Source organism: Microtus oregoni, unplaced genomic scaffold (genome assembly GCF_018167655.1).
Source record: "Microtus oregoni isolate MIOR12 unplaced genomic scaffold, Mior012 000012F_ref0000307, whole genome shotgun sequence".
NCBI lineage: Eukaryota > Metazoa > Chordata > Mammalia > Rodentia > Cricetidae > Microtus > Microtus oregoni.
In genome coordinates, this window is record NW_024543071.1 from 52,122,848 (window position 1) to 52,401,437 (window position 278,590).

General features: G+C 47.3%; 14 protein-coding genes, 1 long non-coding RNA gene and 1 other non-coding gene across 28 annotated transcripts; 8 read left to right on the forward strand and 8 right to left on the reverse strand.

The window, feature by feature from the left end:
• Window positions 1-9,353: 9,353 nt before the first annotated feature.
• On the reverse strand, window positions 9,354-19,516 carry Gal3st3 (galactose-3-O-sulfotransferase 3). The gene is made up of 3 exons (XM_041661584.1): window positions 19,322-19,516; window positions 15,359-15,595; window positions 9,354-11,005 (listed from the first exon to the last, which is right to left on the reverse strand). Exons 2-3 carry the CDS (start codon window positions 15,481-15,483, stop codon window positions 9,835-9,837), a joined length of 1,296 nt encoding a protein of 431 aa, XP_041517518.1. The 5' UTR covers window positions 15,484-15,595; window positions 19,322-19,516; the 3' UTR covers window positions 9,354-9,834.
• A 2,998-nt stretch (window positions 19,517-22,514) lies between these two features.
• Window positions 22,515-38,809, forward strand: Sf3b2 (splicing factor 3b subunit 2). 4 transcript variants are annotated; one of them, XM_041662107.1, is made up of 20 exons: window positions 22,515-22,690; window positions 22,863-22,909; window positions 23,369-23,446; window positions 25,032-25,271; window positions 26,555-26,672; window positions 28,857-28,966; window positions 29,257-29,353; window positions 29,661-29,755; window positions 29,843-30,058; window positions 30,198-30,335; window positions 30,494-30,574; window positions 30,829-31,056; window positions 32,982-33,131; window positions 33,771-33,860; window positions 33,971-34,078; window positions 35,017-35,124; window positions 35,347-35,489; window positions 35,583-35,684; window positions 38,010-38,295; window positions 38,588-38,809. In XM_041662107.1, the coding sequence occupies exons 1-20, from the start codon at window positions 22,558-22,560 to the stop codon at window positions 38,657-38,659; spliced, it is 2,640 nt and encodes an 879-aa protein (XP_041518041.1). In that variant the 5' UTR covers window positions 22,515-22,557; the 3' UTR covers window positions 38,660-38,809. The 4 variants fall into 4 exon arrangements, with proteins under 4 accessions (XP_041518041.1, XP_041518043.1, XP_041518042.1 ...); XM_041662109.1 differs by having other exon boundaries at window positions 28,860-28,966; XM_041662108.1 differs by having other exon boundaries at window positions 22,516-22,690; window positions 29,664-29,755.
• A 1,093-nt stretch (window positions 38,810-39,902) lies between these two features.
• On the forward strand, window positions 39,903-160,522 carry Pacs1 (phosphofurin acidic cluster sorting protein 1). 5 transcript variants are annotated; one of them, XM_041661457.1, is made up of 24 exons: window positions 39,906-40,589; window positions 118,463-118,550; window positions 128,487-128,576; window positions 130,092-130,217; window positions 134,998-135,142; window positions 135,632-135,723; window positions 135,804-135,884; window positions 138,832-138,891; window positions 139,842-140,002; window positions 140,337-140,430; window positions 145,730-145,810; window positions 148,953-149,098; window positions 149,209-149,344; window positions 150,315-150,419; window positions 150,776-150,882; window positions 151,494-151,648; window positions 151,808-151,918; window positions 152,438-152,540; window positions 153,107-153,149; window positions 155,313-155,355; window positions 155,534-155,669; window positions 157,497-157,723; window positions 158,943-159,062; window positions 159,145-160,522. In XM_041661457.1, the coding sequence occupies exons 1-24, from the start codon at window positions 40,240-40,242 to the stop codon at window positions 159,258-159,260; spliced, it is 2,916 nt and encodes a 971-aa protein (XP_041517391.1). In that variant the 5' UTR covers window positions 39,906-40,239; the 3' UTR covers window positions 159,261-160,522. The 5 variants fall into 5 exon arrangements, with proteins under 5 accessions (XP_041517395.1, XP_041517391.1, XP_041517393.1 ...); XM_041661459.1 differs by having other exon boundaries at window positions 39,909-40,589; window positions 148,953-149,074; XM_041661458.1 differs by having other exon boundaries at window positions 39,911-40,589; window positions 148,959-149,098.
• On the forward strand, window positions 83,796-83,966 carry LOC121454216 (40S ribosomal protein S29-like). The gene has a single exon (XM_041661462.1). The coding sequence runs from the start codon at window positions 83,796-83,798 to the stop codon at window positions 83,964-83,966; it is 171 nt and encodes a 56-aa protein (XP_041517396.1).
• A 17,004-nt stretch (window positions 160,523-177,526) lies between the features above and the next one.
• Klc2 (kinesin light chain 2) lies at window positions 177,527-187,475 on the forward strand. Of its 3 annotated transcripts, none has more exons than XM_041661215.1 (16): window positions 177,527-177,731; window positions 178,407-178,645; window positions 181,296-181,526; window positions 181,616-181,685; window positions 182,192-182,414; window positions 183,121-183,208; window positions 183,315-183,416; window positions 183,500-183,673; window positions 183,798-183,897; window positions 184,704-184,753; window positions 184,859-184,926; window positions 185,313-185,421; window positions 185,513-185,671; window positions 185,746-185,870; window positions 186,036-186,093; window positions 186,535-187,475. In XM_041661215.1, the coding sequence occupies exons 2-16, from the start codon at window positions 178,418-178,420 to the stop codon at window positions 186,616-186,618; spliced, it is 1,869 nt and encodes a 622-aa protein (XP_041517149.1). In that variant the 5' UTR covers window positions 177,527-177,731; window positions 178,407-178,417; the 3' UTR covers window positions 186,619-187,475. The 3 variants fall into 3 exon arrangements, with proteins under 3 accessions (XP_041517149.1, XP_041517150.1, XP_041517151.1); XM_041661216.1 differs by having other exon boundaries at window positions 178,410-178,645; XM_041661217.1 differs by having other exon boundaries at window positions 177,549-177,663.
• LOC121454027 lies at window positions 179,231-181,439 on the reverse strand. Its single transcript, XR_005975153.1, has 3 exons — window positions 181,274-181,439; window positions 180,842-180,910; window positions 179,231-179,265 (listed from the first exon to the last, which is right to left on the reverse strand). It is a non-coding gene; the product is annotated as an uncharacterized LOC121454027 (long non-coding RNA).
• Window positions 187,476-188,120: 645 nt separating the features above from the next.
• Window positions 188,121-197,952, forward strand: Rab1b (RAB1B, member RAS oncogene family). The gene is made up of 6 exons (XM_041661925.1): window positions 188,121-188,262; window positions 189,783-189,855; window positions 190,102-190,197; window positions 190,294-190,389; window positions 196,368-196,499; window positions 196,582-197,952. The coding sequence occupies exons 1-6, from the start codon at window positions 188,249-188,251 to the stop codon at window positions 196,774-196,776; spliced, it is 606 nt and encodes a 201-aa protein (XP_041517859.1). The 5' UTR covers window positions 188,121-188,248; the 3' UTR covers window positions 196,777-197,952.
• A 681-nt stretch (window positions 197,953-198,633) lies between these two features.
• Cnih2 (cornichon family AMPA receptor auxiliary protein 2) lies at window positions 198,634-204,288 on the forward strand. Of its 3 annotated transcripts, XM_041661678.1 has the most exons (6): window positions 198,634-199,000; window positions 202,384-202,452; window positions 202,844-202,891; window positions 203,150-203,262; window positions 203,368-203,511; window positions 203,655-204,288. In XM_041661678.1, exons 1-6 carry the CDS (start codon window positions 198,920-198,922, stop codon window positions 203,680-203,682), a joined length of 483 nt encoding a protein of 160 aa, XP_041517612.1. In that variant the 5' UTR covers window positions 198,634-198,919; the 3' UTR covers window positions 203,683-204,288. The 3 variants fall into 3 exon arrangements, with proteins under 3 accessions (XP_041517612.1, XP_041517613.1, XP_041517614.1); XM_041661679.1 differs by lacking the exon at window positions 202,844-202,891; XM_041661680.1 differs by lacking the exon at window positions 198,634-199,000 and having other exon boundaries at window positions 202,384-202,478.
• A 375-nt stretch (window positions 204,289-204,663) lies between these two features.
• Window positions 204,664-208,312, reverse strand: Yif1a (Yip1 interacting factor homolog A, membrane trafficking protein). The gene is made up of 8 exons (XM_041661677.1): window positions 208,098-208,312; window positions 207,239-207,450; window positions 207,009-207,113; window positions 206,804-206,882; window positions 205,705-205,762; window positions 205,380-205,535; window positions 204,963-205,056; window positions 204,664-204,868 (listed from the first exon to the last, which is right to left on the reverse strand). Exons 1-8 carry the CDS (start codon window positions 208,126-208,128, stop codon window positions 204,722-204,724), a joined length of 882 nt encoding a protein of 293 aa, XP_041517611.1. The 5' UTR covers window positions 208,129-208,312; the 3' UTR covers window positions 204,664-204,721.
• A 2,714-nt stretch (window positions 208,313-211,026) lies between these two features.
• On the forward strand, window positions 211,027-216,272 carry Tmem151a (transmembrane protein 151A). Its single transcript, XM_041661863.1, has 2 exons — window positions 211,027-211,251; window positions 213,468-216,272. Exons 1-2 carry the CDS (start codon window positions 211,177-211,179, stop codon window positions 214,797-214,799), a joined length of 1,407 nt encoding a protein of 468 aa, XP_041517797.1. The 5' UTR covers window positions 211,027-211,176; the 3' UTR covers window positions 214,800-216,272.
• Window positions 216,273-224,871: 8,599 nt separating this feature from the next.
• On the reverse strand, window positions 224,872-227,743 carry Cd248 (CD248 molecule). Its single transcript, XM_041661508.1, has one exon. The coding sequence runs from the start codon at window positions 227,735-227,737 to the stop codon at window positions 225,443-225,445; it is 2,295 nt and encodes a 764-aa protein (XP_041517442.1). The 5' UTR covers window positions 227,738-227,743; the 3' UTR covers window positions 224,872-225,442.
• A 10,483-nt stretch (window positions 227,744-238,226) lies between these two features.
• On the reverse strand, window positions 238,227-244,496 carry Rin1 (Ras and Rab interactor 1). The gene is made up of 10 exons (XM_041662121.1): window positions 244,093-244,496; window positions 243,762-243,942; window positions 243,549-243,663; window positions 243,388-243,460; window positions 243,186-243,277; window positions 242,322-243,062; window positions 241,790-242,095; window positions 241,386-241,517; window positions 241,103-241,254; window positions 238,227-240,298 (listed from the first exon to the last, which is right to left on the reverse strand). The coding sequence occupies exons 1-10, from the start codon at window positions 244,245-244,247 to the stop codon at window positions 239,852-239,854; spliced, it is 2,394 nt and encodes a 797-aa protein (XP_041518055.1). The 5' UTR covers window positions 244,248-244,496; the 3' UTR covers window positions 238,227-239,851.
• A 590-nt stretch (window positions 244,497-245,086) lies between these two features.
• Brms1 (BRMS1 transcriptional repressor and anoikis regulator) lies at window positions 245,087-255,064 on the reverse strand. Its single transcript, XM_041661507.1, has 10 exons — window positions 254,914-255,064; window positions 248,819-248,964; window positions 248,642-248,732; window positions 248,358-248,485; window positions 248,138-248,217; window positions 247,968-248,064; window positions 247,359-247,451; window positions 246,381-246,445; window positions 245,909-245,948; window positions 245,087-245,582 (listed from the first exon to the last, which is right to left on the reverse strand). Exons 2-10 carry the CDS (start codon window positions 248,955-248,957, stop codon window positions 245,575-245,577), a joined length of 741 nt encoding a protein of 246 aa, XP_041517441.1. The 5' UTR covers window positions 248,958-248,964; window positions 254,914-255,064; the 3' UTR covers window positions 245,087-245,574.
• Window positions 255,065-255,453: 389 nt separating this feature from the next.
• On the reverse strand, window positions 255,454-257,855 carry B4gat1 (beta-1,4-glucuronyltransferase 1). The gene is made up of 2 exons (XM_041661407.1): window positions 256,517-257,855; window positions 255,454-256,124 (listed from the first exon to the last, which is right to left on the reverse strand). The coding sequence occupies exons 1-2, from the start codon at window positions 257,570-257,572 to the stop codon at window positions 255,933-255,935; spliced, it is 1,248 nt and encodes a 415-aa protein (XP_041517341.1). The 5' UTR covers window positions 257,573-257,855; the 3' UTR covers window positions 255,454-255,932.
• Window positions 257,856-258,154: 299 nt separating this feature from the next.
• On the forward strand, window positions 258,155-258,236 carry Trnas-gcu. Its single transcript has one exon. It is a non-coding gene; the product is annotated as a tRNA-Ser (tRNA).
• Window positions 258,237-267,664: 9,428 nt separating this feature from the next.
• Slc29a2 (solute carrier family 29 member 2) lies at window positions 267,665-275,782 on the reverse strand. Of its 2 annotated transcripts, none has more exons than XM_041661313.1 (12): window positions 275,236-275,782; window positions 274,909-274,990; window positions 273,553-273,713; window positions 273,224-273,363; window positions 272,590-272,724; window positions 272,323-272,420; window positions 271,712-271,796; window positions 270,798-270,940; window positions 270,477-270,582; window positions 270,300-270,385; window positions 269,164-269,359; window positions 267,665-268,678 (listed from the first exon to the last, which is right to left on the reverse strand). In XM_041661313.1, the coding sequence occupies exons 1-12, from the start codon at window positions 275,262-275,264 to the stop codon at window positions 268,635-268,637; spliced, it is 1,305 nt and encodes a 434-aa protein (XP_041517247.1). In that variant the 5' UTR covers window positions 275,265-275,782; the 3' UTR covers window positions 267,665-268,634. The 2 variants fall into 2 exon arrangements, with proteins under 2 accessions (XP_041517247.1, XP_041517246.1); XM_041661312.1 differs by having other exon boundaries at window positions 269,164-269,363; window positions 275,236-275,778.
• Window positions 275,783-278,590: the final 2,808 nt, after the last annotated feature.

A 278,590-nucleotide genomic window follows, 5' to 3' on the forward strand; every position in this document is an offset into this window, starting at 1 on the left:
AATTCCTCAATCTTTTCAATTCTATTCACCATTGCCTTCTGCAATGTCTGAATCTCCTGTCCAGAATTATGTTCCAAAGCCTTCATTGAGGATTCTAAAGTATGAAGTTTGTCCGTTAGAGATAACATCTCATCTTTGGACATAATTTTTATGGCATAAACCGTGCCTTCTTGTATTGACAATCTTTCCGTCAATCTGTCATAAGCTTTAGACAAAATCCAATTGTCACATTCAGCAGTTTTGATTCTCTCAGTTAATGTTTCAGTTCCTACGGAAAGGGACTGCTGGAATTTACGATCCAAAGCAGCTGTTCCTTCTTCCATAGTAATGAATTTCTCCTTAACATCAGCCTGTACCTTTTCTAAATTTTGCTCAGTTAACCAAGTCATGTTAAACAAAGATCTGTTCTCTTCCTGGAGAACTTCAAACTGATTCTTGAGAAGATTGTTGTCATTCTCAATAGTTTTTAAACGTTCAACCTCTGTCTTAAGAGACTTGATCGTATTTCTATTGTCAAAACATATAGTGCCAAGGAAAACTACGAATCCTAGAAATATCCATAGATGTGGGGTGATAGACACCTCTTGTAAAATCTCCCACATGGTACACTCAAAAAAGCTGTTGAAATCTAAAAGAGTCACGTTCTCAAACATTTTATTTATAAAAGAAAAATTCTTTTACCTCCAATGACCGGTTCCTGCCAGTGGTGGCGAAAGAGTCCACTTGAGTCCACGTGGACTAAGTCTGAAATAAATGACTCAAAAACAAAATTAGAGCAGACACCAGGCTGATAAGTAGCAATTGGGCCAGAAAGGGAACAGAGAGAAAAGCCGCCAAAGTGAACAAATCAAAGGGATGCCGGCGTGTTTGAGCCGGCTCACAGGGCCGCTGTCATGTGACTCGAGCGCTGGCGGAGGTGGGAGGGGAACAGAGACTGATCACGCTGTTACAGAGGCACTGCCGATTTCAAACCTCCGGGGAGTGCTAGCTCTCCCGTCCCGCTTGATTCTCTAGCAAGCAGCAGGGAAAATTGAGTCGCTCAGAATCTCAGCTGCTTCCGCGCGCCCAGGGAGACCTCCGCGGGGAGGTGCCATTGGGAGCTGTCACCCCCAGGAGGCTCCGATTTTTGGGGCGGGTATCCTCAAAGCCCCACGGGGCAGGCGCCAAATGTATCAGCAGTAAATAAAATCAAAGGCAGATATTAAAGAATATATATACAGTTTTAATGTTTAAACAAACTTACAGAACCGAGGTTTCCGCTTAGCCATTTCACAGGAGGCAGGAAAAAGGAAAAAGCGAGGAGCCGCCTCCTGCGCGCCCATTTAACAGTACGCATTCGCCCGAGGCAAACCCTGCCCCCTAAAGGGGCTGACTTAGCCCTACACAGTAGCAGGAAAAAACCTGTGTTGTTTTAAAATGCCAGCTTTCTGGGCCATCCTGCCAGGGCAAACTCTGACTGTTTGAGGCAGGAGGGCCGACTACAGAGAGAGGACTTGTGTGTTGTCTGTGGACATAATGCTGCAACTTACTTGCTGGCAGGGACCTTGAAATGCCATAGAGTTGTGGCAGTAAACATGGCTATAGCCAGTACCTCAGCCATGAGGCTGGAAAGCTAAGGAATGGGCTACATCTAGCCGGCAAAGCCACGGCTTTAGTCCTACTGAGATTGCTTGGTAAATTAAAGACTCATGTGGTCAAAAAAAGAAAGAGATATACAGTAAAGAGAAAAGCCGGGCGGTGGTGGCACACGCCTTTAATCCCAGCACTCGGGAGGCAGAGGCAGGCGGATCTCTGTGAGTTCGAGGCCAGCCTGGTCTACCAGAGCTAGTTCCAGGACAGGCTCCAAAACCACAGAGAAACCCTGTCTCGAAAAACCAAAAATAAATAAATAAATAAATAAATACAGTAAAGAGAGATTCAAAAACAAAGAAAATGTTTAAATGATTTACAGCATGTTAAAAATATATGCAGGCTAAAAGTTGAAGTTCTTAAAGTAAAAAAACAAAAAAAAGGAAGAGAGTTGTTGTGTGTGGTAGTACACACCTTTAATCCCAACACTTGGGAGGCAGAGGGAGATTGACCTCTGTGACTTCAAGGTGTGCTAGCACAAGCCTTTAATCCCAGTGCCTAGAAGGCAGAGGCAAACAGATCTCTGTGAGTTCAAGGTGTGGTAGTGTACACCTTTAATCCTAATGCCTGGGAGGAAGAGACAGATGGATCTCTGAGAGTTCAAGGACAGCCTGGTCTACAGAGTTATTCCAGGTCAAAGATATACGTTCAAAAAGCAAAAAGTTAAAAGTAAAAATAAATGAAATAGAGGTTAAAACAAAGCTGTACAAAGATGGAAAATACACAGAGAATTTTGATACTGTATGCTATTATGCTCTCTTTGAATTGTTTGAATGCTGAGGAAAGAGCAAAAGCTACTAAAAGATATTTGTTTATAAATGCTGCTGAACTAATCCAACATAGATATTTTGAAAATGCCTTGACTTTGAAATTTGGATCTAAGGACACGATGCTTTGGAAAGGAGTTTCTTATTTTGTTTTCACAGAGGATGAGACCCTGTTCATTTCTTCTATTCTGATATGGTATGATGGACCATGCCCTCCTGAAGGGTTGGTGTGAACACCTTCAGAAACTTGCTTCACTCAACTGCCAACTGAGATGAAACTAGCACACAGGTTTTACCATGAAAGACCTAATTAACGACGCCCCCATTCAGCAGGAAGCAGTTTGGAGAGAAAAAACTGCTCCCATGTTCCCAAATATGGTTTATAAACGTTCTTTAACATTTAAAGGGGGAAGCCGGGCGGTGGTGGTGCATGCCTTTAATCCCAGCACTCGAGAGGCAGAGGCAGGCAGATCTCTGTGAGTTCAAGACCAGCCTGGTCTACAGAGCTAGTTCCAGGACAGGCTCCAAAGCCACAGAGAAACCCTGTCTCAAAAAACCAAAAAAAAAAATTTAAAGGGGGATATGATATACATATGAATAATTTGCATTAGTATAGATTTTGCTTTATTGATAGAGATTTAAGGTCAATTTTGTTATATCTATATGTATTTCTGATATTGATTAAGGTATTGTGATTGTGTAGTTCACTTAAAAATGTAATATATATAGCTTGTTAATAGATAATCATAATAGTCAAGCTTGTAGTCATGTTAGTTAAGGTTTTCTAGATATACATAGATATATTTTAGATAGGCATTCTTCATATTTTTCAAAGATTATAGAACATGGCATTTTAAATGTTTTAATAACTTAGGGTTTTTCATGACAACGAGACACTCTGCTCCTGGAAACACCAATCTACTTCAAGAAGAAGATGGGCATCGAAGAGGATCCTTATGGAATTTGATTGCCATTTGGGCAAGAAAATGCTCTTGCCTGGACTGATGCATAAACTGGACACAAAGAACCCTCAGAGAGAGGACTGCTGAACTTGCCTAACGGTGAGATGATCTATCGGTGTTCCTGATTCATGAAAGAGTCTGCGAGACATTCTGAAGGACACAGTAGATAGTGACTGAACTGACTTTGAAACTTCCTGCTTCATGGAAATGTCTCTAGATACTATGGGCCTGTAGGCCGAAGATAGATGCCCCAACGGTACAGAGGAACTTTGGGTGACTGTCCAGGCAGCGAGATGTCTCTGTCATTTCTAGAGTTTTAGATTTCTTGTTTACTTAGGTAATATTATATTCTTCTGGAGTCTTTGATAAACTTGAAGAATGGTTAGTTATAGTTATAGTTTTCCATTATGATAAAAGATAAGGTAGATAGAAATATTGTAACTGTAATTCTTGCTTGATAACTGTTTTGTTATATGTAATTTTTTTTTGGTTTTTTTTCGAGACAGGGTTTCTCTGTGGCTTTGGAGCCTGTCCTGGAACTAGCTCTGTAGACCAGGCTGGTCTTGAACTCACAGAGATCCGCCTGCCTCTGCCTCTCGAGTGCTGGGATTAAAGGCGTGCGCCACCATCGCCCGGCCGTTATATGTAATTTTGCTATGTTAAAGTTAAAGCCTTTCCTTTTTGTTTAAACAGAAAAACGGGAAATGATGGAGGAAGGTCATTGGTTAAGTAATAAAGAAACTGCTTGGCCTCATAGGTTAAAACATAGGTGGGAGGAGTAAACAGAACAGAATGCTGGGAGGAAGAGGAAGTGAGCTCAGACTTGACAGGTCTGCTCTCTGGAGCAGAGACGCCATGCTCCCCTCTCCTGGACAGAGGTGATAGTTCTGTTCTCTGAGGCAGACGCATAAAGCTCAGACCCAGGATGGACGTAGGCTGGAATCTTTCCTGGTAAGACTGATGCTACACAGATTATTAGAGATTGGTTGATCGGGATATGAGAATTAGCCTGTAAGGGCTAGAGTTAATGGGCCAAGCAGTGTTTAAAAGAATACAGTTTGTGTGTTGTTATTTCAGGGCGTAAGCTAGCCAGGCGTCCCGGGTGCTGGGGACGCAGCCCCGCCGCTCTTATTACTACAATTTTTTTTAAATTAAAAAAACTTATTTTTTTTAAAAAGTTATTTATTCATGTATATGAGAGCTCTGTCTTCATGAACACCAGAAGAAGGAATCTGATCCCACTACAGATGGGTGTGAGTCATCGTATGGGTGCTGGGAATTGAACTCAGTGTAGTGTAAAGGGGACAACTGGGGCAGGAAACCAACCAATCTCTGAGCACCCTGACTCTGAACCCAGAGTCAGAGAAAGAAACATCTTTATGTATTTAAGGCCTGGGCCAGGGAAAGAAACATTTTTATCCCTGAACTCAGAACTAAAGACACGTGCCCTGGCTCTTAAACTAGTGTCAAAGAAACACACTTTGTCCCTGGAATTAGAGCCAGTGAAAGGAATATGCCCTGGTCCTAAGATTATAGTCAAAAGGCTAAAAAGGACCAGTGAAAGAAACGCAGTCTGTCCATGAAGTAAGAGCCATATCTGCTCCTAAACTGACCAATCCCTGAGCAGGGAAAAAATTAACCAATCCCCTTCCTCCTTGGAAAAACTCCGCCCCTAAGAGCCCCTCTATAAGCCTCCCCACCCCTTCATTTGAGAGCAGAGGCAGCCACTCTCCTCAATTCCTCCTTCCCAAATAAGTCTCTTTCTCAAAAGAATCTTGGGTGACCTTCATTGGCCGGTGCAGAGAAGAACCTGGCTGGGACATCCCTTAGGGGACAGAGCTGAAAAACCTTGTTGAGACGCTTCCTAGGGGTCCTCAGCAAGGCAGAGCAGAGCAGAAGAACCTTGCTAGGATGCTCCTTATGGGTGCTGAGCAAGGGCCAGCAGAGGAAAAGTAACAACTTTTTTTGCAGGAGCTGGAGAGATTGCTACATTTCTGCAGGGGGTTTCCCCCAGCAGAGTGTTAGCAGAAGAAACATCTTGGGTAGAAGAAGAAGCAGATTGCCCTGCTAGGATGCTCCAGTAAGGGAGCAGAGCAGAACTCAGCTGTAGCGGCTCTCCAGGAGAGGAGCAGGATCCCCATATCCTGCGGGGAGACCATCCCCCACCGCACCCCAGCTTCAGGTATTCTGATTTCCTGATAGTCAGGACACCTTTCCTCCAGGGCTGAGCTGTCCCATTGCAGCTCCAGCCTCCAGAGCCGTCCTATTGCAGCTCTAAGTATAAACTGGCTTTCTGTAAGTCAGGATATCCCAATACCACTATGTACCACATTCCCCTACACTCAGGACCTCTGGAAGAGCAGTCAAGTGCTCCTAACCGCTGAGTCATCTCTCCAGCCCTGATCTTTGATCATTGTGTGTGTGATGTATGTATGTTTATGTACATATGTATTGTGTGTATGTATGTATGCTTATGTATATATGTACAAGCTCACTCTGTGACAAGGTGGCCTCAAACTCAGGGAGATCTGCCTTCCTCTGCCTCCTTGGAATTAACAGACAGGTACCATTCCATCAGGCCTTTTTATGATTTATTTATTTTATGAGTGTTTAGCCTGTATGTATGTGTGTGCTGGTGGAGGTCAGAAGAGGGAATTACTGTTACAGATGGTGTGAGCTGCCATGTGGGTGCTGGGACAGAGCCAGGGTCCTCTGGAAATGTAGAAAGTGCTCTCACTTTGTAGCCCAGGCTGGCTTCGAGCTGAGATCTGCCTGCCTCTGCCTCCAGAGTGCTGGGATTAAAGGTGTGCGCCACCATGCCTGGTTTGTGGCGAGGCAGCTCATCTCGGCAGGAATGTGAGCTATTTATTTCATGGCCAAGATGTGAGACGAAGAAAGGGAAAGGCTTCAGGATGTAGCCTTCAAGGACTTTCTCTTTAACTGTGTTTTTACCCCTCTTCCCAATAGTCCCTTAGTATAGCACCCAGTATCCCGGTCTCGCAGATGGCCAGCCTTTCTCACACGAAGTGTCTGTGTGGCTGTACCCTCTGTCTGAAGTACCTTCTACTGTCCCTTCTCAGTTGTCTGTACCTCCTCCAAAGAGCCTCTCCTGACTACAGTCTTGTTCTCCCATTGGTGTCCTTCACACTTTGCACACTCTTCCATAGTTGTGAAAATCCAAGCTGATGCTGTCTTCGGACAAAGCAGACAATGGCATTCTTCCTCAAATGCTTTCTTCTATCAGCTAAAAACTTTTTTTCTCCTTTTAAAAGACAGAGTCTCATATAGTCCAAGCTAATTTTGAACTCGTTAAGTAACTAAAGATGACCTCAGCTCTGCAATCCTCTTTCCTCTTTTTCCTGGGTTCTGGGATACAGGCATGTTCCACCACGCCTGGCTGAACAATTCTTATAGGATATGCCAACCTATGACATATAACATGCATAGAGTAATTATATTAGGGAAACTCTGATAAAACCAGATAGGGCAGCTGAATAGTGGTGGTGCACGCCTTTAATCCCAGCGCTCAGGAGGCAGAGGCAGACAGATCTCTGTGTCTTTGAGGCCAGCCTGGTTTACAATGCAAGTTCCAGGACAGTCAGGGCTATTCAGAGAAATCACGTCTTCAAAAACCAAAAACCGGAGAGATGGAGAGATGGCTCGGCAGTTAAGAGCATTATCTGTTCTTCCAAAGGTCCTGAGTTCAATTCTCAGCAACCACATGGTGGCTCACAACCATCTCTAATGAGGTCTGGTGCCCTCTTCTGGCCTGCAGACATACATGTAGACAGAATATTGTATACATAATAAATAAATAAATATTTAAAAAAACAAAAACCAACATAGTAACAAAAAGCAGATGGGGCACCTTGAGGGAGCTTCTGCGGACTGGCCACTGTTCCCAAAGTTCCATTTAGGAAACTTGACCCTACAGGGGAGCAAAATGCTACACTCCAGAATCACAAGAAGTAGGCCACATATTGGTCCACACACCAAATGAATGTTATATAAGGAATCTTGCTGGAAGACACTGGAGACCTAAGAGACAGCCTGCCTCCTGGGTCTAGCTGGCACTACAACTGTTTGGATCAAGGTCTAGAGCCTCTGCCCCAAGTCAGACAGAAGATCCGTCTCCTAGTGCTCAAGAGTGGCATTAGTCTCTGGACCCAAGTATTTTTGAATCCAGAGTAGTACTTTGTTGAACTTGGACCATATAAACGAGGCCATGCCCAGGGGCCAGGGAGCACAGGAGAGGCCCGTCAAGGTAGATACAAGGCAAGTCTGAATTTTCTTCTTTTTTCTTTTTTTTTTTTTAAAGTTCATTTTATGTACATTGCTGTGAAGGTGTCAGATCCCCTGGAACTGGAGGTACAGACAGTCGTGAGCTGCCATGTGGATGCTGGGAACTGAACCCAGGTCCTCTGGAAGAGCAGCCAGTGCTCTTGACCACTGAGCTATCTCTCCAGCCCCCAACATGTCTGAAATTTCTATAGCAACCAAGGGCAAGACAAAGATATTCGTTGCAGAGGCATGACCAAAGGCTACAGCTACAGGAAGGTGGTAGAATAGGGAGTGCTTTCCAGGCCTGGGGACCAGAGGACACTGTCTTCATGGATGGCCTTGAGTCTAGTACAATACTTTATCGCTGCTTTGCAGCAGAAACCTAATTATAGCATTGCATGACACAAATTATTGCTCCTTCCAGAGTTCTGCTGGTGAAAAGAGGGTGCTACAGAGACAGGGCCTTTCAAACTCAAAGTGTGTTGACATTTGGTCTTTAACTGTCGAGAGGTGGGAGGGAGGAAGGGAGGCTCTGGGCTGGATGTGTGCTCTTGTTCTTGGGGATGGAATTAATTTCTGAGAGTGTGCCATATTGTTTTGTTTTTTCCTCTTTTGTCTTCCTACACATGTCCTTCGGCCATGAGGACCTCACCCGAAGCTAAGCAGAGGCTGGAGCCATGCTCTGAGCCACCAGAACTCTGATTTCTCCCTTCATATGCTATGGAGTCGCGGGTATTTTGTTATACTAAGCGTAAACAGATAATAAGATGGAGTTTCATGAAGCCTGCCAACCAACCACGACCACCTCCCTTGCCCAAACAAGCCAACCATTGTCTCATTGAAAAATAAAAGCTGATAGCAAAGTCTCACTTTCCATTCTTTTGGGAGAAGGTCCAAAGGGTCAGCCTGTGGCATGTGACCTTCAATATTTGAGTGACACTGGACACTACACATGTGGGCAGATACTGAAGCTGCAGGATCGCTGAGCATAGGCACAGTTCCATCACGTGGGAAGTAGTGTTTCCTTCACCAATCAATTCAAGCAAAGCTCGAAGAGAGTAGCGGGCCATGTGAGCTGCTGTTTTGTTACTTGCCTAGCTACTTCAAAGTAGCTCTAGAGAAAGCAACAGAATTCCTAGTTCTCATTTTTGTTTGTTTTGGGGGACAGGGTCTCACTATATAGCTCCGACTAGTCTAGAACTATGTAGGCCAAGCTGCTTTCAAATTCAAACACTTGCCAGTCAGTGCTGGGACTAAAGGCATTTGCCACCACATCCTGTCAGAGCTTCTGTGGAAGGGGGTGTCCAGTGGTGAAGTCAAGGTCTTCCAGGGAGAGGTAACACTGGAGTTAAGCCCCACCCCTTGCCTGAAAGTGACCCTGCTCCCAGCCTGTCAACACCATGTGGCTGTCCCAGGTTTGCTTCTGACTCAGTCCCTAGGAGTTCCTTGAGGTTTGAGACCCTATCTTCCTTGTTCATCTGCGTTCCCAAACTTGATGCTAGGGAAATGTGGTTGAATTGATGAATAGAGGCATTTGGTCAAATAAGTGGGGCTCAGAAGGCTATGGTCACTGTGGATGTGCCAGGTCAAAGGACCGAGAAAGGGTGTGGAGCTTGATGAAGTCTGGGTTCAGTCACAGCATCTCAAAGATCTGCCACATCCTCAAACCCGTAGTTTCTAGCTTTCAATTACTGACATACTCCCGGCATAATTTAAAATTATTTTATTAAAAAAGAAGAGGTGGAGGAAGAAGAACCAAACAAAAAGCCCAACCCAAGAACTCTTGGTTCTGGGTGACTGGGAGCAGCTTAGATGTCTAGGGAAGGTAGAACCTGGAAGACAGTAGGGGACCTCTGCAGCCCTGGGAAGAACAAACGCTCAGGTGCTGACAGGAGGCACGGCCATTTTCCCAGGCCTCAGGCCCTCTCTGGGGTGTGAGGTCATCCACTTCACACAGGTGGGGGCTCAGCCCCCAGAAAAAGGCAGAGTGGGCAGTATTAAAACGCCCTTGGATCTCTTGTCAAAGTCACCAACCAGTTGGGAAGGAGGAGCGGGTGGCCCATCAATGCCATCCCAGAAAGTGGGCTTCAGGCGACACCGGGGTGGCAGGCTCAGATGCAGATAGATGCACCTCATTTGGACACAGGGCTCAAGCCCGTGGGGAATAAAAGGGCCCTGAGTACGGCGGACAGAACTCAGGTAGCCTGGGGGATGCGGGGCAGTGCTCGGATGGGCCGAGGGGGAGGGTTATCCAGGACCGGTTCTGGCCTCCATCGCACACCTCGGCGCTTCTGCTTCCGCAACAGATAGTTTGAATATTGCACCTCAGGCATAGCAAGCTTGAGGCAGGCCTCCGTGGTAGGACTGGCACCGCCGCCGCCAGGCAGGTCGTAGCCCATGATGTCCACTTTGCGGCTGGGCTGCCAGGGCTGCAGCTGCTTGGTGCGAATCTGGGCGGCGGGTCGCAGCACCGGCTCGTCGCCGAAGCACCGGCGCAGCAGGCGCTGGCGGGCCTCCCGCAACTCGCGCGCTTCGCGCTCGACGCATGCGCGGCCAGCGCGTGCCACGCGGCGCCAGAAGGTGGCGTTGAAGTGGTCGTAGAGGCCCGCATCGAGTGCGTTCCAGGCGCGCGCGGCCCGGGCCAGCGCCTCGGGGATGGTGGCCAGGCGTGAGGTGGCGGCGCGCGCGTTGAGCTTGGCGTAGAGCACGTCGTCCAGGTCCCAGGCCAGAAGGCGCCGCAGCAGGACCAGCGACTCATCGAAGTACTCGGCGATCATGACGAGCGAGAAGACCTCCTCCACCTGGCGGATGAGGCCCGCCAGGTAGGCCGCGTCGTCGCGAGGGCTGCGCTCGTTGTCGCCTCCCAGGTCGTAGGCCAGCGTGTTGTGCGCAAACATGGCGAAGTGCTCACCGGGACGGTAGTAGGCCTCGGGCGCGCGCAGGAAGGCCTCGAGCGACGCGTTGGGCACGCGCCGGAAGGCCGGGCAGTACTGGTTGTAGTAGCTGAAGAGCGACTCGAACATGGCGGCGGGCTCGCGCAGGATGGTGACGTAGATGGTGTCCGGCGGCATGAGGCGCTCGAGCTCGGCGCGGTCGAAGCGCAGGTGGCTGGCCAGCATGTGCGGGGGCCGCGTGGCCGGGTGCACGAAGTGCGCTGAGAAGTTGCGCGGGTAGCAGAACTGGTGCTCGCAGCTCGGGTGAGGCAGGGCCACCGTGAGGTTGTGGCGCTCGGCGAAGCGGAACAGGATGTTCTGCACCGTGGTACCCGCTGTCTTGTGAGTCTTCAGGAAGGCCACGGCCGTGTGCTTGGCACGGGGTGGCGATTCTCGCAGAGGCGGGCAGCTCAGAGGGAACAACTTGGGGTACCTGCAAAGCCCAGGGTGTGTGAGAAGAGAAAATGCAGAGGTGCGGCGATGTGGGGGGACCAAGTGTGGCCAGTGTGCAAAAATGGACGGGCCTGGGCTTTATTCTGCAATAGAAGTCAAGTGGCAGGTAACCTTTAAGATGGGCCCTACCGAGCTTGTTAGCCTTTAACATGGGCCCCATGAACGAACACTTGCTGCCTCTTCAAGAGGATCCGGGTTCAATTCCCAGGACCCAATTGGCTGCAATTGTCTTTAACTCCAATCTTGTAGGACTCAATGCCCTCTTCTGGCCTTATATGGCACTGCATGCAAAATAGCCCATCTACAATACAAATAAAGGGTTTTTTTTGGGGGGGGGGGAGGAAAGAGTGAGGGGGTAGTAAATTGGGGAGTGTGGTGGTGTCTTTAATTCCAGCCCTTGGGAGGCAGAGGCAGGTGGATCTCTGTAAATTCGAGGCCAGCCTGTAGCTCAGAAATCAGCCTGCTTCCACCTCCGAGTGCTGGGATTAAAGGCCTGCACCACCACCGGGCTATTTTAATTTTTTTTTTTTTTTTTTTTTTAGATTTTTCAAGACAGGGTTTCTCTGTGTGTAGGCCTGGCTGTCCTGGAACTTGCGCTGTAGACCAAGCTGGCCTCAAACTCACAGAGATCTTCCTGCCTCTGCTTCCTGAGAGCTGGGATTAAAGGACTGCACCAACACCGTCCAGCCAGGATAATTTTTATTAGAAGGAGGCAGGCAGACCGTGGGCAGTTAGCTAGAAAACATATGATGACAGTCTCAAAGAAACTTGAGAACTGACTCCATCAGCCTGCTTGAAGAACTAAAGTCTGCAAACTATCTGAACTGTTTCAGATCCCTTTCAGTCAGTCCTTCAGAAAAGACTATATGTCTGGAAGACACCTTAATTGAAAATCTACAAAAGACCTGGAATCAGGAGTTCTTAGCCACATTTGGATTCATAACTCAAAGAAATGGAAAGAGAATAAATGTTTTTTTGTTTTCAGTAGCTGTTTTGTGGACTTGTTTTTTTAATTTTTATTTATTTAGCACGCATGTGTGTATACACGTACACATGTACTATGGCATGCATGTGGAGATCAGAGGACAGTTTTGGAATTTGTTCTTTCTACCTTGTTGAGGCTAAGACTCTAGTTTCTGTCTCTGTACTGAGACAGGTTACTTGGACTATGCCCTTCTTGCTGATTCTCTTGTCTCCATCTCTCATATCTCCTTAGGAGTTCTGGGATTCGAAGCTGGAGAGATGGCTCAGTGGTTAGGAGCTTCCAGAGGACCCGGGTTCAATTCCCAGCATCCACATGGTAGCTCACAACTGCCTATAACTCCACTTCCAAGCTTCTGACATCCTCACACAGACATACATGCAGGCAAAACATCAATGAACATAAAAATTATATGTTAAGAAAAAGAGTTCTGGGATTATCCAGGCAGTGGTGGTACACACTTTAATCCCACTCTTGAGGCAGAGGCTGGCAGATCTCAGTGAGTTAGAGGCAATCCTGGATACATAGTTCCAGGACAGCCGGGGCTACATAGAGATACCTTGTATTAACAAGAAAGAAAGAAAAAAGTTGTGGGATTCAAGATGTGAGTCATCACATGTGCCCTTTGGCAAGCTTGGGATCTGTGGCTGGAACTCCTGGCATCAAGTTCACTTGGAAAACACTTTCACCTGCTGAGCCATCTCCATTTTTCTCTTGGGAAACAGAGGCAGGTGAATCTCTATGAGTTCAAGGCCAGCCTGGTCTACTAGAGCTAGTTCCAGGACAGGGCCTAAGGCTACAAGGAAACCTTGTCTCAAAAAAACAAAAGAAAAAAAAAGAGGAAGAAGAAGAAGAGGAGGAGGAGTTAGTCTGTAACCCAGGCAAGCCTACAGAGGCTGTGTTGCTCAGTCTGCTTTTGAATTTGTGGTCCTGCCTCAGCCTTCTGAGTGCGGGAATTACAGGCCTGCTTCACTAACACCTAGCTTCTCTGTTAAGTTTTATTTTTATTTTATTTTTTAAAGATTTATTTATATACAGTGTTCTGTCTGCATGCCACAAGAGGGCATCAGACCCCATTATGATGGTTGTGAACCACCATGTGGTTGCTGGGAATTGAACTTGGGACCTCTGGAAGAGCAGCAGCCTGTGCTCTTAATCTCTAAGCCATCCCTCCAGTCCTCTTTGCTAAGTTTTAATTAAAGTGTTTTGAGATAGTTTCACTGTGTAGCCTTGGTTGTCTTGGAACTTGCTGTGTAGAATGGGCTGGCCTTGAATTTAAAGAGATCCCCAGCCTCAGCCTCCCAAGTGCTGAGATCAAAGGTGTGTATCACCATCACCATGCCTAGCTTTATCTAATGTAATTTTTTTGTTTTTCCTGAGGCAGGGTTTCTCTGTGTCTCTGTGTAACCCTGGGTATCCTGGAACTCGATTTGTAGACCAGGCTGGCGTCAACCTCAGAGATCCACTTACCTCTGCCTCCTGAGTGCTGGGATTAAAGTTGTGAACTACCTCCACTGGCCTAAGGAAAATTTTAAATGTAGAATTAGTGTAAGGACCAACAGTCCTTGGAGATCCTTGAGGGATCTTACTTTAAGTGTATAGAAATTGAGGACTCAGTCACCAAACATTTTTCTGTCTTCATTCTCATTTCTCTTCTTTAACTAGTTCATCCCTTTCGGTGTGTGGGGGTTAACCTCAAACTTTGCAGCAATACATTGGTTGTTCTTGTTACATGTTTCTATTAAGGTCTTTGGAGACCTGTTCATTTATTTCTATGTGCATTTCTTGAGCTTTTGCTGTGTGCTAAGGTATCATTCTAAACCTAAGTATAGTCCTGATGCCATTTGCACCTCTGTTCTTTGATCCTGCAGCAAGGATGTTTGGAATTACTGGTTACCTATCAGATGGGGACAGGCTTTGACTCACTCCTGATTCTTCTCTGCTGTCCAAGCATCAAGTGACAAGGGCAGCTCTAAGCGGGTTGAGAACACCATGGGGATTTCCTGTATGTAGCTGGTTTGGGCTCAGGATAATGTCTATACAAACATCGTCCATAAAACCAGCAAATCCTTTGGCAAGTGACACTGGGTCTATTTATACTATTCTCAGGAATACAGGGGAAATTGACACCCTGAAACGTCTAGGGATTTAGTGGGTTTACACAGGGAATCAGGAACAGAAACCAATTCTTCTTTTTTAATTTTTTTTAAAAAAATTTATTTTCAAGACAGGTTTCTCTGTGTAGCTCTGGAACCTGTCCTGACAATAGTTCTGTAGACCAGGCTGGCCTCAAGCTCACAGAGATCCGCCTGCCTCTAACTCCTGAGTGCTGGGAATAAAAGTGTGCGCCCAGCACCAATTCTTATTGTTTGGTGCCCTCTATTGGAATGACCAGAGGCTCACACATTGTATAGTTGAGGGTATGATCTTAGAAATGGAGGCCTATGCCGTAAGTAATGGACTAGGAAATTGTTTGCAGGATTTAGGATTTAGTGCAGTTGGTAAAATACTAGCCTAGCATTCTTGTGGCCATGGGTTTGATCTCTAGCACTTCATAAACTTGGTGTCTAGGTGTGGTAGTACACACCTGTATCCCAGCACTCAGGAGATGGAGGTGGGCGGATCAGGAGCTCAAGGGCAGGTAGGTATAGTGGTGCGTGCCTTTAATCCCAGCTCTAAAGAGGCAGAGGCAGGTCAGTCTTTGAGTTTGAGACCAGCCTGCTCTAAAGAGTTCCAGGAGGAGCTTTTCGGTTGCAAAAAAGAGCTTTTAAAAGAGCTATGAAGATAAGCAATCTGCACCCAAAAATAAAATAAAATAAAAAGGGCTACGAAGAGAGACCCCGTCTCAGAAGAATGAACAACAGAAAATGCTGCTGGTGCCCTTGAGGAAGCATTCAGCTGTGATGCTGTAGGAAAGACTCAGGCTAGAGTCAAATCTTGGATAATGATTCTGTGACTGAACAGTTCACTCATTCTTACAGAGTTCAGTCGTAGCCCGGCTGGCTCTAGAGCAGTGGTTCTCAGCCTGGGGGTCAAAGGACCCTTTCACAGGGTTCACCTAAGGCCACTGGAAAACACAGATAGTTGTATTATGATTCATAACAGTAGCAAATTTACAGTTATGAAGTAGCAACAATAATTTTATACTTGGAGGTCACCACAACATGAGGAACTTTATTAAAGGGTCACAGCATTAGGGATGTTGAGAACCACTGCTCTAGAGGATATGTATGGAAAATACTTTTGGATTACAGGCAGGGAGGAAAGCCCAGAGAAGCCTTTTGGTTGCTCTGGACTACAGTTCCTCTTATGGGGCCATCCATACCCCCTCAATGAGATCTCCCCACTTACCAACTGAGCTGCGACCCCTGGTGGATGAGGAGGCTTATGGTGCTGCACCCTAGTACCAGTAGGAGGAATTTCCTGCGGCTCATCATCGTGGTGGACTGTTGCAGGCACTGGAGGATGGGTGGCATGCTGGAGTGCTCACTCCTGGACCAACCAGGTCTTCACTATCCAGGACTTCCGTTACCAGCACTCATGGGGGGTCCTGGGGCTCTGGTAGCAGGGCCAGTGTTCCTGAAAAGCCTGGCAGAACAAGGAAACAGACAGGTTTGCAGTGGACAGAGGAGCTATGCTCCAGGCTTAGTAGGACTTCGGCAAAAGAGAGCTTAAATGCGTAGGGTGGACAGAGATGCCAGAGCAGATCGAATTCCACCTCCATCACCAAGACCCTATCACCTCACTGTCCAGATAAACTCGTGTTGGGTGGAATTACAGGTCTGGGATGTGTCCAGCCATCAAGACTAAAGCCGTTCTGTTTCTTGAGCCCTGTGTGTTTACCTCTCTGACTGTGTCTAACTTGTCTCTGTCATTTGAATCTAGCTCTGCAGGTCTGCCATCAGCAATAACCTGTGGCTCAGGACACAAGTCTCAGTCTAAGATCTTCTCTCTTTCAGGACTCATCATCTGACACTTTGAGCTAAGGGGTGGTCCTGGGTTCCCTGAGAATAAACTCAGAAACAGCCAACCCTCATCTCCTTCAGTTGGATTAGTGCTACAGGCCTGCTATATTACGACTAACTCCTAACACCACACAGGTGTCTCCTACTAAGCCAGTGATGAAATGGGGTGCTAAGTGATGATGGTCACTTGTTCATCGTCACACAGCCAGTTATAGCAGACTGGGAACTCAACGTTACTCTTACTTCAGTTTTCCAAAAGACAGATGAAGCCGGGCGATGGTGGCGCACGCCTTTAATCCCAGTACTCGGGAGGCAGAGGCAGGCGGATCTCTGTGAGTTCGAGCCCAGCCTGGTCTACAGAGCTAGTTCCGGGACAGGCTCCAAAGCCACAGAGAAACCCTGTCTCGAAAAACCAAAAAAAAAAAAAAAAAAAAAAAAAAAAAAAAAAAAAAGACAGATGAGTCTTACTTTGATAATCCTGACTGGTCTGAAGCTTGCTATGTAGTCCAGGATTCCAGGATGACCTCAAACTCAGATATCCACCTGCCTCTGCTTCCTGAATGCTGAGATTAAAGGTGTAACTTTATGTGAGCTGTTCCCATTCAAAACTGATTTGTTCAAGCTAGAGAGATGGCCCAGTGGTTAGGAGCACTGGCTGCTCTTCCAGAGGATCCAGGTTTGATTCTTAGCACCCATATGGTGGCACACAACTTTGTGTAACTCCAGTTCCAGGAGATCTGACTCCCTCTTCTAGACTCTGCAGGTACAAAGCATCCACAAGGTGCACAGACATACATGTAGGCAAAACTCCCATGCACATAAATAAAAAATAATTTAAGGAAACCTTATTTTTCATCCCTGCCTGGCCTGGTAATTCTGCATGCTTCTGCGCTCTGAGCCCTCCTGCTTGTCTCACTGCCTGAAGGGCCTGGAACTAAATCCACAGGGAAAGGACTTTAACCCTGTCTGGATTCGATATCCAGACATCCAAAAAGGTGACTCCATCAACTGACTGGTGCAGGTGCTTGGCCAAGGCAAAGGGAAAAACAGCCTGGGTGGAATGGGGCAGGGGTAGGGGAATAAAGATACATCTCTGAGGATTTCCAGCAAGAGATAAGCCTTCATTCTAGGGCAGGAGAGGGAGAGAGGCAAGAGAAGGGCTTGGTTTCTGTCCAGGCTTTCTTTCTTTTCAAGAGTGTGTTGGCAGTTCAGGTTCAACATTAGCTCCTGCAGCCATGCCTGCTCCCAGGCCAGGGTGGGTCTTGTTTTACTCGTGGGTGTCTTGCGGGTTCAGACTCTGCATCAGGCCTCACACTACTCTCTTGGAAGGGAAGGAGGGTGTGTAGTCTTAGGAGAATATGCATGGATATGGAACTAGGACACCTGGTCCCAGGAGGGATGAGCTAACGCTGGCTCTGGGCTTGGCTTACAGTTTCTCTCTTTTGTGCCCCCTCCCCTGTTAATCCCAGATTACCCATAAATCTATCTAGGTGGAAAGATGTCCTGTTTACAGTTCCCCTTATCTCTACGTCCCATCTTCCAATTTCTTCCACCAGTCTGCGAGACAGTAATCATCTTGGAGCTGAGAGAGCCAAGGGTCTGGCCACAGAGGGCAACCAAGGACACAGCAGAGCCAGCCTAGGTCCTCCCTAACTTTGGGGATTTCTTAGGCAGAGCAGGGTTCATCTCCAGTAGGAGGAAGTCAAGTTCTTGGGCCTTTGAGGATTCAAAATTTCTCCCTGTCACAAGTCCTGCTTGTGATATCTGCAAGAGATAATTAGAAGCAAGTCTATTTCTCTCTTAAACATGCTGAAACCACCTTATTTCTCAGAGGAGTCTGAGTCAGCCAAGGAGGCCAGTGTATGGGGAGCCACATGGGTCTTTTCCTAGTCATGGAGAATGGGGGTGCTGCCTGGTACCCCATCCATTCTACTAACAGGACTTTATCCACTGACTATAAAGCTTGGATCTAGGGAGCCAGCCAGTTTGCTATCTAAGGTCTGCAAGGGGAACTGGCCTTCATCAGTATAGGAATTCCCTAGGCACCAGTCCCCAGGGATGGGAACACCGGGGATTTTGGCGACTGGCAATGATAGGCTGCTTATCACCTCCAGATACAGCCTAGACCATTCTTGCCCACAATCCCAAGAACCTCTCCGGGGCTGTAAGGACCAGTCACCCTGCCTTGTGACATTCTCCTAGGCTTGGCTGCCCTTTTGTCTCCTATTCTGTGCTGTAGCAGGCACCACTTTTCAGAACACAAGGCAGATTTTTTTTTCCCTCATGACAGACATTCAGGTATTTGAAAGCAAGAACCATGTATCCTGCATATGGAAACCATTCCAGGTCCAGAGAGATAGTAGGATTTGGATACTGGAGCAGGCAGGCCTGCCTTCCCTGGGCCAGGTCATTTCTGTTGTGGAGAACTTAGCAGTGAGGTCCTGGAGGAGATCCCTGGGCTGAGTTTTCCTCTGATCTTGAGGCTGAAGTGAATTGGTGGCCATGCTGCTGGTGCTTGGCTTTGGAGGGATGGCGCTGGCTGCTGCCCAGAGAGGCTTCACGTAGTCCCTATCTCCAGTGTCTTTTCTATGGCGAGAAAGAGGTTCCCTCACCTCCCCAGCAGGTCAGGGTGCCAGCCTTATCAGAATAGCAATGCTAATTTTAGGCAGAGCAATCTACCTCAGGCTGCTGCCCAGTTTTGTAAATTGCTTTCTTTTCCCTGGGGAACCAAAGAAGAAATGGTATTGCCAGCTAGAGCTTTGAAAACTAACCCAGATGTCCACCCTTCTCCCAAATGATCTCTTTCTCATCTCTCCTCAGAGCTCCAGGGCTGATGCTAATGTCCTTGGAGAAGTGGCTCCCAGGCCTGGACCATTGGGATCTGTCCTCTCAGTGATGTGGAGTTTTAACCTGACTTGGGGCATGGCATATCCCAGGTCACACAGGTCCCCAAGAGAAAAGGGCCGAGAGGATAAAACAATAGGGCCTAAGAGACTGAATATCTTTCCATCCCTTTCCCGCTGTTCCAGGTTTCCCCAGTCTCTGCTCTGTTATCCACCCCCGCTTTTATCCATGCCTCTGAATTCTCTTCATTCTCCTTTCTCCATCACTACCCACTCCCACCCCCACCGCGCCCCACATTTCCTCCCAATCGCTCCTAGAGATCTGGTCACTATAGGGAATAGGCCAGATTCATCCCCTTCCTTGCTTCCTAAGGGTGCCGTGCCACCCCCTCAAGCTCTCTTGGCACTAGGCCCCCAAGACAATCTTTTGCAACTGCCCAGGCTCCCATCCCCTTTGCAGTGCACCCTTGTTTCCTCCAGCCCCGGCTGGCTACTGCAGTACTCACGCAGGCAGGCTCTGTCTCCAACTTGGGTAAGGGGCTACCCTCCACTCCTCTGGGTTCCTTTTCCTGAAATCTGCCCGGGTCTGAAGGTAACGGGGCCGTGAACGCCTGTGCCGGTAGCTTGCCTTGCTGCGCCTGGATGGGATCAGGTGGCAGCGTCTGTGTCGGTCCGCTCAGCTCAGCTCAGCTCTGCCTGCCGCCCGCCCCCATCTCACACCGGAGGCGGGGCGGGGGCGGGGGCCTGGTGGCTCAGGGGAGGGGGAAAAGGAGAAGCAGCAAGGGGAGGGGGACCCTGTAGCTTGCCTGCTGCTGCTGAGCACTTTCCGGTGATACTGGCATCTTGGGATCATCCGCCTGCAATCTTGTAGAGCGCTCAACACCATTGTGCTCAACACACTTTCTCCACCAGACATGAAAACCGAGGCTGGGAAGGTATCAGTAAAATTTCAACATTATAGCACTGCTGGGTCCTGTTGGTCACTGCAGCGTCTTGAGGCTGAGTTAGAGGTTCAGGTACACTTGCAGCCACCTGTATTTCCTCTCTCTTCCCCTCTACTTCCCACCACTAGCCCTGTCTGGTTCTCTTCCCTTCTAGCTTGTCCCTCAGCTCTCCTGAGGCAGCTTAGGAATTCACCTATGCCTTGCCTGCAGGATTCCAGAGGTCTTACTTCTGACCAGAGTTATTGCCAGGTCTAGGGTCTCTTGCCCTGGGAACCAGAAACTCCAGTTTATTTCTGGTTTCTACTGTTACTCCATCCTGGAGTCAGCAGGCAACTTCCTGAGTCCTGTTACTGTCAGCACTGAAATGGGCAGCTATTTCTTTGTAACGGCTCTGTTTGAGAGAGCTACTTGTGGGTATCTGACAGTGGCATCTCCTAAAGCCACATTAGATGCCGTGAGCCCACAGTTTGTTCTGGGGCGGCATGGGCTGTCCTCTTCATTCTGGGCAAGGAAAGGATCTTCAAATAGGGTAGCCACCCAAAGCTGGTACTGAAAGGGGCTGCACTGGTCCCTTCTGGTCTCACACAGCCAATAAGTGGGCATCATGTAAGGATCTTTGCCAGGGAGAAGGGAAAGACTTCAGAGTCAGGGATCTTGGACATGCCAGCTTCTGTTTTCTCTGTCTGTACCTTTGCACAGTTTGGTATCTTAATCTGCATCCCAGGACAATTGTGGGAAAAAAAAATCAGATCCTGCTTAGTGTGTCCTTTTCTGGTCCTAGTTATATTAATGACCCATCTGCTCTGCTGATCTTGCCTTAATCAAAGACCCCGCCCTCCCTCTCCCTGTCTGAGCCTCCACTGGGGCCTCCAGCCTCAGATGACCTGCTCTGGGCTCTCTAGTTACAGGAAGCAGAAAGAGGCTGCCAATGGTGGGCTGACAGGCATAGAGGAAGGCTACCACTGTTCTTGATTTAGTACTGTCCTTTCTGACTATGATCTCCGTCCTCCCAGTGGCCTAGGCTGTGATGGTACTCAAGGGGGAAGGGTCCAAGTTCGGATATGGGTGAAGAGAATGAGAACCAGTGCCCCCTCCCCCCACTTTCTTGTGTCTCTCTAAAACCTCACCTTTTCTGCATCTTGTGTGCCCCGCCCCCCAACTTTCCAATTATTTCTCCTGTGGGGACAGCTGGTGAAATGGAGGTGGCTAGGAAGAAAAGATGTGAAGTGTGTGGGTGGGAATGAGACCATTTGTGTTCTCCCTTATTCATCACACACAGAAACAGACTTATTGAGAGGGCAGGACCAGTGGGGAAAGTGATGTGGACAGCCAGGGTCATGGTGTCTTGCCCAGGAAAGGTCTTGAATAGGTTTTTGTTTGTTTGTCCCTACAAGAAGATAAAATCCCATAGTTAGATATTTCCCCCCCTCTCAATAATCATTGTTGTAAATATTAGATGCCTGCTGGGTGCTGAGTGCTGGGTGACAGAAAAAGATCAAGTTCTTGCTCCTGTTTTGGGAATGGAAGTAGGAATAAAAGGAAGGGAAGACCTAAAAGTGAGAGAGGGCAATGGGTGTGCTCACAGCTTAGGAAGCTGAGGCAGGTGGCTTGCCCAAACTAGAGGTTTAGCCTGAGCTATAGTTTGTTCCAGGGCAGTCGGAGCTACATAGTGAGTCTAAATCTCAAATACCAGGCCTGCCAAGCCATGAAGCAGGACATGGTAGTGCACATGTATAGTTCTCAAAGGAGCAGGAGTTCGAGGCTAGCCTGGGCCACATGGTGACACACTGGGTTTTTTTATTTTTATTTTTTTATTTTTTATTTTTTCGAGACAAGGTTTCTCTGTAGCTTTGGAGCCTTTCCTGGAGCTAGCTCTTGTAGACCAGGCTGGCCTCGAACTCAGAGATCCGCCTGCCTCTGCCTCCCTAACAACAACGAAAACCTTGGGGATGGAGAGATGGCATTAAAAGCACTTGTTGCTTTTGCAGAGGACCTGCGTTTGAGTCATAACCGTCTGTAACTAGTTACAGGAGATCTGAAACTTTGGCCTCCACAGACAATGACATGCAAGTGGTGCATATTTCGTTTTAAAACCGGAAGGTGGAAAATTGAATATGGTATGAAATCTAGAAAGGAAGGGAAACATTTGGCAGGAAAGGCATTTATTTAAGCCTTTCTCGAATGTAGAAAGGGGGATTTTAGAATTGCCCTTCCCCCAAGTCAAGCATCTGGAACACAGCCCAGCGGGTCCGTTCCTCCACGGGCTCTGATCCCCTTTCAGCCTATTCAAGCTCGCTCGGGTCGTAGCGAACAGGCAAACAATCGGACACTGTTTTATTCAGAGGCATCGGCTCCAACCTCCTACTTGGCGGGCGCCAGAAAGCAGTCTCTAGGAGTTCCTGGGGGAAATAAGCATCCAGGTACTGCATCACTGAGGATGTCGGACCAGAAGGCTCAGTAAGCATTTGGTCCGGTGAGAAGCAGAAAGGACCCGCACAGCAGAGGGCCGCCCTTTCCGCGGCCCTAGCGGCGGATCTACCTTTGGGTACTGGGTGCTGCGGCAAGCGTTCAGCCTGTAGGCGGTGCAACCGCAGACTACAACTCCCAGAAGGTTTTGCAGCCTTTGGTTAGTGGCGTATTCTTTCTCCTACCAAACGGCGGAGGGGGTGGGGTTTTCTCGATCAAGTGCTTTCCAATCACCGGGGGACATGGTGGACCGCGCTGCCGGAAGTTCCGTGAAGTAGGCTCGGTGGCTGAAACGAGCTTCCGTGTTGGTCGCGCGCCTTCTTGTGGCTAAGATGGCGGCGGAGCATCCAGAACCTCCCAAAGGAGAATTGCAGTTGCCACCGCCGCCACCTCCAGGCCACTATGGCGCCTGGGCTGCCCAGGAGCTTCAGGCCAAATTGGCGGAAATAGGAGCTCCGATCCAGGGTGAGGCTCATGGGGTGGTCAAGGGAGGCTGCGTGGTCTTGTGGAGAAGAGGAGCCTGGTTACCCAGGAGACCCACGGGCGGGGGGCGGAGACAGGCCGCTGCGGCCCGACTTAGCCCAGCTGGTCTGTTGGGGTTGCTACTGACCCCCGGATTCTGTGCTTCGTCCAACAGGGAGTCGCGAGGAGCTGGTTGAACGGCTGCAGACCTACACCCGCCAGGTGAGTGTTTGTTCAAGATAGGTCTAACTTTTTACTAGAGGGCTCTAAGACTTCACGTGGATGGGTCTTCGTTTCTTTTACTTTTTTTAGTTTTTCGAGAGAGTGTTTTTCTGGTAGCCCTGACAGTCCTAGAACTCACTCTGTAGACCAAGGTGGACTCGAACTAAAGAGATCATCTTGCCTTCGCCTCCGGAGTGCTCTGGGATTAAAAATCCACGACTGGCTTGGTCTTCGTTTCTTATGTACTTCATCACAGCAAGCCAGGGCTTGAACGCTTTGCCAATTTTTTGCCTTTGCTTTGTTGTAATCGATTCTACCCCGCTTGCTTCTCTCAGGTTTCAGCCCCAGTCTCTGGCAAACGGGCGTTGGTGAATTTTGTTAACTAAATGAATGGGAGAGGAGGTCGTGTAATGGAATAGTTTCTCTTAGTCTGACACGGAGTTCCCTTTTCTTTTGTAGACTGGCATCGTGCTGAATCGACCAGTTTTAAGAGGAGAGGATGGGGACAAAGCCGCTCCGCCTCCTATGTCAGCCCAGGTAAGAGACTGTTTGTAGCCCTTTTCTGCTCAGGGTGGTCTTTCTCTCATGCCTTGGCCTGGAGATCCAGCTAGCAGATGGGATCATGAATTAAAGGGAGGGGGGTTGATGAGACAAAATTGGGGCCTGTTCACTTTTTTTAAAAAATCTATTTATGCTGGGCGGTGGTGGTGCACACCTTTAATTCCAGCACTCAAGAGGCAGAGGCAGGCAGATCTCTGTGAGTTCGAGGCCAGCCTGGTCTATAAGAACTAGTTCCAGGACAGGCTCCAAAGCTACAGAGAAACCCTGTCTCGAAAAAAGAAAAAAAATCTATTTATTTATTATGTATACAGTATCATCCGTATTCTGTCTGCATGTATGCCTGCAGGCCAGAAGAGGGCACCAGATCTCATTACAGATGGTTGTGAGCCTCCATGTGGTTGCTGGGAACTGAACTCAGGACCTGAGGACAGGCAGTGCTCTTAACCACTGAGCCATCTCTCCAGCTCCCTGTTCACTTCTGACTTAGTGCCTGTATTGCTTCAGTCCCTAATGTCTGCTCTTCCAAACTGGATTTATTCAAGATTCAGCTTGAAACCTAGAATTCTTACTTGATTCTCTCCCAATTGGATGTAGTCATGTGCTTGTTATCAGGCCTAACTCCCAAATTATTCACTGAGACTTTAAGGCAAATGCTCTGATCTTATTATATACCTCTTGTATTTAGTAATTCATTGGCATTCTGTGCCCTGGCACTTTGGTTTCTATTTCTTGAAAAAAAAAAATAAAAATGAGCAGTGATGGTGAATGCCTTTTTTTTTTTTTTTTTTTTTTTTTTTTTGGTTTTTCGAGACAGGGTTTCTCTGTGGTTTTGGAGCCTGTCCTGGAACTAGCTCTTGTAGACCAGGCTGGTCTCGAACTCACAGAGATCCGCCTGCCTCTGCCTCCCGAGTGCTGATGGTGAATGCCTTTAATCCCAGCACTGGTGGAGCTCTGATTCCATCTTGGTCTACAGAGGGAGTTCCAGGACAGCCAGGGTTACACAGGGAAATCCTGTCTCGAAAAAAAATAGTGTGTGTGTGTGTGTGTGTTTTGCCTCCGTGCATGGGCACAATGTGCATGCAGTGTCAACAGGAAGCCATCATAGCGGGTGGCATCACTGTTGCTGGAGTGACAGAGGATTGTGAGCCATCATCTGGCTGCTGGGAATTGACCCCTACGATGCAAGAGCAGTTCTTCACTGCTGGTCTGTCTCTACAACCCTGGTTCCTATTTCTTTAAGTCCCTTTAGAATCTAATATTTGAGTATCTTCTTCTAAAGTAGTGGCTTTGACCTAGGGTCTGTTGGTGTGTGTGTATTGTAAAGTTCCTATATGGATTTTAGAGGTGTCCTTGCATCTCCTTAAATTGAATGCAAAATGTATGTGCCTGTTATTTTTCAGAGGCACCAATAGCTTCGTTTGATCAGTGCTCTAAAGTTAGCCTCTTCTCGGTTCTGCATCATTTGACTTTGAATGCCTAGCTCTTTTGCTGGGTCTCCAGCAAATGCTTCTAAAATGAAGAAATGCTTTCTAGTTCATAACTGTATTTTTTCCCCCCATAGCTGTCTGGGATTCCTATGCCACCACCACCTATGGGACTCCCCCCTCTACAGCCTCCTCCACCACCTCCACCACCTCCACCAGGCCTTGGCCTTGGCTTTCCTATGGCTCACCCACCAAATCTGGGGCCCCCGCCTCCTCTCCGAGTTGGTGAGCCTGTGGCATTATCGGAAGATGAACGGCTGAAGCTAGCACAGCAGCAGGCAGCTTTGCTGATGCAGCAAGAGGAACGTGCCAAACAGGTAGGACAGGTAGAAACTTGTACCTAGCATGCAGTAGGTCCTCGATGCAGAAATGAAGCCTCCGAAAGCTAGACCCTGAGGCCATGCCTTTTAGGAAGGTATTGATTGAAGACTAGAACATAGGTACAAGGTGACAGAGAATCCTAGAAGCAAAAATTTTGGTAGATTGGCTTGGGCTGTATTGTTGCTAGAATGAGGTTGTTTTCTTTTTAAGCAAGGAAATCATTCACTGAAGGAACATGAGCTCTTAGAGCAACAGAAGCCCTAACTTTCCACATCGTGGTCCGTCCATAGGAAGCTGTTTAATATTACTTAGTATACAAATCAAGATGCTTCATTCAAGTTTGCCTTGGAGGCTACCTCATTACCAACTAAGTTCCTGTATTTCCATTTTTATGTAGAGTCCAGGATTTAGCATTGTGCGACCCGCTTTTGTGTGGTGTATAAATTAAAAATGATTTTTTAATTTTTAGAGGGTTGTTACTAGAAAAAGAAAGAATCAAACTAAATCAAGTATGTAGCACAATTTCTGTGATAATGACACATATAATATTTATCTATTACAGAAAATATTTACAATTACTTTTTTGTTTTGTTTTTCAAGACAGTTGTCTTTGTAGCTCTGGCCGTCTTGGGTCTCGCTCTGTAGACTGGGCTGGCCTTGAACTCAGAGAGATATCTGCCTCTGCCTCCCGAGTTCTGGGATTAAAGATGTGCTCCATCAGTGCTAGGCTGATTACTGCTAGTCTTACGTGGCATCATTTGGGTACTTTGTGGAGAATGCTGGCATATGTGGTCATTTGTATTGGATTTAGACTGTGATGAGTATAGGTTTGGGAATGATGTGAAGATGTTCTGCCCCATGTCAAGTTTACCCAGTGGGTAATTTAGGAGTATTAGAAGGCAAGCATTAAATACAAATGTGGACACATGGATGGCCTACTAGTTTGTCTAGGTTGTGGCAGATTTTAAGGGATAACTAAAAGAAAATGACTCATGGTTCTTTCTAAATAGTTTGAACTCTGGGGGAAGAAAATTCATTGAAAAGTAGATGGTAGTGTTTACTTAAATAGTGAATTCTCTTTTAGGAACCAGAAATTTCCTAGGGTTTTTCTTAGTGGTTTCTAGGAATTTTGCATTGTGGTGAATAGTTCTAATTTAACAAGTTTTGTGCAGATGTAGGAGTGGAGGTTGTCAGCCCCTCGCGGCTTCCTGATTGCACTCCTGAAAGAACGAGTTGGTGCCAAATTCTTTTTCGCTGTGTCTTCACTCCCCTCTTATAGGCCGCTGTGTTAATGGAGCAGGAACGACAGCAGGAGATTGCCAAGATGGGCACTGCAGTCCCTCGGCCTCCTCAAGATATGGGTCAGCTGGGTGTTCGTACTCCTCTGGGCCCTCGAGGTAAGACCCTTGAGTGGAAGGGAGGAGCACAGAAGGTAATTTTTAAAATACTTCTTTTTATCTGGGCATGCTGCCACATTTCTATAATCCTATTGCTTGAGAGGTAACGGCAGGAGGGTACAGTTCGTCCTAGGTAATAAATCAATTTCAAAGATGGTCTGGGCTACTTGAAAACCTGTGTTTCTCTGTGTAGCCCTGGCTGTTCTGAAAATCACTCTGTAGATCTGGCTGACCTGCCTCTGCCTCCCAAAAACTGGGATTAAAGGGATGTACCACCACTGTCTGACTTACATAATTAAAAATATATATAATATATATATATAATAATTAAAAAAAATATATATATATTGAGGCTGGTGAGATGGCTCAGTAGTTAAGAGCACTGACTGCTCTTCCAGAGGACTCGGGTTCAATTCCCAGCACCCACATGACTGCTTATAACTCCAATTATTGTCTGTAACTCCAGTTCCAGAGACTATGACACTGTTATACCAATGCATATAAAACGAAGTTAAATAATTTAAAAGTTGGAAATTCCTTGTAGTTTATCATTTAAAAAAAAATATATACACACACATATATGTGTATTTAAAGATATATTTATATGTATGTTTTTATATGTTGATATATATTTTATTTAAATATATATATACTTAAAATATGTGTCTGTAATCAACACATACAGACTTTTTCTTGTCATTCACTAACAGATCTATTTACATAGCATTTGTATTGTCGTGGGTATTAGAAATGATCTTAAAATATACAAAGTGTATTTACAGATTCTGTGCAAATCCTATGTTTTCTACGAAGGACTTGAGCATTCTGATTCCAGTATTTGGGTGTGGTCCTAAAACAAAGTCCCCATGGATACCAAGGGACGAGTATATATATCAAATTTAAAAGATTACTGAGACTAGAGAGATGACTCAGTGGTTAAGAGCATTTGGTGCTCTTGCAGAGGTCCCAGGTTCTGTTCCTAGTACCCATATGGTAGGTTACAGTCATCTGTAACTCCACTTCCAAGGGATGCAGTGCCCTCACCTGACCTCCTTGGGCACCAGGCACACATGTACGTATATATGCATGCACACAAAAAACCCATACACATCAATAAACTACTTGCTGAGCTTGGTGGTATATACCTTCCAGAGCCAGAGCCAGGCTCATCTCTGTGAGGTTGAGAGCAATATGGTTTACAAAGCAAGTTCTAAACTAGCCTGAGCTACATAGGGAGACCCTTGTCTCCAAAACAAAAATGAAACGATTAAAGTCAGCCATGATGGTGCATATCTGTAACCTGTAATCCTATTGGTCAGAGGCCAAAGAAAGGATCATGAGCTTGAGCAACATAGAACCTATCTCCAAAACAAAAGGGCTGGAGAGATAGAGTTGTTTAGGGTACTTGTTACTCTTGCTGAGGACCTAGGTTCAGCTCTCAGCATCACATGCTGGCTCATAACTCAACTACATTTTTAGGGGATCTGACCTTCTCTTTTGACCTCTTCAGGCACCAGGAGTGCATGTGTACATAAGTATGTGCAGAAGAAACAGTCCTTTTTTTTTTTTTTTTTTTTTTTTTTGTGGTTTTTCGAGACAGGGTTTCTTTGTAGCTTTGGAGCCTGTCCTGGAACTAGCTCTTGTAGACCAGGCTGGCCTTGAACTCTCAGAGATCTGCCTCCTAAGAGCTGAGATTAAAGTCATGTGCCACCAACACCTGGTGAAACATTCTACATATGAAATAAATAAAAATTAGAAAACAAATGAAAAAACAAAAGAGGTTGGAGAGATATTTCATTACTTAAGAGTGCCTGCTCGTCATGCAGAGGACCCGAGTTCTACCCGACCAGCCACACTGGGTGACTTACAATCACAGGTAACTCCAGCTTGAGGGATCGGACTTCCTGTTATGGCCTCTGTGGCTATAACCACACAAATGGAATCTGAGAGAAGAAAATAGAAAAATAATCATTCAAAAGAAGAAAGAAAAACTTAAGTATATAACAAGTGTATTCTAGGTCATAAGTTTTTACATACCATGTGTATGTGCAGCCAGCCTGGGAAGCCTATACCAGAACATACCAGCACCCTACAAGTTCTCCTGTGCCCTTCATCACCTTGTGCCCTGTAGGACAGCTGCCACCAGGAGACTATTCTGACATTGGACTTTTTTCCTTCACACAGTAGCTGCTCCAGTAGGCCCTGTGGTTCCCACTCCCACTGTTTTGCCCATGGGGGCACCTGTTCCTCGCCCTCGGGGTCCTCCACCACCCCCTGGAGATGAAAACAGAGAGGTGAGACTGCTGGCTTCTTTCTTTGGTCAGAAAGGTTGTAGTTTAGAGGGGACTGCTTTAGGATCTCAGGGGAGTCTGTGGTGTGGGGGTGGCTTAAATTCTTGGGCATAGGCAGGAACTACAGTTAGCTACAATGAACTTTAGGGTTAAGGACTTGGGAGACATCTTGGGCAGAATCCTAAGGGATGCAGAGCCTTATCTGTTGTGTGTCACCACCCACCCAGTAGTCTTTCCAAGACAAGAGATAGGAATGAGGGAGGCGGCTCTTTTAATTGTATTTTCTCTGGCAGATGGATGATCCCTCTGTGGGCCCCAAGATCCCCCAGGCTTTGGAAAAGATTCTGCAGCTGAAGGAAAGCCGTCAGGAAGAGATGAACTCTCAGCAGGGTGAGTAGTGTGTTCTAAAGCTGCAGCACAGGACTGGACCACAGTGTTGTACTGAGGCCATGTCCTCCTTTCTCATCCTGAGAAGAGCACGGTTTAGAGAACAGCTGACTCTAGTGACGAGAAAACTGGGTGTGGTAATGCATATATTCTTGATCCCAGCACTTAGAGGTAGAGAGAGGAGGATCAGAAGTGCACAGTCCTTCTTGTCTACATAGTAAGTTTGAGACCACCCTGTTTCAAAAAAAGAAAAGGAAAAGATGACTGTGAAGTTACTGTTAGGCGAGTTGATTGCCACATTCTTCTCAAGCAGAGGAAGAAGAAATGGAGACAGACACTCGCTCATCCCTGGGACAGTCAGCATCAGAGACTGAGGAGGACACTGTGTCCATATCCAAAAAGGAGGTATGTGATGAAGCCCGTCCAGAAGGGTGATGCAGAGATGCATAGGGTGCAGATTCTCTGACTGAGGTAGTTTTCCTGTTTTCATAGAAAAACCGGAAGCGTCGGAACCGAAAGAAGAAGAAAAAGCCCCAGCGGGTACGCACAGCATCTTCAGAGAGCTCTGGGGACCGAGAGAAAGACTCAGCTCGGTCTCGAGGCTCTGACTCCCCTGCTGCTGATGTCGAGATTGAATATGTGACCGAAGAGCCTGAAATCTACGAGCCCAACTTCATCTTCTTCAAGAGGATTTTTGAGGCTTTCAAGGTACAAGGAGTGTGTGCTCTGAGTGGGCCACACTTGATGGGTATGGGATGCGGTGACATGAGACTGGGATCATTGCTTGCATACATCAAAATGGAGGTGTGTCAGGAGAATGAGATTTTCAAATGCTCTGTCTCCTTAGCTCACTGATGATGTGAAGAAGGAAAAAGAAAAGGAGCCGGAGAAACTTGACAAAATGGAAAACTCTGCAGTCCCTAAGAAGAAGGGCTTTGAGGAGGAGCACAAGGACAGTGATGATGACAGCAGCGATGATGAACAGGTCAGGCCCCCTCACAATTGGAGACAGATGCAGGGCACAGAAAGTTGAGGTGTTTCCCGTAGGCACCATGGTAAAAGGCTTTTATGATTTAAGCATTGAAGTGGGCTTGGCAGTTTGATTCCCACCTGAGGTCCACCTAAGAGGTTACTTTATTTTAGGAAAAGAAGCCAGAAGCTCCTAAGCTGTCCAAGAAGAAGCTGCGCCGAATGAATCGCTTTACTGTGGCAGAACTCAAGCAGGTTAGAGCCGAGATGACCCATCTGGACCTGGAGGCTGGGAAATGGTGGCGTGCATTCAGCCCACCAAGCATGCTTTAGAGGGCTTCCAGGGAGGGGCTTTAGAGGGCTTCCAGGGAGGGGCTTTAGAGGGCTTAAAGGGAGGGGCTTTAGCGGGCTTCCAGGGAGGGGCTTTTATGGATGCTTGGTATAGGTGTCTTGAGAAAGAGAAGACAGTTTTAGTCAAGAGGTGGGCTTTGTATTGCTCTGCTTTTCAGCTGGTGGCTCGGCCTGATGTTGTGGAGATGCACGACGTGACAGCACAGGACCCTAAGCTCTTGGTCCACCTCAAGGCTACCCGGAACTCTGTCCCTGTGCCACGCCACTGGTGTTTTAAGCGCAAGTACCTGCAAGGCAAGCGGGGCATTGAGAAGCCCCCTTTTGAGCTGCCAGACTTCATCAAACGCACGGGCATTCAGGAGATGCGAGAGGCCCTGCAGGAGAAGGTGAGGCCGGACTGGGGCACAAATCTTGAGTTCAGCCACCCTTACCCTTGGTAGCAGGCTGCCTTAGAATTGGTCTAATTAACCTTTTCCAGATTAGAAGTCAGCACTGTAAGTAGACCTTGAGTTTGAACTTAGAGCATCACTCCTTTGCTAGTTTGAGGTTCCTGGTTCTGAATAGCCGCTTTCTTCCTCTCTTTTCTTTCTGCCTGCCTTCACTTAGGTCTGCTTGCTGTTTTCTGATGCATCTTTAGCTAGAGGTGCAAATGATGCTTGGCTTAATTGGGTTACTATTGCTGTAATAAAACATCATGACCAAAGGCAACGTGGAGAGGGAAGGTTTATTTCATTCACAGTTCCATTGTAACAGTGGATCATCAAAAGCAGTGAGGGCAGGAACTCTAGCAGGTCAGGAACCTGGAGGCAGGAGCTGATGCAGAAACCATGGCGGGGAGCTGCTTACTGGCCTGCTCCACATGACTTGCTCAGCATTCTTTGTTTGGGGTGGGGGGGGGTGTTTCGAGACAGGGTTTCTTTATGTAATAGTCTTAGCTGTCCTGGAACTAGCTTTTGCAGACCAGGTTGGCCTCGAACTCACAGCTCTGCCTCCCAAGTGCTGTGATTAAAAGTGTGCATTGCCATCACCACCTTGCTCAGTTTGCTTTCTTTTTTTTTTTTTTGGTTTTTCGAGACAGGGTTTCTCTGTGGCTTTGGAGCCTGTCCTGGAACTAGCTCTATAGACCAGGCTGGTCTCGAACTCACAGAGATCCTCCTGCCTCTGCCTCCCGAGTGTTACTCAGTTTGCTTTCTTATAACACCCAGGACCACCAGCTCAGACATAGGCCCTCCCCCATCAATCACTAATTAAGAAAATGTCCTACAACAGCAGCTGGCCCCTTTGTTGGGGTGGAGGGTGTCAAACGACCCTTTCACAGGGGTCACCTAAGACCATCAGAAAACACAGATATTTACATTACAAGTCATAACAGTAACAAAATTACAGTTATGAAGTAACAATGAAAATAATTCTATGTTCGGGGTCAGGACAACATGAGGAATTGTATTAAAGAGTCACAGTGTCAGGAAGGTTGAGAACCCCTGCCCTACAGATCATAGGGAGCCATTTTCTTAATTGAGGGTCTCTCCTCTCAGATGACTCCAGCTTGTGTCAAGTTGACATAAAACTGCCTAGCACAATGCTTGTGTAAATTTTAAGTTTAAATATTTTAAGTAAATACGTTGAGCACTAGTTGTCTGTGATTGAAAACTTTACATGGAAACTGTCTTCATGTAGTCATCTAGTCCTCACTCTCTTAGTTTTAGATTTTAGTTTGCTTTTTATATGTGGTGTTTTGCTTGCATGCATGTATGTACTGGGTTTATACCCAGTGCCTGTGGAGATCAGAGGATGTCATATACCTTTGGAACTAGAGTTGGGACTTACTGTAAGCCACCATATAGGTGCTGGGAACTGAAGTTATGGCCTCTGCGAAAGTGCTAGTGTTTTTTTTTTTTTTTTTTTTTTTTTTTTGGTTTTTCGAGACAGGGTCTCTGGCCTCGAACTCACAGAGATCCGCCTGCCTCTGCCTCCCGAGTGCTGGGATTAAAGGCGTGCGCCACCACCGCCCGGCAGTGCTAGTGTTTTTAAACCAGTGAGCCAACTCTCCAGCCTTGGTCTTGTTCTCTTGGTCACACATTCAAGCAGTAGGGACTGCCAGAACACTGAGATTGCTTTCATAAAGTGGGTCTGTTTTGTTCAGTAGACCGCGCCATTTGAATTTCAGGTGCTGCTGTTGTGCTCAGGGGCTTCTTGAAGCTAAGCTGATTTTTCAGAGTGAGATAAATGAGGTTCCATTGAATTGGAGCCAGAGTGTCTAATAAAGAATTGACTAATACTAGGAATTCATCTCTTCTGATACTTTTTACAGGAAGAACAAAAGACCATGAAGTCAAAAATGAGAGAGAAAGTTCGGCCCAAGATGGGGAAGATAGATATTGACTACCAGAAACTGCATGATGCCTTCTTCAAGTGGCAGACCAAGCCAAAGCTCACTATCCATGGGGACCTATATTATGAGGTTCGGGAAGGGGGCTGGGAGGTACAGGGCTGAATCTTGATGTTGACTTTGGTTAAAGTCCATTTCAAAGCTAGTACAGTGATCCTTAGCCTTAAAATTTCCCATTGCTGGCCCTGGGTAAGACAGGACAGTATGTGGTTTTTTTTTTTTTTTTTTTTCTCCCTCAAACAAGTCCTTTTTTCAGGAGAGAGTTATAGACCAGGTATTTGAAGTGATGTTTTTGCGGGTGGTTTAGGGACAACATGCCAAGTGGCCGGTGTTATGCAGAAACATTTTGTGTTTTAAGTGGGAGAAAGTTTTGTTCTTACCCCCAATTTTTGAAATGTTAATCACCATGGCATGAAAAGGTGATTGAGATAGAAGGATGCTGACAGCCATCCTGTCCAGGGGCCTCGTTTCACAAGTGAGAAAGCAGGCCCTGCATTTGGCCTTACTCTCTCAGTGCATTTGTAGCAGAAGGAGTCTGGCTTTCTTCCTTTTCCTGTTCTACCCAAAATCTAAGTGGGAGCCCAGCAGTCCTCATGAGACTTTGTATCTGATGGCGATTAGGACTTCTTGTCTGTTCTCATATCCCCATGCCACTGAGATCTTAGGATGTGTCTGGAATCCCCAATAGAGCAGGCTGTGCTTTTTCCGCAGGGGAAGGAGTTTGAGACACGGCTGAAGGAGAAGAAGCCTGGAGACCTATCTGATGAACTAAGGATTTCCTTAGGGATGCCAGTAGGACCCGTAAGTGTTGACTATGTGGCTGGGGAAAACAGAGAGAGGATGAGAATAGGAGCAGAAGGGAAAGATGGGTAGGGGAAGATGGGTCATATCCTGTTCTGCTTTTCCTACAGAATGCTCACAAAGTCCCTCCCCCATGGCTGATTGCCATGCAGCGATATGGGCCACCCCCATCCTACCCGAACCTGAAAATTCCTGGGCTGAATTCACCTATTCCTGAGGTGAGCAGAGAGTTTGTTTTCCCTCTTGGCTGCCTGGTTTTTTGTTTTTATTTTTTCTTCTTATGTGTGTGTGTGTGTGTGTGTGTGTGTGTGTTATATGCACAGGAGTGTGTATATGTTATTCACGAATGTGTGGACAGAGCAGAATATGGAGTGATAGATGGTCTCTCTTAATGGTTCTCTGTGTTATTGCTTTGAGACAGGATCTATCTTGAACCAGAAGCTGTTTTAGCTAGGTTGGCTGGCCAGTAAGCCCTTGGGATCCACCTGTCTTCACCCCCTAATGCTGGCTTATTATAGGTGTGAGCAGCCCTGTGTAGCTGAATATTTGATTCAGGTCCTTACTTTTACAGAAGAAAAGCCCTTCTTTACCCACTGAGTTAACATCCTTTTTTAAAAAGTAGTAGCTTTTACTTATTTACTTTTTTATGTTTATTGTTTTACCTACATCTGTGTGTATGCCTGATGTCTTCAGAGGCCAGGAAATGGTGTCAGATTCTCTGTGACTGGAGTTACAGACAGTGGTGAGCTGCCATGTAGGTGCTGAGAACTGGACCCAGGTTTGCTGTAAAAGCAAATGCTCTTAACCACGGAGCCATCTCTCCAGCCCCAATAGTTTTTATTATTTTTATTTGTTTCCTTGTTTTTTTGAGACAGGGTTTCTCTGTGTAGCAGCCTTGTCTATTATGGACTTGCTCTGTAGTCTAGTCTGGCCTGGAACTCACAGAGATCCACCTGCCTCTGCCTCCCAAGTGCTGGGATTAAAGGTGAGCACCACCTTCCATGGTTTTGTTTTGTTTTTCTTTAAATGTCTTCTAATGTTTAACTATGTTTTGCCATCCTAGTTTCCCAGAGTGAGCTTTGTATCCTGGAGTGTTAACTTTTTTCAGCCTTTTCTAGAGTTTAGGAGAAACTCATTCATGTTTCCTCCTCTGCAGAGCTGTTCCTTTGGATACCATGCTGGTGGATGGGGCAAACCCCCAGTAGATGAGACTGGGAAGCCACTTTATGGGGATGTGTTTGGAACCAACGCTGCTGAGTTTCAGGTATGGGGAGGCTGCTGAGTTTGATTTTACTCAGTGCTTAAGAGGTTAGGAATAGGTGGTCTGTAACTTCATTATCAGGGAGTTGGGGCATGTGTTTTCTTGATTGGTCACGCAGCTTTCCTTTAGGGGATTTATGTGCTTACTCGTCCATCTTTCGTGACAGCAGGGTGGGCAGTAGGCACACAGTAAGTACTTGTTGAGTGAATGAGGAATCTCTTTCAGACCAAAACTGAAGAAGAAGAGATTGATCGGACCCCTTGGGGAGAACTAGAACCGTCTGATGAAGAATCCTCAGAAGAAGAGGAAGAGGAAGAAAGTGATGAAGACAAGCCAGATGAGACTGGCTTTGTCACACCTGCAGACAGGTAGGAAGTGGAGCCTGGCTCCTCCAGAGCAGTCTGTTTGTCCCTGGAGGCTGCTGCTTTACAATGGAGCTTTTATTTCTCTCCTCCTCATAGTGGTCTCATCACTCCTGGAGGATTCTCGTCAGTGCCAGCTGGAATGGAGACCCCTGAACTCATTGAGCTGAGGAAGAAGAAGATTGAGGAGGCAATGGATGGGTGAGAGAAGCTGTCGGGCAGTAATTGTGGGGAGGACTTCTTAGTTGGTCTTCTAGGTTGGTTGGCTGACTTTTTAATTCCGTTTTTCTTTATTTCCTTTCTTAGCAATTTTTTTATTGTTTTTATTGAGCTATATATTTTTTTCTGCCCCCCCCCCCCATTCCGATGCTCCCAATTTACTCAGGAGATCTTGTCTTTTTCTACTTCCCATGTAGATTAGATTCATGTATGTCTTTTTTTTTTTTCTGAGGCAGGGTTTCTCTGTGTAGTCTTGGCTGTCCTGGAACTCACTCTGTAGACCAGGCTGGTTTCGAACTCACAGAAATTTGCCTGCCTCTGCCTCCTGAGTTCTGGGATTAAAGGTGTGCCCCACCATTGCCTGGATCTTTTAACAATTATTCAACACCAACTTTGCACCAGTGGGAAGTCAGCAGGATAGATAGTTGAGGTAGAGAAATGATCATAATAAAGTAATTTCAGGTCTGAATAGCCACACAAGAGTCTTCATCTATTGCTCTCCCCCTTATTATTTTTTTTAATATTTATTTATTATGTATATAATATTCTGTGTGTATGCCTGCAGGCCAGAAGAGGGCACCAGACCCCATTACAGATGGTTGTGAGCCACCATGTGGTTGCTGGGACTTGAACTCAGGACCTTTGGAAGAGCAGGCAATGCTCTTAACCTCTGAGCCACCTCTCCAGCCCGTCCCTCTTATTTTTTTGAGACAGGATTTCTCACAGACCCTGTGACTTGCTGTTGTTTCCATTGCCCCTATGCTGGATTTAGAGACACAATTTGTTTTCAGATCCAAACTCAGGTCCCTGTAATGACACTTTGTGTATTTGCTTGCTAATTATTTTTTATTTTTATTTTATTGGTGTTTTGCATCTATATATATGTGTGTGAGGGTGTTGGGGATTCTGGAGTTACAGACAGTTGTGAGCTGCCATGTGAGTGCTGGGAATTGAACCTGGGTCCTCTGGAAGAGCAGTCAGTGCTCGTAACCACTGAGTCATCTATCTCTTCAATCCCATTTGCTTGCTATTATAACATTTATTGGTTTTTGGTTTTGTTTTTTTTTTTTTGTTTTTTTTTGTTTTTTTTTTTTTTGATTTTTGAGATCATTTCAAGTAGCCTAGCTTAGGCTGATCTTGAATTCTTTTCCTTCCTTCCTTCCTTCCTTCCTTTCTTTCTTTTTGTTCTTTCTTTCTTCGTCCACCTCCTAAGGGCTGGGATTATAGGTGTGTGCTACTACTTGTAGCTTTCCGGACTGATTTTGCAATCCTTTTATCCTTTCTGTGAGTTGAAACTATTATCCTTTCTGTGAGTTGAAACTTCTCGTTCTTTTTTCTAAGATGGGATATTACTTACTGTGTTGCCCTGGCTGACCTATGTCTGTATATAGACCAGGCTTCCTTTGGATTCACAGAGATCTGCCTGCCTCTGCTTCCTTTAGTGCTGGGGTGAAAGCCATGTGGCTCTTTTGGGGGTGGGGTGGGGAGATGGGGTCTCTATGTCACCACGGCTGGCCTTGAACTCATGGCCTTCTCCTGTCTCAGCTTCCCCAGTCCTGGGATTAAATATAGGTGTGCAGTACCATGCCTTGCTATATGTCTAATAGTTTCTGGCTGGCTGCTTAGCTTTGTGAAATTTACTTGACTGGGCCCAGGGTATTTTATATTCCTACATATCTTCAATTTTGATCAGTATATAGTTTTGTTTTGTTTTGTTCCCAAGACAGGGTTTCTCTGTAGTTTTGGAGGCTGTCCTGGAATTAGTTCTTGTAGACCAGGCTGGCCTCGAACTCAGAGAGATCCACCTGCTGCTGCCTGACTGCTATCCTTTTTTAAAAACAATTATTGTGTGTGCATGCATGGTGAGTTTGTGTGGGCCTATGTGTGTATGTGCTATTGTGCCGCAGCAAGCTCATAACGGTCACAACTTGTTGGAGTTGGTTTTCTCCTTTCTCCTTTCTATGGGTTCCTATAAAGGTCAGTCTGGCTTGCCAGCTGAGCTGTTTCACTGGCTCTAAAGTTCTCTATGAAACTTAGCCTCTTTGACCACTAACCTTTCCTTATGTGGAAGTCCTGGTTCTGCTCTCTGATTTGACTCAGAAGATCTCTTAGTTTAGTGTCTGTAGCCCATACAGATTCTGTTCTGTAGGATCAGCACGGACCCATGCCACATCCCTAACCTAAAGTTGTACAGATAATTCAGCTGCAGTCATCGTGGAATTCTCCAAGAATCTAAATGCTATCTATGTTTCTTTGACTCCAGAGACCCTTTGTCCCTTACTGGGTTTACTTTCTTGTCTTTTACAGCAGTGAGACACCTCAACTGTTCACTGTACTGCCAGAGAAGAGAACAGCCACTGTTGGGGGAGCCATGATGGGGTCAACCCACATCTATGACATGTCCACGGTCATGAGTCGGAAGGGCCCAGCCCCTGAACTGCAAGGTGTGGAAGTAGCACTGGCCCCTGAGGAGTTGGAGCTGGACCCCATGGCCATGACCCAGAAGTATGAGGAACATGTGCGGGAGCAGCAGGCACAAGTGGAGAAGGAAGACTTCAGTGACATGGTGGCTGAGCATGCTGCTAAACAGAAGGTGGGTGCAACCCGGGACCCTGGGGGGCAGCCTAGTAGGAGAGTCTGTCTGCCCTGGTGGAGCTGTGTGCTTCGGTGCTGAGAGGGAAGGTGGACCCAGTGCCTGAAGCTCTTAGAGATCTCCCATTGGTTGCCATCTCTTAATGACATCATGCTGGGGCACAGGAAGCAGAAGAAAGTGATGCAAATCTGAGAGATTGTGGTTTTCAGTGCTTTTTTTCTCAATTTTTATGTCTATGACTGTCTGGGGATTGTTTAACCTGTTGTAACCTGTCTCTCTCTTTCTCCTACAGCAAAAGAAACGGAAAGCTCAGCCCCAGGACAGTCGTGGGGGCAGCAAGAAATACAAGGAATTCAAATTTTAGGTCCCCCTCACATAGCTGGCCTTCCTTTAGGCCCTTTGTATGTCTGGGCTTTATATGTGGGTCCCCAAAGCTAACTCTGTACTTACCTAGGCTTGTCATTTCATGTTCTTATTTTAGACTTGTTTTGTAAATAAAGCTGTTTCCCAAGGATGGATGAATATATGACACTCTTGAATCTCTCTCCTTCTTAGCTTCTGCAGAAGCATATACTTCTTGCCTATAATCACAGACTACCCCATAGGACTATGGGATCGTAGGTTGCTGTGCTGAAACTGTGGATAATTTATTATCCCTTACCCCTCTGTCTGAAGGCTCTGAGGGAAGTACCTTTAGGTCTGGTCTGACCTTATTGCTTTGTCCCTGGGGAATAAAAATAGCCAGCTTAGCACCCAAGCTAGGCTGGGAAGTAACTGTAGGCTAGGGAAGTAGGCCAGGTCAGGCCTTCCTCGTTGACCTTGTGGCAGAAAGGCCTACTTCTTAGTTATTGGAGAACATCTACGTTTCAAAATCTAAATTGTTCCAGCGTCCCTGCTAACCCTTGGATTCACTAGTTATGTGTGTATGTTTGAAGGGCTTGTTTTTCCCTGGTGCCCTTGAGTTCTGAGACTGGGTTGGATCATGGAATCCCATGACATTTGCTCAAGTACTGGGGAGAAGTGAGGTGTGGGTGTAGGAAGGTGCAAGTGCAGTGGGGGTGGGGTATGGCAGCTGATCAGGCCTTGAGAGAAATAGAATTTTTGAAATTGAGAAAGCACTGAGGCACTCTGGGACTTTGAAATGAAGGCTGGGGTGGAGGGGGGGGGGGGGGGGGATGAGGGCGCTGAACCAAGAAGAAAGGCTGTTAGATTTGGCCAACCTTAGCTCGATGGGCTCCTGCCTACCCTCATGAGCAAACTTCCTAGCTCAGGTGCCCGAGGTGGTGGCCAGTCGCTGGATCTCCACTTACAGCTCCTTTTACAGGAGTGGGCGAAGTATCCAGTAGCCCACAGAAGGGGTCGCCACAGCAGGTTATTCGATTCTCACGCAACGCGTGACCCGCTGAGCGTTGGCCTCCGCTACGTACTCGGCAGATCCCAGGGGCTGAGCGCGCTCCCGTGCAGCCCTCTCCGGTCCGAGACCGCGCCCCGGAAAACCCGGGTTTCCGCTGGCGGGGTAGCGGCCGCCGGACGGGGAGGAGGAGCGCGGAGCTGGCGCTCCAAGGCCTGAGAGCAGCGTTGCGAGAACGCTCCGACTGTAGCCCCCTCCCCAAAGGCCGCGGGGCCGAGCTCGGCTGGCCCCGCCCCTTGGCGCCCGGCTGGGTGGGACCGCGGCTGCCCGCCCCCTTTCGGACACGCCCACCCAGTGTCTGGGCCGCGCGGGCCGCAACAGGCGGCGGCGGGCGGCGGCGGGCGAGCGCGAGGACCGCGCGCAGCGAAGGCCCGCGCGTGCGTGCAGATTCGCTGGCGGCTCGCGCTTCGCCGGGCGGGCTGAGTCGCGCTGAGCCCCCGCTGCCGCCACCGCGGGGGGAAGCCTGCGAGCCGCTCGGCGTGGCCTTAGTCTGCGTAAGCCCTGCGTAAGCCCCCTCGACCCCTGGCCAGGCCATGGCGGAACGCGGAGGGGCGGGCGGTGGTCCCGGTGGCGCCGGGGGCGGCAGCGGCCAGCGGGGCTCTGGGGTCGCCCAGTCTCCCCAGCAGCAGCCATCGCAGCAGCAGCCGCTGCCGCAACAGCCAACGCCCCCCAAGCTGGCCCAGGCCACCTCGTCCTCTTCGTCCACCTCTGCTGCGGCCGCCTCTTCTTCGTCCTCCTCCACCTCCACCTCCATGGCCGTCGCGGTGGCCTCGGGCTCTGCGCCTCCCGGCGGTCCAGGACCAGGCCGCACCCCCGCCCCGGTGCAGATGAATTTGTATGCCACCTGGGAGGTGGACCGGAGCTCGTCCAGCTGTGTGCCCAGGTGAGCAACGGGCGGGTGGGACTAGGTGTGCGCTTAGGGGACTGCCAGGTTGGCTCTGTGACAGGCCCCACCTCCCCATTTCTCCCTGTTGGGTTGGGGGACGTACACCACCCTAAGCTCGTCCCGGCTCCGGTGAGAGGGAGGGAGGGAGGAAGAGAGAGAGACAGAGAGAGAGAGAGAGAGAGAGAGAGAGATGGTGTGTGTGTGTGTGTGTGTGTGTGTGTGTGTGGCGGCGGCGGGGGTGCTGCCTTTGCCTGGGCCTTCCAAGATTGTTGTGTGGGCCTGCCCTCTCCCAGCAGCCCCATCTTCTGCCTTGGCCAGGACCACCCTTTTGGCCCCCTGGACCCAGCCTTTCTTGGGTCTGACCGAATAAAACGGCCTTCCTTACGGATCAGTAAGTCACTCTTCTTCCTGCCTCTCTGGCACTCGTGAGCAGTATATATGTTACACAGATGTGGTAGAGATTGGTATTTTCCAATATACTCAGCATATGCCAAATTCAGTTGTTACCTGTTGCAGGTCAAGCTGCTTTAATGACACTTGGGGGTTCAGTACGCACGTTCATCTGGGCTTCACGTTACATACATTCTATGGGTACTTTGTGCCCTTAGTTTGGGGCATCAATTGAATGTGTTCCCAAATGCAAGTTTTCATTTCCTCCTCCCCTAGATACTGGTCATAGGGTTCCCCAATTCCTCAGGGATCTATAAAGTGACTGCCTTGTTCCTAAATTCAATCTATTTTTCTGTTGTTGGAACCATCTGGGAACTTGCATCAAACGATATACTTGGAGATGTTTTCTGTTTCCCTATGGCAAAGCAGTTCTTCAGTAACTCTTTGGGGACAGTGTGTTGGAACTGGTCCTGTGATAAGACAGCCTGCAGGGTTGGTTTTGCCCAATAAGCACAAAGAGATGCCTGGAGGTGTTCTTTTTGTGCTTCTCAGGTTTTAGCCTCACTGTTAGCCCAACAGGGCAGGTGGATGTGTGTGTAAGTTAGAGATTGGGAGCATTGTGGGGTTCCACCCTCAACTCTCTTACTATTTCCTTATCTCTCTTTATTTTGAACAACATTACACCAATATATAGGGCATGAAAAGTGATGACTAGCACATCTTTTCATGTCATTTAGTGAAAAATATAGAGCTCTACCCCTCCTGTTAAAGCTCTGAGTGTGTCCCTTTCTGAACCACATTCTGGCTTCCCCTACAAAAGTGAACATTCTTCTGGATTGTGTTCCTCTACTCTGTCTGTCTTAATTATAGCTTTATTAATATGAGTCTGTAATATCGAGAGAGAGAGAGTGTATCCTACTTGCCTTGGTTGGTCTGGAACTCACAGAGATCTGCCTATATCTTGCTTCTCTAGTGCTGGGATTAAAGGAATGCACCTTCTTCCTGGGTTCAACGTTTTTGGAGCTTGTAATGAATGTCTCATACTGTATGTATTTCGTCACTTTTAACTGAGGCTTGTGCAAGTTATCAATATTGTCTGGTAGCTCTTAAGTTTTTAGTACTTTCCCTAATGGCTAATATTTGGTTATATGAGTTACTATTTGATTCTGATGAATATTTAGGTTGCTTCCTGCTAACATGGGAAATAGAATGCGTATATGTATAGTATGGATTTGCCCAGGATTTGTGCTCCTAGGCAGAAGTTTCCTTAGAGTATATGTGTATATAGGACTGGAATTGCTGCCAGAAGTGTGGGTTTGAAGCTCGAGATGATGGTAGACTGCCATTTCCACCCTACACTCGGCCATTCGTGCTCTCATTCGCTGCTCTAATTTTTATTGTCCTCTTTCTCGGTTCTTCCTTTAAGGAAATCAGGAACCATAGTAATTTACTTTGGCCAGAGCCCTAGCATGACACCAAACTCAAGTGAGATCTTGTTGTGGAATGGTGCAGTATGCCTTTTGGCTGGGCAGGCCTCTCTCCTTCTGTGGGCCTTTCTCTTGCTGAAGTATGCTGCTCCTCCTAGTCACTGCATCAGAGTCCTCTGCTCCATCCTACAGGGGTCTGCTGTTAATGAAACATGTTCTCCTTTGTATCTGGGAGTGTTTGAATAGTGACCTTTGGGTGGTTGCCTTTTCTGGCATGTTAGATTTAAAAGACATGAATTGATGGGCAGAAGCTGTCACAAAGGGAAACAAAGAGAAGAATCACTGATGTTGAGTTTTGGTTTGACTGTTAAGAGCTCTTGGTTACTAAAAGGCCTGCATAATAAATTACTGTCCCAAGATACAGGGTAGGCATTCAGTATGTGGATGCGTATAGTTATGTCTTGTTTACTGTCCAGTCCTGGCCTATCATCTGCCCTTCTATGACTGTTTTTTAGCAATTATCCTTGTGCCTCCCAGCACCTTGTGAAACACTTGTGCTTCTTGGAGCATGCTGCATATCTTCAGGATAGAAAACTCCCTGTGGAGAGAAAAAGGCCGTTATTGGCCCTTCTAAGTATTGAGTCATTTGGTGAATTGTTGTTTCCTTGTTCATGTTACTTAAAATATACTGACAGCATGAAACTGTATAGAACCTGGAACTAATGTTCTTCTCTCATGTAACTCCAGCGCAACACAAACCTATGAGCAATAGGCAGCTAAGCCATGCAAATCTGAGGTTAGGTGTGCATAGGAACACGTGGGAACTAGGCATACTGGCATATGCATAGAGCACTTGGGAGTTTGAGGCAGGGTGATTAATGACTTAAGGACAGCCAGAATTTCATAGTTTCAGGCCAGCCAGGGAGATAATAACAAGATTTAGTTGAGCCGGTCTGTGATGGCACACGCCTTTAGTCCCAGCACTTCGGAGGCAGAGACAGGTAGATCTCTTTGAGTTTGAGGTCAGCCTGCTCGACAAGAGCTAGTTCCAGGACAGGCTCCAAAGCTATAGAGAAACTGTGTCTCGAAAACAAACAAACAAACAAACAAAAACAAAGACTTACTGAAAACAAAACTGAAAAGCAATCAGCACTATAGGAGTGGGTGTATCACCTAGTACAGAAGAGTGTAACAGTAGGAAGGTAATGCTGCTATCCTTGATACTTTTGAAAATTTTGCTTGTTTTTGAAAAAAATAATTTCCTTTATTGGATGTTTAAATAAAGGTAAGCATTATAGATGCTTTTAGGTTCATGTCTGCTCATTTTTATTGTTTACTAAATTCTCAGGATAGTATTATTTTTAAAACTTTCAATAGCATGCTCACAGTTGGCTTTAAAATGGCTTAGTTGGCCAGGCTGTGGTGGTGCATGCCTTTAGTCCCAGCACTCGGAAGGCAGAGGCAGGAGAATCTCTATGAGTTCCAGACTAGCCTGGTCTAGAGAGTGAGATTCAGGACAACCAGGGCTACACAGAGAAACCCAGTCTCAAAAAAACCTGAAAAACAAAACAACACACACACACAAAAAACAAATCAAAACAAAAAGGCTTAATTGTTCTTTGCTTTGTTGTTTTTACCAGCATTTAAAATAGCAACAAAACAAAAAACAGCATTAACATGTCCATGACTCAAGCAGTTATAGAAAGATAAACTATATAAAGAAAAGGTCCTGATCCCATCTGTTCTCACCTTTCCAAAATAGCCACCATGAAATATGATTATCTTTGGACAAAAACTCATCAAAACTGTTATATGACTAGTCAGCTCTGCTCTTGTTCATTATGAAATTCATAGCTTTAAGAGCTGGGGCTGCTCCCCTCCCCTACTGAATCGTCCTCTACTGTGGCTGGGTATGGCAAGGAGATGTGTGGGGTGTAATGGGGAGAGGAGGGGAGTGTATAGCATGTTGCCTGATAGTAAAGCAAAGGTTTTAGAGGCTTATTAACCTATCCTTTCTCTTCAGTCTTCATTTGGTGAGATTTTCCACATTTTTCTTCTGAATTGCTAATATTAGGAAAGGCAGAAAATTATTAAATTTTATAAGCAAACAAATTTTCTTAGTCATTTAAAAGTGAATAGGAGTTGACATGTACTCTGCTGTATAACATAGAAACTGTATTGAATTGGCACTTCATTTCAAAACACACTTGAATGTCCTTATGTTTGTGCTTACTTTGGGAACGGGTTCAGTAACTATCCCTCACAATTCTTCCTGAATATTATATATATATATATATATTTAATATTTATTTATTTATTTATTTTGTATACAATATTCTGTGTGTATGACTGCAGGCCAGAAGAGGGCACCAGGCCTCATTACAGATGGTTGTGAGCCACCATGTGGTTGCTGGGAATTGAACTCAGGACCTTTAGAAGAGCAGGCAATGCTCTTAACCTCTGAGCCATCTCTCCAGCCCCCCTGAATTATATTAAACAAACAGAAAAGGAGTACAGCAGTTAACCCTTGTTAGACAAAAATATTACAGCCAAAGGAGGTGGCCACGCTGAACTGGCATGGATAACTTGCAGCAGAAATGTTATTTGCACGAAAGCATTTGGGAAGAGATGCTACTTTAACCACAAAAGCACATATAAGCTGGGCTCTCGCTCTGATTACTGTATGCCAGGACAAACTCTTCTGTGCCTTAGACTTCAGCCATTGGTTACAAATACTTTTACTTACCACCCATCCCAAGATGTATATAAAACAAATAACAACAAGGACTTATAAAGCCGCAGGAACAGGTACTTCTTAAATGATAGATGTAAAGTAAGTGCAGTTGATCAAATAAGAGAGAGCTTGTGAAATGTCTGTTATCTCCTTAGCATTGAAAGTCTTAAAAGCATTGTTTGTGCCCTAGGAGATTTGAATTTCACAGTGTGAGTGTTGTAATAGAATATCTTCCCTATCAGGGTAATATCATCCATCATCCCTGTGGAAGCTCAGATTCCTTAAGGCAGAAAGAGAATGACTTTCACTGAGTCTATTTTACATGTATTGATTTACAGATCTTTGGGACATATTATGTGATTTTTTTTTTCCTTTGGGGGGACTGTGTCGAGACAGGATTTCTCTGTGTAGCTCTTGCTGTCCTGGAACTTGCTCTGTAGACCAGATGGGACTCAAATTCAAGAATCTGACTGCCTCTGTTCCCATACTGTCAGGCTATGTGATTTCTTTTAAAGCTAGTTTTCCAGTTGCTCAGTTTTGTGACCAAACCAGTGAGTTGCTATTCTTAATTTCTGCTCTTGAAGGAGGGAAATATTTGTCTGAGACTGTTTGGGCTTTGTCCTTCCACTCTTTTACCTGGGAAGATGGGACCTGCTTTGGCCTGGGCTTAAAACTGTTGAAGTAGACCTGTCTTGTCTAGTTTGCATCTGACATCACGTTCTAGAAGTACTTTGGGAATCCTGGGTGACTAGATTGCCAGCATAGGTTTGGAGTGTTCATGAGAAAAGTCAGAACTGAAACTGGCCCAAGTGCTTCTTTCAGAGAGGGCCGCAAACAAGGTGGATCCAGCTGACAAACCCTTACAGTATTCTCCCTCCCTTCTCTAGGCCTAGACCCAGGAGTCACCAGCACTGCAGGAAGGTTTAGAGAGCCCAGATGTATGTGTGCTGGTAACTCTTGTGCAGTGGTTCCTTTACATAGAGATTTACAGGCAGACCATAGAGATGGCTCAGTGGTTAAGAGCACTGACTACTCTTCCAGAAGACGTGGGTTCTATTCCCAGTACCCACAAAACAGCTCACAACTGTCTGTAACTAACTCTAAGATCTGACACTCATATAGACATACATGCAGGCAAAATACTAATGCACGTAAAATAAAAATAAGTAAATTATTTAAAAAAGAGAAATTCGCAGGCAGTTATTTAGAAAGCTGACTGGAAAATCAGAAAATGACTGTTTCAGTCGAGGGTTTCCACTCAGGCAGCCCTGAACTTGGCGTCTTCCCCTGGAGTGCAAATCACTAACAATACATTGCCACTTAGCAAGAGAACCTTCAGAAAAAGTATTTGCTTTTTAATTTTTTTTAAATTCTTAATTATTTATTTATTTATTTATTGGTGGGAAGGTGGTTACCGTGATGTTTGTGTGGAGATCAGAGAAGAACTTTATGGAGTTGATTCACATTTTCCACCTTTACATGTGGGGAGTACCGCATAGCCCAGGTTGGCTTTGCTTAAGGTAGCTGACGCTAACTTTGAGTTCCTGATCTTCCTGTCTCTACCTCTCAAGTTCTAGAATTATAGAGACATGCCATCATATCCAGTTGTAGCTCGAGGTTGATTAGTCTTAATAATAAAAACCCAGAGTCAGTTATTAGGGGGTGAAAGCTGAAAGTTCAGAGAGGCAGAACAGCCAGCCACTAGTTTTTACCTCTATGAAATCCTCAGATCAAATGGGGTATCCTGTCTCTACAAGTCCTCAGACTGAATGCCTTCTCTACAAAACCTCAGACTGAATCTGAGCTCCCCTCTCCTCCCAGCCATATCACTTCCCATTTCTACCTCCCTAGTTCTGGGATTAAAGGCGTGAGCCACCACTGCTTGGCTCTGTTTCTCTTTTAGACAGATTCACTCTAATGTAGACCAGGAACTCACAAAGATCCTTTTCCCAGTGAGAATGTAATTTCTTAAAACATTCCAGGAGCCTGGCATGGTGGCACATGAGCCTGTAATCTGGGTACTTGGTAGGCAGAGGCAGGAGGACCAGGAATTCTAGGCTAGTCTTTGCGACATAGTGAATTCAAAGTCAGCCTTTGCTACTTTCAAAAAATAATCAGAGCTGGAGAGTTGGCTCAGCAGTTAAGAGTCATGGTTGCTCATAATAGTCTTTAACTCCTGTCCCAGGGGATCTGATGCCCTCTTCTGACCAGGCACACAGGTGGTGCACATACATACATGTAGGCAAAACACACATCATATAAAATAGGTAAATCTAAAAATAAAAAGTGAGCCGGGTGATGGTGGCACATGCCTTTAATTCCAGCACTCGGGAGGCAAAGGCAGCGGATCTCTGTGAGATCGAGGCCAGCCTGGTCTACAAGACCTAGTTCTAGGGCAGGCTCCAAAGATACAGAGAAACCCTGTTTTGAAAAACTAAACTTAAAAAAAAGTTGAAAAACAAAACAATGAAAACAAATCAACCGTCTAACAACATATTAATAGATATTCGTTTGCCTTAAGATGATGAGATGTTGTGTTTTGTTTGTTTGGTTGGTTTGGAGCTTTGGAGCCTGTCCTGGAACTAGCTCTTATAGACCAGGCTGACCTCGAACTCACAGAATTCAAGGCCAACCTGAAATACAAATTGAGTTCCAGGACAGCCAGGGCTACATAAAAAAAAAAAAAAAAACAAACCTATCTCAGACCCAAACGAAAAAGAATAAACTATCTAAACTAATACTTCTCAAAATAAATCTACAAATGGTCAACAGGTATAAGAAAAGAGTTCTCTTAATCCCAGCACTCGGGAGGCAGACCGGGCGGATCTCTGGGAGTTCGGGGCCAGCCTGGTCTACAATAGCTAGTTCTGGGATGGGCACCAAAGCTACAGAGAAACCCTGTCTCGAAAAACCAAAAAAAAAAAAAAAAAAGGAAAAGAAAAGAGTTCTCAGTGTCACTAATCATCAAATCAGAACCACAGTGAGATACCCTTTCTCTTCAATTGGAATAGATGTTATAAAATCAGAACCACAGTGAGATACCCTTTCTCTTCAATTGGAATAGATGTTATAAAAAAAAAAAAGACACAATTCACTTGTTTTTGTGTATCAAACACAGATGTCTAGGTGCTTAGGAAAGAGTAACAAAGAGGTTGACAATGTCACTTCTGTACTGGAGTGTACATTCCAGTACAGGAAGACAGACAATAAACCATCAAATCACTGGATCTGTGATAATGGTCAGATAGTGAATGGTATCACTGTCTGCGCGGGTAGTGGCGGTGTAATTGGGAGTGTTGGGGACTGAATACTCCTGATGGACAGGCAGGCCAGGAATGCCTCTGTTGAGGGGTATGCAGTGGATCTTAGTGTCTGAGACTGCATGCCTCAGAAGAGGAAATCAAGGAAGTGTTTCATTTTTGTTTTATGAGATAGGTTCTCTTGGGGAGACCTTTCTTCCCGCCTTCCTGTCTTCCTTTCTTTCTTCTTTTTTTTTTTAGCTTACTATGCATAAAAACCTTTATTAATATTTTTAACAGAGGTTCAGCTAATACTGAAACTTGTAATTTCTGAACTTAAATTGGGGCAAATGGCTATAGTGCAGAGTAATGCCATCACTGCCCATGGGGAATAGCCATCCTCCAGATGAAGGACCAGGTGCAGGGTGAATTCTTTCTGAATGTTGTGATCAGAAAGAGTGTAACCACCTTCCGACTGCTTGCCTGCAAAGATTTGCTTTTGTTGGTCAGGGGGTATGTCCTCTTTATCCTGGATCTTGACCTTCACATTATTGGGCTCCACCTCTAGGGTAATGGTCTTGTGGGTCTGGGTCTTCACAAAGAGTTGCATTTTGACCTGTTAATGTATGTGACAAAACCGCAAACCACCAAGCACATCAAAACACCTAGATGCAGCAACTACCAAGCTGGACAAAGTCTCTTGTCACTCTTGGGGAGACATTTTTATTTGCCACACAGTTAGATGAACAACGTTGAGATTCTTCTCATGAATCGTGATTGTCACAAGAGATACCTCTATTTAATCTTGGCTCTCCACCACCTGGCTATTCTCATAGTTAGCAGTAGTATGGGCTGCCTTATGCTTTGTTGGAATTGCAGAATGCTGTTCTATCACCATTGTGGGTGCCATGGGGATGCTTATGCTTAGTATAGTGGCTGTGAGTATGGGTTTTGGAGTCCTTTAGCCTGGATTTGAATTTTGACTCTACTAGTATCTGAGTAACTTTGAGTAAATTATTTAACCTCTAATGCTTCCATTTCATCAGCTATAAAATGGGTATAATAATTATCTGTCTCACACAGCTGTGAGAACTAAGTAGGATTAATACAGTGTTAATTGCATGTGTTGCACATAGAAATTAAATATTAGTTACTTTTATTGCTCACTCTTATTTACCAATTCAGTTTCTTTTTTCTTTTCTCCTTCCTTCCTTCCTTCCTTCCTTCATTTTCTTTCTTTTTGGAGACAGATTTTTACTATTTTCTTTGGCTGTCTTAGAACTCATTATGTAGACCAGGCTGACCTCAAACTCATAGAGATCCACCTGCCTCTGCCTCCTGAGTGCTGGAATTAAAGGTGTGCACCACCATGCCTGGCTTGATATTCTGATTTCTTATTGGTATTATTACAAGATCTTGGGTTGATCTTCATTTATTTGTTTATTTGTTTTTGTTTACAAAAAAGTATTGCTATGTGTTCCAGTCCGGCCTAGAATTCTCCATCTTCCTCCCTCAATCTCTCAAATACTGGAATTACAGAAGAGCACCACCATTCCTGATTGAGTTCACCTTAGGCATAGCTCTTGCCAGACCTCAAGCATATTAGACTAGAAGGCCAAAACAAAATATTTTGGTCTGAAGCAGTGGCGGGGTTAGGATCCTGTTGCCACATCCTGCTCACTTACATGAACGGAAGAGATGGCTCAGGCCCCGCCTGCAAACCACAACTTTATTTTGATCTGGTTTGACTTGACAGCTTCTCTATTTTACCTGCTGACTTCTGTAGCTTTTATTTGGCAGCCAGAGAAGCAACCAAACCGGTTTACAGCTCACAGTTTAGTCAAAGAAAGCTGAGTAACTCTAAAGAAAGTGAGGATTTAAGTTGGAGTTGATACTTTTCTTTTGTCTCCCTTAAGTTTTTCTTTTTGTTTCAAACTATAGAAAAGTTATGTTCTTATTTTACAGGAGAAATGTAGCTCTGTGGTCTCTGCTGAAGTATTGGTATCTTTGAGTGTATTTTCTTCCTTCCCTCCTTTGTGGCCTCCCTTCCTCCTTCTCTCTCATTACTTTCCTCCTTTATTAGTCCTTTATTCTCTGGAGACAGAGTCTGGTCTTGTATCTCAGGTCAGCTTTAAACTTGTGACTCTCCTGCCTCACCACGTGCTGAGGTTATAGGTGTGTGCTATTACACCTGCCTTTATTTTCCTCTGACAGCACAAAGGTTTTATTTTCCCATTATGGTTGGAAGTCTGCAATCCTATTTGCTTATTGCTTATTTTTAAGGGTTTATAAAGCAGATTAACCTTTCCTTGAGCCTAGATTATCATGACCAACTGGGTTTTTCAGGAAAGGAGCTTGATGAATAGTATCAGCTCTACCTGGTGCATAGCTGTTCAAGTTGTATGTTTGCCTTTTCTCAGTTTAGTTTTGGCTCTTGTCATTATCAGTATAATCTCTTTCTCCTTTGCTTCTAATATACCATGAAACCATTGACTAAAAAATATCAGTAATGAGGGCTAGGGCTATAACTCAGAGGTACAGCATTGCCTGGCATGTACAATGCCTGGGACTTGTCCCCAGCACTCAAAAACAAAACAAAACAAAAAAACCCAGAAAGGAAAGAAGGATGGACATATTTTGAAGTTGTGACTAAGAGCTAGCAGCATAGCCTGAGAATATGAGGTTCAGAGGTGGGTGTTTTAAAAACAGAATAATTTGTTTACTTCCTGGTCTAGGTTGTATTTCAGAGAAATAGAAAATATAGGAAGTGTCTAATCTTTTATAATCAAGGGAATCAAGCACTGTACTGAAGGCCATTTAGAGATAGGAATACATACTATGAATTAGTTTTGTGTGTGTGTTTAAGCACTATTTGCTTGGTTAAATTAGCCTTGTTTACCTTTAACCCCCTTTCTCCATGGTAGTTTAAGGCAAGATACTCCCTATCCACTGTTGCTTTGTTATGAGGGGAAAAGTGTAAGATGTATGTACGGTGTCTGGGCTTTTCTCTCCAGAGATGTTATATTACCTTCACATGTCTGGGCTATGTCAATGAAACTATGAACATGGGGGAGCAAAATGTCCTCAGGTTGATCTGATTTATAATAGACATTATAAAAGACATTGACATTGTCTTGACAAGCATGTTTTCATTTACTCCTTGGATCAATCATGAATACTAGAATATGACAGTGAAATATCCATAAATCTACTATTTAATAAAATAATCTTCTTGAAATTAAAATACATGACAAGTTGCTGCAGCATTTTGTCTTTTGCTGTGGATGAAAATGAATAAGCAGTTCTGGAAACCAAGGTCCACCGGGAATATAACTCTTGTGGCTATTAATGGGTCTAATTGTGTTTCCTCTCTGCCACCAAGATGTGCAGTAAAGTTGTTATGTCTTTTTCTTTAATGGAGAGGATGTTCATTAAGTGTGTGTAATTTCATAATCACTTTGTTTTTTATGACTGAAGAGTCCTAAAGCTTTCCTTTAAAAAAAATTATAACGAAGAATAGTAGTAACATTTTGAAACATTGTCCAGTAATCCTTGATTAACTTTTACTTCCATGGGTAATAAAGAAAGGATTATTTCATTGGGGAAGCAAGCCCATCTCTAAGGTAAGGCATTCGATTAACTTGGCTGGTTGAGAATTTAGGAAAGTGGTGTAGTTACTTAACGTTCCAGTAGGACCTAGAGCTGGGGGCTACTGAAATGGACATCATGGCCCTGACTGATGAGACCTCATCTTTTTTAAATGCATTTAAAAATATTTTAAGAAAGAGCCGGGTGGTGGTGGCTCACGCCTTTAATCCCAGCACTTGGGAAGCAGAGGCAGGTGGATCTCTGTGAGTTTGAGGCCAGTCTGGTCTACAAGAGCTAGTTCCAGGACAGGCTCTAAAACTACAGTGAAACCCTGTCTCAAAAAAAAATATTTTTTAAAATAATTATTTATTATGTATACAATATTCTGTCTGTGTGTATGTCTCCATACACACAGCCCCCCCCCCAAAATATTTTTTTTCAAATATTTATTTATTATGTATACAATATTCTGTCTGTGTGTATGTCTGCAGGCCAGAAGAGGGCACCAGACCCCATTACAGATGGTTGTGAGCCACCATGTGGTTGCTGGGAATTGAACTCAGGACCTTCGGAAGAGCAGGCAATGCTCTTAACCTCTGAGCCATCTCTCCAGCCCCCCCCCCCCAAATATTTTAAGAATAATTTTAAGATATCCTCTCTCTCTCTCCCTCCCTCCCCCCCCCCCCCTCTCTCTCTCTCTCTCTCTCTCTCTCTCTCGGCACTGACTCTCCTCACTTAGGTGTTTTTCTGAAGAAAAAGTCAGTAGCAATCTCATTTAAATCACATTTAAATGCTTTTACTTTAAAATTTGATTTCTCATTTGGCTGTTCTTAGCTGTATGGGTTTTGCTGTCTATTTATTTATTTATTTATTTTTCTTTCTGCTCATCTAAAGATGTCTATTTACTCCTTCTTAGTGCTATCTTTTAATAAACATACACATGTCAAGCAGATGCTCTGTATCAGTTGTTGTAGGAACTGTGACAGAATAAGGAATAAAATAGAAAACTTCCAGCTCTTATTTTACCTTTAGGAACAGGATAGGCATCAGTCAGCTGACAAATGACAACTATGAAGGTGGGGAATAGAATAGGGGTGGCAGTGCAGTTTGTAGAAGGTGTTGCTCTGTGTGGTAGTGTGCACGTGTAATCCCAAGGCCTGAGGAGGTGGAGATAGGAGGATCCTCTTGGCTCACTGGCCAGCCACCTAGGCTGACTTGGTAAGCCCTATCCCAGGGAGAGATCCTGTGTCAGAAAACAAAAGCAAACAAAACAAGGTATATTCCTCAGCACCCGAAGTTTTCCTCTAGTCACACAAATAAGGTGAGAAGAACCTGAGAACTGAGTGAGCCAGGTGAAGCACACAATTATGTGAGTCATGCCAAGTAAAGTTTTTGGGAGGACCCTTCCTAGTAGAGGGGACAGGAAATGTTGGTAGGTTCCCACGATATCTAGGAGACCAGTGTGACTGCAGCCGTATAAATAAGGGACAAAACTGTAGCAGGTAAAATAAGAGAAGTTAAGGGGACGTGTGTGTGTGTGTGTGTGTGTGTGTGTGTGTGTGTGTGTGTACACACGCGTGTGCGCGTGTTTTGCAGTGTGAGAGAGCCAAAGCAAAAGTGCTCTACCACTGACCCGACAGAATATTGGTCATTGTATAACTCCTGAATTAACTTTGAGTGAGAAGGCAAGTCTTTTAAGGTTTAGAGCTAGAAAAGAGACATTATGGTTACTTCAACCTTGGTAAAACCATTGGTCTCTGTGCAGAATCATCCCAAGAAAAGGGCAGGGGCAGGTGAGGTCACGGTGGTAGGAGGCTGTGATGATGGAGGTAGGAGCAGGGTGGGAGCTCAGAAAGTGAGGATCCTGAATACATTTTCTACCAAGTTTGAGGTATGACAAAGCAAAAGGGCTCAATAATAACTTCAGTGTTTCATTTAACCGTTTTGTGTTTGCTTTCTGTTTTTTTTTCAAGTCATTTTTATTATCATTTCACTGTCGTAGTGACATCATGAAAACAGTATCTGTAACAGAATGCTTCAGAGCAGTTTTGGAGTTTGTTTCCATTCTTGTCATTCGTGGTTAACTGGAAATACATTTCCTTGAGAATTTTCTAGGTTATAGAATAATTGGTAGGGTTGGCACTGTAAGTGTTAAAGATCTAGTTATGTTGTTCCTGTGTTTTAGGCCAGGATGTAACCCCTGGAGCAGTGGAATCTCAGCATTTCTAGTTACTCTGCTGTGTATTTACTCTATGCTAACTTACTCTGATCTATGTTTATTGGATGCTTTTTGAAGAGATGATGTATTGCAGAAGCCATTGATATCGGTAACTTCAATCCTTTGTCAGTAACCTAATGAAACGGAAGATTAAAAAAATCATGTTTTAGCCGGGCGATGGTGGCGCACGCCTTCAATCCCAGCACTCGGGAGGCAGAGGCAGGTGGATCTCTGTGAGTTCGAGACCAGCCTCGTCTACAGAGCTAGTTCCAGGACAGGCTCCAAAGCCACAGAGAAACCCTGTCTCGAAAAACCAAAAAAAAAAAAAAAAATCATGTTTTTTGTAAAATCACTAGTTTTCTGTAAAATACTTCCTGTCTGACCTAGGAGCTCAGCAAGGAGAAATCTTGCTGCAGAATGATCTAATTTGTATAATCTTGAAGGTGGAGCTATTTTTGAAAGAGAACAGAAAAATAATAGGGCCCTTTGCTCCTGAATGCCAAATTGTATCTCACTGACTTATAAGAAAACAGACTCAGATCTTATACTTTGAATTCCTGTTTCTTTCACTGTGTCTAGATGAGGTTTATGACACATTTCCTTAAGTAAGCGATGGCTGCTGTGTTCTTCTTTACCTGGAACTTGATGTGTAGACCAGGCTGGCCTCGAACTCACAGAGATCCTCCTGCCTCTGCCTCCCGAGTGTTAGGATTAAAGCAGTTTCTGAGTTCTGGGTTTAAAATTCTCGTTATAGTTCCTGTGATGAACTGGTTTATTTTTTCTTTTTATGTGTTGAGAGACAGGGTCTCACTCACTGTAGTCCTGACTGGACTGGTTTTAGCTTCTGGAGTTGTGGGATTACAGGCATAAACTATCATTCCCAGGTTAGACTGGTGGTTTATAGGTGGTCTTCCACCTGGTTTCTCTAAGGTCCCTCTTCTATCCTGAAATGAAATGCTTAGATAATAAAACGTGCTGACCTGTCTACATTGTCTTTACTGCAGCACAGAGGAAGTAAACGGTGTGTTATAGTCAAGATGTCTTTCTGTGTGTAAGTTCTCAGGAGGCAAACGTAAGTAAGTGTGCTCAGTGAATTAGGAGCCGTAGCTGTTGTGTGCCTGCGGGTACATGTAGCTTTATCTTTGTGGATGTGACATCTATGAATAGAGATTGATTTAGGTGTGTTGCATTGGTGACTCAGATGATATGTGGCAATGCTACTGGAATATGATTTCCCAAAATAGTGAGTAAATCTTTATGAGTTCTGTTCAAAATAGAGTGAAATCTGTCCTCTTTGTGCATGGAGTTTACATTCATGAACTACTTACTCTGTGCTAAATGGTTAAAGAAACAAAAATTTTTGGGTCAAGACTTATATATTTAAATAAAAAGTAGCTAGAATTATCTATGAATGGGACCGAAGACTGATTTTATAGTTGATGAAAGTAAATTTTGAAGGCCTTTCACATGGTTCACACCTAATTAAAGAAATCAGAAAACTTACTGAAAGTGTCATAATGCTAAGAAAAGCACACAATTTAGTGAACTTTTATAAGCAGACATACGTATCTAGGACCCATGTCAAGAAGCTGAGCATTTCCAATCTCAGAATGTCACCTTGTCCTCGCCCGCCTGCCACCCAAGAAACCAGTAGTCTGACTTCTGACAGTATAAGATAGTGTTGCTTGCTTTAGTGTATGCACTTTGTGAATCTTTCAATACTAGTTGTAGTTCATCTCTTCTTGTTGCTCCATAGCATTTCATGGTATGGATACTGTGGTTTCTTAGTTATTCTGCCTATGTTGGCTGTGTTGGAATTTTCTAGTTTGGAGAATTTTGAATGTTGGTAGATCTGATCTATGCACTCACTTCTTTTTTAATAATTTATTTTATTTCATGTGCCTTGGTGTTTTGCCTGTATGTACGTCTTGTGAGAGTACCAAGTTCCCTAGAACTGGGGTTACATGCAGTTGTGAACTGCCATGTGGGTGCTGGGAATTGAACCTGGGTCCTCTGAAAGAGCAGTCAGTGCTTTTAACCACTGAGCCATCTCTCCAGCCCTGACACTCATTTCTCTTGAATGTGAAATTCTGGGTCACAGGGTACATGTGTTTTCATATTCATATCATTTGGTAGCCTCTGTTGCTCCATGCCTGCACGAATAGTTGGTATTTTCCCTTTTTGTTTTAGTCATTCTGGCAGGGGCTAAGATGGTTTCTCCTGTGGTTTTAATTTAGATTTTCCTTTTCCTGTTTTTGATTGTCAAGATCATTGGGATATTATCCTTTAGGAATTGTTTGTTCAGGTCAGTTTCCTTTTCTGTGTTTCTTATTTACTTTAGGATTTCATTCTTCTTGTTTTAGTAACTCACTGAGCCCCATTATTACTGCCTGTATTTGTATATTTGTGTGGCCATCCACTGGAGCTTGGCCAACTTAGCAGTGTTCACCACCCCAGATCCCCGACTCCCTGCCAAAGAGAAATGACTACCCATCCTAGATCAACTTTTAATAGCCCCTCAGCTAGGGGAAAGGACTTGTGAGGCTCCCCCAGTCCTCTGCTGGAATTTTGACTTTTTGACTGTTTGGATCCTGTGCTGGTCTTTAGCTCAGGTATCAACTGTACTTTGAGTGAGTACAATTTAGTGAACTTTTATAAGCCATGTTGTATCCAAAAGACAGCATTTTATAGCTTTTCTTTCTGTTCTCTGGTTCTTACATTCTTTCCATCCCCTCTTTCAAGATGTTCCCTGAGCCTCGTGGGGAGCTAGTGGGAAGCTGTTATAGTTGTCCCATTTAGAGCTAAGCATTCAGTCACTCAATATAATTATGGAAATGATGTGGAAAGTTAGTCATTTCTTCGTTGTATGGGATTTAAAGGTACCTATCCATGTTGATATTAAGATGTTTGTCATTCTTTTTTTTTTTTTTCTGCCACCAAATGTCTGTACTGTTTGCATTTACTGTCGTGGTCTAGAAAGTACTTTAGAGGTATTTCTACCACCATGCCACTCCTTTGAGACTCACTTGTTAAGAACATTTTGCCTTTACTACAATTATGATGTTCCATTCATTATGTATCTGAATTCCCTCAAGTGGGTTTTGTTGTTCTTGTTGTCTGATTTTTTTGTTGTTGTTGTTGTTGTTTGTTTTTTGAGCTAGATCTCATGCAGTCCTAGTTGGCCTGGATTCACAGAGCTCCACTTGCCTTTGCCTTCCCAGCCAACTGAAGCAGTGTCACAGGGTGTTGTTGTTGTTTTAAGTTTTTTGTTGATATTGTTTTTTTCTTTTGTTTCTGAGCCTTTGCCATTAACACCTCTTACTTTTTCACTTGAGCTTATTTGTAGGAAGAAACCTAAAACCTAGAGGTGTTTTGTTTTTGTTTTGCTTTTCTTTTTGAAATAGTTCACATATTCTTATTTACGGGAATGAATGTTTGCCTGCATGTGTGTCTGTGTGCCCACACATGCCTGGTGCCCTCAGAGGAGAAGAGGGTGTTGATTCTCTGGAACTGGAGTTACAGACAGCTCTACTCTTAACAACTGGGCTATCTCTAGCCTCTTGCTTTGCTTTTTTGGAGACAGGATATCATAGCCAGAGCTGGCCCCAAACTCTCTGTGCAGTAACTCTCTTGAGCTTCCAATCTTTCTGCTTCCCCCTCTGTAGGTGATTACAGGATTGCAGCACTTTGCCTGCTCTTCTGTGATGTTAGGGATTGAACCCAGGGCATTGTTCATACTAAACAGGCACTGTACCAACGGAGCTACACCCGTATCCCAAGCTAACAGGTTTTTTTGTTTTGATTTGATTTTTTTTTTTTAAATTTGGTTTCCACTAGCTCAGGTCAGCTGTTTCTGTGGTTTCCCCATCATGGTCTTGACCCCTTTGTTCATATTATTGCTCCTTCCTCTCTTCAACTGAACTCCAGTAACTCAGCCCGCAACTTGACTATGGATCACTGCATCTGCTTCCATCAGTTGCTGGATGAAGGCTCTATGATGACGACAATTAAGGGGTCATCAATCTGTTTACAGGGGAAGAGGAGTTAAGGTTCCCTGTCTACTATTGCCAAGTCAACAGTTTTAACTGTTACCATGTATAATCTTCAGACTTCTGTTTGCAGGTTTCCTGACAAAGTAGACTAAACACTGGATTTGTAGCTCTAATTAAATTAGGGTCCTTTTGGATCCCAATCTTATTAAAGTAGAAAGAAATAAAGGCAACCATCTGTCTGATTGTTGGGAAGAGCAGGTGCAGTAAGTTTCATTGTAAGTTACGTTACAGAACCCCTAGTGTCCATTTATTTGCTAACTGGGCCTTGTCAAAAGTAAAAGCATAATTACCAAGATGAAGCCTTCTAAAGTTTGGATATGTCCAGTTTGAGCGTGGGAACTAGAGCCATAACTTACTCATGGAAATTGGCATCCATTTTCCAGAAGCATGTGTGTTTATGAGAAGACAGAAGGAGCACTTGCCTATTGGGATGCCTATGGCTAATTTTGGCTTTGCAAATGAAGAGTAGGTAAACCACTCACTTTCCTTTTCCCTCATTGTCTTGTTGCTTAAAAAACACTTTGAGAGTTAAGATAAAATCACTAAGTACTTTATGTTCTCCAGTGAGAGGCATACTGTGAGCATAGGTAATGCATTGTGAGAATTAAATTCTTAGGCCAGGGATATAACTCAGTAATAGAACACAAGTGTTAGCATGTTTGAAGCCCTGGGTTCCTCAAAAAAAAAAAAAATCCCATTTATGTGAATTCATTATAACCCTGGCCTTCCAGCCAATGGATTGAAAAGCTATGGTTTGTTAGTAGATAGAAGAGCAGTGAGCCCTTGTAATGTAAATTGCTGGGGAGTGTTTTAATATAATTTATTATTTTTTTAATGAGAAAATTTTTTTAAACAAGATTGGATTTTAGTATGGTCCATCCTGTAAATCTCGTAGTCTCCATAATTGTTATACCTGTAGAATGTAGCAGCTATTTTTTTATTTTTCTTTTTATTTATTTATTTATTTGAGACATGGTTTCTTTTTCTGTTTTGTTTTGTCTTTTGAGACAGTGTTTCTCTATGTAACAGTCCTGGCTGTCCTGTCTACACAGTTAGTTTCAGGCCAGCTAAGACCTGTCTTAAAAGAAAAAAAAATTCTATTGAGGCACGTGCACCACGCTTAGTTGTTATGGCTCTAAATGTCCTGCAGTCTGCATAGCCCTTTAATTTATTCCATCATTCATGTCCTGTATTCACTAGGAAGATCTGCAAACCAAACCCCTTAATATTGTCTTACGACCAGACTTAGTCTGTGATTTCTTGGCGAAAAGTATCACAAAGATGCTGCTGTGTATTTCCAGCTTATCACATCAAGGCACACTGCATTATTAACCAGCCTGCTGCTGAGAAGTTTAACCCTGGTCACCTGGTCAGGTTGGTGTTGGCCAAGTTCTGGTGTTTCCCCATCTCCAGAATGTCATTGTTTTCTTCTTCCTAACAGATAGGAATTTTATGTGCAGATATTTGAGATTATGCCAAAGTCCTTTCCCTTATCAAACTTGAAGCTACCAATGTGTCTTCCATAAGTCAGTCCCCACTTTATAGTTGTTAAATGATGGTATTTTTGTTTCCATTCTTTCTCCTGTTAGTCTTGCATTGTAATAATTAGGTTTCCCTTTCCTTCCTTCCTGTGTGGACTCAATGATTTCTATTTATTCACTGCATTGTAGTGTGTTAGTATCACTGATGCCCAGTACTATAAATCTGCCGAAGAGAGCCAGCCCTTCACATAGTTTACCTTTTACCGGTCCTTATCCTTCTTTGAATATGTAATGATTTTCTAGAACAGGATGTGCAATTTTACTGTCATCATTCTTGCCCTTGGCTCTGGGATCAGTTCTTTCTCTGAGGAGTATGTATTAGTTACTCTTCTCTTGCTGTGATAAAATAACATGACCAGGAGCAACTTAAGGAAAAAAGAGTTTATTTTGGCTTATGGTTCCAGGGAGTTATAGTCCACAATGGCAGGGAAAGATATGGCATGTTGGCAAGATCAGAAAGCTAGCTGGTCACATTTTTCATTCACCTACAGAAAGCAAAGAGAGAGCAGGAAGCAAGGGGAGGTGAAAACCTTTAAACCGCCCCCCACCCAGTGTTATTCTTCCTCCAGTAGGGATAAACCTCCTAAAGATTCTAGAACCTTCCCAAACAGCTACCAACTGAGAACCAAGTGTTCAAATACATGAGCCTTTGAGGGGCATTTCTCATTCAAACTGCCACAGGGCACTAGACCTTTTAGTGGAGGATTGACATTTAGAAGCCAGTGTCTAGGAGTTTGTTTTGCTGATTGTGATAGGATGTCATTGCTTCTGGTGCAGGATATCAGAGCCAGGAAATGCAACTATAGATAGATAGATAGATAGATAGATAGATAGATAGATTGATAGATAGATAGATATAGTTGTCTTTAAAATCATCAATTCAAATTCAGCTTTAATCCCAGCATAACATCTCAGGGATCCCCCAATCATATGCTTTTTCATCTTTGTAAATACCTTTTCTAACAAGGAGCAGTCTGACTCTCCCGTCCTCATCGTCAACCTGTTGCACCTAGCTTTCTGACCAGCCTGGTCTTCTCCGTCTGTCACACATGCTTCTGCACACACACGTACACATGCACACATGCACTTGCCAGCGCAGGAAAGAAGACATGTAGTAAACTCTCTTGTTTTTGTTTGTGTTTGGTTTTTTGAGACAGGATTTCTCTATATAACAGCCCTGGCAGTCCTGGAACTTACTTTGTAGACCAGGCTAGCCTCAAACTCACAGAGATCCGTCCACCTTTGTTTCCTAAGTCCTGAGATTAAAGGCGTGTGCCACTACCGCCCAGCTGGAACTTTAGCTTTTATCAGTTGGTCAGACTACTGCAGACAGCCTCTTTCCAGGAATCCTAGTTTACATATCCTAGACCCTTTGTGCTATTAAGATAGATGATAGGGTAGCTAGAAAAACGGTGGGGAGTGACATGTTTGGTCTTTGCAGGCATATAAGTATTTTTGTGCACAGTGAAATGGTTTAGAAGGTCATAAAGATGTTGGACCAGGGCACAAGTCCAAGGATAGGGTTGGAGCTGGTAGGTAACACTGAGGTATAGAACACCCCCAAGGGAGGGTTGTGCCTTGCTCAGCCTTAAATATCGTTAGCAGAGCATTGGGAGTTCTTTAGTCCAGTCCATGGTCCTGTGTTCTTGGTGCATTAAGTTTTATTCTTTAAAAAGCTATCCATTTTCAGAAACAGATTTTATGTAATGCAGGCTGAGGGATCTTGCTAAGTATAGCATTTTGAGTTGCTGGTCTTCCTGAGGCACTTAAGACATTTAAAATACAAAACCAGAGCTGTTGTAACTTTGCTGTTCTCTTCTCCCTGTGGAGCCAACTGCAGCTGGGCTTGGTAATATGGCTCAATATTTGAATGACTAAGAAAGGTTTTATTTTTCCTTCTCCTTTCATGTTAGGAAGAAGATATGTCATAACCTGTGGTGGTTTGAAAGAAAATGGGCCCCGTAGGTTCACAGGGAGTGGCACTATTGGGCAGTGTGACCTTGCTGGAGTGGGTGTGACCTTGTTGGAGGAAGTGTGTCACTAGGGGTGGGCTTTGAGGTCGCAGATGCTCAAGCCTGGCCAGTGTGTCACTGTCTCTTGCTGCCTGTGGATCCTAGCTCTTTTCTCCGGCATGTTGTCTGCCTGCAGTGATAACAATGGATTAAACTTCTGAAACTGTAGGCCAGCCTCTATTAAATGTTTTCCTTTATAAGAGTTGCTGTGGTCGTGGTGTCTCTTTACAGCAATAACCCCTAAGACATTACCAAGTAATGGTTGCCTGAAGAGTAAGACATACATACAATTCTGTTTTTGTAATTCTCTCTCTACCTAGGGGAGCTGTGGTAGGGGTGTACTCAGGCCTGTCACATGCTAGACAAATGTGTTACTGCCCTCTCCCCTTCCTAGCCCCAGACATGTGATTCTGATGGGCTTTGAGCAGGCTAGATCTGGTGGCCACTTGGATTCCATTGAGATAATGGTGGTGGTTATCGTTACTCATTATTAAACCTCGCAGTGGCCTTCAACTCACTAGTGAAGAATTACGCTGCTGGCTCTCTTTTAGGAATAAAACTCTTGCTTTCCCATGCCCCAGACTCCAGGAAAATGGTTGTTGTGCTTTTTCTTTTAGGTTAGACTACTAGAACTGAGATATAAACCCATGAACAACATAAATGTTATAGTCAAAATGAGAACATGCCGTAACATTTTATTTTGACTAGAGATGGGAGAAATCTTACTGTTTTCCCCTGTGATCTGTTTGGTTTTGGCCTATGTTCAAATAACTGGGGTAAAACATGAGATACCTATTACATGTGAAACATGCCAGGATAGCCACAGGATAACTGTTTTGTTTTGCCTTTTTTTGTTGTTTTGATTTTTGGGGGGAGGGGGTTGGATTTTGTTTTTGTTTTTTTTGTTGTTTGGTTTTTTTTTTTTGGATTTTTTTGGGGTTTTTTTTGTTTTTGTTTTTGTTTTTTTGTTTTTTTTTTTTTTTTGGTATTGCTTTGGCTTTTTGATACAGGATTTCTCTGTGTAGCCCTGGCTACAAAGCCCTGGTTTCTCTATGTATTCCTGAAATGAAATAGACTAGATTGGCCTTGAACTCAGATCTGCCTACCTCTGCCCTGGAATGCTGGGATTAAAGGTTTGTACCTCTATACCTGTGTTACTCTTGTTTTGGTTTTTTTTTTGTTGTTGTTGTTTTTGTTTTTTCGAGGCAGGGTTTCTCTGTGGTTTTTGAGCCTGTCCTGGAACTACCTCTTGTAGACCAGGCTGGTCTTGAACTCACAGAGATCCGTCTGCCTCTGCCTCCCAAGTGCTGGGATTAAAGGCGTGCGCCACCACCGCCCGGCCCTGTGTTGCTCTTGGTGTTTGTTTTTAAGAGAGAGAGAGTGTGTGTGAAAGAACATAAACTTGGGTGGGGGACTGAAGAGATGACTCAGAGTTTAAGAGCACTGGCTGCTCTTCCCAGAGGTCCTGAGTTCAATTCACAGAAACTACATGGTGGCTCACAATCATCTATACTGAGATCTGGTTCCCTCTTCTGGTGTGCAGGCAATCTTTAAAAATCTTTAAAAAAAAAAAAAGTCTTAAAAATTCTTAAAAATACAAAAAGTTGGGGGCTGGAGAGATGGCTCAGTGGTTAAGAGCCCTGGCTGCTCTCCCAGAGGACCTGGGTTCAATTCCCAGCACCCACATGGCAGCTCACATCTGCCTGTAACGGCAGGAAATCTGACACCTTCATACTAAATGCACATAAAATAAAGTTAAATAAAAATAAAAAAAAAAGTTGGGTGGAATCTGAGAGGGAAAAAGCATGACCATAATGGAAGTGGGTCATCTGTCTATGTGTTACTTTCATTGGTTAATAAAGAAACTGCCTTGGCCATTTGATAGGACAGAAAATTAGGTAGGTGGAGTAGACAGAACAGAATGTTGGGAGAAAGAAGCAGATTCAGGCAGTCACCATGATTTTCCGACCCGAGACAGATGCAGGTTAAGATCTTTCTGGTAAGCCACCACCTCGTGGTGCTACACAGATTATTGGAAATGGGTTCATCAAGATGTGAGAATTAGCCAGTAAGAGGCTAGAGCTAATGGGCCAAGCAGTGTTTAAAAGAATACAGTTTGTGTGTTGTTATTTCGGGTGTAAAGCTAACCGTGCGGGAGCTGGGCGGGAACGCAGCCCGCCGCTCCTACTTCATGACCAAAATATAGTTTATGAAAAAAATGTTTAAAGATTAAAAAAATGATGTCACACCTTTAATCCTAGGACCCAGAAGGCAGAGGAAGGTGAATCTCTGTGAGTTTGAGGCTAGTCTAGTCTGCAAAGCAAGTTCCAGAACAACCAGAGCTGTTGTTTCACAGAGAAACCCTGTCTTGAAAAATCAAAATAAAATAACAACAGAAGAAGAAAAAGAAAGCAAGCTGAACAAGCCATGGGAAGCAAGCCAGTAAGCAGCACTCCTCCATGACTTCTGCATCAGTTCTTGCCTCCAGGTTCCTGCCCTGACTTACCTGGGATGGAGACTACTTGGTAGGCTACAGGCTGTAAGACATACCCTTTTCCTCCCCAAGTTGTTTTTGGTTATGGCATTTTATCATATTAATAGAACACCCTAAGATGCTTCTCTTTTGTATTAAATAGCTTGAATATCTTGGTATAGGAATGGTATATTTGTAGGTGGCAGGGATGATGTTATATAAATCTATTATTTTTCTCTCCTAAATTGCTTATTATTTGTTTGTTTTTCAAGACTGGGTTTCTTTGTGTAATAACAGCTCTGACTGTCCTGGAACTTGCTTTGTAGATGAGGCTGGCCTTACAGAGATCCTCCTGCTTCTGCCTCCTGAGTGCTAGGATTAAAGGTGTGCACCACCATGCCCAGCCTTAATTTCTCCCAAGTTTAGGAAATGGTTTCATCAATACAATGGAGCAATATATAGCCATTAAAAGGCCAGCCTGGTCTACAGAGCAAGTTCCAGGATGGTTAAGGCTACTCTAGAGAAGCCCTGTTTCAAAACACAAGCAAAACCAAAACAAAACAAAAAAAAAAACTTAGTAATTATAAGGACTATAGAAATGTGGGCAAACATTTGGGATGGTCACTGTCTTGCTTATACTCTTCCTTTAAATTTTATGCAAGCATGGACAAAGTCTAGAAGATAATACAGAGATGGCATCATTGTTTTAAGACAATTTTTGGTGTGTGTGTGTGTGTATGTGTGCTTTTTTTTCCAAACAAAACTTTCCTTAATACTAATGCTTACTCATCCTTCCAGTAATGGTTTTAAAATACATAAATGTGGCATCCTCTTTTTCCTTGCTATTCTGCTGCACTATGTCCTGACATACTTTCAGTGTGGATCACAAATGACACAAATCATGTGTTAGACACTGTGTTAAATTTGTTCTTTTGGGAAGTGGATGAGCATTATAGATAGCCTTTTGAGCATCCTGTAGTGAATGCCGTCATATGCTTATGAGCAGAAATATTCCTATAAGCATCCTTGACTCGAGCCTGATTTGGGCTTATAGACTTTCAATTGGGATGAGGCCTTTTGACTTGAGGTCAGATCTAAACACATTTGCTAGAAAGAAATAGTCTGGGCGGCAGCGTCTTATATTTAGGTTTATTCAGAGTACCGCTCCTGTCTTCATCGTACTCTAATGTGCACATTGCACAGTGGCAGCATTGTCCAATGGAGGTTGTCATTTAGAGCAGTCATTTGCCTTTCCTCACACTGCATGCTTTGAAAAACTTAATGTCCTTTAGTTTTTTAATATGCAAAATTGAGGGTGTGTTAAATTTGCCATACTCTTAAAAGTCTGTATGCTTTTTCCTTTTGTGTGTCTAGAGGTGTGTGTGTGGGGCGTGTGTGTGTGTGTGTGTGTGTGTAGGCAGGCCAGGGGTCAGTCTGGCCTGAAGTAGCTCTCTGGCTAATTGTTTTTTTGTTTTTGTTTTTGAGACAACTATGTTTCTCTAGCTGTCCTAGGACTCACTCTGTAGGCCAACTTGGCCTCTATTTCACAGAGATCCTACCTGTTTCAGCTTCTCTAGTGCTGAACTTACTTTCCTACCTTCCTTTTACTCACCTACCTTTTAAAATTTATTTTTTAGATTTATTTTTTGTATGAATGTTTTGCCTGTGTCTGTGTATGTTTACCATGTACATTCCTCTGTTCAAGGAGTCTATGTGTGGGTGCTAGGGATCAACCTTGAGTCCTTTGCAAGAGCAACAAGTGTTCTTAACTACTGAGCCATCTCTCTAGCCCCATTTTCTTTCTTAATCTTTGTGCGTGCCCATATGTACATGAAGTATGTATGTGTCTGTATGAGTACAGGTTAGATGTGCTGCAGCATGTGTGGAGGTCAGAGGAGAATCTTGAGTGTAGGTCTTTACCTTCAGTTTTGAGACAGTTATGCCAGGCTAGCTGGCCTCAGAGCTCCTGAGGATTGTCCCATTTCCTTCCACCTTCCATCTCACTTAGGCGTGTTTGGATTATAAACATGTATGTGTCTTCCTCCTCATCTCCCAGCTTTCTGCAAAGGCAATCCCTGGAGTTAAGTGAAAGCTGTTTTTGTCAGAGCCTCCTGTTTTCCATTAATAAATGATAAGTGAGGTTTTCCGCCAGCACTGACGTTCTGTTTATGAAATTGCAATTACTGATGTAGCATTTGGGAAAGTTCTTACTACGTAAATGGCACAAGTGGTTTGATAAATTACAGCTCCAGAGAATTCCTTGCATAGTAAGCCAACATTTCTCCTTCCTCCTCAGTGGGCATACAAATAACATTAAATTAAGTTTGTCTTGGTTGCCACTCACTTTAAACCAACTTTTTTTTTCTCTGCCTATTCCCAGATATATTTATATATTTATGTAATGGATTTCTCTAACATCAAGGAGGAATTAGCCTTTTCCTACCCTAAACTCATTGCTAGTATGTGGTTGTGAACTACTGAAAAGTGCCTTTCCATGTCTTTTTGATTCCTGATCCTTTTAGTAACTTACCAAAATTCTGATGGCTTGTTTTTGCTTTTTGGAGGAGCAGTTTGAGACAGTATTGTTCTATATGTCAGGTTGACCCTAAATTCAAAGCATTCCTCCTGCCTCAGCCTCCAAAATGCTGAGATTGTAGGCGTGGGCCTGCATGCCTGGTAGCCTGCCTTTATTTGATAGCACACTCAACAGAAAACTCAGTCTGGTGGGTAAGTAATCTTTGATACTTTTCGTTCTGTGTCTTCTTTCACCAAGCATTTATGATGTTTCTTGTCTTTTGGTTGTTAAATCCCATTTTTTAGGTGACCTACTGTATTAATTGAATATATATCTTGATGTGTATATAGATAGATACAAATTTGTTTATTGATTGATTGATTGATTGAGTCAGGGTTTTTCTATATGGGCCTGGTTGTCCTGGAACTCAGTATGTATACCAGGCTGGTCTTAAACTCACAAAAATCTGCCTGTCTCTGCCTCCATAGTGCTGGGATTAAAGGCATGCACTACCATGTATGGCCCAACAATATATGTAATTTTTAATTGAGACAGAATTTCATCACTTCCCACTCTCTTTTCTTCCTTTAGCCCCTCCCAGATACCGACCCCCAACCTCTGTCATACCCCCCACAATCTCAAGTGGATAGTTTCTTTTTCTTCGTTTTTATTATGTGTATCTTTTAATGTGTATACACAAACATGTAAATACAACCTGTTGAGCCTATTTTTATTGTTTATGCATATATGGTTAAAATTTCCCCTCTTCCACATTAGCAAGTGCATTGACATTGCTAGTGTTCCAGTCTTGTGAGATTGAGACTGTTTGACAGCAAACTTCCTGGCATTCTGGTTCTTACACTCTTTCTGACCGTCTTCAGAGATGTTCCCGAACCATAGATTCAGGAGTGTAGTGTAAATGTACCCATTGGGACTAGAGAGATAGCTCAATGGTTAAAGAGTACTTGCTGTCCTTGCAGAGGAGTTTTCTGTTCCCAACACCCACGTTGTGGCTCACAACTATTCATACTCTGGTTTTAGTGGGTCTGATCTCCTCTTCTGGCTTCTTTGGCACACATGTGGTGCACATGCATACGTTCAGGCAAAACATATGTAAAATTTTTTGTGTGTGTATGGTATAGTTGACTTTTTAATTTAAAAAAACTATCTTTTTTCATTTTACATACCAATCCCAGTTCACACTGCCTTCCCTCCTTCCATTCCCTCAACCTTACTACCTCCCACCTCACTCCCCATCCACTCCTCAGAGAGGGTAACCCACGTTGCTTTGAGAAAGGTCCAAGGCCCTCCCTACTATATCTAGGCTGAGCAAGGTTTCCATCCAAAAGCCAGTACAAGCAGTAGGGATAAATCCTGGCTCCACTGCCAGTGGCCCAGCAGTCTGCCCCAGCCATACAAATATGACAAATATCTATAACCCACTGAATAAACAGAAACTACCCACCCCTCCTCTTGGGGTTGTGGGCATGTGTTCTTAAAATTACTTCCTGATGTCTGAGGGTAGTGTCATCTTTAGGGGACCCTGAGAATATTGGGATAATGGTCAAGTCCTGGGAGGACTAGCTGTGTCATTCGTTGTCCAATCTCTATGTGATGGAAAAATACAGGATTTAACTGAAGCCTGGCTGGAGTAGTCTGTGAGGCTAGATCATCTTAGCTAGCTGTTTTGAAGTTGTTCTGGATGCAGACTCTTGAGGAAACTGCAATGGAAACATTCTGAGAGTCTGGATTACCTGGGCTACTTGTTTTGTCTTCATTGGTGCTTGGCCTTTTTTTTTTTTCTGAAAACACACAAACTATTAAAGATAGCATACGTATCTGCATTAACATAAGTATGAAATGTGCATTGTGCACAAATCAAGATGATTGATTCTCTGTTCTGTGTTTGAGCAGGCAAAAGATGTCTGTTAACTTTATAAGTTCATTTGGACTGTATAAGCCAACTTCTATCTATGCCATATGAAAGGATGTCACTTAATAGTAAGTCATGAAGACTCTGTAGCCAACAAGATTTATAATTTCTGATTGTCTCGGAGCTGTTCCCATGTAGAGAGATCAGTATATTCGTTACCTTTCTCGTAGTTTTTCCTGGATTCTTCCTTCAGCCAAGATTTTTCAGGAGGTCTCCCCCAGGCAAATTTGATTTTTATTAATTTTTGACGAAATCCATAGCTTTTCATTTACTGTGGAAACAAAGTCATTACCTCTCTCCAAACACAACATGTTTCCTTACTTTTCTGAAGTTAAGACCTTCTTCAAATATATAGGTGGATTTAATTCAGATTTTCCCCCCACAATTCAGTGTTTCTCAGTAGCTGTTATTTTTTTTGTTCATTAGAATTGAAAATTTTTAAAGTTAATAGAGCACAGTAGAGGACCCAGTTGCCTTGTGTTATAGTCTATTACTTTACTCTCTCTTTAAAGACTTTACCTTATGCCCATCAAAATCCCAGAAAATTCTTCAAAGACCTCAAAAGAACGGTAATTTGGAAGCAAAAAACCCAGAATAGTCAAAACAATCCTGCACAATAAAAGAACTTCTGGAGGCATCACAATCCCTGACTTCAAACTCTACCACAGAGCTACAGTACTGAAAACAGCCTGATTGGCATAAGAACAGACAGGAGGACCAATGGAACCGAATAGAAGACCCAGATATCAATCCACACATCTTCTAACACCTGATATTTGATAAAGAAACAAAACATATCAAATGGAAAAAAGAAAGCATATATAACAAGTGGTGCTGGCATAACTGGTTATCAACATGTAGAAGAATGACAATAGACCCATATCTATCACCATGCACAAAACTCAAGTCCAAATGTATCAAAGACCTCAACATAAAGCCAGCCACACTGAACCTTATAGAAGAGAAAGTGGGAAGTACACTTGAACAGTGTGATCAAATATCCTTCTACATCAACACATTTTTGCTGTTCTCTTTATTCCTTTCTTCAATTCCATTCTCACATGGAATATCTTCTAGTAATATCAGAGTTTTGAGGTAGAATTAGTGAAGGTAATATTTAATCTCTCTTTTTTTAAAGACTTATCTATTTATTTAAGGTATATGTGCACTACATTTGTACAAGAGACCACAGAGATCAGAAGACGGTATTGGATTCCTTGAGATTTTAATTAAAGTTAATGAGTTACCATGTTGTTGCTGGGAACCAAGTCTTTTTTGCTTGTTTTGTGTTTTGTTTTTTGTTTTTCAAGACAGGATTTCTCAGCATAGCCTTGGCTGTCCTGGAACTCGCTCTGTAGACCTTGCTGGTCTCAAACTCAGAGACATCTGCCTGCCTCTGCCTCCTGAGTGCTGGGATTAAAGGTGTGTGCCACCACCACCCGATTGGGAGCCAACTCTTGATTGCAAGAACAGTAAGCATTCTTATCAGCTGAGCCACTTCTCCAAGCCCTACATCCCTTTTGTTGTTGTTGCTTGTGTTTTATATTGTTTCAGACAGGGTCCCATTGTTGTCCTGGCTAGCCTGGTACTCTCTACGTAGACCAAGCTAGCCAGAGCCTTACAAAGATCCTCCATTGGTTTGTTTTTGTTTTTTTTTTTTTTGTTTGTTTGAAATATGAACTTACAAAAAGAAAGAAAGAAAGAAAGAAAGAAAGAAAGAAAGAAAGAAACATGAACTTACTATGTAGCTCAGGCTAGTCTCAAGGTCATACTCTTATCTCAAGTATGACAGGTGTAGGCCACCAGGTCTGGCTTTTAGTAGATTTTTCTTTTTTAGTTAGAATTTTACCTGCTTTGTTTTTATAAATATTACTAGGGAATAAATATGACTTCCCATTTTTTCCCCATCCTTTTTCATTATTGTGACTGAGTTGTAGGCAGAGTTTCTCTGTCTATAGAGGAAGGTTGTTTGTTTGTTCTGGCCGCCTAGAACTGAAACAATCACACAAATTGTATTAATTAAATCAATACTTGGCCTTTTAGCTCTAACTTCTTAATGGCTAGCTCTTACATTTTAATTTAATCCATTTCTAGTAATCTGTGTATTGCCATGTGGCTGTGGCATATCGGGTAAAGTTCCATCTGTCTACATGGCTTCTCCCTAACTCCACCTCCTTTCTCCCAGCATTCAGTTTAGTTTTCCCTACTTAGCTCTGTTCCCCTATAGCTCTGCTATAGGCCCAAAGCAGTTCCTTTATTAACCAATGGTATTCACAGCATACAGAGGGGAATCCCACATCATACAGCCATTCCCAAATAAACACTCAGAGACTTAATATTAATTATAAATTCTTGGCCAATAGCTAATTAGCTCTTACACTTAAATTAACCCATTTCTATTCATCTATGTGCTGTCCCAAGGCTTGTGGCTTTTACCTTGCCTACATGTCCTGCTTTCTTTCCATCTGGCTGGCCACTTCCCTCTTCTGCCCTTCTTCCCATCATTATCTCTGCCCTGAACATCCTGCCTAACTATCGGCCAATCAGCTTTTTATTAGCCATGAGAGCAACACATTATCACAGTATATGGAAGGATTGATTATTCCACAATACTGACTTGTCTTCAGAAATGGGAAAACTCAGTGTTGTCAGAGTATAAATATGTGAGCCATAGTTACTTTCTAAAAAACAGGTTTATGATGAGATGTATACCATTCAGTTTATCCATTAAAGGGGGCAGTTCTTTGGATTTTAATATTCATTCATAGAGATGTATACTTTAAAATTTTCTAATAGTTATTAAAAGTGATAGTCATGTGAAATTGATTTTAATAATTCATAGATTTTAATATATCTAAAATATTATTTCAAAATGTACTAAATATGAAAGAGTTTTCTACTCCTTCTGTTCTAACCCTTCTGATTTTTAGTTTGTTGGTTTGTTTGTTTCTTTTCCAAATAAGATTATCGTTGTATCCAGGCTGGTTTCACATTACTTTCTTCATGCCCCAGCTTCTCACCTGGTACAATTACAGATATGTGTACCATGCAGCTTGTTTTTAAATTTAAATTTATTGAAATTAAGTAAAAATTTAAAATGTTGGGCTGGAAAGATGGCTTGTCAGTTAACACTTGCTGCTTCTTCCAGAGGACGTGGATTTGACTCAGGGCCTTCACAGCATGGTTTACAACTGTCCTTAACTCCAGCTTTAGTGAATCCAGCTCTCTCTCTGGCCTCTCAGGGCACCAGGCACACAGATGGTACACATAAATATATGTGCAGGAAAGCACTCAGACTAGGCTGGCCTCGAACTCATAGTGATCCGCCTGCCTCTGCCTCCTGAGTGCTGGGATTAAAGGCGTGCACCACCACTGCCCAGCTGATAAAACATTTTTTAAAGTTAGAATGTTGGATTTTGTTGTTGTTACAGTTTTGGTTTTTGGTTTTCTGAGACAAATTTCTCTGTATAATAGTTCTGGTGTCCTGGAACTCAGTCTGTAGAGCAGGCTGGCCTTGAACTCATAGAGATCTGTCTGTGTCTGCCTCCCGAGTGGCAGGACTAAATGCTTGCACCACAACTGCCAGCTAAAATGTTGTTAATCAGTTGTACCACCTACATTTTTATTGCTTAGTAGTCACAATTAGCCACTTGCTATGCTGTTTGAGTTTTAGATCAAGAGTCTGTTACAGGGCTAGCTATGGTTGCTCTCACCTTTGATCTCAACAGAGACAGGAGGATCTCTGAGTTGGAGGTTAGCCTGCTCTACTTAGTGAGATCCAGGACATTCAGGACTACATAGAGAAGTCTCACAAATAAAACAAAAGAATCTTGATGCAAGACAATTCTACTTTAGGCATAGGTGATGTTTTTTGCAAATGCAAATTTTTGTGACCATTTGATAATGCTAGATTCTAACTTGGCTTAATACATTAGCAGGTGTGAGAAGTGGTAGCAGCTGTAATTGTCCAGAGAATTCGAATTAGAATTCTGAGACTGGCTCAGGAGTGCCTGGAGCAGTAAGGTCCTTACCAAAGGTGGACGGACTCTGCTTATATTCCGAGGCTTTCAGCAGCTCTTGCATAGTTAGTCTTTGGGACAGTGGCTGTGGTCACTGTTCTATCAAAAATAAACAGTATCTTTGGAGTATTTGGCTCCCTACTGTATGTTGAAGAATATTTGTGTTTTTGGTTTTTTTTTGTTGTTTTTTTTTTTTTTTTTTTTTTGTTTTTCGAGACAGGGTTTCTCTGGTTTTGAAGCCTATCCTGGAACTATCTCTTATAGACCAGGCTGGTCTCGAACTCACAGAGATCCGCCTGCCTCTGCCTCCCGAGTGCTGGGATTAAAGATGTGCGCCACCACCGCCCGGCTGAGGAATATTTGTTTACATGCTAAAGATGTCTTTCTGCCTAAGGCACCTTCTGCTTCTGATTGTTTTAATGAAGAGCTAAATGTCCAATAGGAGAGAGAACAGGTGGGACATCTGGACAAAGAGAAAGAAACTGGAAGGAGAAATTTAGGCATGTCATTTTACCAGCAGACTTGGAGCAAGTTGGATACAACAAACTAAGAAGAAATAAATGAACCACATGGCAGAATGTAGATTTAAAAATATGGGTTAAGTTGTAAGAGCTAGTTGAGAAAAAGCCTAAACTAAGGCCAAGCCTTTCAAACATTTATTTATTTATTATGTATATAGTGTTCTGTCTGTCTGTATGCTTGCTGGCCAGAAGACAGCACCAGATCTCATTACAGATGGCTGTGAGCCACCATGTGGTTGCTGGGAAGTGAACTCAGGACCTCTGGAAGAACAGTCAGTGCTCCCAACCTCTGAGCCATCTCTCCAGCCCCAAGGCCAAGCTTTTCATAAAAATAGTAAATCTCTATGTTGTTATTTGGGGATTGGAGATCCAAACATAGTCTAACATGAAAGCTTGCCACAAACATATCAGAACTATACCGTATCAGAATAATTCCCATTAATTTGAGTGAGAAATTGGTTTATCTAGACTTTTTATTGATCTAACTAGCTAGGTCTTATAGTTCATTCCTGTAATCCCCACACTTAGAATATAATGACAAGAGGCTCCAGAGTTCAAGATTGTTCTTTGCTACATGATTAGTTCAAGACCAGCCTGGGCTACATGAGAGCCTATGACAACAGCAGCAACAAAATCCCACAAATACATTCTGATTAAAATGAGTCTCAAGAACCTCCAGTTTGCCTTTAGGATTCAACTCACACCATTTTTGACTTGGCTGTTTGTATTGCCTTCAGAAGTTCAGCTTAGACCAGGCACCCCATTCTCTTCTGCTCAGCAGGACCCAGTTTGAAGAAGATGGACTTTAGAGAGATAGATGTCCAGGCTAGCCATATTGCTCCTCTGCAACTCTCCTTCTGTGTCTTCCTGATCAAGGAATTTGATATCTGTGTCCTTATCTGTAAATAGAGATGATAGCTTGACCTCATAGTACCAAGATGAGTAAATGGGTGATAGATGATGGTCTTCCGAGGTAATCAGCAAGCTCCAAATTTACTAAGCTTTTCTGAACTGACAGTCTTAAAAGGACATTAAAAAAAAACATGAAATAAGCACAGGAATGTATGTTGAATATCATTAGCTGTGCAAATTAAACAATCTGGTGGTGGCATGTGTAGTAATAAGGAGGAGCGGCGGGGCTGCGTCCCCAGCACCCCCAGCCGCCCGCACGGCTAGCTTATGCCCGAAATAACAACACACAAACTGTATTCATTTAATCACTGCTTGGCCCATTCTCTTCTAGGCTAATTCTCACATATTAATTTAGCCCATTTCTAATCATCTGTGCGTAGCACCCCAAGGTGCGCTTACCGGGAAGATTCTAGCCTATGTCCATCCTGGGTCGGAGCTTCATCCCGGGAGCGGGACATGGCGTCTCTCTCAGGCGTCTGCTCCCGAGAGGAGAACTGTCGAGACTGAGCTCACTTCCTCTTCCTCCCAGCGTTCTGTTCTGTTTACTCCTCCCACCTATCCTCTAACCAATAAAATGGGCCAAGGCAGTTCCTTTATTAGCCAATGACCTTCCTCCACCAGGCATGTGCCTTTAATTCCAACACTGGGAGGCAGAGGCAAGCAGATCTTTGAGTTGAAGACCATCTAGAGATACATAGTGAGACCCAGTATCAAAATAAATTTAACAAACAAAACAAACAAAATAGCAGCAAGATACCACTCAAGTCTGTCGTTAGAATTACCATATGTGGTATGTAAAATTGATAAAAGCAAAAGAACATTAGGTGGGGTAGCAGTTTTGAAAGGTAGATGGACAGTTTCTCAAAAGATTCATCAGTTAATTCTAAAGTCCATAGTTTCATTTACAGAAATATACTCAACAACTATAGCCTAGGATAAGAGAAATCAAAAGGATGGACGCAACACAAGAAAACTTAAGCTGTAGAAGTCTCTGTGTCTTGGAAATGGTGGTGATTATACAGGGTATACATTTATTAAAACATGTGGAAGCCAGGGATGGTGCTGCATGCCTTTAATCCCAACACCCAAGAGACGTGCAGATAGATCTCTGAGTTTGAAACCAGTCTGATCTACATAATTGTGAATACCTGTCCAAAAAAAATCTAAACAAAAATACTGAAACACAGTTACAGCAGGTCCATTTTATAGTATATATTCCGTATCTCAACAAAATTGAAGAAAAAATATCTGTGGTGACTGACATATTAATATGCTTTGCCTCTTCCTGGCGAGGTGACTTTTTATTTCCATACTTCCTGCTCACCTTCTGACTCAGCTTGTGCATTCATATTCCTCTTCCTGAACCAGCAGCTCTGTCCTATGGGAATCTTGTCCTGTTTCCATTTGTAAAACCATTTTGTGATTTGTAGCGCTGCTGCTTACCTCTTGTCATCAAAGCTGGTTTGCTTCAGTTCCAAAGAGTCAGCACTTACAACCCAAGTGTGACAGTTTCACAGTGTTTGCAGCGTGTTTAGTGTGATAGGAAGATGTAAGACCAAGGATGTTTTAAACATTCAGATCTTGAGATATGACAACTTAGCTTTGATAATAGAGGAAGTCTTATTCACGGTGTATCTTGTTGCTGTCTGTAGCTGTTTTTGGATGTCCTAAAAGCTGCACTGAGATGTGGGGGATATGGGATGGTCTTATAATCACACTCGAGTGTGATAATGGGTAGTGTACTTACTGAATATCAAGGCTAGTTTTCAACTTTTGTTTTTCCTCCATTTAGTTCATAAAATTTTTCAATATTTTCTTCTACACTTTCTTTTGGTGTGGGAAGGGGTTGGAGAGATGGCTTAGTAATTAAGAGCACTTGCTGATCTAGCAAAGACCCAGATTCAGTTCCCAAGACCCACATAGTGGTTCACAACTGTAACTCAAGTTCCAGGGCATCTGATGACTCTTGGTTTCCACAGGCACCAGACACACATATGTGGTGCACATGCAGGCATGCAGGAAAACACTCAAATGCTTAGAAAGACTTTATTTGGGGCAAGTGAAATGGCTTAGTGGGTAAAGGTGCTTACCACCAGGCCCGATGGCATGAGTTGGCTCCCTGGGACCTGCTTGGTGGAAGGAAGGAACCAACTCCTGCAAGTTGTCCTCTGATCTCCATACATGATGCACATACTCCCAGATAAATAATGTGATACATTTCTTAATCTTTTATTTTAATTGCAACACTTGGGAGGCAGAGGCAGGTAAGTCTGTTGAGTTCAAGGTCAGCCTGGTCTACAGAGTTCCCAGAAAGCCAGGGCTACACAAAGAAATCCTATCTCAAGAAATCAAAAAAGATGGCAGTCTTTTTTTTTTTTTTTCTTCCAGGACGAGTATGGTGCTTCTACCTGTAATTCCAGAAGTTTGGATGAATCAGAAGCAGGAGCATCAGAATTAGTCTTGACTACACAGTACAACCAGGATTAGCCTGGGCTACATGAGTTGCTCTCTAAAACAAAACAAAAAAAGACTTTATTTTTCAGCAAGCATATATGAATAAAGTGCTTAAGCAATATATAGGATATAATTGGAAATCTGTCCCTTGTGACCTCTGTGTCCTCCCATACAAAAGTCTCAAGACTTTGGCCAGATCTCTTCCTAAGCATTTATATATTGAAATACGGGTTTATTTTATATGAGCAGAATCACCAATAAGTGATCTGGAAAATTCTGTTGATTAAGCAGAATTAGAAAACTGTATTTCAGGCAGGCAAATTGGAGTCTGTCAAATGCCTGTGTGACATAACTGTATTTCCTCATTGTTGTTTTTAGCAGAAAGCAGGGAGGGCCAAATGGCCTTCCTGTTTGGTGTTGACTGCCTGTTTGATTATGAAACCCTCTGAGACCTGGTTTGCTTTCACATTAATTGACCTTGGTGATACCCTCACCTTCCTTCCACCTTTTTCTGCTTTTGGCTTCTGACTTGTCTTTCCACTTGTAGTCTACCTCAGTTTGAGGTTGGTGTGCTGTGTAGAAGCGATCACACTCTCTTCTGGTTTTAGTTGTCTGGGAGGTCAGCTTCCTTCCTTGTGGACACACAGTATAGGCAGCCTGTCATGTGTGAGGGTTTATATTCTTATGAACTCTTTGTTTTGTTTGCTTGTTTGTTTTTGTTTTTTAAGATAAGTTTTTTTTTAAATAACTCTGGCTGTACTGAAGTCAGAGATCTGCTTGTGTGTCGCCATGCCTAGTTCCTATGAACTTTTTAATTTACAGTCCACAAGGGACTGGCTTACAGTTCAGAGGTTTAGTTCCTTACTGTCATAGAGGGAAGCATGGTGACATGTAGGCAGACATGGTGCTGGGTAGGTAGCTGAAAGTTCTGCATCTGGATCTGCAGCAACAGGAAGACACAGTAAGTCTCTAGCATGACTTGAGCTTCTGAAACCTCAGTGACACACTTCCTCAAACAAGGCCACATCTCCTAGTATGAGCCTCTGGGGCCAGAAAGCTGAGAAGATAGAATGACAAAAAACAAAACAAAACAAAACAAAACAAAAACCTCATGAATCAGGGGTGATAGCTTACACCTATAAGCTCCTAGTACTTAGGAGGCGAAGACACACACAGTACTTGGGAGGCAAAGGCACAGTGATTGGGATTTTGAAGCTGTCTTGGGCTACAAAATGGAGAGACCTCATTTCCCAAAACTAAACAGAAAAGAGCAAAGGGTATCCTGTGGTTTTCTGTTAGCTGGTTGCAAGCAATGCACAGGAAATGTTTGAAACTTATTCACTTTTCCCTATAGTAACAAGTATGCCTTTTTGCAGAGAAGGCAGAAATTTACCTGTTGACAAGATTGCAGAGTGCAGAGTACAGAGAAGCTAGCTAGAGCTTTAGCTCTTGCCAGGATACTTTAAAGAAGCCCTTTCTATGGATGTAATATCCATTCAGTCACAACCTGGATGAATTGTAGAAGTCAGCCAAGTGCAGAAGGGGAAGTATTTATTTAAGTGGATAAAACTGGGGTTTGGACAGCTTAGGCTAAGGGACTCAGCGCTTCTGTGTTCGAGTTTTCTAATTTATAAAATGGGATAAATAACCACCTCATAGGGTTGTTATTTATTGTATATAAAGACTGAATTTAAAGTTACCATCTTTTCAGTTACACTTCTGCAATGAAGCATAGTTGATTCACTGGCGCCATTACCAGTTTTCTTTAGTTGCTGAGTGTGTAGGTCTACTTGTGGAGCTTTTTCTGCTTCCTTTTTTGTTTTGTTTTGTTTTTTTGTTTTGTTTTTCGAGACAGTGTTTCTCTGTGGTTTTGGAGCCTGTCCTGGAACTAGCTCTTGTAGACCAGGCTGGTCTCGAACTCCCAGAAATCCGCCTGCCTCTGCCTCCCGAGTGCTGGGATTAAAGGTGTGTGCCACCACCGCCCGGCTTTTTCTGCATCCTTATTGTTTACCTAAAGCCTCTGTGTTGCTTTAGTGATGGAAACAGGGTCATTTGATGAGCTCTTTCATTTGCTTGAGGGTTTTTGTTAGTGGTGGTGGTGGTTGGTTTGCTGAGACAGGGTTTCTCTGTGTAACAGCCCTGGCTGTCCTGGAACTAGCTCTTGTAGACCAGACTGGCCTCAAACTCACAGAGATCCACCTGCCTCTGCCTCCCAAGTGCTGAAATTAAAGGCATGCACCACCACTGCTTGGCTTCATTCCCTTGTTTAATTAGAGAGTTCAGCCTTTTATTGTTACCCAAATATTACAGTGTGTCCAAATTCCTAGGTCATCAGACATTACCAGTTACAGTGCTTTTGCCTTCCAAAAACAGGGAAGCCAACTTAGTGACAGGCACATGCACATCTACTGCTTTAAGTCTGGGCTAGGGTGACAACCATGCTGATTAACTGAATGGTTCAGCTGAGACATCAAGGACCTACGTTCATTTTATATTCTTGCTCTGCCATTCTTAGCATGGGCTCATTCTTTGGCTCTTCCTGGTCTCAGGCAATCACAATTCTGGGTGCCGTGGGTAGTAGATAACAGCTGAGGAAGAAAAGTTTCTTCCTTGTCTGTCTATGAATAGACATTTGAGTGATTTCCCTTGGCTTTTGTGAATAACATTGATGTATAATAGGTTTTATTTTCATTGTGCTGTGGGTGGAATCCAGGATTTTGGACATGGCTAAGCTTATACTGTACTTCTGAGACTGAACAGTACCTCTAAACACTTGAAATCATTTTTAAATGCAGCATCATTTCATTATACCAAATCATAATCAAATTGCAATCAAAATTCTATTTTAGCATCATTTACTATATTAAAAGTCTAGTATTTGATGTCGGGTGGCGGTGGCGCATGCCTTTAATCCCAATACTTGGGAGACAGAGGCAGGCGGACTTTTGTGAGTTCGAGACCAGCCTGGACTACAAGAGCTAGTTCCAGGAGAGGCTCCAAAGCTACAGAGAAACCCTGTCTCAAAAAACAAAACAAAGTCTAGTATTTGAAATATATTGATTCATTAAATTGATGGTTAAGATACTCAATCCCATTGCATAAACATAAGCCAGATAAGTAAGAAAGCTCCAGTGAGGGGCTGCACACCTGTAATCACAGAAGTCAGGAGACAAAGGCAGCAGGATCAGAGGTTCAGCATCATCTTTGGCTATATAGTGACTTCAAGACCAGCCTCAGTTTCATGAGACTTATCTCCTAAACATAATCACACACATAGGGGGGTAGAGAATGAAAGGGATCCTAGAAGTAATTTTATGCCATCTGTTTTGAGGACATTCTGGATTCACAGTGGTTTTTCAGGGTCAGAGAGCTATGTTGCATTAAATAATGAAAGTGTGTAAAAGCACATAGTAGTCACAAAATAGAATTACTATTGGTATCTCTAAAGTTTTTAAATTTTAGTTCTGTGTATTTGTATGGGTATGTGCATGCAAGTGTCTGAAGATACTAGAGACATTGAATAACCTGGAACTGGAGTTAACAGACAGATGTATGCTGTCCACTATGGATGCTGCATTCAAACTCAGGTCCTCTGCAAGACATATACATACTGTTAATCTCTGAGCCTCTCTTCAGCCCTATTTGCATCTTTTTGGGGAGTCACTATAATACCAGGCTATTATTTGACATGTAGAGCTCTACCTACTTCTACTTCAACCTCCCAAGTGCTGGATTAAAGACATGTGCCACCACACCCAGCACCCTTATGTCTTATGCTAACCAAAATAAAACTTGCTGAGCATGGTAGCTCATGCTTATAACCCAGCACTTGGGAAGCTGAGGCAGGAAGTTCATGAGTTTGAGGCGACCCTGTAATAAAACACTACCAAAAAAAAAAAAAACCCAAACAAACAAAAAACCAACCAAAGCCACCAGTGTGTGACAGTTCTTACAAAGCCAAGATTAAGTTTGAAACTAGGGTAATTTAGATACCCAACTCGTTGACGAAAACTTTCCTACTTGAACCAGCCAGGCATCCTCAATACTTGCTTCTCAAGTGTTTGCTGCAGTGGCTCACCTGGATGTGCTAGTTTCCAGCTGTTTTCTGATCTAGTCTCATAGTTAAACACAGTTCCTGCTGGCTAGAGACAAAGGAGGGGTTGCTGGAGAATACTCCAGGACTCCAAGAGAGACTGACTGCTTTGGGGCTTAGCTTCGCCCTTGACTTCCAGTATTTGGGTGTTTCCTTGCTGTGAAACACATCTGTGTTGGGCAGAAGAGATTCAAAACTGGTGAACAGGCTATCCCCAAGGAAATCCCAGTGGAACCTGAAGACTAGGTTTTGCTTTCATTTACCAGAGTCTGACTTAGAATCTTATATTGAACTGAAAAGGAAGCATCAGCCGCTCAGAAAAGGATTTAAATTACTGGTTTGTCCATATTTAGAATGTCTTGCCATCATTTCTTCTGTATGTAACACTGAAATCCTTTGTGGTTGACTGCTGCAAAAAGGAATCTTTGACCCAGCAATTTTAAATACTTTGGACACCTTTGGGAATTTTGAGAATTGTTAATTTAAGCTGTACTTATCCAGGAGAGGACATGGATAAGTGAGCTGTATCCTCTGCATCCAGAGCTTCTGGAGTTTATGTTTATCATATAGTGGCATAATAAATATCAGGTTCTAACTTTTATTTCTGGAGGCAGCAAAGAACTAACCAAGCACAGAGATAAGTGGGGCATAACTGGCAGCTCAGGGCCTTGCTGTTAGTGCCGCCCAGAACTGCAGGTGTGCAAAGCTTCAGCAAGTAGGGAGGGAGGGAGACCTGTTGTACTCTGCTAGTGACGGGACCTCCTCTGTGTACCTCACTGCCAGTGTCTGTGGTGAGGTTGGGGTGTAAACTGTTTTTCTCTCTTTTCCCATCCTGCATTTCTCCAATGTGTTCCTTAACTGGTTTTTGTTTTCCTAATGATTGCTTAGCTCTAGTCAGGCTGAGATTTGTCTTTGTAAAGGTGGCCAGCCACCTTATCTGGTTCTGGGTCCTCTCTGTAAGTGCAGAAGACTGGTTGGTTTTCTTTTTTCTGCCTTTCCCTCCTCATTCTTCTGTCTCCCTCTCTCCCTTCTTCCCACATACTTTTCAGAAATGAGGACAAAAGGCATTGAAGCAGAGGCACACTTTACTCAACAGGTTTCCTTGATGGCCTGATGGCCAGTATTTTCAGGTTCTTAGCACAAACTCCCACTATTCACTTTTTTTTTTCTTCTGAGACAGGGTTTCTGTATAGCCCCGCTGTCCTGGAACTCGCTCTGTAGACCAGGTTGGCCTCAAATTCGGAGGAGATCCACCTGCGTCTACCTCCTGAGTGCTGGGATTAAAGGCGTTTGCCACAATGCCTGGCTTGTTGATGTTTCTTCTGGTTCCTGTGTGTTCCATTTGGTGGCTCTGATGAGGAACTAATCAAAGAGGACTAGCTGATTGAAGGATGAAGCAAGGCCAGAGGGGGATTACAGCCACTCTTGTTCACTTGGTGTTAGTGGTGTGTGTGGATATTGTAGGAGGGGTTGAGCAGAAGTATAAGACAAGACTTTTCCTTTCTCAGTGAGGAAAAATATAACTGGAAAATCACTTCAAGCACAAAGATGAGCAAGTCAACCTGTCTTCTGTGTATAACTTCACATAAGTGATGGGTATAATATGATAACTAGAGTGGCAAATACAGAGGGATGATGCCTCTTCTGACTTCCATGGGCACTGTGTGCACATTGTACACATACATGCATACAGAACACTCATAACATAAAATGAATCAAAAAATATTTTTTGGTGTGTTTTTCGGTATAGAGTTTGTCTGTGTAGCCTTGGCTGTCCTGGACCCGAGTACTGGGGTTAAAGGCATGCGCTAATACCACCCAGCCTTTTTTTTTTTTTTTTTTTTTTTTTTGGTTTTTCGAGACAGGATTTCTCTGTAGCTTTGGTGCCTGTCCTGGAACTAGCTCTTGTAGACCAGGCTGGCCTCGAATTTGCAGAGATCCGCCTGCCTCTGCCTCCCAAGTGCTGGGATTAAAGGCGTGCGCCACCACCACCCGGCTCCATTCAGCCTTTTTTAAGTGTTGAAGCCAGGTGTTGATGAACCAAGTTCAGTCCTTGGAGCCCACGTGATGGAAGGAAAGAGATGACTCCCACAAGTTGCCTCTGACCTTCACAAACTTGCTGTGTATATATGTGCAAACACACACATGCACACACATATAATGTAAAAGACAGTTTTAAATTTCAGGCTGGAGAAATGCTTAGTGGTTAATAGCAAGTATCACTTCTGCTTTTGGTTGTTTATTTGTTTTGTTTTTGAAACAACCTCTTTGAAGCTGTGGTTGGTCATCAACCCACAGAGATCTTTCTGCCTCTGTCTCCCTAGTGCTGGAGTTCACCACACCTGATTTAAAAATAAATAAGCCAACTTGACAGACTGTAGAGTCAGCAGGGCCCTACAGCAGGGGTAGAGGGTGGACAGGAGGAAGCTGTTCTAGATCTTGATGTGGTAGTGGCATGTACTTTGGAACTCACTCAACTGCTTGTTTATATGGTGCATTTGAAGTTGGACATAGTGCCACACAGTGGTGATTCCAACATTCAAGAGGCAGGAGGATTATGAGTGTAAGACCAGTCTGGGCTGCATAGTCAGTTTGAGGCCAGACCAGGCTACAGGGCAAGACCCTTTCTCAGGTTTTGACACCCTCAAAACCCCACAAAACAACTCACATAAGATGGGCATGTTTTCTTAACTGTTCCTCTTATTTGTCCCTTTCCCTTTCTTTCTACTTCCGTGTCTTTTATTACTTTTGGTGCTTAGTACTGTCAAGACCTGGTGTATATTAGCTACTGAGCTAGACCTCCAGCCTGTGTTTTATTTTTTGTAAATTATAATAAAGTTATTTTGAAAATTAATTTAATCTGAGCATGGTCTCTTCAATCTGTAATCCCAGACCTGGGAGGCTGAGATAGGAAGATAGCCACAAGGTCAAGACAACCCTGTGCTACATAGTAAAATTCCAGGAAAGCCTAGCCTACAGTGTGTTATGGTGTCTCACAACAATTTTGTTTTAAAATGAAAAATAAAAGTGTAGTGTTAAATTGGTGATTGCCTTTTGGCATGTCGGCCGTCAGTGAGGCAACATGGGTCACCAGCAGCTCTACTGGAGTCACCCGCGGAAGTTTGGCCAGGGATCCCGCTCTTGCCGCGTCTGCTCAAACCACCACGGTCTGATCCGGAATTATGGGCTGAACATGTGCCACCAGTGTTTCCGGCAGTACGCGAAGGACTTCGGCTTCATTAAGTTGGACTAAGCGACCTCGAATGGATTCTTCAAGACTCTACCCAGTGGAAAAGATGAATGCCAGTCTTTGGACATAAGAATAAAACAAAGTGAAGACCTTAAAAAAAAATTGGTGATTTAGAGGCTAGGTACTACTCATTGCTGATTTGTCCTGCATTCTCTGCTGCTCTTCTCAGCTATCTTAACTTCTGGCATTCAGACATCTGCTTGTGCTGTGGTATCTCTGATGTTTTCTTGCTGAAGATGGACACTTAAAAGAAATCCCACAGTAGCTCAGAATTGAGTATAATAGAGGGTTATTTTTTTTAAAGATTTATTTATTATGTATACAATGTTCTGTCTGCATGTATCCCTGCAGGCCAGAAGAGGGCACCAGACCCCATTACAGATGGTTGTGAGCCACCATGTGGTTGCCGGGAACTGAACCCAGGACCTGTGGAAGAGCAGTCAATGCTCTCAACCTCTGAGCCATCCCTCCAGCCCTAGAGGGTTATTTATTTAGGGGTAGACTCACAGATTACAGTCCTCTGCTGGAACGGGGAACAGCAACTGAATCCCACATCCGGAAGAGAGGCTGGCGTGCACTTTACATCTGCATATAGTGTATGAGGCCACGCCCAAGTGGGCAGGTAACTTAAAGGCTGCTGGCTATAGGAATTCCTACAGCACCTAAAGTTCTAAGCCTAATACAAAATTATATACAATAAGAGCAAATATAAGGTATAAAAATTGGAATTACAACCAGCATAAACAATATCAAGCAAGAAACATCTGATAAATGTTTCAATAATTATCCTATCCTAATGAGTCTAAGTCTTGTAAAATAAATAACTTGGCCAAGTCATGAGAGGAAAGTAACTACGACTATCTAGTCTCCAAGTCATGAGAAGAAAGTAACTACAACTATCTAGTCTTCAACCTCATCGAAGACCCGAGAAGGGAAATAATATTACTTGAATAAGCAGGAAGTGCAGTCAAGCAACTTTCAAAATGTGCAACAAATGACAGACAACTGGCCACCTGGGCAATCACCAAAGTCTCATTTGCAGCATTGGAGCAACCAACTTTGGCTAAAGCCTAGAGTAACTGACAGACCATTTTCAGAGGAAGGAAATTTTTCAAAACCATCTTATTCTGTCTTGGCAAGATCTGACAGTCTTTTTTTCTTGTATCCTGCTTGTCCTGTCCGAACATCATACATTTTGTCAGTGGTCAATCATGGGCAGTTCTTTGCCCAAAGGCCAGTTTTGCCAAGAAGAAAACAAGCTTCAAGTGGAGTGTCTTCGGTGATCAACATTCTCTCGGGAATAGATCAGTACTGTCAGGAGCAATTGTGTCTCATGTCAGCAGAACCCTAAGTTATTTAAATGCCATATTCTACAGCTCTTTGAAGTGGTTGAAGATTACCTATCTATGCAAAATACAATCTCTATGTATCTAAAGAACCTGATTAGTCTAACTATAAGTATGACAAACATGGATGACTATCGACCTATGAATCTTAATACCTATATAACTTAAAAACTAAGACTTCATATTATAATATTAAACAATCTTTAAACAACTGTGCAACAATTGAGGACAATTATCTCAAAATGTTAATAATGTATAAGTATCTTGATCAGAGGTAGAAATGTATATTACAATATGATAAATATATCCTAAAATTGTATCAGTATACAAAATGTCTTAAGCAGAGGTAGAAGCATGCATGCATTCAATATGACAAAATAACTTTGCCTAGGTATACAGATATTGTAGACAAAAGTAGGAACATATTCAATATAATTTAAGTTTGTATCCATATACAAGAAATCTATACCTGTGTAAATTACCTATAAATAATAGCTCACAAGTGCTCACTCCATTACTCACTGTTGTTATTAGTGTGAGTAAGCGCACACTAATCTATTATCCTGTCCAATTTCCTTTTTTTAAAAGAGATCTCTGAGTTTACCTAATTTTCCTCCAACCCCTAACCCTATAACAATTATAATCAACCCCTACATGATGTCCCTAACCCTGAGGACAAACTTTGTTGGGAGAGGTGACATCATCTTCTAGAATTACTTCCAGCTGTCATGGGGGCAATGTTCTTTCTATAGGATCCTGTGAAAATACAATGATGGTTAAGTTCCAGGATTCCTGTCTTACCATTTACTAATTGCAGATAGTCTCTCAGTATTTGGTAGGGTTATTATGAGGTTCCTATTTGGAGTTCTGGCCAGAACGTTGTAAAAAAAAAAAAATGTACCATTTCACCTAAACAAGTTGGAACCATCTTGAGCAGCTGGTACCCAAAACAGGTCTTTTAGTAGTGCTATCAGCATCATGACATCATGTCAACCAGGTGGAGTTGTTGTTGGGCCCATCTTTTTTCTGGAAACTTAAAAGATTACTGCAGGAAAATTCATTGTTCATTGTGGAAAACGTAAACATTATTTATACAAACATATATATTCAATGAAAGGTACAATAGAGACAAAAATAGGTATGAAGAAAAGTAGAATTTTTTCTAAATTGTTTTTTCTTTCTGTCCCATATCATGGCTCCTGACATGAGACAGAAACTGTGAATTTTTATTTTAACAGCATGCTTGGATTTAAAGAAGAACACAGCCAGTGTCCAACTCCAAAGCCAGCTTTGATTTTTAAGTGAGTCATGATTATTATTTTATTTAGTATTTAGAGATTCTTACCCTTAGATTACATGTCCTCACAAGTGATAATTCTCTTTGCTTGGTGATCCTATCTGGATAATTGTTTTTTCCTCTTTAGGCATCTAGAAGTCCAGGGTCTCTTGACTTTCTGAAGATGAGTATTTTCCTGCAAAGACAAGAACAGAACCCTGCCCCAACCCTTAAGAGGTTTCCTTACCACCTGTGTGGTTGTCATCTCTGTGGATGAGTTGTCATTTCTCTTTCTCAAGAGATTTCTCTTTTTCAAACCGAATCTTTATTAGTTTTGATTGTATCCATAACTTTTCTTCTCTTGTTGAAACAAGAGCAAAATCTCTTCCCCAACGTAGCACATCTCCTGGCTTCCATTGTGAGGTCAACACATCCTTGAAATATACCAGCTGATTTAATTCAGAAGACTTTTCTATTATCCAATGTCTCTCTGCTGCTGTTGTCCCTTTCTCATTAGTGTTAAGAAAATTCAAGGTTAATAAAGTATTGTGTAATCTATTTTTGGGGTATTTTGCATCCCTTTCTGTTTGTTTAATATATCCTTTATAGTTCAATTTGATCTTTCTATAACTGCCTGACCTGTAGGATTGTGTGATATACCTGTAATATGCTTTATATTATAATAAAAAAACTGTTTCATTTTCTTAGAAACATATGCTGAACCATTATCTGTCTTTAATTCGTGCTATAATAATGAGAGCCATAACTTCTAATAAATGTGTGATTGCCGAATCAGCCTTTTCTAAGTTTAAAGCAGTTTCCCATTGAAAACCTGAATAAGTGTCAGTGGTGTGGTGTACATATTTTAATTCTCCAAATTCTGTAAAGTGGAACACATCCGTCTGCTAGATTTCATTCCTTTGAGTACCCTTTGGGTTAATCCCTGCAGGTAGCAGTGTTTGGTTATAGAAAGAGCAAGTAGGGCATCGCTTTATAATCTCCTTAACTTGTTGCCATGTTATAGAAAACTCTTTCTTTAAGCCTTTGCTATTGACATGTTGTTTCTTATGGAATTCTGAGGCCTTCAACACATTTCCAATCAGTAATCGATTCATTTATGCATTACCTTATGCTACCTGGCAGACCCGTATGGGATCAGATGTGTGTTATGTGTATAGGACAAAGCCTATTCCTGATTTCATCTTGAACTTGTATGAATAATGAAGTCAATTCTGTATCATCTTGTATAAATTCAGCGGTTTCAATATGCAAAACAACACTTTCTGCACATTGTGAATCAGTGACTATATTAAGAGGTTCTATAAAATCCTTTAGTATCATGAGAATAGCATATAATTCTGCCTTACTTAAGTCTTCTGATTTGTAACCTGCCTTCCCTGATTATTTGAGTCAGTATTTATTTGCTCCAGTTATTGGTGTGTCCCATACAATGCAGGGAAGGATCCAAGTGGTTCTCTTTACAAGGTTAATTCTATCACTTTTGGGATGATTGCTCTTAATCTCTCCTAAAAAATTAGCACAAGCTCTTTGCCAAGGTTCATTGTCTTCCCATAATTTTTTAATTTCATCAGTAATAAAAGGCACTATAATCTCTGATAGTTGACGAGGTCTCAATTTTCCTTTTATAATCATTCAGAGACTTTCCACATAAGTTTTTAATTTTTTACTTGGTTTATGTGGTAAAAATGTCCATTCTAAGATATCTTCCCTTTGCATTAAAATTCCTGTAGTGGAAATTCTGGAAAGCAATATGACCAAAATGCAATTAAGATTTGGATTCACCCCATCCCCATGTGCCTCCTGTAATTTTTCTTCAACAACAATCAATTCCTTTTCCGCTTTAGCTGTTAATTCTCTGGGACTGTTTAAGTCTTTATCACCATCTAAGGTTTTGTTTAATGAACTATTAGATCAGGTGTTATCCCAACAGCCAGTTGTAGACTGGAAATGTCTCCCAACAATCTTTGAAATTCATTAAGAGTCCGCAATTGGTCTCCCTTAATTTGTACCTTTTGTGTTCCAATTTTTTGTAAACTTATTTCATAACCTAGGTAATTGACAGAATCTCCTCTCTGTATTTTTTCAGGAGCAATTTGTAGTCCCCATTTTGACAAAACTTTCTTTACTTCTTCAAACATTCTTTCTAAAGTATCTGTGTTTGACTGAGATAGCAAAATGTCATCCAAGTAATGGTAAAATATAGATTTAGGAATTTTTTTACATATTATTTCCAATGACTGACTTACAAAGTATTGGCATAGGGTGGGGCTTTTAAGCGTTTTTTTTGTGGAAGGATGGTCCACTGGTATCTCCTAGTAGGCTGAGAATTAATATAAGTAGGCACTGTGAAGACAAAGTTTTCTCTGTCCTTTTTTTTGTAAAGGTATAATGAAGAAACAATCTTTTAAATCAATGACTATAAGGCCATCCTTTTGTAATAGAGAAGGCAGAGGAATTCTAGATTGTAGGGGGCCCATAGGTTGAATTACCTTGTTGACAGCTCTGTCACCATTCTCCATTTACCAGATTTCTTTTTAACAAGAAATACAGGGGAAAAAAAAAATTCAAAGACAAAAAAAAAAAAAATACAGGAGAATTCCAAGGACTGGTTAATTCTTCAATATGGCGAGCTTCTAGTTGCTCCTGTACCAGCTGTTCTAAAGCCTGCAGTTTGTCTTCTGTTAATGGCCACTGTTTAACCCGTATTGGTTTCTCAGTTAGCCATTTTAAAGGTAGGGCTGTTGGTACCTCTAAACGTTTGCTAGTTGCTTTGTGCTCTTGTACAGTCTAAATGGCTGGTGACCTTTGTGCATAGTACCTTATAATGTCCTTCCCACAATTATGAGTTTCTGAGACTGCAGGAATGTTAATCTGGGTATTCCATTGCCGCAGCAGGTCACAACTCCATAAATTCACTGCAATATTAGCCATGTATGGCCTCAGCTTTCCTTTCTGTCCTTCTGGCCCTATGCATTCAATACACCTCGTGCTTTATTTCATTTGAGATTGGATTCCAATTCCTAGTAATTAAACATGTGCCTCTTGAAGAGGCCAATTTGGATACCAAGATTCTGTAGTATGATACTCAACGTCCTCACTGTGTCTATCAAACCAACATTTACAATGTCATTTTTATGCACTCTTAGCTTTGGTCTTTGATCGTTTTTAGAAGTCTGCCAGAATATACGTTTCCTATTTCCTATTAGAATTTTTTATTTATCCTCCATGTTTATTCCATCATCCATAAAAGTATAGTCTTTTACAGAAGGCTCTGGACTTTTTAATTTTCCTGGTGAGACGTGTCCTCCACAGTGACTGAGAATGACTGGACCATTTTTGACTTGGAGGCCTGTGAGAGGGCCCCAAGGAGTTTCCTGATGGTTTCGGGTTGCTTTGTCTGTCTTTTGTTGATCTGAATTCATTGGTCCAATGTCTGCCTTTGCCACACCTTTTACATATACCTGAAAACTGAGTCTTCCTAGTCTTGCCATTCCCAGAGGAGACATTATTCCTAGGAGTTCCTTGTCTACAATCTTTTTTCAGTTGTCATATTCTACCACAATTAAAACATTTTGTTTGTTTGTTTGTTTTTGGTTTTTCAAGATGGGGTTTCTCTGTGGCTTTGGAGCCTGTCCTGGAACTAGCTCTGTAGACCAGGCTGGTCTCGAACTCACAGAGATCTGCCTGCTTCTGCCTCCCAAGTGCTGGGATTAAAGGCGTGTGCCACCATCGCCCGCATAAACATTTGGTATTTTGATATCTCCTCATACCTTTGGAAATTGCTTCTCCCACCCAAGATTCAGTATTATAGTCAAATGTCTTAATGTTCATTGTATGCAGGATCCATTCATCCATTGGTGCTGATCTAACCTTTAAAGGCCCAAGTATCTTTTTGAATTCTAAGTTGGCATTTTCAAAAGCCAGAGATTCAATAAGTATTCATCTAGCATCTGGGTCTGTTGCTCCTATTTTTTTTTTTTTGTACAACCTTAGTTAATCTTTGTAAAATGTCACTAAAGGGTTCTCTATGGCCCTGTTTAACCCTGGTATATGATTCCATTAGTTTTCCTATTCTTGAATCCTGTCTCAAGCATTTAAGGCTGCTTTGTGGCATAGGTACAAGATTTGTTCATCATAAAGAGCTTGATCCTGTGGGTCAGCATAAGTGCCCTCACCAAGAACTTGATCTTGGGAAGTCTCAAGCCCTTTTGCTTTTCCCTGTTGTTCTAAAATTTTAGCCTCTTTCTTTAACTAACATTTAAACATCAGTTGAGGCCCATTGTCCAGGACTGTTGAAACTAACTGAAGCCAGTCGTGTGGCGTAGTTTTAATGCTAGAAGCCGTTGTCTTTACCATCTACCTAATAAATGTGGAATTAAGCTGTAAGTTACTATTGCTTGCTTAATTTTTTTAGATCATTTATTCCTATAGGTATCCATCTACCTTCTTTGGATACTTTTGGGCCTTTAGAACTTGATGCTTTGTCAGAGTAGATTACAGGGTAGGAAGCTAAAACCCTGGCTGGGTAAGTCATTTCTAACAGCTACTGGTGATGTTAAATCCTGTCCTTGTACCTTCTTTCCCTGCTCATCAGCTCCAATAATTTCCTCAATCATTTCAAATCTTTATTTTTTAAAAAGCCGAATCTCCTGGCCTGTATATATCTCTAATGATTTCATTGAGGCACCTAGCCTCTGGTCCTCATTCTGCATGTGTGAATCCAAGGTCTGAAGTTTTTCCTTTAAATATAACATCTCATCCTTGGACATTATTTGGATAGTGTGCATATTGTCTCCTGGAGAGATATTCTATCTGCTAACCTATCATAACTTTTAAACAAATTTTGATTGTCAAATTCAACAGTCTGAATTCTTTCAGAGAATTTTTCAGTATCTTTTGCCATGGATTCAATTTTGTTTGTCAAATTATTGTTACCCTTTTCAATAATACTAATTTTTTTAGGTAACTTTTGATTTTCGATGGTATCAATCCTGTCAGCTAGCTGTTCATTATTAGTCTGTAAAGACTGTATCATTTCTAAAAGTGTCTCATTCTTGGCTCTGTTATCAAACCATTTTCTCTTTTCTTAATTTATTTATTTATTATATATACACTTTCCAAGATACAGTGCCAGATCTCATTACAGATGGTTGTGAGCCACCATGTGGTTGCTGGGAATTGAACTCAGAACCTCTGGAAGAGCAGCCAGTGCTCTTAACCTCTGAGCCATCTTTCCAGCCCTCAAACCATTTTCTTAAGGATATAATATGAAGAAAAAAACTTAGTCCCAATATCCAATAAATGGATGTATCACAATAACCAGATAAGCCTTGCAAAATGCAATCCGTAGTATTAGCAAAAAAGTTACTAAAATGTTTCATGGTAATGTTGTCTGCCATTATACAACTTTCATGTTTTTTGATTTATTAATTACCTGTTATGAGGTCTGGTAATTGTTTTAGATATTATATTCTTTATTGTCCAGCAGGTGTCAGGTGTCGTGGTTGCAGAGTCCTGACTAGCAGCACAACCTGGTGCCATAAACAGTCCTGAGCTTTGCTTTTTTTTTTTTTTTTGCCTTGGTACTGGTTAAATGCTGAGAAATATGCTTTGTTTGACAAATTAAAAGCAATTAAATCAATTTTGTACACAGAGCAAGAAACCCAGAACTCAAAAGTAGGGAGCACAAACTGGAAGCTGTGCAAGTTGCCATGTGGCAGGGAATATGATAGTGGGGAAGGGGAAATTTCTATGTTGCTGCATGCTTTTAGCTCTGTTGTGGTGGGGGTTTTACAAAATACCACTTAGGTAAAAACAAGACAGGTGGCCGGGGGGTGGGAGATTTTCTGGGCTGTGGATGGTTAGGTCTTTAAGTTGGTCCACCCAGTAGGTGTGGAGTTCGGATCCACATGAGCTCCAGATGAAGAAGGATGCTTAAAAGAAATCCCACACCAGCTCAGAATTGAGTATAATAGAGGGTTATTTAGGGGTAGACTCACAGATCACACTCCTCTGCTCAAACGGGGAACAGCAGGCAAATCCTGCAGCCGGAAGAGAGACCGGCTGCATGCTTTACATTGACATATAGAGTATAAGAGGCCATGCCCAAGTGGGCAGGTAACTTAAAGGCTACTGGCTGTAAGAATTCCTACAGCACCTTACAGCTTGAATTATGTTTGTTCATGTGTCTATCATCCAAAGGATATTGAATCCTAGAAGAAAATATCAAGAATTCATCTACCAATTTTTGTTTGTTTTGAGACAAGTGTAGCCATGTTATTTTGGAACTATGTAGACCGTAGTTTGTAGACTGTGTAGGTTAGTTCTTTTTTTTTTTTTTTTTTTTTTTTTTTGATTTTTCGAGACAGGGTTTCTCCGTAGCTTTTGGTTCCTGTCCTGGAACTAGCTCTTGTAGACCAGTTCTTAACGTATAGGGATTCACCCGCCTCTGCCTCCTGAGTGCTGAGATTAAAGGTGTGCAGTACCATACCCACCTTCATCTACCAATTTATTTGTTGGCTGCTTTACATACAATACATGATAGCTAAGAATATGCTTGAGCCAAGCAGTGTGGTTTGTGGTGATACTTTGTTTATGCTGTAACAAATAAAGCATACCTGAAGATCAGAGTGCAGAACTAGGCACTAGTTAGCCATAGAGGCCAGGCAGTGGTGGCACACACCTTTAATCCCAGCATTTGGGAGGGAGAGGCAGCTGGATCTCTGTGAGTTCAAGGTTACCCTAGACTACTCAGGATTGATCCAGTCTAAAAGAGAAACAGAGCCAGGTGGTGGAGGCTCACATCTTTAATCCCAGTACTTGGGAGTCACATGCTTTTAATCCCAGCACTAGGAAAGTGGAGCCTGGAAGGAGTATAAAGCAGGAGGAGATAGGAGCTCAGAACATTCAGTATGAGGATTTGATAGAGGTAAAAGGTTTCTCTTGTGCCTGGCTCCTTTACTTTTTTGATCTTTCAGCATTTATCCTGATATCTGACTCCAGGTTTTTATTATTAAGACCAATTAGAATTCTCACTACATCGGTTCATGTCTTTAATTCCAGTGCCCGGGAGGCAGAGGCCAGTGGATCTCTGTGAGTTTGAGGCTAGCCTGATTTACAGGGCTAGTTTCAGGACAGCCAGAGTTACACAGAGATACCATTTCTCAAATAAACCAAAACCAACAACAACAAAAACCATCTTAAATCTCCAGCATGATACAATTGCTGATCTTGGAGTTTATATACTTATTGTCTACTTTGCTGTTCTATCTAAATATCTAATTAGTCTCAAAACAGTATTGCTGTAGCAAATTTATTCTTTCTCTGTTTCAAAACAAACAAAAACACCGTTTCTCCCTAGTCTTTCTTTTTTATTTCAGAATAAACGCTCCCACTGTCTACCTTTTTGTTCAACCCAGAAGCTGAAGTCATGCTTTCCTTTTCATCTTCTCCATGATTAGGCCATTGGCAAGTTCTGTACATTCCATCTCAAGCGTGATCTCTCAAACCTGACCATGACTCTTCCTCTCTGATGCTGCTCTAACCCATCTTGCTGCCATCTGTTTTCAGGGCACTGGGTAGTGGTCTCCTTCTGGCTCTGTGCTTCACATTGGACTTCCTCTAGTTTTAGAGCTGAAGTAGCTTTTCATGAGTATCCAAGACCATTGCTTCCTGACTAATGGGATGCCTCTGACGCTTCCTATTGCAGTTAGAACAAAATGTAGTCTTTGCTTTTCTCTTAAGACCACTGTGACCTGTTTCTGCTCATCCACCTTCTCTGTTCTCTTCTTCATTCTGTAGTAGCCAAATAGGTCTATTCTCTGGCTCTCAGCTGTCTTTTCTCAGGGAATTTTACATCTCCTAATCTGCTTCTAGCTATTTGCATGACTGATTTTTTTCTCTGTAGGTCTTATTATTTAGCACTTGAGTGCAGACATGCACATAAGCACACACATACTTTGTTTGCGTGTTTACTTGTAATAATTTATATATCATCATGTCTTTCCAGCTGTGAGAGTAGAGCACTGAGTCTGTCACAGTCACCATTGTGTTAGTATCTGTGGCAGTTAAGGTGGCAGTTAAGGACTATATTCCCAGTGAATGAATGGGCTTCAGAGATAACATCTTTTTTTTTTTTTTTTTTTTTTTTTTTTTTAGTTTTTCGAGACAGGGTTTCTCTATAGCTTTGGAGCCTGTCCTGGCACTATCTCTTGTAGACCAGGCTGGCCTCGAACTCACAGAGATCCGCCTGCCTCTGCCTCCCGAGTGCTGGGATTAAAGGCGCCACCACCGCCCGGCCAGAGATAACATCTTGCAGCAAGGGCAGTCCTAGATGATTCATATACTTCCAGAAAGAGAAATCACATTGTTTTTCAATGAGAGAATGGTAGCTGTCATATCAGAATATTATGCTTAATTCTGGTTCTTCCATTTAGTTTTGATGCTTTAAGACTATCACTTATCTTTCTTTTTTTTTCTTTTTTTGGCTTTTTCGAGACAGGGTTTCTCTATAGCTTTGGAGCCTGTCCTGGAACTAGCTCTTGTAGACCAGGCTGGCCTCGAACTCACAGAGATCCGCCTGCCTCTGCCTCGTGAGTGCTGGGATTAAAGGTGTGCACCACCACTGCCTGGCTAGGACTATCACTTATCTTTCTGTGGTACTTTGAATAAGAATGCCTCCCCCAAACCAGGAGTAGGTGGTGCATGCCTTTACTACCAGCACTGAGGGTTGGGGGCAGAGGCAGGTAGTAGATCTCTTAAGTTTAAGGCCAACCTGGTCTACAGAGTGAGTACCAGGACAGCTAGGGCTACACAGAGAAACCTGTTTTGAAAAACCAAACACACAAAAAGAATGGGCCCACAATGGACCCATAGATTTGAATAGTTGGTCACAAGGGAGTGGCATTATTGGGTGTGGCCTTGTTGAAGTATGTCACCGGGCTGGGAGAGGCTTTGAGATTTGAAATGCTCAAGCCAGGCTCAGTGTCTTTCTCATTCTGCTGCCTGCCAATCCAGATGTAGAACTCTCAGCTACCTCTCCAAGTCTGCCCGCATGCCCCCGTGCTTCCCACTAAGTTGATTGGACTAAATCTCTGAACTGTAATCCAGTCCCAGTTAAATGTTTTCCTTTATAAGAGTTGCTATGGTCATGGTGCCATATCCCAGCAATAAAACCCTAAGACACTTCTCTAGGAGTGAGTCACCCCCCTATTTTTAGTACAGAAATAACACATACCATATTTCTGTTCTATGAAGAATAGATAAACCAGGCAGTGGCGCATGCCTTTAATCCCAGCACTCAGGAAGCAGAGACAGGCGGATCTTTGCAAGTTCGAGGCCAGCCTGGTCTACAAGAGCTAGTTTCAGGACAGGCTCCAAAGCTACAGAGAAACCCTGTCTCGAAAAACAAAAACAAACAAAATAAAAATAATAGATAAAATAACTTAGAAAGGTCTCGGACGTAGCCGACACTCCAGTAACATTAGGTTGTGCTTTTGTACATTCTGGAAATTCATTTCCTACTCAGGGCTGACTTTGGACTTTGTGTTTTTTGTTTGTTTGTTTGTTTGTTTGTTTGTTTTTGAGTGAAGGTTTCTTAGTGATCTGCCTACCTCTGCCTCCTGAGTGCTGGGAGGAAAGGTGTGTACCACCACATCTGGCTGTCAAGGCTGAGACAGGATTTCTCTCTGTGTATACCTAGCTGTCATAGAACTCACTCTGTAGACCAGGCTGGCCATGAACACACAGAGATGTGCCACCACCACCCAGCTTCAGGGCTGACTCTGACTCTTAAACACCAGGTATCTGAAAGTACCTCTTTTTGTTTGTTTGTTTTTGTTTTGTTTTGTTTTGTTTTGTTTTTGAGTAAAAAAAAAACCTGTAAGTGCCCTGGTTGTCCTGAAACTCACTTTGTAGACTAGGCTGGCCTTGAACTAACAGAACTCTGCTTCCTGGGTTCTAGAAATAAAGGCATTTGCACCAGTCCCTGCTTAAAATCAGTAATTTTTAAAACATTTTTTAGATTATTTTATTTCATATGTATGTTTCCTTGCCTGCATGTATATCCGTCTTAGTTACTTTCTACTGCCCTGATAAAGTGCCATAACCAAAACAATTTATTGTTTTAGAGCATAGTTTTAGAGAGTGAGTCCATGACCATCATGGTAGGGAGGATGGCGGCAGGCAGGCATGGCTCAGGATCAATAGTTGAGAGCTTATATCCTTATCTATAAGTAGGAAGCGAGTGAGAGTTGAGAGGGGCAGAGAGAATAACTGGGAATGGTGTGGTTTTTGGAAACCTCAAAGCCTGTTCTCAGTGACACAGCCTCCTCCAGCAAGGCCATTCCTCTTCATATTTCCCAAATAGTTTTATCAACTGGCAACCAAACTTTCAGTATATGAACCTTTGAGGTCCATTCTCATTCAGACCACAACAATGTCTGTGCACCACATGTGTTCCTAACGCCCTCAGAGGTCAAAAGAGGGCGTCAGATCCCATGCAGCTGGAGTTACAAGTGGTTGTGAACCAGAGAATTGGGAATCTTCTGGACTCTCTGCAAGAGCAGCAAATACTCTTACCGCTTAACCATCTCCCAGCTCTGTAAAATCAGTATTTCCAAATTTGGTTAGGCTTATAGTTTGTTTCTTTTATATAAAATTAAAATCAGTATTAATAAAATTGTACAAGTCATAACAATTCTAATTCTGCTTGGGGAACAAATGAAAACAGCAAGTTCAGTATCACTTAGTGACAGTGGCGGTCCTCAGTGGAGTCTTGACACACTAAACCAGTTTTTGTGCTTTGTAGTAATGCTTCTGCACTCCTCTTTCCTCTAGTTCCTAGACCTTCTCCATCCTCTCCTTGACTTGACTAGTGGTTGCTAGAGGTATTACTATTTATTGGCTGACACGAAGCTTCGGTCTTGCTAACAGCCCATAATGTTTACATCTTATAGAGTAGCAGAGGTCAAGAGAAGTTATAGAGGGATTTTACCGGCAGATCGTCACTAAAAGGCCTTATAGAGTGACTTCTGCTCGAACAGCCGTGCTTCTGTGTGTTAGCTCTGAAGGCTTAAGAGAAGTTTAGCAGAGCTTTTGGCTATGTGGAACTTTTAAAGTTCCCTTCTTTCTCATTCCATATCTAGCTATTTAAAGATGGAGTGGCTGTTCGGGTGGTTCAGTGGTTAAATTTCTGGTTGCTTTTCCAGAGGACCCAAGTTCAATTTCTAGCATCCACATGGTAGCTCACAACCATTTGTAACTCCATTTCCAGGGGACCTAATGCTCTCATGTGGACTCTGTGAGCACCAGGCACACATGTGGTACACAGACATACATGCAGAAATACACCCATAAAGCCGGGTGGTGGTGGCGCACACCTTTAATCCCAGCACTCGGGAGGCAGAGGCAGGCGGATCTCTGGGAGTTCGAGGCCAGCTTGGTCTACAAGAGCTAGTTCCGGGATAGGCACCAAAGCTACAGAGAAACCCTGTCTCGAAAAACCAAAAAAAAAAAAAAAGAAAGAAAAGAAAATACACCCATACACATAAGATAAAAATAAATCTCAAGACAGACAAACCTGGGCCAATAAGGGACATGGGCACTTGTCCTGCTTAAATGTGATATTTAACAAGACTTATAATGACCTTGTTTTTTTAATTGCCTATGTTTTATACTCCATTTTTATTCTGATTTTTCAAACACATAAACAGCCAGCTTTAACATAGCCATAATCATTATTTACTCCTGCGGTGCCTATCAAACCTTCTTAATTTTGAGTTTATCTCTTCCCTAACCTGAAGTCCCTATGGGGTGGGTAGGGAGCCACAATTATACTGTGTGCTGCTGCCCAGGGCCATTCTGACCACTTGTTGAGTTTCAGTGGTAGGAACTCCAAAGTGAAATTTCTTTAGCCTTCCCTGTGCTTCTTTTATTGTGGGTACCAAAATGACATTGTTATTGTCATCTCTGAAATGAAGGGACAGATGGAAAGTAACTAGCTGTGCATGTTTGTGATGTTTTCTTTCACTTTGGGGGCTGTAGAAACATTTCTAATGGCTTGTAGTAGTTTAGTATCATATTTCCAAAGTGGAATTATCTTTCTTATGTTAAGTAATATATAAGTCATATGTAAGTTCTCTTAGGGGACATCACGTCTCCCAGGCCTTGGGTGTCCTGGCTCCTGGTGCCTACAGTAACCAATATGGAGCCTTGCTTGTGGTGTCGACTCCCTTAGTCACCACCTTCCTGGGTTCTCTCAGTGTCTCTCTCACAGTACTATTTATACTTGATGAGCCTTCTTACCTCCTATTTTGGTTTCTCATTTTCTCCTCCCCTTTTCTTCAATATACTCCCACCCCTTTATTTTGAGAGGAGCAGTTCAGTGCTGCAGATCCAGTCAGGGTCTTGTGCAGGCCCAGCCTACACTGTGTCACTGAGCTTCACTTTTAGCCCCGGAATATAGCACAGGCTGGCCCTGAACTCAAGATCCTCCTTTATTATCATTATAATGCTTTTGGAGGTATGTTCACCTCCAGGAAGAGTGCATGAGAGAATGTGGATGACACTAGGATTTGATGTTGCCAACCTAGAGTTTTGGCTGTGTGTATCGTTCACCCAAGAATCATTGCAGCTGTCAGCCTTTGACATTCCCAGCTGCCTTAGGTTTTCTGTTGCTGTGATGAAGCACTGTGGGGGCCAGGCTCTACTCCCATAAGCCACTAATTATGAAAATGCTCTGCAGGCTTGCCTTCAGCCCGATCTTATGGAGGCCTTTTCTTAACTGAGGTTTCCTCCTCTCAGGTGGCTTTAGCTTGTGCCAAGTTAACATAAAACTAGTTGGTACATCAGCTAAATTTGCTTTATCTTAAGCTTAGGTTTCAACCTAAATAAAACGACTCCAGGTTGGCCTTGGTGGCACACTCCTGTAACCCTAACTCAGAGCTAGGGAAGTAGAGAGCAGAAAGATCAAAAGTAAATTTAAGGTCTTCCTCAGGTATATAGTTTCAGGCCAGCCTGGACTACAGGAGATCTGTCTCCAATAAATGAAACCCCAAAATAGCTTTTTAAGTTTATTTTGTATTAAGTGATATAAATTCCATCAGTATTTTCTGCTTCGGAAGAATGTTGATCACCACCTATCATGGGGAGTTGGTAAATCAGTGGAGACTAAACATTGCTTTTCTGTGTTCAGATTTCACCCAGCTGAATTCAAAACTAATTTTATAGAGTATGTCCATTTGCAAGTTGAGTACTATTTGTCTATGCTTTCAACTATTACAAAAGTGGCATCCATATGTAAGTCTTTATCATGAGTTTTGTAGGGCTTGTACACCTGAGACCCAATACTTAATTAACCATCCAGCCCTAATTCACTGTCTTGAAAAACAGTGGAGTCTTTATAACCAAAGGACACAGTGCCAAACATTGAGTACAGTAGTCATGATTCACTAAATCACAGTATACTTTTCCTTTCCCCTCCAGAGAAAACTTTAGATATAAGTCAGAACTGTACCTTAAACAAAAGGAAAGATGATTTTGATCTTGAATAGAAATAGAATAAGTGGGGCATGGTGATAGACTCTATAATCCAGCTCTTGGGAGGCTGTCAAGGAAGACTGAGTACAAGGTCAGCCGGGGCAACAAAGCATCCATGCCTGAAAATGAAAAGTTAATTGTGATAAGTACCTTAGTTTCTGATCTTTCTGGAAGTGTGGTTAGCTATCATGATTTGATTTCATTCTTACAACTTTTCCAAAGTTGACGCAGTCTTTGGTATAGAATTGCCTTGATAGAGTTTGAAGCAACCTCAAAGATCTTGTAGCTATTTTCCCATTTAATGTAACGTTCCCTTTCAGAACTACCCTAGAAGTTTACTTTCTAGCCTTACCAAAAAATGCTTCAATAGAACACAAATTCTTTATCTTTTTAACTTTTTTCCCTTAGATTTGTTTTATGTGTGTGAATATTTTGCCTGCATGTGTGCATTTATACCATGTGTGTGCCCTGATGCCTGTGGAGATCAGAAGAGAGCTTCAGATCTCTTGGAACTGAGCTAGAATGGTTGTGAGTGCCATGCAGAAAGCAGCTGGGCGCTGACCTTGAGACTGACATAGGTGCTCTGCCACCAAGCCTTCTCTCCAGTCCAGTCCGGTCCTCCCTCTCTTCCTCTCCCAACCCCTTCCTCCCTCCCTTCCTTCCTCCCACTGTTAACCCTGGAAGTCCTGGAATTTTTTTTTTAAAATATTTATTTATTTATTTATTTATTATGTATACAATATTCTGTCTGTGTGAATGTCTGCAGGCCGGAAGAGGGCACCAGACCTCTTTACAGATAGTTGTGAGCCACCATGTGGTTGCTGGGAATTGAACTCAGGACCTTTGGAAGGGCAGGCAATGCTCTTAACCACTGAGCCATCTCTCCAGCCCAAGTCCTGGAATTTGCTGTGTAGATCAACCTGACCTCAAACTCACAGAGACCTGCCTGCCTGTCTCCCAAGTTCTGGGATTACAGGCATTTGCCACCATGCCCAGCTTCCAAACTGTTACTTTTTAAGGAGATCCATTCCACAGTGAGGGCCCTCACTGCCCTCATTGTTAGAAAATTTTGTGTACAGCTGTGTAGTGATGAGGCAAGCAGGCCTGCTTTTCATCCCTCCTGGCTTCTGCACGGCTAGCTTAGCCCCAGAATAATTACATGGAAACTGTATTCATTTAAACACTGCCTGGCCCATTAGTTTCAGCATCTTATTGGCTAATTCTCACACCTTGATTAACCCATTTCTAATAATCTGTGTAGCACCACGAGGTGGTGGCTTACCGGGGAAAGATTCAGCATGTCTGACCTGGCGGCTGGCTCCATGGCGTCTGCCTGACTCTGGTTCTTTCTCCCAGCATCCTGTTCTGTCTACTCCACCTATCTAAACTGCTGTCCTATCAAAAGCCAAGGCAGTTTCTTTATTAACCAATAAAAGCAACACATAGACAGATGACCCTCCTACATAATTTCCCCTTTTTCTGTTTAAACAAAAAAGAAAGGCTGTCACTTTAATATAGTAAAATTACATATAACAAAACAGTTATCAAGCAAGAATTACAGTTACAATATTTATATCTATTTTTATCTTTATCATAATAATGGAAATCTATAACTAACCATTCTTCAACTCCATCAAAGACTCCAGAAGGATATAATATTACCTAAGTAAACAAGAAGTAGAAATGACAGAGACATCTCGCTGCCTGGACAGTCATCCAAAGTTCCTCTGTACCGTTGGGGCATCCATGTTTGGCCTACAGGCCCATAGTATCCAGCAGACATTTCCATGAAGCAGGAAATTTCAAAGACAGTTCAGTCACTATCTGCTGTGTCCTGCAGAATGTCTCGCAGACTCTTTCATGAATCAGGAACCCCGAAAGATCGTCTCACCTTTAGGCAAGTTCAGCAGTCCTCTCTCTGAGGGTTCTCTGTGTCCAGTTTATGCAACAGTCCAGGCAAGAGCAGTTTCTTGCTTAAATGGCTAACCAACTCCATAAGGAGCCTCTTCAATGCCCATCTTCCTCTTGAAGTAGCTGGTGCTGCCAGGAGCAGACGTGTCTCATTGTCATGAAAACCCTAAGTTACTAAAACATTAAATGTGCCGGGCGGTGGTGGCGCACGCCTTTAATCCCAGCACTCGGGAGACAGAGGCGGGCGGATCTCTGGGAGTTCGAGGCCAGCCTGGTCTACAAGAGCTAGTTCCGGGACAGGCACCAAAGCTACAGAGAAACCCTGTCTCGAAAAACAAAACAAAACAAAACAAAAAAAATTAAATGCCATATTCTGCAGTCTTTGAAAGATATGAAGAATGTCTATCTAACTGAAATATATCTCTGTATATCTAGAAAATCTAACATGACTACAAAGCCTAACTATTATTGATGATTATCCATTAACAACCTGTATTTCCTAATTATACATTACATTTTTAAATGAACTATATAATCACGATAACTTAATATCAGAAATACATACACATATAACAAAATTGACCTTAAAATCCATACCAATGCAAATTATTCATATCTATATCATATCCCCCTTTAAATATAAAAGAATATTTGTAAACAATATTTGGGAATATGGACATAGTTATTTCTCTCCAAACTGCTTCGTGCTGAATGGGGGTGCTGTTATTTAGGTCTTTCATGGTGTAACCTGTCTGCAAGGTTCATCTCAGTTGGCAGCTGAGCGAAGTAATTTTCTTTTTTTTTTTTTTTTTTTTTTTTTTTTGGTTTTTCGAGACAGGGTTTCTCTGTGGCTTTGGAGCGTGTCCTGGAACTAGCTCTGTAGACCAGGCTGGTCTCGAACTCACAGAGATCCGCCTGCCTCTGCCTCCCAAATGCTGGGATTAAAGGCTTAAAATTTTTGAAGGGTATGTTAGTTTGGTTGTTCTGGTGGTACAAGTCTTTAATCCCAGCACTGGGAGGCAGGGACAGGTGGATCTCTGTGAGTTCAAGGCCAGCCTGGTCTTCAAGAGCTAGTTCCAGGACAGGCTTCAAAGCTACAGAAAAATCCTGTCTCCAAAAAATAAATAATAAAAGAAAAGAAAAAAAGGAAGGAAAAGGGAATCAAGCTGGCTTTCATGGGACACTATTTCTCTCTCACAATCAGCTCTGGATGCTTGGAGTGGTTCTTAAACCGTGCCCAAGGTCTTACACCGTGCCCTCTTACATCTTAGCCTTCTTTACTGGAGGGGGGGGGGACCCATTGGTGGTGTTTATATCTTAATGTCATCACTGAGATAACAAAATTAATCGCACCAAAGCTGAACCTGCCTCTGCTGCTGCTGTAAGATGTGAGGGTGCCCCATTATTCACAGATAAATGTGGATCAGTCTTTCGGAGAAGGAAGGGAAAAGAGGCTGCTCTTCCTCAGGCAGCATTTCAAAACTGCAGTCAGGTGGTGCTGCTGTTAATGGAGAGTGGCCCTCTGCCCCGGAGCTGTGTTAGATTATAAAGGCTTGCAATTGGATTCCCTTCTTGTCATCAATCTGACCTTATCAGTTAACTCTGCTTGTAATGGACCGTTGGCTTCAAAAGACTTTGGGTTACTCATGGCTTGACTTCTCTTGTCCTTCTCTGGATTATTTTCATTTTTCTCAGGTAGAGCTTTCCTGTCAAGCGCTTTGGAGCAGTTGGGCCCAGAGAGTTTGTTTTGTAGCAGGTGCCCTGTGTGTGCTTGGCTGAGTTGGACCTGGTTGCTTCTGAGCCCTCTTGTTTAGTGCTTGCTATTTCCCTTCCCACACACTTATCTTGTTGGACAATAACCCAGGGACATTTACTCTGCTATGATGTATACTCAGTTTGGGAAGCCATTTGTTTTAGTTAAGGGGGAAAGGAAGCAGAGTGTATCACAATCATTTTAGTGCTGGTTATATGACACAAATGCTTGATTGCAAACTTATAGCACTAGTATGACAGCATATTGAAATAGTGCCGTCACCGGGCGCTGTAGCAGCACACGCCTTTAATCCTAGCAGTGGGGAGGCAGAGGCATGTGGATCTCAGTGAATTCGAGGCCAGCCTGGTCTACAGAGCAAGTTAGATGAAATTTCTATTTAGGAGGATGGAACAGAATGATTGTTCTAGGCTTGATGTCCCTATGCCCTGAGGGACATAGGCACAGTCAGCACCCCAGTGCTCTTCTTGATGGCACCTTGGACATCGTCTGGGTAGTTTATGAGGGATCAGACAATCCCGGGCCAGTGAACCTCCTGACTACATTTGAAACAGAAACCGGGAGGTTCTCAGGCTTTGGGAGGTCAGGGAGTCTGGGCAGTTACTATGACCAGACAAAAGGCCTTTGCTAGTATCAGTAATTTTGTTTTTGGGCTTTTTCATCTCTCCCATGGTACACCTTAAAGGCCGTTGCTGAGACATCTGCCTGTGGGGTCAGGGGTCCTTTCTATAGACGTTTACGTGTGGCTCTACGGTCAGGGAAACTGGGAGAGGTGGGTCACATGGAGCTGGTTTCCGCCTGGGTCTCAGGATGCAGACTGGAATGTTGTAAGAGCCTTTGTGAGGCAGCCTAGAAATTGAGATGGGCCATTGTGTTTGTTCTGGGTGACCTCTTGGATTTTTTCATAATTTACCTCTTTAAGGGTGGCCAGTCAGGAGGCAAGTCAAAAACTGAACCCTAGCAAGGATGCTCCCTGGGGATATGGTAATTTCATTCAGAGTCTTGTTCAGGGACTGCCTCAGCCCTGACTGGGTGGGCAGCCTGTGCCTGAGAAAGAAGAAAGAGAAACCAGAGAGGCTGGAGGGGAAGAGCAGGGACCGTGGCTGAGGCTTGTTAGTGTGACTGAAAACAGTGGAAGAACCGTCTGGTTTGGGCCCCACAGGTTGGAATTGTTTTTCCTTGATTGACTTATGTCGTGTGGTCACTTTATCACGATGGAGTGAGGCCACATGGCAAAGTCCATCCTTCCCAACCCTAGACAAAGACAGGGCTTAGAGCAGAGAAATAGGAAATGGGAAAATCTCTGTCCATTTCTCCGATCACTCACAGTATTGTAAATGTCCCAAATAATATTAGGATCTTAGGTGCCATTAGGTGGCCCTGTGGATTGATTATCTAAAGGGTGCTGAAGCCAAATTTGATTGCCAAAGTGAATAAATTTAGTGCCCTTCAGGTGGGGTTTTCTTTTTTTTTTATTTATTATGTATGAAATGTTCTGCCTGCATGTCTGCCCACCAGAAGAGGGCACCAGATCTCATAGATGGTTGTGAGCTACCATGTGGCTGCTGGGAATTGAACTCAGGACCTCTGCAAGAGCAGCCAGTGCTCTTAACCTCTGAGCCATCTCTCCAACCCCCAGGTGGAGTTTTCTAAAAGGCTTCCTAAGGGGGAATGAGAGGGTATGGAAGACATGTTCCCATTGATGAGAGAAAAAGAAAATGTCACTGCAGCCTGCAGTCATGGGCATACCCAGGACTCAAGGAGGACCCTTGCTCATTGTGGGTCATCACCACACTCAATAGGGGTCAGGGCTTAACCTGGCTAAGCCATCACAGTTTAGGCTAAATTACTAGCTATACCCAGTCTTCCTGCCCCTTCCATTTGGGGGAGGGGTGGGGCAAGGAAATGGTAGCTAATAGATTAAGGCATTAACCACAGGATCTAATTAGAAAAAGACTTGGCCATGTGCCCAGCTCATCCAGCAACAAAGGGGAAAAATATTCTGCATGTGTGACACTGTTTAGAAAGGGGTGATTTAGTGTCCTTTAATCTAAGCTAGTGTTGTCCAATTAAGAAGCAGTTGGATAAAAACATGGGTTCTATGTTCAGTGAAGTGAAACACATTTTTTCTTCTTACTGTTTTTGTTTTTTTTTTAAAAAAAAAAATTTATGGGGGCTGGAGAGATGGCTCTGCGGTTAAGAGCGTTGCCTGCTCTTCCAAAGGTCCTGAGTTCAATTCCCAGCAACCACATGGTGTTTCACAACCATCTATAATGGGCTCTGGTGCCCTCTTCTGGCCTTTAGGCATACACACAGAAAGAATATTGTATACATAATAAATAAATATTTTAAAAAAATTTATTCATTTATTATGTATACAATATTCTGTCTCTGTTTACAACTGTATTTATTCGCATTGGGCCTTTAGCTGTCTCTCTGTCCAGTTTGAGACATAGGCTGTGGAAAGCATACCCTCTAGACTTTGGTTCATTCTAGTTAACATCTGAGGATGCAAGAAGGAGGACTGCCCAGAGGTGCAAAGTGTTGCAGAGAATACACACACATGGCCACAAGGTTCCCTTGACCTAGAAGGGTAGGATAGCTGTATAAAGGTACTGGGAGCTGAGTATGTTAGTACACACCTGAAATCCCAGCTCCTCGAAAACTAACGCTGGGAGGTGCAAATTCTAGGCCAACTGAGGGAAAGTAGTGAAACCCTGTCTCAAATAACCAAGCTAGACTAGAGAAGGAAACAAAAATTATTATTGTTTTTATGGTTTCTCTGTGTAGCTTTGGAGCCTGTCCTGGAACTAGCTTTTGTAGACCAGATTGGCCTCGAACTCACAGAGATCCTCCTGCCTCTGCCTCCCGAGTGCTAGAATTAAAGGCGTGTGCCACCACCGCCCGGCTCAAACCCACAATTTAAAACTAAAGGTTTTAACTCTCAGGAACAAGGATGCTTTTACCCTGGGAGGATTGGACATTTGGAAAAAATATAGATGTTTGCTTACTAAAAGGAATGTCTCATTTCAAAATAATAAAAGTATACGACCAGGAACGTGAAAGTAAGAAAGGTAAAGGCTCTTGCCACCACACCTGAAGATTCAGTCCAATCACAATACTGATCCACATAGCAGGGGACATCTTCTGACCTCAACATGTGCTGTGGTACCTTTGTGCCCCCACACAAATACATTTTAATCTAAATTGTTTAGTTTTATTTTGTGTGTATAAGTATTTGACCTGCACATATGTGGGGCCAGGACCAGCAGAGTAATGATCTGAGTGCAGCCAGAAGGAAATCCAGTTTAGTTCAGCTTAGTAGCTGGTGTTGATTCAGACTTCTAGAATGTGACCCCAGGCAATTTATTTTTTAGGCATTTAAAAACAAACAAACAAAAAAACCTCCTGGTAACAATTGTCACGATCCCAAGTGCACAATAAAGCTTTAATGCGTTGGGCCCTAAAGCTCCACCAAGGAGGAGGTCGCCCCAAGAGACACTCTCAGCACTGTTGATGCAATAGCAAGAGGAATTTTTATTCTGCCACGGCAGAGGTCCCTCAGCCTCGAGAGGAGAAGGACCCCTGCTTTGTCTATTACAGGATCTTTTAAAGGGAAAAAAAACCCACAAAATCAGGGAGGGGGTAGTACAGAATCAAAAGGGAGAGTCCAGAAATCATTTGTTAACTATTTTGACTAGTCCATTTAACGGTCAGCTAACTCTAACTGATCAATGCTATGGCGGTTGCTGGGTTGGTTGAACAAGGAGGAACACTTGTAGGTTATCTGCAGGTCGTCTCACCCCAGTCCCAGGGTCTGGGTCTATTGAAGAAAGACTACAAAGGGGATGGAAAATACTCAAAGCTCCAGTGCACGTGTGGTTGGTTACCAGGGTCCCCTGGTTCCCAGGACGGGGGCATGCAGTAATGCTAAGGCGCCCCAAAGTCTTTCAAATGCATGACGACATTGAAACTCTTGCAGTGTACATGTAACCTCTTCCATAAAGACGGATTCTAGAGTTTAAGGGCCTAGTGAAGGATCAGATATGGTCTCATTCATACAGATATCATTGAAGTCACCAAGCTACAAAGTACATGTGACATCTCCCCTAAGGATAAGTTCTATTGACTGAGAAGCAATGTCAAAATAAAGGTCTATAGAGAAAATATGGGATAAATATATTGGGGGTTCAGGTAGAGCCTAGTCTTACAGATAGCACAGACCACCAGACTTCTAACTACATCTGCTCTCAGCATTCTATGTGGAAAACCGGAATTCATTCCTTCTCTTGAAGAGACAAGAGTACGGGTATAACATCCCTGGTTTCCCCAGAGCTTATCTGTGAGCACAAAGACTGTGCCCTCTACACATGTATATTATTTGCACCATTACCTGCAGACATCTGAAAAGGGGTTGGATCCCCTAGAACTGGAGTTATGGATGGTTGAGAATCACCATGTAGATGCTGGGAAAACTGGGTTTAGTTACCTGCAAGAGGAACGAATGCCCTTAACCATTGAGTTATCACTTCAGCCCTAAAAGGTAATTTTAAGATTTGTTTTCTTGTTAATTATGTATGCATCTATTGTATGGGCATGTGTACTTGAGTATAAGTGCCAGTGGAGGGCAGAACATCTGGAACTAAGTTACAGGGGGTTGTACATTGCCCAGCATAGGTGCTGGGAAACAGATTCTGGTCCTCTGAAGGAGTAGCAAGTTCTCTTAACCACTGAGCCATCTCTACAGCCCCCTAGTTTTATTTCATTTTATTATTGTTTGTTTTGAGACAGGTTATTTTTATGTAACCCTGGCTATAGTCCTACAACTCCTTACATTGACCAGACTGGCCTTGAATTCACCTGCCTCTGCTTCCTGAATGCTAGAGTTAAAGGAGCAGGCCACTATACCTTGACCGTGATTTTATTTTTTTAAGCTATTCTTTAGATTGTTCATTAAAGAATGAGTCTTTAAACCTGGTGGTGGTGGCCTACACATTTAATCCCAGCACTCGGGAGACAGAGGCAGGCGGATCTCTGTAAGTTCGAGGCCAGCCTGGACTACAAGAGCTAGTTCCAGGACAGGAACCAAAAGCTACGGAGAAACCCTGCCTCAAAAATCCCCCCCCCCAAAAAAAGAAAAAGAAATAGCTACAAATGATACTATAGGGTAAGGGTTATTCCATATTATCAGGAAAAGTTGACTCCCAGTTCTCCCTTGATATTGATTATCGGTAGAGTCTGACCTGCTGTTCTTCCCCCAGTATCTCTACCAACCCCAGTATTAAGTTACTTTGAGACCTGCTAGCTTATCTTCATATTGTCTGGAAGTTGCTTATACAAAGCTAGACGCTTAAGTAGGTCTTAGGTCTGAAACCTGTACTTGGTGTATTGGGTCCCCTAGTAGACTTGAAGGATATTCATTTATGTCACAGAATTTTTTAAATATACATAATAATTTATTTATTCTTCAAGAATTCCATGCATAGCCGGGCAGTGGTGCACCTTTAATCCCAGCACTCGGAAGGCAGAGGCAGGCGGATCTCTGTGAGTTCGAGGCCAGCCTGGTCTACAAGAGCTAGTTCCAGGACAGGTTCCAAAAGCTACAGAGAAACTCTGTCTGGGGGCGGGGGTAAGACTCCCATGCATGTATACAATGTATTTTTATCATGTCTACCTCTTACTCTCCTGTTCCAACTCCTCCTAAGCTCCTCAAACACCCCTGACACATACTTTATCTCCTCCTCCCCCTCCTTCTTTATAACCCACTGAGTCCAATTATGTGCATGGCATGTATCAGAATTCTTGTTTTCAGGGTCTTAAAATAGTTAGCTGTGGTGTGAAACGACAGGGGAGAAAGATGTCCCCCATACTCCTTAGTGTGTGCACTCTTTGGATAATGCTAAGAATCTTAGGTAATAAGAGGAGATAATACTTTCATACTTATTTTTATTAATTTCATATGTAAAGTGTAAATCTTTAGAAGAGAGTGAAGTCCAAAAGTACAAAGAAATGACCAAAGCATGATGCTTTTTACATTTCTTCTTCCTCTTCCTCTTCCTCTTCCTCTTCCTCTTCTTCTTCTTCTTCTTCTTCTTCTTTTTGAAACAGGCTTTCTCTGTAGTTTTAGAGCCTGGCCTGGAACTAGCTCTTGTAGATCAGGTTGGCCTCACAGAGATCCGCCTGCCTCTGCCTCCCAACTGCTGGGATTAAAGGGATTAAAGGCGTGTGCGACCACCGCCCGGTGCTTTTTACATTTTAAAAGAGCAATAAATGTTGGTGTGAGAGAACGGGACAAATGAGATTAGATTGTAGACTCTAGCTTTGTCAGTAAACCCAGTACGTGGTCAGGGTGTGAACCTAGTGTAAAATGAGTGTCACAGCAGAGCCTGTTTATTCAGGCTCCTGCCTAGGTTATCAGTCTCTGATGGTGAAGGCTATTTCATCCCACCTTCTGTGTAAAGGACATCCCTCCCAGAATAGCCCTTAATGGTTTCATCTTTGCAGGCAAACGTAAGCCAGTTTCTCAAGTGAATTCACTTGAAGTAGTCAGTATACCAGTTTTGAGATGGTGCTTTCTTAACTCCTCCCTGACATACTCAAAACCCAGTGGTTTCAAACAATAATGACTTGATCAACTTACCTATATGACTTTAGAAACAGCCCTGTGATCTTGGAGTAGTGCTGTAGGGCAAAACTGGACCTTTCTGGGTACTTACAGGCTGTGGCCTTTTATGTGTCTAGTAAAGACACAAAAGCTACTTTTTAAAAGCCTTTTAATTTATGTCTTGAATAATTACATTCTGATCCCCAGTCTTGTCTCTCCCTTGTACTTTTTAGATAAAACTACATTTCTCTTACTTTGAGACCACAGGGAAAGCTAGATGGGACTAATTGGTCCCAGAACCTTTCAGAAAGGTGGCTGTGTGGATGGTAGATTGATCTGCTGGTTCTCAAGGAAACCAAAGTGACGTCTCCATTTTCCTTTCCTCCCACATTGCCATGTTTCTTTTTGTGCTTGAAATCTTGTTTTCTGTCCTTACTTTATTGGGTGTGTGTGTGTGTGTCTGAGGGGTAGGCACCCTTCATTTTGTAAAATCCCCTGGTCAGCTTTCTATCTTTAGCTCATCCTACATGAGGACTCCATCGGATGCTCCTAAGTGTTCTCAGTAAGTCTGAAGAAGCACATCCTTTTGTTTTCCCATCTCACTGGCATCTCCTCTCCTCTCCTCCTCCTCTGCCCAAGGCCTAGCCTTGACAGTCTCTCTTTCCTGTTTGAACTCTTCTGTAAGATCCCAGTTGGTCTCATCGCTTCAGTTGTCGCTCCTCTGCCTTGATTTCCAAATCTGTAACTCAAGCCTGAGTTTTCCCTTGAGCTGGAGACATCCACAGTCGTCCATGTAGTGTCCACCTAGACAGTCAAGATATCTTCACACTCCACTCCAGAACGTCCCTGTCTCCTCTTTCATCTCGGTAAATGGTACTGCCATCATCCACCCTATTGTTCAAGCCAAAACTCAGAAATATAATGGAGTTTTATTTTTCCCAAGACCCTGCATTCAGTCTACTAGCAAGACATAAGCAATCTACCAGAATTTTCCTGAATTCTGCTCTCTGTCTTTATCTCAGTACTGAGAAAAAATTTTCCTCTTATCTTAGGTGGACCATAGCCTTAATCTTCTGACTGGTGTATTTTCCCAATTCCATCATCCCATCTCCGAGGTCTAATATTCACCTAAGCAGAGTACTCTTGTATGAATCATTGTATATAATGATTTTCTTGTTTATAGTTCATCCGTGTTTCCCATCATAAGCAAAATCAAAGTTCTCACTGCAAAGTCTAGCTTTCAGTTTTTCTTTTTACATTTCCCAAGCTCCAGGCATTCTTTTTATCTTTTTAAGATTTATTTATTTATTATGTGTACAGTGTTTTGCCTACATGTATGCCTGCACTCCAGAAGAGGGCACAGATCTCATTATGGATGGTTGTGAGCTATGGTTGCTAGAAATTGAACTCAGGACCTCTGAAAGCAGCCAGTGCTCTTAACTACTAAGCCATCTCTCCAACCCCATCCAGGCCTTCTTGTTTACTTTGTTTCCTTAAACATCCCAACAAATATCATTTTGTTCATGTGTCATTCAGTCCTTTAGTCCATACACATATACAACTAATAATGGTTTTCTCTCTCTCTCTCTCTCTCTTTTTTTTTTTTTTTTTTTTTTTTTTTTGGTTTTTCGAGACAGGGTTTCTCTGTGGCTTTGGAGCCTGTCCTGGCACTAGCTCTGTAGACCAGGCTGGTCTCGAACTCTCAGAGATCCGCCTGCCTCTGCCTCCTGAGTGCTGGGATTAAAGGTGTGCACCACCATCGCCCGGCCTAATAATGGTTTTGAATTTCATGTATTACTCTGTGTGATCTTCTTCAACTTGGTTTTGTGTTTGTTTGTTTCCACTTTGTATTATGTTTAGAGAGAACCTGATACTGAAATTAAATTTTTCCTCCCTCCTTCCCTCCCTCCCTCCCTTCCTTTCTTTTTTAAGGGTTTCTCTTCCTGTGCCGGCTGTTCCAGAACTCACTCTTTAGACCAGGCTGGCCTTGACCTCACAGATTTCTGCCTGCCTTTGTCTCCAAGTGCTGGGATTAAAGGTGTGCACCACCGTCACCTGGATTGAAATGAAATCTTAATTCATTGATTTTTTTTTTCTTCTGATGAGCAGCATTGAGTTGTATGGCTGTACTACAGCTTTTTGGGCTACATCTAGTGGTAATCGTGAAGATTCTAGTGTACACTGCAAGCAATGTTGAATATAGAGTGCTCTCCATGGGTGGGCAGTGTTCTTACTTAATTTTTATGCATGATTCCTTTGGCAGCCCCATGAGTTGGTGTTACTGTAATGCTTTAAGTAAAACGCTGCAGGTCCCCGGAGTGGGAGCAGTGGACAGCGGGCCATGAGACCATGGTGGGCCACGAAGGCAGCCGAGGTCCCTGGCAGGGAGCCATGTGGCGGGGGAGAAAACGAGAGCAGCAATCCCAGGCAGGGAATCCCAGGTAGGGAGCCTAGTCAGGGGAGCTGCCTGACGTGCCTATCCATGTCATTCTCTCACCCACCATGCAGGCCACTGGGGGCTCCCTGCCTGGGATCCGGCTACCTTCGTGGCCTGCCGTGGTCTTGTGCCCACTGCCGCCACTCAGGGACCTGTAGTGTTTTACTTTTACCATAACAGTTATTATACCATTTTACCTATGAGAACACAATCAAAATGGGGAGGTAAGGTAGCAAGCCCAGTGCCATCTAGCCAGTGAGTGTAATTGCTGGATAATGGATTCCACATATGTTTAGCTTTCTAAGATGATAGCTAATAGTTTTCTAAAGAGATTGTACCAGACAGTACTCTCACAAAGCAACATATGAATCCCATTGTATGGCATCCTCACCCATATTTTATTTTGCCAAATTTGTGGGAATAAAACATTATTTTGATTTAAATTTGCATTTTCCTGATTTTTTTATCAGCCATTTAAACTTCCTCTTTTGGAAGCACAAACTGCTCTTGTCTTTTGCCTATACTTCTATTGATTTACTGGTCTCCATTCTGTGTATTTTGTCAGCATTATAAGTTTCAAATATCTTCTTCAAAGTCGTGAATGTCTTAATTCTTTATATGGTGTTTCCTGATGAGCAGAAAATCCTAATTTTCATAGAGTTGAATTTAGTGTTTCCAGTGCCTTATTTTTAGACGATCTTCAGAGTCATAAGAATATTTTCCTGGATCCAGGCAGTGCATGCCTTTAGTCCCAGCACTTGGGAATCAGAAACAGGCAGATCTCTGAGAGATCAAGACCAGCCTGGTCTACAGAGTGAGTTCCTGTACAGCCAGATCTCCATAGAGAAACTTGTCTCAGGAAAAAAAGAAAGGGGGAGGGGAGGAGAGGAAGGGAGAAGAAAGGAGAAGAGAAAAGAAAAGAAAGACTAATGCAATGGGACTGGGGAGATTGCTCAGTGGTTAACATTACCTTTTGCAAAGCCTGAAGGCCTGAGTTCAGTCTATGGGACCCATGCAGTAGAAGAACACCAGTTCTGTCCTCTGACCACAGTCTGCATGCTGTGGCACACAGAAGCCCACAAACATGCATGCACAATTAATTAAGTACAACATAATACCATTTTTAAAAGAATATTCTAAAAGAATATTTTTAAAAGAATATTCCTATATTCTAAAGTTTTTCCTTTTACTACTTAATACTGCTTCTCTTTCACTCTCCGCTCTCCCTCCTCATGATCGTCCTGTCTCTGCATCCTGAATGCTGGGATGAACAGGTCTGCTTCTCCACTCCTGGCCCTGCCTTCATCTTTTTATCAGATTTCTGTATAATTGTGAGACTGTTGCATTGTGTTCTTTCCCACAATCTTTTGTTCTTTCAGTATACTGAACTTCCTCAACTGCTGCTCGACAATAAATCTGATTATCCTGTCTCTTCTTCAAGAGTGGCTTTGTTGTTATTGTTGTTGTTTGGCCCCTTGGCCTTTCATTGTAGATGTTAAAGATAGTATCTTTGAAAAGTCCTTTTGGAATTTATCAATGTCTTGTTACTTTTCTTTTTTTGTTGTTGTTTTTTTTTTTTTTTTTTTTGGTTTTTTTCGAGACAGGGTTTCTCTGTGGCTTTGGAGCCTGTCCTGGAACTAACTCTGTAGACCAGGTCTCGAACTCACAGAGATCCGCTTGCCTCTGCCTCCCGAGTGCTGGGATTAGAGGCGTGCGCCACCACCGCCCAGTTGTCTTGTTACTTTTCGTGTCAGCTTAGAGGATAGTTGGGATACTAGCATTTTCTTATGCATGAATATGGTATCTTGTTACTTAAATCTGTGTGTGTGCGCGCGCTTCAGAACCATCTTCCCTGAGCTTAAGGTCATTTTGGGTAATCTACATCTGCATCTCCCTTTCCTGTAGCACAGATGGAACTAATAAGGACTCGTGTGATGCTTTCTCACATTACTATTGCATTGTTTTATCCCTGAGTGTCTTATTCTTTGACACTTTGTAAATTACATCTTTTTGGATTTATTTGTTTGTTTGTTTTTCGAGACAGGGTTTCTCTGTAGCTTTGGAGCCTGTCCTGGAACTAGCTCTTGTAGACCAGGCTGGTCTCGAACCCACAGAGATCCGCTTGCCTCTGCCTCCTGAGTGCTGGGATTCTTTCCTCATTTTATGTCAGTTTTAGTTTGGGAAGTTTTGCTTCTTATTACAAGTACTTTGGGGTTTGCTTTGTCTTTTTATTTTGTTTGTGTATGGTTTGGTTTTGGATTTTTGAGGCAGGGTTTTTCTTGTGTAACAGCTCTGACTGTCTTGGCACTCACTTTGTAGACCATGCTGGCCTTGAACTCACAGAGATCTGCCTGCCTCTGCTTCCCCAGTGCTGGGATTAAAGGCACGCACCACCACGCTTTAGTTTAGCTTTTAAAATGTGAAATTTTGGGGCTGGAGAGATGGCTCAGAGGTTAAGAGCATTGCCTGCTCTTCCAAAGGTCCTGAGTTCAATTCCCAGCAACCACATGGTGGGTCACAACCATCTATAATGAGGTCTGGTGCCCTCTTCTGGCCTGCAAGCATACACAAAGACAGAACATTGTATACATAATAAATAAATAAATATTTTTTAAATAAAATGTGAAATTTTAGCTGGGCAGTGGTGGCACATGCCTTTAATCCTAGCACTTAGGAGGCAGAGGCAGGAGGGTCTCTGTGAGTTCAAGGCCAGCCTAGTCTACAAGAGCTAGTTCCAGGGCAGGCTCCAGAGCTAGAGAAATCCTGTCTTGAAAATCCCCCCCAAAAAAATAAGAAGTAATTATTTCTTTTTCATTTATTTTTCTGTATGGAATCTTTTTATTTTAAATGGGTTGGCCAGTCAGTTTCTGTATAAATCCTGATTTTGGTGCCATGCTTTTCAATTTGCGCCCTCCCCCCACCGTTTGGGGTTGTTGTTTTTGTTTGAGATGGGTTCTTACTATGTCTCCCCAACTGGCCTGAAACTCACAGAGATCGACTGGCCTCTACTTTCTAAATTCTGAGATCAAAAGCAGCAGGTGGCATGTTTTCAAGGGCCTCCCCATACCCTGGGTTTGCTTTTGTTGTTGTCTTGAGACAGGGTCTCTCTCTATTCCTGGGTAGCACAAATTCTAGTTGGCTTTAATAATAAAACCTGGAGTCAGGTATGGGGGTGAAAACTGAAGGATCAGAGAAGCAGAGCGGCAGCCACTGGAGTTGCTACCTCTACCAATGCTCAGACCAGATTCTGACCTCAGACTGCATCCTCAGAATGCATCTCCAGACTCCATCTTTCCACCAAACCTCAGACTGCACTGAGTTTCTGTCTCCTTCCACTTGTATTCCTCTCTCCGCCCAACCATATCATTCCTGTCTCCAGCTCCCCTACTGCTGAGATTAAAGGCATGTGATCCAGTGCTGGGATCACCTTTGTGTGAGCTGTTTCTCTTTTAGACAGATTTAATCTTTTTTTTTTTTCAAGACAGGGTTTCTCTGTAACTTTGGAGCCTGTCCTAGAACTATCTCTTGTAGACCAGGCTAGCCTCGAACTCACAGAGATCCTCCTGCCTCTGCCTCCCAACTGTTGGGATTAAAGGCGTGCGCCACCACCACCCAGCCTGACAGATTTAATCTTGTGTAGCCCAGAGTAGTATTGAACTAACAGAGATCTCTCTACCTCTGTCTCCCAAATACGGGGATTAAAGGTGTATGCCACTCCTGTCTGGCCTCTAGTGTCTTAGCTCTGCACTCTGATCTTCAGGCAAGCTTCATTTGTTAAAACATAAAATATCATTGCAGTCCTGGAACTCACTCTGTAGACCAGTTTATCCTTGAAGTGACAGACACCCTCTTGCCTCTGCCTCCAAGTGGTGGAATTAAAGGCATGTACACCTGGTTTGGAATTATTTATTTATTTGTTTGTTTGTTTGTTTATTTATTTTGGTTCCCTGACCAGGAATCGAACCCGGGCTGCAGCAGTGAGAGCGTGGAATTTTTTTTTAAGTCATATTTTTTTCTGGAACTTTTATGGCTTGATTGCTTTTCTCATTTTATTTAACTCATGAATCTGCCCTTGATATAAGGAATAAAACAATTATCTGTCATTGTTTTGTTCATATAGCCAGTTTTCCAGTATGGTACTGTTTGTCTACCTATGTGGTAAATTCCTATGTATACAGACTCTGTTCCTTGCCACTGATCTCTCTGTTTATTCTTTTCCCATTATTTTTTTATCTTGTTTTTTTTTTGTTGTTGTTGTTGTTTTTTGCTTTTGAGACAAGGTTTCTTTATAGCTTTGGAGCCTGTCCTGGAACTAGCTCTTGTAGACCAGGCTGGCCTCAAACCCACAGAGATCCGTCTTCCTTTGTGTTCTGAGTGCTAGGATTAAGGGTGTGCGCCACCACCGCCCAGCTAGTGCTTTAACTTAATTACTTTGACCCTACAGTGCATGTTAATATTTGTGGAGTAAAACATTTTTTTATTCTCTTCCCCCTGCCAGAAGATACCTTTTATTATTCCTATGAAAATTTAAAATCCTACAGAAAGACAGAAAGGGTTAATGTGCTCCTGTATTGTTTCTCTCCACAATGGAACATTGATTAAGATTTTATGTATTGGTTTTATCTGCTTTTGTATTATTCTGAAGTATTTTGTAGTTAGCTCTAAAATCCTTCCTTGAGACTCTGAAGACTTTAGCAAGTATCTCTTCTTACCTTGCATGCTAATGTGTGTGTTATTCTTAAAAAACGATCCCCACGGGCTGTCGGAGCCCGCCATGAGAAAAGCGACTACAGCTTCCCACCAGCGGGAGGGCACGCGCCACGCGAGCGGTGGCGGCAGGTAACGGACACATGAACACAGGAAATAGCCATAAGTATTTATTAAGAAAGAGGGAGAGAGAGAAAAAAAGAGAGAAGAGATAAAAGGAGAGAGAGAGAAAACGTGTGCGAACGTCAAGGAAGCAGAAAAGGAAGGGGCCAAGATGGCGGCGGGCAGGTCAGAGGTAATGGGAGTGGGCGTGGCTTGTCCCTTAAAGCGACAGGAAAGCACAACAGTGTGTATGTGTGTTCTCTATGTTGCTAAGACTTACATCTGTAAATGTTTCAGATATGCATAAGTGGCAGGTAGGCGGAAAACTGAATAACCATATCTCTGCCTCCTGGGTTCCCCTGAAATAGCTCCACATTAGCAGTGGCAATCTATGGGTTTCAACTTGAGATTTCTTTTTTTTTTTTTTGTTTTTGTTTTTGTTTTTTTTTTTGAGACAGGGTTTCTCTATGGGTTTGGAGCCTGTCCTGGAACTAGCTCTGTAGACCAGGCTTGTCTCGAACTCACAGAGATCCGCCTGCCTCTGCCTCCCAAGTGCTAGGAATAAAGGCGTGGGCCACCATCGCCCAGCTCAACTTGAGATTTCGACATCTACTGAAGTGAAGTTTACAGAGTGATACACCTTTAACACTTGCCGAACATACAAGTTAAAGCCACCTTGAGTGGCCTTCTCATAGTCTTACTTATAGTAGAGCAGATTCCCACGGTAAATGTTACCTTCGCACAAGTTCTTATATTTAACAGGACCTTCTTTCTCTGTATTTTTCTAGGCTGTTCAGCTTGACCCTGAAGAAACTTGTTATGCTTAAAGAAATGGACAAAGATCTTAATTCGGTAGTCATTGCCGTGAAGCTGCAGGTGAGTTGAATGGTGAATTTTCAGAACCTGGAGAAACTAGACAGTGCTTTTCCCTGTCCCAGCTACAGAAACTCCCTGAGCCACCCCTCTCCTCAGCTAGGTAGAGGAACAGTTGAGGAGCAGAGAGGAACATCTGAGCTAATGAGACTAGAGTTCCAGTTCCGCCTCTAAGATCCTCAGTTTCTTGATATTTGTCTTGAAGAACAAAATGGTCCTTCTCTGCTGCCTGCCTAATCATATCAGTGAAACAGACAGCATCATAAAAGAATAGGGCTGCGCTGGGCGGTGGTGGCACACGCCTTTAATCCCAGCACTTGGGAGGCAGAGGCAGGTGGATCTCTTTGAGTTGGAGGCCAGCCTGGTCTATAGGAGCTAGTTCCAGGCCAGGCTCTAAAACTACAGAGAAACCTTGTCTCGAAAAAGCAAGCAAGGAAAGAAAGAAAGAAAGAAAGAAAGAAAGACCAATTTCTGGATTAAGGAAGCACTTTCGGAGGCTTCCCATAGGATGTAAAAAATTTATAGATTATTAGTCTTAGCAATTTAAAATTTACTGGAGTATTGTATGATCTGGGTAACTCTCACACTTAATACTTCTACATTAATTCTGTGTCCTCAGGGGATCTAAAACATTTCACAAATATCTGGACTCCCAAATATTCTTGAATTCAAAAAAGAGAGAAACTAAACTACAAAAGCATTTAAGAATTTACCTGTTGCCACCTAATTATTCAGTGGTAGAGCTGAATTTGAAAAGAGTATGTAATTTATATTTAATTAAACTCCATTCCCAGATCCTCTTTAGCTGATCAATCCTTCCTAATGATGACTCCCTGGAGCTTAGTGAGATTCCTAAGTGCCTCTGCAGTGGTTAAATGTGACTGAATCCTTCCTCATTCATTAAAAAAAAAAAAACAACAGTGAACTATGTAGTGATTCCCTACAAACTAGCATACTTTATTAGCTAGTTTGCCTGCTTTGTGGTATTTATTCTACTAAATGGCCTTCATTAAAACCTTCAGTTGGAGACATGGTTCAGTGGTTGTGAGCACTGGTTACTCTTCCAGAGAACCTGGGTTTGAGTCCCACAAAGTGGCTCACAACTGGCTAGAAAATTGGATCTGCAGTTAAGAGCATGTACTAGCTGGATGGTGGTGGGCACGCCTTTAGTCCCAGCACTTGGGAGGCAGAGGCAGGCGGATCTCAGTGAGTTTGAGGCCAGCCTGGTCTACAGAGGTAGTTCTAAGACAGCCAGGACTACACAGAAAACTCCTGGGGGTTGGGGGGGGGTTGCGTATGTACTAACTAGGTTTGTTGGACACACCTTTGAACACAGCACGTGAAAGGCAGAGACAGCGAGCTGGAGAGATGGCCCAGAGGTTAAGAGCACTGACTGCTCTTCCAGAGGACCAGGGTTCGACTCCCAGCACCCACGTGGCAGCTCACAACTGTGTGACTCCAGTTCCACAGGATCCAATGCCCTCACACAGACATATATGAAGCCAAAAACACCAATGTACATAAAATAAATAAATTTAAAAAAAAAAAAGAAAGACAGAGACAGGCTGATCTCTGTGAACTGTGTTTCAAGGCTAGCCTGGTCTATAGTCTTGTTCTAGTATAGCCTAGTCTATAGTCCTGAGTTCTGTTCCCAGTGTCCATCCATGTCAGGCAGCTCACATCTACCTGTAACTCCACATCTAGGGAATCTAACTCCTCTGGCTTCCTTAGGCATGTGCACATAATACACAGACTCACATATACACCTAACTAAAATTAATTTTTTTTGTTTTATTTATTTATTTTTTTATTGAAAAAAAATTTCCGCCTCCTCCCAGCCTCCCATTTCCCTCCCCTTCCCCTCACTTCTCTCCCCCTCCCCTTTCTAAAATTAATTTTTAAAAAAACATATGTAGCTCTGGACGTCCCACCATGTAGAGTAGGCTGACTCAAACTCACAGAGATCCTCCTGCCTCTGCCTCCAGAGTGCCAGATTAAAGGCATGTGCCACTGTGCCCAACAATAAAAATAATTTTTTAAAACTTCACATTTTTCAGGCTGAAAAGATGACCTGGCAATTAAGAACACTTCTTGTTCTTCCAGAAGAGCTGAGTTTAGCTCCCAAATGGTGGCTCACAACCATCTTTAACTTCTGTTCTAGAGAATCCGATGCCCTATTATGACCTCCATGGACACCAGGCATGCACATGGTACACATATATAAATGCTACTAGCAAAATGCTTATACACATAATATAAACCTAATTTTTTTTTTTGTTTTTGTTTGTTTGGTTTTGGTTTTTTGAGACAGGTTTCTCTGTAGCTTTTGGAGCCGGTCCTGGAACTAGCTCTTATAGACTAGGCTGGTCTCGAACTCACAGAGATCCCACCGAGTGCTGGGATTAAAGGCGTTCGCCACCACCGCCCGGCTTGTTTTTGGTTTTTTGAGACAGGGTTTCTCTGTGTAGCCCTGGCTGTTCCAGAACTTGCTTGCTAGACTAGGATGGCCTCAAACTCAGAGATCTGCCTGCCTCTACCTCCAAAGTACTGGGATTAAAAATGTGCACCACCACCACCTGGCCTAAAAAAAAATTTAACTTTAAAACTTCTGTCACTCCTGATGAATTCCTCGGTCTTAAGACATAGTCTGATTCCCCGTTCATCTTTGTGCATGATTCCTCCCAAACCTGTGACATGCTGCTAGTAAACACTGCCATTTGGGAAGCAAGCCTGTGAAGAGAGCCTTCGGTGCTTTGTTGTGCTCCTGCTTCTGCCCCACTCCAGGGACAAACACTGTGGGTACAATTTTGAACTTGCTGCTTTTGCCCTTCCTGTCATCAAATGCTCTTGCCAAAGGAAATAATTTCATTTCCTGATTAAATATTTGACATTCTGTAAAATCTGTGATTATAGCAAAAACTATAAATATCCTGAATGTTTAAGTCACTTTATTTCCAAACAGTTGAAAAGAATTATAGCTGTTACTGCATTCAGTTTTAATCACCTATTTATTGGTTTATTTAGTAAATAATGATTGCGATTTCATTATATATTGAGCATGGATTTAGGCACAAGTGAGGCAGTGGTAAATAAAACAAAAATCCCTGCCTTTAATGAGCTTTCCATTCTAATTACACAGCAGTATTTAACAGGAGCTCCCTAAGACACCATTAGAGGATATGAGTCAGAATCCTTTCCACAGTAATGCTGTGGTATTGTCTGCCATCCACGCTGAGGTGACCCTTGAACTGAAAACACCAGTGCCACCATGAGTGAAATTCTTCATGTTACAGTCCACACGAACACCAGTGTTCGTCAGCTTTCCATCACCGTAATTAACCAAGATAATCAGATTAGAAGGAGTAAAGATGTTTTTCGATTCACCCTTTCCGAGATCTCAGTCCTTTGTGGGCCTGTGCGCATAGGTAAGGGAGAAAGAAAGGAAGAGACTAAGAAGACACAGGCCCCTTCAATGGCACACCCTCAGTGGTCTGATTTCCTCCTACCAGACTCTTCTTATGCATACTGTTTTAAATGCTTTTTATTTAAGATTAAAGATTTTGGTAAAGAAAAGCATGGCTCAATGGTTAAGAGCTCTTTTTCTTGTTTTTATGTCTGTGTATCATGTGTACAGTGCTCTCGAAGGTTGGAGGAAGCATTGGATCCCTTGGAACTATGTGGGTGCTAGGAATCAAACTAGGGTCCTGAAAAAGCAGCCAGTGCTCTTAACCGCTGAGCCATCTCCCCAGCCCGATTGTTTTGTTTCTTGAGACAGTGTTTCACTATGTAGCCAGACTGACCTGAAACTCTCGGAGATCTGCCTGCCCCCGCCTTCTAAGTGATGAGATAAAAAATATGCCCCACTGCATGCGGCATAAACATAGCGTACTGTTTTAAATAACGTGTTCACTGGACTATAATTCAGATTCCATTTGTCTCACCTACTTGAAACACATAACTGCAGACGCTGCTACAGTGTTCAGAAGAGACTTCACATTCATTAACTGTTACCCTTACCAGACTCCATCCTCCATCCCTTGCTCTGAGCAACTACCACATTTGGTAATTCACACCACGGGGGAGGGAGAGGGTGAGAGCAAGAGACTAAGGCAGGAAGAGTGAGAGTTTTATATTAGCCTGACCTGCATAGTAAGGACCTATCTCAAAAATAAGTATTTTGAAATAACAGAAGCCTAGTTTGAAAGACATTAATATCCATTAATGAGTATTTTTATGTTCTTAATGATTCTATGGCCATAAACACTTTTTTTTCTTCTGTATTGAAAATGTGCTGTAAAGTAGGGAAATGGAGATCTGGGGAGATAGCAGGTAAGAGTGTTTGCTGCACAAGTATGAGGACTTGAATTCCAATACCCATGTAAAAATCCAACATAGGACTGATGATGGCTGCACATGCCTTTAATTCCAACACTTGGGAGGCAGAGGCAGGAGGATCTCTGAGTTCAAGGCCAGCCTGGTTTACAGAGTTAGTTCCAGGACAGGCAGGACAGTGGTTAAAAAAAGAAAAAGCCAACACAGTCATATTGTATCTGTAGCACCCACCAGTGCTGTAGTAGCCAGAAGCAGGGGTATCTGATAGCAGGTGCTTGTTGCCTGCCAGCTGAGCTCCAAGTTCAGTGAGAGAGACTGCTTTAAGAGAATAAAGTGGAGAGTGATAAAACAGGACATTGATGGCCTCCTCTGGCTTTCATACATATGTACACACACTAAACACACGAGTACATGCATACACAACTTTTTTTCTTTTTAATTGATATTTATTGAGCTCTACATTTTTCTCTGCTCCCCTCCCTGCCTCTCCCCTCCACTCTTCAATCCTCCCCCAAGGTCTCCATGCTCACAATTTAATCAGGAGACCTTGTCTTTTTATACTTTCTAGTTCCCATGTAGATTATATTTATGTAAGTCTCTCTAAGTGTCTACATTGTTATCTGGGATTGTGGTTTGTAGGCTGGCTTTCTTTGCTTTATGTTTAAAAACCACCTATGAGTGAGTACATGTGATAATTGTCTTTCTGAGTCTGGGTTACCTCACTCAAAATAATGTTTTCTAGTTCCATTCATTTTCCTGGAAATTTCAAGCTGTCATTATTTTTTTTTCTGCTGTGTAGTAAGTACTCTGTGTGTAAATGTACCACATTTTCCTTATCCATTCTTCGGTTGAGGGGCATTTAGGTTGTTTCCAGGTTCTGGCTATGACAAACAATGCTGCTATGAACATAGTTGAGCACATGTCTTTGTGGCACGATTGAGCATCCTTTCGATATATAACCAAAGTGGTATTACTAGGTCTTGAGGAAGGTTGTTTACTAATTTTCTGAGAAATCACCACACTGACATCCAAAGGAGCTGTACCAGCTTGCACTTCCACCAGCAATGCAGAAGTATTCCCTTTTCCCCACAACCTCTCCAGCATAAGTTGTCATCAGTGTTTTTGATCTTGGCCATTCTTACAAGTGTTAGATGGAATCTCAGAGTTGTTTTGATTTGCATTTCTCTAATGACTAAGGATGTTGAACATTTCCTTAAGTGTCTTTCAGCCATTTTAGATTCCTCTGTTGAGAGTTCTCTGTTTAGGTCTGTACTCCATTTCTTTATTGGATTATGTGATCTTTTGGTGTCCAATTTCTTGAGTTCTTTATATATTTTGGAGCTCAAACTTCTGTCTGATGTGGGGTTAGTGAAGATCTTTTCCCATTCTGTAGGCTGTTGTTTTGTCTTGTTGACCATGTCCTTTGCTTTACAGAAACTTCTCAGTTTCAGGAGGTCCCATTAATTGATTGTTTCTCTCAGTGTCTGTGCTGCTGGGGTTCTTTTTTTTTTTTTTTTTTTTTTTTTTTTGGTTTTTCGAGACAGGGTTTCTCTGTGGCTTTGGAGCCTGTTCTGGAACTAGCTCTATAGACCATGCTGGCCTCGAACTCACAGAGATCCGCCTACCTCTGCCTCCCGATTGCTGGCATTAAAGGCATGCGCCACCATCGCCCGGCTTGCTGCTGGGGTTCTATTTAGGAATTGGTTCCCTATGCCAATGTGTTCAAGTGTACTTCCCACTTTCTCTTCTATGAGGTTCAGTGTAGGCTGACTTTATGTTGAAGTCTTTGATGCATTTGGACTTGAATTTTGTGCATGGTGATAGATATGGGTCTATTTTCATTCTTCTACATGTTGCTATCCAGTTATGCCAGCACCACTTGTTAAATATGCTTTCTTTTTTCCATTTGATATTTTTTGCTTTTTTATCAAATATCAGGTGTTGGAAGATGTGTGGATTGATATCCAGATCTTCTATTCGGTTCCATTGGTCCTCCTGTCTGTTCTTATGCCAATACCAGGCTGTTTTCAGTACTATAGCTCTGTAGTAGAGTTTGAGGTCAGGGATTGTGATGTCTTCAGAAGTTCTTTTATTGTGCAGGATTGTTTTGGCTATCCTGGGTCTTTTGCTTTTCCAAATAAAGTTGAGTACCGTTCTTTTGAGGTCTTTGAAGAATTTTGCTGGGCATTGCATTGAATCTGTAAATTGTTTTCGGTAAAATGCATAAACAACTTTTTTTTTTTTTTTTGGTTTTTCGAGACAGGGTTTCTCTGTGGCTTTGGAGCCTGTCCTGGAATTAGCTCTTGTAGACCAGGCTGGTCTCGAACTCACGGAGCATAAACAACTTTTAAACATTAAATTAAGCCAGGTGGTGGTCATGCACGCCTTTAATCCCAGCACTTGGGAAGCAAGGACAGGCAGATCTCTGTGAGTTCGAGGCCAGCCTGGTCTACAGAGTGGGCTTCAGGGCAACCAGGGCCACAGAGAAACCCTGTCTTGAAAACACTCCCTAAACTAAGTGTCTGGGCAGTGGTGGCACATACCTTTAATCCCAGCTCTCGGAGGCAGAGGCAGGTGATTCTCTGTGAGCTTGAGGCCAGCCTGCTCTACAGAGCTAGTTGCAGAGCAGGCTCCAAAGCTACAGAGAAACCCTGTCTTGGAAAAGAAAGAAAGAAGGAAGGAAGCCGGGTGGTGGTGGTGTATGCCTTTAATCCCAGCTCTCGGGAGGCAGAGGCAGGTGGATCTCTGTGAGTTCGAGGCCAGCCTGGTCTACAAGAGCTAGTTCCAGCACAGCCACCAAAAACTTCAGAGAAACCCTGTCTCGAAAATAAAAAAAATAAAAAAATAAAAAAAGGAAGGAAGGGAAGAAAGAAAGAGCTAAGTGGCTTAAGAAATGGTTTAGTAATTAAGAACACTTCCAGAGGACCTGGGTTCCATCCTCAGTGCCACCTGCTGGCTCCCCAGTCCCTCAGTATCCAATACCACTTCTGGCCTGTACAGTTACTGCACACACATAGAACACAGAAATTCATGGAGGAAAATAACCATACATATAAAATAAAAATTAACAATAGACAAATAAGATTTAAGGGTATTAAAAATAATCCTGAAATGAGACCCAAGTTGTTAGTGTCCTCAGCAAGCCAATATTGGGACTCATGGAAATTAAATCTTCCTGGAAGGATAGAAAGATGAAAGTAGTCATGTAGCATGCTTCAGACCTGACTGTAGGCTGCTGTCTATGCCCTGTTACCTATATGTGCAGCTTTCTTTCAGAAGCTCACTGTCTGGATGGTAGAGATAGAACTACATCTCCAGCCCCAGAGAGCATATTTGGGATAGAAGGTGTTTGTGTGTAGAAAGGGCTGTGTGTGTGTGTGTGTGTGTGTGTGTGTGCGCGCGCGCGCGCGCACCAGAGGACAACCCTGGATATTATTCCACAATGTTGTCCACTCTTAATTTTTTAAAGACAAGATTTCTCTCTTCAGTGGCCTAGAACTGTCCAATTAGGTTAGACTGAATATCAGTAAGCCCCAGGCATTCTTCTGTTTTTGTCTCTCCAGCACTGGGATCACAGGTGCACACCACTACACCAGGCTCTTTCTATGTATGTTCTGGGGTTAGAACTTGGGTTTTCACACCTTTGAGAGAAGCAGAACTTTTTACAGTTCTTAACAGCATATATTTAGATGATGGAAGTTCAGATAGTGAGGCCTGCTACTTTTTGGAAAGTGATACGACTTTTGGAGAAAATACAAGATAAAGGGATGAAGGGATTACAGGTGGTGATGGATGTAGGCCTCACTAAGAAGATGATGTTTATGCAAAACCAAGATAGTGAGCTACACAGATTCAAGAGGCGTTTTCTAGGTAGAGAGAAAAGCCAGCCAGAAAGCCCTGCACAGCCATGGTGCTGCCCGTCCGGCTCTCAAATGTCTAGCTGTGGCCTGTTTTTGTCTATCATGGCCAACTCTAGGTTCTCTGACTTCTCTAGCTTTGTTGGGTCTGGTATGTCTGACAGAATTGAGAGGAAAGGGAAGTCAGTGAGACCAGGGAGGAATAGAGTTTAAAGGCAGAATCCCCACCCAGCTCTTGTTCCCTGAGACTCAAAGTGGGGAATCAGGAGTGCTAGATAATAACACTCCTTATACTGGTGGTGATTTGGGTAAGAGACGGGGTTGGCTAAGAAGACTTCAGTGAGTTGAGAGAGTGAATCTGCTGTCTAGTGAGACAAGGAGGACTGGGGTAGAGCAGATTCTAGGGAAACCTGAAATGCAGTTTACTGTGTTGTTTGAGGGCTAGTGAAACAGTGGAGACATGAGTGTCAGGAAAGAGGGCCAGGAAGTAACAGGAGTAAAGGGAGAAAATAGAAATAGAATTCTAACCCTCCAGTGCCAGGAAGTCTGGAAGGACTCAGAACGAGAGTACCTCCAGTGACAGAGGAAATCAAAACAACAAGAAGGGACCTTGGCCATCAGACTCATTAAGAGAGTCACCCATCTTGCAGTGGTAGTTTGATGGAGCAAACGTGACATGAGGAGAAATGGGAGTAGGGGGACTCAAGAAAAGACGTCTGCTATGAAAAGACACACGCATGAGGCCAGGAGGGGTTTTGTTTGCTTTATTGGAAATAATAGCACATTTGCTTATGAGAATGATCTAGGACAGTGAGGAACATTGATTATGTGAAAAGAAAGAATGGCTTTAAAGTAGTGCCTTTAGAAGGAGTTTAGTCCCCAAGCAGGGTGCTCCCTCAGCCTCGGATGGGAACATGGGTAGTTATCTGTGACAGAAGGGAAGGGAGGATACTGTGAGGATAGGAGCCCAGTGGCAGGTTTATGAGGTAGGAGCTGCTCCAGCTTTCTCAGTGAAGAGGATCAAGGTTAGGAGTGTTAAGGGTCTGATGTTAGGGACACTGAGAAGGTATAGTATGTCATGTAAGAAGAGAGCCGGGCTGCAGTGGTGCACGCCTTTAATCCCAGCACTCGGGAGGCAGAGGTAGGTGGATTTCTGAGAGTTCGAGACTAGCCTGGTCTACAAGAGCTAGTTCCAAGACAGGCTCCAAAGCGACAGAGAAACCCTGCCTTGAAAAGAAAAAAAAAGAGATTACAGAGAATGTACTTGAGACATGACATGGTTCCTAGGCAATGTTACTTACCCCACTTAAGATGGAGGCCATAAATTTAGTCAGTTGTATCTAAAATAGTCTAAAGGGCTAAGAGTGTAGATCAATGGTAGGCACATAAAAAAACCATGATTTCAATACTCGGCATCACAAAAAATGGCAATAAAAAAATATAAAATAATTGTAATTTGCCAAATAAGCCTAGCAGAACAAGAGTTGAAGCAGACCTGTGAAGGAGGGCATTTATCAATCCCGAGTGTCCCACAGCACAGCAGACCTGTGGGGAGAACACTCACATATCCCGAGTGTCCCACAGCACAGCAGACCTGTGGGGAGGACGCTCACAAATCCCGAGTGTCCACAGCATGGTAGTTGTTCTTCTTTTGGTCTGACTTTTAGTAACACCACATTGAGAGAAGGTTTTTTGTTGTTGTTGTTGGTTTTTTTGTTTTTTGTTTTTTTTGTTTGTTTGTTTGTTTCAGGGTTCAAAAAGGATTCTTCGCTCCAATGAGATCATCCTTCCAGCAAGTGGCCTGGTAGAAACAGAGCTCCAGTTAACCTTCTCCCTTCAGGTCAGAATTTTCTAAATCTATAAGTTTTCTTTTTTTTTTTTAAATAGATTTATTTATTATGTATACAACATTCCTTCCATGTATGCTTGCTGGAAGAGGGCACCAGATCTCACCATAGATGGCTGTGAGCCACCATGTGGTTGCTGGGAATTGAACTCAGGACCTCTGGAAGATCAGTCAGTGCTCTTAACCTCTGAGCCATCTCTCCAGCCCCCTAAATCTATAAGTTTTCTAATATGCTACAATAGTCTTGAAACTTTTTTCTCCAAAAACTGCTAGAGCCCAACTTCAGGAAAGAAAACAAGTCACCTATGCACTAAAGACTAACATGGAAGGCCTGAGAAGTCCTTGAGTCAGTGTACTGGATATGCTGCTGAGCTGGGTGCTGAGGCCCAGTCTCCCCTTACCTGGCCATATATGACTAGCAGCTACCATTGAGTCTCCACTCTACCCCTTGGCCTTTCCCCTCTCCTTACTGTCTGAATCAGTAAGAACAGAGCTTGTAAGGCATAAGTTTCTGTTCCACCTGGTTCTGCAACTGTTCAGTCTCAAAGAAACACACAGAGGCTTATATTAATTATGAACTGCTTGGCCTTTAGCCTAGGCTTATTAATAACTAGCTCTTACAACTTAAATTAACCCATAATTCTTGTCTGTGTTAGCCATGTAGCTTGGTACCTTTTTTTTTTTTTTTTTTTTTCTCGAGACAGGGTTTCTCTGTGGCTTTGGAGCCTCTCCTGGAACTAGCTCTGTAGACCAGGCTGGTCTCGAACTCACAGAGATCCGCCTACCTCTGCCTCCCGAGTGCTGGGATTAAAGGCGTGCGCCACCACCGCCCGGCTAGCTTGGTACCTTTTATCAGTAAGGCATTCTCATCTTGCTTCCTCTGTATCTGACTGGTGACTGTAGACTGAGCCTTTCCTCTTCCCAGAATTCTCCTAGTCTTGTCACCCTGCCTATACTTCTTGCTTGACTACTGGCCAATCAGTGTTTTATTAAACCAATATGAGTGGCAAATCTTGATAGGATACAAGAGCATTATCCCATAGCAAGAACTCACTTCTATAATATGGTCGTATTCATCCTTCTCTCTTCGTCCCTCATAGAGCATCTCTCTCATAATAATCCTTGTGACCCTACGTGGAAACACCTGTCCAGATGGCAGGGAAAGATGTTCCCAAACTTGGGTAAACCATACCAGTACCCAGCAGAACCAGCCCCTCTGGTGGTTTTTCTTATTCAGACCAACATTTTTTTTTTTTTTGAGGCAGGGTTTCTCTGTAGCTTAGGTACCTTCCCTGGAACTAGCTCTTGTAAACCAGGCTGGCCTCGAACTCACAGAGATCCGCCTGCCCCTGCCTCCCAAGTGCTGGGATTAAAGGTGTGCAACACTGCTGCCTGACCTGACCAGTCACTCTTAACAAGCAAGAGAAACTGAAGCACAGTCCTCTAGCAGGACCTGACCCATGAAGGTCCTAGTTGCTGACTAACCATCTGAACTGTTTTCCTCTTCAGTACCCTCATTTCCTCAAGCGAGATGCCAACAAACTGCAGATTATGTTGCAAAGGAGGAAGCGGTACAAGAACCGGACTATCTTGGGCTATAAAACCTTGGCTGTGGGACTCATCAACATGGCAGAGGTGAGCAGAATGCAGTCTTAGACTGCAGGCCTCTAAGTCTGTTGTGGTCCTGCAAATGATTTCACCAGCCAGCAGGCAGGTATTCATTTTTTCTTTGTAGATTAATTGTTTTGTTGGAAAAATTTCAGCTTTATCAATTACTTTCTCTAACACAAGAGTATTTTCTTTTAACTTTTTAAACTTCATTTTAAGATTTACTTATCTTAGCAGGGCAGTGATGGTGCACATCTTTAATACCAGCACTCAGGAGGCAAAGCAAGCAGATCTCTGTGAGTTCAAGGCCAGCCTGTTCTACAAAGCAAGTTCCAGTACAGCCAGGGCAACACAGAGAAACCTTATCTTAAAAAAACAAAAAAAAAAACAAAAAAAAACTTATTTATCTTATTTTATGGATATTAGAATTTTTCTCAAATACATGTCTGAATCATGTGCTTCCTGGAACTAGTTATGGATGGTTATGAACTACTATGTGGGCTCTGAGAACTGAACCCAAGTCTGGTTAAAAACATGTCTTCTTAAGCACTAAGCTGTTGCTCTAGCTCCCTTTCTTTTGAGATGGGTCTTGCTATGTCTCCCAGGCTAGGCCCAAACTCCTAGACTCAAGTGGTCCTCCTACTCCAGCTTTCCACGTAACTGGTACTAGAGGTACATCATCAGGACCAGCTCTAACTTTAATATATATATACATATACACATATGTGTGTGTATATATGTATTTTTAAGTTAGTTTTAGTAGGAATAATGAAAAAATTCCCATATTCAGAGTCACCAAAATACTTACCTTCATAGCATATTATTATGCTTGGATAGTCTCTCTGTATAATGTGGCTATTCTTTTATGGGGTTTGTTTGTTTGTGGTTTTTGGATTTTTGAAACAAAATTTATATAGCTTTGGCTGTCCTGGGACTGGTTAGACCAGGGTGGCCTCAGACTCATAGAAATCCACCTGCCTCTGCTTCCTAGGTTCTGGGACTAAAGGTGTGTGCCACCACCTGCTGGGTTTTGTTGTTGTTTTCCTGAGCAGTTTGACAGTTGCATGAAGCCCCATTATACCATTACACATTAATACTCTACCACTTTAATTTTCTAAGCATGAGGATACTGTCCTACCTAAGCTTCATTGCCCACCACAGTCAGAATGTTGACACTAATATAAGGTTCTGTCTAACTCATAATCCCCAACCTCATGGTGCAGAATGTCTCAGTGAACTTCCAAGACCCATGGTGAGACCTAGAAGTTGGTTCGTTACATTTCTCCATCAGTCTGAGGTGATCTTCATATCTTCTTTGCCTTTTATGACTGTGATGTAGGTTTCTTTTTTGTTTTTATTTTTTTATTTTTTGACAGGGTTTCTTTGTGTAACAGCCCTTACTGTCTTGGAACTTGGTCTGTAGACCAGTCTGACCTTGAACTCAGAGAGATTCACACGCCTCTCTCTGCCTTTTGAGTTCTGGGATTAAAGGCCTGCACTACCACTGATGCAGGTTCCTGAAGAGTACATGCTAGTTACTTTATCAAGTGCTCCTCGGTCTGGTTTTTTCTGTCCTTGTCTCTAAATTAAGTTCAATATCTACATTTTTGACAAAATAACCGCCAAAGAAGCAGTCTTCTTTCCAGCACAGTATGGGTTGCACAGCTGCACATTAATTTGTGTAATGAAAGGTGGTGGAGCACACCTTTAATCCCAGCACTTGGGAGGCAGAGGCACTTGGATCTCTGTGAGTTCAAGGCCAGCCTGGTCTACAGAGTGAGTTCCAGGACAGCCAGGGCTACTCTTTAGTCTTGAAAGACTAAAGAATGAAAGAAAGATAGGAAGAAAAGAAAAAGTATTTTGTCCTCATTAGTGAAAAATATTTTATATAGAAGTATTTGAGACCATATTACTGTATCTTTCCCTGATTAATGTATTAATTATTTTTATCTGTGCGTGAGTGGGCATGTATAGGCGTATTATGAATATGAGTATAAACATGCCATGACATGCTTGTGGAGATCAGATGACAACCTCAAATCTTGGTCTCTGCTTTCTAGCTTGTTTGAAACAGGGTCTTTTGGTTGTTTATATCCATGTGTTCTAGGCTAACTGGCCCATGGACTTCCAGGGATAGTCCTGGCTCCACCTTTTATCTCAGTGTCAGAGCCATTAGGATTACAGAAGCATTGCATCTGTCTTTACATGAGTTCTGAGGATCCAGACATATGTTCTCACTTTTACATAGCCAACATTTTACCCACTGAGACATTTCCCTAGCCCCCACCTGTTAATGATTTTGAACTGAATTAGTTACTATTTTGATGCCTATCAAACTGTGAATTTCTAAACTAGCCATCCCTTCTTTATTGGTCAGTTGATAAATAGAGCGTTTCTTTCTTCCTCCACTTACCATTTGATCTACTTATTTCTATCAATTATGGACTGTAGATTCTTGTGGGTTTTTTTTTTATTTTGTATGAGGTTAAATTTTAATTTAACTTGAATAAAACGCTCTAGTTTGGCCAGTAAGAGCCCTTCTGAGCTGTCTTTTGTGTCCTTTTTGATAAGACCCTTCCTTCTTTATAAGCCATCTTACTTTCTAGTACAAAAGAGCTCAAGCTTATCTTGTTCTTGCCCTGACCCAGTCCTGAATGAGCTGATTTTCTGAGGCTTCTGGGTGTTTTTGTGGCAAACAGTACTTTAAAAATCAGGTAGTATTGGGCATGGTGTGATAGCACAAGCCTTGAATCCAAGCACTCGGGGGGCAGAAGCAGAGAAGCAGCTGGATCTCTATGAGTTCAAGGCAGGGCTGGTCTACTAGTGAGTTCCAGGACAGCCAGAGCTACATATTGAGACCCTGTCTCGGGATAAAAGAGTACTAGCAGTGCTCCTGTGCGTAACCGGAATAACTTCTGCTGAAAGAACTAAAAACTAGAAGGTGCGTATACATGAACACACAGCCTTCATCCACACACAAACACACCGTGACCATTTCCTGTTTATACATCGCTATCCCATCATAGCACACAGTGCTTACTTCTGTTCCAACCCAATAGCATAGGGCCTGGTCTTGTTTCCTCCTTCTTCCTTTCAAGTTCCTTTCTCCAACAGCAAGAAACTAAGCTCCCGTTTTCCTTGATATGTCTGCTCACTTACACAGTACTCCTGTATGCCAGCCAAAGAGAAAGAAAAAAGATGCTAAAAGAAAGCTTTTTAAATTATCTGTACCTTAATAAATGAAATACAGTGGGTTTGGCTGCACATACCCTTCATCCCATCATTCAGGAGGCAGAGGAAGGTGGATCTCTGTGACTTAGAGACCAGCCTGGTCTACACATAGTTCCTGGACAGCCAGGGATAGGTTGGGAGAACTTGTCTCAAAAAATAATAATAAGGGCTGGAGAGATGGCTCAGAGGTTAAGAACATTGCCTGTTCTTCCAAAGGTCCTGAGTTCAATTCCCGGCAACCACATGGTGGCTCACAACCATCTGGAATGAGGTCTGGTGCCCTCTTCTGGCCTGCAGACATACACACAGACAATATTGTATACATAATTAATAAATAAATAAATATTAAAAAACAAAATAATAATAATAAGTAGAATAGGAAAAATGTTACGGTTCTGGTAATGTGTATGTGTCTTCTTCCAACCCATCTTCCTGACCTCTTGAGGTTTTATTTGAGGATGAGGGGCTGTGGGGAGGAATTAACAGCATCATCCCACTCTTCCACCTGGGCCAAACCCTGCCATTTTCCTGTTTTCTGGCTCTTTTATTTTCACTGCCATACAGCTGACCAACCATGCATACAGGCCTGGCCTTACCCAGACTCAAAGCTAGTATTCATGTAAAGGACTTAATTTAACATGGAACCCGAGAGATTGGCAACCATTTCAGCCTCAGGCCTCAGTTGTGTTGTTTCATTTTGTTTTGTTTCGAGACTGAGCTTCTCTATGTATCTCTGACTGTCCTGGAACTCACTCTGTAGACCAAGCTAGTCTCAAGCTCACAGATCCACATGCCTCTGCCTCCCAAATTCTGGGATTAAAGGTGTGCGCCACCACTGCCCGGCCTCAATTATTGTCTGTAAGCACATGGCCCTGATTAGCAGCTGATATTTCTAGAGGTAGCTGTATTGTTTGTTGTTGTTGTTTTAAATATTTATTTATTATGTATACAATATTCTGTCTGTGTGTATGTCTGCAGGCCAGAAGAGGGCACCAGACCTCATTCCAGATGGTTGTGAGCCACCATGTGGTTGCTGGGAATTGAACTCAGGACCTTTGGAAGAGCAGGCAATGCTCTTAACCACTGAGCCATCTCTCCAGCCCTGTTGTTGTTGTTTTAAATTGCCAGGTTCAGCATAGCTAATAGCTTAGCTAGAAACAACTGCAGGATTTCTTTCTTTTTAAGATTTATTATTATTTTTAAATTATGAGTATGGGGGGGTGTTACAGTATGTGCAATGAATACACGTATCTAAGGAGGCCAGAAGAGTGTTGGATTACCTAGAGCTAGATTTACAGATGGTTGTAAGCCACCCAACATAGGTGCTGGGAACAGAACTCGGGTCCTCTACAAGAACATCAGGCACTCACAACCCCTGAGCCATCTCTATCCCCTGCAGATAGTTTTTAAAGTAAGCCCTTAAAAGCAGTAGGAAAGGCATAGGCATAGATTTGGAAGTGAGAAAGAAAATACAATAACAGTGTGCTGTTGCCATTGGCTTGCATGTCACGTGGGTTTGTTATAGAGATAACCCTGGCACTGGCTAAGGTATTTGTATTATGTACTTTGCTCACAGGTGATGCAACACCCTAACGAGGGTGCTTTGGTGCTTGGCCTGCACAGCAACGTGAAGGATGTCTCTGTGCCTGTGGCAGAAATAAAAATCTACTCTTTATCCAGCCAGCCCATTGACCATGAAGGAATCAAGTCTAAACTGTCTGGTAAGATGTAAACAGTGGGGCTGGAGAGATGACTCAGCAGTTTAGATCCTCTTTCGGAGGATCTGGATTTGACTCCAAGCTTCCACATAGTGGCTTACAACCATCCATAATTCTAGTTCCCAGGGATCTGACACTCTCTTCTGACACCCAAGGGCATCAGATACACGTGTGCCACATATAAATACATGCAGGCAAAACATTCATACACATAAAATAAATTTTTAAATAATTTTTAAAAATATATATGCAGTGTCTGCAGGCACTATAGAAGATAAGGGAGCCAGTGCACTGGCCTTCATCCTGGAAAAGCTGAGTCAAACATGCATGAAATGTGCCCAAGAAAGAGGCCCTTATAGATCCCTGAAAGTAATGTATGGCCATGACTCTCTATGTGGCCCTTCCCTCTCCAACCCAGTTGTATTGATCCCTGTTCTTGAAAGTCATTTAGATCAAATCAGATCAAGGTTCTTACTAGGGTGTTTGTTCTAGATCGCTCCCCAGATATTGACAACTACTCCGAAGAAGAGGAAGAAAGCTTCTCCTCAGAGCAGGAAGGCAGTGATGACCCATTGCATGGGCAGGTAACTCTCTATGACTCTTCTGTACAGTGTTTGAGAGGCTCCTTGAATTTCCCAGCTCATTCTGTTTCCTGCCCACTCAGGACCTGTTCTACGAAGATGAGGATCTTCGGAAAGTCAAGAAGACTCGGAGGAAACTGACCTCAACCTCAGCCATCACTAGGGTGAGCCACCCAGGTCCCGGGCATGGCACAACTCAGATTCTTGGTCTAAAGTAGGTGAGGAGTTAGTGGTACATTAAGACCTTGTGGGGTTTTGAACCCTGTCTACTTGGAGTCACACTCTCAATATTCTGATATATCACCAGCACCACCCACTAATAATCAGCATGTTAGGAGCACCTGTGGTACACAGGATGTTATAGGCCATAGATAATGCAGAATAGAAAGAAGGCTATAACCGTTTTTCTAGATCTTAAAACAATCCAAACATTTCTTTAAGGAGCACAATGCCTCAGACTTTTCCTCTCTGGATGATTGTGTCAAGTGGTGCACTGTTCACTGCGGAGTAAAGCCAGCTTTCTAGGTTATTGCTGTGTTGGACTAGTACTGGAGAACTGCAGAAACTCTGGGTGTGAGAGATTCAGTTATGTTAGATCTAGTTCTTAACCTTGGAGTTGGCAGTGTTTGAATTATGTCTCCTAAGATTTCTTGAGCCCATATTAAAATTGGAGTCCTGGGCTGAGAAGCTAAAACCTGAGGTCTTCAGTGATCTCTGACTGATCCAGGAGCCCCTGTATTCCAGGAATAAAAGGGTCAGAAGTACCAAGAGCTTCTAGGTAGAAAAAAATCTCATTCTGGTTCTCTCAAGCACAGGGCCATTTGAGAGACTGATACCCTAAAAGTGGGGCTTTCTTCTCATTTGGGGTGAAATTAAAGCCAAATTTTTTTTTCAAATATTTATTTATTTATTATGTATACAATATTCTGTCTACATGTATACCTGCAGGCCAGAAGAGGGCACTAGACCTCATTACAGATGGTTGTGAGCCACCATGTGGTTGCTGGGAATTGAACTCAGGACCTTTGGAAGAGCAGGCAATGCTCTTAACCACTGAGCCATCTCTCCAGCCCAAGCCAAATTATTTTTAAAGGTGCATCCCAGCCTGGCCTGCTCCCACGAAATAGCACTCTTAACCTCTGCATGGAGTTCATGAGACTCCAGAGCAAAGCCCTCCGGAAGACAACCCTAGCTTGCCCTTTGTGTCACTGGCTCAGAGCATAAGATCTGCCCCCTTTTTCCAGGTTTTCAAGCCCTGTTGGAAAGACAGGTCCCCCGAATCCAACCCTTCCTCCTTTAAACTCCAGGAGGAAAACAGCTATAAGACCTCCTTACTGTTTCTTCTTCTGAGTCTTTATCGTTCCTGCTCTGTGATTATAAGAAAGTTCTTTTTATCCCCCAAAGCATACCTCCTGAGCTTCCTAAGTCCCCTCTTCTGTGGGCTTTTCCATAGCATCACCCAGTGTATAGCCAGAGATCAATGATCATACCCATCTCCCAGAGACATTACCAGAAGCTGTAGGTACTTCCCAGTTGTGTTTCTGGACACTTGGTAACGATCCTTTTTTTTGTCTCCTTCTGTTCATGCACATTCTTTTTTCCCCACCAAGAACACTTTGTTCTCAATGATGGACTGGTCATGTCTTAACTTCTCTGTCAATATGAACTCGGATTTCTCCCTTGATGGTCATGCTCTTCCCACTACTCTCATTCTTTTATTTAATCCATTTTACATACCAACCACAGTTCCCTTCCTCCCACTCCCCCCACCTCCCCATTCATCCCCCTATCCACTACTCAGACTTTGTTGACTCCCTATGAGGAGTCAAATTGAGGCAGGACCAAGCCCTCCCTGCTGATCAAGAAAAAGCTAGCTCATGCTCCAGGAATAGATCCTAGTCCCACTGCCAGGGATCCCACAGACAGACCAAGCCACACAACTGCCACCCACATGCAGAGGGCTTAGTTTGGTCCCAGGCAGGCTCCCCAGCTGTCAGTCCAGAGTCCATGAGCTCCCATGAGCTTGGGTCAGCTGTCTGTGTGTTGCTCCATCATGATCACACACACGCACACACACACACACACATGCACACATGTACACACACTCACATAATCCTTCTTCACTACCCTTGACTGGACCCCTGGAGCTCGGCCCAGTGCTTGGCTGTGGATCTCTGCATCTGCTTCCATCAGTGACTGGACAGAGGGTCTATGGTCAGCCACTACTCTCATTCTTTTTTTTCTTTTTAAATTATTTATTTATTATGTATACAATGGTCTGTCTGTGTGTATCCCTGCAGGCCAGGAGAGGGCACCAGACCTCATTACAGATGGTTGTGAGCCACCATGTGGTTGCTGGGAATTGAACTCAGGACCTTTGGAAGAGCAGGCAATGCTCTTAACCGCTGAGCCATCTCTCCAGCCCCACTACTCTCATTCTTAAGTGCAAGTCAGTTGTTGCCATTCCATACGAGGGTCTTGCTATTTAGGCCAGAAATACGTGTGACCAAAAACTCAGCCTGGTACCTAAATCAGAACAAGAAACATGGATCAAGGAGCCTAGGCCGGGCCATCAGTGAATTCTAGGGCCTGGAAGTATACACTCATCCCAGCAAGTCACTATGACACAGCAGGGATGCAGTCACAGTGCAGTCGTGACACAGAGGAAAAATGGCCTCTTCTGGCAGTGTGCATTGCAGGCTGATGAGACAGAGATGGAAAAACTCCAGGAGTAGTCTTAAGTGGGTTGGTGACACTGCTACCCAAATGGTTGTGCAAGAAGATGACAAATGCCATTCTGAAATGTTGATCATGGAGGTACAGGACACTCACCAACTGGTACCTGCATCTGCTGGACAGAACAGAAGGTGGGCTAGAGCTGTACCTCTGGAAATCATTGGCCTCCTTGGGGGATGAGATCTCCATTGAGCTAGCTGCCCAGGGCCCTGGGCTGCATCAGCTTTTGCCCGTCTTTCTAGAGAGGTTTTCATTGCAAGTGCAACTGCTATTTTTCTTCTCCTGTTCCTTGTGAGGGTAAGAGCCTGATAGACTCTCTTTAATTGGCCTCAGTAAGTGTCACTTGAGAATAATTTGTATAATTTGTTCCCACAGCAACCTAACATCAAACAGAAGTTTGTGGCCCTCCTAAAACGATTCAAAGTCTCCGATGAGGTATGACACCCTTACTTCCAGTTTCATACCTAGGTCCTGTGTAGCCAGCCACTAGTCATCAGGATCATGGACTCAAGAGTCCTGCCCACTTGCATGCATAACAGAGCCCAGGAGAGAAGGCAGCTGAGAAGAGCCTTATGCTCCATGAAGAGAGAGTAAAGGCTTCACATGGAGAGTGCAGTTCCATGGTATTTAGAAACACTTAGCACAGTCGTATCCAATCGTTAGTCAATATTCAATTCTCTTCTATTGACAAATGACAGCAGTGACAAATCTAGCCATTTAATTTTTCCTCATAGCCCAAGAGGAGCTGCAAATGAGCAATAGCCCGAGTGTGATGTCCTCATTGGTCAGCTCTTGACAGAAATCCCCTAGGACCTGGAGTCTTGCCTTCATTCACACAGGCTTCTAAGTAAACTAAAAATGAATAAAGATAGAAAATGTTGGGAAAAGGTCTTTGTTCCACTGTGTGCTGCAAAGAAAAGCAGCTTGTACCTGAATTTGAGGGAACAGAAGACGGACCAGCCTACCAGACCTGGGTTTTCTTGTGTGATTCCTTGGGAGGCACACCAGCACATCTCTTCCTCCTGCTGCCAGCCCTGGTATGGATATCAGTAGTAGCTGAGAGGAAACATAACCTCAGCATGCCCCTGATCTCAGAATCAGACCATAGAAAGGACAGAGAGCCTGGCAGTGGTCTGGCACACACCTTTAATCCCAGCTCTTAGAAGTCAGAGACAGACAGATCTCTGAATTCGAGGACAGCCCAGAGCCTGGTCTACAGAGTGAGTTCCAGTACAGCTGGGGCGGCACAGAGACACTAGCATGTCCCTCTAGAAGGGATTACTGAGAATACCAGTTGACGTGACCTAGGAGACAGTTGTTGTTTAACCACAAATGTTAATAATAAGAAAGAGCCCCAGATTCATAGATCTTTATTTTGCTCACAGGTAGGCTTTGGGCTAGAACACGTGTCACGGGAGCAGATTCGGGAAGTGGAAGAAGATCTGGACGAGCTCTACGACAGCCTAGAGATGTACAACCCCAGTGACAGTGGGCCTGAAATGGAGGAAACAGAGAGCATCCTCAGCACCCCAAAACCCAAGCTCAAGTGAGACCCAGAGCTCCTCGTAGGCTGCCTGCGAGGCTCCCTTTTCCCTCCATCATGATGCCCTTGCATCCTCTCGTACTTCATGCAGGGAGTCATGGCTTTCAGTATCTCCAAGTTCTCACTCTCCCGGTGGAGATCAGTGTTTTGTTTCTAACTGACAAAAATCCCGATAGGAGTCTCTGGAAATCCCTTGACCGACCCCATAGTATCTACCTAATAAGTGTCCTCAGAGCCTAGGCTATTGACCTGCCTGGATCAACGGCCCCACTCGGCCTTGGGAACTGCTTTTCTGAGGTTCCATCGCCGCTGACTCCGCTGTGCTTCTTTGCTGCAGGCCCTTCTTTGAGGGGATGTCGCAGTCCAGCTCACAGACGGAGATTGGCAGCCTCAACAGCAAGGGCAGCCTCGGAAAAGACACCACCAGCCCTGTGAGCAGACTCATGGTGAAAAGGGGTGGGAGAGGGACCTGCCTACCGACCATGTTGGCTTCTCCCTCTGAGCCCTCCACTTCTCTGAGTGTGGCTTCAATCTTGCTCCTCTGATCCCTGGCTGGCAGCTTAGCAATCCAAGGCTATGAAAATAATGAATATAAAAGGACAGAAGGATCTGTTCAGGAGGTAGTAAGTAGGTTTTTCTGGATGAAGGACTCAGGGGAGAGCAATACTTTGGAAGAATGTGCAGTTAGTGCGCAGGTCTCTATTTGCCTGTGCACAGGAGAGAGCTCTCTACTGTGGCTCCCAGCAGCTCGTCATAGATAGCAGCCTGTGGATGCCAAGCCTTCCTTAGACCTGCAGAAGAAGTTATGTCTTTCTTCACAATTAAAGGCAAATGGTCACCGAATATAGTTTTAGAACTGAGTTATACTGTTCTGTTAGGGCCATGTTTCTCTGTTGGTGAGAGAAGTTGAAGTTCTCCAGTTCTTGCTGCCGTGGCATCTGATGAGGCACAGTCATTTGTTCACAGGGGAGAATACACACATCTTCCCCTACAGTGGCTGTTAACTGTGGGGAACCAGGCACTCCATCTGCTGACAAGCAGTCTACAGCTGGCCAGGCTCTCCTGTCCTTTGTGTGCCCTCTTCTGGGCATCTCAGCAACCCTTCTCTCCCTTCTGCCACCAGGTGGAGCTGTCTCCCATCTTATCTCTCTTCATTATTAAAGAGCACCTGGCAACCCACCCCACCATGAACTGTTTCCTAGTCAGGAAGTGAAAGAAAGAAAACCATGCCCATATTAAAAATTACGTTATGAAGAAAGTTCACCCTGCTGCTTGCTGATCTCCACGCCAGCACCTCTCAAGCATGTTCACGGTGATCTGGAGTCAAGGAGGCAGCATTTAGTGTGCTACAGCATTGGGGCATAACTCAGCGGCTTTTCCCCACAGGAAGAATCCTACAGACAGCCTCTCTCATGTGCATAAGTGACTAACACTAAAATCACTTAGAGTAACTCTGTGGGAAGAAGCCCAGGACCTGCTGAAGGGAGGGCTACTGTACAGAGTTCTGCGAATGATGGGCAGTGTCCTACTGTGACAGAGTATAAGTAAGGTGTTGGCCAAGCCAGTGACCATGAAGCAGTAAGCATAGATTATGGCATACACTGATTGATTGTTCAGTAACTACTAAATCAGCAAGAGGAGAAGCTGTCTCCTAGGAGGGAAAGACGTGTTTCAGTATTGACAGAGCTGGCAGTGTAGCTAGTTTGATGGGCCCTGGATTTGGCAAGAACAAACAAACCTGACATGGGTAGTGCATGGCCTTCATCCCAGCACTCAGGACACAGAGGCAGGCTAATCTCAAACAAACAAGGAAACAAAATCCTTAACTGAAGGGTGGGTTTTCCAGAGTGAATCTTTATTCCATCTTCCCATTGACTTGCTTCTTCTCAAGACTGTTTCCACATCTTAAAGCCTACATGGAAAGCACGTGCTCTAAAGGCCATATGGGCTGCTGTGAGATCCTGTGGGTCATCCTCAGCAGTGTGTGTGCTGACTGACTGCTGGACTTACAGGAAGTGCAGTTCCTTAGCACATTTCTCTTTTGGGGTCCCACAGTTGATAGACTATGGATGTCTTACACAAGTCCTTCAGATTCTGAATCCCTTGGCCAGAGCTCAGGTTTGCTTTGTTCCCCTGCTGAGATTCTATTTTGAAGAGCCCATATGTCTTGGTGTGGGTGTAGAGCTGTGGAATCCTTTAGTTGAAGACACTGGGATGGTAGAACAAGGCTGTGCTCATGCTCTTGAAGTGGAGTGCTTCGGGTAGAGGAGAAAGTGTGGTTGTTGACCTGAGGGCTCTGCACCTCTGCTCTCACCTTGACAATTCCTGTTGCTCAGCACTGTTAGGGTTTTTTTGTTCGTTTGTTTGTTTTTGTTTTTTGTTTTTGTTTTTGAGGAGTTTGTTTTGTTTTTTTCAAGACAGGATCTCAGGTCTCACTATGTATCTCTGGTTTTCTTGAAACTCACTTTGTAGACCAGGCTGGCCCATGACTCACAGAGATCTGCCTGCCTTTACCTCCCGAATGCTGGTATTAAAGGCATGTGCCCAGCTTTTTCACTTCTTTCTTTTTGTGGTGCAGGGATAGAACTCAGGGCTTTCCTATGCAGATACTGTAACATCATCCTCATTAATGCAGGTTTTTTTCTTTATTTATTTTAATTTATTTGTGTATGCATATTTTGTCTTGGTGTATGTATGTGTGCCCGGTGCCCACGGAGGTTAGAAGAGGGTATGGGATCCCCTAGAACTGGAGTTACAGATGGTTGTGAGCCACCGTGCAAGTGTCAGGAACTGAACCTGAATCCTCTGCCAGAGCAGCAAGTACTGTTATTCCCTCACCAATTCTTAAGACTTGTGGATTTTTCTTTTGTTTTATAATTAATTTTAATTTATTTTCACTGGTGTTTGCCTGCATGTATGTCTGTTGAGGGGGTCAGAGCTCTGGAACTGGTGTTAAAGACAGTTATGAGCTGCCATGTGGTTACTGGGAATTGAACCCAGGTCTCTGGAAGAGCAAACAGTGATCTCAACCTCTGATCCATCTCTCCAGCCCCTTGTGGGTTTTTCTTAATCTTACACTTGTAAGTACCAAATATTTAGAGAATTCAATCCAGAAAGGATTGCGGCTGACACAAATTGTGGCAGTTATGGAATTTTCTCAAGATTCCAACACATAGTAGCAACATAATTTGGTTCTCTGTGCTGGTAAGAGTAAATTTAGGCTGTGCGTGCTTCAAGACATCTGCCCAAGATACAGTCAGCTCAGACTGCCTGCTGCTGGAGGTTACCGGTCTCATCACACTGTCGTTGCTGCACTTACAGGCACATGCTGAGGTCATTGAGCTACACCCCAGCCCATCCCTGCAGATGTTTGAGCAGGAACAGAGCTTCAACAAGTCAGGAATTTTCTTCCTTTTTCTTTGTCACATGCCTTAATACAGCTCCTGGAGATGGGGAATAGGTCTTCCCAAATGCTGCAGTGACAACAGCACTGTAACTTTTCAGGGCTTAACAAGTCGTGTTACCTCAGAACCACCCACTGGAAATTTGTGCTGAGCTTCTACCCTAGGTCCAACCAAGCAGGGCTCCTCTGAGATTCTAGACTGTAATGCTGGACAATCAGCATCGTGTAAGAGGACTAGCTGTGCAGTCTGGAGGCAGCCTGTTCTGTGTGGCTAGGAGTCATTACACATTTCAAGCCCTGAGGTCACTGCCTAGCTCAGGTATGTCAGATTTGTCTTGCAGATGGCTTCGAGCAGTGGTTTTCCACTAGAGATAGTCTGCCTCTCAAAAGACATTTGCCATTGGTTGAAGAATTTTTAACTCAACAGGATAGAGCTACTACTAGTCAAGGCCAAGAACGCTGCTGAACACCCTGCAGTGCACAAATGATGCAGCCCTAAATGTCAGTCCAGGTGGAGAAACCATGGGTGGAGCGTAGCAGAGCAAGGCTGCTTTTGTAGTCCTTGCTGGTCACTCAGCAGTACCCTGGACTTAATTAGCCTGTCTCTTCTGGATGTATATTTTTATACAGAGAGAACTTGGTTGAGATTAAGTGGGATATCCTAAATATTTTCTTCCTCTTTTGGTTCCTTAGAAGAAAGAAATTCTGAAGCCAGTACCTCACTGACACCTACACCCTTTGGCCTATAACTGTAGGTTTGATGCTTGTGTGGCCAGATTATTACCAAATATGAATAATCTTGCTTGTGCATCTGTGTCTGCTTAATAAACTCTTTGCATTTATGAGAAATGCTAATAAGACAGTGGAGAATTAATTCACACCCGATAGCTTCACATGGAACCTCTTTTGCTTAATATACTTTTAGAAGGTTTTCTGGATCCTTCTACCAAGCAAAACATTTAACTACCATTGATGTCTTTAGTCTCAAAATGAAGGTCCAGAACTGAGACCTTTGACAAGCAGAGACAGTGCCGTTCCATGTGTCCCTTTGAAGCAAAAACGTTAGAATTTTACAGATTCAACAGAAAACTACCCAACATTAAGCCCCTTTGCACTACATAACTGGGAGTCAGAATTTCTGACTCAGAGCCATGCGTGGTGGTAGCACACACCTTTTATCCCAGCACTCAGGAGGCAGAGGCAGGTGGATCTGTGAGTTTTGAAGCCAGCCTAATGTACAGAGCAACAGCCAGAACAGCCAGGGCTACACAGAGAAGCTCTGTCTATAAAAACCAAAGAAGGGCTGGAGAGATGGCTCAGCAGTTAAGAGCATTGCCTGCTCTTCCAAAGGTCCTGAGTTCAACTCCCCACAACCACATGGTGGCTTACAACCATCTGTAATGAGGTTTGGTGCCCTCTTCTGGCCTGCAGGCATACACACAGACAGAATATTGTATACATAATAAATAAATAAATATTTTTTAAAAAACCAAAGAATAGAGTTTCTAGTTCTATACCCCAGTGTATCATTTACTTAATAATTTTTTTTTGATTTTTCGAGACAGGGTTTCTCTGTGGTTTTGGAGCCTGTCCTGGAACTAGCTCTTGTAGACCAGGCTGGTCTCGAACTCACAGAGATCCGCCTGCCTCTGCCTCCCGAGTGCTGGGATTAAAGGCGTGCGCCACCACCGCCCGGCCTACTTAATAATTTTTAAAATATTTATTTTTAATTATGTTTGTATATGAGAATATGCATTTGAGTATGAGTGCCCTCAAAGGCCAGAAGAGGTATTGGTTTTCCTTGAACTGGAGTTACAGGTGGTTGAGAACTACCTGATATGGGTGCTGGGAATCAAACACAGGTTCTCTGCAAGAGCAGCAAATGCTCAATGAGTCATCTCTCCAATCCATACTTAATGGTTTTCTGAAACAAATGGGCCCTTCGGGGGCTTAATTTTCTTTTCTTTTTTTTTTTTAAATTTATTTATTATGTACACAATAGTCTGTGTGTATGCCTGCTGGCCAGAAGGGGGCACCAGACCTCATTCCAGATGGTTGTAAGCCACCATGTGGTTGCTGGGAATTGAACTCAGGACCTTTGGAAGAGCAGGCAATGCTCTTAACCTCTGAGCCATCTCTCCAGCCCCATGGGGCTTAATTTTCACACACACACAAAAATGCCATCTCCTCTCAAAAGATGAAAACATTAAAGGCTGCATGAGGTTGAGGATGAAGTGAAAATATATTAAGCTTCTTGGGGGACTTCATAAAATAAGAGTGCTGGTTATTTGGATTAGGGATAATTAATTATTAGTAATTTTTTTCAGATGGAATTGGCTGCTCTAGAAAAAGTCAAATCTACTTGGATTAAAAATCAAGATGACAGCTTGACTGAAACAGATACTCTGGTAAGTATGCTTCAATCTCCTGCTTTGATCACCGCAGGTATCTTTGTACTTTAAAACTATAGGGAAAAACCTTTAGTCAAGAGGCAGAGACTGATGTGGTACAGAGGAAAATCCCACATCAAGAGGCAGGTGGCTCTTTGTGAGTTTAAGGCCACCCTAGTCTACATAATGAGTTCTAGGTCAGCCAAGGCAGCATAATGAAATACACACACACACACACACACACACGGAGGGGGCTGAGTAATAGATTGATTCCTTTTAGAAAGATGTTGAGGACCACCTTGAACATTTTGCCTTAATCTGTGGGCTTGTGAATATTCTGTTTCTTGGGGGCTGGAGAGATGGCTCAGAGGTTAAGAGCACTGCCTGCCCTTTGAAGGTCCTGAGTTCAGCTCCCAGCAACCACATGGTGGCTCACAACCATCTGTAATAAGATCTGGTGCCCTCTTCTGGCCTGCAGGCAGACAGAATACTGAGAATACTTTATACTTAATAAATAAATAGATTTTTTAAAAAAGAATATTCTGTTTCCTTTCCCATGGAATCCTTATCCATGGAATGGGACACATCCTTTGAGGCCAAGGTCCTCCTCCAGACAAGTCATCCAGAAATGTTCCCGCTCTGCCCTAAGTAGAACTGACCAAATGCTAGTTTCTCACTGTCACCCTCATTTCCTTCTGAAAGACAATATCCAGTGTCTTTTCCTGGGAATGTGTCCCTTTCTCCATCCCTGTTGCCTTCTCAATGTTCAGGAAGCTCATGGTGTTAAAGCCTCTGAGGGTCACTGGTCAGCTTCTCCTTTGAGGAGATGCTAGAACTGCCTAGGAGTGGAGTTCAAAGCCCCCATGAAGTAGAATTGAATCAGTTGAACACCATCACATAAGCCTTTAACTGTTGACTGCACCTGCTAATGCTGAGCACAGAGAATACAAAGACGCTATCAGAGCCTTCCCCAGGGGAAGCCAGCTGTACAATCCTGGACAAGGCTCAGTGGAGGCCCTGGGGTGCAGACTGAAGATTCTCTGAGTTGGTTGTACTCATAAGATACCTGGAAATGTATGTCCAATGAGACAAGGAGCTAGACTGGATGGCAAGGAGAGGGAGCTTTACAAAATGCCATCTGAAACATGAGCCACATAGCAAGACCTTAGTGATAGACTTGAGTCCAAGAGTGTTTAGGCTTATATCTCCTGTAGTAAGTAGCCACTGTAATAAATAAAATGATAAAGCATTATTAGGTCTATCCAGGATTAAAACCTACTGTACCATTACTTCTTCATTCACTAATAATTGAAACAAACCCTACCTCCTTGCCCATTGCTTGCCATACTACACACAACCAATACATTGTGATCTTTTCAAGATAAAATTTCAAAAAGCCGGGTGGTGGTGGTGCACGCCTTTAATCCCAGCACTCGGGAGGCAGAGGCAGGTGGATCTCTGTGAGTTCGAGGCCAGCCTGGTCTACAAGAGCTAGTTCCAGGACAGGAACCAAAAGCTACGGAGAAACCCTGTCTCGAAAAATCCAAAAAAAAAAAAAAAAAAAAAAAAGATAAAATTTCAATCTTGTCACTTCCTGATTCAGACTTTCCAATGACTGACCAAATCTCAGACTTAATCTTAACTCATTGTCTAGGAAAGCAGGTAGATGCGCAAAGCATTTATGCCATAGGATTTCCTTATCCATACGGAAGTCAGGACACTTGATAACTGTAGGAGTGGAAATCATAGTTCAGGTATGCTGGGGTGCTCTGTCTTGATCTAATGAATGGTCCTGGGCCCTGTTTACATTGAAATTCAGTTCAGGCTAGGGATGTAGCTCATTGGTAGACTTCTTTTCTAGTATGTTTGAGCTCTTAAGTTTCATTCCCAGCACATACAAATTCAAGGTTGGGGCTAGGGATATAACTCATTTTGATAGATACTTGCCAAGTATGCATAAAGCCCTGACACTACATAAAACTGGATGTAGTGGTGCATGCCAGTTATCCCCGTTTGCAGGATCTAGAGGATCAGGAGTTCAGAGCCACACTGGGATACATATGAACTTATCTGTCTTTTTATTCTTGAGTCAAGTTTATATTTTAGATTGAATACTTTGTAAAGTTATCCCTCAAGGAGTGAATGCTTAAATTTTTTTTTTTTTTTTGGTTTTTCGAGACAGGGTTTCTCTATGGTTTTGGAGCCTGTCCTGGAACTAGCTCTTATAGACCAGGCTGGTCTCGAACTCACAGAGATCCGCCTGCCTCTGCCTCCCAAGTGCTGGGATTAAAGGCGTGCACCACCGCCCGGCTTAAAATTTTTGAAGGGTATGTTCGTTTAGTTGTTTTGGTTTTGGTTTATGTTTTTATTGTTTTTCTTTTGAATTTTGTTTTGGGGGAGGTTGCAAAGTGGGTGGGCTGATATGAAGGGGCAGGGAGCTGGATGGGGTCATGGTATCTGGAAGCATGTTGTGAAACCCACAAAGAATCAGTTAAAGAATTTGAAGGGTGGACAAGCAGATGCAAGCAGGCAAGCAAGTCTGACATACTGGGAGAGCAGTACTTCAAGGAGTAAGGGGTGAAGACTGATTTATGAAAGTGGTCCAGGGGTCAGGGAAGGCTTCAAAAGGCCTCTTAAGTGGGCAGAGCTGTTGGTGTGGTTAAGTCGTGTCATGATGTGATTGTCCTTGCGTTTTGGGAAGACAACCTGGTGTGAGCGGCAGGAAGGAGAGAAGGCAAAGTTGTGAACACAGAGGGTGGAAGAGATGGAAGGAAGGCGGGGTGGACAGGACCAGTATCCCAGATGGGAAGGAAGTGGTGATTTCAAGGCTCTTTTCCCAAGGTGAGAAATGTAGACCAGAACTTCAGAACCACAAGCCCTGTCCTAATGAAAAGCTAAAAGGATGCAGGCTCCCCCGCAACCTAGAGATGGACTGTCATCGGTTTCTCCCTCTTGTGCCTGGATAGGAGCACATGGTATCCAACACAAGGGACAGTAGTTAAACTTTCCTCCTGGGATCAGAGTATGAGAACCATGTGCTCCCACTCAGATGCTTCAAGGAAAATGGTGGTCCTCAAAGTGAAGATAGGTTCTAGCAGGGCTGAGGAGTCTCCTGCACAGTTACCAAGAAAGAGGTAATGTTCTTTGTCACCTTTTTTTGCGGCAGGAAATCACTGATCAGGACATGTTTGGAGATGTGAGCACAAGTCTAGTTGTACCAGAAAAAGTCAAAACTCCTATGAAGTCCAGCAGAACAGATCTGCAGGGCTCTGCCTCCCCCAGGTACTCCAGAGAGGAAGGAAGCAGGTAACACAGACCTGCAGCCATACTCAATGCCAATTACATGTGGGAAAGTGGTTGGGCTGATGTGACTTTGGGACTAGAAAGGCTGTTAACCCCCTCCCTGCTACAATCAGCAAGGTGGAAGGGACACACACACCCCGGCAGAAGAGGAGCACGCCCCTGAAAGAGCGGCAGCTCTCCAAGCCCCTGAGTGAGAGGACCAACAGCTCTGACAGTGAGCGGTCTCCTGACCTGGGCCACAGCACACAGGTAATCTTGGGTTCCTGTCAATGATCACAACCCCTCCCTTGGATTTCAGTGTTTGTTTCTTAGACAGCTGGGTAGAGAAGAAGAAGGAATGTTGGAAGGGTTGACTCCAAGGTTTTTCTGAGATACCTAAGTTAGAGAAGTCTACCATATTTGTTATCTGCTAATGTAGAATTTGGGGTGCAGTTGAGTGGTGGTGTCCAGCTGAGTTGAAGGGTAGGAGTTTCGACTTTTTCTGGGTAGGAACTGCTGGCATTGTTCTCCAGTCAATGAGCTGCCACGGCTATTCCAAGGTCTTTTTAGTCACTCTCAAGCCTGAGGTTAGCTGGAGAAGATGTGAGCATAAAACAGACCTGGCGAGTAGTCCTTACTGTGACACTGGTATCAGAGTCAAGGCAGCTAGTAACCTAAGCTGGTTACTCTTCTCCTAGAGTTATGCAGCCAAGTTTCTCTGATAAATATTATGAAAAGACAAAATTGGGGTCGTATGACTTCCTAAATTCAGTGCTGTCACAAATCTGCAAATGCACCTGCGACTAGAATAGCCTGACCCCTAGGGTGAAGTATTGTCCTTCTGTTTAATCGCTGTTCCTGAAATACCTTTGTTTACTGAGACAGTGGGCCCCACTTGGTGCCTGCTGCTTCTCATTATTTGTCTCCCCACTGCCCTTGCTGCATTCTCCAAGCACCAGCTTACTGCTTGCAACCTCTCACCCTGCTATCTGGGAGTCATGCCCTTCATGGGAAGCTATTGCTTCCCAGCCCCACAGGCTTGCCTTAGAACAAACCATTGCTGTGACTCTGTGCCTAGTATGTCAGTGTATTCGCCAAGGACACTGATCTTCCTCTTCTCATCTTCATTTTAGTATGGTCAATGGGAGACTGTCCCCACACATCCTTAGTTACCCTGTGCCAGGAGTTCTATCTACTCCCACCCCTCTGGGCAATACCCAATCAATACTTGTTTCTGCAGATTCCAAGAAAGGTGGTATATGACCAACTGAATCAGATCCTGGTATCCGATGCAGCCCTCCCAGAAAATGTCATCCTGGTGAACACCACAGACTGGCAGGGCCAGGTAGAACACTGAGGGTCAAGGGTATGGGGTCTATAGATGTTCCCAGTGTGTGACTTGAAACAGCACACAGGGAAGCAGGAGAGTGACTTCATCCGCCATTTACTGTCTGCCTTGTAAGACATTGGTTCCAGAGATGCCTAGATATGGGTGATGTTTGGAACCTTTAATCCTCCCCACTTCATAGTTAGCATGTTTCCATGGGGTCTGCTGTGCCCTTTTTTTACACATAGCCAGGAAACCTGACTATCTTTGCCAGAGGACAAGGGCTCTACAGCTCAGTCTGGGCCTTGCCTGACCTCTCAGCATCTGTGGGAAGTGATGTGGCTTACCTATGTCCCTGCTTTCCTCCCCTGCAGTATGTGGCTGAACTGCTCCAAGACCAGAGGAAGCCTGTTGTATGCACCTGCTCAATAGTGGAGGTCCAGGCCGTGTTGTCTGCCCTGCTCACTAGGATTCAGCGCTAGTAAGGGCTCTGGCTTTTCTTCTTACAATGTTTTCTGGTTCCTCTACCTCGTCTTCCAACCCTGACTTTTAGCAATGGCAATATTCTCGGGCTAGGAAGCTGCAGCTCCAGCTTGTACTTAGAGACAGAGCCAGCAGTAGTGCTCAAAGCCCCTAGAATATCAGCTCCCGAATCTTCTGCCCCTGCCACCTTTACATCCTGGACTCATGCCTCACTTTGGCTTGCCTCATCTCTCTCATAAACCCAAGATAAAGAACAGAATCCAGGGTTCTAAAAATACCTTAAATTCCTTCCCTCAATGGTAACATTCTGTCTTTTAATGGGATCCTGTTTCCCTCTCCAGGGCCATCTGAGGGAGGCCCTGTCACATCTTCACATGTGTCACAGCAAGGAGACTCCAGGGTTCTGGGCCCCACAGGCAGCACTTGCACCTTTCTCTTGTAGCATCAGCCTCCTCCATGGAAGCTGCCTACCCTCTCGAGCAGCACACGCTTGATGCCTCCTTGTATCATTTTGTTTCTTGGCATGCGTCCCCATGGCTTTTAGAAATGCATGAAGTCAGAGCTTGAGGCCTGAGACTTAAGTATGGTGTGTGTCCCCTTTCTCCTTAGCTGCAACTGTAACTCATCCATGCCGAGGCCGGTCAAGGTGGCAGCTGTGGGCAGCCAGAGTTATCTGAGCTCCATTCTCCGGTTCTTTGTCAAGTCCCTTGCCAGCAAAACACCGGACTGGCTAGGTTACATGCGCTTCCTCATCATTCCCCTAGGTAAAGTCTGGCAGCATTCAGGAGACTTGTGTCAGCAGACTCGGTTCCTGCAGAATGGGAATTGATCAGGGAAACTAAAGGCTGAACCTTGGCTGGGGATAGCTGCTTCCCTTATTCTACCCACTAACCGTTTACTCTGTCTGGTTTTCCATCTGCCAGGTTCTCATCCAGTGGCCAAATACTTGGGCTCAGTAGATAGTAGATATAGCAGCACCTTCCTTGATTCTGCCTGGAGAGACCTGTTCAGTCGCTCAGAGCCCCCAGTGTCAGGTAAGGCCCCTAAAGGAAACCCTCAAGGAGTGAGGCTTCTGGTTCCCCCATGCAGCTGAAGAGGGTGGGGAGCAACCTTAATCCCATTCCTGTAGCTCTTACCCCTTTCCCAGTTGGTATTCATTAATGTAGGTATACCCTGTGTGACCCTCTCCTCAGGATAGCTTCTGCCTACAGCTAAAAGTAAGGAGGTCATATGGCTGGTACGTGGGCCAGCTCTGCTTGTAGAGATGAAATAGGCAATGGGGAGTGCCACTGATATAGTCTGTTGTTGAATGAGTGACACTGTGCCAGCAGGTATCCCCATACCATCCACTGGTGATGCTAGCATCAGAGTACAGCTAAGGTCAGGGAAGACTGTGCTTTGGTTTATGAGTCCTTTGATGCATGGCCAAGAGGATCTTAGAATCCTTTCTTCATCTCAGCTCTGAGGACCCTGCCTTGGGGACTTAGGGGCCTCTCTGAGGGTCTGTATAGCTGCACACTAAAATGGACACATCCCTCCTGGCTTTTCTGCAGAGCCACTGGATGTGGTGGGTCTTGTGATGCAGTATGTCAATGGAGCAGCCACAACGCACCAGCTGCCTGTGGCCGAAGCCATGTTAACCTGCAGGCATAAGTTGTAAGTCTAACAGGAGTTTTCTTAAAAATGGATTGGGTAGCCAGATGGTGGTGGCACACACCTTTAATCCTAGCACCCGGGAACAGAGGCAGGTGGATCTCTGAGTTCAAGGCCAGCCTGGTCTACAGAGTGAGTTCTAGGACAGCATGGGCTGGCTACACAGAGAAACCGTTTCAGAAAACCAAAGGAAAAAACAAACAGACAAAAAAAACAGATTGGGTAGGTTAGAGGAACCTTGAATCCTTTCGTTTTTCATATTTTCCTTTTCTACAATTCCACTTCCTGTCATAGAGGACAGGAGGACATGCCTGACTTCTTAGAGCCTCCATGCAGGTCGATCAGTTATTTCCTCCATATGATTAAAATCAGTTGGCAAGTCCGAGCAGTGCTGTTTGCCTTTGTTCTGTGCTCTCCATTCTGTCCTCAAGGAGTGGCCTCCCTGCAGTGTGACAGGAAGCTATAGCCGTGTGTTCTGGACCCCATTGAGCAGAACTCAGTGTGGGGAGCTTAATTGTCCGGCACTCTTGCAAACCCACTAATTGCAATCCTTTCCTGTTTCCCAACAGCCCTGACGAAGACTCCTATCAGAAGTTTATTCCCTTCATTGGTGTACGTACTTGCTCCCTTCCTCCAACCCCAGCCTCCCAGCCTTCTTGCTTTCCTTCCATACAAGAAAAAGCTGTCCATGGTGGCACACACTGTTCAATCCAGAACTCCGGAAGCAGAGGCAGTAGAATCTCTAGCTAAGGCTAGCCTTGAACTTGTGATCCTCCTGCCTCAGCCTCCTAAATGCTAGAATTACAGAGCAACATCCTTTCCCTAATCAAGAACTGTCCCCAGATTAGTTATAGGTGTCTCCTGTTATTGTACCAAGCCATGAACTTGGGGTCGTGTATCTCTGGAGCTCAGTCCACAGTGTGGCTTCTCCTGGCTCAGAGAAGAGGAAGTGGCCTCAGAAATAATGAAACCTTGGCATTCTGAGAAGTCTAGAACCAGCTGCCTCGCAGGGTTGACTTAAGGAAAAGCCTCCCTGATGCAGACGTGTACATTAGTGGATTAGTGAAATGCAAGTGAATTTATCTTGAAATAAAGGAAGAATCTTGTGATACCTTTGATTTTTTTTTTTCATTTATCAGTGTTTTGATCTCAGGAACCTATGAGTTCTAACCCTACAGAGGGCTAAAAACTGGTGTTTCCATTCAGAGGAGATTCTGATTGCCCTTCAAAGTTGACTTTTATATCCTATAATCTTGAAAATATCTCACAGTCTTTATAGGGGAAGAGCTAAGCAGGCCTGGGTTTAACTGTCCCCATCCTGATTTCAGGACATGTAAGGATGTCCTGAGTGGTCACATCCAGGGTGATCTTACTCTGACCTTTCCAGCCACCTAGTCATTCACTGCCTCCTTAGCCCTTGGAAGACTCCCATAGCTTGTAGCAGTTCAGAATTCTGGCTGCCATCCGGGCTGGCAGTATAGCTGCTACCTTCAAGAAACTGGGAACATGAATTGTCAGTCTCTGGACTCTCAGAACCAAGTGAGACATTTAAAATAAAGTTTTCGGTCATAGCTCAGTCACAGAGCACATGCTAAGACCCTAGGTTCTGCACCAAGCAGTGGTGGCGCACGCCTTTGATCACAGCGCTCCGGAGGCAAAGGCAGGCAGATCTCAGTTTGAGGCCAGCCTGGTCTACAGAGTGAGTTCTGGAACAGCCAGGGCTACACAGAGAAACCCTAACTTGAAGCCAAAGGGAAAGGAAAAAAGACATAAAAGACCCTGGGTTCCATTTGCAGCATCTCAAAAGAAAAAAAAAATGGATTAACTAGCAGCCTCACAAACTACCAGGGGAGCTAGAGAGGGGGTAGCTATGTATTCAGGAAGCCCCAAAGTATCCTCCAGGAGCCACCTGAAAAAGGCACATGATCTCTGCTGTAGCAGCCCTAGCCCTTGGCCTCCTGCCCAACTGTTCTGCTACATAGGCTGTCTCCCAGTGCCATGACACCAGACCCCCACACACACACCTGTCATTTAGAACACAAGAATATATTTGCCCAGGCGGATCTCTGTGAGTTCGAGACCAGCCTGGTCTACAGAGCGAGTTTCAGGACAGGCTCCAAAGCTACAGAGAAACCCTGTCTCGAAAAACCAAAAAAAAAGAAAAAAAAAAAAAAAAATATATATATATATATATATTAGCCATGTTGCCTCTAACTGTATCTTTTTCTGGCCACTGGAGGGCCCCCTCCATCCTTTCCAGAATACTCTGTCCATGTCAAATTGTTGAGACATCCCTCCCAGGTTACTTCAGTTTCCAAGAAAGTGGGAAGTAGGAAAGTTGTATCTACACCCACAGCTCACTTGCCTTGACACAGACCAGTTTCCTAGGCCCCTGCCAGGCTGCTCTTAGAAGAAATAAGGTCAGGACACTGCCCTCAAAGTAGTCTCTGTCCTAACCCCCAGAGAAGGGATGCCAAGTCTTATGGCCCACCTCACAGAACTTGACTTCTTTTCTTTCTTTTAGTTTTATGGTGCCAAGCCTCTTTTTACTACCGAGCCGAGCCCATGAACTTTTTCTCCTTTCCCTTTTTTTTTTTTTTTTTTTTTTTGGTGGGGGTGGGTCATTTTAAATACTAGACTGTTCCAGATATGTAAAGATTTTTAGTTATTGACAAAACACCATGTGGTCATGGCTGAGGTGCTGGCCATCTGTAAAAAAGTGGATTTGGACTTGCTACCCTGACAGAGGACCTAATACATGTCCCTTCCCTCCAGGTTGTGAAAGTGGGGCTTGTTGAAGACTCGCCGTCCACTGCAGGTGAGCTAAAGCTCCTTTGCTGCTCTGAGTGAGGGTCACACTTTTCATCTTCCGGGGTGTAATTGGTTAAGTTGAATAAGAAGGTATGTGCCCCGCTCCTTCAAGGTGCCCTAGGGTCCCCTGAAAGGAAAGCATACTTCCTGCCACCAGTGACCAACTATGTTTGTCCCTTTGACAGGCGATGGAGACGACTCACCTGTGGTCAGCCTTACTGTGCCCTCCACATCACCACCCTCAAGCTCAGGCCTGAGCCGAGATGCCACAGCAACCCCTCCCTCATCCCCATCCATGAGCAGTGCCCTCGCTATTGTGGGGTAAGGCTCTTTCCCAACCCTGTCTGTCCATGTTCCTCTAGCCAGGCCTACTCCCTTCTCAGGCATGGCACACTGGCACAACACAGCCACCTGGGTGAGAGCACTGGCATAGATTTAAATTCAGAGACTGAGACATTGCAAGAAAGTTCAGTGAAGTTTGACGCTTCTTGCTTTGTCTTCTCTGCATTGTTGTGGGGTCAGCTGGGGCTGTATTGACAGAGTGGCTTTTGTGGGCTATTAAAGTATGGTTCAAGTAGCTTCCTACAGGACCTAGGGCAGTAGTTCTCAACCTGTGGTCACAATCCCTTCCACAGGGATCACCTAAAACCATCAGAAAGCACAGATATTTACATTACAGTTCATAAAAGTAGGAGAATTACAGTTATGAAGTAGCAATGAAAATAATTTTATGGTTGGGGTCACCACAGCACGAGAAAGTGCATTCTGAAGGTTGGGAACAACTGTGCTGGAGCTGGAAGAATGGCATGGGATTGTGAGTCAAGGATGCCTGGGTTAGGTGGCTCCCCATCCTGTGTTGTTGAACTTTGGTTTCTGCTGTGTGCAGAGGTGAACTGCAGCTCACAAGGATGTTGTGAGGCCTGATTGGCAACAGCACTGTCAGTATGGGAACTGCCTCAGAGTGGCTGACACCCTCTTTGTACCTGTGCCACAGGAGGTTCCAGGCTGGGCCTTTAATGTTGAGATGGCAAAGACCTTGTAACTGAGATTGTAGGGAGTGGTGGGAGGGAGACGACGTTAGGATTCCAGGTACTTAAAGTTGAGGGAGATGGCCAGCAAGCTGCTTTTCTGCCATATCTGAGGGGGGACAAGCCTAAGTAATGAGGTAGAGAGCAAAGAAAAGCTAGGTGTGGCCAGGCACAGTATCCAGTATCTTTTCACTCTTTCTTGTGTCTTCACTGTTTCCCTTCCTCACAGCTACCAATGGGGAAGCGTTCCCAGTAGGTTTTCAGGTGTGCCCACGACTGTTCTTCTGAGGAAGGAATGGGCCCTGGGCTAGAGTCCAGCCCTTCTCCTTGCTTACATCCCCCTCATGGTCTTCTGCTGTCCATGGAAGAGACAGTTTAGGAACACAGCCACATTCTGCCTCAGCAGTGACTTCTAGGATGCCCGCTTTCTCCTATTTCGTCCACTGCATGAAGGGCTTCTGTCCAACTTGGATTTCAGGACTTTTGAACCAACCCCTACCTTGACCTCTTTTCTCATCCAGTTTAAGCTTGTCTTTAATGGAGCCACCAGCAGAAGGAAAAGTCAGATGACTTTCATAGCCTGGATACCTATTGTGTCTGACGCCTTCTTTCAAGAAAACACTCCATTTTCCCCCAGGAGCTAAAATTATCACTGAGCTAAAAGTGCTGTACATAACCAAAAGTGCAGGGCAGCATCCCTTGGCTCCCAAGGCGGCTGTGAAGCCATGGTGCTGCTTCAGCCCCTGCCCGCTGCTTCTCTCCAGCATTCTGCCTACTCTGGGCCTTGGCTTTGCTTGCATGTATGTGTGTGTGTGCATGTGTGTTTGTGTATGAGTGTACACTTTCACAAATCTTTCTGTTCTGCTTCCTTCATTTTGTGACAGTTTTGATTTTCTCACAGTGACTTGGGCTTTTATCTTCTCTGGCTTTGTTCTCAAATCACCCCAGTTCTCCACCCCGACATGAGCAAGTTCTATGTCACTGGCAGAAACATAGCCAGCTGGCTGGCCTTCCTCCCCATCTCCTGCTCCCAAAAGCAGTATCTTCCATCCCTCATTGCTCCCGTGTGGTTAGGCATTGAGGTCAAAGCCAACATGTTGTTTTCATTTCACTTCTCCAGGAGCCCAAATAGCCCATATGGGGATGTGATTGGCCTCCAGGTGGACTACTGGCTGGGCCACCCCGGGGAACGCAGGCGAGAAGGTGACAAGAGGGATGCCAGCTCAAAGAATACTCTTAAGAGTGTCTTCCGCTCGGTGCAGGTTTCTCGCCTGCCACATGCAGGGGAAGCCCAACTTTCTGGCACCATGGCAATGACTGTTGTCACCAAAGAGAAGAACAAGAAAGGTAGGCCATGGGGCTGGAGAAATGGCTCAGAGGTTAAGAGCATTGCCTGCCTCTTCCAGAGGTCCTGAGTTCAATTCCCATTCCCAGCAACCACATGGTGGCTCACAACCATCTGTAATGGGGTCTGGTGCCCTCTTCTGGCCTGCAGGAATATGTGCAGGCAGAACACTGTATACTAAATAAATAAATATTTAAAAAAAAAAAAAAAGAAAGAAAGAAAGAATGGGAGAACACCAGGCGACTTTGGTGGCCTCCAAGTCCCTGTCCTAGGGTCTGGGCAGGAATCTGCTTCTGGATAGGATGCATGTATTAGTATGTAGATCTTGAGATCAGCCTAAGACCCATAAGCCAGCTCTGCATCACCTAGAGGACAAGGCCACTGTATTCAGGATGGATATGGGATGGCCGCCTCCATGGCCACCGTGGTTTTAGAGCAGAACACTCATGCCAAAGGATGGAAGGCATTCCAAGGAAGCTTCCGGAACGAAAGATCTGATGAGGATCTGAGCCTGGAGGTACACATCTGTAATCCTTTGGGAGGCCGAGGCAGGAGAATTACAAGTTCAAGGCTGCCTGACTACATAATGAGACCCTACCTCAAAATAGTCACACACACACACACGTGGGGAGGAGAATACAGCCCATTGTGAATAATCGGGGAGATTAAAGCATCCAGAGCAGAGTTGTGGAGTAGTCGTGGGTCCTGTTCTCCAGGAGAGTGACATCACACTGCAGCTGTGTGTACCTGCAGTGTATGTCCTGTATGACCCTAAATCTGCCCCTACATGAGCTCCCGAGCAGCTGTGCCTCTGGGAGTCTCTCCTCCCCCCAGATTTCTCCCAAGGGCTGCACGCCTGGCTCACCACTAGACTGGCATAGGGACCTTCCAGCAGCTCAGCAGGGGCCTGCCCTGCCTACCCTCCTCCCAGAGTAGAACCAGCGGGAGTACTTCCACTTGTTGGGTGGGGGTAGTGAAAACACCTGCCACTTCATCACTCCTCAGCCCCATGGCCTCACTGTGCAGGTGAAGATAGGCCCAGGCAGAAATGCAGAACCTTTAGCAAAGTGACACAGGAGTTTAGAGTTCCTTACAAACAGCAGGGCCAGGGAGCTTGAGGAGCACATTACCTCTCCCAGCAAGAAGGAAGCAGATGGGCTGGGAAGGAAAGGGATGGCTGCTTTCCAAGTCCGTGACAGGTGCTTCCCGCTGCCTTTCCAGTGCCCACTATCTTCCTGAGCAAGAAGCCCCGGGAAAAGGAGGTGGATTCTAAGAGCCAGGTCATCGAGGGCATCAGCCGCCTCATCTGCTCTGCAAAGCAGCAGCAGACCATGCTGAGAGGTGCGATGGTGGTGAGAGCAGGGGAGGGAGGAGTAGGGAGATGGTTAGCTAGCCCCTAATCTTTCTCTTCTCTGTCACCTAGTGTCCATCGATGGAGTTGAGTGGAGTGACATCAAGTTCTTCCAGCTGGCTGCCCAGTGGCCCACTCATGTCAAACACTTTCCAGTGGGCCTCTTCAGTGGCAGCAAGACCACCTGAGACCCTGCCTCCCAACCACTCCCTCCTGGCACTGCCACCCAGCCTCACCACCTGCAGGCAGGGAAAGGCGAGCAAACCCCGGCCCAGCCTCCCTTTCCCAGCACTGGGGCCTGCCTCTACATGCCCGGTCCTGACGGACACTGCCACTGAGGATGCAGCCCTCCCTCTCACTGCCCAGCCCTTCTCTGGACTACCCTCCTCCATCCTGTTCTAGGCCCAGAGCTGGGTGGTTCTGCCTTCTGGTGCCCATAATCCCTATAATTGGATAATCTGAACCGTCCTTCCCATCACTCACCCCTGCAGCACCAGTTCCCTTTCTGGAGCACTGGTACACAGGGAGACAGCCCAGCACTTTACCGTAGCCTGGCCACCAGGCTCTCAATTTCCAAGGCTCTTCTGTTAGTTGCTACACACCCTGCCTTCCCCTACATGATAACTGTTACAGGGCTGGGGCCTCCTACCATTCCTGTGACCTCATCTGCACCACAGTTTCCCAGTAGAGTTGGGGGGACATCTAAGCATCCTGACGTTTCTGGGATGGAGGGGCCTTCCCAGTTCTCTTCCCATGCATGATTTCCTGTCACCTCAAGTCCATGTGGATGTCTTGTGTCCTGAGTGGTGTCTGTTTTTTATTTCTTTTTGTTTTTTTTGTTTTTTTTTTTCTGGTTGTTTGGGTAACTTGTCCTGTGCACAGGTCCTGTCCTTGAGGCTCCTTCCTTCCTCTGCCTCCTGTCCTCCCACCTAAGATAACTCTGGTTTCATGAGGTAGGAGGCAGCAAGCCCTGCCCCCAACATACATTGTCTGTGACTCGCATCCAGCCATATGTCTCCCTTTCCTGTGTCAGCTTGCCTCCCCTTCACTGCTCCTTACTTCCTCCGTGGCAGGGCAGTGGAAAGAAGCCCATTTCCACCAGGTCTTCCCCGGCAGCTGCCTTCCCTCTCTGCCATGGATGGGTCCCAGACCTACCTCAGCCTCCTTATCAGTGTCTTGAGGAGAGGCTGAGAAGGGACAGAGCCGGCCCAGCCTCCATGCCCCTGGCACCTCTGGAGCTTCTCTGTTGCCCTTTGACTGCTTCTTAGCAGTGTGGCACGAAACTGCACTTGGGACATGTTTTCTCCTTCTCCACAGCCTAGATTCTTCACGTCCTTCTCCACTGCCCAGCCCTACTGTCCAGAGTGTCTCCTGGCTGGGCCTGAGAATAAGTGCGGTGGGAAGACTGGGGCCATGTTGGGTTTTTTCATTCAATAAACTGGTGATTTCTTACCAACTGCCTTGTGCTTCTGCCCCTCACTCTGTTACTGCCACCGTCCACCATCAGCAGACAGAATAAGCCAGGAGCACAAGTGGAAAGGAGTATACTTCTGTGTCCCTTCACTGCGGAACAGGAGTGAACATGGCTGCCCAGAAGAGTGGGTGCTGCTCCCGTGTCAGACCCCACTCCCCAAGGCATATACACCTGTCGCGTTCAGCCTCGACCCGCAAGGATGATGCAACACCCGGAGCTCTTCTTGCTAGCAGTTTATTCAGGACCTTTTGACAATCGAAGCTATCTCTCTTTTCTTCCCCTCTCTCCCCAGACAAACCTCTCCCAGCCCTTAAAAAGGCACGGGCCGCCAACCCCGGATTGCCAGGTGGGCACTGCCCATAGGTCCATGCATATGCAAGCAGCTGACAATCATTGCGTGATCACAGCATAAGTCAGGTCTTAGCCATAATTAGGAGCTGATTATCAGATGTGGCTCCACGCAGCTCGCTACATACACCCGTCCCTCCCTTCTAAGTCCAAGTGGTCTTAGCTCTGGCTGGAGGATGGCTTGGAGTCTGGATCTGTCGAGCTTATTTTCCTCTTGTTCCTTGACCTGAGATGGGGTCAGTGTCCTAGTTTTGTTTCCCATTGCTGTGATAAAGTACCCTGACAAACCAGCACTCGGGAGGCAGAGGCAGGCGGATCTCTGAGTTTGAGGCCAGCCTGGTCTACAGAGTGGGTTCCAGGACAGGCTCCAAAGCTGCAGAGAAACCCTGTCTCAAAAAACAAAGAAAAAAAACTAGCCACCACTACCAATGTCCTGGGTGTAACTCTTCTACACTCCCAGGGGCCTAGACACAGAGCCTCCCTAGAGGTACCCAAGATGAAGGCTCACACGAAAGAGGAACAAAACTTGGCCTCACCATGCAGGTGTAGCCCCAAGAAACAGCAGCAAATGGGCAGACTGACAGTTAACTCCTATAGCCTGTGCCTAGAAGCCCCGCTATGAAAAATCCAGAGCCCAACCGGCTGAGGGACAGACTTTCCTGGCTGGTTAATAGTATTTAACTCTTGAGAACCAGAAGCCAATGAGGGCTGGGAACAGTGCCCCAGAGAAGACTGATGAGCTGGCTGGGGAAGAATTGGCCATGATCCCTGAAACCCATGGGAAACTGGAGCCAGGATGACTTATAAAGCTGTACTCTCCAGCAGTGACGCCCGGGAGAGTCTCAACAGAGCTGCTGTCATTCATAGCTCGTTTCGGGCTGTGGCCCTGCTGACCTGGGCTGCCGAGTCAAGGGTCTTCCTGCCTTGCTCCCTGGCCCTTGCTCAGTGCCTAGCCTGAGACACGGGAACTTGGGCTCACTGGGGTCCAATGATCCTGCCCTCTCCTACGAGGGAACATCCAGAACCAACAGGCTTAAGCCTGAGGGTCCTAGAAACAGTCACAACTTCTCTGGTAACAATGATAGCTGTACACTCAGAATAACACCTACAACAGCTGCTCATCTCCCTTCACAAAAGATGCTTTTCTCCTAAGCATGGAGGGACGGAGAAGCAAAGCTGCGCAGGAACAGTTTCTTCTGTCAAGCAGGAGATAGCAGTGCTGGCTTAGACATAAGATGAAGAAACGCAGCCCCCAGGTTGTCACAGACCTCGTCTAAGGATTCGGTGCATTTTGGTGAGCAGGTAAAGAAGACCTATGTCGGCTGCACCAACTCTACACTGACTTCTGTTACATTTGCTGGGGGTGTTGCGCACACGTGTGGAGATGAGAGGACACTTTCCAGGAGCTGCTTTTCTCCTTACACCATGTGGGTCCTGCAAATCATCAGGTTTAGCAGCAAGCACCTTTACTTGCTGAGCTAGCTCACCACTAATTTTGGTTTGGTTTGGTTTTGATATTTTTTTCAAGACAGGGTTTCTCTATGTAGCCCTGGCTGTCCTGGAACTCACTTGTAGGCCAGGCTGGCCTCAAACTCATAGAGATCCTCCTGCTTCTGCCTCCCTTGGTGCTGAGATTAAAGGTAGGTGCCATCATACCCAGCTCCATTTAAAATTTTCAGAGATTTTTTTTTAATATTTATTTATTTAGTATACAGTGTTCTGTCTGTGTGTATGTCTGCAGGCCAGAAATGGGCACCAGACCTTATTACAGATGGTTGTGAGCCACCATGTGGTTGCTGGGAATTGAACTCAGGACCTTTGGAAGAGCAGACAATGCTCTTAACCACTGAGCCATCTCTCCAGCCCCCAGAGATTTTTTTTAAATAATTTTTATTTTATATGTGTTGATGTTTTGCCTGCATGTTTGTCTATGTGAGGGGGGTCAGATCTTGGAAGTTAGAGACAGGTATGAGCTGCTATGTGGGTACTGAGAATTGAACCTGGGTCCTCTAGAAGAGTAGTCAGTGCTCTTAGCCACTGAGCCGTCCCTCAGAGATTTATCTTTAATTGTGAGTAGGTGTGTTTGCATATGGATATGCACGTGTATAGGCCCCAGGCATCAGATCTAACTACTGAGCCATCTATCCACCACCACCCCCATTTTTATTTTGTGTGTGTGTGTGTGTGTGTGTGTTTTGTTGTTGTTGTGTTTGTTTTACTTTTTGAGACAGTCTCACTTTGTAGCCAAGCTTGGCCTTGAATTCGTGATCCTTCTGCCTCAGCCACTGGAATGCTAGGATCATAGACCTGTGCCACCATAATGTGCAATACTGAAAATACTTATTTTATCTCCCAACTGCTGTATCCAAGGAAAGCATTAGTAGCTATCCTGTCACACACACACACACCTCCCAGGACATTGTCTTTGAGCCAGGCCTCTGCCGAGTGCTTATTTTGCTTTGTGAGTTCTCAGAGAAGTCATCAGTGCATCAGTGCATTGCTGCCTCCTCACACGAGGTTACAAATCTTTGATCTCAGAACTAGACGCTCACCTAGGTTCTACAACCATCTCAACCCTCACCTGGCCGAAGCAGGACTCTAATCCACTATTCTTCTCAGTCTTGGTAACCAGTGCCAGCATACACCCTGTATTCAAGCTTACCAGAGACTGTACCCAGTCTATCAGTGACCTGTGTCCATTCAGCAAACTTGAAGGACAGCTAAAGGGATGAGACACAACTCTGCTGATAAAAAGATGTGCCGACTTCTCATACATAGGGACTCAAGGCTGGCAGAGAGTTAAGTGGACAGTTGCCATGATTAGAAGCCCTCAGGAAGGTATCTAATCCAACCTGCAGGGGGAAGGGTCCAAGGGTCCACAGGAAGTGGCACCTGAGTATAGTATCTTAAAAATGCTTGAACAAGGTAGATGTGCTAGGCACAGGAACCAGCATGTATAAAAACCATTGGGGGGGGGGCGAGTGACCTAATCTGAGAACCACTGGTGATTCCAAGCCACTAAAACACAGTGGAAAGCTGAAGAGAAAAGTAAAGGCAAACCATGAAGACCAGTGACTGCTATCATTGCTGGCTTTGCCAGAGAAAGAACTGTACCTTGTAGTAATTGGGGCGTCGGGGCTGCGTTCCCAGCACCCCGGCCGCCTGCTCGGCTAGCTTATGCCCCGAAATAACAACACACAAACTGTATTCATTTAATCACTGCTTGGCCCATTCTTTTCTAGGCTAATTCTCACATATTAATTTAGCCCATTTCTAATCATCTGTGTGTAGCACCCCAAGGTGCGCTTACCGGGGAGATTCTAGCCTAGTCCATCCTGGGTCGGAGCTTCATGGCGTGTGTCTGCCCGGGAGCGGGGCATGGCGTCTCTGCTGAGGCATCTGCTCAGGAGAGCAGAGCTGTGGAGTCTGAGCTCACTTCCTCTTCCTCCCCGCATTTTGTTCTGTTTACTCCACCCACAGGGTCAAGCAGTTTATTTATTGGCCAATGACCTTCCTCCATCAGTACCTTTAGTCCTGAGACACACACACACACCCCTGGCTACAGCACACCAGAAGATGCAGGTTGCAGTTTCCAAGGCAGGCCGCAGGTTCAAAGGGAAGGCAGAGGCAGATCTCTGTGAGTCTGCCTGGTCTACATGGGGAGTTCCAGGACAACCAGTGCTATACATAGTAAGACCTTGTCTTAAAACAACAGCAGCAGCAGAAATCAATCAAAGGTACTGCAGCACTTTAGACACAATGCTTTAGCTGGGCGGTGGTGGTGCTCGCCTTTTAATCTTCTATGTGGCTCCTTTACTTTTATTCTACACTCCCCATCCTGCTTCCTCTCCGACTGGCTGCCGACCTCCTTTCTTCTGAGAGATCTCTCTGTCCAGAGTCCCTGCTATACCTCCTGCCTAACTATTGGTCATTTAGCTTTTTATTAAATCAGTCACAGTGACATCCTCACACAGTGTAAAGGAATATTCCACATTTCCCCTTTTTGTCTAAATAAAAAAAGAAAGGTTTTACCTCTAATACAGTAAAACTATATACAATAAGAACAATTATCAGCTGGGTGATGGAGGCACACGCCTTTAATCCCAGCACTTGGGAGGCAGAGGCAGAGGATCTGAGTGAGCTTGAGGCCAGCCTTGTCTACAGAGTGAGTTCCAGGACAGCCAGGACTGTTAACTGTTATACAGAGAAACCCTGTCTCAAAAAACAAACAAAAATTATCAGATACAAATTACATTTACAATGTCTAGTTTATTTGTATTCAGCAAATTTGGAGAAAGTACTGTATCCTGTCTCAGCCCAAAATTTTATACCTAAACCTTTTCTTTCTTTCTTTCTTTCTTTCTTTCTCTTTCTTTCTCTTTCTTTCTTTCTTTCTTTCTTTTTTAGTTTTTGTTTGTTTGTTTGTTTTTTGAGACAGGGTTTCTCTGTAGCTTTGGAGCCTGTCCTGGAACTAGCTCTTGTAGTCCAAGGCTGGCCTCAAACCTCGAACTCACAGAGATCCTCCTGCCTCTGCCTCCCGAGTGCTGGGATTAAAGGTGTGTGCCACCACCGCCCAGCCCTAAACCCTTTTCTATTATAACTTATATTACTAAATCAAAACTATCTTTTAGACCTCAAAACATTCTCCTAGATAAACAATTTAAGCTTTCATGTCTCTCAACCCTATACATTTTATACTTCCTTTGGGAGCTTCTTTTCTGAATTTGGTAACAAAGAAAACTGCAACTATAACTGTCTTCTCTTCAACCCCATCAGAGACCCGAGAAGGATATACTATTACCTGAATAAACAGGAAGTGTAGATCAAACAACTTCCAAAACTATAGAACAGCTGGCTGTCTGGACAGTCACCCAAGGTTTCTCTGTAATGTTGGGGTATCCATCATCGACCTACAGACCTAGAATATCTGACAGACTTTTCTGTGAAGCAGGAATTTTGAAGGATTGTCCTATCCTACCTTGTCCTGGCAAAGTTAAGCAGATACTTTCCTTTGTTTCCTGCTTGTCCAGTCTAGACAGCACACTGTCAGCAGTCAAGGCAAGGGCAGTTTTTTGCCCCATGGCTAGTTTTGGCCACTAAGAAAGCAAACTCAATATGGAGGTTCTCTGATACTTACCATCCTTTTTTTGAGGTAAATTGGTGTTGTCAGGAACAGATGTGTCTCACTGTCATATCATATTCTGTAGGTCTTTAAAGTGTTTGAAGATCATCTCTCTAGCTAAAATACATTGCTGAATGACCTTGAAAACATACCCAACATGACTACAAGTTTGATTGTTATAGGTTAACAAACCTGCATTTCTTAATATCCTAAATAGTTTATAATAATAACTTTCAAGGACTAGAAATTTACATTACATTTTAAAATAGGCATAAGTACAATACCTTAAACAAGAGTAGAAATGCATGTATAGTATGTTCTAACAAAAATAACCTTAAATTTGTATCAATATATAAAAATACCTTAAACAAGGGTAGAAACATATACAGTATACAGTATAACAAAATCATCTTAAATTTCTATCAATATACAAAAATCCATACCAATGTAAAATATTTAAGACTAGTAGTTGCTTTTTTAGTTTGAAAGTAGATTCAGGGCTGGAGAGATGGTTTAGTGGTTAAGCACTGACTGCTCGTCCAGAGGACCCAGGTTTAATTCCCAGCACCCACATGGCAGCTCACAGATGTCTGTAATCCAGTTCCAGGGGCCTGATAGCCATAGCAAAAACACAAATGCACATGAGATAAAAAATGAATTTAAAAAAAAAAGTAGATTCAGTAATCTAATCTTTTATCCTATCATCTCTATATCTCCCCTTTTTCTTTTCAGAACAACATCCCTGAATCTAATCTCCCTTGATTAGATTTTTTTCCTTACCATGACCAATAGCAACTTGTAACCAACCCCACTAAACAAAGACAAACATCTATAACCCACCAAATTATCAAAAACAACCCTCCCATCCCTTGGGAATGTGGGCGTTGTGTTCTCTAGACTGCTTCTTGTTGTCTGCAGACACTGGCATCTTTAGGGGACCCAGAGAAAATTAGGATAATGGTCAAGTCCTGGGAGAGCTAGCTGTATCATTTGTTGTCCAGTCTCTGTATACTGGGAAAGTGCGAGGCTTATCTAAAGTTCTGGCTGGAGTAGTCTGTGAGGCTGGACCATCTTAGCCAGTCGCCTTGAAGCTGTTCTGAATGCAGAACTCTGAGGAAACTGCAACTCTGAGAGGCTGGATCACCTGGGCCACCCGTTTTCATTGGTATCTGGTCCCCTTGCTCGGTCTTGTAGTTTTCCTAGGTTTATTTCTTTATGTCTGTGGTCAAGATTTCAGGAGGTCTCTCCTATCAAATCTGATTCTCTTTAACTTTGAACAAATTCATAGCCATTCGTTTCCTCTGGAACCAAAAGCTCCCCTAACGCAAAACATTTTCTTGAATTCACTTTAAAGTTAGGGCCGGGCGATGGTGGCGCACGCCTTTAATCCCAGCACTCGGGAGGCAGAGGTAGGCGGATCTCTGTGAGTTCGAGACCAGCCTGGTCTACAGAGCTAGTTCCAAGACAGGCTCCAAAGCCACAGAGAAACCCTATCTCGAAAAACCAAAAAAAAGAAAAGAAAAGAAAAAAACACTTTAAAGTTAGGGCACTCCTAAAGTTTCTAGGCTGGTGTAAGTCAGCAGCTCCCCTTAAAATGCCACATCTCTCAGGAGCTGTCATTCGCTATCAGCAATCAAAAAATATAAAAACAAGACACCACATAGGATCCAGACTCTGTGTATTTCCCATATTTATGTAGCTTATCCTTTTATTATTATTTTAATATTTCTTTAAAGACTTTATCTTATTATCTATAAGCTATTATTTTCTATAATTTGGCAATCTCTGTGAGTTCAAGGATAGCCTGGTCTACATAGTTAAGACCCTGTCTGTAGCAGGGTATGGTGGTATACACCGTTAATCCCAGGACTCAGGAGGCAGAGACAGGCAGTTCTCTGAGTTTAAGACCAGCCTGGTCTACACAGTGAGTTCCAGGATAGCCAAGGCTACCCAGAGAAATTCTGTCTGGGAAAAAAAAAGCAAACCAAAACAAAAGACCTTGTCTGAGAAAATGAAAAAGAAATAATGTACTGAGGATGTATACTAAGGGAAGGGTGTAGAACAACTTCAGAGGCAGAATAAGCAGGGTGGATAGTTAGAAAGCCGGTCTGATGCCTAGGGAAGTAGCAGACACTTGAACTCCCCTGCTCGAGGGACAGGAAGATGACAAGTGCAAAGCCAGTCTGGAGTACAATGAGACTCAGAGCAGGAGGGTAGCAGTCTGGAGTACAATGAGACTCAGAGCAGGAGGGTAGCAGGGAAGAAGGAACCTAGGGGAGGAGAGAGAGGAAGAGAGGGGGCACAGCAGGGCTGAAGGAGAGAAGATTGCGGACAGCACTGGCCATCCACCCCACATGTGCAGACCTGAGAATGAGATTAGACAGACATGAATGCTGTGTCCTTCTGAGCGGGTCTGACTAGAGCTGGGACTCTGGGCATCTCCTTTGGCATGCTGGAGAGCTGAGATGGGAAGAGGGACACACGGCCCTCCATCTTTCCCACACCCACGCCTGTAAGCCCCAAATCCCTCCGCATTTGCTTCTGTTTGGGCTCACCAGTCTCTCTGCCACCAGTTTCAGTCCCTGTTTCCTCTCCAACAACACTGTAAACAGGGACTGTCCTATAGTTTACACTTTTCTTCCTGCCTCTGCTTCCTAGTACAAAGTCTGTCGACTCGTAACCTTTCTTTGTAGATAACAACAAATATGAGGAGCAGTGTAGAGGCTGTGAACGCTGTGTTCCACCTGCTTTCCGCTCCCCAGCAAGGCAGGTGTTAGGTAAGTCATTACTCAGACGAAGAAGTGGGTGGAAACAACAGCACCCTAAAATGCCGCACAACTAGGAAACAGAGTGTGACTTTGACTTCAGTGGAGTCTGCCCCCTGTGTTCTTATTCTGTTACTCATGTGTATGGGTGCTCTGCCTCCATATATGTCTGGGTATGACATGCGTGCAGTGTGCTCAGAGGCCAGAAAAGGACATTGGATTATCTGGAACTAGAATTGCAGAGAGTTGTGAGCAGCTAGGTCCTCTGCAAGAGCTGTTTTCACTGCTGAACCATCTCTCCAGCCTCTTGTGTTTCTCTTTTTTTAAAAAAAAAAAAAATTTTTTTATTATGTATACAACATTCTCCCTCCATGCATGCCCACAAGCCAGAAGAGGGCGCCACATCTCATTACAGATGGTTGTGAGCTACCATGTGGTTGCTGGGAATTGAACTCATGACCTCTGGAAGAGCAGTCAGTGCTCTTAACCACTGAACCATCTCTCCAGCCCCTCTCTTATGTTTCTCTTGAGCAGGGTGAGAACCATTCCAGCCTGACTAGAAATTCACAGGAAGGGTATAAGCAGATTAGCCATGTGGCTGCCAGGACAGGAACCAGAGGCCTTTTCTGAGAGCTCTGGGTAGACTTGAACCTGACTCAGTTGTAGAAAAAGCTGACAGTTAGAAATGTCCAAGCCAGGCAGTGGTGGGACACACTTTTAATCCCAGCACTCAGGAGGCAGAGGCAGGTGGATCTCTGTGAGTTCAAGGCCAGCCTGATCTACAAAGTGAGTTCCAGGACAGCTAGGGCTGTTACACAGAGAAAGAAAGAAAAGGAAATGTCCATAGGAAAGGAGAGAGACTTCTTTAAGGGGTTGCCAGTCTTGAGCACTTATGGTGAATCCACAGAAGTTTCAAGCAGCATCAGACCCTCAGAGACAGCGCCCCAGTTGCTGTGGAACAATCTGTGCACTGTAAAAGTGCATTATTCTCATTGGTTAATAAAACACTGACTGGCCTATAGCTGGGCAGGAAGAGATTATACATTGCTAAGAGTTTTTGTTGCTGTGAAGAGACACCATGACTACAGAAACTCTTATAGGGAAAACATTGAATTGGGTGGTTTCAGAGGTTCAGTACATTTTCATCCATGGTGGGGAGCATGGCAGCATGCAGACAGACATGGTGCTGGAGAAGCAGCTGAGAGTTCTACATCTTGCAGACAATAGGAAATGATCGTGACACTGGGAGATTATCTTGAGCATAGGAGACCTCAAAGTCCTCCCCCTCCGCCCCCCCCATGACACACTTCCTCCAAAAAGGCCACAACTCCTAATAGTGCCACTCCCTATGAGCTTATGGGTCCAATTACATTCAAATTACCACATTCCACTCCTTGATTCTCATAAGCTTATAACAATATCATAATGCAAAATGTCCAACTTCAAAAGTCCCTATAACTTATCACAGTCTCAACAATGTTTAAGAGTCCAAAGTTCAAAATCCCTTTTGAGATTCATGCCATTTTATTTTTTTTGAGACTGGGTTTCTCTGTATAACAATTCTGGCTGTCCTGAAACTCACCCTGTAGACCAGGCTAGCCTCGAACTCACAGAGATCCACCTGCCTTTGACTCCCAAGTGTTGGGATTAGAGGCATGTACCACCACCACCCAGTTGAGATTCATGCAATCTCCTAACTGTAATCCCTTATAAAATCAAAATCAAGGGCTAGAAAGATGGCTTAGTGGTTAAGAGCACTGCCACATGGCAGCTAACAACTGTCTGTAACTCGAAGATCTGGCACCTTCATACAGATATACATGCAGGCAAAATACCAAATGTACATAAATTTTAATTGTTTTAAAAAATCAAAATAGAAAAACAGATCATGTAAGTTCAATCTATAATGGCACAAGATACACATTATCATTCCAAAACATTAGTGAAGGGAGCAAAGTGAAGAAATACTGGACCCAAGCAAGACCTGAAACCACTGGACTCTTTCTCTCTCTCTCCCCTCCCTACTCCCTTTATCTGAATAAACTCCTCACTTAAGCTGTATCTGCATAGCACGTCTGTCCCTCACCTGCCCTGGGCTCTTACCCACTGTGGTTTGGACCCACCTGCCAAGGTCCCTCTCACGCAGAATCATAACGTGGGCAAACTTCAAACTGCATCTCCATGTCTGATGTCAAAACGCTCTTCAGATCTCCAACTCCTTTCAGCCTTATTGACTGCAACACACTTCTTTTTTTAAATTAATTTATTTTGTGTGCGTGCATTGGTGTTTTGCCTGTGTGTATGTCTATGTGAGGGTGTCAGATCTTGGAGTTAGAGACAGGTGTGAGCCACCATGTGGATGCAGGTGGTCCTCGGGAAGAGCAACCAGTGCTCTTTGCCATTGAGCCTTCTCTCTGCCTGCTGGACACTTCTTTCCCTCCTGTTCCTCCAGTGGAGGCCGGTTCCACTTCCTGTGAGCAGCCCTCCTCAGCAGGTCCCCACCACTCTGGCGTCTCTAACATCTTGGGGTCTCCAAGGCAATCCAAGTTTCTCCCTCACAGCTTCACACAATGGTCTCTCTGGGCTCCATTCAGGGACACCCCTGACACACGCCCATCCTCAGCAGCTTTCCTTAGTCTCGGGGGCAAATTCCATAGCCCATTTCCTCTACCCATAACTCTAAAGACAGAGGCTCAGCTGTTTGCTGGGGCAGGAACCTGGCAGCCTTATCTAATTACATCCTGCTTTCTGTCCTTCATTGCCTAAGTCTGGCCATCCGGGAATTTCCTCTGTAGATCAGGCTGGTCACAGACTCAGAGACCTGCTTGCCTCTGCCTCTGGAATGCTGGGATTAAAGGTGTGCCCCACCACACCCAGTTCTAAGCTTTCCTTTAGTTTCTTCTCACAAATTGGAAACATAGCAGGGTGGGAATTTGCCGTAAAGTCACCGTTCCCTTTAGCCCATTTCTTAATCAGTCTATTTCCTGGGAAATAGGATTTAACTCTATTCTACTTTCTGGTGTGTTTTTTTTTCTCCTCAAAATTTACATTTTGTAATTTACCCTGCTCAGCTTGCACCTTTTCATTATAAATCTTCACTAGAGTTATCACTAATAATCACATAACAGTCTATACTAGGCTGTGTTGGGATTTCCTCTGCCAATTTAGTCCAAAACTCTTCACTTTTAGCCTCAAGCAGACTCTTCAGACAAGGACAAAAGGCAGCTACTTTCTTCACCAAAATATCACAAAAAAAGATCTCTGGGCTGGAGAGATGGCTCAGCGGTTAAGAGCATTGCCTGCTCTTCCAAAGGTCCTGAGTTCAATTCCCAGCAACCACATGGTGGCTCACAACCATCTGTAGGGAGGTCTGGTGCCCTCTTCTGGCCTTCAGGCATACACACAGACAGAACATTGTATACATAATAAATAAATAAATAAATAAATAAATAAATAAATATTAAAAAAAAAAGATCTCTAAGCTACATACTAAAGTTCTTCTCCTCTGAAACCTTTCAGATGAGCCCCCACAGTTCAATAACTCTTAGCACCTCTGTCTTCCATGCTCCTGCTAGTATGGCCCATTAAGCAATACTTTCATAACCCAAAGTATCAATGTCCATATTCCTCCAGACAAAAGCATGGTCTGGGTTATCACAACAGAGCTCCAGTCCCTGGTAACCAACTTCTGTCTTAGTTGGGGTTTCAGCTGCTCTGAAGAGACAACAGGACGACAGCAACTCTTGTAAGGAAAGCATTTAATTGGGATGGATCACTCCCAGGTCAGAGGGTCAGTTCATTACCACGCGAGGAAGCATGGCAGTCTGTGAACACACAGTGCAGGAGAAGCAGCTGAGTGACCTCTGTCTTGAGCACAGGAGGCCTCAAAGCCCACCCCACAATGACACACTTCCTCCAACAAGGTCATCCCTACGCCAACAAAGCCATACCTTCTACTAGTGCCACCCCTATGAGCTTACGGGGGCCAATTACATTTACCAAAACTCTGCCTCAAAAAAAGAAAGAAAGGGGCTGGAGAGATGGTTCAGAGGTTAAGAGAACTGGCTGCTCTTCCAGAGGTCCTGAGTTCAATTCCCAGCAACCACATGGTGGTTCACAACCATCTGTACTGAGATCTGGCGCCCTGCTCTGGCGTGCGGGCATACATCGAGGCAGAATGTTGTATACATAATAAATAAATAAATATTAAAAAAAAAAAGAAAGAAAGAAAGAAAGATAGATAGATAAAAGGGCTGGAGAGTACGTTCTGCTCCTCCAAAGAACCCAGGTTTGATTCTGAGCACAGACATAGCAGTTCCCCACTGTCTGTAACTCAGTTCCAGAAAACCTTACGTCCTATTCTAATGTCCTTGGGTGCTCCATGCACACAGTGCTCAGATATACGTTCAGACAAAACACCCATATATTAAAATTCATTTTTTTGTTGTTTTTGTTTTTTGATACAGGGTTCTCTGTGAAACCCTGGCAGTCTTGGAACTCCCTCTGTAGGCCAGAGATCAAACTCACAGAGATCCACCTTCCTCTGCCTCCCAAGTTCTGGGATTAAAGGCGCCAGGCTAAAATAAAATTTAAAAAAATATAAGTAGCAAGTACAATTTCTGAAGGCTTGGGGATGGGTGCGTGTGTTGAGCAGCACAGGAACAGTCCCAGCTGAACCACCCCTCCACACCAATTTCTTCCTTTTTTTTTTTTTTTTTTTTCCATTTACTGATCACCCATCAGCAGCCTGGCAGGAAATCAGTAGCTGGAAGTGGAGGAGCCCAGGGCAGAGCAGGACAGATTAAAGTAGCCCTTCCCTCAGGGAACACCGTAGTCCGAAGTGACCAGATAACAAGACAAGTGGCAGAGACCAGATAACAGGACAAGTGGCTAGAAAGGTTGAACCACAGACAAGATAAAGTACTGAAAGCAAGATAAAGGGAAGAGAACAATCAGAAAAGGCCCAGCACCCTGGAGACAAAACCAGCTGCCTAAACAGAAGCACAGAAGAAACCACTAAGGCTTGCACACCAGCCTCTGCTAGAACCAACAAAAGCCACAAAGCAAGAGTGAACATTGTTCCTTGTTTACCTGGGACGAGGTGATAAAAAAGAATGAACTCAGCCGGGCGGTGGTGGCGCACGCCTTTAATCCCAGCACTTGGGAGGCAGAGGCAGGCGGATCTCTGTGAGTTCGAAACCAGCCTGGTCTACAAGAGCTAGTTCCAGGACAGGCTCCAAAACCACAGAGAAACTCTGTCTCGAAAAACCAAAAAAAAAAAAAAAAAAAAAAAAAAAAAAAAAGAATGAACCCCTTTGTTAGGTAGAGAGGAAAAGGGGAGGGACAGAGGTAGTGGGTAATATACTCGGGGTTGTTTCATGCAATGCAGGGGCCTACAGAAGCATAGAGAGTATAGAGAGACAGCAGCTGTCTCTACTTCTGGGGGACCCTGTGTCGGGTGAATTGAGAGTATGCACGTTTGTGCCACTGCATTGGCAATGGCATGCCACTTGGCTTCCATGATGGTTTCCCCACACACTCCCAGTGACAAACTATTTGGACTAGAGGTGCAAGAGGGAAGAACTGGTCACCGAGAGCCTTAGCTGCCTGAGAACAACAGCTAAGAAGATGGTCCCTTTGCCAGGTGGTAGTCATGGCAGCGCACACCTGTAATCCCAGCACTCAGGAGGCAGAGGCAGGCAGAGCTCTGAGTTCAAGATTAGTCTGGTCTACAGAGTGAGTTCCAGGACAGCCAGGGCTACACAGAGAAACCCTGTCTTGAAAAACAAATAAAAAAGATGGTTTCTGAGCAATAGACCAGGCTGGCCTTGAACTCACAGATCCTAGTCTAGCTCTGGGATTAAAGGTGTGCACTATCACTCTTTTCAAGGTTTGATAATTTTGTTTTTTCTTTGTTTTTTTGGTTTTTCGAGACAGGGTTTCTCTGTAACTTTGGTGCCTGTCCTGGAACTAACTAGCTCTTGTAGACCAGGCTGACCTCGAACTCACAGAGATCCACCTGCCTCTGCCTCCCGAGTGCTGGGATTAAAGGCGTGCGCCACCACTGTCCAGCTGATAATTTTGAAATGTAGTAATAATCACTGTTCAAAGCAAAACAAGATCAAGGAGAACCTGGTGGTTCTGGGTTTTCACTGAAGTAGAAGTGGTAACTTAGTGTCTTATCAGACTACAAACTCTCCTGGTAGCTGCCAAAGTTAGGCTTAGTGGAAAGATTGTATCTTTGTTTATTTGCAGGCAGGTACTACCACTGCTACTGTGCAGGTGCACACATCACTAGCCCCAATCACTTGGTGACTATACAGTTCACTCATTCGGGATCATTGGGCCCTGCCACCACGTTACGAGCAGCATCTGGAATGACAGGGGTGAAGGGCCAGGAAGCTGTAATAGCACTCATTGAAAGTCATGGAGCTAGGCCAGATAAGGAAAAGAATGAGTAGGGCATGTTCCGTCTCTGAGTATCTCCGTTGGTGAAAGGAAGCCAAGTCCTTGCTGAAGACAGAAGTTATGAGTATATAAGGAAGGCACTTTAAGCTGGGGGTGCAGCTAAGTCTGTAGAGTGCTTGCCTAGCATGCATGAAGCCTTGGGTTTGGTCTCAAGCAAGCCATCCAGCTGGATGTGGTAACAATTTTAGCACATGGGAGATGATGGCAGACAGAAGTTCAAGGTTACCCTCAGGTACATAGCAAATTTGAAGCCAGCCTGAGCTACATGAGACCCTGTCTTGGGAGTGGGTGAGGGCACTTTCTCATATTTTGGGTGTCTCGTAAGAGAGCTCCCTGTCACAGCATATACTCAAACTGTGGAAGATGGCACCAAGTGCTGAGTTCATCCCTACTCATCCAGTTTGTGGATTTTGTGATGGGGATGAGCTTGCTGTCAGCTCCTAGAGTTGTCAACCAGGAGGTTAGGTGAGGATCTTGGCGCTGGCCATTGTTATAGACAATCGAATCAAGCCTAGGTTTGAGAGGACTGGTAAGTGTATTTCTCTTGTCCTTTTTCTCTCCTTCCAGATTTATTTATGTGTGAATGAGTGTTTCAGCCACGTGTTTGTCCTGGGTACCACATGGCTGATCGGTGCCTTGCAGAAATTAGAAGGTTGCCGGGCGGTGGTGGCGCACACCTTTAATCCCAGCACTCGGGAGGCAGAGGCAGGCAGATCTCTGTGAGTTCGAGACCAGCCTGGTCTACGGAGCTAGTTCCAGGACAGGCTCCAAAGCCACAGAGAAACCCTGTCTCAAAAAACAAAAAACAACAACAACAAAAAAAGAAATTAGAAGGTTGCACCTGATGCCGTGGAAACGGAATTACAGATGGTTGTGAGCAAACACATGGGTGCTGGGAATGTAACCTGGGTCCTCAACCACTGAGCCATCTTTCCAGGAATTCCCCTCCCCTCCCCCCACTTTTTAATAAACTAGCATCTACTGTGTGCTGCTGTATTCTCTGTCTTGAGCTACTTTAGGTCCTGACCGGCAGGTGATGACCTGCATTCGAGAAGGCAAACCAATGGAATGTTAGTAAGGTTGATGCTGCGGGTGTGCTGTGGAGGTCAGAGAGTGCTGTAAATCTGGTAGGCTAAGGACCAAGGTGTCCTAGGTCTCTGTTGCTGTGATGAAACACCATGACCAAAAGGAACTTGGGGGGATTGTTTGGCTAACTGCTCATCAGTGAAAGAAGTCAGGACAGGAACTCAAACAGGGCAGAACCTGGAGGCAGGAGCTGATGCAGAGGCCATGGAGGGGTGCTGCTTACTAGCTTGTCCTCCAGGCTTGCTCAGCCCGCTTTCTGGTTCCCCCTACAATGGACCGGACCCTCCCACAACAGGAGTGCCTGCAGCCTGCGCTTAGGGAGACATTTTCTCAGTTGAGGTTCTCTCCTCTCCGATGACTCTAGCTTGGGTTAGGTTGACATAAAACTAGCCAGCACAGAGGTCTTTCCTTCCAAGTTGGTGCCACCTAATCTGAGGCCCCCAATGACACCACCCCAGACCAAAGATAACAACTCCTCTGACTTCTATCTGGTCAGCTCTGATGGTCCCCTCAGGGACAAGGGTCTTCTCCACCATTCTCAGCCTGCTCCTTTCCATCCCTTCCTCCCTTTTACCAAGAAGCCTCCTTCTGTTCCCTCACAACAACTCCGAAGCCAGGAAGGCGGATGTCTCTAGGAACAAACAAGCCTAGGGAGGGGAGTCAGATGTGGGTAACGGCAGTACCCAGCTCAATAAGCCTTTGTGAGCCTTAAGCTAATGCGCTTAAAACATCAACCAAGGCCGAGAGTTGGTGGTGGACGCCTTTGATCCCGGCACTCGGGAGGCAGAGGCAGGAAGATCTCTGTGAGTTCGAGGCCAGCCGGGTCTACAGAACGAGTTCCAGGACAGACTCCAAAGCTACACAGAGAATCCCTGTCTCGAAAAACAAAAACAAACAAACAAAAGATAGCAACCAAAACACTTGACTTTGCTCAATCAATAAATGTGGACTGTCTTGCTCCAGGCTCAGAGGAGGTCGGATCTTCTAGCTCCTCAGTCAGCACTGGTCAGCCACTGAGCCCCAGGGTGTTGCACAGACCAGGAAGCTCTGGTCCCAGGGGGCAAGTCCAGCCACGCCCCTTCGGTGTCCCTTCAGGGTTGGCCCCACCCCGGAGCCGGCAGGCCCGCTGGGCCCCTTTAAGACAGAGAACTGGCCTGCCGAAGCGCGTTTCGCCCCCTCCGACGCCGCCGAGGTAGCGGCTTCACCTTTAAGGCGGCGCGGGGACTGCTGGGAAGGCCGGCGGGATGGAGGCAGCTAGACAAGCTCACGGTCGCGGATCCGGGTGAAGCGGGGCAGAAGCCGCAGCCGGAGACTGACCCAAGCAGAAGGTGCAGGTTGGCGCGGGCCGGTTTGGCCGGGAGACCGAGTCAGACCCTACAGTGAGGAGCGGCTGCAGGTCGGCCTAGAGGAGGAGTCGTCGTGGGCGCGGCCTGTGGGAGGACCCGACCGGCCTGCGGGGAGGGGGCGCGGTCCTGGGCTGGGGTTGGGAGCGGGGCCTTTTCTAGGGAGGGTCTGCAGGCGTTTGGCCAGCCTGTGGGAGTGGTCGCTGTGGGCGCGGCCTGCAGAAACCTGTCCCGTTACTCTAGACCGCTGCCTCGGGGGCGGTGGAAGGGGGAGTCTGGGCTCAGCCTGCCCTGGGGGAGGGGCTCTACCGTTCCGCTTGCCCCGGGGGAGGGGTCTGTCGCCTGAATCCCGACCGCCCGGAGGGGCTGTGGTCTCCGGCATAGGAACGCCTACGATCCCCCTACAGTACCCTAGTGCTCTGTGTCTGGACATGGACAGTTCCGGGAAAGCCCCGTGGCTGGGCCACGAAAGCCTGTCTGAGCCGGTGGTCTAGGGAGGAATCAGGGTCCAGCCTCACTTGCCTCACCGCATTGCGTCTCCCTAGGCGAGACGAGCTTGGCGCGCCCCCTGTAGGCCGAGGCTGGCACAGTGCGGGCTGCGGACTGGGGGATCTGGGCACCCTTGGGGACCTAGGCGTACGGGGACTTCCCGGTGTTTACCTAACCTTGGGTGCACGGTGGTGTGACCCTTGGCCGGGCGCCCGCCTGTCCGCCTCTTGCCTCCGCAGAAGACACGACCATGGCTACGATGGTGCTTCCGCGGGAGGAGAAGCTGAGCCAGGACGAGATCGTGATGGGTACCAAGGCTGTTATCCAGGGTTTAGAGACCCTGCGCGGAGAGCATCGTGCCCTGTTGGCTCCCCTGGCTTCTCATGAGGCAAGCGAGGCCGAGCCAGGCTCGCAGGAGCGCTGCCTCCTCCTGCGCCGCTCCCTGGAGGCCATCGAGCTGGGACTTGGGGAGGCTCAGGTAGGTCAGTGTTGGGGCTAAAGTGGAAGATTACTAGAAAGGTCCTGGAAATGTAGGAACACTCTCAGTGAGGAAACACTTGTTTCTGGAAGTGCCATGCTAGGACAGTAAGTAATGTTAAATCAGTACACTTTGGAGATGCCAGCCCTGCCTGGGTGGATACCCCTACCTCCACATAAGCTGTGCCATTCAGGCCCCGTTCTACCTAACAGACTGGGTGGCAGAGGAAAACAGAAATGCTTCAATAGCCTCCTTTCACAATTCAATCTTGCATTAAGGCCGGGCGGTGGTGGCGCACGCCTTTAATCCCAGCACTCGGGAGGCAGAGGCAGGTGGATCTCTGTGAGTTCGAGACCAGCCTGGTCTACAGAGCTAGTTCCAGGACAGGCTCCAAAGCCACAGAGAAACCCTGTCTCGAAAAAACCAAAAAAACAAAAAACAAAAAAACAAAAAACAAAAAAACAAAAAACAAAATCAATCTTGCATTAATTCATTAAGCTCTGTAGTTTTACCACTTGCTTAGTGTGTGCCAGGCAGCTCGCCAATGTCAAGGATGCGGGATTCAACAAGGCAGACAACATCCTTGTCCTCACTGGGCATGCTGTCTGTAATCCCAGAACCTAAGAGGCAGAGGTGGGAGGAGTTCAAGTTCCAGGCCACTTTGGGTCACATGGTGAGACCCTGTCCCACCTTACTTCCCCCTCCAAATTAAGATTTTTACCCCTATGCAATAGGAGAAACACATATACACATTTGATTAATTGCTCGGAACAAATTGTGATCAGTGATTCAAAGACAGTAAGATCTTGTGAGAGTTTATAGTAAAAGTCTTGTCTATTGGTCAGGCAAGACTTCTCTGAGATGACATTAACTCAAGAGCTGAAGGAGGAGATGGGCCAGTGTCCAGAAGAGGCAGCTAGGCTAGGGGAGAACTGTGTGACTAGAGCTTGTGGAGGGGGACAGGAGAGGCCTGTGGGGAACAGAAGCCAACATATGTCCAGGGCATCAGGAAGCCTTGGGAGGGCGCTAACAAGCAGAGAACATAGTCCAACTTAGGTATTGAAACTCTCTGTGAGCTATGGAGAATTAACACTAGCAGGTCAAGAATGGACTTGGAACAGTGATGAGGAAGCCACTGCTGGGCTTCCGATGAGATGGGCAACCATGAAGACACCAGTTCTAGATCTTCTGGAAGGAGGCTTAGCAGGACCAGGGGAGGAAGAAAGAAAAGGCACAGAACAGGTCCTGGAAGTTTGTGATTTCGGCAGGTTCAGTGATGAAAGAACCTGGATTACTTAGGAGTTCTGCTGAGGCCCCCATAAAGAGGACTGTTGGGCAGGGAGGGGTTAGGTTCTGTGGGAAAGGGTTTTAGTCTCTTTGGTTCTTGGCCAAGCCACTGCCTGGCTTCAGAATCTTGGGCTGCTTGTATTGTCTTGGTTTCCTTCTCTTTAAAATAGTGATCATGCCATCTGTTGTGTATACTTCCAGATTGCTTAGGGACCATTTTGTTTGTTTCGTTTTTTTGAGATAGGGTCTCTCTACATAGCTCTGGCTGTCCGGGAACTCACTGTAGACCAGTCTGGTGTTGAATGCACAAGGATCCACCTGCCTCTGCCTCCTGAGTGCTGGGATTAAAAGCGTGTGCCATAGGGACTTTTATTTTTTAACTAGTGGTTATAAAAACACCTGTCCCTTAAACTGTTTTCAAACAGCTGGGTATGGTGATGCATGCCTTTAATTCCACCATTCAGGAGGTAGAAGCAGGCAGATATCTGAGTTTGAGGCCAGCCTGGTCTACTTAAAGAGTTCCAGGACAGCCAGGGCTACACAGAGAAAAACCTGTCTTGAAAGAAAAACAAAAGTAAATTAAATTTTAAAATGTTTGTAAACAAATTAAAAAATGCAGGGCCCTAGACTTCCCAGGCTTCTGGAAAGGCAGTGTTGCCCCCTTGGGCATTTAGCTGTCAGGTACAGAGAGGCAGAAGGGGCTCCTCTCTCACTAGTGTGCAGCTCTTTCACAGACTGGGAGCAGAACGGCATAAAGGGTTCCCGCAGTGGAGATGGAGTGGAGGGAAAGCATGCCTGAGAAGAGACAATGATTCTGGCCCTTGAAGCACAGACAGAACCTGGAACATTAACATGGGCTTCAGATGTTGAAAGAGCTGAGTGAAGCTAAGGGCCAGTAGATCCTCTTACCTGTCCCTGGGTTGGTTCTTCAGACTGTTTGGGGACATGCTGCTTCTCTTCCCTTCAGCAGCCAGAGTGCTGTGGACGCACAGAGAAGTCAGTATGAGGTCTTTCTGTGGCCTTTCGGTCACCTATCAGGATTCTTTGAGTAAGCACAGCGCTGGGCAGGAAGCAGTGATACATTGGCCATAGCTGTAGTGGGTGGAGTGTAAACTGAAGAACTAAAGGAAGTCTGAGAGCTCAGAGATCCCACAGGGATCCTGGCAGTCAAAATTACCAGACCTCCTCTTGGTTTGAGCCCTCTACTGAAGTCTGACCCTGGGGTAGGGGAGAACTCCAGCCTAATAGCAAAAGCTACTCTCTGTCATGGCCAGGCCTTTCACTGGCTCCCCAGGTGGCTGAGGCTGTAATTACAGGCTAAGGGATGGCTAGGACTCTGACCTTCTTCTGCCTGACTGCACAGGTGATCCTGGCACTGTCAAGCCATCTGGGGGCTGTGGAGTCAGAGAAGCAGAAGCTGCGGGCTCAGGTGCGGCGCCTGGTACAGGAGAACCAGTGGTTGCGTGAGGAGCTGGCAGGTACACAGCAGAAGCTGCAGCGCAGTGAACAGGCGGTGGCTCAGCTGGAGGAAGAGAAGCAGCACCTGTTATTCATGAGCCAGATCCGCAAGCTGGATGAGGATGCTTCCCCAAATGTGAGCCTCAGTTGGCCAACATCCAGTACCACATGCCCACTGATACCTGTGCCATCTTCTCTGACACTCATTCCTGTCTTCCTTTCCAGGAGGAGAAGGGTGATGTCCCCAAAGACTCCCTAGATGACCTGTTTCCCAATGAGGATGAGCAGAGCCCAGGTAGAGAAGGCCACTTAGCTCTGGGTTGAGGGAACCAACAGTCGTGTAAAGTCCTAAAGGTCACAGGAGATGGAGGATTAGTGGCTTCTGTGTTCTTTTTGTTCATTTCCGATCACATTATCCCAGCATGTTATGACTTAGAAGGCAAGTCTTCCCTGTTGCATCTTATATCCCTGAGTTCTGTGGTGAGCATGGGGCATGCTTAGCAGGTCTGGGGATCTGAATTTGGCTCTTCTGTTAGTTTCTTTCTGGGCCTCCCTAGACAGTCAGAGAAAACTCATCCAGGGCCTTGCTGAGCTGGTCATGATTGCCTCACTCATAATGCAGATGAGATGAAGGGCTGGGACTCACTCCTTGTACAATAATTAGACCTACTCTGTAAGTGCAGAAGCTGAGGCAGGCTGGTGGCTTGCCCAGGAACACATGGGCAGAAAGCTAGGCTGACATATGCCAGCCTAGCTCAGAAAGGAGAAGGTACATCTAACTTCCTGTCTTTGGTCTTGTAGCTCCCAGCCCTGGAGGAGGGGATGTAGCTGCACAGCATGGGGGCTATGAAATACCAGCACGGCTCCGTACCCTCCACAATCTGGTAATCCAGTATGCTTCACAAGGCCGCTATGAGGTGGCCGTGCCCCTCTGCAAGCAGGCACTGGAGGATTTGGAGAAAACGTCAGGCCATGACCACCCTGATGTGGCCACTATGCTGAACATCCTGGCACTGGTTTATCGGTAAGGGCCCTCTGGCTGTGTGGGCACACCTGTACCCTTCCAGATGGATATCTCAAGGGACAATTGAGCAGCTGAGGAAGGGCCTGCATATGTAGAGCTGGCCTCCAGCTGGAAATAAGCCTGTCAGAGCTTTAAGAAAAGATTGGCTGTGAACAACAGCAACATGTCACCTGAAAACACCAGGGTCACAGGGAGTCAGCATAGCTTCCCTAGGCACCCGGGCTTGAGTATGGGCTTTGAAACATCAATTGGAAGCCGGGTATGGTACTACACACTGTAATTCCAGCACTTAGGAGGTAGAAGCAAGGCAATCAGAAATTGGTTACACAGCTAGTTCAAGGTGAGCCTAGGATACACAAGACCCTAGAAAGAGAAAGGATGAGGAAAGAAAAGTGGTGTGGAAACATAAATTGGCCCAGAACTCAAAATGGGTGACAGGGTTTCTGTGGCAAAAGTGACAACGAGCCAAGGCACTGGGGTCACTTAAAGTTGAGTGTTGCTCAGGGGTCTGGGTATGAGGTGAGTCCTTAGTGATGTGTGATAAACTGCCTAATTTCCACGCTCTCAAGGGCAGGGCTGTCCAGGCCTCCCATGCTCTGAGTTGCACTCCTGTCATGACCTCAGGAGGAGTGCCTACGGGAACTGGGGGCCCCTGGGGGCAGGCTTCAGCCTAGAGGACATCCCTGAATGTCCTGCCTGCTCCCAGGGACCAGAACAAGTACAAGGATGCTGCACACCTCCTCAATGATGCCCTGGCTATCCGGGAGAAGACACTGGGCAAGGACCACCCAGCTGTGAGTAAGAATTGGATTGAGTGTGGCCCCCTCCACCCCTCACAAATCCCAGCGTTCTTGCCTGTTGGGGCTCTGAATGAAGGCACCTCCATTCTCCTACACCCAGGTGGCTGCAACCCTGAACAATCTGGCTGTTCTGTATGGCAAGCGGGGCAAGTACAAAGAGGCTGAGCCACTGTGCAAGCGAGCACTGGAGATCCGGGAGAAGGTGGGAGCAGATGGGGCTTAGGAGTGCTGGCCAGACAGAGTAGAGTCTGAGCAACTCTGACCACAGCCACTGACTCTTCTCAGGTCCTGGGCAAGTTTCACCCAGATGTGGCCAAGCAGCTCAGCAACCTGGCCTTGCTGTGCCAGAACCAGGGTAAAGCTGAGGAGGTGGAATACTACTACCGGCGGGCCCTGGAGATCTATGCTACACGCCTTGGACCAGATGACCCCAATGTGGCAAAGACCAAGAACAATCTGGTTCTCTGAGGCTGGGTGGAGGCTGGAAAGGAAGGAGGCAGGGAGAGAGGGCTGATGTCCAGGAGGAAGGAGAAGGAAAACTAAGGTCCCTGTATGCCGCTTACCCACTGTCTTTCCTCTCCAGGCTTCCTGCTACCTGAAACAGGGCAAGTACCAGGATGCAGAGACCCTGTACAAGGAGATCCTTACCCGTGCTCATGAGAAGGAGTTTGGCTCTGTCAATGGTGAGTCCATGACTGCCACATGCCTCCAGTTCATTCAGCAGAGACCTACTCAGCCAGGAGCATCCAGTATAGTACTTGGCTTTGCAGACCATCCTGTCTAGAGTTTGGCAGGAAACCCAGCCTCATCTGTGGATGGTATCTGCAGGAACCCACTCACCTAATTCAAATTGGAAAACCCCATGCTGAGTCATCCCCCCCTTTGTTTTTTTTTTTTGTTTGTTTGTTTGTTTTTTTGTTTTGTTTTTGTGAGACAAGGCCTAACTATGTAGCTCTGGCTGTCCTGGACTCACTATGTAGACCAGACCTGCCTCTGCCTCCCAAGTGTTGGGATTAAAGGCATGTGCCACTATGCCCAGTCTTTTTTCTCTGCATGACAATTGCCGTTTACTTTGAGAGCTGGTCCAAGTGTCTTCCCTTCTCAGAAAAGCCTCTGGCCCCTATGATGAGCCATTTCCTATTCCCCATCCTCCAGCCTGGCCCCTCTTTCAGGCCAGGCTTAGAACAGTCTCAGGCCAGTTTTCGACAAGTCTCTGGTCTGAGGCTTGTAAGGGCTTGCCATATCACTCCTAACACCACCTCACTTATAGCCATTTGACACAGACCTATGGCCTGTTCATCTGGGTGCAGCAGAGGGTTAGTGATGTTTTGGGTTTGCTTCTTGTTCATCTATTCAGCAAAGCCCAGTGCTGGTCCTGGTAGCTTCCTACACACCTCTGTCCCTTTCCCCAGACATTATTTAGTCCCTGTCCAGCCCACCTGTAAAGACCTATATGACAGGCAGGTGATAGTTCCTTGTTTCCTCCTAGGAGAGAACAAGCCCATCTGGATGCATGCAGAGGAAAGGGAGGAGAGCAAGGTAAGTAGTTCTGTGGGCAGAGCTTGCACGTGTGGGGCGGGTATGAGGCTGGGAGGTGTGGAGCTGAGAACTTATTCCCATCCCTAACTGACTGGTCTCTCTCAGGATAAGCGCCGGGACAGCGCCCCCTATGGGGAATATGGCAGCTGGTACAAAGCCTGTAAGGTTGACAGGTGAGGGCTGGGTCAGGGGTAAAGTGAGGACCAAGGAAACAGCGTCCTTGGTCAGTGAGACCCAGGCCTCACGCTATCCTTTCACCTCTGAGATACCTCTCTTCTGCTAGCTCATCTCTCAAAGCCTGAACCCAAAAAGACTGTGTACTGGGACAGCTCCCCTGGGACTGGTTTGCTCACTCCTGGGTCTCCTAGTTTCTGGTCGTGTTGGCAATGTCCTAAGAGAACTAGAGGGCCAGGCCAGGTTTCTAGCCTGAGAGTGGTTCTCTCAGGATGGGACAGGGCAATGGGTCTACCACAGGGTCAGATGAATAGGAAAGGGCAGATTCTGGATGGCCTGTTGGTCCCCAGAACCCCGTGTGGGACTCCCTGCTATCTGTCTACAGTCCCACAGTCAACACCACTCTGCGAAGCTTGGGTGCTTTGTACCGGCGCCAGGGTAAGCTGGAAGCTGCACATACACTGGAAGATTGTGCCAGCCGTAGCCGCAAGCAGGTGGGCCTCCATGGTGGGAGAGGGTGAATAGGGACCTTTGAGGCCCCACGTGTGCTTCAGCCAGGGCCTGATGCTTCCTGCCCCCTTTCAGGGCCTGGATCCTGCCAGCCAGACCAAGGTGGTAGAACTCCTAAAAGATGGTAGTGGTGGACGAGGAGACCGCCGTGGCAGCCGAGAGGTGTCTGGGGGTGCTGGGCCCCGGTCTGAGTCTGACCTGGAGGAGTCAGGGCCTGCAGCTGAGTGGAGTGGGGTGAGTGTGGGGGGCTGAGATAGGGTGTAAGGCTACAAAGAAAGTAGGGCCTAGAGACAGTTCTTCCCCCACAGGATGGCAGTGGCTCTCTGCGGCGCAGTGGCTCCTTTGGGAAGCTCAGGGATGCCCTGAGACGTAGCAGTGAGATGTTGGTCAGGAAGCTGCAGGGGGGTGGCCCGCAGGAGCCCCCTAATTCTAGGTGAGTTTTTGTCTCTGATCATATCCTGTTGGCTCCAAAGTGACTTCCCATCTCTCCCAGGAAACACTACCACCAAGTTTGCTTTATTCTGCCCTCCCTCCAGAGACCCAGCCTGATGTCCCTTTATTGCTTCACCATGAATAAATCCTGGTTCTCTTCCCTCAGGATGAAGAGGGCTAGCTCTCTCAACTTCCTTAACAAGAGTGTGGAAGAGCCAGTTCAGGTAAGAATGGAGGGCATATGGCCTTAAGCAGCTTAGACCCAGACCTCCAACCCACAGTTCCGGGCCCTTGGTCTGTGTATGTCCCCACCCAACTTTCTCTGGTGAGTCTTCATCCAGTACCAGCTCTGTCTGGTTCCAGGCCTGCTTTGGGCAGGGAGGAGAGAGGTACAAACAACTAGGGGCAGGCAGGAAGGGCATACAGCTCTTGCCCTGGGGCAGATATATAGTCAGCCAGTATCCGTTTGAATCTCTCAGGCCTGAGGTGTGAGCTAAACTTTAACTCTGGCCAGTCTTTGACTCACTGGATTTGGACTAGAGACTTGGATTGGGTCAGGCCCTTTTCATCATCCTATACTCTGCTGTGGCCCCCTCCCTTTACCCCTTCCCCTCAGTCCCAGCAGCCTAAGTCTAAGCCACATGCTGTCTCTCCTCTGCCCACAGCCTGGAGGCACAGGTCTTTCCGACAGTCGCACCTTGAGCTCCAGCTCCATGGACCTCTCCCGAAGAAGCTCCCTCGTGGGCTAAAGTTGAAGGGGAAGCCAGTCGCCAGAGCCTTCATCGGACACGATCCCTTACCCTAGCCCTGCGCATGGGCCTGCTGCTTGTCCTGCCTGCCCTCCCAAGGACCCCTGTCTTTTCTGTTCAAACTCAGGGTAACCTCTTCCCTTGTCATCTCAGCCCTCAGCCAGGGCCCTTGGAGGCCGGGTCGGCCGGCTCCAACTCTGTTCCTTATGTATTCCTTCCAGCAGGGGGCCTCTCTTCCCTACATTCAGGGCCTGTGGGAGTGGTGGCCTGCCTACCCAACCCCCAAAGCCAAGAACACTAAGTACTTGCTGTCCCTCAGCATCTTTGCCCCGCCCAACTTCCGGCCGTTGCTTCTGTATATAGAGAAATAAGTTATTGGCCGTGTCATCCTCAGTCGTCCCCCTTTAGTCCACGGTATTCCCGGGCCGCCACCTGCCTCTCCATTCTCCAGTGGTACCGCCCAGGCCTTAAATCACCCCCGTTCCGAGTGGTGGTATCTCCCAAGCTCCAAGTTCTAGGAGCAGAGCCTCCGAAAGGGTTCCCCAACCTCCTCGCCATCCTGGTCTTGGAGGGATGTGCTCTACCCAACCTTGCAGATGCCCGGACTCCCACACCACCGGGCCCTGTGTTGACTCCCGGACTTATGCACCGTCCTTCCCACCCAGCTCCGCCCAGGCATGGCCTGACCCCGCCCTGGGCACGGCCCGCTGAGCCATCCTGCCACGCCTTTCTTGCCTCAGCTTCTCCTGTACCCTCCACACACCCCCGCAGTAGGAGGGGCTACCCTATTCGTTGGGCGCGGCAGTCGCTCTCTATTTTCAGATGTTGCTGTAGAAATAAAGACGATTTGAATCTGAGCCAGGCTTGTTTTGAGAATGCCCAAAGCCCCTGAGCATCCCTAGGTTGGGGTGGAATCTGAAAGAGTGAGGGACACAACACACACATCATGCCCTGTCCCTTGAGGCTTGAACTAATACTCTGACCTTGTCCCGAACTGTTTGAGGGGATGCTACAGATTTGGGATTTCTCCTAAAGCATACTCTTATGGGGTTCTAGACAATTCTGTCTTTGATGAGTTCTACACCTTAATACGTTCTTGAACTGAATTGAATGTCCCGAGACGATTTTTCCCTGTATGTAATTAATACTGGTGATGACAGTTCTGGGACGGGCTGCGGAGTGTTCATCCCATGAAGAACGCCGAATAAGTCAAGTTTCTCCGGTCCTAAATACCTTGTACCTTCTCGTTTAATGATTTCAATCTGAGAACAAAGAGGGTGGCTGCCTATCTCAGAGGTAAACCACACCTACCCCAGCGCGAACAAGAGTCTCCAACCAAGATTCCGCAGCAGGTCGTTCAGTGGTTGGAAAGACTACAGACCCCAGAAGGCAGTTCACGGGTGGCGACTGAAGCGCACGGCCGCTTGGGTTGCCTGGGTTGCGCCTGCGCAGCAGTGACAAATCAAGTAGGAGACTACATGTTCCGCAAGGCAGCGCGGGGCAACCCTTGTCGGAAGTGTTTGCGCTTGCGCAGTGCGGGCGAGGCCTCTAGGGCGGAGCGGCCACCATCTTGGAACGGGAGGCGGAGCAGAGCCGACTGGGAGCGACCGAGCGGGCCACCGCTGCCGCCATGAACCCCGAATAGTGAGTGAGCCCCGCCCGCGCCGTGTGGCGCAGCCTCGATCATGTCTATGGGGCTATATGCTTATCGAAGTTGTCTGGCCCTGGTCAGAACTGCGCGGCGCCCCCACATCCGGGTCTCTCTTCCGCTGACCCCCCCCACATCCGGGTCCTGCCCCTCCCCCCGAGAACCCCAGGACCCCGGCTCAGCACCCCAAGTTCTCTCAGCTAGGGCCCGAAGGCACAACTTCGAAGGGCAGCACTTGGAGCCCGCAGCACCGGCTCTCCCAGACCTTTTCGGTTACGTGACCCTACAGATTGGGTCTCCCAGAGCCTCAGTTTCCCCACCCGCTGCTTGACCACGGGCAGGTGGTTTGGAGCCCATCATAATAGTTCTTGGTCTCCAGAGTCGAGTACTCTCAGTCGGGCCGTGAGCCTCTGTGCCTTTGACTTTCTTCTGGAGCCCGGTTCCCGGGGCTGGCCCAGACAGAAGCTGACCAGACAAGAGGGGAGCCCAAGCCCCTGCTAGAGTCACATACCTTTCAAGTCCTTCCCTCTGGGGCTGCCATTTGCCCTACCTGGGCCGCACTGTCCAGTCGCTCCCGGCGGTCCGTCCTTTTTTGCCCTCTCACCTTTACTCGGGCCTCCAGTGCCGCTGTCACACGGCTCCCCTCACCTGTCAGACTGCCAAAGAACTTTAGGTGAATGTGGAATTTGCTTGCTCCCTTAGAATGGAGTTTTTATTTCTCAAACCCTTTGGAGTAGATGGCCCACAGACAGTTTTGTCCCCGAGTTGTCTTCCCCTTCTCCGCTTCCTTTTTCTTCCCCAGCTCTAGGCCTCAGATTTCCTTGAGAAAGGGTGAAGCTCAGCAGGGTTAGGAGGGGAACAGAGAAGGGAGGCTGCAGGCTGTCAAAAGCTTGGCAGGCCTAGTTCCCAGCCTCACAGTTAGCCGCTGCTTAGGGTAAGTCACTTCCCTTCTCTGACCTGGTTTCCTGGTAGTTGGAAGTAACACTCACTCACTCCGTTTCATTGGGGTGGGGGACTAATGAGAGCTTGCATTTAAGTACTTCACACAGGCCATTGAAGAAGTGTTAGCTGCTGTTTCGTGGCCACTTGTTGACTGCCTCTTACTCGTGACTTCATGGCAGGCTCTTTCCCATTTGTTTTGGCTTCATGGGTTCAGGTTTTCATTTTTGGGTCCTAGGCTGGCACACTGTGCGGCCTAGTGTGGGTTTCCTAAATACTTCCTACCACACTAGTCTCAGCTCTGGCACCCAATTGGTTGTGTTTCTTGGCAAATATCATTCCTTGCTTTTGCCACAAAGTGGGAATTCAGACATAGCAAGCTGAAGGTTTTGTGGGTTAGGTTATTGGGAATAGTGAGGGTCTATTTTTCATCCCTTTTCAGGATAGTGGAGGATCTAGTGAACACCATAGTATACCAGTCAGAAGCATGCCTCAAAGTGCTGTTGGGCTGCTGCAGGGGCAGGGGCTGGGGAGAACTTCCTTCCTGCCCTCATACCTTCCCATCTTCTCTTGCCAGTGACTACCTGTTCAAGCTGCTTTTGATTGGTGACTCAGGTGTGGGCAAGTCGTGCCTGCTCCTGCGGTTTGCTGTGAGTAAGAAGCACCCCCATGTCACCCACTCGGGGTCCTAGCTGGCCACTGGGAGGAAAAAGGGGCAACTCAGAACACAGGAGTTACCAGAGCTGCCAGAACAAGGGCCCAGGCCTCGCAAGTTGGGGTACTTAGAACTAAGGCTTGGTGGTGAGGAGCACAGCAGGGGCAGAGAGCTGGAGGGGGGACTTCCAAGTAGTTCTTGGGCCTGTCTGTTCAGGCTGTTTCCCTGCCCCACCTTTCAGGATGACACATACACAGAGAGCTACATCAGCACTATCGGGGTGGACTTCAAGATTCGAACCATTGAGCTGGATGGCAAAACCATCAAACTTCAGATTGTAAGTATGAGTTTTCTCCAGCACTGAGACTGAAGGGTTTGCCTTGGGGTGGGGGCTCTCTTGTGGCTGACCTACCCTTTTTCTCCTGTCTCATAGTGGGACACGGCTGGTCAGGAACGGTTCCGGACCATCACTTCCAGCTACTACCGGGGGGCTCATGGCATCATCGTGGTGTACGACGTCACTGACCAGGTACTTCTGAATTTACCTCACAGCCTTGACTTTTGACTCTTGCTCCTCTTCCTGTCTTCTTTTCCTGTAAGCTTTCTGGAAGGGAGACCCTGTGCTGAATTGCCTCATAAAAGGGCAACAGGCCACAAAAATGGATCCTACTAAGACCCTGTAATGAAGTTTTGACAGAACCAGGCTTCATGGCTCTTGCTGCCTTTTTCTAGACTTTGCAGACTACCCATGTTTGGTGGTAGTCAGTTGTTCAGTTACTGCTGGGTCCTTGCTTCCTGATGGCTACAGACAGTTGGAGCAATTGTAAGAGTTTAGACAAGAAACTGGGAGCCCAGGGTAAGCAGAAGTTCTGGAATCCTGTATCTACTCTGGTGGCTTCAGCAGCCAGAAATTGTCCCGACTGTCTTCAAGTATAGCGCAAATTCTAATTGGCCTTAATAATAAAATCCCGGAGTCAGATATTAGGGGGTGAAAACTGAAAGATCAGAGGAACAGAGCAGCCAGCCACTGGTTCTTACTTATACAAAGTCCTCAGACGGAATGGGGTATTCTGTCTCTACAAGTCCTCAGACTGAACGCCTTGACTCCTGTCTCCTCCCGTCTTTTTTTTTTTTTGGTTTTTCGAGACAGGGTTTCTCTGTGGCTTTGGAGCCTGTCCTGGAACTAGCTCTGTAGACCAGGCTGGTCTCGAACTCACAGAGATCCGCCTACCTCTGCCTCCCGAGTGCTGGGATTAAAGGCGTGCGCCACCGTCGCCCGGCTTCTCCTCCCGTCTTATATTTTTCTCTCCACCCAGCCATATCCCTTCCTGTCTCCACCTCCCTGGTGTTAGGAGACAGGTGCATGACTTCCAAGTACTGGGATTAAAGGTGTGTGCCACCACTGTCTGGCCTCTATGGCTAAGTAGTGTGGTTAGCTCTGCTCTGCACTCTAATCTTCAGGCAAGCTTTATTCGTTACAGCACAAACAAAACATCACATTACAATTACAGAAACTTTCCTTGGTTGCTTACCCCACAAAATGTGAGTTTCACTCTATTACCAGCCTGTCCCTCTTCTTTGGCCACCCTAATAGCTGGGGCTACTGGGTACCTACCACTGTGCCTGGCTTTTGATGCTCATGAGAAGTTACTCACATTCCTTTTTTTTTAATTTGCTGATTTTTATTGAGCTCTACACTTTTCTCTGCTCCCCTCCCTGCCTCTCCCCTCTCCCCTTCAACCCTTCCCCAAGGTCCCCGTGCTCCCAATTTACTCAGAAGATCTTGTCTTTTTCTACTTTCTACTTCCCATGTAGATTAGATCCATGTAAGTTTCTCTTAGTGTCCTCATTGTTGTCTAAGTTTTCTGGGATTGTGGTTTGTAGGCTGGCTTTCTTTGCTTTATGTTTAAAGTCCACCTATGAGTGAGTACATGTGATAACGTCTTTCTGGGTCTGGGTTACCTCACTCAAAATAATATTTTCTAAGTCCATCCATTTTCCTGCAAAATTCAAGCTGTCATTATTTTTTTCTGCTGTGTAGTACTCTGTGTGTAAATGTACCATATTTTTCTTACCCATTCTTCAGTTGAGGGGCATTTAGGTTGTTTCCAGATTCTGGCTATGACAAACAAAGCTGCTATGAACATAGTTGAGCACATGTCCTTGTGGCACGATTGGGCATCCTTTCGATATATATCCAAAAGTGATATTATTGGGTCTTGAGGAAGGTTGTTTCCTAATTTTCTGAGAAATCGCCACACTGACGTCCAAAGGGGTTGTACAAGCTTGCATTCCCACCAGCAGTGCAGAAGTGTTCCCTTTTCCCCACAACCTCTCCAGCATAAGTTGTCATCAGTGTTTTTGATCTTGGCCATTCTTACAGGTGTAAGATGGAATCTCAGAGTTGTTTTGATTTGCATTTCTCTGATGACTAAGGATGTTGAACATTTCCTTAAGTGTCTTTCAGCCATTTTAGATTCCTCTGTTGAGAGTTCTCTGTTTAGGTCTGTACTCCATTTCTTTATTGGATTAAGTGATCTTTTGGTGTCCAATTTCTTGAGTTCTTTGTATATTTTGGAGATCAGCCCTCTGTCTGATGTGGGGTTAGTGAAGATCTTTTCCCATTCTGTAGGTTGTCGTTTTGTCTTGTTGACCGTGTCCTTTGCTTTACAGAAGCTTTTCAGTTTCAGGAGGTCCCATTTATTGTTTCTCTCAGTGTGTGTGCTGCTGGGGTTCTATTTAGGAAGTGGTTCCCTGTGCCAATGCGTTCAAGTGTACTTTCCACTTTCTCTTCTATAAGGTTCAGTGTGGCTGGCTTTATGTTGAGGTCTTTGATCATTTGGACTTGAGTTTTGTGCATGGTGATAGATATGGGTCTATTTTCATTCTTCTACATGTTGATATCCAATTTTGCCAGCACCACTTGTTGAATATGCTTTCTTTTTTCCATTTGATATTTTTTTGCTTCTTTGTCAAAAATCAGGTGTTAGAAGATGTGTGGATTGATATCCAGGTCTTCTATTTGGTTCCATTGGTCCTCCTATCTGTTCTTATGCCAGTATCAGGATGTTTTTAGAACTGTAGCTCTGTAGTAGAGTTTGAAGTCAGGGATTGTGATGCCTCCAGAAGTTCTTTTATTTTACAAGATTGTTTTGGCTATCCTGGGTTTTTTGCTTTTCTGTATGAAGTTGAGTACCTTTTTTTTAAGGTCTTTGAAGAATTTTGCTGGGATTTTGATGGGCATTGAGTTGAATCTGTTCACATTCCTTTTTTAAAGATGAAGACTTGGTTCAGGCTGGGGCAGTGACTTACTAAGGGCTTCTCGCTAGTTAGTGCCAGAAGCCAAAGACCTAGACTCGGCATCCATCTGCTTTGCTTTTTCTACCAATGAGTCCTGGGTTGGGAGAGTTCCTGCTTTGAGGGGTAGTGAGTGACAACTTACCAGAGACTCCTGATACCCATGCTTTCACCTCCCAACTCTTCCGAGTGGTGCCACTCACAGGGCACCAAGGCTTTAACTAACTGTCGGATCCAATCAGCTTCTGGCCCAGATTGACTTCTTGTAACTTTGTACTCCATTTTCTTCTGTTTCCTGGAAATTTTTTGTGGCACTGCCTCCCACTAAGCCAGTGTGCTATACCCCAGCCCCTTACTGCCCATTAGCCCTATAGTTTCTACATCCCAGCTAACCCCAGCCACTTCTGTGGTTTGGCTATTGCCTTGTGTTCTGGAATTCTTATGTCTGGACAGATGTCCCATGGGTTCCATCATTGTGTGTGCTTGTGCTGGCCCTTGGTGTCTATAACGGGAATGATCTTCATGCTCTTACCCAGTGAAGTAAGTGGTGAGGTCTCTGTGCCCTAGTTTGCACTCTGTTGCCACAGTAAATACTAGGTAGGAGAAAAGGGCTTGTCTCATCTTAAAACTCTCAGGTAATAGTCCATCATCAAAGGAAGCCAAGGCATGAATTCAGGCAATAACCATGGGGAGCCTACTGCTTGTTCCCCATAGCTTGCTCAACCTGCTTTTTTAGACCACCCAAGGTCACCACCAAAGGGTGATGCTGCCCATTGTGAGCTGGGCCCTGCCACATCCACCATCACTCAAGAAAATGCCTCCTAGACGTGCTCACAGGACCATCTGATGGAGGCAGTTCCTCAGATTAGAAAGATTAGAAGCCCTTTCTGGATGTCTAGGTTTGTGTCAAGTTGGAAAATGCTGACTAGTACACCATGTTTCCTACAGGAAGAAATTGTTTTCCAGAGGTGTTAGTAACTTGCCTCTGATGTCCCAGTAAAGAAAAATAAGCCCTTTCTCTGCCTTCAGCTGCCTCTGGGCTCCACACCAGCTGCAGGATTCAGATTCTAACACCAGCCTCCCCATCTCCCCCTCCCGCCTCCTGCATCCTAATTTGTAACAATCCTTGTAAGTCTGACCAGAAAAACTTCCCTTCTCCATAGAGTCTCAAGGCACCTCTATTCTCTCCCCGCCCTTTCAGATCTGTCCCTTCATAATAATAGCAGTGATGAGGATAATAGCAGCTCTTGCTAATTGGGCACTTGTTAGGAGACAGCCCTGCATTCTTTTCTCATGCAAACAACAGCTCTGCTGGGAAGTGTTATCGGAACAAAAGAGGAAACTGAGACCCAGGTCAGGTGACTAGATATCTGTGGTCACATAGTAGATGACCAAGCTTAGCAATAGCCAGGATAGCCTAACTCTAAGCCTCTGCTCTTCCTGGCTGCATTTCCTGGTTTGGGACGTTACTCTAGATTATTCTGGACACTTCCCAGTGGCTCTGCATCTTGTTAGTGTGCTCTAATCCTATTTCCAGAACACAAATGTGCGCCAGTTACTATTCACCGGAGGAAACCTTCCCTATCTCATGGGTATGCCAAGTTTATCCAGGCTAAAACCTTTCAGCTCTGTCCTTGACCACCCCCTCCAACCCCTCCCAACCTGCAGCCTGCTGTTTCCCCACTTCCCACTCCCCAAAGACACCACACCTTCCCATTCTAGCAGCTGCTGTGTCCTTAGCTGGTAGCTTTTACATTAGTTGAGTTCATGCCTGCAGGCTGGTGTCAGCTGTAGCTTTCTAGGCAGAAGTGGTCCTATGGCTGTGCAGCATCTTGCCATTGTGTGTACTGGTGGTCTGCTCCTCTACTGTTCCCTGAATAACCTAAGGTGGGTGTATAGTTAAGGTCCCTCTGTTTCCTCCTTCCAGTATAGGGTCCAGCTTAGGACATGAGGTTGTATACATTAGAGCCCCAGTATACCTTGAAGAAGAAAAAATAGGAGCTGGAGAGATGGCTTAGCAGAGTGTTCACTACTCTTACAGAAGACCTGGGTTTCAGTTCCCAGCACCCACATGGCAGTTCACAACTGTCTGTAACTCCCAATTCCAGAGGAGCTGATGCCCTCTTCTGGCCTCCAAGGGCACGAGCCATGTACCCTTACCCTTATACGTGCACGCAGGCAGGAAACTTTATTTAAAGGAAGAGGAAACACAGCTCCGGCTTGACTAGAAATTACATTTTTTTCACAAGCTCAGTGTCAGACTGCTGAGGCTCAGTGAGGTAGAAAGTGGTGTCATAAGTCTCCTTCACTGGCCAAGGTCTCCCCTATGAAGAACCTTCATCTCCCACTGGTCTCCAAGGCTCCAGAATTTAAAGGGAGGGCTGGAGATGTACGTAATTTAGTCATGAACTGCTTAGGTCATCTTTTCTTGGGTGAGTGTGGGGAGGGTGAGACAGCATTTCTCTGTTTAGCCCTGGCTGTCCTGGAACTCCCTTTATAGACCAGGCTAGCCTTGAACACAAGAGGTTTGCCTACCTCTGTCTCCCAAGTGCTGGGATTAAAGGAATATGCCACCATGCCCAGCTCCTTTTCATTATTTTTAATGATATATTTATTTTTGTTTCATGTGCATCGGTATTTTACTTGCAAGTTTAAGGTGTCAGATCCCCTGGAAATGGAGCTTCAGACAGTTGTGAACTGCCATGTGGATGCTGGGAATTGAACTCAGGTCCTCTGGAAGAGTAGCTGGTGCTATCAACCACTTAACCCTCTCCCCAGACCCCCTTTTCATTTATTTTGAGAGGGTCTTATTAAGTTCCTCAGACTGGTCTTGAACTTGTGATCTTCATGCCTCAGCTTACTTCATCGCTAGGATCATTTGCCTGTATCAGCCATGTCTGATGTCATCTGCCTTTCTTGTGATGCCCTTAGCTTCTGTGTGTGGTTACACCTAGGAGTGGTCTAGGGAGAGATAATGGCAAAAAACAGAAATGTCTGATAGGTCTAGGCAGCTGTTGAGGTGTTGGGGCCACTGGCTAATCTGTGCTGGTTTGGGTTTCTGGGTTTCCACATGGAAGAGATCCGGGCGGAAAGCTAAGCCTAGAGGGGAAGACTTAACTGTATTCCCATGTTCAGGGCTCCTGCCTTTCCCTCAAAGGAGCCCTGCTAGACTGGGTTTGGGAGTTCAGTAACTTTGGACCCTGTGCCTAGGAATCCTACGCTAACGTGAAACAGTGGCTGCAGGAGATAGATCGCTACGCCAGTGAGAACGTCAATAAACTCCTGGTAGGCAATAAGAGTGATCTCACCACCAAGAAGGTCGTGGACAACACCACAGCCAAGGTGAGCAGGGCCAGCCCTGGCTGTCCGGGGACTAGGGCCTTCTCTTCATTGCTCTCACTTATCTCTCTTCTCTCCTTGGCAGGAATTTGCAGACTCTCTGGGTGTCCCCTTCCTGGAGACAAGTGCCAAGAATGCCACCAATGTTGAGCAGGCATTCATGACAATGGCTGCAGAGATCAAAAAGCGGATGGGGCCAGGAGCAGCTTCTGGGGGTGAACGACCCAACCTGAAGATCGACAGCACCCCTGTGAAGCCAGCTAGTGGTGGCTGTTGCTAGGAGGGGCACTTGGGGAAGAGACACCTTCTCCAGATGATGCCCCTGGAGGGGACAGGAAGTGCCTCCCTCTCCTAGGGCATTTGAGTCTGTGGCTTTGGGGTGTCTTGGGCTCCCCATCTTCCTCTGGCCCATCTGCCTTCTGCTCTGAGTCCTAGTCCTGTCAGGGCCCCCATGGAGGACATGCAGAACCTGTGACTGGGGTGGTCACCGGAACTGCTCTGCTGCTGCCTCTAGTACCTTGAAAAGATGCCACCACGCACCTTTCTTTGGAATGAGGGCTCTGCTGTCTGTCACTCACCCCCATGTATGCTGCACTGGGTTTCTCTTTTCCTTTTTTCCTTCCCAATAAATGAGGGCCTCTCTGCCTCTGCTGCCCCTGGCTGCAGGCAGTGGCCAGGGGATCCAGGGCCTCAGATCCAGGGTCCTGCTTCGGACCTCAGGACAGGCAAGGGGGCATGCAAGAGCCCAACAGCCCACCTTTTCCTTACCGCCTCTACAGCTCCCACACTCAGCTTGAGCCGTCCAGCTGCTGTTGGGTCTTGAGCACAACTAGGGTGGGTGGGCGGGTGGCTGTGCTGGGCCTGTGTCTCAAGCCCAGAGGGAGCCTGCTCCTGCCTCCCCCTGCCCTGCCAGAGCCAGGCCCATGTGCTGCCTGCCCACTGAGCCCCTTTGTCCCTGAGAAAGGCAGAGGCGGAAGGCCCACCGCGCCAGAGGCCGGGCACCAGCCTTAACCCTCACTCTGCCAGCATCACTTCTCTTTCCCTGAGGCAGCACATCTGGCCTCCCTCCGTTCCTCAGAGCTTGAGGCAGCCAGACCTACTTCTCTGGGGAATGTGGGGGCCACTTGGGGTTGTGGGTCTCTCACACTCCCCTCCCCACTCAGAATTCTGGCCACTACCGTCTGGCACAGCTTCCTGCAGAAAACCTTTGGTCTTTACCTAAGAAGCCATGTCCTTTGTGCTGTCTTCTTGCCATCTCTCCCTACACCCCTCCCTTCCTTCCAGTGTGTATTTAAATCCCTGGGCTGCCCCTCTGGGAGGGAGCCTCTTCTCCTAGTCCCCCTCTGGTGTCATGTCAGGCATTTTGCAAGGAAAAGCCACTTGGGGAAAGATGGAAAAGGATGAAAAAAATAAATTTCCACTGGCCCTTGGATAAGCCGAGGGTTTTTGCAAGGAAGCTGTGGTGTAAGTGTGGTCTATCAGGTCTGAGTCTGGCTTTGAGCTGCTGGATGGAACTGGAATCCAGAGTTTGGTGTGATACACAGGGGTCCTGGCTGGGACTGTGGCCTAAGTTTGCTGGTAAAAGCCCTTGACCCACATCCTGGGGCTGGGAAAGCCTGCTGTGCTGCTGTGGGATGTCCCCAAGGGCCCAGCACGGATCCGTATCTGTCAGAGGGAGGCAGGCAGAAGGCCATTGGGTGATCCACCATCAACACCCACTGGGATAGCTTGCAAGGCATGAAGTTGGGCATGAGCCGGACCCAGGAACGTGGATTAGACCGCACAGACATATTGCATTGAACTTGGTCTTCCCCTTCCTCCAGTCGAATTCAGTCCCCTCTCTGACTTAAAGCCAGATGCCAGCTACCCTGAACTATGCCAAGTGCTTCACATGGGGGCCTCAGTCGTCTCTCCACGCCAGCACTGTACGTGAGGATTAGAGACGAAGTACTGAATGTGGCTGTGGTGGGATAGTTGTGTGAAAGTTGGTACCAGGAAAGTGCGTCTAGGTCTTCCGTGTTTTGAGGGTGCGAGAGTGGATATTCTGGGCCCTCAGTCCGTGCTGGCAGAAGCTGGCAGAGGGAAGCTCAGAGCTTCAGCCCCGCCCGAGGCCGCTGCACGGCGGCCCCGCCCCCGGCTCCGCCCCGCCGGCTTCGCGGGCTGGAGAGCGAGGGAGCCGCGGGCGAGGGATCGCAGGATGAGCGTTTGGGGCCCGGGCAGCCGGCAGCGGACGCGCCCCCCGAGCCCCACGGCCCGCGCCCCGCGTCCCCCACGGCCCCGCGGCCCCGGTCCCGGACGCGCCGCCCGTGTCCCTCGAGTCCCGTGGGCCATGCCCGGCCGGCCCTAAGTGTGGGCCGGGGGGCGTCCCCTTGCGCCCAGACCCCGCGCTGGCGCCCCCCGGGCCGCCGCCCGGCGCGGGGGCCATGGCGTTCACCTTCGCAGCATTCTGCTACATGCTCACCCTGGTGCTGTGCGCCTCCCTCATCTTCTTTGTCATCTGGCACGTAAGGCTGGGCTCACTCTGGGGGCGGGGTAGGGGGCAGTGGGCTTAGGGAGCAGGATGGGTCTGGAGCGGATGGTCTTAGTGCCCCTGGGAAACTTGAATGGCCTTTTCCACTATCCCCATCCATTGGTTTCTGTTCGCCCCCCCCATTAACATCCCCTGCTGTCGGCTCCCCCCCCCCCGAGGGCAGCCCCCCTTCCTTCACCGCCCCCGCCTGTCTGTGGATATGTCAGTAGGTCCTGACCCTTTCCTTGCCTCATCCAGTCATTGGGCAGGGGGGCGGAATTCTTGATCCTTCTACATCTTCATCCATCCACCCCCGTCTGTCCATCGGGCAGTTTGTTCCCCCTACACCCCTCCTTTGTGGGTTTTTCCAAGCAGAGTGATGGAGCCGGTTGCTATGGCAACTGCATCTGTTTACAATACCCGCATATCTTGGAACCCATTAACCCAGTCCCCTTCCGGACCCTTATCTGACCCAAGAGGGACTGATTCGAAGTAACCCAAGAAAGCTAGCCCCCACCTTATCTCACTTTGGATAACCCTCCAGTCCTCTTTCCACTTCCCGGTTTCCTTCCTATCCCCCCCACACATGCCCTTTGTCTTTCGTACCCCCACCCCTGTCTGCTCTCACTCTGGCCTAGCCTGACTCCAGAATGGCTCTGTCTCATACTGATGGCTTCCCCTGGGGAGGGTTCTTACCCAGTTCTCTCCTGGGCTTTTCCAAGGGTACCCTCTACCTGGTCCCTTTCTCTTCACTATAGAACTATGAGCCTCTGGCTCACTGTTGGGGTCTCTGTGCTCCCTCCCAGCTTCCCCTCTGTCCCATGCAGGCCCCTGTCTGTTGTAGCTACCAGTGCTCTTTATTCACACCTGCGCACACTTCCCTGGCCTTGACATATCTTCCTTCAGGGCTCCTCATATCCGCAGGACACCAGCATTCCTCCCTTCCTCCTTGCTTTAGCAAACCTAAACCTACCTCTTTCCTGCTCTGCCACTTTCTCTCTCTTCCTGGATTTGCTGACTGCTCACCAGTAGTCCCCCGCCCCCCCCAAGGAAGTCTCCCCATTCCTTCCTTTTGCCCTCCCTACTAAGCCCCCACGAATATCTCCAGATGTGCCCTGTCTCCAGCCCTACCCCTCACTTTGCTTGTCTTGATCCGAGTTTCCCAGTTGCTTTTTCTTTTTTCTTGCCCTCTGCTCCCTTCTGTCACCTCAGATCCATTCTGAGCTTCCTGTCCTAGGCTCAGGGCCTTGGGCAGTACTGTGGGAGCAGGGGAGCTTGGATCCTAAGAATTAAAAAGAATGGGATGCACAGGAGGTAACTAACTCCTGAAATTCTAGAAGCCCACTTCCCACTCACATCCCTTCCTCTGGTAGGACCCCTCTTTTCAGGAGATCTCAGAGCAGCCTGCCTAGCACGGCTGCATGGCACCTGCATGGGAGTCAGGCTACATAAGACCCAGACACTGCCCTTGCAGAATGAACTCCCAGGCTGAGATGAAGTCTGCCAAGGAGCAGCACCTTTGTTGTGTCAACGAACCTTTCTGGAGCCCCTACTACAAGTCACTGTTTCAGCCTTTTAGCTGGGTCATCTTAGTTAGCTGGAGCTGTGCCCTCGTCAGTAAAATGGGCTTGTAGAATGAGGTCTGGGAGAGGAGATGTGGGCCTCGATTCAAAGTTGTTAAGAAGTAGAATCTTCTGAGCCAGGAGCCCAGGTCCTGCCTCAACCCTCAGCCCAGGCCCTACTAGTCACTAGGCAACCCTGGTGAGTGACGTGTATCAGCTGTCACAGTGGGGAATTGTTTGTTCCGGGGTGGGGGAGGGTGGGGGGGAGACGCTGAGTCAGCGCCAAGCAGCCTGGGGGGTGGGAGGCTCGACACCCTCTGCCTGCTGATGGTGCCAGCTCTGGGGCAGACAGACGGCACCCTTCCGCCCCTGCTGGACCCCGTTGCTGTGCCTATCAGGCAGGCAGCTGCCCAGAGTCAGAGGAATTGGGGGAGGGGCTCCAGATGGCCCCAGCTCCCTCCAGGAAGCCCATGTTCTTTTCCTCTGAACCGTATGGGGTCTAGGATGTTTGGGGGTGGTGGGCCTGCTGCCTCATTCTGGGGCTAGAGGGGAAAGGAAGGAACCCCCCTTCCTTCTCTCCCCCCCCCCTCAGTCAGGCTTCTCTGCCAGCCTGCCTCCCCCAGGTCACCGGCAGGTTCTTCTAGATCCACACCATCATCTCCTTGAATACCCGCTACCTCGGGAGTTTCCCCACTCCTGAGTACACTGCCATCCCCCAGACACACCAGAAGTCACTTGTGATCACCTACCTCCTCTCCCCATACCACACAGGCCCTTTGCAGCTGGTCGACAGCATTGCCATGGCCACTGTCCTCCTCACTTAGACCACTGCCAACCCCTCCCTGACTGGAACAGGCCCTTCAGTGGTCTGCTCTGCGTGTAACCAAGTGGGCAGTGCTTTTAACTGGATTGCAAGTTTAGCACTTAGTAGCTGTGTGGCCTCGGACAGGACACTCGCCTGTCTTCTCATCTGCAAGTCAGAAATGAAGATAATACTAGGACTTAAGCTATTAGGTTGGTGCAGGCATTCAGTGAGCTAATAAAGCCTGCTGTGGCGGTTGCCAGCTTGTGTCCCCACCAACCTGAATCTGATTGTCCCCTTTGTTGCTTTGTAATCCTCTAGGACTCCCTCTACTCTTGCGGTAAACCTCGTCTTGGTTGGCCTTGCAGGGACAGGCTCTGCTGACCTTCCCACCAGCCTTGCATCCTTCCCTCCCTCCCCATTCTCACACAGCCCAGCCCCATGAACCACTGAATGTTCTCTCAACCTTCTGTGCCTTCCTGTCATTATTACCCCTGCTTGGACTGCGTTCTTCCCATTTGTTCACCAAATGCCTTCTCAATCAGCTTGAACCCACCAACCCGTATGGAGTCCTGCTCACCCTCGCTACTGAGCCAGAGTTCTCTCCCCACCCACCTAGGGCGCCTCCTGGACAAGAACTGTGTTCCAGCCCTCTAGGGTTTCTGTGCTCAGCATGAGGCCTGGGAGAGGAGAGGCCATGTCTTGCAATGTTTGGGGAGTACAGTAGGCATTAGGATCCCATTGTCTACTGCTGTGTGAGCTTGGGCCAAGACCTGTCCTTCTGCTTCTTCACTTTGCAGTAAACTCCATATGGCAGGGTCCCCAAGTATAAATCCCTATCCCATGGAAGGACAGGCACGCGTGTATGTGTGTGTGTGTTGAGGAGGGGGGGGTTGCTATCCAGCTCCCTCCAAAAAGCCCATGTTCTTTTCCTCTGAGCCATCTGGGGCCTGGGATGTTCAGGATGGTGGTGGGCCTGTCTCAACCCTGACAGGCACATGCCCCCACCCCCAGATTATAGCCTTTGATGAACTGCGGACTGACTTCAAGAACCCCATCGACCAGGGGAACCCAGCGCGGGCAGTAAGTGATACATGTGCTGTGCTGAGGTGTGTCCGTCTGTTTGTCTTTCTGTCACGGGTGGAAGGTGGGAATGGGGGTCGGGAAGATGGGGGTGCCATGTGGAGGGCCGGTGACGTGACCCTGTCCTTTTCCCTGTCCCCGTTCTCACAAACACCTGGAGCGGGCTCAGGTTCCTCCTGGTGGGGCAGCCTTTTCCAGGCTCCAGGCCGTTGCCATGGAGATGCGGGTGAAGGCCCTTCCATGGCGACAGTCGCCATGGGGACGCGGCTGCTTTCCTGAAAGACACCGCAGAGTGTTCTGGCGCCCTCTGGCGACCACACGCAGGGCCGTGGGAGGCGCCCTGGTTTCTGCTCCTCGGCCTCACTTATCTAGGCCCTTTCCTTCCCTACAGCGCGAGCGTTTGAAAAACATCGAACGCATCTGCTGCCTCCTGAGGAAGGTCAGTGTCAGGACAGGGGTCAGGGAGCTCCTAGCTAGTGCTGCCCTCACCCTCTGTAGCCCAGTGAGGCCTTCTCTGAGCCTGTTTAGATCCACTTTGCCGCCTGGGAGGGTGGGAATGGCAAGCCAGAGAGGCCTTCTAGTTCTGAGATCATGGTGGGTTGGTACTTCCTAAATCTCATCACCCCTTTGTGCCATTGAAGCTTGGGTTGGTTGGTCCTGGCACCAGGCCATTGACCTCTCACCCTTGCTCCCCCAGCTCGTGGTCCCGGAATATTCCATCCACGGCCTCTTCTGTCTGATGTTTCTGTGTGCAGCAGAGTGGGTGACCCTGGGCCTCAACATCCCCCTTCTCTTCTACCACCTCTGGAGGTGAGGAGCGGCATCTACCTGGGGGAGGCGAAGATGGGAGCAGGGCAGTATGGGGGATCAGACCTGGGTGGTTTAGAGGGGGCACTCAGACCTCCCCCACCCCAGGTACTTCCACCGTCCCGCGGATGGCTCTGAGGTCATGTATGATGCGGTCTCTATCATGAATGCTGACATCCTCAACTACTGCCAGAAGGAGTCCTGGTGCAAACTCGCCTTCTACCTGCTCTCCTTCTTCTATTACCTGTACAGGTGAGGCTTTGCCACAGCAGCTGGGGACAGGCGAGGGGGATCCCAGGCTTCAGGCCCTCTTTTTGCCCTTGAGGACTACAGACAACCCAGGGCATGACTGGGAGGGTGGTAGACACACGTTCACAGCTTCATCTCCCCCACAGTATGGTTTATACGTTGGTGAGCTTCTAAGGGTGAAGCCGGCCAGGGAGCAAGCCCAGAATGGACCGGACGCCTGTGCACCCCTAGCCCTGCCCTTCTGGCCAGAGAGGCCTCGCCCTGGGGAGACAGGGGGCACTGGTGCCTCCCAGCCTCTCCACCCCCCAAACTGCTGCTGCGGGGACCCCCCGCCTTCAGAGCTCTCCCCCTCCAACTAGGGCCAGGCAAAGCTCTAAATAGGGGTGGGGGCTCCTCTGCTAGCCTGCAGCTAGGCATGGCAGTTGTCCTGGAAGGGGCAGGACTTCTGGTCCTGTCCATATCGGGAGAACTCGGGCCCTGCCGCCAGGCAGACCTTGATCTTGGAAATTCTGGGCAGGCCCCCATGGCCCTCACCTTGAAGCTCCCCCTGCAGGTGGGGGGGCACCTGCACCAGGAATGAGCAGGCTCAATGTGGGGGCAGCCCCATTCCCCAGTCTGCCCTCTCCCCTCCCCAAGCTCTCTTTCCAGCCCAGTCTCTACTTATCCCAAACCCAGTCCACCCTGTCCCTTGGTCCTATTTTCTATGTTGCCTGGAGGAGTCCGGCACCCCCTCCCCGGCCATTTGTGACAAAATATGAATAAATGACTGAAAACACACAAGCCACAGTTCTGTTCCTGAAAGGCTTGAACAGATGGGGTAAGGTGGGGCACTCTGAAGGGGGCGACCTGGAGCTAAATCCCCAGCATACTGCATCTCACCCTACTAGCCCCAGGCTTCTCCAAGAGCCTCGTGGATGTGTCTAAGGCCTTGGAGGTTTCCTTAGCAGCCATTTTCCCATGCTACCTTTCCAGCTGTGTCTGATGCAACCCTTCCAGCTGTTTTTCAAGGCAGTATAAAAGTTTCCTCCAGGATGCTTTCCCTGGACCTACCTGCCCTTCTCCTAAACAACCCCAAGCTGAGTCCCCTGGACAATGCAGAGGCCCAGAGGTGTTCATGGCTCCCCCTTGGGCCCCAGGAACCAGGGTCAAGCCAAGTCAAGGAAACCAAATCTTCAATGTATGGAAAAAAATCAGTGCCACCTGGGACCAGGGATCACCGGACCAGGTGGAAGGTCAGCCAGTATATGATGAGGGGCTGGAAGGCAGCGGCTCCCAGAGTCAGGTAGAGCTGGAGACGCTGCTGAGAGGCTGGGCTCCCCATGCTGTCAGGGCCCAAGGCTGCGGTCCGCAAAGAACGCACCTAGAAGAGAGAAGTGCTAAGGCTGGGCCAGGAGGGGACATGCGATCCAGAGCCAGCCCAGGGGAGGGGAGGGGAGGGACCACCCTGCACTCACAATGAAGTACATAAGCGCGGATGATGTCCAGGCCAGGGCCACGTAGTAGCCGTCGCTGCCGAAGAGCAGCCCTGTGAGCACACTGAGGATCATCCTGCAGAGCAGCAAGGGAAGGTGAGCACCACCACCACCACCCATGACACCAGGGCCAGAGCCACCCAGCACCACCACCCCATGACACCAGGCTGTCCTCAACGGGGAACCAGACTCCAGATGGATCAGCCCCAGGACCTGAAATCCCCTTCTGTTCCTTGGGCTCCCCAACCTCTTTGAAGTCACTATCTCCAGGAGAAGACTGCTGGAGCAGAGCTGGGGTGGAGATGGGGTCGGGGCATCACCAGCATGGCAGTGAAGGCTACAGCTACGCAGGCTCAAAAGCTGGGGCCTCAGACCCTTCAGCTCCCCACTGGCACTCACCCCACGTATTTGTAGCCGCTGTAGGCCAAGAGGTGGAAGGTACTCAGTTCACTGCGTATGGTGGCCAGGTAGAGGCCGAGAAGTAGGGCCAGCACCTCCATGAACACCCATACCAGTGCTGTGCTCGCACACAGGCCCAGCACCTCTGGGGAGAACCTGCAGCCATGGCAGAAGGGAGTCAGAAGGAGCCATCCTGGAGCAGGTGTGAGGTGAGAGGCTAAGGGTGGCACTGAGTGAGCTGGGGCCTGGCACAGACCCCAGCACCCGTTCCCTAGAGAGGAAGGGGAGATAAGCCGGAAGGGAGAACAAGAAGGTTAGCACCAACCTTTTCTGAATGCCCAGTGCCATCCCAGCCAGCAGCACATATGTGATGAAGGCCATGGCTGCCAAGAGAAGAAAGGAAGTAGTCAGTCTGGCTTCCTCGCCCAAAGCCTCTCATTAGGCAGTCAAGCCCACCGATATCCTAGCATCTCCCATACTTCCCCCCGAATATCCCAACACGGCTCACCCTTTGCATCCAGTGTCCTGTCCGATGCGCCCCTCTGACTACCCCTCCAGCTGAATACCACTGGACCACCCAGGATCATAAGCCATCACCTTCCCTCTTATTAACTGGTGTGGCCACCAGAGGGCACAGCCTTGCCACCTGTGAACTATAGGTTAGCTAAGTCCCTAAGAGCCATGGCTTCAACATGAGACAGGATGACCGTACCAGCTTCTAACAGTGATCATGAGAGGATCAGGGGATGAAACAACCTTAGCAGTTGCCCTCCCTGGCAGCTCCTTTGGACAGCCCCACCCTAGCAAATCTGCTTGTGGGTGTCCTCTGAGCCTGACCCTGATTAGCCAACAGGACAGAGAAGAATGAGGTGCAGAGGCTATGTAGCTAGCCCGACAGGTGCCATGGAGACAGGCAGCTGTGAGGATCCAGAAGGGAGAATGCATTTGCTCCAGGGGTCAGGTTTCCTGGTGGGGGTGGGGGTGGGCACACACTGGAGCAGGCCTCAGCGGACAGGGTAATAATGACAGTATTTATTGTGTGGTGTGTCTCCTTCACGCCAGGTGGCATGCACAGCACACATCGTCTCCCTGGCTCTCCACGCCAATTCTCTGAAGCAGAAGCCATTGTTGGCCTTGCTTTACTAAAGGCTGAAAGAACCAACCTAAAGTCCTATAGCTGGAAGCGGCCGGGCCAGGTAACCTAGCATTCCAGGCTGGAAAGAGACAGGGTCCAAAGGCAAAAAGGTGTTATGGAAACAAGGTCCCATTCAGGAAGTTTCCTACTGGTCAGCCTGTCACCCTGGTGTCTAGCAACAGTCACACATGAACACACCAGGGATGGAGGCTGGGTCATTAGCTGAGTCTTCCTAATGATGTTTCAAGGCACAAGTACCCGTGTCCCCAAGCCCACATCAGAGACTCACTGGGGATATAGAGGTCAGGAGCGTTGAGGTCTTTCCGTGGAGGCAGAGGCACATCATGACTGTATTGCATTTTCCAGTTCTAGCAGTGGCAGGGGTCAGGTAAGCAGGAGAAGGGGAAAACAAGAGCAGAAAGGGGTTGAGGCCTGCGGATCAGGTTATCCGAAAGTGGGGAGAGGTTTGCCAGCTCACCTGGTAGGAAGCTCACCTGATGTGTGTAGGGGAAGACCAACAGTCCTAGCTTCCTGGCTACATAGGCTGTGTCCACAGCAAAAAAATACTTGAGTTTGTTCACAGAGACAAAGCGGTGCAGCTGGAAGTAGAGAAAAGAGACTGCGGATGTGTTCCTAGAGGCTGCTTGGGAAATCGAGTGGGAGCCTGTGACAGCCCAACCCTAGCCAGAAATCCTGTCACCCTTTCCCTGAGCACAGGTCACACCTCTTTGTGCACTATGTCCTTCCCTTGGGATGCTATGGAGCTGCCATAGGCCATAGCCATATTGGCCATTGGGTCTCCAAGCAGGTTGTTGACATTGAAGGCTACATCAGCTCCTGGGGCTGGGTATCCACCCGGTTGGCTGGAATAGCCACCACTTGTATCATCGAAGAGTGGAGGAGGATCTGGAGCTGCCCGGGTCCTGTGCTTGGAACCTGCAGGTGTGGGAGTACCAAAGTAGGTAACAGAAATTCTGAGCAAGAACCCAAACCATTGCCTCAGGATGAGAAGCTGTGCATAGGTCCCGGGACACGAAACAATGGCTGAGGAGAAGTCAGGGTGCATTTTAGAAAGACCTCCTATCCTTTTGGAGCAATCCTCTACTGCATGCCGCTGGGGGATTAGGCGCACCTAGAAGTGGCTGTCCACTTGGGATTTCTGGGAAGTCTCGCAAGGGAGATGATCCCTGAATATTAGAGAGTGAACAGATGTTTGCTTGAGTACGATCACCGGAAAGACATCCCTTAACACAGGTAGAAAAGTCAACACTGGCTACTCAAGAGTTCCTGGACAGTGGTCAGGAATGCTGCCAGAGTTTAACAGAGAAGGAAGTTCTGGAGGCGAGGCCGGTTCTTGTAGAGACTTGAGAATCTCAGTTGTGCTATCGCCGCCTAATCTCAGGATTGGTCAGCAAGGGCGAAGTCCAGGACACGCTGTAGTGTGGCAGGACAGGAACCCGAGAGACATTCCCCTCCCAGGACAGCAGTCACCGCAGGCCGTCTCCCTCTGGGCGAGTGGGTCTCGCAGGGGATTTGGCACCCTGCTGCCAGGCCGCGCCCCGCCCTCCCCATTCCTCACGCACCGTGGGCTCCGTATCCCGAGTGATAAGCCATGGCCAAGACGATCGTTCTACCCAAGGGTAGGCTGCGCTGTAGTCGGGTACAAACACTACTGAAACAGCTGCTTCTCTGGCCCAGAACTGACCGAAGTTACCCGACAGCCAGACACGTCCCAGGGCTGGCCGATCTCAGCCGCCATGTACGGGGCGTCACAGTCCGCTGTCTACCATTGGCCTTTCGGAGGAGCCGGTTATCCCCCCCACACACACTCCCAATTGGCTACTAGTATGCCTTAGTCCAATCGGATTTGATTATATTCAACTTCCGATAGGTAGGGGGCGGAGCTATTCAAGACGGTCTCCGATTGAGTAGGAGGCTTGCTAATTTGCGGCAAAACCAGCCAATAGGTGAGAAGGATTTGTAATTTAGTTCCGCGTCTGCGCCGAGGGACGCTTGACGCTCCTTGCCACGACTACGCCGGTAGGAAGATGGAGCTCCGGATCGACACTGCTAGTCAATATACAGAGCTGCCTCCGCCGCAACGCAGTCTAGGAGGAATTTGGCAGTCGGTCAAGCTCTGACCGATCCCTGCCCGCCCTCTTGTGCTCTCTTTCCTCCAATTCACTCAGTCCTGTAGCGGAATGTGGTGGTGTTGCCCGCGAGTGACAGCGAGGTCCAGAACCCTAAAACGTTGACTCCTCCTCCGGCCTCCCACTCCCTTCCGAGCAGGTGCTGTCCGTCAGCTAGTGCTGAAAATACCATTTAGCGTTCGCCGCTCTCCTGCTCATCTGCGAGGGTGTCTGCTGGGAGGGTTTGGGATCGCACTCAATACATCATGCGCGCGCGCGTGTACACACACGCACGCATGCACGCACGGAGCAGGGGACAGAAATTGAGACCCAGGAGATCCGAAACTCCGGAGATCTGGTGATATACATGGGACAGGAATCTGCACTGGGCCTTGTCCCATTGCTTTCTCCAGTGGTCCAGTGGATTTGGGAGGCAGAAGTGTGCTGATCTTTCCCCTGAGGTGCAGTCGGAACTCCTTAGTCATCACCAGTCCTGGGATCTCAAAGTGAGGCCCTTAATCGACGCTCTTAGTCTCCTACCCAGGTTGTAAGCGGTCCCACCCTTACAGGAGACAGTCTTCAAGGGCCCCTCTCTGGCGGTGTTGTTCTCCAGAGAGCATTACACGCCCTCTGATCCTTGCAGTTGATTAGCTACTTAAGTGTTCAGTTACATAAGGTGAGACCTTCCTGCTTCCCAAACTTAGCCCATGAAGGTCTAACTGCTGCTTTTGCTCCTCCACCTGGGATGCCTGTTCCCATCTTATCAGTTTGTCCAGAGCCTTTAAGAGTCACGTTAGCCTTCGTGTGAGATGGCTCAGCAGACAGCCAATCCTGAGGACCTAAGTTCAATTCCCAGACCCTACATAGTGGAAGAAGTGAATCAACTCCCGAAGGTCATCCTCTGACTTGCACTGTGCTTAAAGTGCACCGCTTCACATACACCCCACCCAGAGAGAGATACATGAAATAAATTTAAAACGTGGTTACATTTTAAATGGGGGGGGGTCAGTTTAGCTCTTACAGAGGCCAGGCTCAGGCCTCTGGCCCTCCCAGCGTTAGTGAGACTTTTCCCTGGATAACTTCTACGAGGACAAGGATTTTGTCATTCTCCACGTCTATCTATGTCCTCCTAGTGTCCAAGCACACCAATTACACTAGAAGCTAGCCAGCAAACATCTGTGCCCACTAAGCAAGCAAACAAATGGGGCAGTGGAGAGATGGCTCAACAGTTAAGAGCACTGTTTGCCTGGGTTGGATTCCCATCATCCCTTGGCGGCTCACAGTCATCTCTAACTCCAGCTCCAGGAGACCCAGCACTCTCTTTTGGCCTGTGTGGGCACTGCATTCATGTGGTACACAAACATACGTAAAGGCAAAACACCCATAGAGGCAAAATAACAATTTTTAAAAATAAACACAAAATAAATATTTAAAAAATAATAAATCGGGATGATGGTGGCACATGCCTTTAATCCCAGCACTCAGGAGGCAGAGGCAATTATGCCTCTGAGTTTGAGACCAGCCTGATCTACAGTGCGAGTTCCAGGACAGCCAGGGCTACACAGAGAAACCAAGTCTCAAAGAAACCAAAAATGATAATAAAAAGCACAAAACAGTCCTTTATATCTGTTACACCATCTTCTAAAGTTCAAACAATCATGGAATTACCCTTTGTTCAAACACAATGAAGAGCCCACCTAGCTTACATCTCCCTCTGTCCTACCCATTATCTAGATTGGGGGCAAGGTCCAGACCCAAGCCTGGGTGTGAGGAGCCCAGCCCCGTGAGGGCGAAGGAGGAGGACTGGGGCCTTATGCATCTTGGAAAAGGCTGTCCCATTCAGGACAGAACCTATTCCTCTGCCTGGTCTGAGAAGACTAGTGAATTTAATCCAGCACTTTTCCATCTCCATTTCTCAGATAGAAAAGCTGAGTTTAGGGGTTAAACATACTGGTCAAAGATCGTGCAGCCTTAGAGTTCCTGATGCCCTAGCTCTAGCCCTCCAGCCCTCAGCAGAGTCCAGCGAATGAAACTAATCTTTCCCTTCTGGGTATTAACAAGCAAAGCTTCTGGGGTGGAGTCTGGGTGGGCTTATAGCGCTGGGCCCATTCCCTAGAGAGGGGCCCCTGCGGGCGCCCACCCACCTGCAGAATCACCCGCCTCATTATGCAGCTGGGGAGACTCGGCACCATAGAGCAAGGACTCGCCCAAGGTCGCAAGTGCGAGCTCGGCCAGGGAAGCCAGGCGTCCGGAGGCCCAGATTGGGCTTCCCAGAGGCGAGGGGCGCCCGCGGTGCCAGGCGCGGCCAGCGGCGCCGCCGGTGCCGCGGGGGCGGGGTCAGCGGAGGGCGGGGCGCCGGGCACCGCGGCCGCCAACGCCGCCGCGCTCGGGCTGTGCTCCGGCTGGGCTCGGCGCACTCCTCAGCGGCCGCCGAGCCGAGCGGACGCCTCTCGGGGCAGCGCCGCAGCCCTCCGCGCCCCACCGCTTATCATGCCCGGGGCCCGGGCCCGGCAGCCGGAGCAGCCAGGACACCATGCCGGAGGGCGAAGGTGGCGACTGCGGGGAGGTGCCCGCACTCATTCCGGACAGCGAGCCGCTGCGGGAGGAGGTACAGGCGGCGTGTGGTGGGGACTGAGCCAGGGCTGGAGAGAGGTGAAGGGAACAAGTGGAGGGGCGAACCACAGAGGGGGATTAAGGAGGAAAGTCCCGGAGCCCCTTCAGTAATGACGTCATTGGGGAGACAGCGTTCTGGCTGGGGTCGTGGTTTCGGGGTCCGCGTAGGTCAGGACAGGAATGCTTGAGCAGGAATGTAGGGGAGACCTGGGCCCTCGGCGCCCCCTCAACCATCCTCTCCGGCCCTGTGACGTCAGCGCCTGTGGCCCCCACGCGTCCCTGTTCCAGAGCGCAGCCTGGGATGCTGTCCCCGACTGCCAGGGCCTTGGGGTCAGGTCCCCAGTCCTGCCCGGTTGCTCACGAGGTGTCGGGCGGTGCCTGCAATGCAGCAGCTGTAGCACGGACTGGGGGTGGGGGAGGGAAGAAGGGAAGAGAAGGGAGCGGCTGCTGATACCCTTCTCTCCCCCACCCCCAGGTGAGGACAGAGGGCTCACTCCCGTAGTTGAGATCCCCAGAGCCCCTCCTCGGCTCTGGCCAGGAGGATGTGCCAAGTCTAGGATGGATAGGCGGTAGTATGGAAAGCAGGGTGGTGAGCGGTCTGTGTGTGTGAGTGGATGTGATGTGCTTGTGTGTGAGACAGAATTCTGGTTGTGTGTTCCCTGTATCTCCAGTAGGGACATATGTACCCTGTAGTCAGGTGAGGCTCTGGTGGGTTCCTTGCCTTGAGTCTTCTTCACCCAAGAGTGTGGGTGTGTATGATTTCATGCTGTGTCTCTTTAGTGTGTGGGCTGTGGGTGTCAGGTTGCTATAGGGTGGAGTAGATGTGCACTGTGGTCAGGTGAGGGTCGCATGTGTCTGGATGACTGTGTGTATTATGTATGTACATGTTGTCCTGTGGTGAAGTGATGGCGTATCTGAGTATACCTTGCTATGGCCATGAAGCTTGTGCTCTGAAAACAGGCAAGGGTCTGCTGTTTCTTGTATGAGGGATGCTGTTCCTTTGCAGTGGGTGGGTCTGTGATGAGCATGTGTTGGGGGTGTGGGTGAGTGGGTGTGTGCACCTGGCTGGGACAGGTCTAGGTGGCAGAATGCACCTATAAATTTGATACAAATGGGAGCAGGTTGCCCTGGATGGGACTGAGGACTGTCCCTTCTCCTGTTAGACCTCTCAAGGCATGGTGGGACTGAGGAGGTGACATCTACACCTTCCACCTCCTCTCTCCCAGTCCCCCTTCCTCTTTCCCTTCCCCTTCTATTGACACCAGAGCTGAGGTGGCCAGGCTATCAGCCCTACCAGCCATGGAAGATGTGCCAAGCCTCTGGGTCAAGAAGTAGTCTGTGGTGTCCAGCGGCTTGTGTTCCATCTCTCCCTTCAGGACAGTTAGGGAGTGAAGGGTGGCCCTCCATCTGCTGCCAGCCCTGGGACTCACACCTCCCCCATCTCCCCCCCCCCCCCTCTCCTTCTCTCTGCGTATGTATGTCTCTCTCGCTTAACAGCCTCTCCCAAGTCTCCTGCCATCCCTAGTGGAACAAGGGACCAATGGGAGTCGCAGGGTAGCAGCAAAAGTGTTTATTCCCAGGGCTAGACCCTATGCTAGCAAATTCCCACATGTGATCTCTCTATCTCTCTGCATCTTCAACAACCAGATGTATGAATGAGGAAACAGCACACAGCGCTAAAGTAGAGTGGTCTGCCCAAGCCACAGAATGGCTGGCACCCCAGAGCTGCTGTATATAACTGTCTCCAAAGTCCACCTCTCTCTCTCTCTCTCTCTCTCTCTCTCTCTCTCTCTCTCTCACACACACACACACACACACACACACACACACCTCCCTGCCACATCAGCCTCTCAGACCAACAGGACCAAAATCCGGACCCAGAGAGGGTAAAAATGTGGCCAAATGCACACAGCAAATTAGAAACAGAGCAGGAACTACCAGAAGTCATATTTCTCAGTGGTGACTGGGAGAGGGTCGTTTCTTCTCCATTGTGCTCTTACGGGGGGTAGGGAGGCTCCTGACTGAGAGACAGCAGGGCACAGAGGGAGGCAGGCTCTAAGCAGACAGACAAGGTTTGCTGCTGTGAGGCTTGCAGAATAGCTCAATCCCTAGAAGCCTCAGTTTCTTCTATGAAGTGGTCATAGGGTGCCACCTCCTTCACAGCAGTGGTGCCCACTGACATGTGCCTCTCCTTCTCTGCCCACCCTGCAGCAGCGGCCCCTGAAGCAGTCCCTGGGAGGCTCTCTGTGTCGAGAGTCTCACTGGAAGTGCCTGCTCCTCACACTGCTCATCCATGCCTGTGGGGCTGTGGTGGCCTGGTGTCGCCTGGCCACTGTGCCTCGCCTGGTCCTGGGGCCTGAGGCAGCCTTGGCTCGTGGGGCTGGCGGTCCACCGCCCACCTACCCAGCCAGTCCCTGCTCTGATGGCTACCTGTACATCCCATTGGCCTTCGTCTCCCTCCTCTACCTCCTCTACCTGGCAGAGTGCTGGCACTGTCATGTGCGGTCATGCCAGGCGCCTCGCACCGATGCCAACACCGTGCTTGCCCTGATCCACCGGCTGCAGCAGGCTCCGCCCTGTGTCTGGTGGAAGGCCACCAGCTATCACTATGTGCGCCGCACACGCCAGATCACCCGCTACCGCAATGGGGATGCCTACACCACCACACAGGTCTACCATGAAAGGGCGGACAGTCGCACAGCTCGGGGTGAGTTTGACTACACTGCACATGGTGTCCGTGATGTCTCCAAGGAGCTTGTGGGCCTGGCAGACCACGCAGCCACACGGCTGCGTTTCACCAAGTGCTTCAGCTTCGGCAGTGCTGAGGCGGAGGCCTCATACCTCACGCAGAGGGCTCGCTTCTTCAGTGCCAACGAGGGCCTGGATGATTACCTGGAGGCCCGCGAGGGCATGCATCTGAAGGACGTGGACTTCCGTGAGTCCCTCATGGTCTTCGCAGACCCCCGCAGCCCACCCTGGTACGCCCGAGCCTGGGTCTTCTGGCTGGTGTCCGCGGCCACACTGTCCTGGCCACTGCGCGTGGTGGCAGCCTATGGGACAGCCCACGTACACTACCAGGTGGAGAAGCTTTTCGGTGCCAGCTCACCGCCCCCAGGGGCTGTGCCCAGCGGGCCACCACTCTCTCGAGTGGCCACTGTGGACTTCACAGAGCTTGAGTGGCACATCTGCTCCAATCGGCAACTGGTGCCCAGCTACTCGGAGGCTGTGGTCATGGGTGCCAGCTCCGGGGCCTACCTGAGAGGCTGCCAGCGCTGCCGCCGCTCGGTCAGCAGCAACTCCCTGCCTCCTGCCCGGCCCAGTGGGCCTCGCCTGCCCTTCAGCCGCAGTCGCCTCTCACTGGGTGCTGGGGGCCGGGCCACCCCAGGGGTCTTCCGCAGCTTGAGTGGAGGTCCCTTGGGACGCAGAGGGGAGGACACTGAGCCTCTGGAAAGTCCTCCATGCTATGAGGATGCCCTTTACTTCCCGGTGCTCATTGTCCACGGGGACAGCGGCTGCCGGGGAGATGGGCAGGGTGCACTCTGAGGTACCCGCCCCCTACAGCCCCAGAACACCCCTCTCTCCTCACCATCTCACCATGGGCTCGAATGTCTGAATAATTCTCAAAAACAGGAAAGAAAACAGATAGCCGTGCACAAGGGGCGGGAGTGGGGTGGGATCCTTAGACACAATTACTTGTGGTCCTTTGAGGGGGAAGTCAATGCCACCTAAGTTGAGTCTGTGATCTGTCCCCAGCATGGCTCCCCCAACCATCACCATGCTCTCCTGTAATTGCAGATGATGCTGGGCAGGGAGAGAGGCATCCAGAGAGACTGGGATGGGGAGGAGACCTGGGAGAAGCTGCCTGCCTCTCTGCCATGGCTGAGCTACATGGGGAGCCCTCCAGCAATATAGAAGCACAAACTGGTGGCCTGGGGCCATGCACAGCAGGGATGGCTGTCCTGAAGCTGGACAGCTGGCTGTGGCCACCCCACAGCTTGGTCCCCTGCCCACCAGAGTTCTCTTCCTCCTTTGCTGTCCCCCTCTCAACTGCCCTCCAGCCTCTGCTCAGGGCAAGTGCCCTGTTTGTTCCCAGGCCCTAAGGTGCAGTTCCTTCACAAAGCCCAGTTCTCAGAGCACAGACATGCACCTTCACCACATCCTGCTTCCCTTGTGACCCAGGGTTCCCTATTCCAAGCCTCCTCACAGCCAGTCCCAGCATCCTAAAATTCATACCTGTCTCTGTCAGCCGCACAATACCCTAGCCTTGTCTCTACCATTCCCCCAGGTTTCTCTGCTCTTCACCTATAGGTGATCCACAGGATGTAGGACCGTAGGGCATCCGAGGGGCTCTGCCTTGGCCACAGCCTTCTGGACGATGCCTTTGCCTTGTCTTGAAAGCCCCTGCTTCTTCTGTCCATGGAGCCTGTCCTGGGGACACCCTCCCTCCCTAGGGAGGACAGAATAGTCCTTTCCCTTCCAACTGGGGATTCCACCCCCTCTAAGGGGCTGGCGGGGTGGGGGTGGGGAGACAGAGAACTTTAAATAAAGTTATGAAACAGGAAATCAGGAAAGGTTTCCCATGTGCATTCCTGGGTGATGGGTCCAAGGCCACCACTGCAAGACCATTGGGCTACACTGAGTCAGGTGCAATGGTGGATTCAGGGAGGAGACCCAGAGTGGCTTTTCGCATTCAGATAAACAGAGTGGAAACCTTCCTGCCTCGCCCAGCACCTCTGAGACTCGGCTTTGAGATGCCCTGAGTAGCTAACTGCACTCAACCCCAATATTGGAAACTGATTACATCTTATGAATTGTCCCAAATGACTCCTCTTCCAGCCAGGTGGCAAATGCAAATTTACTGGGCATGCAGAGGTCTAAGGAAGTGAGGTCTACTTCCCACTGTGTGAGAAATACAGTTCCTCCGGTGGCTACTGATCAGTCTGGGGCAGTGGATGCTGAGCAGGTTGGGGGATACAAAGCTGGACCCAGGGCAAGCCAGACTGGGATCTAAAGAAAGAGAATAAAGAACAAAGGAAGTGCCTCAGCACCAAAAAGCGTCTGGGCAAAGTATCAACATTGTATGTACAGTTGTTTGGGACATCTACTGCGCAGGAGCGCTGGGCTGGGGGAGAAGCAGAAGAGCAATCAGTTCCCCAGAACCTGGCACTGAGTAACATGGGGAAAGTAGAAGCAAAGATCCGTGGCTCCAAACCAAACACCAGAATCTGTTTTTAAACTGGGGCAAACTGGAGCCATGGTGAGTGGCTGAGAAGGGGAGAGGCAAGGCTCTACATGAAGAGCTTAGCCAAAGTCCTGCTACGTGGAATGGGAGTGTAGCTCAGTGGGTGGAGTGCTTGCCCAGCAGGCAAGAGGCTCTGAGTTCCAGCCCCAAAATTGAATAGCAGTTGTGATTATACGGGCCTATCATGCAGTGTTCAGAAGGTAGAGGCAGAAGGGTTGGAAGTCCAAGGTCATCCTCAGCTACACATGGAGTTCAAGATCAGCCTGGGATACCTGAGACTCCATATAATAAACAAACAGCTGAAGTAGAAAACCTTACAGTATCCAAACCATTAAGAAGGCTTCCCAGGGGAGGCTCTGTCCCCTCTCATTCTCCGCTGATACCACAACCACCTTCTGCCCACTGGCTGGCTCTTCTCTCTTCCTCAACAGTAGAAGTCCAATTGTACCTTAGATGGCATTGACCCAACCAAAAGACAGGTCTATCCTCCTTGCATATGTGGAATGACATGATTCTAAGACATAAGAGAGGCATGAGAAGGGACTTCCAAAGATGCCCTGTGGAACAGACCATATTGGAAAAGACTGGTGTCTTTTTTGCTGCATCCTGCATTCACATCAGAATGCATAGGTGAGCCTTGGATCTGGAAGTGACCTTGAAAATTGCAGCTCCATGCAGAGAGTAGTCAGGTCAAGTAAAAGATCCTGGGTTTCTACTGGCACAAGAGGCTCCCCAAATTCAATGAGAAAGGAGCACAATGTTAGTCTAAGTCACCATTTCCCCTTATTTCTATTGCCACAGCCTTTATTAATCACCTGGCTTTAAGACACTGTGATCCTTGCCCTCTCTTCCGGCTGCTGCGGGACAAGATTTCAGTCAAGGCACGAAGAAGACTTGCTCTCTCTGCCTGCATAGAAGACTTCCTCTGTAGGACTCGGAGTCAGTCTGAGTTGCTCTGAGGTCCCATCATGCACAGGTCTGACAAAGGGGTCAAGGGATCAGCTAAAGTTGTTGGTTGGACCAGGCTCTCATGGCCTCCTGTTTGGCCTGGGCCACCCTAGTGAGTGGAAACTTACACTGTCCAGTGTAAGTACACTCCTAATGCTGTAAATCACCTAGTCTGTGATGCTCAGTTATAGCAACATAAAACAAATCAATCCAACTGGGTGATGGTGGCAGTGCACGCCTTTAATCCCAGCACTCAGGAGGCAGAGGCAGGTGGATCTCTGAGTTTGGAGTTCCAGGACAGCCAAGGCTACATAGAGAAATTTGTCTCAAAAAACAAACAAACAAAACAAAACAAAATTCGACCTGTCTGTTTCCCCAGAGAACCTGGGAACACAATGGTAGGGGTAGCAGGGCTCACTGGAAGCCCTGGCAGTGTTCTGAGAGCCTCTCAACAGCACGATAGGATGGACAACAAACCCACATCTTCAGCCTGGTCCTCTGTCTAGAGTCGCAGATGCCAGCAGATGCCAGCATCCACATGTCTTGGGCAATCCAGGGATAACCTCTAAACCCTTCGAACTCAGCATTGGCAAACAGGCTGTCTGAGTCAGCCCTCATGATTCAAGTGCATTCCACTTAGGCCTCATCACCTCTCATCACTGCTACGCTGTAAATCAAAATTTGGCACGTGTTAGGGAAGCCACAGCATGAACCATCATACCTCATAGATTGGCTCCCTAAACTCCCACCTCAACAAATGACATCACCCAGGGGGGAGGGGTAAGTCAAAATTCAGAAGTCAAGGCTGGAGTGGTTAACAGCACTTACCAAGTTTGACTCTCAGTGCTCATAATCACCTATAACTCCAATTTCTGGGGCTATGATCCCCGTCTTCTGCCCCCAGTCGTACTGCATTCATGTGAATCAGCCCACACAGTCATACATGTAACACACATATATATAAAACTTAAAAATCTTTTGAAAATATTGGGCGGTGGTGGCACAGGGCAGATCTCTGAGTTCGATGCCAGCCTGGTCTACAGAGCAAGTTCCAGGACTACACAGAGAAACCCTGTCTCTAAATAAATAAATAAACAAAACCCTCAGAAGTCTTCATCAGCCCTTCCTCTCCTTCACATCAGTCCAGCTCTGGGTCCTGCTCAGATCTGCATGCTCACTCCTCTCAGCCCAGTTCCACCACTGCTATGGGCAGGCCAGAGTTTCTACTGTCTCTATGCTAGCAGTTTTATGTCAACATAAGCTAGAGTCATTTTGGAAATCTCAATTGAGACTGTGCCCCCACCAGATGTCTATAGTGCATTTTCTTGCTTAATGATTGACGTGGGAGGGCCCAGCTCACTATGGGCAGTGCCACCCCTGGCTGATGGTCCTGGGTGCTGTAAGAAAGCAGACTGAGAAGCCATGGGGGCAAGCCAGTGGCTTCGGCTTCAGTTCCCACCTCTAGGCTTCTGCCCTGCTTGACTTCCTGCCCAGACCCCCTTTGGTGGCAAAGTGAGACCTGAGAGCTAAAAACTGAAATAAACCCTCTCCTCCCCAGCCTGCCTGGGTCAAGGCATCTCCATCACAGGAACAGAAGCCTGATCAGGACACCCAGCAGTGCCCCAGCTGGCCTTACTTTATGAGTTCTTGCTGCTCTCTTCGTAGGCCCCTGTCGTGTCCTGATCTCTAGTGGAGTCTGATCATGGCAGGGTTTCAGTAACAACTGAAGAGATGGGTGACCAGGTAGATGAGTAATAGATTGTGGGTGTACTAACTCTTATAGAAGGCCCCTCATTTTTAGACAAGCAGGCAAACTCAGAGCAATCAGAAAACTTGCCTGAGGTCCCCCAGCCATGAAGTTACAAAGCTGGAACCTACCCCAATCTGTTTGATGTAGAGAACCAGCTCCTAGTACTGACCATCTTGTGAAAATCCCTGATCTCTCGAAAACCTCTGCTAAGCTTGAACTGCAGAGGCCTCCTACCACAGCATGTTCGGACACACCGTTCGGATCCCATGTTCATAGGAAATGCTTTATTTCCAGCACTCCCCACCCTGACCCAAACCACAGGTAATTAACTCCATACTGAGAGAAGTCGTTAATCCCAGTATCATCAGCTGGAGACTCTTCCATATGCAATCTCATCCCGAAAGCTCTTGCAGCTGGGGATATTTGGGCAAGTGCTTGCCTGGAAAACATGTGGACCTGAGTTCAAATCCCCAGGACCCAGTAGTGCTTGCTTATGATGCTAGCGCTGGGGAAGAAGAGCCCTGGAGGACCCCTGAGGCTCCTTGGGCAGCCAGCCCCAGGACCCAGTGAGAGACCCTGTCTCCAAAGGTAAGGTAGACAGTCCCCAAGGAAGGACACCCACGTTGTCAACACCCACCCAGCGTTGACCTCTGACCTCTGCACATGCACCTGCACACACACACACACGTGTGTGCCTCCTTGTGTTAGTTATCTGTCTTAATACTGTGACCAAAGTGACTTGAGAAAGGAAGGGTTGATTCTGGCTCACAGTTTCAAGGTACAGTCATGGCGGGGAAGGCACAGCAGCAAGAGAAAGAGGAGAGAGATGCCTGCTGTCCTTAGCTCCCTTTGGTTAAAGGGACTCCAGTCCATGGCATGGTGATGGAGGAAGGTCATTGGCTAATAAAGGAACTGCCTTGGCCCATTTTATTGGTTAGGACGTAGGTAGGTGGAGTAAACAGAACAGAATGCCAGGAGGAAGAGGAAGTGAGCTCAGTCTCGACAGCTCTCCTCTCTCTGGAGCAGACGCCTAAGAGAGACGCCATGCCCCGCTCCCGGGATGAAGCTCCGACCCAGGATGGACATAGGCTAGAATCTTCCTGGTAAGCGCACCTTGGGGTGCCATACACAGATGATTAGAAATGGGCTAAATTAATATGTGAGAATTAGCCTAGAAGAGAATGGGCCAAGCAGTGTTTAAATGAATACAGTTTGTGTGTTGTTATTTCGGGCATAAGCTAGCCATGCGGACGGCTGGGGTGCTGGGGACGCAGCCCCGCCACCCTTATTACTACAGCATGGCGCCGCCCCATTCAGGGCCGGTCTTCCCACCTCAATAACCGAATCTAGGCAACCCCTCTGAGACACACTCAAAGGATCGCTTCCTTGGCAATGCTAAGTCCCATCAAGTTTATGGTCGAGATCACACCTGGGCACACACAAGCACACACACCTCTTAGAAACTTAAAAAAAAAGATTAAAGCCAGTGTTTGGGAGGTAGGAATTTTTTCTAATTTAGAGACATGGCTGTCTGATCTGGCCAGACTCAGATGTGGGGATCTGGGCCAGCAAGATGGCTCAATAGAGGCACTTGCCACCAAGCCTGATGACCTGAATTCACTCCCACAAGTTGCCCTCTGACCTCCACATTTTTTGATATGGTTATCACACCCCCAAATACACAATAAATAAATAAATGCAAAAATTCAAAGATCACAGAATCTTGGATCTGCCTTCTGTTTCTGCTTTGGTTCCTAACTCAAGCAAATGCCTTCAGTTTTCCTATCTGTTTGATGGTAATAAGAACGGTATCTAAAGCCGGGTAGTGGTTTCAGCACTCGGGAGGCAGAGATGGGTGGATCTCAGTGAGTTCAAGGCCAGCCTGGTCTATAGAGTGAGTTCCAGGACAGGCTCCAAAGCTACAGAGAAACCCTGTCTCCTCTGTCTCAAAAAACAAAACCAAACAAAACAAATGGTGTCTAAAGCCAGGCAGTGGTGGTGCACATCTTTGATCCCAGGGCTCAGGAGACAGAAGCAGGTGGATCTCTGTGAGTTTGAGGTCAGAGAGTTCTAGGACAGCCAGGGCTACACAGTGAAACCCTGTCGTCATCCCCCCCCCCCATAGCATCTAAATCATGGATGTCCTACACTGTAGCATTCAATTGAGTCAGGTGTGTCTTGGACTAGGAATAGGCAGGAAATTCCCTGCTATTCCAGGTAAGGCACTGCAGTTGGAGCCTTTCCTGTACAAGCATGAAGCTGTCCTAGGGAGCTGTGGGACTGGTGAGCATTTGAACTTTACCACTAACTAAAGCCTATTGGGAAAGGGTGCCCCGCAGAAGCCTTCTAGGTGATAATGGTTCCACCGCCTGTAGTCGGCCCTAGTGATACTTGAAACGATTCTATGGAACCCTGCGGACTTCTGCCCTCTAAAACATGCTCTCATGATGAAGTGGGTGGAAGTGTTTTTAGATCGTGTTTAGGCTGAGAGAATCTCCTGAGATTCTGGCTGGTGTCAACACTTTCCTAAAAACTACCGCCTTGGGCTTCCAAACAGGGCTTCAGAGCCTAAAACCACACCCAGAGACAGTAAACACCCGAATGTCAGAGCACTTACTGTAGCGACCAGGGGCCAGTTCCAAGGATTCTGGGATCCCAGATGAGAAGGTGTGCTTTCTCCTCTGCTACCAGGATTATGTGGAGGGACAATTAGAGTCCTGCCAGTCAATTTAAAGATTTTTCAGGGCCACTTGATAGGGTGGCTTGACTACTAAAGTCAAGCACCCTTGGGTACAGAATCCCAAACAGAAGGATGAATATATGTCTTGTGGGGCAGGAGAATCAGAAGATATTTAAGTAGCACAAACAAATCAAGTAATTATTGAATAATTAATATGCCTTTTAGATTTTCTTTATTTTTCTTTTATGTGCACTAGTGTTTTGCCAAGGATGTCAGTTCCCCTGGAACTGGAGTTACAGACAGTTGTGAGCTGCTATGTGGGTGTTGGGAATTGAATCAGGTCCTTTGGAAAAGCAGTCAGTGTTCTTAACCACCTCATCTCTCCAGTCCCCTAGAATGCTTTTGAGATCCTCCCGGTGGCCTGCAAGTCCGCGGTGCGAAAGCCAGGTGGCGCTAAATGGCCATTCATTGACACTGCCCGGCTCTCTTACTGTAGGTGAGAAGAGCTCCAGGGATAGGCTCAGGGGCGCTGGGAGTAGATAAGAGGATTGGGGAGGAGAGTCTCTCTCTCTCTTTCTCGTGTGTGTGTGTGTGTGTGTGTGTGTGTGTGTGTGTGTGTGTGTGTGTGCTCGGGCGCGCGCTCCCCGAGTGTATTTTGCATTCAGGGAGGCGGGGTCGAGATGTGTTTGTAGGGGTAACCACAAGGGCGGGGCGGACTATGAGGGGACAGGTAGGGTTTCTTTTCCAGAGTGGACAGTACTTCTGGGGAGTCCGGAGAGAGGGTATTATTATTTTTTTAAAAAAATATTTATTTATTTATTTATTTATTATACAATATTCTGTCTGTGTGCATGTCTGCAGGTCAGAAGAGGGCACCAGACCTCTTTACAGATGGCTGTGAGCCACCATGTGGTTGCCAGGAATTAAACTCAGGACCTTTGGAAGAGCAGGCAATGCTCTTAACCACTGAGCCATCTCTCCAGTCCCCGAGGGTATTATTATTATTTCTCTATTTATTTTTGGGTTTTCGAGACAGGGTTTCTCTGTGTAATAGCCCTGACTGTGACTGTCCAGGAACTCTCTTTTTCGACCAGGCTGGCCTTGAACTCAAAGATACCCCCGCCTGCTTCTGCTTCCTGAGTGCTGGGATTAAAGGCATGCACCACCACCGTCTAGCCGGCGAGAGGGCATATGCTTCTTAATTTTTTTGTTTTGTATTGGCGATAATGGACCCATGGAGGTCACAGGGTAACTTGCGGAGTCTGTTCTTCCACCATGTGGGTCCCATGTCAGGATTGACAGCAGTATCCATTGAGCCACCTTGCGGCCTTTAAAGGGCTTCCTTGGGTGGACCCGATTTAAAGCAGTATTAAAAGGCGTGGCTTGTGAGCATCTTCATAGTGCAGGGCAGAGGAGGGGTTCGGTTACCTGGAGGTAGTTCGCTGGCGTGAGCTCAGTGAGGGGGCGGAGTCTGAAGAGGTTGTAGGCAACTCCGTTTCCCTGGAGGGCGGAGTTTGTTTGCGTCTCTTAGGAACAGAGTTTGTATCTCAGAGTAACTGCGTGAGAATGTGCAAATTCTGGGCGGAGTTCATACTTCGGGGAAGACAGGATTTATAAACTCCTCTTGTCTCCGCTTCTGTCCAGATGTGGGGGACACCGCTTGTCACTTTTGGGCGGGGCCCTGGCGGAGCTGATAGGGCAGAGGGGCGGGCAATAGCTCTGAAGGCATCTTTGAGCTGGCAAGGGGCGAGGTTCTTGCTTTGAAGGGCGGATCCTCTGGAGAGTTTTCTTCCCCTCCAAGGGGTGTGGCTCGTGGACCGGAGGGGCGGGGCTGATAACCTAAGCAGCCTCCGCCCGGGTGAGGTGAAGCGCAGCCTGGGAGTTAATGGGCGGAGCCTGAGACTCAGCTTTCGGCCTAGGCGGAGCCTGGGTCTGGGCGCAGGCTGGGGCTATGCCCTGGGAGGCCGTCTGTTTAGGCCCGCACGCAGCTCCGCATCTGGTGCTCATTACCAGATGACAAAGAGCCGGCTCTGGGCCCCCTTCCCTACACCCATCCTCCCTCGGACTGCAGCGCATTTAACTCTTTCTTTCCCACAGGGCGCAATCGACCCTCTGCCAGGGGTCACGGGAAGAAACTTCAGGCCTCTGTCCCAGCAGGCGGTGTCATTCCATAAGTCAGACCCAGGCTTTCTAGAAAACCAGGCGACCTACCTCCATTCCATCCATCAACCTCCCCCCCCCCCCCCCCGCCTCCTCGACCGTGTCTTCGAGGTTAGAGCTGGGAAGGATCTGGCAGGGGCGTCTGGTTTGAGTTAGGGAAACGTGAGAGTGGCTACCCCGGCGATGCGTTCCCTCCGCCCCCTCTGTTAACCCCCACTCCCAGTTGGTCCCCAGCTCCACACCCGTTCTCCTGGTCTCCTAAGGTACAATCTTTGGGAGAGAATGTGGCATAGGGGTTTCGGGTAGAGAAAGGGCGCCGGGCCACCCCTCCTCACCTGCCTGGGGCGGGGGTGCGGTTTTGCCCAGTCATAATTAGAGGCCTCAAGGGCTGAGCTGAAAAATTATAGAGGTGGTGGAACCGGCGCCTCCCTCTTCCAGGTCTCGTCCCTTCCCCCTCAGGGCAATCAGCTGAGGATGACGGGGAGGTTATTCCACACTCGGTGATTTTTGACCAGACAGTTCCTCAGTTCTTAGGACACCAACCCTGAATATCCTGGGCCTTCTCTCAAGCTAGGGTCTTCTGACTTCTCCACTTCCACTCAATAGAGCGAAGAGTAAAGTGTGGTCTCTAATGGTCTTGTTTCTAAGTGGACCCAGGGAGCTAGAACTGGGCTTTCTTTCTCAGCCTCCTGGGCACCTATTCTTACCTCCTCCCCTCTACCTCCTATGAAGAAGGAGTCCCTACAACCATAGGGTGGTAGCATCCTTGGGTGACCCTGATTCCCCCCACCTAGACTTCTGGGAAGCCTATGACATTGGAAAGAATGCTCAGAAGAAAGTTCAGAAATGCCAACCCCTGGAGACCCTGCTGTGCTCTGAATCTCCAAACCCCAGTTAGAGTCCAGTTCATCAGAAACCCTCATCTCAAGGTCTTCCCTGCTTTTCTTTGCATTTTAATAAAAAGAGCAAATATGGGCTTTCTTCCCTGCCAAACCTCTAGAATCCTGGACTTGCTGTGGGACAGTGCGCAAGGCTCAGCCAGCCCTCTCTCAGCTCGTTTCACGGAAAACTCTGGAGCGTGCCTCCTCTAAAGAACTCTTACCTTACCTAGATAAATGGAAGGGAACTCTATATCCCTCCCACAAGTTCTCCCAGGCCCTCCCCTCAGGCATCAGTGGGGGCAGGAGCTTTGGGTGAGGTTGGCACCCCATTTATTGGAGAAGATCCCAGCACCCACCCCTTAAGGTCCTGGAGGCCTTGATGTCTCCTTTGCCATGAATGCTGGGCCCAAGGAGCAGAATTCTTTCTGTCCATCTGGGTAGCCCCCATAAGTACCTGGTGCGGTCTCATCCATGTGTCCAAAGCAAGTCCCTTCCTCCTACCTCACAAGGGGTATCTGTGCCCCATCACACACTGGTTCTGCAGGTCTGTACCCCTGTAAGGCTGCCTCTGGGGGGCATGGGTTCTGTTGGGTTCTTGTTCCCAGCTTGTGTGACCCAGCGATAGCAGTCAGTGATACGTTTGTTGGGGGCATGGGGGCCACAGCGGGTACAGTACACGATGCCCAGTGCAAGCAGGACCACCAAGAAGACACATGTTGGTACCAGGAGTGCTACCAGCAGCCACCGGTCATCCCTCTGACTTTGGTCTGCAAGACCCGCCTCTGCCAAGGCTGTTGGAGCTGCTGTAGGAGCCACTGAGGGCAGCCATGGCACCAATTTGGGACTGGGAGCTCCTTCCCTTGGGAATAGAGGGGCTCTGGAATAGGGACGCGTAGAGCTGATAGTTGAGGTCTGGTTAACGGGGCTCTGAGGGGGAAGAGGAGACGGGAGGGCCGGAGGATGGGTGGCAGCAGGCACAGGGGCTTCGTGGGCAGAGGACTTAGAGGGGCTAGGCAGAGAGGGCTGGACAGCTGAGACAGAAAGCTGGGGAGCCTGGGTTCTGATGCCTGGAACATCTGGGGCCAGGGGGCGTTGATGAGCTTTGGAAGTGGTATCCCCGGGGTTGAGGTTAGGTGGGACTGAAGGCAAGTAAGTGATCCTGTGGGTGTCTGGAGACATAGGGGACTGGTGGGGAGGGAATACTTGGGGGTATCTACTTGAGATAGTGGGGGGCTGGTAAGCAGGAGGCCGCGCTGGGTGAGTGGCTGAGATAATCCCAGGCTTGTAGCCAAAAGGCAGGTCTGGATAATTGGCCTTGATTTTGGGGATCCGGTACTCAGGGAGCACAGCTGGAGGTGTGATAGGGGCCATGGCAGGTGGGTGGACAGGGCTGAGGGCTGGGTGTGTGTTTGAAATAACAGAAGTCTTGTGGGCAGAAGGCAGTGTGGGTTCCATGGCAGAGATCACCATGGGCCGTGTGGCAGAGACCACCGAGGAGTGGTAGGGGCCCCTGGGGGCACTGAGTGGTGGTGGCCAGGTAGGCTCCAGGTACAATCTCTGAGGCTCTCCATCCTGTGGGAAATTGGGCCTATAGGCCAGGCCAAAGTTAGGTGGTTGTGTAGGCGCCATCCATAGAAGCCTCTGTTCCTCCGTCCAGGTGCCATCAAAGGCCTCCCAGGCTTCCTCTTCATCCTCCCCTTCTTCTCCATCATCCAGCAACTCATCTCTAAGGTCCTGGGAAGCCTCGGCACCCATGGCTCCTGCAGGGCTACAACTGATGCCATCCGCCTCAAGCTCATGACCTTCGCTGCAATAGCACTCAAAGCCACCAACATAGTTGACACACATCTGCTGGCATACTCCAGCAATCTGGCACTCATCCGTGTCCACGCAGCGGTGTGGCTCATCCTCAGCTGGCCGAAAGCCCAGACGACAGTGGCAGCTATAGCCTTGGGGCCCACCAGGCTCACACTGCTGCTCACAGGGGGCCTGTGCACAGGGGTCTTCACAACTGTGCCCATCTGCGGCGAGCCGGAAGCCTTCACTGCAGCGGCAGGACACACCACCATCCACCTCTTCCACACACTCGTGTTCGCAGCCCCCATTGTCAGGACCACAGCCAGTCCCTGGGCACAGGGGACCAGCCTGGGACCAACCAACACCACCTGAAGGTTGTTTCACACACAGCAGAGAGGCTCCCCTGCCAGTCTGGCACTGCACAGCTGCCACGGAGCCAAAGGGCAGCCACTCGAACTCGCTGGAAACCAGGTTGAAGGGTGTGGTGTAGACAGCTGGGCCTGCTTGGCCCACCTCAACCGGCAAGGCAGGGCAGGCACCCTCAAAACCAAACTGGCAGAGATAGCCATCGACAGCCAGTGTACAGGAGCCTTCGAGCCAGCGATGTTCTCCACTGGCCTCAAGGGCAGCACAGCGCTGGGCCGGGCAGGGTCCTTCCGTAGCCGGCTGGGCCCAGTTGGTGAAGGCGGTGTCCTGGTCTCCCGTGGTCCATATGAAGCCCCGCAGTGGGCGCTGCGGCTGGCATTGTCGAGCCTGCCGCTGCAGCCCTATCCACAGCAGCCCGTTGGCCGGCCCGACGCCCACCAGGTTGTCCACACGCCTGGCCTCCTCTGGGGTCCGCGGCGTGGCCAGGTTACCCCCCAACTCGCGGCATGCCCGCCAAGCTTCCAGGAAGGTGCGGCGCCGGGGAAAGAGCGCGTAGCAACTGCCCGGGCCGCAGACGGCTCTGGGCTCGGGTATCCAGGGGGCCTGGCCCAGTGCGGGCACCGCGGCCGCCCAGGACAGCAGCAGGCGCAGCAGCATCGCGACGCCCCCCGACTGGCCCGGCTCGGGTCGGCCGCTGCTTTTGACAGAGGGAGGGATCAAGGCCTCCGGCGGGAGGGCCAGGGGGCGGGCCCTGCGGACTCACGCCTTGTAAGGAGTGGGCTGGGGAGGCTGCCAGCTCCCCTGCTAGCTCCCCGGGGGCTGTTGGAGCAGGAAGCAGTGAGGTGGGGGGTTCTGGGGTGAGAGGAGCAGGGCAGAGGAGGGGAGGAGGTGCACTTAACTAACGGGCTACCTCAGGCCTTACAGAGCTGAGAGTCAGGGAAAGGAGAACTGCCTGCCCGAGAGGCGTCCTTAGTCAGCTCTCTGAAACTTCAGCAGGATCTGCAGCTAAGACAGCTGGGGTGAAGATGTCTTCCTGAGAGACTCGTGGAGACCCGAATCTGGGTTCACCAGTATCAGTATGTGGCTGCACTCTCAGCTCAGCGACTTGCTTGGGCCAGCCCTTTCCCATCACAGTATGTATGCAGACTCCTCTTCCAATTCCTGGCAAGAGCATCCTCTCTGACACCCTGTCTATCTCAGGCGGCCAAACCCCGGTCTCATACATGCAGTCTTCCTGAGACATGCTATGCGCTTAGGTGGACAGGCAAGGGCAAGGATGATGTGGCATGCTAAATGATCTAACCTATGAAGCTCCTCCCATTCCTGCCAGGCCCTACATGAGAATCAACTTGATAACCCCCATGCGGAGAATGGAGAACCTCAACCAGACATGTATTTGATGAGCCCCTTTGCTCAGCCTATCTCACTCCCAAGTTTTCTGGCTCCAACAGGACCAGCATTAGGGGTTAGTGAGTGAGGAGGAGGCCAAGGACTGCCGCTTCGCTTCCTTACCCTGGCTCAGTCAGGGGCCCTGGGAACCTGGACTTAGAGGGGGAGGAGGCAGCCCCCAAACAGGAAATGCCTCTCTGGGCTCCTGCAGCAAGAGGGCAGGGTGCAGGATTCTGGGCTAAGTGGAGGCTGGGTTATATGCAGGGCAAGCAGGCTGCTTATGAGGGGACCCGTCCAAGGCCATGTATGGGCATGGGGTACACATTGGGATAGGCATGTCTGACACAGGCATCATGTTGCCCTCCCTGCTCCCAGGGCCTGCTGCATTGCCTGGCCAGGGTCCTCTTCTTGCCCTGGGTCCTCTTCCTGTCCTTCCTAGAAGCCTCTGGAAGTTTGTGCACTGGGCCAAGCACCCAGGATGGCCCCTGAGACTCTGTCTGAAGGATTAACGCCTGCATTTTCTATTTACTCTTTATTTATTCGTATTATTTTTATCATTATTAATATTTTGTTTGTTTTGTTTTTGGAGCTAGAGTTTCTCTGTGTAGCCCTGGCTGTCCTGGAACTTGCTCTGTAGACCAGGCTGACCTCAAACACTGAGATCCTACCTCTGCCTTCCAAGTGCTGGGATTAAAGGCGTGTGCCGCCATTGCCTGGCTATTTATTATTTTTTTTAAGAGAAGGAATTTGCTGTGTTGCCAAGGCTAGCCCCAAACTCCTGGGTTCTGAGTAGCTGGTACTATAGCCACCCAATACCAGGTAATCCTTTTATACGCTTGTTTTTTATTTTAATATTTCGAATTTTGTTTTCTGTTTATGGGTGTTTTGCTGCATATATGCATCTGTTCCAAGTACAAAACTGGTGCCTCTCAGAAGTCAGAGAAGGGCATCAAATTTCCTGGAACTGGAGTTACAGGTAGTTGTAAACCACCCTGTGGGTGCTGGGACCCAAACTTGAGTCCTCTGCAAGAGCAACAAATACTCTTAGCTGCTGAGCCATCTTTCTAAGCCCTTGTTTTTGATTTTTGAGGCAAGGTCTCCCGTAGCATAGGCTGAGCTGGACTCAGTCAAGGACGACCTTGAACTCCTGCTCTGCCCAGTCCTGACGTTGGGCTTTAACATCTATGCTTTATATTTTTAGCAGATTTTTGAGCCAGCTAGGGATGTGCCTTAGTGGCAGAGTAATGTCTGGTCCTGGGTTGGATTCCTAGCACTGAAAACCTTTTGAGCCATGGATGAGCGAGATTCGTTCTTGGGACACTGGTCCGGATGCTATCACTCTGTGGCTGATCCGTGTGAATCAGAGTCTGTCTCTGAGCCTTCATTGCTCCACTCCACCCAACCCCGTTTTGTTGATGTCATTTTGTTTTGTTGGTCTTTGTTTTTAAGACTGGTTTTCACTATTTAGCTCTGGCTGGCCTGGAACTCACAGAGGTCCAGCTGCCTCTTTTGGGATGGAGTGTGTGACACCACGCAGGCTCTCCTCTCCTTTGCTTATTTCACTTTCCTTTCTCTTCTCTTCCTTTCCTTTCCTTCCCCCTCTTCCCTTTTGTTGAGTCCAGGTCTTATTGTGCAGCAGTATCGGGGTTACAGGTGTGGGCCACCATGCCTGGCTTCCAGTTTTCGCATTACATAGGGGGATAAATGTGTCCACATCTTGCAGCCCAGCCGGACCATTGGGTCACAGCACTCCCTATCTGTCAACTTCAGAGCACAAGACAAATGTTCAGTAGTCTGAGCAAATCTAGACGCCAGAGGGGAGCAAAGCCGCTTTCACTAACCACCTCAGAGTGCCCAGGTTGGCGCTGTGGACGCAGCCAGTCTGTGAGAACCACCGTCTATACAGCATTTGCTTTATGACTTGGAAGCCTTGCGTTGAAAGCATACAGGGTCGCTCCCCTTCTCAGGAGAGCAGAGTCCATCCTTCCATTGGTGCAGGAGCCAAACCTTGAGCTCATCCTTCACTCCTCTTTCTCCCACACCCCTTGTCCAGGAACTCAGCACTTCCCGTTAACATCATTTTCAAAAACTGCATCAACAGTGTGAGCACTTCACAGTACCCCTTTCCCTTCCCATCCGTCCCAGCCACTGCTCATCTCCTATCTAGAGCCTTGTAATTCTCTCGCTCTCTTTCCTGCAGCATCCAAATGCTCTACCTTTCACGAAGTCTCAGCTGAGTCAGCAGAGTTCCTGACCACACCCCCACACAACTCTCCCCTCTCCCACTCCCCCTATCTCCCACCCCTCACTGATTACTCTCTGTCCTTGTACATTCTTTGTTAAGTCTCTTAGGACCTGAATCCAGCCAGAATCCCTCACCTGTGGCTGGTATTATGGATACTCAGGACTAGATAGTAGTTATGAGTGGTTTGTTCTGTGCCTGACTTTGGCATCCTTCCAGTTAGGACAACACAAACGAATCTGCAGATATTGCCAAATGTCACGTGTCTAGTGGAGAACCTCTGCCCTGGGAGACTGTGAGCTTCATGGTAGCAGGCTCATCATGTTCCCTACTGTGCCGCAGAGCCTGGAAAGTTCCAGGCCCAGAGACTTTGCTTAGTAAGAATATGTTACTCGGGTTGGTGGCACATGGCTGCAATCGCTTGGGAGGTGGAAACCGAGAGTGGAAATTCGAGGTGAAGCCAGGTGGTGGTGCACGCCTTTAATCCCAGCAGAGGCAGCCTGATCTACAGAGAGAGTTCCAGGACAGCCAGGGATACACAACGAAACCATGCCTCAGAAAAAGGAAGAAAGAAAGGAAGGAAAGAAGGAAGAAAGAAAATAAAAGAAACCCTGTCTTAAAATAAATAAATAAACTAAAAGGTTGCGGTGGTAGGGGCTTGCTGAATGAACACAGAGCAGGGAAGAACCTGGCTCCTGAAGATGCCACTGGGAAGCTGGGATGTGCCTGGATCCAAAGCCTGCTTGTTCTCGGCATTTACACTTGCTAGCTACCCTTTTGAAGCAGGACTCTCCTGGTGGTGTGCTTGTCTTTTTGTAGATGGGGAAACTGAGGCTTTGAGAGTCTTACAGGAAGTTAGTGGCAGGGCTCAGCCTGGAACCCGGAGCTCCTGATTCCCACTCTACTTGTCTTCCAGCAGCAGCACCTGTGCTATCTTCTGAGCAGAGGCTGGGAGGTAGTACGCCAGGAAGATGGCCTGGGCCGAAGGCTAGCTCTGGAGCCAGAGCTCAGATGGGTTTGGAGGATGCAAAGAACTTCCTTGCCTGGCCTGGAGAGGGGAATGATGGGGAGCAGAGAGAGAACATCAGGCAAGGAGGAGAGGCCTGGCTTGGGAGGCTTCGAAGCTGCCCCTAAGAGGCTGGAGCTCCACTGTGGATGCCATGGGAACAGAGTCATGGCGAGGGAACTCCGTGGTTGGTGGATGGTGGGTGGAGGGAACCCAAGGCCAGGGACCGGTTAGGAGACTGTTGCAATCATCTGGGAAAGGGAAGGGATCTGGCTGGAGAGCTGGGCTACAGGGCGGGCCGGGCTGGGGGAGGCAGCCTCTGGAGGTTCCTTGGGGGCGGTTCTGAGCTCAGTCCAAGGGTGTGGTGAGCCCAGTCATGCTTCGGGCAATGGCCAGTGCTGGGCGTCCAAGAAGAGGCTCTAGGATGTCTGGCAAGTGGGTGGGTCAGATCAGAGGTCAGGACCCCAGTTTCAGTGGAGTGAAGGATTGGGGGAGCAGACAAAGGAAGTAGAAGGAAGAGGGTCAAAGGCCAACTTCCAGATGTACTAGCTAGGCCTTCTTCTACATGGAGGGAAGCCAAGGCAGGATAAGGGGCTGAGAAGTGGATGAGGGCACACCTCTGGCTTCAACAAACCTAAAGGTTTTGTGGATCAAAATAAGAGTTAGAGAGACATACTTGGGTGCCCAGCCCTCTTCCAGGTTGGGAGAAGTGGGGTGAAAGTTGCCCAAGAACTTTCCTTCATAGTTCGAATGGGCAACACCATGAGTATAGCACCAAGGATCTGGTGATCAGGAGCTAGAGAGCCAGCTGGCTCAAGTTTTCTGATGTTCTGGTTGAGTATGATTCATATTGTTTCACCCACAGTGCAGAGAAGATGCTGATGTGACGAACGATTAAAGCTTGGGTGGGTGGATATGTGAATGGATGCATAGGGGAAGGATGGGTAGATGCATGGGAGGATGGACAGATACCAAGGCAGATGATGGCTAGACATGCTCATGGCTGTGGACATGGTTGGATACACAGATGATAGGTACATGGATTGACACATACACACACAGCTGTATGAATATTCATGGTCAGGAGGGAGGAAGGGTTGTTGGGTGGATGGATGGATGGCTAGACCAATGTATGTACGTATGTATGTATGTATTGTAAGTGGAAAGATGGATAGGCAGGTAGATGTATATATGGAAATTTTTTTTTTAGATAAAGTCTCACATATACCAGGCTAGCCTCAAACTTATCATGTAGCTAAGGACGACCTTGAATTTCATATCTCCCTGCCTTCACCACCGCGTGCTGGGATTACAGGCTTTCACCACCTGGTTTATAAAATGTTTAGATGCTTGGGTAGATGCAGGATATAAGCAAAGGACATATGCAGGATATAAAGAAGGCTGCCTGCGTTGTCACTGCCGGCCACCTTCATGAGTGGCGTGCTGAGAATGGTCTCCACGTCCCTGCAGGACGGCAGTCCAAGACGGGGACAGCTTGGGTTACCACTGTGAGAAACAAATGGGAGGAGTCCCCACACACAACTGTGTTCTCTGCTGGGGCCCCGAGGCCAGTGTTCCCTCCTGTCTGAACTGAGTGGCTGGGTGTACCATCTCCAGTTCTGCTCACAGTGGGAGCCAGAAGGCCAGGTCTTCCTGCTGACAGAGGTCCACATGGGAGATGCTCTGGAGAAGACAGGCATGGAAACAGAAGCCCGCATTTTCAGGAAAACCTGTCCGGGAAAAGCAGAAGGGACATGGGATGCAATGTGTGGCCCAGAAGGAAAGGAGGAAGGCGGCCTAAAGAATGGCTGGCCCAGAGAGGGGCCCCATGGAACAGCTGGGTGGGGGGATTGGATGAGATTGGGGGGTTCCCCCCTCCCCCGGCAGGCATCCTGAAGAGCCTTGGCATGCTAGCCCGCTGAGCCAGCACATTGCTTTGTGTACAAATCACCTCTTTCCCTTCTCTCTCTTCTGTCCCCACCCCCACCTCAGTCCCTGTCTAAACTCTTCTTAAACCACCCCAGCTCTGAGGCCGTCGGGAGGAAGGGCTGAGAGAGGGTGGGAGGCACCCAGTCTTGGGTGGGAGCCAAGGTGGGTGGGTGGGAGAGGATTACCCTGGGCAGTCGCAGAGGAGGGAAGGGTACATTTGTGACCTCCTCCCCTCCCCACTGTTGGGGCCACGCCCTCTGTGCTTCTGGCAAGAAAGCCCTGCAGGGAGGGGGTCATGCTGCTGGTGGGGACAGGATGGGTGGGAGACAGAGGTTTGGAGAACTCAAACTGGGAAGAAGGGGTGTTGGCCCTCCTCAGCAGCCCTGAGGCCAAAGAATTCTGACAGCTGGGGGTAGCCGACAGTGGAGGGGGCCTTTGTCAATGAAGAGTTTGAGTGCCTGTGGTTACAGGATAATGTGCTTGCGTGCACGGGCATGTGCACACACATGTATTTGCACAGCCTTGGCATGGCTAAACATGTGCACAGCTGGGTGTCCTAGCAAGTCCACACCTGGGCCCACAGCTGAGAAGGAAGCAAATGGCGCCTTGGAATATGCAGTCTGGATCCAGCCCGGAGCCCAGTTCTCTCTCCTAGCAGATGCCTGACCTGAACATCTGGCCACATCTGCCCTCAAGGAAAGGAATCCTGGAACCTGTGTCTTGGTTAGAGAGGACAGCCCTGCCCTGCCTGTGTTGTACAGGCAAACCCCCCCCCCTTTTTTTTTTCCTAAGACAGGGTTTCTCTGTGTAACAGCCCTAGCTGTCCTGGAATTAGCTCTGTAGACCAGGCTGGCCTCAAATTCAGAGATCTGCTGTCTCTGCCTCCCAAGTGCTGGGATTGAAGGTCTGCACCACCACCGCTAGCCTGTTGAGTACTTTTCTAATTTCATTCCCAACGGCTAGGCTCTTCCCCCCCCCCCCACCCCAGGCCTGGGTAGACAAGGATGATTGGTCCCACTGACTCAGGGACTAGTTTCTTTGTGCCGCATCCTTCCCCAGCTACCCTAGTCCCAGTCTCTCTGGTCTCGGCAGCACCCCTCCTCTGGCCTTGCTCCGGGGGCTCTTACTGTCCCTTCTTTGTCCAGCTGCTTTTCTTCCTGGCCTCTCACTGTCCCCCAGGATCCCTGCTTCTGTCTGTCTCTCCTGCCTAAGCCCTCGTTTTCCTTTGTGTCTGGGGTCTCCATTTCTTCAGGGATCTCCCGCCCAAAGAACTGCCCCTGTCAGCCTGGGGTCTGTCTCTTTGCTTTCGGCTTCCCTTTGTGTCTCTGCTCTGTGCCTCTCATCTCTCCCCATTTGTATAGCAGTGTCTCTGTCTTGAAACCAGCCCCGGGTGGTCTAGCCTCCCTCCTCTCTCCCTGTGCTGTGTCCCAGGAGCTGGTTGGGGTGGAAGCCAGGCCTGGGGTCTGTGACCAGGCCAGGAAGGAGAACCAGAGCAGACATGATATTTACGTTGAGACTTCAAAGTGGAGCCCAGGCTGCGGTGGGGGTGGATGGGGGCTGGCAAGCAAAAGCCAGACTGAGGTCAGTTCATGCTCCTCCCCAGCGAGGGTCTCCTTGGTGACACACACCTCCCCCGTGGGACACCAGACCCAAAGTAGGGATGGAACGGGCTATTTTGGTGCAGAGTTCCAAGAAAGTCACTTCCTGTACCCTCACCCTGCCCCCATCTTCTTTCCTGTCACCCCGCAGCTGGATCTGGGCAGCTTGGTCCCCCCCACCTCTTGTAAGCATCCCTCAGTTGGGAACACAAGTTCTGGAGATGGCAGGCAGGAGCAAAGGGTTCCATCTCAGCAAGAAAACATCCCAGGCACTGGGGCAGTCCGTGCATTCGCATTCTCACTTCCTGGCAGAGGCTCTGCCTGGCAGGGCAGCACGGGTCTGTAACCCTATCAGCCCCACGCAATGGGACCAGACAAGTCTGGCCTTTCCCGACCTTCAGAGTCCAGCCTGAGCCTGGAGGATTCAAGAAGGACTGTGAAGGTCACCTCCCCAGCTAAAGACATCCAGCTGCTAAGACCAGGGAAGGTTTGGGGTGGGGGGGAGGTGAGGGTGTCCCAGCCTGGAGGGCGGGCTGATTGTCTCATCCCATGGCTCAGCTCAGGGGCCTAAGTCTCACCCAGGGGGCACCCTTCAGGAAGGGTCATCACCATGACACTTGGATCCAAAGCGCACTCAGGCTCCCAGAGCCCCAGCTCCTGGGCCAGTGCCTGTCCCCATCCTCCAGTTCCTCCTGTGAATCAGGCTGGAATCTGATGAGCTCAGGCTGCCCCGCCCAGCCTGCCTGCCTCAGTTCTTGCCTAGCCCGTGAGGTCACCACACCCTTGCAGGGGTCTTCTCAGCAATTCAGTCTCCTCAGGGGGCCCAAAGGGGCTGGGTGGGGGAATGAGGCAGGAGTAGGCCAGATATTAGGAGATTGAGATTGGAGCTCCTGTATATGCTCCAAAGTGTAAAAATGTGTGTGTGGGGGGGGTGGGGGTTCATTTCCAGGACTTAGATGGAGTAGGAAGTAGATAAAATCATGTGTGTGTGTGTGTGTGTGTGTGTGTGTGGTGTGTGTGTGTGGTGTGTGTGAAGGGGGGTTCATCTCCAGGCCTTAGATGGAGTAGGAAGTAGATAAAATCATGTGTGTGTGTGGGGGGGGGGGGTTCATTTCCAGGACTTGGAGTAGGAAGAAGCTGTAGTCTGTCTCCAGAGCATGGATGTAGCTGTACTGAGTGATGACGTGGGTGTTGTTGGCACTTTTGCATAGGTAGTAGGCCTGTGTCAGGAAGTCTGTGTCATTACAGGCCTGTGTCAACAGCTCCCATATATGTCAAGGTGGTGTTAGGTGTGCCTGTTACCCTTGGGGGTGCCTGGCCCTGTAGTACCCACCGGGACAGCAGTCTCACTTAGCACTGGAATGTGGGTCAGAGAGTGCTGCTCTAAGCTGTGGGTGTGAACTGCTCATAAGGCCACAGCAGGATGTGGAGGGTGGGTCAGAGGGAGTCTGGATGACCAGGCTCTGGCCCAGCCGGGCCCTCGAGCCTGAACCAGGCAGCCAGGATCTCCTCACTCTACCCCTGACCCCCTTTCAAGTGATGCCTGATGGTCCCTGCCCCTGACCCCCTTTCAAGTGAAGCCTGGTGGTCCCAGACCACCAGCAGGACAGTCTTTCCTTTGGCAGCACCTGGGGAGGGGAGCTCCTACCGTGGGGCTGAAGAGGTATGCACAGCCCTTGGTAGAAGGGGCAGAGAGTGTGCCACCGCGGCATAGAGAGGACGGGTTCTGCTGAAGTCTTCCTGCATCCTGCATCATTCTGCATGTATTTTTACAAGTGCCAGTTCCGGCACAGGCATTGTTCTAGGTCCTTGAAGGCCTGCTGGGAAGAAGGCCAGCATGACTTTGGCGTGCTAGTGGGGAAGACAGACAATAAAATTCACACAGACTTTAAATGACGAACGCAACATCGCCAAGCAAGGAAGCGACATGTCTGCTTTAAGGCACCCAAGCCGGTGTCCCTGCACTGCAGCAGTGGGCTCTGGATGAGGCATATCTCAGAGCCTTGCCTTTTAGGACAAGGAAGACGGCAAGAATGGTGGCATTCCCTGGAATGTAGTGGTCCAGTTACCCCCTAGATCACAGAACAGGTACTGTTCTCTATACCACAGAAACCCACACACCCTTCCTTTTTTTTGTTTGTTTTGTTTTGTTTTTTCGAGACAGGGTTTCTCTGTGGCTTTAGAGCCTGTCCTGGAACTAGCTCTCATAGACCAGGCTGGTCTCGAACTCACAGAGATCTGCCTGCCTCTGCCTCCTGAGTGCTGGGACTAAAGTCATGCACCACCATCACCGGCTTTTTTTTTGAGATGGGGTCTTGCTATGTACCCAGGCTGGCTTCCACTATACAGCCATGACCCTGAACCGAATCCTGTCTCAGCCTCCCAAGTGCTGGGATTACAGATGTGCACCCATGGCTTGGTCTGTGAAGAGTATGATTAGATGATTCTTTCTCTCTGGAAGGTGTATGTTGAGTTTTCTGTTCTGTAACAAGCCACTTTCCTGAAGAAGGCCTCAGGTTCATAGTTTATAAAATGGAGACATCAGGAAGAGGAAGATAAGGTGGAGACACCTCAGACAGGCATATTATCACCAACCCTGCCTGGTGTGTCTTCCATTGATCCCAACCTGTGCTTGTACTGATTTGACCTTGATCAGTGGGTAATCAGATTTTAAAAAAGTCCAGACAGCAGGCAGGCCCTGGAAGTGAAGAAGCCATTGCTGGATCTACATTAAATTCTAGGAGCCCAGAGTTAGAACTGAGCACAAAAAGGCAGGGCCTGTGGAGGTTTTGGAGACCTGGTTCCCATGAGATCAGCTCCGTATCTTGCCCCTGGGGTTCTCAGAGCATCCTCTGCAGACATTCCAGGTCCTTCCCCTGGGACTGAGCGCCACACATCCTGTGTCTCATTCCCAGAAACAGCCTTCCCAACCCACCCAGCCCACCCCAGTCCCTCACTGCCCCTCACTGCTGGTGGTCAAGCTTCAGTCGGTGGACACATTTATTGAGCACCAGTGGGGTGCTCCATCCTGTACAAAGCGTTAGGGAAGGGAAGACATCATGGAACAAAGGGCCATATTGTTCAATATGGGCCTTCAAGCCCCAAGCAACCCTGTCTGTGCCTCTGGGTGGTGGAGAGAGGCTAAAGGAGCTGGGACCATCTTCCCCCTAGCCAGGATGTTAGAGACCAGTCGGACTTTCCCCTGCTGGGGAGAGGCATGAAGTGGGGAAGAAAGAACATTGGTGGCCTAGTTTGGAGTCCTACACTGGCTAAATGTGGATCTGAAAGTCAGGGTCCACAGCATGTGGTCCTTGTGCTCAGAGGCCCAGGGAGCACCTCTGAGACTGACTGCAGCCCTCATTTGTCTGGAAACAATTCTCTCCTAAGAATCTCTGACAGCAAGTGGCCTCTGCCCTGCATTTCCCAGGCTGTCAACAGCTGTCAGAGTATAAGGCCAGTGACCGCCTATGCTCTGTGGCTCTTAAATTCTCTTTATCCCCACCCCTCCCACCCCCTGCGGGGGTGGGGGTGGGGGGGTGTCACCCTCTGCAGCTTCTTAGGCAGTGCACACCCTCTTGTGGCTGCTGGTGGGTATTACACCCTCTTGTGGCTGCTGGTGGGTATTTTCCTCTGCTCAGATTTGCTGCCGCCTTCCCTCTGGGTCCTGCAGCCCTGGCCTTGAGGGCTGGTTTGCTAGGACATCTTGGGAATTACCTGCCATGGGGCTCACAAACTCTATACTGTGCCTTATTGTCAAGCTTTTTTTTTGGTAAGGGCCCAAAAAGAGGATTACAAAGACAATGTTTGTGGAACCCCTCTCTCGTTCTGGAAACTTCCCTGCTAGTGGGCATTACTTCCCAGGGTCTAATTCCCCAGAAATACTGAAGTGCCTCAGTAGGTTTCTGATCTTAAAGAGAGGCTGGAACATAGGTGCTTTCTCTCTTGTGACCGACCTCCAGGCCAACAACTATCTCTAGACTGCCTGGTGGGGGCAGCTGCTCTAAGGAACAGCACGGCTGCCAACACCTGTCCTTTCCTCTTTCCTCTGCCCAGTCTTAGCCATCAACCATCCACGGGGGGCCTGGGTCACTCCAGAGCCCTGAATACTCATATCCCCTCTCTGCAGCCCAGGACACTGCCTCTGGGAAGAGCCACTTGTTTGGGGACCTTTGCTATCATTCTGTCACTTCCCTGACCCCTGGAACTAGGAGAGATTGGAGCTGTTCAGGGTCTTGAAGCTCCAGCAACCCTGCCTGTGCCCACGAACAGTGGGAGAGGCAAAGAAGTCAGGAACACCTTCTCCCTGTGCTGGAGTTGCTTATTAGATGGATTTGTCCCTTCCCAGACACATTTGTTCCTGTGGGCTAGGGAGAAGCCGAGGCTAGGGGCCTTGGACACAGGGTTTTGGAGTCTCCTAACTCCCTTAACTTTGCCCTAGTCTTTGTGGTCAGCCTCCTGTTCCCAGCAGATGGACTCATAAAGATCAGTTAGAGGTGGTGGCAGACACAACAGAGAACTGGGTGTGGGTGGTGAAGGAAGCTTGGCAGCTGGGAAGAGCAAATTGAGAAGCTTCTGGAGGCCCAGGTAGCCCTCCTGGCTCTTTCTGGCTACTCTTCTGCAGCCTGGCTTCCCTCTGTCTTTGGCTCCTCTGGTTGCCCATGGCCTCCTTGGACCTGGTCCTCGCCTCCTTGGTCAACAGTTGTCTCAGACTGTTCACTGTTCAGGCCCCCTTTCTCCTCTTCCCATGCTCCTGCCTCTGACCTCCCACTGGTTGCCTTTGCCTTCTCTGTTGTAGCCCCCTGGGTCTCAGGCCTCTCTGCCCGGCGGTAGACGAGGTAGCCAGTTGCAGGAAGCCTATGGGCCAGGGCTTCAGGGGGCAGGCGATGGTAGCCCTGGTCCTTGTAGAGGAAGAGGCCGAATGCATCAGGGTGAGTCACTCGGAACTTGGTGGCACAGAGTTGGCTCAGGGTGGCAATCGAAGACCCCGGGGGCACAGCCAGGGTCTTGGAGGTACAACCTGTACTGGGGTCCTGGTAGGCTACTCGGAGGAGGTGCTGTGCAGAAGACAAGAATAAGTCCTCAGCTATGCTATTCAAGAATAGTCCTCAGCTATTCTCCAGAGCAGAAGGGACAAGGTGGGGTGGTGCACACTCGTGGTAAAATGAACTGACAGGAACCTCGTGAGCTCCGATGGGACACTGGGACAGAGAGAAATGTATTTGGGCTAGTGATATAGGTACAAGGCCAGCCCAGAGGGAGCTTCAGAATCCTGAAAAGATGCCCAAGAGGAGTCCACTGTATGCAAGACTCTCTGCTTAACTCTTCCTGGGCTAATTACCTAGAACTACCTCCAGCGTTCACCAGTGCACCTAATCTTCGTGTAGCCCAGGTGCCCATTTTAGAGATGAGGAAACCAAGGCACAGGAAAAACGTGATAGAGCTGGGACAAATCTGGGGCCTGGCTACAAAGTCTGGATTCATAGCAAGACTGAGAAGGTTGAAGTTAAAGGGGATGCATCCCGGCCAAGCATAAATGAAGTCCGAGGACAAGGAAGGTAGAGCCTTGGCTGGTACTAGGGACCAAGAAGCTGTCACCCTCCGTGTCAGTTTCTACCTACTCTCTGTAAAATGGGGAAAACAATGGCCCCTACTCCAGAGTTTCTGTGACCATTCAAGGAGGCTGCCCAGGAGCTCACAGCCTGTCCCATGGAACACATTCCTACAGGGGCTGCTCTGATACTCAGTTGAGTCTCTATTTCTATTGTAACTTGATGCGGGGCTCAAGAAACTGCTGGGTGATGTTAAGAGTCCCTCTGAGCAAGGCCAGTCTGGGGCCGACTTGTGGAAGGGCCCTTTACCTGGAAGCTGTGGGTGGCCGGAAGGCGGCGCTGTTCCCAGAGGGCCAAAGAGCGCTGGAGCTCCTGTGCCGGGCTGAGTGGGAGAGCGCGGGCCTGGCTCAGGCCACTGAGCAAGGCCAGGCTGGCCGAGAGACTGGTCAGGTAGTAGCCACCTAGGACACAGGGTACATAGAATGCAGCTTAGGCTGGGATAGGGCGTCCTGCCTTCCCTTCCAGGCTTACTCAGGACCTACAAGCAGCCCCGTTTCCACCCAGACGGGAAGTGAGGGGACGTCCCCCTCACCCTCTCCGGTGAGCAGGGTAGGCTCCAGGAGCTCCGACATGTACTCAGCTTCTACCAGGAGGTCAGGAAGGTCGCACTGGGCCAAGACAAGGCTCAGCAGAGGCAGGAACTCATCAGCGCCTGCATCCTCCCCTGTGGAGACGGAGAAGGAAGGAGTTCCAGCCTCCTCAGAGACCCAAGAGCTAGGGTTCAATCCCCTTCCTAGACAGCGACCCCTCCTCTCCCCCTGCTAGACCTCTAGATAGGACCACAGGGAAGAGTCTCCTCTCTAGAGCTCCTGAGACGGAGAATTGGACCCCTGTGCACTGTTTGCAGTTCTGGGATCCTGGGACCTTCTCCCTGAGAGAGGGGGCTCAGTCTCTTCTCAGAAAGAGCTGAGTAGGGGGAGGTGGTGAGGGGCATACCCGCCTGGGTTTTCAGGGCTGTGTAGAGCAACTTGCAGGCCTGCAGGAGCCGCTTGATCTGGGCACTGGGTGAATAGGTGCGGAGCAGCTGAAGCAGTTTCTGGCGCACCTGTTCTGTCTCCACTGGGGAGGAGAGGTGTAGGTGGGACCCGAAGGCTCCAAGCCCCTGGGTTCGGGCCAGCTGGAAGCCCTCAGCTAGGCGGCCAAGGGAACCATCTGTGGAAAGCCGGCGCCGCAGGCGGGCAGCGAGGATGGGTCGAAGAGGCTTGAGAACAGAGCGATGCAGGGACTTCTCCAGGACCAGTTCTGGCAGAGGAGAGTAGACAAGGTCAGGGGAAAGGGGCCCGGAAGAGCAGGAGGTAGGGAGAGGGGTGAGGGGATGGAAGTCACTGTAGCAGTAGCGAGAAAGGGGCAGCGGGGTGCAGAGAAAAAAGCCGCGCGTCATTAGGCACCGAGGCAAGGACGGAGATGGAAGAGGGAGGATGGAGAGCCAGGGGCTGAACCTGTGGAGGCTGGGGCTGGGGAACCTTACCCAGCCTCTCCGGTGGTAGCAGCTTCTCAGGACCCAGTTCTGCACTCAGCATGGCCCGGGCCCGGCTTAGGGCCTGGCGGATGCCCTGCAATTCCCGAGGCTCAGGACCAGCCCGAACCTGAGTCAGTAGGTCCTGCACTAGCTGGCCCACAGCTGTGTATCGGTTTTGCATTAACATTGTGGCCGCCCGGCCCACCTGCCTCTCCGGTGCCAGCAGAGAGCAGAAAGCAGAACTCATGGACCGAAGCAGAGGCCGCCGCTGCCTTGGGCGGCCCAGGCGTGGGGAGGTTGTAGGGCTCCCTGGAGAACCCTCCTCCTCTGAGCTGCTGGGGGAGCAGCAGTCCACCTCCTGGAGCGAAGGTAGGGGAGGAAGGCTAGGGCCGGAAGCACTCCCTGGCACGCGATACCCCACCGAGCTCTCCCTCTGCAGCAGCTGTCGAGAAGGCAGTCTTTCGGTTTGGCTGGAAGACGTCCCTGGCAGCACCGGGACTGGGGGAGGCGGCACAGCAGGTGGGGACAGAGGGCTGGAGGTCTCTGTGGACACACGCACTTTGAAACTTCTCTTGAATTTCTCACGTTTGGTGGGGCCCAGATCTCCTGGGAAGAGAGGGTTGAAGAAGCAGAGGGCTGCACCGGTGCCCTGATCCAGCTCTTGAGGGGAGCGAGCTTTCAGCCTGGGTATCGGTGGGGCTTCGGAAGACCTCTGCTGAACCTTGATGTTGAGGGAGGAACTCCAGAACTCTAGCAATCAGAAACCAATGGGGGGAGCCTCAGAGCTTGCTCAAGAGGGTGCCCGGTTGCCCTTTCTTCCCCCCTTTGGCCTCTATGTGTTCATTTGTACAATGGGCTGCAGGGAACCCTTACCCATGCCTAGATGGGAGATGGCCTCCAACTCCTTGTGCGTGGCTGCCTGATGAATGGCTCTGGGGAGCCGGAGTGGGAGGAGAAGAATGTCCCTAAGGTCAGCAAAAGGAGCGGTCAAGAGAGCGAGGTGCTTAGGTGCAGGAGGTGGGCAGCACTAGGGAGCAGGCCCTGTGGTCACCAGGTGCCTGACAGGCAGACTCACCTGGTATGGCAGTATGCACAGATGAGCTGGATCAGGTCCTGGAACGTGAGCTCTGAACCCTCCAAAGAGACGCCTGAGAGACATCGGGAATGAGGCTGTTCTCTGGGGACCTCCCTCCCCCGCCTGTCTCCAGCCCCTTCCCGCCAGGCCAGCCCACTCACCGCCAGGGCTCTCTTGGATATAGTGGCTGGAGACAAAAGAGGGGCCGCTGGCTTCTGGCAGCCGCACACACAGAGCCTGGCACTGGCGAGTGTTAGATTTCCGTACCAGGAAGGTCTGCAAGCGAACAAGATTAGGAGGCTCATGTTGAGGCGCTTTCTCTTTCCCTCTCCCCCGCTTGGCGGGCCAGTCCTGGCGGAAGGGGAAAGACTCACCCCTGGAGGTTCTGTCCGCAGCACGTGCAGCGCAGCTGCCGCGTTGGCCCGCAACTGTAACCACACAGGTCGGGTGATCAGCAGCCGCTCCCGCAGGCTCACAGTGCGTGCCGGTTGTTGGGACCTCCCTGCCTGTGCCCTGCTGGCGTCGGGCGTGTCATACAGTGGGTCTGGAGATGGCCTGGGGGCAGACACCCGGACTTGAGCAGGGGTCTGGGGTGAACGCCTCTGCCTCTTCCCCGTTCTGGGCTTCCCACTTATCCTGCCTTTGCCGGACCCTCTTGCCACTGCCCTTACCCTCTGCACCGGCTGCCCTCCCAACTTCACTAACTTTTCTTTCTGTTGGTGCCTGGGAACAAAGTTCAGGCTGGTAGCTCCCAGAGGGTGTGCTCCTGTCTCCCCAGGGTCTTCCATGGCTGGGAGCTCCTTCAGCTTCTCCTGGGACTCAGGAAGAGAATCCAACCCCCAAGGCACAGGCGTGCACATTCCTGGCGGTGAGTAACACTTCCTGAAGGCGGTTCGCCCTGTCACACCCCGCCAGTTAACTCTTGTATGTCCACTTCATGTGGCCAGTGTCCACCTCTTCTATTCCAGACTCAGCCTTGAATGGCAGGGACTCCATGTTCCTACCAATTATTAGGGTCCCAGCTGTGGGAGGACCACCTCCATACAGTGCTTCCCATAAGCCTCCTTACACTGAAGCAGGGTAGGGAGGAGTTAAGCAAGGCAGACCAAGTTCCCATAGGCCCAAGACTCACCCCTGGGTCACCTTAAGAAGTCTGCGGTCACTTGCTCATCTGTTCCTGCCTTCGAGAGGGTCGGCCTTGAGGGAGAGCACCCCCTACTGGTCACAGATGACTCATTCCTGAACCTAACTTTGGTTTTGTGATTCCAGGTTGCTATGGAGAAAGGATGCTGTGTCTCCATGGAAACTAAACCCTTTGCTTAACTGAGGTTCTGGGGGTGGTTCTGACACTCACTGCTAACCAGGGGGAGTATGGCTGTGAGGTCGTCAGCACATGGTGCTGCTGCTAGCTGCCTCCCACACACAGGCTCTGCTAGCCTGCCTTGCCAATCTGCCAAGTGTCTGGAGCAGGTACAGACATGACCCGGTCCCCAGGCACGTGCAACAGCTCCTCACCACTCAAGGCCATGTGCTCCACTTGTTTGCCTGTGCCACGTGTAGCTTCCAGTTCTGGGTCCAGATTCTTTTCTAAGTCACAATATCCCAAATTCCAGGAACCCCAGAAGAGCCTGTCTCAGGTGTTACCCCATAAAAACCTTGATTCCATTATAAAATAACAGCAGACACAACATCAGTCACGTCAAGGTCCCAGGATAAGTTTTATTCCAGTCTTTGGAATCTGGGAGGCAGACACCAGGAATGGCCCTGAGAAAGTCTGGGAAGCTGTCATCTCCAGCGACAGCTAGGATGGGCAAGACCCCAACATAATGTTTCTGGCTCTAGAGTTCCTCCTGGAGTGGAGCCCAGCTCCTGGCTCGGTGGCTAGGGGGCAGGGTTGAAAGTCAGGAGGGTTGCTGCTTTGGAAGACGCCCATCTTCCTTGTTGGGGGACACTGAGGAAGTTACTCTTTGGGAGGGGGAAATGGTGGGCTGGTCAGGGATAGAGACAACAGTCTTGTTTGGCCAGGTCAGCTTCAGGGCCACAGCTATGCTGACCTCACGGAGAGCAGAGGTCAGGGGACAGCAGCGACACTGGAGAGCTACTAGGCAACCCCTGCCTTTGCAGGAAAGTGTTAGTCCCGTGTGAGGTACCAGCTGCTCCAAGGACCCTCTGAGTGTGAACACAGGGTCAGGGTCCTGGGGGCACAAGGAAAACACACTGAAAGGACATTGAATCTGGATGACAACCACCACTTCCTGAAGGCACCGAGGGAGACGTCCCTCACCACAGGGTTTCTTTCTCCTGCCCTTGCTGACCCACCCTGCCATGGGCTCCAGTCCTTGATCTTTCTGGGTCTTAGCTATGCTAGGCAAGCTACCACTGGGCCCTCCATGCCACCTTTACATGCCCTTGTTCCATCAGCTAGAGCTTCCCCAGCTGGTTCCTATTCCCCAAACTCCTACAAAACTCTCCAAGTGAGATCAAACTACAGATTCTGAGGAGCCGCCTCGCTGGTTCTTACCATCTGCTTTCCTCTTCTGAGGGGACACTGCTGCCCTGGCCTGGGTGGAGAGAAGAAAGGCCCTTTAGAGTCCACTTCAACCTGCCAACACTGCACACCACAGCCCAGGGTCAAAGCCGCTGAGAAAAGTTGCATGAAGTATAAAAACTTTCTACACCAAGCTCCGAGGCATCTCTTCTCAGGAGCCAGTCGAGCAGCCGAGCAGCCTCCCCTCTCCTTCCAGCAAAGCTGCCTGGAACAGGGGCTAACACGAACACATCCTTTCCTCAGCCAGTCTTTAGGCAGGAGGACTACAAGCTATGACAAAGTTGGGGCACCAGGCTAAGGCAGACATTGCTGAGGGGCAAGCAGAAAACTGCCCAGCTACCCTCAGATACCGGAGTTGTCACCATGTGTGTGTCAGTGTGTCAGTAGCATGGGCAAGCGTGTGTGTGGCAGAGTAGGATAGGGAAACAGGCAGCAGGGGACCTACCTTTTTGATGGCCGTCCAGTCCTCCAGGATGTCGATTTCCTGCAGCATGTATACGATGTATGGGCCTGCGCAGTGGTCAAGGATGACAACAGGAGACACGCAACAAAGCTCCACCAGACGGCCACAGGCAGCAGTGGACAGTGTGGAGGGGGTGCCAAGAGCTTTATTTGAGACATGGTTTCTCTATGTAGCCGTGGCTAGCTTGGAACTCAGAGATCTGCCTGCCTCTGCCTCCTGAGTACTGGGATTAAAGGTGTGTGCCACTAAACTCAGCAAGACCTTGGGTTTAATCCAAGTTCCACCTCCTGCCGCAGGGATCTGTTTTTGGTGAGTGTGGGGACTATGCTGGGCAAGAACCCTTACCCATTTCCCTTTTTCCACATCAGCTCACCAAGGCCTGTCCCATCCTGAGGAGCCCTGATCCTCCTGTTTTATCAGGTTCTGTCAGGTACTGGCTCACTGAACCCTTCCTTACCTACAGGTGGATCCTGGCCTCTTCCTCCTGATAGCACTGTGCTCTGTATCTGAAATCTACCTTTACCCACAAAGGTTCAATAAAGCCTCCATCCTGCAACGGTTCCAGGGCTGACACAGTGCTGTGCTGTGAAGCACAGGATACTCAGTACAGAAGAGAACACATGCACAGGGCTGGGGAATGGACCAGGAGAGACTTCAGAGAGCATCTGACATGACACCACCTACAAGCAATAGCTCCAGAGGGGTTAAGCAAGGCCTCGACAGCATAGGGCTACCCTGGGACATTGGGAAAGACAGAAGGCTTCAGAGGTTGATCCTTACTCAGGGAATTACTAGGAGTCAGTGAGCTGAGGACCTAGGATGCGGAAGAAATTGCTGACAGCTGGACACTGTATATGATACCAAATGACCATGAATGATCTAGAGTCACTGTCCCACACTTCCCTGAGTCCAGGGCTGCCTTGTCCTGCCCAGTTTCAGGCGATCTTGAGTGAAGGATACCAGAAACGAGAGGTGCCTTCTTCCTCTTGTTGGGTGGCAGTGAGTCCCAGGTCTTGGAGCCGCCTCTGGCGTGCAGTCTGTCATCCCACCACTCTGTGCCCAGAGAGTCGGGGTCAGGACAGTGACACACAGCTAACTCCCACCATCCCTGTGGCTTTACCATGGACCAGCCTGGCCTCCCTTTTCCCCATCACCTCCAGGGCAGCGGTCCCAACCTTGGGCTTGAGACTGGCAGCCTCTGGGGACTCGGTTTCTGACTGCACACTAGTGCAGGCCTGGGAAGGAGACACTGCCCTTCGTGGGTAGGCCTCAGTTTTTCCACTCACTCAGTACACGGGATGAAGGGCATTCCTAGACCCCATGTGAAACAGATGCCACCATTATGGAGAGGACTGTGGTTTTTATATATGCATCCATGTGACAGTTGGATACCTCCCATTCTGAATGGAGGCAGGCAGGGGCCCCACTCTGCTTGAGTCCCCACTATATGTGAAATACTGAGGTGAACCCAGTCCTCACAGGAAGTGGGCTGTTAGACTTCCTTTATGCAGCCTGGGAAGCTGAGCTCCAAAGCGGGGGAAGGCAGTGCAGCACTGGGCCCTGGCTCACCAGAGCTAATGTCCAGGCTCTGGCGGTCCTCCTCCAGCCTCTGGATCCGCTCCTGCAGCTCCCCAAGCAGTGTGTCATACAGCAGCAGTTTCTCACTCTGGGGGGGAGAGGCGCTCAGCAGGGCACTTGCTGGACTCAGGCTCCCTCCCAGAGGCCCACGTGCCCCTCACCTCTAGGTGTTGTTTGGCTCCCTGGAGCTCACACTCATATTTATTCCTGATTACATCCAGACAGAAGCCCTTGTAGATTCCTACAAAGGGGGAGAGATCTGCTTGGCTGGGGGCCCTAATGTCCCCCAAAAGATCCACAAGAATAGGGAGAGGCAGGGTAGGGACAAAAGTGGCGGGTGACAGAAAACTGTGGCTTTGGGAGGGCAGGACGGCTACGGACCTGCCACCTGAATGCGGATCTTTAGGCTCTGCTGCAGCCCTCCAAGAGGCTCTGTATATTCTGGGGCTCTCTCAGCCCCCACTTCCTCTAGTCTTAAGCGCAGCTGGCTCAGCCGTTCCCTGAATAACCTGAAGGTAAAAAGGCAGCTGTGCACACCGGCTTTCCGAGTGATCACCTGCCCTCAGGCATGTGCCTTCCAGACACCTGCTCCTGTTTTTCAGCCCAGCACTGTGGCACCTGCACCCCGCTGCCCAGAGGCCCGCCCCCGAGACCCCCAAGCTTACTTCTCCTTCAGCTCTGAGAACTGCTTTTCCAGGTCCAGCATCTCACTGACACACTCACTGCGGCGCCGCTCATAGTCCTCGTCGTCCATCTCTGAGGGAGAGGCCGATTAGTGCTGCTTCTGCCGAGGGGCTGCTGCTCTTGTGTGCACGTGTGTGTGACACACTGCAGGGGCTCACCTGAGCTTTCCTCCTCTGACTCTGTCTGACTGCCGCTCCGCTCCTCTTCACTCTCGTCCGCCTCCCCATTCATCTCAGCTGCTGAGTCGCCTTCTGCCTCCATCTCTTCCGCTTCTTTGCCTGGAGGCTGGATGGGCATCTGGGCTCTGGGAAAGGGAGTATGGGCCATCACTCACCACTGCCTACTACCAGAGCAGACAAACAGGGAGATGACCAAGCAGAAGCCTTGAGTGAAATAAGGGGAAGGGACTGTTGTTACCACACTGAACATGTACTTGGTGGGATTTGCTCCTTACAAAACCCAGTACCCGGGAGTGTGGCCAAGTGTATAAGCCTCAATGGGAAAAGTGTCCCATTGCCGATGGGACTGAACCCAAGCTTCTTAGTGGGTCCTACAAGACCCTTCATGGACTGGACTTGAACTTTTTAAGTCCAGCTCCTTCACTTAACTGAATGGCCAGTTCTCACATCCTACCCCATTTTTTTTGTCCATGTAATTGCTCTGCCTACAATGTCTTCAGCTTTTCTTCCCAGTACTGTCCCACAATTCTCTAGTCTTTTTTTTTTTAAAGATTTTTATTTATTATGTATGTAGGTTTCTTCCTTTATGTATTCTGCAGTACAGAAGAGGACACCAGATCTTATTACAGATGGTTGTGAGCCACAATGTGGTTGCTGGGAATTGAACTCAGGACCTCTGGAAGAGCAGCCAGTGCTCTATTCCTCTGAGCCATCTCTCCAGCCACCTCTTTAGTCTTTCCCTACGTTCTAGATCAAATTTTGTCACCTGCTTCTTCAGTGCTCAGCATCTCCTTCTCCCTACCCATCTTCAGCTCATTTCTGGCCCATATTGAAAGCTTAATCTGCAATGACATAGTGTTTAGAGGAAAAGCAAAAAACCCAGGATAGCCATGACAATCCTGGACAATAAAAGAACTTCTGGAGGCATCACAATCCTTGACTTCAACCTCTACTACAGTGCTACAGTACTGAAAACAGCCTGGTACTGGCATAAGAACAGACAGGAGGACCAATGGAACCGAATAGAAGACCCAGATATTAATCTACACATCTTCAAACACCTGATCTTTGATAAAGAAGCAAAAAATATCAAATGGAAAAAAGAAAGCATATTTAACAAGTGGTGCTGGCATAACTGGATATCAACATGCAGAAAAATGAAAATAAACCCATATCTATCACCATGCACAAAACTCAAGACTAAATGCATCAAAGACCTCACTATAAAGCCAGCCACACTGAACCTTATAGAAGAGAAAGTGGGAAGTACACTTGAACACATTGGCACAGGGAACTACTTCCTAAATAGAACCCCAACAGCACAGACACTGAGAGAAACAATTAATAAATGGGACCTCCTGAAACTGAAAAGCTTCTGTAAAGCAAAGGACACGGTCAACAAGACAAAACAACAGCCTACAGAATGGGAAAAGATCTTCACTAACCCCACATTAGACAGAGGGCTGATCTCCAAAATATACAAAGAACTCAAGAAATTGGACACCAAAAGATCACTTAATCCAATAAAGAAATGGAGTACAGACCTAAACAGAGAACTCTCAACAGAGGAATCTAAAATGGCTGAAAGACACTTAAGGAAATGTTCAACATCCTTAGTCATCAGAGAAATGCAAATCAAAACAACTCTGAGATTCCATCTTACACCTGTAAGAATGGCCAAGATCAAAAACACTGATGACAACTTATGCTGGAGAGGTTGTGGGGAAAAGGGAACACTTCTGCACTGCTGGTGGGAATGCAAGCTTGCACAACCCCTTTGGACGTCAGTGTGGCGATTTCTCAGAAAATTAGGAAACAACCTTCCTCAAGACCTAATAATATCACTTTTGGGTATATATCCAAAGGATGCTCAATCGTGCCACAAGGACATGTGCTCAACCATGTTCATAGCAGCTTTGTTTGTCATAGCCAGAACCTGGAAACAACCTAAATGTCCCTTGATCGAAGAATGGATAAGAAAAATGTGGTACATTTACACAATGGAGTACTACACTGCAGAAAAAAATAAGGACAGCTTGAATTTTGCAGGAAAATGGATGAAGCTAGAAAACACTATCTTGAGTGAGGTAACCCAGACACAGAAAGACAATTATCACATGTACTCACTCATAGGTGGTTTTTAAACATAAAGCAAAGAAAGCTAGCCTACAAATCACAATCCCAGAGAACTTAGACAACAATGACACTAAGAGAGACTTACATAGATCTAATCTACATGGGAAGTAGAAAGTATAAAAAAACAAGATCTCCTGAGTAAATTGTGAGCATGGAGACCTTGGGGGAGGATTGAAGAGGGGAGGGGAGAGACAGGGAGGGGAGCAGAGAAAAATGTAGAGCTCAATAAATATCAATTTAGAAAAAGAAAAAAAATAGAAAAAAAAATAAAAAAAAATAGTGTTTAGAGATGAGACCTTCAGGGTTTTCCTTGTTATTCATTTAATATTCATACACACCATGGAGAGTGTGGAGGTCAGAGGGCAGCGTGTAGGAGTCAGCTCTCTCCTTCCACCATTAACACTGGATATCGGTGACAGTTGCCTTACCTGCTGCACCATTTGGTTAGCCCAAGGTGGGACCTCTGTAAGGTGACTAGGTCCACCCTCAACATACAGATGCCTGATCAGCAGGAGATTCCTGGTAAGATTTGGGTCTCTCCTCCCTACCTTCTGAAATGAGCTGTTCCAGCAAAAAGGCTCTTGCCAGACATGGGCTCCTCAGACCTAGGACTCTGAGAAATTTTTATTTTATATGTATGAGTGTTTTGAACTGTATTTTTACCATGTGTGCGCAGTGCTTGTGAAGGAAGCACAGGATCCCTTAGAACTGGAGTTACAGACATGTATCTGAGCTGCCGTGTGGGGGCTGGGAATCGTGCCTTAATTGCTGAGCCATTACCTCTCCAGGGCACCAACACCATTTTAGAAAATTTCTGATACTGGGGATTAAACTGTTTTTTTTTTTTCTTCTCAAGACAGGGTTTCTCTGTGTAGCCCTGGCTGTTCTGGAGCTCACTCTGTATCTACGAAGCTGGTCTAGAACTCCACCTGTCTCTACCTCTTGAGTGTTGAGACTAAAGGCATGAACCACCATCATCCAGCTAAACTCAGTTTCTTTTTTTTTTTCCCCTCTGGTCCTCCCCCACCTTTTTTTTTTTTTTCTTCCAGACAGGGTTTCTCTATGCAACAGCACTGGTTATCCTAGAACTTGGCCTCAAACTCACAGAGATCCTGCCTCTGCTTCATGAGTGCTGGGATTAAAGGCGTGCGCACAACTGCTGGCTTAAACTCAAATTCTTTAGCACACTGGGAAAGAGCATTTACTACTGAGCTGTCCCTAGCATGTTCTGAGTCAGTCCTACTAAGTTGCCCGGACCAGCAGCCCCTCAGCTTCCCAAACAGCTGGTGCTACAGGGTTACAGGCTTGTTCCACTACACCCAGTCAATTTCCTCTTCATTATACATTACCCCAGTCTCAGGTCAAAGACTGGGGGTTGTGACCTGGGTTCTTGTAAGTGCTGAGCTCTAACTCTACCACTGAGCAATAACCCAGAGTTCCTTATGGCCTTGGACAGAAAGCACCTCCCTAGGTGGAGGTTCAGATCGGCTCAGGCTTTTCCTACCACTAAGAAAAGCAGAGCTGGGTGGTGGCGCATGCCTTTAGTCCCGGCACTCAGGAGGAAGAGGGACAGAACGCCGGGTTCAAGGCCAGCCTGGTCTGCAGATGATTTCTAGAACAGCCAAGACAACACAGAGAAACCCTGTCTTGGGGATGGGGGGACCTAGAAGCCAAAAAAGGTAGAAGTCTGAGCAAGTTGCTAGCATGCATGGGTTTTGAGCTCAATTCCCAGTGCTAGAAAGGAAAAAATAAAAAAGAGAGAGCCTGATGTGATACAGATATGTAACCCCGGCCCCAGAGGCTGACACAGGAGGTCTGCTAGCTCTAAGCCATCCTGGGTTAGCTAGTGACACACACTCTGCCTTAAAACAAAAACAAGGGGCTGGAGAGATGGCTCAGTGGTTAAGAGCATCGACTGCCCTTCCAGAGGTCCTGAGTTCAGTTCAGTTAAATTTAAATTTATTATTAAAATAAAAAACAAAAGCATTGTCTGGGGGTGGAGTTCAGTGGTAGAGTCTCTGCTTACATAGACAGCTGGACTATATCCTCTGCCTTGTGGAAAAAACATAGAGCCAGGTGTGGTGGTACAGGCCTGTTATCTTAGTACTCAGGAGGCAGAGGCAGGATTGCTACACATTCAAGCCCAGCCTGGTATACAGAGAGAGCTTTGAGCTGGCTATTGCTGGAGAGGCAATGTCAAAGCCCCGAACAAGCAAGGAGGTAAAGGAATGAGTGTATATGAAACTTGGCCATCGTAGTAACTTCTATAGTTCTCCAGGCTGCGTACACACTTGCTCTTCTGACTACCACCTCCTACTCTCTGTTGTTTGGGTACCCAGCACTCACATTGAAACTACTCCGGCAACTTCCTTGTAGCAACTGCCAGCATTTTTCAGTGCTTGCCTTAGGTGGCCTTTCATTAACATTAAACACTGCTAAGCCTTCCCTCTCTTCCCCCTTATATTTACTAAGCACCTAATACATGTCAGGTACCAAACAGTTACACTGTGACAGACACAGTCTTTGGCCTCAAGGAAATGACAAGTTCCTGGGAGAGAAGGCGAAGAAACAGATCTTAATAATGGTGTGAAAACAGTCAAAACGAGAGTGTTATGGGAGAGGTGTCTAGACAGGATCTGGAGCTTGCTGCAGCAGTGACAGCTTCCAGAGGAAGAGAGACTAGGTGGGGGCTGGGCAGACAAGAGGGAAGAACAAGTACAACGACCTAGAAATAAGAAAAGGGACCAGGGACATGGGAATGTAGCTCCCGCTAGACCCAAGCTTCAGGAACTGGTTATCTACAGGGCGAGTTGTGCAGAGACTAGTCAGGCAGAATCGTGAGAAGGGGTCTGTGACAGAACGCCTAAGGTCAACAAACAAAAGAGGGGCAGGAGAAGCCGCTGCAGAAATAGACCGGAAAAGCTCAAAGTCAGGGAGCTGAAGAGATTTCCAGAATGAAGGAGAAGTGAGAGATTGGTGCTGCCAGAGCACCTGGGAGATAAGCCATCCCGGAGGCAGCTGCTCTCTCTGCCAAGAGCGGGCTTCTACTCCATGCGGATGGTATTCCTACGTCTACGGCTGCTGCTCTATGAGTCTTCCCGGTGGGGTGGACCACACTCCCTCCTCCCGGGCCCCAGAAAGCTTTCTGGCTCTCCATTTCCTAGGCTTCCATTTTCATGTCCATCCACCTGGCGAATGGGGAAGCCTCACCAGGGCAGGGGCTGCGCCACTGTCTTATTCAGCCAGGACAATCCCAGCACACCTGATGACCAGAGATCTAAACACAAATTAAACAAAAGAAATCTTCGCAGTGCAGGAATTGCCTTTTACTTCTTTTCTTCATGGTAACCCTACTTACGGCGGTGGCTACCCATTCAACTAATTATAAGTGATGGACCTGTAGAATAGTTTAGCTAGCATTTCCTCCTGCTCTGAAAACCCAGCTCTCCAAAACGGCCTGACCGGTCCCCTTCTCTGGTCTTAGATCCCCGCGCTGCCCATCCCTTTTCACTGTTAAGTGTATGTCCTTTCTTAGATGCAGCGTCAAGTCTTAAAGATATCCTTCTTCCAGCTGACTCTGATTCTGGCTTCGTTGAATGAAGTCATAACCGTCTCTCCTTAACTCAGGTACAACCAGGGCGGATATACACACTGTAAAGAGCGCGGTGCATATGCAATTTCTCTTTACAGACGTCTAAGTACCTCCAGAGCAAGCCTCCAGGAAGGGTAGACTCCTCCCTACAGACGCAGAGAACAAACACAGCTTCTCTGCGGCGTTCCAGGAGCATTCAGCCGCGGCGATCCACCCTCACTCTCACCGGCGCTGGCCAGGGAACCGCGGGCTCCCCTAAGGCCAGCGCGCGAGCGGGACCGGTTAAGTCTCCACTTTGGTTCCGACCCGGTAAGCATAACCTAGCGCCAGGCATGACCATACGCACCGTAGGGGCTGGGGTCTCGGGCCTCACGTCCGAGACTCCCCGAGAGCTGTCGGACCGGGTGGAAACGCCGCCGCCGCCGCCGGTCTCAGGGACAGAGCTGCGCAGGTCTCCCTTTCTCCAGGAGGTGCCGACGCTTCCGTGTGCGTCATCAGGAGGCGCCCATGGCGGAGCTTACTAATGAGCCACTGGTGTTCAGGCATGCCGGGATACCGCGCGCGGGTCTCCATAGCAACCGGCCCACTGCCTCCCAGGCCTCCAGCCTGCCCGAGCATCGTGGTCTGTGGCCTAGGGTCCACCGCCGACAACACGATGCTCCTGCCCACAACCCCTCCGCTCAGGAGAGTAACCGAGCCAGCTGTGGGTCTGAACGCTCGTGTATTTACACACTGTCAAACGAAGGCAACCTACTGGAGGGCCCAGAGCTGAGGCTTTATCCCCAACCCTCACCCCTGGGCCTATGGACCCTTCCCTCCTTCAGGGAGCTCGGAAGGGCGAAGGTGGAAGAAAACCAGGAAGCTTAAGTTCTACTCCAGTCTGAGCACTGCATTCCATGTTTTCATCTTTCTTTCCAAAAAGCTCGTTTTATTAAGTACTCAGGATTCTCAGATTTATTTCAGTCATACATTTTGCTCTGCTGCTATCCATCCAACATTGTTAATAATAACAATATAATAATAACAATAGTAACACTGTAATAATATTAATAATAGTTCACATTTGTACGAAGCTTACAGGATGTTTTCACATACAGCGTCTCATCTGAGCCAACAGTTCTGTGAGGTAGGTATTTTCACCTCCCATTTTACAGACGGGATAATGGAGGCTCAGAGAGGTAACAGATTTTGTTCAAGGCCACACAGCTAGTTAGTGGTAAAGCTAGGACTTGATCCCAGCACCCCAAAGTCAAGTCCAGTGTTCCACAACCATAGCTACCTCTGTAAAGTAGAGGGGTGTTTCTTACCCCAGTCAGGCCTGAGGAGCCAGATGCTGAAAATTCTCAGAGCACAGGAGGAGAGAAGTCAGCATCGATGGGGAGAGTTGGGGTACTTAGCCTTCAACTCCTGTTTGAACTGGCGGTAAAGGATCTTATTGCGCTGGTTTTCAGCCTCCTTTTGGGGATGGAACTTCAGTGCTTCTTTGAAGCCCTTATGAACCAGAAAACCTTCATTCAGCACCTCAAAATTAAATCCTGCTACGTGCAGCTCACAGGCCTGGAGAGAGAAGAGGGGAGAGACAGGAGAGGGAGACAGAGAGAGGGGGGGAAGAGAGAGAGAAAGAGAGAGGAGGGAGAGACAGAGGGACATAGACAGAGGAGAGACAGATAGGAGAGAGAGAAGAGAAAGGGAGGAGAAGACACACACACACACACACACAGAGAGAGAGAGAGAGAGAGAGAGAGAGAGATCACAATAATTTAAGGACATCCCCTCCAGGGCCCAAACAGTCATCCCTAAAGCTTCACTCCACCCCCTTCACCCTATTTGGGAATTCTACATCATCCCACCACCTTCCTCTTGCTTCATGGCCTCCTTTCTATCAGTGGCCAATCCATCCCTGACACACCTCCAGCCCCAGGCCCACCTGCCCTCTCCATTTTAGTCACCTGGCTGATTCGATTGAAGCCATACTGCCGAAAGCGCTCATCAAAGGTGGGCACCTTTCCTCCAGCCACATAAAATGGTTCCCAGGGGTCCCGCCAGGGCACCACATAGGCAGGTCTCAGCAAGCTCTCTTCTGGCAGGTTGACCCAGCGGGAGTAGTTGGTGGGCGCATGGCAAGGCGTGCATAGCCCATAATAGAAAGGCCGGACTTCGCCCACCTGATAGAGTTGTACTAGCTCATTCTTGTTCATCGGCATCCGGCGGGTTCGGCGGATTTCAAACGCAGGCACCACCAGGGCCATGCCATCCCAGTTGTTACTCTGATCCAACATTTCTCTCAGGCCTCTCCACAGTCCCTCGCTGGGCACCATGTCCACATCAATCACCAGGGCATAGTTGGCCTCTTCTCGAGCCAGATTCCGTAACAAGTTATTGGGGTAGGAGATGTTGGTACCCAGTGCATAATTAATCCCGGGCTGGGCCACCCTGGCTAGCTTGTCAAAGACCTCCTGGCAGGACCGCAGCAGGGCAAATTCCCCAGGTTCCCGGGGATCGGGCACAGCAGCCTCATAACGCGAGGGGCACACGAGGTGCATGGCGACCCTGGCACGCATCTCAGGACAGTGGCTACTCAGCGCATAGGCCAGCACCGTGGCCAGCTGTGCCTCCTCTTTGGTGGCTGCGAACACTGATACGGACAGTGGGCCCTCCCAGCGCTCCAGAAGTCCGGACAGGTGCAGCAGGTTGTCCACGCTAGCATGCGTGGCTAAGACGACATCGTTGGGGTCTACGGTGGTCTTCAGTAGACCCCTGTAGACGCGATAATCGCCGCTGGCATCCAGAACGCCTCCAGAGGCCAGAGCGGTGCGGAGTTGAGACTTTACCTGGTCCACGGATCGCGGGGACGGCGGGAAGAACTCGAAATACTGTTCCTGCTCCTCCTGCCCGTGCAGTCCGGAGAGCAGCGACAGGTAGAGCAGCTGCAGCATTGCCACCAACATGAGGGCGGCCAGCAGCAGCTGGTAGAACGCGCATCGGATGGCATAGGACATTTGCATGGCTCTCAGGGCTCCCGGCGCGAAGCGGAGACCACCGGGCCGTAACCTCTGCCAGCCACCGCAAGCCCCGTTTTACCGCAGCCTGCCGAACGCAGCCGAGGCCAGCCGAGGCCAGCCGAGCCCAGCGCTCAACCCCGCCCTCGGTCTGCTCGCCTCCTTCTAGGAGCGGGCCAGCTCGCCCTCTGTGAGAGAGGAGGAGCTACTGCAGCGGTCGCTGTTCTGCGCGCGCTTTGCAAACGCCGAACCTAGCTGCGATCACGTCCGTGCGGCCGCGGACCCCTGGCCGCAGCCCTCTCCCGTGGGATCCTGACGCAGACCCCCCGGAACAAGCGCGTCCGGAAACCTCAGTTCGCTCGCCGGGCCTCGAGAAGTGGAATCCGTGCAGAGCTCAGCTGTGATTCAGTCAACGATAGCGCGGTTCCCGACTGAAGCCCTTGGAGAGGAAATTTAAAAAACCTCTTTTTTACTGTTTCTTATTCCTCTGAACTTTTCCAGGTGGGTACTAGGAACGTGGATGGAAGCGTGCAGGAGGTGCGCGTGAGATGAGGGATATGACAATGTGGAAAGAGACAGTCTGTGTGGGACGAGGTGGCCGAGTGGTTAAGGCGATGGACTGCTAATCCATTGTGCTTTGCACGCGTGGGTTCGAATCCCATCCTCGTCGGTCCCATTTTACAGGGAAAGGCTTCTTAATTTTCCACGTCCTTCCTGTCTTGAGCAGCAAAATGAAGAAACTTGGTGTCCGATAAGGTCGTATTTGCCCACCAACCGACCTTGTGTCCGGTGGGTACATATTCCAGCTTTCAGAACGTGCCACGGAGTGGGGCGCTGCTCCGCTTTTCTTTCTCCTAAGAAGGACAGCGCAGGGGTGGTTGCCATCTAAGACTGGTAACCGGATTTTGCCCAGCAGCTCTTCGCTTGATGTTATCTGCTAATCCCGCGCTACTGTTTCCTCTCTCTTCCCCCAGGATGGAAACATTTTATCTACACACAGTTGCCCCAACACACACACATTGAAGCAGAAGGCTTGTGCAACACCAGCCACTGTACACTGAAGGCACCTAGTGTTTGTGGATGAAGGGAACCATGAAATCTTTAGCAGAAGCGCGGGGGAAGGGCATGCACTTCAAAAGCTTCAGCAACTATACTTAATAATTAATATTTAACTTTTTAAAAACCAAGTCAGGAGACATCCTTAGGGCAGAACACTGTGCGTCTTTGTAAGGAGCACTGGAGTGGCAGCGTTGGCTGGTGTGGGTGGGGGCTTCCACAGACTGTCGGGGCCCAAATATTCGGGAGACCTATGTTTCACAGAGTGATACCGTTACTCGGGAGTGCCAGCTCTCTGCCAAGGCTGTGCTGGGCGCTGGGGCAGGGCCTGCACATGCAGGTTCTGCACTTTTCACTGAAGACAGGCTTCAGAGAAAAGTTCAGAACCTCTCAGCACAGGTTTTGTAGACACAGCGCTCAGAAATGAGACTTTGTGCCCTGTGAGGATTTTGTTTTGTTTTCTGGAGTCAGGGTTTCTCCGTGTAGCTCTGGCTGTCCTGGAACTCACTCTGTAGACCAGGCTGGCTTCCAACTCAGAGATCTGTCTGCTTCTGTTTTTAACTTTTTTTCTTCACAAACGGAGCTTTTAGAATACTAAACTTTGTAAAAGAAATACTATTAAAACACAGCTTCAAAATAAATAGTGTACACAGAGGAAAGGCTTGACAGCTTTTGTGGGCTGAGAAGGAGCTACAGTGGAGGGAGGTGAAGTGAGCTTGCGCTAGAGCAGGCACTGGGTGCCGCTCCACTCTGGGTAACCCCTGTTTTGTTTTATTATTATTATTTTAAAGAGTATCTTGCTACTGTAGTCCAGGATGGGCTTGACCTTGTGAACTTCCTGCCACCACCTCTGGAGTGCTGGGATCATAGGTTTGTACTGTAGCAGGCACATCTGGAGTGCTGGGATCATAGGTTTGTACTGTAGCAGGCACATCTGGAGTGCTGGGATCATAGGTTTGCACTGTAGCAGGCACATCTGGAGTGCTGGGATCATAGGTTTGCACTATAGCCGGAACATCTGGAGTGCTGGGATCATAGGTTTGCACTACAGCCGGAACATCTGGAGTGCTGGGATCATAGGTTTGCACTGTAGCCGTCACATCTGGAGTGCTGGGATCATAGGTTTGCACTATAGCCGGCACCTCTGGCTACTTCCTTCTTTTACTGTTTGTGTTTTCGAGATAGAGGTTTTCTTTTTGTGGTTTGTTTGTTTGTTTGTTTGCTTGCTTTGAGACAGGGTCTCTCTATGTAGTCCTGGCGATCCTGGAACTCACTGTGTAGACCAGGCTGGCTTCCAACTCACAGAGAGTCCTCCCGCCTCTGCCTCCTGAGTGCTAGCATTAAAGGTGTGCAACACCAAGTCTGCCCTGAGATAGTCTGAGTATGGAGTCCAAGGCTGTCTTTGCATTGATTCTCTTGTCTTATGTTCTCCAATGTTGGGATTATGGCATGCATACTATGTCTGACTCAAAATCTGCTTTAAACTTTGGAATACATGGTCTACATTCCCACCGTGATCTCTGTCCAGAGAGGCAGTGCGGCTTCTCACTCTGTATTGAAGTCTGCCTTCAGCAGCGACCAAGCTGCTTACAATTCAGCCTTCATTCCCCACTCCAAGGACCTGCTGGGGTGAAAGCTTAGGGTCTTCCCACGCTGATTCTCACAGGCACCTTGCTGCGCATGCACCCGACTTTCTAAATTCCTCGATATTTGAGGGAGTGTTTCAATTTGCCACAAAAATCCCTCCCAGGTCTTCCCGCCAGATTTTGAGCTATTGTTTGCCTCACCTGTAATCTTTACTACAGACAGGAATGGGACATTAATTTGCCCCATTGTGTCTTAGAGAACTGCCTTTGACTTGAGCTTTTCCCTCCTGAGACTTCCGAGTAGGGAAAACACAGACACGTGCTTGGCATCAGTCCCTTGGATGGGTTCCTAGACATACTGAAACATTCGAACAAGGTTGGCTCCCCCTCCCTAGGAGCCAATGACTGGGGTCCTCACCACCACCCTTGTGTGAGCTGATTTTCTGTGGCTGTAGCAAAATTCCTGACGTAAAAACTCATAAAGGGTTTCAGAAGTTTCAGACCTTGGTCATTTGGCCCCATTCCTTTGGGCCTATGGCAGGGAAAACATCAGAGGTTCTGTGATGAGGTAAAAATTCTGTTGTTTGACAGGAAGGAAGCAAAAAGACAGACTGGAGTCCCAGAGATCCCTTTGAAAGGTGTGGCCTCAGTGATCTAACTTCCTTCCACTAAGCCCCACCTCCTCATTGTTTTACCGCCTCTGATAGTGCCACAGGCTGGAAGCCTAGCACTCCAGTGGCTGACGTAGGGTGAGTTCCAGGGTAGCCTGGGCTACATGGTCACACCCTGTCTCAAAAAACAAAACCAGGCTCAACACATGGTCCTTGGAAACATTTAAGATCCAAACTGCAACAACAGACCCGAGGGGGCGGGGCAAGGACAAGGAACATTTAAGACCTGAATTGTAATAACCAACCACTAATCCAGGGTGGGAGACTGGGGAGGTTGGCGGGGGGGGGGGGGGGGGGGGGGGGGGGGGGGGGGGCAAGGACAGGTAAAATACTACAAAGTTTTCCTATCATTTTTAGTTGCCTTAATGTTTTTTCCAGAAAAATAACTTGTTTCTTCTATTATTGATTGACAAAACCGTTTAAAACGTAAAACTTAGAACAAAGACAGAACAAGGCTGGGTGATGCAGGCGCAGGCACCTGCCACCAAGCTTGACGACCTGAGTTTGACTCCTGGAACCCACATGGTGGAAGGAGAGAACCAGCTCCCAAAAGCTTTCCTCTGACTTCCATGTACATTCTGTGATATGTATGTGCCTGAACCTACACACATCATACACAACGACACACAGAAAGCAAAAACTCAAACCCATAAGCAGGACAAAAAGTTGAAAAAAAAACAAAAGTCAATATCCTTTTCCTTAAATGAGCAGCATTGCTCCTTCTGAGATATTCAGTTAAACCGGTCTCTCTCTGGCTCTGGCTCTACTCTGTGTGTATGTTTGTATATGTATATGCATGTATGTGTATATGTGTGTGTTGTGTGTGTGTATATGTATCTCCAGGCTTGTGTGTCTGTATGATCAGGTGTGTGTGTGTCATGTGTATGTATGTGTGTGTGTCTTCAGGCTTGTGTGTCTTCTGTATGAGCAGGTGTGTGTGTGTGCATGTGTGTGTATGTGTGTGTGTCTTCAGGCTTGTGTGTCTTCTGTATGAGCAGGTGTGTGTGTGTGCATGTGTGTGTACAAGTGTGTATGTACATGTAGGCCAGCGATTGACTTCAGGTGTTATACGTGCAGGTGTGTGTACAGGTATGTACTGCAGGTGTGTATGAGCAGGTGTGTATACAGGCGTGTATGTACATGTAGGCCAGAGATTGACAGAGATTGACTCCAGGTGTTGTATGTGCAGGTGTGTGTACATATGTGTATGTGCAGGTGTGTGTGTGCAGGTGTGTATGTACAGGTGTATGTGCAGGTGTGTGTGTGCAGGTGTGTGTACATATGTGTGTGTACAGGTGTGTATGTGCAGGTGTGTGTTCAGGTGTGTGTGTGCAGGTGTGTATGTGCAGGTGTGTGTGTGCAGGTGTGTGCGTACAGATGTGTGTGTACAGGTGTATGTGCAGGTGTGTATGTACGTGTAGGCCAGAGACTGACTTCGGGTGTTTTCCTTGTCACTCTCCACTTTTCTTTTTCTGTTTTTTTTTTAAAAAATATTTATTTATTTATTTGTTATGTATACAATATTCTGTCTGTGTGTATGTCTTCAGGCCAGAAGAGGGCACCAGACCTCATTACAGATGGTTGTGAGCCACCATGTGGTTGCTGGGAATTGAACTCAGGATCTTTGGAAGAGCAGGCAATGCTCTTAACCACTGAGCCATCTCTCCAGCCCCCTGTTGTTGTTTTTTGTACAAGGTTTTTACAGGGTTTCTCTGTAGCTTTGGAGCCTGTCCTGGAACTTGTCTGTAGACCAGGCTGATCTTGAACTCACAGAGATTCACCTGCCTCTGCCTCCTGAGTGCTGGGATTAAAGGCGTGCGCCACCACATTATTTTTCAAGACAGGATATCTCACTGAACCTGAAGCTCACCACTCGCCTAGGCCGGCTGGCTGACCTGGGATCTGGCCCTCTGTACCCTCAGTGCTGGGATTACAGGCAGGCACTACCCCTTGCCTGTAATCTGGCCCTCTTTACCCTCAGTGCTGGGATTACAGGCAGTCGCTGGGATCCACAGTCAGGACCTCATGCTCCCCAGTCAGCGCTTCACCCACTGAGGCGTCTTCCCCACCCTGAGATCCCCACAACAGCAGACAAATCTGGGGTTTCAACAAAGTCCTTCCAAAAAGCAGGACTGTCTGACTGGGCATGGTGGCGCACACCTTTAGTCTCAGCACTTGGGAGACAGAGCCAGGGGGATCTGTGAGAGTCTGAGGCTAGCCTGGTCTACAGAGTGAGGTTTTTTTTTTTTAAATTTATTATGTATACAATATTCTTTCTGAGTGTATGCCTGAAGGCCAGAAGAGGGCACCAGACCTCATTACAGATGGTTGTGAGCCACCATGTGGTTGCTGGGAATTGAACTCAGGACCTCTGGAAGAGCAGTCAGTGCTCTTAACCTCTGAGTCATCTCTCCAGCCCCCCAGAGTGAGTTTTCAGAACAGCCAGAGCTACACCATAGAAAAAGCATGGCAGCACCGGGTGGTGGTGGCACACACCTTTAATCCTAGCACTCGGGAGGGAGGCAGAGGCAGGTGGATCTCTGTGAGTTCGAAGCCAGCCTGGTCTACAAGAGCTAGTTCCAGGACAGGCTCCAAAGCTACAGAGAAACCCTGTCTTGAAAAACAAAACAAACAAACAAACACACAAACGAAAAGCATGGCAGTATCAGGGCTCAGAGGCAGTTAGTACCTGCAGATTCATCTGCCAAACCTGTCACACAGCAACTCAATCCCAGCTTCTGCCACCTCCAGAGCTTCCCAGAAGAAGTCACAGAGCAGCAACAACTCAGTCCACTCCCTGTGCTGCACTTCTGAACACAGTCCTGTTTCCTTCTAGCCTCTTCCCTCTGCGGAATGCTCTGTTGATCACTGCTTCCATTGCTCTGGAGAGCTTCAGCTGACTCTGTAAAACAGGGCTAAAAAGGGTGAAACTTGACTCGGTCTTTAGAGCCATAAGGAACTATAAGCTCAGTCAGGTGACCTCAGTCAACCATGATTTTGCTGAGAAATCCTGGGAAGGAGCCAGGATGCCATCCGGGTCCATCCTACAGTATCATGGCAACAGCTATGACTACAGCAAACACCCCATTCTGTCATGCGATGACCTCCCCGTGTGATGGGGCTTCATTCTCCCAAGAGGATGAACTGGCTGGTTCTTCGCACCAGGAAAGCTGGACCAGGCCATAGCATAAGGTCTCTGGTTAGCTATTGCTCAAAATTCAGTTCAAGGGCCGTAGAGATGGCTCAGCATTTGAGAGTACTGGCTGCTCCCCGAGAGGACTCAGGTTTGGTTCCCAGGACCCACACAGTAGTCACAACATCTGTTACTCCAGTTCCGGGCTTCTGATCCCTCTTCTGACTTCTGAGGACATCAGGCACACATATGTCACACAGACATACATGCAGGCAAAATTCCCACACACAGCTTTGGCCTAGTGACTCTAGTCAGACCAGGGTTTCAGCCCCACCGGATGCACAACGTGAGGCTGTGGTGAGAGACCAGGGAGGAGATCACACATTTGCGGTGCCAAATGCTGCTCTGCTGTTTTGCTGTTATTGTTCATTTCATTTGGTGTTTATTTTAAATCCACCTTCTAACCATTTTAACATGTTATTTTATGTGTGTATATGCCTGAATGTATATCTGTGTATCACATGAGGTCAGAAGAGGGTGTCAGGTCCCCTGGAACTGAAGTTGCAGACAGTTACAAGCCATAATGTGGGTGCTGTGACTTGGACCTGGGTCCTCTGGAAGAGCAGCCAGTGTTCTTAACCTCCCAGATGTCTCCTTCCAAGCCCTGTTTGTTTCTTTTTGAGACAAGGCCTCATGTAGTCCATACTGGCCTCAAACTCCCTATGATGCCAAAGATGATCTTGAACTCCTGATCTTCCTGGCTGTTTCCTAAGTGCTGCGCCTCCCCCACTGCTGAGTGCTTCTCATTAGCAGAATTTTAACCAGTACTACCCAACCTCCCTATAAAAGGCTCAGCACCTTGAAGGTCAAGTCCGAGCTTCAAATGTCTGTGTCCCTCCTCTGAAGCTGGCTCAGTGCCCTCCACACTGACACCTGCAAGGGCTTGCTGATGGTAAGAGGCCCTTTCGAATGAGGGAGTGTCTGAGGGCAGAGCTGTGTCAGGACTGAGGATGGGAGTAGGAGGAGGAGTGGGAGAAACAGAAATGGGACAGGTGCAGCTCATCTGCTCAAGCATCTGTTCCTAACAGAAAGCCTGCTTCTCTCGGGCCTGGTGCGCATGGCGTTAGTCTCAGGATTTGGGAGACAGAAGCAGGCATATCTCTGTGAGTTCTAGTCTGGTTAGAGCTACACAGTGAGACCCTATCTCAAAAAACAGGAGGGGTGAATAGGATCCGGAGAGATGTTTCAGTGGTAGGAGCACCAGCTGGTCTTGAACAGGATCCAGCTTCAGTTCCCAGCACCCACATCTCAACTTCAACCACCTGTCACTCCAGTCTCAGGGGATCTGATGCTTGCCTGGCCCCTGTGGGCACCAGGCACACGCATGGTATAGAGCCAAACATGCAGGCAAATCACTCATACTCATAAATTTTTTTAAATACTTTTTTAAAAAAAGCCAGCTTCTCCTGGTCTGATGAACACGTTGTGTGGGGAGATGGATATTCTAGGTGTGACCTCAGGACGTTTTCACCTCGAGTGTCCTTTTCTGGGACTGGTCCTCCACTGCTCATCCCAGCTGTTGGCTTGCTCCAGGTGACAGTGGCCCATGTGGGTTTTCTGAGACTGCCTGGCCTGTAAGTGGGTGGATGGGGTACTTCTCTGGCCCCAGGAGAGTCTGTCAGGCTGAGAGTTCTCTGAAGGAACTGGGATCCAGGACTATGAGTCTCAGTCCGAAGGTCTTTGCCAAGAGTTCTGGATACTTTCCCAGGGCTGGGTCCAGGCCTGCCTCCACTCTCTGTGTCAGGTGGCAAACTCCTTAACTTCCAAGCTCCGCCCTCATAGGTTTGGATCTGAACCACAGTTGCTGGGCCAGCCTTAAAGCACTTAGCCAGGAGAGGAAGTTGTCTCTAAGGAAACAACCATGCTCCTGTCCACACCCAGGGTCTGCTCGCTGTTCCCCAGCTACAAGGACACTCGGCTGTGGTCTCTCTGCTTCTGCTCCCTTTGTCCCAAGTTGCTGTCCCATACAGCTCTGGCTAGGACACTCTGCTAAGAGAGCCCTGCCTCTGCAGTCCTTTAACTGTAGGACAGAGTTCTAACGCCCGTCTTCGCCTGTCCTGTCACCTGCATGCCCGCCGTCCTCTGCCCTGCCCCTGCCTCATGGCGAGCTTCTTGTTTCTCTTCCACTCTCTGGCTCCCCGAAAGGGACACTCTTCTTCCCCTATAGCCAGAAAACTCATGTTCCTTCCTCCCAGCCCAGCTTGGGTAAAGCTAACCCTGACCTCCCTGGTGGTCAGGGGCTTCCTCTGCTAGGCTTGTACCGCACAGCACGCTTCTGCGACCTTCACAAGCTGTGTCGTGGTTACCGTCTCCTTCTCATGGCCTTGGATCATGGACCAAGGCCTCTTTGTTTCAATCTCCAGACCAGCTAGAGCAGGTATCTACGAACAATAGTCCGAGAAATAAACCTTTACTTGAGGTCTTCGGTAGCACGATTAATAAAAACTCAGACAGATATTGGGGTTCAACCTGAAGGTCAGAAAAGCAAAGCAGCCACCCACTGGCTCTTTCCTCTACCTCAGTCCAAAATGGTGATCCTGCCTCCAGGAATCTCGGAATAAGACTGTGTCTGAGAGCTGTCTCTTCCTGTCTTATATTCCTCTCTAGGGCTGGGATTAAAGGCATGGACCACTGCTGCCCAGTTTCTGTGGCAAACTAGTGTGACCACTGGGATTAAAGGTGTGTGTCGCCACTACCTGGTCTGTAAGGCTGACCAGTGGGGCTGCTTTACTCACTGATCTTCAGGCAAGCTTTATTTATTAACAAACACAAATGAAATATCACTAGTCTTCCTGTGACTTATTTCTGAAGTCATAGCTTACCTTCCCACCCTCTAATACCGAGAGCCCGTGGCTTCTAAGCAAGTACCCTGTGCTGGCTCAACCCTGATGTATGATGTGTTCCGTGAATGTTCACGGAACATAGAGGGGAGGAAACCTTATTGGGCAGAGCAGGTGTCCACAAGTACAAAGATGAAGGAAACCTCTTCTCCATCCGTCAGGGACCTGGCTTCAGGTTGCTGAAGTCCTACTCAGGCTGACTGCCTCTCTGAGGCCAAGATTTCTGGGAATGAGCAACACTGGGAGAGGAAGCAAGTGCAGGGGAGAGCTGGGCTCAAGAAAGGTAGTTAGTTAGCTATTCAGCCAAGCGATCTGCTTAGGAGCACGGAGCTGCTCCTTCCTACATTTTAGATTTATCTTTTTGTGTGCACATGTGTTTACCTGTACACATGTATGTACACCATGTGTGTGCCTGGTGCCCACAGAGACCACAAGAGGGTGTCAGATGCCTTGGGACTGGAGTCGCCACATTCCAGGCCACTGTGAGTGCTGGGAATCAAACCTGGGTAATCTAGAACAGCTTAAACCCCAAGCCATCTCTCCAGAGCTTCCTGCAGACCCATCCGGCCTCCTCAGTTGTCAAGAGGTTCAGAGAGCTAGAAGAGTAGTCCACAAACCTTTGCCCATCTCAGAACCTGCCATCTCAATCTGTCAAGTGGGCATAACCACCCCTACCCCACCCAGTTTACTGAAGCCAACAGAGCCAGCAGGACTGTAGAAATAAACACTTCAGGAAGCCATCATAAAAACGAACAGTTTTTACTGGTCTCGGGAACAGGGTCACAGGAGAAACGGGGTGAAAAGATGGTAGCAAGTGCCCAGGGCACCTGCCTGGAGACCTTTGAGAAAGAGAAGCAAGTGGTGAGCTGGAAGGTCAGCACCTGCAAGGAGGAGGCTGTAGCCTCACTCTCCATGGACCAGTCAAGGGACATCTCAGGGAGGCACAGTCCCCACCCAGCTTGTTCTACAGGCCTCACCGAGGTTTCTGTGAGAGAGTGGTTGTGGAACAACTTTGCAAACTGTAAAGTGCAGTGCACAACACATGCAAGCTAGCTGCCTTTGTGTTAGACAGGCCTGTCAGGATGCTAGGGAGTACTGACTATGAAAAAACACTGTTGGAGGCTCAGAGGTTGGTCCCTTGAACTTTCTCTTCCCCTCAACTTCCGTGGCACCTCATGCCCTATCCATGGGCCTTGGGGGCGAGAGGGTGGAAGTGTTCTGGAGCTGGCCCCAGTTCCCACTCTGAGCTGAGGTAGAGACCATCAGGGTGTCCTCAGCAAGGCCTGTGGTGGCTTTGCTCCCTGGGGTCAGTGGACGGTGGGATGAACAAATGCAGCCCTGGTGGCAGGGAAGGCCTGGCCCTGCGCCCTCTTTCTCCTGAGTATTGCCTTCCAGTACGTTCCTTTGTGCATCTCAGTGAGGTCCATCCTTCCCTGGGTGAGGGACAGAACGACTGCTGGTGGATTCTTCCTCACCACATGCAATATGGCACCCAGCCAAGGTCGTCTCTGCCCCCTCCTGGCACCCACAGACCAAGAGGCATAGTGTAGCCGAGGTTGTCCCCTGGGAAAGTCCCAGCTCCAGAAGCTGTGCTGAGAGAGAGGAGGGCTGTGGGGGCACTGATGAGGAGGGCTGCGGGGAGCACTCAGGGCTCTCAGAGCAAAGCCTTAAAGAGGAAGGAGAGAGAGGCTCCGCAGGACAGTCCCAGGGCCAGGAAGAAGGTCATGAGGGCTCCGGCCACTTCCCTCTCGTGTGGCAGCACCTGCCTGGAACACAAAGAAACAGAAACTTATATGGAGAAGGCAGGGCCTGACCTTAGAGATAGCTTCTGCACCCTCTCATGTCCCCTCTGCACTAGGGTTCTAGTCTGGGTCTGACCCCACCCTGTGTCACTACAACCTGGTCTTTCTCTGGGCTTCCGTTTCCTCCTCTGTAAAATGAAGGCGCTGAGAAAGAATATCTGATCTCTCTGGGCCTTTGCAGGTATTCCATCACTTTAATTCTTAACAAAATGTCCCGGTTAGTTCTTCCTGCCATGCCTACTTGTCTGAGAGTTCCAGCCCTACCGCCCCTGGAAAAAATAGCTGGGCCACCTAGACAGGTAACATCCCCAGATCCTAGCCTGGGGCAAGTGCCACAGCAAAGGCCTGTCCTATAGGATGACACCAGAGCTGAAGACAGCAACCTAGGGGTGATGGTCCTAAGAGCTAGGGTCTCCCCAGCACAGCACCCAACCCTTCGCTCCCCAGACCTGGGTGCCAGGCACATGGTGAGAGACACCAAGTAGCCATTGGAAACGGCGAAGAGCAGCATAAATGTGATGAAGTAGGCGTCCTGCCAGAAGATGGTGGGCAGCCGGGCACGCGTGGGCACATGGCAGAGCATGAAGAGGGGCACAAACAGGAAGCGCAGGCACACCAGCAGGGGCAGCAGCCGGCTGTCCTCATCTGGCTGGGACAGAGGTTCGGGTGAGTGTGGGCCCTGCAGCTAGGTGAGGGGCAAGTCACATGCGTGCAGGTGCCCTAGGAGGCCAGAAGAGGCTGTCTGACCCCTGGAAATGAAGTCACAGGGAACTGTGAGCAGAGCGACATGGGTCCCGGGAACTGAACTCAGGTCCTCTGGAAGATCAGTCAGTGCTATCTCTCTGGCCCCTGATCATTTCTTTATAACAAAAGCATTCAGTCCTTTAATCCCAGCACTGGGGAGGCAGAGGCAGGCAGATCTCTGTGAGTTCAAGGCCAGCCTGGTCTACAAAGAGAGTTCCAGGACAGCCAGGGCTGTTACACAGAGAAACCCTGCCCTGAAAACCCCAAATGAAATAATTAATTAAAAAAAAAATAGAGCATTGAAAGTTGGGTCCTCTGGTTTTCTGACATACACAGGACATTCAGATTATCTATAGTGAGTGCACCGGAGTGCCAGCACGCATTTCTCCAACCTAATTACAAGCAGAACCCTTTGGCCAGTTCTCCCATCAGATTCCAAGCAGGAGGGAGGCTGGGTCTCCAGGTTGTGTCCCCACTTGGGTTGCTGCTGCTGTATTTGTTACAATCCCAGGGAGCCATCAATTAAGGAAACAATGCCCCTCTGACAGCAACCCATTAACTAAGAATCATGTCCAATTTCTTACCAGGTACAAGAATCTTCACGAAGCAGAGGCTGGACATGGCGCTCCACCAGATGTGGTGGCTTTGGTGGAGGTCATCCCCAGCCTAGCCTGCCCATTCCGGGGGGCCATTGGGGGGGCATGTTACTTACTGCCATTAAGAGAACCAGTCAATGTCAGATCAGGGGCACTACTGAATGTCACCTTTCCATGCTCCTGTGCACCCTTTGGCCCCCAGTTACTTCCTAACCCTTTGGCTGGGTCAGTGCAAACAAGCTCACCCACAGGAAGTAGGAAGTCAGGCTCCGGCCCAGCCAATCCATAACGTTGAAGAGTAGGAAACAGCAGATGGGGTTGAAGAACTGACCTGGGGTACAGAGAGCAGCAGACAGTCACCCCATCCCCATCTGACCTTTCCCCTCACTTCCCAGCCCCTCCCTCTTCACCCCAACACTCACTCCACTTTCCAGGGCTGGTGGAGCTGGTCACCATGGCTGTGATGGCAGGAAAGACGGACAGGGTGACTGTGAAGACCAACACAAGGCACAGCGCCGTCAGCCAGATCTGGGAGCCGGAGGCAGGGTGTGAGTGGGCAGGGCAGCCCCGTGTCCATCATGTAGCCCCCAACTCTGCTGCTGTAGCCCCACCCACTGCATCCCTAAGCTACCGTGACCCAATGACAATAGGGAATAAGAACTAAAGCCCAGGGGTGGAGAAAGTGTCCCTGGGCAGATGGTTAGGAGCTATCTCTTAGCTGAACCTTCCAAAAGACAACGAACCTTCCGGAAGACAACAAAGACTGAAGGTTTCCCCAGTTTCTGTGGCGCCTCTAGTTCCAGCTCCGACTCCGGCTCCTTCTCAAGGTCAAGATCCAGAGCTGGGCCTGCCTTCTGGGGGCTGATGGGAATCCCATTCTTCTCATCTAGGGGAGAGGGAAGGCTGGAGGATCAGCCCCGTGGCTCAAATTTCCAAAAACAAGGAAATCCTAGTGGTGAAAAAAAGTGTCTCTTCCCAGCCCAAATGCAGATTAGTAATTTATTAATTTCTTTGTTTATTTACTGCAGTGCTGGGATTGGTCTGTGGTTTCCTGGACTCTTAGCCGAGTCACTCACTTCCATGCACCCCAGAACTTATATGACTTTGGTTTTGTTTGTTTTTGAAGATAGGATCTCTTTCTAGCCCAGGCTGGCCTAGAACTCTGTTACCCTGACCTTTGACTTGCTATCCCGCGTATGCCTACGTGCCAGGCAATTAGTTAAGCATTCGCATGGATTCTCTTATTGTCTCTTTGCCCTGAAGCAATGGAAGCTAAGCTGGGCGTGGTGGCAAATGCCTCTAGTCTCAGCACCCAGGAAGGTGGGCAGATTTCTGAGTCTGAGGCCAGAAAGACCCTGCTGCCAAAAGACAACAGTCAAGCAACAAAAAAGAAATGGAGACTAGAGAGATTCACTGGTCTGCCCAAGGCTGTAGATCCTAGAGATTGTGGATCCAGAACACTCTCAGCCACTTCTTCACTTTGCTCAAGAGGAAACAGACCCACAGGGTAGCAGGGACGGCTCCCCTTCATGACCTGCCTTTGCTCACACAAGGCTCAAAGAGATGGGGTGGTAATGGGGACAGAAGGGAATAGCTGCCAGGAGTCTGCTTGAACTTGCTCTCTCTCCTACCTCCCCTGTAAGGTCCTGGAATTTACCAGCTTGAAGGAGCTCAGCTTTGGTCTCTAGCTCCTGAGCTGGGGCCTGGGACAGCTTCTTGGTCAGGTAGTAGCGGGCAAACTCCTGCAGAGGAACCAACAAGTCAGTCCTGCCCCAGGCTTGTCTGTAGCCCCCCAACACCCTTTGCTGGGAAGCTGAGGTCCCTGTGGTGATTTAAAAAAAGTGGCCCCCAAAGGGAGTGGCAATATTAGGAAGTGTGGCCTTGTTAGAGTAGGTAAGTGTCACTTTGGGTGTGGCCTTTGAGGTCTTCTATGCTCAAGCTAAGCCCAGCGTCACAGCTCACTTTCTTTATGCCTGAGGATCAAGATGTAGAACTCCCAGCTACCTCTCCAGCACCATGACTACCTGTGTGCTGCTGGGTCCCGCCATGAGGATAAAGGACTAAACTCTGAAACTATAAGCCACCCCCATTTTCCTTCATAAGAGTTGCCATGGTCACGGTGTCTCTTCACAGCAATAGAAACCCTAATTAAGACTGTACCCCAACCAACACCTCCTCTAGGGGATCAGCACTAACTGAGGTCTCATCTCCCAGGGCTTTGTTTAAAATCCCCTAAGGCAGGGCTGTCTAGCCCAGTGGCAGGCTCACCAGATGGGGCAGGCTAAGGTAGCACACGATGGAGAGCAGGATGCCCACACAGGGTGTGATGAAATACCCAAGGGCAGAGGTCCGGGCATCCACGCCACCTATGGCAGAAACTTCAGCTGCAGGAGAGGCAAGCCCCACACTCCCACATGGCTTCCTGTCACGTCACCTGGTCATTCTCCCTTAGAACAAGCCACCCCATCCCCTGGCATCTTCCTCCTGTGTCCCATCTCTTTTTCCCCAACCCGCCAGCCGCCTAGGTGGACTCACTGGCCATGGACATGAGCATAGCAAGGGCAGCGAAGATCCCAGCCAGGCCCTGGCCGCTGAGGAAGAGGGTGCTGTAGGTGGAAGGCATGGTACCCAGTTGCCCGAAAAGGCTGCCTTGGAGCACTGCACAGAAAGCTGTAGAGAAATGGGGGTGTGGGGGGACAGCACCAATACTCAGGCAGCCTTGGAGGCATCTGAGAGGCAGTCTCTATAAACTCTGGTCCAGGCTGGGCAGGCATGGGTTTTCCTGGGGATTTAGGGCAGTCTGCTAGAACATCCCCCCAATCTATTTCTCTCTCTCTCTTATTTCGCTAGCCAGGAAGTCATTTTATAGACCAGGCTGGTCTTGAACTCACAGAGATCTGCCTGCCTCTGCCTCCCAAGTGCTAGGATTAAAGGTGTGCACCACACTCAGGCTGTTTGTCTTCTGAGATATAACCATTGGTCTGTGGGACTTCTGACTAAAGGCCTGTTCTTTGGTCACTATGGGTCTGAGACAAGTGATTTCCCTCTCTCTGGGATCAGCTTCTTTTGGGGTTTGGGTGATAATGGCATTATCTTCATTCAAGGATCCGTTGGCCTGTTCTAGTACAAGGAAGAAGTGTGTGTGGGGGGGGGGGGGCAGTGTACTTACAATTGATGAACCAGACGGATGCCATGGTGATGGAGAAGAACAGCCCAGGGCTCAAGTCCACCTTCACCAATGCTGCTGTCAGGACAAAGAGCAGCAGTATGGCCAGCAGGCTGCCCAGAATACGCACCGCCTCAGGGATGCTGCTCAGAAAAGGGGCGGAGGACATCAGACAGCCAGGCAGGGGAAGATGGGCAAGGAAGACGGGTAAGGGGCAGGGCAATGGAGCTGGAGCGGTAAGGTGTTAGCAGGGAAAAGGCAGGAAGCTGGAGGTCTTCCTGGCCTCTATGACGTTTCCACAAGGAGGCTGGGGTCCCACCACTGGCTCTTACCACTGATACAGGAAGGAGTTGAGGAGCGTGAAGAGCAGCAGAGGCAACTGGGACAGCAGTGTCACCCAGTTGTTGAAGTTGTAAGAGTCTGTGGGGCCAGTGTGGTTGGTGCTCAGAGCCTCAGCTGTGCTATTGGCCCCTGCCAATCGCCCCTGGAAGTACTGCCAGATGGGAGACAGGGTAGTGTCAGGAACTAGTCTTCTTCCACACTTGGGCTAAAATCTTTGGGCCTGTCTTTGTACTGTCCCCAGCTCCTGGCACACAGCTTGAGCAGGATGGGTATGCACTGTATATAAAATGGCTGAATTCTGGGACTGAGCCCGGGGCCTTGCTACATGTCTGGGTCATATCTCCTCTTCAGTGTCCTGGCTCCACTCCCACGCCTGCAGCGGCTCTATGTCCATTTATCTTGTGGGCATTTATTGAACACCTACTGTATGCAAGGCCCCAGCTTAGGTGCTAAGCAATTACATCTTCTCTGTCACACATAACCAGCCACTCTTGTGCTTAGCTTCCCATGGCCTGCAAGGCAGATCTCATGTCTGCCTTCTGAGTCATCCCGCTAAGCTCCAGGCTCTAGACACTTCTCTAAACAGGCCCTTCTTAGCCTCCACTCTGAATTCCCTCTCCCCACCTTTGCCTGCTCAGTTCACAATTTACAACTCCCTTCTATGAAGCAGAAGCTATTTCTCCTGCGAACCTTCAGCACTCTGCTTCAGGCTGGAATGGAGAGACACGGGTCACATTACATTATTAATAACTCTGGTCCCATGGATCTCCAGTTCAGTAGCTGATTCATCTTTGGGTATCCAGGGTTCACTATTGACACTAGCACCCCATAGGCACCTGGAAAGTTGCCCCACTGAATATGTTTGAATAACCCTGTCCCAAAGAAAATGCAAGCTACACATTTTTGCCTTTCCATCAAAGGATGCATGCTTTGGGGACTAGAACGCCTCTCGCTCATGGTTCCTCCACAGCAGCAATGCCTGACCTACAGCAGTTACAAGCTAAATACTAGTTTAATAAATACAATTCATGTCACTGCAAAGAAACCTAAAGGTTTGGAAAATCCACTTTTGGAATGATTGGCCAGAAATAACGACAAAAACCATGTGCTGGTTGCTCCTTTGCTGGTCAGCCTCCCTTCGCAGATGGCCCTGGCCCTTGGGGTTCTGGACATTCCTAAAAGTTTGCCTAGCCAGGTAACAGGCGTTCCCTCTGTGAAGCTCTGTGCTTCTGTTGACAAGTGAGACGTAGAAGGGGTGGTGAGAAAAGCGGCTTGGGAACCGCAGTCCAAGGCGGCGGGAGGGATGGTTTGTGGCCATGCGGTCGCTCACTGGCCGCGGGTCTCACCGGGATAGCGGTGATGAAGAAGTTCCAGGGGAGGAGGGTGCCCAGTCCCAGGATGAAGAAGCTGATCCCGACCAGGTGGTAGCTGTGGAGATCAGTCAGAAGGTCACCCCGAGGACGCACGCCTGGGTCCCCCAGCCGCCTCCGAGGCCGCCCCTCAGTAGAACGGACTACAACCCCCACCACCCTCGCGCAAGGAGCCAAGGGAATCGGCTGATGGGAATTGTAGTCCCGTTAGTCTTGAAGCCCAGGAGCGTGCAGACCAGCGGGAATTCACAGGCCTATGGTCACCGAGGCTCCGGTACGCACCACCTGGGGTTCCCACCTCACCTGTCCCGAGGGGAGTCTTCTCGCGCCATGACTGCCGCAGCCCAGTGAGCCAGGCCCGGTACGGGGCGGCTGCACCTGAGCCTCTGCGGGGCTGGCTGGTCGAAGGACAGCAACGGCAGCCGGTCTCCCGGAATCCCAAGGTCGGGACACGGAGGTCCAGGCTGGGCTACCGCCGAGACTACGTTTTTGCGGGTTCAGATCTCAGCTCCGCCTCTAGGGCGGGATCAAAGGGCCGAGCACTCCTCCCCCGTCGCGCTGGTTTTCCGTCTCGCAGGCAGCTGTGGCTTTGGGTTTGGGATCCCGTTTCCTGCTGCTTGCACGTGTGCTGCTGGGTCTTACCACTCCCCTTCCTGCAGGCTCCTGTCCTCTCTGCAGGCCTCTGGGGATCCCAAGGGGCTGGGATCTCTGGAGAGGGTTGTTATTCCCCGCGTCGCGAGATCCCCAACAAGACCACCACGGAGCCAACTTTCCAATGCAAGAACAAAGGTTTCTGTATTAGAGCCCGGGCAAGGACCTTGTCCAACACTCCAGGACAGCTAGTGAGGAAAGAAGGCCCCACTCCCTATTACGAAGGGTTTATATAGGGAAAAACCAAAACCATGAGCAGGGAGCTATATGTCTTGGCGTTTTATGATTGGGTGAGGGGATGCAGGGTGAGGTCATTCTTTAAAATCATTGGCTAGGCTATAGGCAGGAAGCTACTAACTGCTGGCAGCACGTCTACAGGAAATCACAAAAATGTTGACAGGATATAGGATATCTATCTATAGGAACATCTGGCCTTTGTTAGACTTTATTGTCCTGTTTCCCACCTGGCTGTATCCGGGATGTATGTTTAAATCCTGCTAAACAACACACTCCAGGCCCCCAGTCACCAGAGGTCTCAGATGGAAGCCTATTCACAAGATGGCGTTGGTTCTGTTCCTTCAGGGTGACAAGGATGCTGTCAGGGGGAAGGGGACCATCGGTGCCTGGGCACAGTCCTAACTGCCTGGGGGTTCTTCCTCTTGGCACACTGTGTGGTGGAACCTTGCTTGCATCCCTTAAGGTTTGGAGACCTCTGAGCTTGTTGCTAACCCGGTTGGCAGCTTAGCAAGCAAGCCTGGTGGACCGGGTGGGGCAAGCTGTTGTCACCTACTGTCTCAGAGGGTCCTAGCGAGATGCTCTGAGGGAGTCTCCCTTAGAGGTCGAGGAGTTGTCCGGTTGTCTTTGCAGATGGATATGGAAGACAGACAAACAGACCAGCGGTACCTGGGTCCAGCAAGGAGGGAACTGTGACCCAGTAAGTGGATCCCTCCCCAGCAGTTGCTGCCTGCCACCACCACCACCAGGGCTGTGTTCGCCTTCCACGATTATCCACACTCAGTGAAATTTTTGATGAGATTGTAAATAAGAATCGTATAATTTATGCGTGGGTGTGGTTTCACTAGAAGGAAGAAGTGAGACATTGCTTTCCTCAGTTAAGAATATATTTGCCAAAAAAAAAAAAAGTGTGTTGATCTGGGCTGGCGCGGCAGCTCTGAAGGTAAGGGTGTCACTGCCAAGCCCGTTAGCCTGAGTTCCAGCCCTAGGACTCATGTGGGGGAAGTGACTCCTGCGAATTGTCCTCTGACCTCCACACAAGCACAGTGGCACACTTGTGCCCCACCCCATGAATACATGTAGTGTGTGTGTGTGTGTGTTTTGTTTTTCAAGACAGGGTTTCTCTGTAGCCTTGGAGCCTGACCTGGAACTAGCTCTTGTAGACCAAGCTGGCCTCAAACTCACGAAGATCCGCCTGCCTCTGCCTCCCGAGTGCGAGGATTAAAGGCGTGTGCCATCACCGCCCAGTGTGTTTTAAAGAATATAGTTATTAGCTCTGTGGGTTCGAGGTCAGCCTGGTCTGTAGAGTGAGAAGTCATTTTCAGGGTGTTTATCCTGTCTGCCAGGAAGATTGTGCTTCTGCTTTCTCCTCTGTTTTGTTCCTAGAATGTAGAATCTAGCATCCTGCTTGGCTCATTGCAGGTAGATAATAAAGGATGTAAAGGATTAGATCGTGGTGGTCTGCAGATGTCTGTGGTGCTGGGAACTGATTCCTGAACCTCTGCATGCCAGGCAAGCACTTAGCCCTGAGCTGCATCCACAGCCCTGGCCAGAGACTTCAGGCGGAAGGGAGACAAACATTCGATTACATGGGAAAAGACATTTACTCCTTGATTTTCTTTCCAGCCTTCTGATAGGCCAAGAAAGAAAGTCTGAATTCAGTCCCAGAACATTTTCAAGGCCCCTTAATCCCCTCTGCACGCGGAACTGGCCTCCGGGCATCTCCTGGCAATTTTACATACCTGCTTTTTACTCATACTTATTTCAGTAATTATTATTGATACTGGCTTTCTACTTGATAGTAATAGAAAAGCGAGTCAGAAAAACAAGTGGGGCAGGGGCGGGGACATAGCCCTGGCAGAGTCTTGAAGGCGAAAGTGGAGAATGAAGGTCTAGGGAGTGGTGCATTTTGCTTGTTTGGACTGGGATGGAAGAGTATGAGGCATTTCAGAGAAAGAACAGCCTGTCCCAGGGCTGGGGACAGGAGCGCTGGCACACTGTGGGACACACAAACAGATCCCTTTGGCTGGGAGGCGGGCACAGAGCCTCCCCGGATTTCACTTCAGGTTCTCAGCTCAGACTGGGGATCCTTGTGATTAACCATCAATAACTGGTTTCTATTCTGTGGTGAAGTTGTATGTGTAAAGAAGCCTGGGTATGAAGCGTTTTGGTGGCACCTAAGGGTGTTACAGACGGCAAGAAAGGAAAGCACTTAGTAATAAAATAATAAATACGTGGATAGTTTAGTGCACAAATGCATGAAGGCGCAGGCTCCGCCCTCTCTACAGCCACAGTCGCAAACCCATGCCAGCTCCAAAGCTGACTCTTAAAGGCCGCTGGTGTGTCTTGGTGATGTGCTATTCTGAAATGGTGACCAAGGCTTGGCGAAACTCCAAGGGACAGTGCAGCTGTCCCTCTGCAGACAGTGCCTGAATTACTGGAAAATGCTGTGTATGTTTAAACCTTACAAGTAATACATTGTGTCTGCATGTCAAGTGGACTTAGAGCCCAGGCTCAGAAACCTATGAGCAGGGTTTTTAAAATAAATAGTTGGTTTAAGTTTTAGTACAGTTTTCAATTTTCAGAGTTCCTGGACAAATAGGACGAGTTCCACATGTTAGCTGCAACTGCAGCTTCCCTGACTTAAACCCTGCATTAACGTACATCCACGCCAGTGACTGCGTCACGTGACACATTATTACCTGCAGTAATGAATTTACCTTAGAATTCATTTATTGTGTTGGACTCTAGCTTCCAAACACTGAGGAGGAGT

What these genes read in the sequence shown, in the direction of transcription:
- Pacs1 (XM_041661457.1), top strand. Translation starts at nt 40,240, where the DNA reads ATGGCGGAACGCGGAGGGGCGGGCGGTGGTCCCGGTGGCGCCGGGGGC. An exon ending in GAAAAGACACCACCAGCCCT is followed by an intron (nt 140,431 to 145,729) that starts GTGAGCAGACTC and finishes AATTTTTTTCAG; the next exon opens with ATGGAATTGGCTGCTCTAGA. An exon ending in ACCTGGGCCACAGCACACAG is followed by an intron (nt 149,345 to 150,314) that starts GTAATCTTGGGT and finishes TTGTTTCTGCAG; the next exon opens with ATTCCAAGAAAGGTGGTATA.
- Rab1b (XM_041661925.1), top strand. An exon ending in AAACCATCAAACTTCAGATT is followed by an intron (nt 190,198 to 190,293) that starts GTAAGTATGAGT and finishes CCTGTCTCATAG; the next exon opens with TGGGACACGGCTGGTCAGGA. An exon ending in TGGACAACACCACAGCCAAG is followed by an intron (nt 196,500 to 196,581) that starts GTGAGCAGGGCC and finishes TCTCCTTGGCAG; the next exon opens with GAATTTGCAGACTCTCTGGG.
- Cd248 (XM_041661508.1), bottom strand. Translation starts at nt 227,737, where the DNA reads ATGCTGCTGCGCCTGCTGCTGTCCTGGGCGGCCGCGGTGCCCGCACTG.
- Tmem151a (XM_041661863.1), top strand. Translation starts at nt 211,177, where the DNA reads ATGCCGGAGGGCGAAGGTGGCGACTGCGGGGAGGTGCCCGCACTCATT. An exon ending in GCGAGCCGCTGCGGGAGGAG is followed by an intron (nt 211,252 to 213,467) that starts GTACAGGCGGCG and finishes CCCACCCTGCAG; the next exon opens with CAGCGGCCCCTGAAGCAGTC.
- Cnih2 (XM_041661678.1), top strand. Translation starts at nt 198,920, where the DNA reads ATGGCGTTCACCTTCGCAGCATTCTGCTACATGCTCACCCTGGTGCTG. An exon ending in AGGGGAACCCAGCGCGGGCA is followed by an intron (nt 202,453 to 202,843) that starts GTAAGTGATACA and finishes CCTTCCCTACAG; the next exon opens with CGCGAGCGTTTGAAAAACAT. An exon ending in CTCTTCTACCACCTCTGGAG is followed by an intron (nt 203,263 to 203,367) that starts GTGAGGAGCGGC and finishes CCCCCACCCCAG; the next exon opens with GTACTTCCACCGTCCCGCGG.
- LOC121454216 (XM_041661462.1), top strand. Translation starts at nt 83,796, where the DNA reads ATGGGTCACCAGCAGCTCTACTGGAGTCACCCGCGGAAGTTTGGCCAG.
- Gal3st3 (XM_041661584.1), bottom strand. Translation starts at nt 15,483, where the DNA reads ATGCCACCCATCCTCCAGTGCCTGCAACAGTCCACCACGATGATGAGC. An exon ending in CAGGGGTCGCAGCTCAGTTG is followed by an intron (nt 11,006 to 15,358) that starts GTAAGTGGGGAG and finishes TGGGCTTTGCAG; the next exon opens with GTACCCCAAGTTGTTCCCTC.
- Klc2 (XM_041661215.1), top strand. Translation starts at nt 178,418, where the DNA reads ATGGCTACGATGGTGCTTCCGCGGGAGGAGAAGCTGAGCCAGGACGAG. An exon ending in CCAGCCGTAGCCGCAAGCAG is followed by an intron (nt 185,422 to 185,512) that starts GTGGGCCTCCAT and finishes GCCCCCTTTCAG; the next exon opens with GGCCTGGATCCTGCCAGCCA. An exon ending in CTGCAGCTGAGTGGAGTGGG is followed by an intron (nt 185,672 to 185,745) that starts GTGAGTGTGGGG and finishes CTTCCCCCACAG; the next exon opens with GATGGCAGTGGCTCTCTGCG.
- Brms1 (XM_041661507.1), bottom strand. Translation starts at nt 248,957, where the DNA reads ATGCCCATCCAGCCTCCAGGCAAAGAAGCGGAAGAGATGGAGGCAGAA. An exon ending in TTCTCAGAGCTGAAGGAGAA is followed by an intron (nt 248,486 to 248,641) that starts GTAAGCTTGGGG and finishes TTTTACCTTCAG; the next exon opens with GTTATTCAGGGAACGGCTGA. An exon ending in GAAGGCACCTCTCGTTTCTG is followed by an intron (nt 246,446 to 247,358) that starts GTATCCTTCACT and finishes ACCACTGCGCAG; the next exon opens with GCCCATACATCGTATACATG.
- Slc29a2 (XM_041661312.1), bottom strand. Translation starts at nt 275,264, where the DNA reads ATGGCGCGAGAAGACTCCCCTCGGGACAG. An exon ending in TATGCTCATGTCCATGGCCA is followed by an intron (nt 272,421 to 272,589) that starts GTGAGTCCACCT and finishes TTTCTGCCATAG; the next exon opens with GTGGCGTGGATGCCCGGACC. An exon ending in TCTTTGTTGTCTTCCGGAAG is followed by an intron (nt 270,583 to 270,797) that starts GTTCGTTGTCTT and finishes TCCGGCTCCCAG; the next exon opens with ATCTGGCTGACGGCGCTGTG.
- Sf3b2 (XM_041662107.1), top strand. Translation starts at nt 22,558, where the DNA reads ATGGCGGCGGAGCATCCAGAACCTCCCAAAGGAGAATTGCAGTTGCCA. An exon ending in TGCAGACCTACACCCGCCAG is followed by an intron (nt 22,910 to 23,368) that starts GTGAGTGTTTGT and finishes TTTCTTTTGTAG; the next exon opens with ACTGGCATCGTGCTGAATCG. An exon ending in CCAACGCTGCTGAGTTTCAG is followed by an intron (nt 35,125 to 35,346) that starts GTATGGGGAGGC and finishes AATCTCTTTCAG; the next exon opens with ACCAAAACTGAAGAAGAAGA.
- Yif1a (XM_041661677.1), bottom strand. Translation starts at nt 208,128, where the DNA reads ATGGCTTATCACTCGGGATACGGAGCCCACG. An exon ending in CTCGGGATACGGAGCCCACG is followed by an intron (nt 207,451 to 208,097) that starts GTGCGTGAGGAA and finishes CCACACCTGCAG; the next exon opens with GTTCCAAGCACAGGACCCGG. An exon ending in AGGACATAGTGCACAAAGAG is followed by an intron (nt 207,114 to 207,238) that starts GTGTGACCTGTG and finishes CTCTACTTCCAG; the next exon opens with CTGCACCGCTTTGTCTCTGT.
- B4gat1 (XM_041661407.1), bottom strand. Translation starts at nt 257,572, where the DNA reads ATGCAAATGTCCTATGCCATCCGATGCGCGTTCTACCAGCTGCTGCTG. An exon ending in GCTTCAATCGAATCAGCCAG is followed by an intron (nt 256,125 to 256,516) that starts GTGACTAAAATG and finishes TTCTCTCTCCAG; the next exon opens with GCCTGTGAGCTGCACGTAGC.
- Rin1 (XM_041662121.1), bottom strand. Translation starts at nt 244,247, where the DNA reads ATGTGCACGCCTGTGCCTTGGGGGTTGGATTCTCTTCCTGAGTCCCAG. An exon ending in TGTGCATACTGCCATACCAG is followed by an intron (nt 243,278 to 243,387) that starts GTGAGTCTGCCT and finishes TGCTGACCTTAG; the next exon opens with GGACATTCTTCTCCTCCCAC. An exon ending in CGGCCACCCACAGCTTCCAG is followed by an intron (nt 240,299 to 241,102) that starts GTAAAGGGCCCT and finishes TCTTCTGCACAG; the next exon opens with CACCTCCTCCGAGTAGCCTA.